Below are 217,315 nucleotides of genomic sequence, written 5' to 3'. Positions count from 1 at the left end.
CGCAAAAATCCCCTCAACATTTGCCACACTTCACCGTACATTTCCCTGAGAATCTCTGTTCCCAATTTCTGCTTCCAAGTTCCTGCCTGATAGCCTCATATTCCCCCTTACTCCAATTAAACGTTTTCCTAACTTGTCTGTGACTATCCCTCTCCAATGCTGTGGTAAAGGAGATAGGAATTCTGATCACAGGAGATAGAATTGTCCGCGCAGAAACGTCAGATTGTATATAAAATCCCAATCCACCCCAATCCCCTCCCTCACACAAAAGCGAATAGATCATCCGCAGGGAAACTTCAGATTGACCATCAAACAACAAAACCCCTCCCTCACACAAAAACGGACTGATAGTCTACATGGAAACTTCAGGTTAAACATCAAACCCCAAACCCCCTCCCAATCTCATCTCTCACAGAAAAACTAACGGATCGTCCACACGGAAACGTCAGAGTGAACATCAAACCCTAACTGCCCCCCACCAATCCCCACACTCACAAAAAAACTAAGAGATCGTCCACACGGAAACGTCAGATTGAACATCAAACCCCAAACCCCCACAATCCCCTCCCTCACACAAAAACTAACAGATCATCCACAGGGAAACATCGTATTGAACATCGAACCCCAAACACCCCCTGAATCCCTCCCTCACACAAAAACTAACAGATCGTCCACATGGAAACGTCAGATTGAACATCAAATCCAATCCCCTCCCTCACACAAAAATTAACAGATCATCCACAGGGAAACTCAGATTGACCATCAAACCCCAAATCCCTCCCTCACACAAAAACTAACAAATCGTCCACACGGAAACGGGGAGATTGAACATCAAATCCCAAACCCCCCCAGTTGCTCCCTCACACAAAAACTAACAGATCGTCAACATGGAAACGTTGTATTGAACATCGAACCCAAACCTCCCCCAATCCCCTCCCTCACACAAAAACTAACAGATCGTCCACATGGAAACGTCATATTGACCATCAACCCCAACCCCCCCCACCGAAATTCCCTCCCTCACACAAAAACTAACATATCATCCACACAGAAACATCAGATTGAAAATCAAATCTGAAACCCCCCGAATCCCCTCCCTCACACATAAACTAACAGATCGTGCACATGGAAACGTCAGATTGAACATCAAACCCAAACCCCCCCGAATCCCCTCCCTCATACTAAAAGGAACTGATCGTTTACATGGAAACGTGAGATTGAACATCAAATCTCAAATCCCAAACCCCACCCAATCCCTCCCTCACACAAAAACTAACAGATTGTCCAAACGGAAACGTCAGATTGAACATCAAACCCCAAACACCGCCCCCCCCGAATCCCCTCCCTCATACAAAAACTAACAGATCGTCCACATGGAAACGTCAGATTAAACATCAAACCCCAAACCCCGCTTCCTTATGAACTGCAGTACATAAGCGAGCCCTTCGGCCCATCTAGTCCATGGTGGAAATGTTTTCCTTCATCTCTGCTCCCAAGGGTCGACCGTGTATTCTGAGGCTAAATTTAAGAACCCGACTTGGATGATGAGCGGACCGACCCACAAACACCCTCCCACCGCCGATAACACTACCGGCAATGGACGCACCCCACCCACCCAATACCGGATTGCCTGCCATTTATTTGGTCGTTACCTCTTCGCCTCATCATCTTGGCCCCGGCCTTCACGGGCATGGCAGAGAATTACGGTGTCGGTTTGGGAAGCGTCTTGCGGCGTCTCGCAGTCCATCTTCCCCGTGGCTGGCAGTCGCAGCCCCCGAACTCCCTTTTGGAAGATCCTCCTTTGAGGAGCCTCGGGACAGCTCGTTCAGGGAGTGTTTCATTCTGCCGAAAGATCAGCGAGAGAGAGAGAGAAATCTCCCCGTCAGACCCGAGTTTTCTGATCGTTCTCTCTCCCTCTGGAGAAAAGACTGAGAGAGAGAGAGAGAGAGCCCTGACAGGATTCTTGACGAGCCACCCCCTGTCACACCGACAGTCAAGACTCACAACTGGAGCTGATGTCCAGCTGTTTGACAGTTGAGTCCCACTGGAATGGTGGGTTGGAATGGCAGCGGTGCAACAGGCACAAATAATCCCTTTCTTGGAGGAGGGAAGGAGGGAACAATGCCCTTCACCAAAGTAGTGATGTGCTTCTGCATGTCCCACCCCTGGCAGCAGTGAGGTAGCACATGAGAGTTCCAGTGCAAAGAGTAGCCCGAGTTGAGAGTGCAAGCCTGTGCCTGTTCCTACAAGTAGAAAGATTGTAGACAAAATACATACTTTTAGGTTAAATGGATGGACCGAAGGGCTTCGAACACACATTGCATTCGTATTTGATCTCCCCATTCTGTTTTTTCGGTGGGTAACGAAGTGACTGAAAACCAGGGAGACCTGCAGAAGAGGTCTTTGGTTTGCTCAGATTCATTGCCTCTTCACTCCCTGGAGCACATGAGGCAGCTTTCAGATGCATTGGTGGTTCTGAGTTTATTGAGGTACCTGAAGTTGACGGCTGGGCGAGGGGTATCTCCTTCAGCCCACCCCTGGAGCGTGGGTGAGGAGGCTCTGGTGGGAGCAGAGATAAGAACGTCTTTTAGCTGCTCTGAAACATGATCCGTTTGCCTTTCTTCTGGAGGGCAGCATGACGGGCAACACAGTCCGACTCATCATGGCATTGGAGAGGCAGTTTGCCACGACGAAGCCACAACAAAACTGGAGGCATCTTGCCAAACAGGCTGAGGTTGTTCATGTTGTTGAAAGTGGCTGGGCTGCCGAGAGGATGAAAGGCCACTGAATCCAGGTGAGTACTCAGGCAATGCGTGTCTGGTATAGTGAGGAAATAGAGTGCTGTATGGATACATGTACTGACACAGGAGGGTGCCTCTCGCTGAATACATCGGGTAGGGAGACTAAACCCTGGGCATGGCTAGAATGCCCATTCATGGGCAGAAGGGAGTTTGTTGGAAGCTGAGGTTGTCGAACTAGGAGAAAGAATGTGAGGGGTTTGTTGAATTACAGAAATCTCAAACCCTAAACCACGCCCCGCCAATCCCCTCTCTCACAGAAAAAACTAACAGATTGTCCACACGGAACTGTCAGATTGAACATCAAACCCTAAACCCCGCCCCCCCCCCCCCCCGCCGAATCCCCTCCACCTCACAAAAAACTAACTGATTGACCACACAGAAACGTCGGATTGAACATCAATCCCTCCCTCACACAAAAACTAACTGATCGTCCACAGGGAAACGTCAGATTGAACATCAATCCACAACCCCCCCTTCCCCTATCTCCCCCACACAAAAACAGTAGAAGTGATTTGGACATTTCATTTATTCTCTTTGGTTAATGTGTTGGGCAGTTGTTGGGATATAATTTTACTGCTACAGATTTTTCTGCCCCACCGTGGTGGATTTTGCCGTTCATGGGAGTTATATGATTTTTCCATCTGTGTTCCAGCAAGTTGGGCACACTATGAAATGTACACCCTTCTGTTGTATCACAGCCTGAACATTGATCCTATCACTGCTCAACTGTACCCCTGTTTTCTCTCCTCTTCCAGAACAGACTCGATGGGCTGAATGGCTTAATTCTGCTGTTTACAGTCTGTGCAAACATCTCGGGCGCCTGTATATAGTTGGGGTGCCCAAGACTTCTGCACACAGTACTGTGTTTGTCAATGTGCACTGAGAGCGTGCTTTTAAATCCGGCGGGAGCAAAGGGATGTTGGGAATTTTGCGTGTGGAATACCGCCGTAGGGGTGCGGGGACAGGTGGCAGAGATGGTGTGTCTGGCGGGGGTACCGACACACCCGGCCCTGAGACACCAGGCAAGGTCATTTGATTCCAAACAATTGGTTTACCGATCATTACAGAATGTCTCTCTGATGCTTCCCACTCCCACCCTTTTCCCAACCATGATTCCCCTCTCCCTGCCCCCCCTTCCCACTCTCAGTCCACAATGGAGACTCACATCAGAATCAGGTTTATCGTCACTCATATATGTCATGAAACTTGTTTTATTTTGTGTGGCTACAGTGCAGTACAATATGTAAAATTACTGCAGTGTTCTGCAAATTTTTAACCTCCCTCGCTCTGTGTGTGTGTGTCTCTCTCTCATACACACACACATAATGTACACCTTGTGTGTTGTCAGATCTGTTGTTCTCCATATGAGAAACTGTGTCTGATTCCTCGTCCCAACTTTTTGACTGAATAGATGCCGAATGATTAATGGCAGGAGAATGTCAGGTTTTCATGAGATCCTGTCTGCCACCATTGTCCATCTTGAATGCTGGTCTGCTGCAGTGTTTCTGGCTGTTTTAAACAGTTTGTTCCCTGCAATTTCTTTTTCATTCCCTTTCATGTCACTTGTGTTTGAATTTCTTTCCTTGCACAGACTGATCCAAGTTGGTCTCATTTTCTTTGGTGATAAATGAGGATCAGATTTGATTAATTTTTTAAAAAAGCAATCCGTGTGTTCAGATCCTTCCCTCACCTCTCCCGCTCTCATCCCTGGATGACGGAACTGCTGGGTTTGTGGCCAAGTTTGTGGACGATACAAAGATGGGTAGTGGGGGCCGGTGGTGTTGAGGAAGCAGGGAGGACTTGGACAGATTAGGAGAACGGACAAAGAAGTGACAGATGGAATGCAGTGTCGGGAAGTGTACAGACATGCACTTTGGTAGAAGGAGTAAAGGCATGGGCTATTTTCGAAATGGAGAAAATTTTAAAAACCCGCTGTACAGAGGGACTTGGGGGTTCTCGCACAGGATTACCTAAAGGATAAGTTGCTGGATACGTCATCGGGGAGGAAGGCAAATATGATGTCGGCATTCATCTCGAGAGGACTAGAATACGAAAGCAAGGATGTGATGATGAGGCTTTATAGGGCACTGGTGAGGCCTCACTTGGAGTATTGTGAGCAATTTTGGGAGCTTTATCTGAGCAAGGATGTGCTGATATTAGAGAGGAGGTTCACGGGGATGATCCCAGGGATGGAAGGGTTAACGTGTGAGAAGCATTGGAATGCTCTGCTCTGGGCCTGTACTCGCCAGAGTTGAGACGGGAGGATCTGACTGAAACCCGTCAGATAGTGAAAGGCCTCGACAGAGTGAACATGGTGGGCACAGCCGCAGAAGAGAAGGTCCTCCCTTTAGAACAGAGATGAAAAGGAATTTCTTTTGGCAGAGGGTGATGAATCTATGGAATTTATTTCACAGAATCACAGTCCTTGACCATGATTGTTCTTGGCATACTTTTCCTCAGAAGTAATTTGCCACTGCCGCCTTCCGGGTGGTGGGTGGAGATAAGTCCCTACCAAAGGAGGTGTAAGGCACTCCTTCCCTCCACTAGCCTGCAGGTCACCCTTGGGCAGGGTGTAGCACCTGCTTAGCCCCCCCCCCCCCCACACCCTCCCAGATCTAGGTCACATGAAGCCACAGGAGCAGGTGGTGGATGGTCATATGAGCAGCCGGTGCAGATCACAAGTCCTGGTTATGCGACCACTGACGCCAGGCAGATAATCTCTGAAGAGTATTGATAATGGCTGAGGTCACCAGTCTTGTAAATAGCAAGGGTGTCAAAAGATACAAGGAGGAGGCAGGGGAATGGGGTTGAGGGGAATAATACATTTTGAGGAGAGATTGAGTTGCCTGGGACTGGGACGGGAGTTCAGAAGAATGAGAAGAGATCTTATAGAAACATATAAAATTATGAAAGGGATAGATAAGGTAGAGGCCGGAAAGTTGTTTCCACTGATAGGTGAGACTAGAACTAGGGGACATGGCCTCAAGATTCAGGAGAGTAGATTTAGGACAGAGATGAGGAGAAACTGCTTTTCTCAGAGGGTGGTGAATCTGTGGAAATCTCTGCCCAATGAAGCAGTGGAAGCTACCCCAGTAAATATATTGAAGACAAGGTTGGATCGATTTTTGCAGAGCAGGGGAATTAAGGGTTATGGGGAAAAGTCAGGTTCGTGGAGATGAGTCCATGGCCAGATCAACCATGATCTTATTGAATGGTGGAGCAGGGTCGACTGGCCAGATGGCCTACTCCTGCTCCTGTTTCTTGGGTTCATATCAGCCTCGATGGAATGGTGGAGGAGATTTGAATTTAATTTGCTTCTATTTAAATCTTGCATCCATCCCACAACGTGAGGGAGTAAAAATCTTTGACTCTTATCGCAGTGTACAGACATGTGAATTTAAAAGTCTAATAGTTTGAAGAAGTTTGGTTCTTAAGGTTGTCAAGCCGAGGAGTGGTAATGGGGACAAGCTCCCACTACCTAAAGGTGCTCCTTACGGCATATGACTCAAATAGCCTCTGACAACCAAGTTCAACTCCTGGCCTTCTCGTGTGGTTTAGCCTCTAAGCCCAGCGGAACTGTTTGTACTGACAGGAGAAGGGGCGAAGGCGGGTCCTACTGCCTTAAAACCAGTGCTTCAAGTAGATCGAGCTCATCAGGCTGGGAAGACAGTCCGTCTAAGAGGGGGAAAACTCTGCTTTCAAACCTCGGCTGCCTTGTGGCCATACCCACTCATGGGAAAGGCTTCGAGAGTAAATCCTGAGGACAGATCGGGAGCTGGAGTCCCTAAGGCAATCCGACACTGCCTTCAACCTCATTCTGGCAACTCCTGCGATGACACCGGTGCCAAGTTGTATCGGCCCTTGCCCTTCCCTTGGACAACGTTGGTGTCGTGGAGAGGGAAGACTTGCTGCATGGGCAACTGCCGGTCTTCCATAAAACCTTGCCCAGGCCTGCGCCCTGGAAACCTTCCAGGCGTGGATCCATAGTCTCGTGAGACTAACGGATGCCAGCACCAGTTCGAAGAAAGAAGCTGTCCCGTAGCCTATTGATCTTGGCTTTAATGCTGTGGTAGTGAAGCAGCAGAAACAGTTTATGGTTGGGTGGGGGGTGACTGGTGTCCCCGATGATCTTCCTTTCTGCACCTGCTGCTGTAAATGTCCTCAATGGAGGGAAGTTCACATCCACAGATGTGCTGGGCTGTCCGTACTACTCTCTGCAGTGACCGGCAATCAAGGTTGGTGCAGTTCCCGTACCAGGCAGTGATACAGCTAGTCAGGATGCTCTCAATGGTGCCCCTGCAGAAGGTCTTGAGGATTTGGGGACTCGTGCCGAACCTCTTCAGTCGCCTGAGGTGGAAGAGACGCTGTTGTGCCTTTTTTTTTGCCACATAGCCGGTGTGTACAATCCAGGTGAGATCTTTGGTGATGTGTATACCGAGGAACGTGAAACTACTCACCCTCCCAACTGCAGTCCCAAATGGCCTGATTCTGTTCCTACATCTGTGGTCTTGCATCATAAAGGTGTTTTTCTCCCCCAAGGAAGGAGATCTCAGACACTGTGGCTAAATACATTTTGTTTCTCTCTTTATTGCTCAGTCTGGACACCATGAACGAAGATTCATTGACTGGCACCTCTTCACTGTACTCCAGCACCTTCGTCCGAGTAATCTCTGTCAACGTAGAAATGCAGTACACGAGAGACGTTGCTGTAAAATGCAACCCCAGGATCACACCCCATAAGAACGACTGGATTGGAATTTTCAAGGTAAGAACCTCCCTCCCCACCCGGCAAATACAAAATAGTAATTGGTTTATCGATTTAGAGACACAGCACGAGATAGCCCTTCGAGCAGCCCCCACCGATTGTAAACCCACACAAACTGCTGGAGGAACTGCAGCACATCAGGCAGCACCCATGGAAAGGAGTAAAACTGGTGATGCTTTGGGCGGAGAGTCGTCTTCAGGACTGAGAAGGAAGGGGGGGGGGCGATGCCTGAATAAAATGGTGGGGGGGGAGGCTAGGTGAAGCCAGGTGGGTGGGAAGGGTCAAGGGGGCTGCAGAAGGAAGAGTCTGACTGGAGGTGGAGAGTGGACCATTGGAGAAAGGGAAGGCAGCTGAGAAGAAGTGAAAGGTCAGAGCCAGGAATGGGCAGGGGGGGTGGGGAAGGTCAGAGCCGGAAATGGGCGGGGGCGGGAAGGTCAGAGCCGGGAATGGGTGGAGGGGTGAAAGGTCAGAGCCAGGAATGGGCGGGGGGGGGGAGGTCAGAGCCGGGAATGGGCGGGGGGGTGAAAGGTCAGAGCCGGGAATGGGCGGGGGGGGGGGGGAGGGAATTTTGATCACCGGAAGGAGAAATCAATGTTCATACCATCAGGTTGGAGGCTACCCAGATGGAATATGAGTGTTGGGGCTCCCCCACCCTGAGGGTGGCCTCATCTTGGCACGAGAGGAGGCCATGGATCGACATGCGGGAATGGGAATTAACTTATTAACCTACCCGTCTTTGTTCTGTGTGAGGGACCCGGAGCACCAGGGGGAAAGCCACGAGCACACAGGAAGACCACACAAACGTGCTGACTGAGGATACGGGATTTTAACACCAATCCCAATGCCCTGAGCTGTAATAGCCTCACGTGAACCACTAGGCTACCGTGGAGTCCCACCCCTTACTATTGTCACATGTACTGAGGGTCATGTGGGTGGCAGGATGGAGATGAATCTCTACCAAAGGAGGTGTGAGGCGCAGCTTCCCTCTGCTGGCCTGCTGGTCACCCCTGGGCAAGGTGTAGCACCTGCGTAGCCCCCACTCCCTGATCAGGGTCACATGAAAGCATGGGAGCAGGTGGTGGATGGTCGTATGAGCAGCCGGTGCAGATCACAAGTTCTGATTATGTGACTGCTGACGCCAGGCGGACAATCTCAGAAGAGTATTGATAATGTGGCTGGGGTGAGGTCACCTGTCTTGTAAAGACACTGGCCAGAAGAAGGCAATGGCAAACCACTTCTGTAGAAGAACTTGCCGAGAACAATCATGGTCGTGGAAAGACCATGATCGCCCACGTCATGCAACACGGCGCATGATGATGTCAGGCGACGTGGCCCATAACGAATGAACTAAGAGACAGTGAAAATACTTGCTTGGTGTGCCCTCCGCAGAGATTATTTCATTCCAACACGACATTTGAGGGAAGACAATAACGGAATACAGAATATATTACAGTTACTCAGAAAGTGCAACGCCAGCGGATAATAAAGTGAACAGTTACAATGAGGTACATTGTGAGGTTAAGAGTCTATGTTATCCTGTTAGGGGATCGTTCAGTAGTCCTATAACAGCAGATTAAAAACTGACCTGGAACCACGTGGCACTTTATCCATCTGTCTGATGGGCGGGGAGAGGATGAAATAATCTAGATTGACTAGTTTTGTCTTTTTTTACAAATGCTGCTTAACTACAGTACAGTGCAAAAATCATAGGTATATATATATATATGTACTGTATATAGGTAGGGTGCCCAAGACTTTTGCACAGTACTGTATTTGTCAATGTGGAGCGGAGAGTGAGTTTGTAAATCCGATGGGAGGAAAGGACGTTGGGAATGGCGAGGACGGAGCACTGTGGGAGGGGTGTGGGACAGGTGGCAGAGAAGGAGTGCCAGAGGCAGGTGCAAACACACCCAGCCCTGAGAGACCAGGCAAGGTCATTTGATTCCAAACAATTGGTTTATTGATCATTACAGAATGTCCCTCTGGTGCTTCCTGCTCCCTCCCCTCTCCCTTTCCCTTTTCCCAACCATGATTCCCCTCTCCCTGCCCCCTTCTACTCTCAGTCCACAATAGACACCCACATCAGAATCAGGTTTATTGTCACTCACATATGTCGTGAAATTTTATTCTTCATGGCAGCAGTACAGAATTGAGAGCTACAGAGTAGGAGTTTGAAGAGATTTGGTATGTCAACAAATGCACTTGAAAACTTCCGTGGTGAGCATTCTGACACTGTCAGATATGGGGGTGGGGGGAGGTGGGGGCTACTGCATAGGACCGAAAGAAGCTGCAGAGGGTGGTAAATCTAGTCAGCTCCATCTTGGGTATTAGTCTACAAAGTACCCAGGGCATCTTCAAGGAGCGGTGTCTCAGAAAGACAGCGTCCATTATTAAGGACCTCCAGCACCCAGGGCATGCCCTTTTCTCACTGTTACAGTCAGGTAGGAGGGGCAGAAGCCTGACAGCACACACTCAGCGATTCAGGAACAGCTTCTTTCTCTGCCATCCGATTCCCAAATGGACATTGAACCCTTGGACACTACCTCGCTTTTTTAATCTATATTATTTCTGTTTCTGCACGATGTTGTATCTATTCAACATGCATATACTGTAATTGATTTACTTATTTATTTTTCTTTTTTTCTTCTTCATTACGTGTTGCGTTGAACGGTCGCTGCTAATTGGACAAATTACACGACACACGTCGGTGATAATAAACCTGATTCTGTGTGATACATAAATTTACTACAGTACGGTGTAAAAGTCTTGGGCACCCCACTATATACCTGAGCCTTTTGCACAGTGCTTTATGTCTTGTAGTTTTGTGATCTGCCTGCACAGTTCTTTGGCTTTTAGCTATCCTTCCGTTTTGCCGCAGGTTGGACGGAGTACAGCTGGAGATTACCGCACGTTTGTTTGGGCTCCTCTCCCAAAGGAGGTCGGTCAGGTGGAACGCCAGCAGCAAGTAACGTTCGAAGGTAAGGGGAGTTTGAAAGCTTCCGATGCACCCAGCTTGCTCGTAGAGTGTTGCCCAAAAGAGGGACCTTAGATGCTGCAAGTCGATTCAGTTCCTCAGTGAAGTTACTGATTGGTTCTCGGAACGCAGGAGAAGTCCACGATTGGTTAATGTCAAGTGTAAAGGAGAACAAAATAAATGTTACTCCAGATCTGATACAGGACAAAAAAAAAACACAAGATAACCAACACAATAAGATAAAGAACACTGTAATTTAAAAAAAACGGAATAAATATAAAAACATAAGATAGCTTATATACACAGATTTCAAAATGGACATTCAACCCATGAACTCATTACTTTTTTTTGTAAATTTTCTGTTTTTTGCACTACTTGTTTAAATTTATCTATTTAATATACTGTACATATACTTGCTGTAATTCACTTGTTATTGCATTGTGCCGCTCCCGCAAAGTTAACAAATTCCATGACGTATGCCAGCGATGTTAAACCTGATCCTGATACAAAATTTAAAGAGTGCAAAATGAGAGCAAAAAAAGCAGCGAGGTGTTGTTCATGGGTTCAGTGTCCATTCAGAAATCTGATGGCAGAGGGAAGAAGCTGTTCCTGAATCATTGGATGTGTGTCTCCAGGCTCCTGTACCTCCTCCCTGATGGTGGAGGGGAAGAAACTGTTCCTAAATCGCTGAGTGTGTGCCTTCGGGCTCCTGTACCTCCCCCCTGATGGCAGAGGGGAAGAAACTGTTCCTGAATCACTGAGTGTGTGTCTTCAGGCTCCTGTACCTCCTCCCTGATGGTAGCAATGAGAAGAGGGCATGTCCTGGGTGATGGGGGGGTCCTTATTAATGGATGCTGTCTTTCTGAGGCATCACCTTTTGAAGATGTCCTTGATGCTGAGGGGGAGGGGGGTGGGCTATTTCCTGTGTTGGAGCTGCCTGTGTTTGCAACCATCCGCAGTTGTTTCCAATCCTGTGCAGTGGCCCCTCCATACCAGACCAGTGATGCAGCCGGTTAGAATGCTCTCCATTAGAAGTAGAGCTACTAGGACTTGATGTTTCAATTCTTTATGGTAAGTTGGCACTCTCGATGCTGGCAGTGGGCTTGGAGTGGTGACAAGGGGGGAGGGTAGGTACGTCATCGGGGTCATCAGGTGGGCACTCTCTGACGTTTCGTTGATAAGCCCACGACGTCTCCAGAGGGCTCAACGGTGCTACCTGGTGTCCCAGATACACCCCCCTCAGTTCCATACCCTCCTGTCTTCATCTTGCAGCCCAGTTGTTGTCTTTCCTTTTAATCCAAATCCAGTTGCTGCTTTCTTCTGCTGCATTTGACAAGGACTTGATTGCTTGTTGGAGGGAGTGACCCCTCACCCCCATCTTCTTCAATAGACTGGTCGTAGATGTGGCAACGAATCCCCTGCATCCCACTTCTGCAGGGAAAATCTTGGTCTTCCAGCCATTCTGGGCAGCTTCAGTTGCCAGTTCGGAGTACTTGGTCTTTTCCCTCTCATAAGCTTCTTCGACACCATCTTCCCATGGTACTGTCAATTCCACAACATATGCCAGCTTGGCTGTTGTGGACCACAGGACCATGTCTGGCCCGAGTGCTGTAGCCGCAATGTCTGGGGGAAACACAAGCTTTTTTTCCAAGTTCATGTCCATTTTCCAATCCCGAGCAACCTGCAGCATGCTTACATCTTTCGATGTTATATGGTGCTCTGGAGGTTGGCCTGCTGGTACAAATCGTGTGATGTGGACATTTACTGCCGATGTTTGTGGGAGAGCATTTGTGGTGATTCGCCTCTATTCCAAGATTGATGCCAGCTGTCTGAGAACTTGGTTATGCCACCAAGTGTACCGCCCCTGGGTGAGGCTCGTGGTGCATCCTGTTAAAATGTACCTTAGTGATCCAGGTGCTTGACAAAGAGAGCAAGCGGGATCTTCTCCCCACCACTGGTTCAGGTTCTGGGGTGTGGGTAGGAGGTCATAAGTGGCTCTGGTGACAAAACTTAGCCGGGATCCCTCCATCTCCCAGATGTCACGCCAGCTAAGTTTCCTCTTTTCCAGGCTCTCCCAATTAGTCCAGTGGCCCTGCTTGGTCATTGAGAGGGCTCTGGCGTGTCGCTCTGCCTCCTCCTGTCTTCTCAACTCCTCCACCATGAGCCGTCCCTTTTGCACTGGTGTTGCCCTGTGCCATTGAGGAGCCTTTGGGACAAGCCCGAGCCCGGCTCTCCCATGTTGGACTTGGCCACCCACATCTCTGAAGTGAAGAGCAGACTTAGCACTCTGAACGGCTTCAGATGGAGTCCACTTCCTCTCCGTTGCCACACAGGGGGCCACTGTTCGAATAACAGTATCTTCAGATTCAGTGAGTGCATTTGAATTCTTCCACAAGACTTGCAATTGGTGATTCCAATTTGCCGTTCCCTCACAGTCCAACAAGACCACCTTGCCAGATTGGGGAGAGGCTCAGGAGTAAACCCAGAGGGAAAATTCTGAAGCTGGAGTCCCTACATTGAGTTCAGCACTAACTGGAAACTCCTCTGACATTGCCGGTGCCAAACTGTCGATCTCTGCCATTCCTTTGCATTTGTCAGCTGCATGGAGAGAGCTAGCCTGCTGTGTGGGCAAAAACTTGCTCTCCGTGTTGTACTTCCCTGGCTTGCACATCATGTAGACAGCTCGGACACAACATCCATGGTCCATTCTGACCAATGGAGGACCTCCAGGTCTAGCTCATTAACAGACTCCTTCAGCGGACTGGAGGACAGTCTCCATATGAAAGACCGGAAGAACTTAAAACATTGGAGCAGCCTATCGAGTCTGCTTTGCCCTTTCATCACGGCTGATCCATTTCCCTCTCAAACCCATTTTCCCTTTAACCTCTGACGCCCTATCTAATCATTTGGTGATGCATTGCCTGAGCTGCCTATTCAAACATCCAATATCAGTCCATCCTTTCTGAGATAAGGGGCCCAAAAGTGCACACAAGACTCCAGGTGAGGCCTCACTACTGCCTTATAATGCCTCAGCATTACATCCTTACATGCAGAAAGACTGGAATCCTCTCTCTCTCTCTCTTACTCACGCTGACACCAAGCTGTCTGGCCAGGGCAAACATCTGCCAGCAGGTTTGGTTGCTAACTTGAAAGCCAGCTCACGTTCCCAACCTCCGAACCAAAGCCCTGCTTGGGCTGAAGGCTAAAGCAGTGAAAAGACCCATTGGCGTGACCCTCAGACGTTCCTTCAACGATATCCCTGCAGCTGAGGACAGGAGTCCTTTAATAGAACATACAACAGTATAGTACAGGAACAGGCCCTTTGGCCCTCAATGTTGTGCCAGACCAATTAAATTAGTAATCAAATAGCTAACTAAGCTCATCTCTCCTGCCTACACAATGTCCATATCCTCCCATCTTCCTCACATTCTTGTGCCTATCTAAACATCTCTTAAAAATCTCTATTGTATCTATCTCAGCCACCACCACAGGCACCCACCACTCTCTGTGTAAAAGATCCGCTCTCACATCTCTGAAATTACCCTCACTAACCTCCTCCTCTCCTTGGACTCCCCGCTCTGGTTCTCTGCCTGCTCTGGATCTTCTCATCTCGAATTGCCGAAGGGACATCAACCGTCTCGACTTCATCACTCCTTCACTCCTCTACTGAACGCACTGCCCTCTGCTCTCCCCGCACCAATCCCAACCTGACCATCAAACTGGCAGGCAAATGGGATGCTGTTGTAGTGTGGCCCACTGACCTCTACTTTGCTGAGGCCAGGCTGTGACTCTCAGACACTTCCTCACACCTACCCCTCGAGGAAGACCCCACCCCACCCCATCAGAAAACTGTCTCCGACACATCACTGACTTCATCCACTCTGGAGAACTCCCAACCGCTGTTACCAAACTCATAGTGCCCTTACCCTGCACTGCTCGCTTCTACCTCCCACCAAAGATCCACAGATCGGACTCTCCGGGTTGGCCTGTTGTCTCTGCCTGCTACTGCCCCACTGAACTCATGTCCTTATATCTCGATTCCATTCTATGCCCTACACAAAAAGCTGCCTGATATTCAGGAGAACATAGATGGGTCCCCGAGACCAGAACAGCACCTTATACAAAGTGGAAATTTCTCATCAGTCAAGCCTTGGAGTGAGACCATAAGCACCAGACTGCCACCTCCTACATAGGAACATAAGAAATAGGAAAAAGGAACAGGTGTAGGCCATCTGGCCCATCAAGCCTACTCCACCATTTAATAAGATCATGGCTGATCTGCCCATCGACTCATCTCCACCTACCTGCCTTTTCCTCGGAACCCAGCGGCCTCAATGACTACAGACTGGTGGCATTGACCTCCCACATCATGAAGACCCTGGAGAGACTTGTTCTGGAGCTGCTCTGGCCTATGGTCAGGCCACACTTATCCCGTCCAGTTCGCCTACCAGCCCCGACTAGGAGTTGAGGCTGCCATCCTCTACCTGCTGAACCGTGTCTACCCCACCTGGACAAGCCAGCGAGCACTGTGAGGGTCATATTTTTTGACTTCTCTAGTGCGTTCAACCCCATCCTCCCTGCTCTGCTGGGGGAGAAGCTGACAGCGATGCAGGTGGATACTTTCCTGGTGTCATGGATTCTTGACTACCTGACTGGCAGACCACAGTACGTCTGTGTGTCCGACAGAATGATCAGCAGCACCGGGGCTCCACAGAGGACTGTCTTGTCCCTCTTTCTCTTCATCATTTACACCTCGGACTTCAACTACTGCACAGAGTCTTGTCATCTTCAGAAGTTTTCTGATGACTCTGCCATAGTTGGATGCATCAGCAAGGGAGATGAGGCTGATTACAGGGCTACGGTAGGAAACTTTGTCACATGGTGTGAGCAGAATTATCTGCAGCTTAATGTGAAAAAGACTTTAAGTGGCTGGTGGTAGACCTGAGGAGAGCTAAGGTACCGGTGACCCCTGTTTCCATCCAGGGGGTCAGTGTGGACATGGTGGAGGATTACAAATACCTGGAGATACGAATTGACAATAAACTGGACTGGTCAAAGAACACTGAGGCTGTCTACAAGAAGGGTCAGAGCCATCTCTACTTCCTGAGGAGACTGAGGTCCTTTAACATCTGCCGGACGATGCTGAGGATGTTCTATGAGTCTGTGGTGGCCAGTGCGATCATGTTTGCTGTTGTGTGCTGGGGCAGCAGGCTGAGGGTAGCAGACACCAACAGAATCAGCAAACTCATTCGTTTGGCCAGTGATGTTGTGGGGATGGAACTGGACTCTCTGATGGTGGTGTCTGAAAAGAGGATGCCGCCCAAGTTGCATGCCATCTTGGAGAATGTCTCCCATCCACCACATAATGTACTGGTTGGGCACAGGAGTACATTCAGCCAGAGACTCATTCCACCCAGATGCAACACAGAGCGTCATAGGAAGTCATTCCTGCCTGTGGCCATCAAACTTTACAACTCCTCCCTTAGAGGGTCAGACACCCTGAGCTAATAGGCTGGTCCTGGACTTATTTCCTGGCATAATTTACATATTACTACTTAACTATTTATGGTTTTATTAGTATTTATTATTGCAACTGTAACAAAAACCAATTTTCCCCGGGATCAATAAAGTATGACTATGACTAATTCCCCAACTGTGCAAAACTCTATCCAACCTTGTCTTAGATATATTTACTGAGGTAGCTTCCACTGCTTCATTGGGCAGAGAATTCCACAGATTCACCACCCTCTGGGAAAAGCACTTCCTCCTCATCTCCATCCGAAATCACTTCGCACAAATCTTGAGGCTACGTCCCCTAGTTCTAGTCTCACCTTCCAGTGGAAACAATTTTCTTGCCTCTATCTGATGTTACATACCCCATAACTGGGTTGCCAAACCAGCAGAAATGGACCACTTAGTTGGAGTCTGGATTACTGGAACTAAGAATGTTTTATTAAAGAAATAAGCAACACAGTACTCTAATCATAAGGATATAAATGCAACAGGTTAGCAATGATAAAACACACATGTACACAGAACTAGGATAATAGGATCAATCAAGCTCTATCGCAGTCTAGGGGTAAAATGATCAGTCTCAAGTGACACAGAGTTCAGTTCAATTTAGTTCAGTTCTCAGTAATCGCTGTTGTGCCGTTGGGGAGAGAGAGAGAGAGAGAGTGAATGAATATGCAAATCGGATTCCAAACAAACCTTCGATATTCCTCGCAGTTAGCTTTTGGGCGAGCCCTTTGTAATGTCTTCTGAGGTCACCGACTGTGACCCCTCCATTCCAGATACGATCGTTCTTCTGCGGTGAGCCCGGCACCCAGGCAAGGGCGGACACACACACCGGGTTCCCGCCGACCGTACCGCGTCTATGGCTGGGCCCGCGAGCAGACCTCCAAAACTTTCACCAACTTGTGGGGGCACACCGCTTCCCGGGTCTCGTTACCTCGTGGTGTCGTGGTGTGTCTGTTGCCTTAGCGAACCTGTCCCTTTTATCTCCCTGCTGGGGTATTGTCTGTCCATCAAACTTCAAACAGTTCAGTTTCAAAGCAACCGGTCTTGAAAATTTTTGTTAATATCTCTCGTCCCCCATTAACATTTCTGAATGTTCCCCCATTGTCCTCTTATTGGCATCAATCTTCTGATAATTTGGTCTGTTGTCACACTGATCTATCTCCTTCATAATTTTGTATGTTTCTATACGATCTCCTCTCATTCTTCTGAATTCCAGCGAGTACAGTCCCAGGCTACTCAATCTCTCCTCATCGTCTAAACTCCTCATCTCTGGAATCAACCTAGTGAACCTCCTCTGCACCGCTTCCAAAGCCAGTAAATCCTTCCTCAAGTAAGGAGACCAGAACTGCATGTAGTACTCCAGGTGCAGCCTCACCAGTACCCTGTAGAGTTGCAGCATAACCTTCCTGCTCTTCAATTCAGTCCCTCTAGTAATGAAGACCAACATTCCATTTGCTTTCTTGATAGCCTGCGGCACCTGCAAACCAACCTTTTGTGATTCATGCATAATTACTCCCAAGTCCCTCTGCACAGCAGCATGATGGAACTTTTTACTGTTTAAATAATAATCTGCTCTTCCATTTTTCCCTCCAAAGTAGATGACCTCGCATTTACCAACATTGTACTCCATCTGCCAGTCCCTTGCCCACTCACCTAACCTATCTATACGTATCTCTCTGTATCTTCTACACAATTTACTTTTCCACTCAATTTGGTATCATCAGCAAACTTAGATACACTACACTCGATTCCCTCTTCGAGATGGTTAATATATATCGTGAACAGTTGCAGGCCCAGCACCGACCCGTATGGCACCACCACTCACCACCGATTGCCAACCAGAGTAACACCCATGTATCCCAACTCTGCTTTCTTTCAGTTAGCCAATCCTGTATCCATGCTAATACATCACCCCAACTCTTTGCATCCTTATCTTATGGATAAGTGTTTTATGCAGCACCTTATCAAACACCTTCCAGAAATCCAAGTAAATAACGTCCATCTGTTCTCCTGTATCCACTGCGCTCATTATAACCTCAAAGAGCTCCAGTAAGTTTGTCAAACAGGATCTGCCTTTGCTGAATCCATGCTGCATCTGCCTGATGGATCCATTTCTTGCCAGATGTCTTGCTATTTCTTCTTTAATGATAGCTTCAAGCATTTTCCAACTACAGATGTTAAACTTACTGACCTGTAGTTACCTGCTTTTGCCGACATCAGTTTTTGAACAGTGGCGTGACATTCGCTGTCTTCTCATCCACCAGAACCTGCCCAGAATCCAGAGAATTTTAGTGGATTCTCACCAAAGCCTCTACTATAAATTCTGCCATCTCTTTCAGGACCCCAGGATGCATTCCATCAGGTCCAGAGGACTTATGTATCTTCAGGCCCACAAGTTTGCTCAGCACTACCTCTTTAAAGATAGCTATTGTATCGAGGTCTTCACCTCCCATCACTTCCATAACATCTCTCTTTGGCATGTTAAACATGTCCTCCACCATGAAGACCAACACAAAATAGTCATTCAAAGCTTCTGCCATTTCCTCGTTACCCAATATCAATTCCCACTTCTCATCCCTCCAAGGAACCTACGTTCACTTTAGCCACCCTTTTCCACTTTATATAATTATAAAAACTTTTACTCTCAGTTTTTATATTTTCTTTATTTTCTTTCTTTATTCCCTTTCGTTATTACCTGCTTGATGGCCCTTTGTTGCTTTTCAAAATTTTCCCAGTCTTCCAGTTTCCCACTACTCTTGGAGGCTTTCTATTCACAGGCTTTTAGTTTGACGCCTTCTTTTATATCCTTAGTCATCAAAGACTGGCTCTCCCCACTTTTACTGTCCTTGCTTTTTACTGGAATATACTTTTATTGAGCACCATGAAAAATCTCTTTGAAAGTCTTCCACTGTTCATCAGTAGTCCCGCCATATAGCCTGTGTTCCCAGTCGACACTAACCAAATCCTTCCTCATCCCATTGTAGTCTCCATTGTTTAGGCATAATACACTAGTGTTATATCAAACTTTTGCACCCTCCATTTGTATGGGAAACTAAATCTTACTGTGATCAATCTTTCCAAGAGGGTCCCTAACTACAAGATCACTAGTTTTAACGTCAGTAAGACCAAAGAACTGATTGCAGACCTCAAAGGGTAAGATGAGGGAACACACATCAGTCCTCACAGAGGGATCAGAAGTGGAGAGAGTGAGCAATTTCATGTTCCTGGGTGTCAACATCTCTGAGGATATCGATGCAGTTACAAAGAAGGCACAACATCGGCTATATATCATGAGGAGGCTGAGGTGATTTAGTATGTCTGCAAAACACACTTGCAAATCTCTACAGATGTACCATGGAGAGCATTCTAATCGGCTGCATCACCATCTGGTATGGTGGTGGGGGTGGGCACTGCACAGGACCGAAAGGAGCTACAGAAAGTTGTGAACTCAGTCAGCTCCATCATGAGCACTAACCTCCCCAGCATCCAGGGCATCTTCAAGGAGCGATGCCTCAAAAAGACGGCCTCCACCATCAAGGACCCCCATCGCCCAGGGCATGCCCTCTTCTCACTACAACCGTCAGGGAGAAGGTACAGGAGCCTGAAGGCACAAACTCAACAACTCAGGAACAGCTCCTTCCCCTCAGCCATCAGGTTTCTGAATGGACAATGAAACCATGAACACGAGCTGACTACTTTTCTCCCCCTCTTTTTGCACTACTTAATTAATTTAACTATTATATATATATATATATATATATATATATATATATATACAGTAATTCACAGTTTTGTTTATTATGTATCACATTGTACTGCTAGCACGTAACAACAAGTTTCACGACGTACCCCAGTGATATGAACCAAATTCTGATTCTGTTCCGTATCACCAATGATGAATCACCACACTTGATCAGAATCAGGTTTCACATCATTGACATATATTGGGAAAGTTGTTGTGAAACTTGCGACATAAAAACACTGTAAGTTGCAATAGGAAACATACTAAAAATTAAACTAAATGAGTAGTGCAAAAAGACTGCAAGAAACAGTGAGGTGGTGTTCTTGGGTTCAATGTCCATTCTGAAATCCGGTGGCAGAGGGGAAGAAGCTGTTCCTGAATCATTGACTGTGGGTCTTCAGGCTCCTGTACCTCCTCCCTGATGGTAGCAATGAGAAGAGGGCATGTCCTGGGTGGTGGGGGTCCTTAATGATGGTAAGAATATATAGCTGTGGAGGGACAGAACATAGAACCTGACAGCACAGTACAGGCCCTTCACCCCATGATGTGGTGCTAATCTTTAACCTACTTTAAGGTCAATTTAACCTTTCCCTTCCACAGAGCCCTCCATTCTTCTGTCATCCATGTGCCCATCTAAGAGTCTCTTTAATGTCCCTAATGTATCTGCCTCTACCACCACCCCTGGCAGGGTGTTCCATACACTCACTACTCTGTGTGAAGAATTTACCTCTGACATCCCCCCTATACTTCCCTCCAATTATTTTAAAATGATGCCCCCCTTCCCCATTAGCCACTTCCAACCTGGGAAAAAGTCTCTAACTGCCCATTTGATCTATGCCCTTTTCATCTCCTCCATCAAGTCACCTCTCACCCTCCTTCGCTCCAAGGAGAAAAGCCCTAACTCATTCACCCATTCCCATAAAGACATGCTGTCTGATCTGGGGAGCATCCTGGTAAACCTGATAAAGTTTAAGGGAATGGGGGATTCTCAGATCCCTGTAAACAATGGACTCGGTACTGACTATGTCTGTGACTGCAGTGTGTTTGAATAATGTCTCACAGCTGCTTTCTTTGGAGCAAGATAAGGGTTAAGGTTCGTCCAGATCCACATAAGATGTCTCTGGGCTTTTCACACCTTTTGATTTTGACAAAAAGCAGTACCTGATGGAAATTAGACAGAACATTGCTTTCTTAATTAAAACACAAATTTGACTTATCTTTGTAATTATGTTGTGGCTCCAGCAAACCAGGTAGGACATTCCTTACTTTAATTCAGGTGGCTGGGGTGTCGATCAAACTGATTGTTCATTGTATCAGTAGTCCATTGACTTGGCCGGAATAATTATCAAACTGATTGTTCATTGTATCAATAGTCCATTGACTTGGCCGGAATAATTATCAAACTGATTGTTCATTGGTATCAATAGTCCATTGACTTGGCCGGAATAATTATCAAACTGATTGTTCATTGTATCAATAGTCCATTGACTTGGCCGGAATAATTATCAAACTGATTGTTCATTGTATCAATAGTCCATTGACTTGGCCGGAATAATTATCAAACTGATTGTTCATTGTATCAATAGTCCATTGACTTGGCCGGAATAATTATCAAACTGATTGTTCATTGTATCAATAGTCCATTGACTTGGCCGGAATAATTATCAAACTGATTGTTCATTGGTATCAATAGTCCATTGACTTGGCCGGAATAATTATCAAACTGATTGTTCATTGGTATCAATAGTCCATTGACTTGGCCGGAATAATTATCAAACTGATTGTTCATTGTATCAATAGTCCATTGACTTGGCCGGAATAATTATCAAACTGATTGTTCATTGTATCAATAGTCCATTGACTTGGCCGGAATAATTATCAAGCTGATTGTTCATTGTATCAATAGTCCATTGACTTGGCCGGAATAATTATCAAACTGATTGTTCATTGGTATCAGTAGTCCATTGACTTGGCCGGAATAATTATCAAACTGATTATTCTTTGTATCAATAGTCCATTGACTTGGCTGGAATAATTATCAAATTGATTGTTCTTTTGTATCGGTGGCCTTATAACTTCTGACAATTCTGACATCAGGCAGTGAATGTGTTGAACTGCCGGGGAGATCAGAAAGGTTCTCTCCCTGATGTCGGGTCCCAATTCACTCGCCGGCTGAGCTCGAAGAAATAAACGGGTGGAAAGATAAGTAACGATCTTTTTTGTACTGTTGTTCTTTGATCCAGCAAAGTTACGTTTACAAACCTCCTCTGCACCTTTCCAATCATGAAGCAACCAGAACACGACGCAATTGTGTTGTGGGTAGTGGGGAAGTGGTGTGGGATTAGAAAGAGGGCGATAGGATTGGGGAGGGATTATAAAGGGGTAGTAGAGAATGTGGTTAAGACCATAAGATGCAGATCAGAATTAGGCCATTTGGCCCATCAAGTCTGATCTGCCATTTCATCATGGCTGATCCATTTTTCCTCTCAGCTGCAATCTCCTGCTTTCCATATAACCATATCACAATTACAGCACGGAAACAGGCCATCTTGGCCCTTCTAGTCCGTGCCGAACGCTTTCTCTCACCTAGGCCCATCTACCTGTACTTGGCCCATAACCCTCCATTCCTTTCCTGTCCATTTTCCTAACGAATTTTTTTTTCATGACAAAATCGTACCTGCCTCTACCACTTCTACTGGAAGCTCGTTCCACACAGCTACCACTCCCTGAGTAAAGAAGTTCCCATTCTGTTACCCCTAAACTTTTGCCCCTTAACTCTCTTGTTCTAATGTCCTCTTGTTTGAATCTCCCCTCTCTCAATAGAAAAAGCCTATCCATGTCAACCCTATCTATCCCCCTCATAATTTTAAATACCTCTATCAAGTCCCCCCACAACCTTCTACGCTCCAAACATTAAAGACCTAACTTGTTCAACCTTTCTCTGTAACTTAGGTGCTGAAACCCAGGTAACACTGTAGTAAATCTCCTCTGTACTTTCTCTGTTTTGTTGACATCCTTCCTATAATTCGGTGATCAGAACTGTACATAATACTCCAAATTTGGCCTCACCAATGCCTTGTACAATTTTAACATTACATCCCAACTCCTATACTCAATGCTCTGATTTATAAAGGCCAGCACACCAAAAGCTTTCTTCACCATCCTATCCACATGAGATTCCACCTTCAGGGAACTATGCACTATTATTCCTAGACCACACTGTTCTACTGCATTCCTCAATGCCCTACCATTTACCATGTATGTCCTATTTTGATTAGTCCTACCAAAAAGTAGCACCTCACAGTTATCAGCATTAAACTCCATCTGCCATCTTTCAGCCCGTTCTTCTAACTGACCCAAATTCTCTGCAAGCTTTGAAAACCCACTTCATTATCCACAATGCTACGTATCTTAGTATCATCTGCATGCTTACTAATCCAATTTACCACTCCATCATCCAGATCATTAATGTATATGACAAACAACATTGGACCCAGTACAGATTCCTGAGGCACACCATTAGTCACTGGCCTGCAACCTGACAAACAGTTATCCACAACTACTCTCTGGCATCTCCCATCCAGCCACTGTTAAATCCATTTTACTACTTCAATATTAATACCTAACAATTGAACCTTCCTAACTAACCTTCCGTGTGGAACTTTGTCAGAGGCCTTACTGAAGTCCATATAGACAACATCTGCCACTTTACCCTTGTCAATTTTCCAGGTAATCTCTTCAAAAAATTCAATAAGATTTGCCAAACATGACCTTCCATGCACAAATCCATGTTGACTGTACCTAAACAGACCCTATCTATCCAGATAATTATATATACCATCTCTAAGAATACTTTCCATTAATTTACCCACCAGTGATGTCAAACTCACAGGCCGATAATTGCTAGGTTTACTCTTAGAACCTAGCAATTTACTCTTAGGTTTACTCTCAGAACACCTCCACCACCATCGCCAGCAGCCCATTTGACGCACTCACCACTCTCTGCATAAAAAACTTACCCCTGACATCTCCTCTGTACCTACTTCCAAGCACCTTAAAACTGTGCCTTCTCGTGTTAGCTGAGAAAAAGCTTCTGACTATCCAAACAATCAATCACCATCTTATACGCCTCTATCAGGTCACCTCTCATCCTCCGTCGCTCCAGGAAGAAAAGGCCGAGTTCACTCAACCTATTCTCATAAGGCATGCTCCCCAATCCAGGCAACATCCTTGTAGATCTCCTCTGCACCCTTTCTATGGTTTCCACATCCTTCCTATAGTGAGGCGACCAGAACTGAGCAGAGTACTCCAAGTGAGGTCTGACCAGGGTCCGATATAGCTGCAGCATTACCCTCCCCCCCCCCCCGGGGCTCGAAACTCAATCCCACAGTTGATGAAGGTCAATACACTGTATGCTTTCTTAACCACAGAGCCAACCTGCGCAGCAGCTTTGAGCGTCCTATAGACTCGGACCCCAAGATCTCTCTCATCCCCCACACTGCCAAGAGTCTTTTTCTTCATTAATCTTTTCATTGATTTAAAAAAAGCATAAATACAATCAAGAAGAGAATTAATTCAAATATATATATCAGTAACAATATAATCCAAGATTAAGATAGACATTGTCAAAATCATAGATATTGTTAAACTAGTATAAAATATATAATAAAAAAATGAAAATAACAATTCTCTTTGCAGTTTATGAAGAGAAAGGGAAAATCATTGGGTTTTAAATGAAAAGGAAAAAAAACCCACTGCACTAAAAAACAAAACAAAAAAAAAAGGACTGGGCATTCCATTTTGAGGATACAATCAAAAAAGAAAGAAAGAAAGACTTTCTGATCAAATCTAAAACTTTGAAAAAAGACTGAAAGAGTAATAAATAATTAAATGAAAATATTGGATAAAAGGTCACCATATTGCTAAGAGCCTTACCATTCATACTATATTCTGTCATCATATTTGACCGACCAAAATGAACCACCTCTCACTTACCTGCGTTGAACTTCATCTGTCACTTCTCAGCCCAATTTTGCATCCTGTCAATGTTCCGCTATCCACACTATCCACAACCCCGCCAATCATTGTGTCATCTGCAAACTTACTAACCTATCCCTCCACTTCCTCAACCAGGTCAATTGGTGGCCACCGAGAGGTCCTGTTGTCCTCTGCTGGATGGACTGTAGGTGCTCGTCAAAGTGGTCTCCCAATCTGGGCCAGGTCTTACAGGTGAAATGTTGCCTCACCTGGAAGGACTGTTTGTGCCCCGAATGGTAGTGAGGGAGGAGATCCAGGGGCAGGTGTGGCACTTCTCCTGGTGGCCACCAATTTTAATTCTATTTGCCATTCCCATTCCAACATGTTGGTCCATGGCCTCCTCTACTGCCGCGATGAGGCCACTCTCTGGTTGGAAGAACAACTCCTTATTCCGTCTGGGTAGCCTCTAACCTGATGGCATCAACATCAATTTCTCCTGCTTCCGGTAAAGACCCCCCCCCCCCCCCCACTTCACCATTCCCCATTCCCATTTTGCTCCCTCACCTTTTCTCCTTCCCTGCCCATCACCTCCCTCTGGTGCTCTTCCCCCTTCCCTTTCTTCCATGGCCTTCTGTCCTCTCCTATCAGATTCCCCTTTCTCCAGCCCTTTATCTCTTTCACCAATTTCTCAGCTCTTTACCTCACCACTCCCCATCTCCTGGTTTCTCCTCTCACCCACAACCTTGTACGTCTTCCCCCGCCTTCTTACTCTGATCTCATCTATTTTTTTTCTAGTCCTGATGAAGCATCTTGGCCCAAAACGACAACTGACTGGTTCAAGCTGACAGGAAGGTGACAGTAACTCAAATCACCTCACGTTACAACAGTGGTGTGCAGAAGAGCATCTCTAAACACACATGTCGAACCTTGAAGTGGATGGTGAAGAATACCATTTTCACAATACCAGTAATATTATTGAAAAAAAAATAACGTTGACTTGCAGTCTATGCAGAAGTAGACATCATGGTACTTGCAGCTGCCTAAATTGACATACAGTGGCAGGAAAACGTTTGGGCACCCCTGGTCAAAATTTCTGTTACTGTGAATAGTTAAGTGAGTAGAAGATGAACTGATCTCCAAAAATCATAAAGTTGAAGATGAAACATTCTTTTCAACATTTTGAGCAAGATTAGTGTATTATTAGTTCTAACTTTGGTTAGTGAACTGCTGCATGTACTCTATTTTGCAGCAAGTGTTTCTCTGCCTATTGATGCAATGCTCACCATTAGCTTCGATTTTTTTAAAAATCTGATATTATATTTAAATTGTTTCCTGATGTTTCCCTGCTTATGATCTCAATGAGTCCACAACTGTATTTGCTGTTGAGAGTGTGAGCCACGTCTCCAACGAGGCCGTGACTCTGGCCGGTCGGTGTCCGACGAGGTTGGGGCTTTATGTGCGTAATTGGTATTTTGGGGGATATCAGTATTTCTTTCCTTCCCTGTTTGCCCTTCATCTGTTGGCTTACTGGGCCAATTAAGAAGGCATTTAAGAGTCTATTGCTTTGCTCAGCTGTGTGTTTGTAGTATTCTGAGCTTTAAGAATGCATTTAGTGAGTTATGGATCTGATTGCACTGTACAATGACAGCTTTTGATTATAATTACAGGAGAATGGTACCAGGAGGACAGTGTCAAAATCAAAATGCATTTCCTGCCACTGGGGATCTCAGGACATGTGTGATAAACAAAACAAAATGGTATGTGAGAGTCCATTTGATTCTTGCAGCTATTACTGCATTGAAGCAGGTGGATTTTAATTGGAAATTTAAGCTTCAAGTAGCAATAAATGAATAGAAACTAAGTAAAATTGTAGTTGATTTCACCCTGCTGAGGTATGTATTTTGAATGATAAATAATTGGTTGAATTGGAAGCTACTACCTATTATAACTTTGATTTGATTGCATCCCTAACAGAGAAAGTATCTGAGCAGAGTCATATTGAGGGCAGGATTCATGCGCTGAAAGATGATCTGAGGAAACATAAATCTTTTGTAAAGAAATTGAAGAAAGAGCAGAAGCTTCGGAAGGAGAGATTGAAGGCACAGGAGACCAGTCTCATTAAAGAGCTAAGGGTAAGATTATCGTCGTACCTTCTTACCTTGACTGTCCTACCAGTCTTTGATTAGGGCAATAAGAAAGTTGTATGTATATACTACTCCAAACTCAATTTGCTCTCCACAATTGTTTAATTTGGAAAATTGTTGAGGAAATTAAGTAACACATAAAGGTTGCTGGTGAACGTTTATGTGTGTTGCTTGAAATTCCAGCACCTGCAGATTTCCTGGTGTTTGAGGAAATTAAGTATATGATTATTCAAAGGACTTGATCTGCCTTTATTCTTTTTGTTTCTGGTCCATTGCTGGAAAATCCTTTATATCACCCTCAACTCATTCTTAAGGCTCTTTGCATTGCTATATTGCTTCTGACTTTCGAAAGTCTTTGAAAAGTATGCAGCATTCAATAGTGCGTTCGGTTGTCTCTCCCCAATCGCTGCTATTCTCCTGCTTTGTATCTGCTATGTTAAAGCAGAAGGAGGCAACGCTTTCTGAAAGTTTGGAGAAATCTGGATTGTTGCAGTCTTTACAATTTATTTTTTACAGCATTTAGCCAAATTGATTTGCCATCCTCTGAATATTTTTAGTTGTCAGCCTTGATTAATTGACCAACTAAAATTGGATTTATTAAGTTGAAAATGCTTTTGCTGATTTGTTGAGTTTGCAGACACTGCCTTCGTATGCCGATGGAAACTGTTTCCAATATTCTGAGACATATGTGAATTTTGGACTGTACTTCATATTGGTTTCCTTCAGGTTTTTGGTGTTTTCTTAATTGTGGCTGGTTGGTGGGTGGGTGAGCTGTAAATATTTTGTGTGTAAGGTGGGGTTGGGGGTTTTGATGTTACTGTCACTGGTCTGTTTTGCAGGTGAGGGGGTCGGGGATTGTTATTGTAATTTTTTTTCCTGTGGGGGAGCAGTGTGGATTTAATGCTATTGTCCCCGATTTTTCTGCAAGTGAGCAGGTCAGGGATTGTTATTGTCGCTGTTTTTCTCTGTGAGTCAGGGGATTGCAGATTGTTATTGTTGCTGTTTTTTTTATGTGAGTCAGGGAGTCGGGGATTGTTACTGTTTCTTATCTTTTTCGTACTGATGGTGGGGGAGAGTTGGTGTCTTTTCTTTCATCAACTCTCATGGTCTTTCTGTATTTCAGGACTATCTGGAGAAGACAAGTATCAGAGTTGTACGTGCATACTTTGACAATAAAATGAACCTTTGAACATTTCACCGTTTTCTTTCTCTTGTATTACCAGTCCTGTGATGAATCGATTAAAAGGACTCAAGCAAAACTAAGCAAAGTGTCCAGTTCCACCAAACCACAAATCAAAACCCCTTCCTCCATTGCTGCTGAGAAGCCCAAGGCTGAACCACTTTCTCTACAAAGGTAATGTCACTGGGCAATACAGCCTTAGTTGGAAAAGGACTTCTCAGAATATTGGTAGTGTCACTGTTTTATAAGTTAAACATAATGGGATGCCTTCTCCCCTATTGAAAGTACTTTTTTTAAATTAGGTTGCACGTGACTGTTGTTCATTTATTTAGCAGACTTCTTTAAAGAGTAGTACAGTATTTTCTACTGAGGAGGTGGAGCATGAAACAATGACAGTGACTTTTGAAATATTATTTCAGTAATTTTGTTTCTCTCTTTTTAGACACTGCTTCACCTGCTGAATATTTCTGTCATTCTCTTTACATTTCCAGCATCTGTGATATTTTGATTTCTGTTTTCAAAAAGTTTACCTAAATTTCTAGCAGGTTTTCTTTCAATAGCTGATTGTTCCATCCAGTGACATAATTCATTCAATTCTGCAGTTTAATGATAATCTGTAAAATTTGCTGTGCTGTTGAGACTCTGGGATTTGCCTCAGAAATGTTGTGAGTAGCTTACTGTAACGTGCACGGAATCAGGCAGAATTTGTGAAAAGAAAAGCAGTCTGCAATGTCGATCTGCGATCCTCTGCTCTGCAAAATTCCAAAGACAATATGATATTTATCTGCCAAGCTCTTAAGCTCAAAATTAGTTTTCTGCTTTTTGTTTTCAGGACTGAATCTGCAAAGAGCTGGAAAGGGTGAAGGATCTAATGTGTCATTGAGTTGCATTGTTAAAAAGGGTACATCTGCATCTCAAAATGTTCTCTCTGTAAACACCTGAGATGACACATTCCAAAAAAATTGATAAAAGGAAGTCTTTTAAGTTGAAAGTTTAGAAGTATAAATACTTTTAAAAATTAGTTGAACAACTAAATTGTGTTTCTAAAAATAAAAAATAAAACTTACCTGCCTATTTCCTAAGCCAAGCTCATAGAACCATAAGAATAAATATGATGGGAACTATATCTGTGATGGTCGAGAAAAGACCTACCCATTCTAATTCCACGTCCTACCTCAGGCTCTGTAGCCCAGTTGATCGCAGCTCTTCAGATATTCATTTACTTTTTAAATATGAGGGGAATTTATACCTTGGAAGTATTTCAGATCCCTCTACCATCCTGTGAGTGAAAATACTTTTAATACTACCAGCAGTTACTATGGACTTCAGTTTTTTTTTAATCCCCCGTTCAGGAAATAAGTCCTTCTCATTTCTGCCATTTAATCCTCCCAACTGTATACATCTCAAGACTAGAAAACAACCCAAACTTATCTAATCTTTCCTCCATAGCTACAGTTTTCCAGGCTTAACAATATCTCTTGTAAGACCGACCTGGAGTCCCACAATCCAGGCTATTCACATGGTACGGTATTGAAGGATTACTCTACCAATAGAGATGCAATGGTATTCAGAAGCCTGTCTGGTTTTATCAATGTAACAAATAATGTTGTCCTAATTTTAAAAAGAAGTAGGAAGTATTCTTCCTCGAGTTCTTGCCAATGTTTTTCTGGCAACCGACACTTAGAACATTATCTGGTCTGTCATCTCTCCATCACTTCAATCACTTACAGTTGCCTGGCCCAGATCACTTTATTTTCACTGTGGATTTAGTGTTTATACGTTTTCATCCCCTTCCAGGAAGTCCTTAAAGTTCTGCTTCTTTCTAGACAACAGACCTCATCAGTTCCCCTTCATCACCATCTTTCCTCACCTGGTAGAACTAGTTCTTACTCTCAAGTTTGACTTAGGTTTCTCCCACTTTCTCCAAACTAAAGGTGTAGCCTCGGACAGTTGCATGGGCCCCAATTAAACATGCCTTTTCAGCAGTTATAACTTACAAGTTCAGTATCTCCATTCCAGTACTTGTATCCTGGGAAGATTCCAGCACACATTGCAAAGTAATGAAACCTGTTGCTACTTTCTAGGTGATCTGAATGGATATCATCTGGGAAACAATTGTTATATTGTCAGTATTTATTTTTATGATTTTTTTGATGAGATTAGTTCTTCCTAATGTTAACTTCAGTAAATTAATTTTGTTTTTTAATGAAGAACCAGCTCAAACCCGGTTTGAACATCTTTTTCACAGGATTCGGTGAGGCTGTTGGCAGTTGAGGGTTGTGTGAGCACAGCCCAGCTGCTGCCCCAGGAAGACCTGGAAGCGTTGGTGATGCCGACCCTCCGGCAGGCAGTGGATTGTAAATCCTGGCGTGTTTGCTATATGGTGGCAGACAAATTTTCTGAAGTACGTGTTATTGCTACAGCACAAAGTGCATCTCTTTGGTATGATGATATGGTGCATTTATGTTTTAAAACTAGTCTTTAGGTTTTCTGTTCCAGCTCGAATCCCTTCTGATTCTGTCAAAAGCCATGAAAACACAATTAGTTCCTCTAATAACAGCAACACACATCAAAGTTGCTGGTGAACGCAGCAGGCCAGGCAGCATCTCTAGGAAGAGGTGCAGTCGGCGTTTCAGGCCAAGACCCTTCGTCAGGACTAGCTGAAGGAAGAGTGAGTAAGGGATTTGAAATTTAGAGGGGGAGTGGGAGATCCAAAATGATAGGAGAAGACAGGAGGGGGAAGGGATGGAGCCAAGAGCTGGACAGGTGTTAGACGAAAGGTAATACGAGAGGATCATGGGACAGGAGGTCCGGGAAGAAAGACAAGCCAGCGGGGGGGGCGGGGTCCCAGAGGATGGGCAAGGGGTATATTCAGAGGGTGGCCACACATTTTAATTCCACATCCCATTCCCATTCTGACATGTCTATCCATGGCCTCCTCTACTGTAAAGATGAAGCCACACTCAGGTTGGAGGAACAACACCTTATATTCCGTCTGAGTAGCCTCCAACCTGATGGCGTGAACATCGACTTCTCTAACTTCCGCTAATGCCCCACCTCCCCCTCGTACCCCATCTGTTACTTATTTTTATACATACATTCTTTCTCTCACTCTCCTTTTTCTCCCTCTGTCCCTCTGAATATACCCCTTGCCCATCCTCTGGGTCCCCCCCCCCTTGTCTTTCTTCCCGGACCTCCTGTCCCATGATCCTCTCATATCCCTTTTGCCTATCACCTGTCCAGTTCTTGGCTCCATCCCTCCCGCTCTTGTCTTCTCCTATCATTTTGGATCTCCCCCTCCCCCTCCAACTTTCAAATCCCTTACTCACTCTTCCTTCAGTTAGCCCTGACTAAAGGTTTCGGCCTGAAACGTCGACTGCATCTCCTCCTAGAGATGCTGCCTGGCCTGCTGCGTTCACCAGCAACTTTGATGTGTGTTGCTTTGATTTCCAGCATCTGCAGAATTCCTGTTGTTTTAGTTCCTCTAATATAGTTTTAAAAAAATCATTAAGTCAAGCACCTGTGTATTTTTAATATAAAAGCTATTTGACTGACATGCCAAAAGGTGCTGAGATTTTTTTTTCCAGATTCATTTAATTATCTTGTTTTTAAACATGGATGTGAAATAGAACAAAGTTGGTCTGAATTGAGCTCAGATCTTTTTCAGTGTATCTGAAGGATAATCCTGTGACAAGGGTTTAGAACAAACTTGTTGGCCTAGTGCCAGGGATCTGGGGATTCAGCACGTGCACAGGTTGATGACACTGATATTTTTTACTTTTGACTGGAGGAAGTTAAGAGGAACTTCAGTTCTGTTTAAAAATGAGCCGAAAGGTCGAAAAGCCAGTAGTAAGCTTAAACAAATTTTCAAAAAAGCCTGAGGAGTAATGGGACTAAAAGGATACAGTCACATGGGCTTTCACTGCAGCTATCTTTTGGTTGTCCAAACATATCCCTGTACACACCTTCGCGTTCCTCTCCCTGGCATCAATAATATCAGGGCTGCTTCATACTCTCGTGTGGAGCCCAACATTTTCATCACCTTTGTCACCAACTTTTATCTTGCCGCAGAGTTACCTGGATTTACAAATTTATTCTGACACTTCGCTTCCTTTTCTGAATCTCCAACAGCCTCTCATTGAGATCTTCTGCAAACTCTCCAACTCTTTCATCTATCTCCTCCACGAAGGGTGCTATTTCCTTACTTTCACCTCATCCCAGTATCAGGTTTAATATCACTGGCATACGTTGTGAAATTTGGTTGTTTTATGCCAGCAGTACAAAGCAGTATATAATTTTAAAATATTACTATATATATTAAATGTGTAGATATTTAAAAATTACTGAGGTAGTGTCCATGGGTTGATTGTGCATTCGGAAATCTGATGGCAGAGGGGAAGAAGCTGTTCCTGAAATATTGAGTGTGCCACCTGTACCCCCACCTTGATGGTAGCAAAGAGAAGAGGGCATATCTTGGGTGATGGGGCCCTTAATAGATGCCCCCTTTTTGATGCATTGCCTTTTGAAAGCGTCTGGATGCCAGACAGGCTAATGCCTGTGATGGAACTGGCTGATTTTATAACGACTTGCAGCCTTTTCTGATCCTGTGTCGTGTTCCCTCCATACCAGACAGCAATGCAACCAGTTAGAACATTCTCCGTGGTACACCTCTAGAAATTTGAGAGTGTCTTTGATGACCTGCCAATTCTCCTCAAACTCTGAATGAAATGTAGCCACTTCTGTGCGTTTTTTTTTGTAATTGCATTGATATGTTGGGCCCAGGACGATCCTCAGAGACTTTGACACTCAGGAACTTGAAACTACTCACCCTTTCCACAGTCCCCTTGATTGGGACTGATGTATGTTCCCTTGACTTCCCTTTCCTGACGTCCGCAATCAGTTCCTTGGTTTTACTGTCATTGTGGTAAATTTTGTGATGTAGTGCATTAATTAAATGCTGCTTAAAGCTTTTGATGGACTGGACCTTGCTGGTTCCTTCCCACTGCTGACTTCACACAGACCAGGTATGGTGTAGGGAGGTGGTGATTCAACTTCACCTTCCTGTGGTCCACAATCAGTTCCTTGGTCTGACTGACAAGTGCCAGATTGTTGCCACACCACTCAACCAGCTGATCTATCTCACTCCTCTTCGGCTCCTTGTCACCATCTGAAATTCTGCCAACAATAGTTGTGTCATCGGCAGATTTATAGCCCTTAAGAGCAGTCTCGGCCCGAAAGATCGACTGTTTATTTCATTTCCATAGATGCTGCCTGGCCTGCTGAGTTCCTCCAGTATTTTGTGCTAAGTTTCCAGCATCTGCAGAATCTCCTGTGTGTTTATAGTTTTTGAACCAGATGGTCTTTGTTCTCAGTATAAAACTTGTTGCCTCAGGCTTCCTCCTGGTGCTCCGGTTTCCTCACACAGTCCAAAAGCATTCCGGTTAGTATGTTAAAGGGTCATTGTAGATTGTTGCACAAGTTGGTGGCTTACTGGCGGTGCAGTTTGAAGGGCCGGAACAGCTTGTTGCGTTCTGTGTCTCCAATTAAATCTATGCCCTTTAGTCTTAGACTTTCCCAGCCTGGGAAAACACTCGGATCTACTGAAATCAACGTGCTTTTCTCACCGCAGTGTAATCCAAATCTTCAAGGTAAGGCACATTGCCTACATAGGTTAATTGCAAACAATAACAATCAGGTTAATATTATTTAACAATCAAGAAACATTGTTTAATGATTAAATAACATTATTTAGTTGTTTTTTTGACCTGAGAAACTAGCTGATTACAATTGCCCACGTTGTTGTCTGTGTACCATACTTTCGAATTCAGAGCCATCAACGACAATATTTTCTCAACTTTGCCTTTCTTTAAAAATTTAAAATTCCGTCTCTTAAGGCCAGAAAATTCCGGTCCCACCCCAAGGCATTGAGATTAAATCTTTCTGTTCTCTATGAGTGTAAAATCTGTACTGAAGCAGCTGGTTTATCTGTGGATATATTATCAAGGATAGATCATTACAGCTGTAGACACCAACAGAATCAACAAACTCATTCGTAAGGCCAGTGGTGTTGTGGGGATGGAACTGGACTCTCTCACGGTGGTGTCTGAAAAGAGGATGCTGTCTAAGTTGCATGCCATCTTGGTCAATGTCTGCCATCCACTACATAATGTACTGGGTGGGCACAGGAGTACATTCAGCCAGAAACTCATTCCACCAAGATGCAGCACAGAACATCATAGGAAGTCATTCCTGCCTGTGGCCATCAAACTTTACAACTCCTCCCTTGGGTCAGACACCCTGAACCAGTAGGCTTGTCCTGGACTTATTTCATAATTTACTGGCATAATTTACATATTACTATTTAACTATTTATGGTTCTATTACTATTTATTATTTATGGTGCAACTGTAATGAAAACCAATTTCCCCTGGGATCAATTAAGTATGACTATGACTGTGACTATGTTTTACCTGGGTAACACTAAAGAATACTACTTCTAAATGGACATCATTTATCTAACCATTCCCTTTTTCTCCCCTCTCATTTATTTCTTTACCAGAGCATGAGGTATCCAATCATTGATAAACATCTGAACACAACGGCAACATTTCTCTGGGTTTCTTTCCTCTTACCCCATGGCTTCATGTGACCCTGATTGCAGGTGGGGGGGTGGGGTTGGCTAAGCAGGTGCTACACCTTGCCCAAGGGTGACCTGCAGGCTAGCGGAGGGAAGGAACGCCTTACACCTCTCTTGGTAGAGATGTATTTCCACCCCGCCACCCATGATAAAATTACATAATTCAAAACTGTAAACCTAATCGAAAATTAAAGCAAATTACAGATGGACCGGTGTTCAAAAGGACACAGAAAACACAGCCATTTTGTCAGCTTAGGATTGTTACCCTTGGAACAGGCAAAGACTTTATATTGTTTGTCTTTATAAGATAACTAACCCGTGTTCAAAAATAAGCTCTATGTAAGGTAACACACAAAAATGCTGCAGGAACTCAGCAGGTCAGGCTGCATCTAAGGAAGTGAATAAACAGTCGACGTTTTGGGCCGAGACCCTTCATCAGGACTGGAAAGGAAGGGGGAAGATGCCAGAACAAGAACGTCGGTGGGGGGTGGGAAGAGGAGAAGGGGAATATTCTAGAAAGTGATAGTTGAAGGAAAGTTCATGGGAAAGGGTTCACACAAAATGCAGGAGGAACTCAGCAGGTCAGACAGCATCTATTGAAGTGAATAAACAGTCACATTTTGGGCCAAGACCTTTCATCAGGACTGGAAAGGAAGGGGGAATATGCCAGAACAAGATAAGGGTTGCCAGAGCACTTGTGAAATTGGCACCAACCCATTATTGGAAAACAATTGCATTATACTGGTACGGAGTTTATTGTATTTATAATGTTCTGCTATCATTGCTAATGACAAACCATAACAAAAGGCACTTTCTATGCTCAAGACCACATATAAACTAATCTTGCAGTGAAGTCCGTAGCTAAAGTACAGTTCAGATTTTCAATTTTGAAGTTGCTATTTTCAGAGTACATACAGGTTTCCCCCGCCATTCGAAGGTAGAGCGTTCCTATGAAACGGTTCGTAAGCCGAAATGTAGTAAAGCGAAGAAACAATTACCATTTATTTATTTGGGAAAATTTTGTGAGCGTTTGCTAACCCAAAAATAGCCACCAAATTATGCCAAATAACACATAAAACCTAAAATAACAGTAACATATAGTAAAAACAGGAATGATATGATAAACACACAGCCTATATAAAGTAGAAATACCTTTCCACAATCATTGCCGGCAGTGTTCTCCGTAGCAAAAATCTCACGCAAGCGCCATCGGCAGGAAATCTCACGCAAGTGCTGTTGGCAAAAACACTCTCTCCACTAACCTTTAAGCTATGAAGCTGCCAAATCATACCAAATAACGCATAAAAATACACAGCCGATACAAAGGAGAAATAATGTATGTACAGTGTAGTATTACTTACCAGAATCGGGAAGGCAGCGCCGAGCACACTGATGATGGTGTGTTAGGTTGAGTCAGAGTTTGGATGGTGCAGTGGCCCCCACCCTCCAATCTGCAGAGCGATACATTGCTGCGAAGCAGGCAGGAATGCAGCAGTAGCCGGGAGGCACACAGCACATCTTTAAGAAAAAAGCCGAAATAAACAAGCTAATTAATTAGGTGCCGCCCGACATGTAACTGTTGGCCCAGATCAGTGCCGATTTCCGATTGTGTCATCTCTGATCTGGGCCGGCAATTACGTGTTGCTGGCACCTAATTAATTAGCTTGTTTATTTCGGCTTCTTTCTTAAAGATGTGCTGTGTGCCTCCCGGCTACCGTTGCATTCTCCACAAATCGATATCTGTCCGTGGCCTGGGGGTTGGGGTGGTGGGACACTGGGGTGTCATCTCATCATCGTCTGTTTCCATTAGAGCGGGCAGCTCATCTTCTACCTCTGCCCGCCTCGGTGTCGAAGGTCGAGGTTCGTCGTCTGCTGTGGCTGATGTGGAAGGCTTGCTTGACTGCTGAGCCCTGCGCACTTTTCTATCACACAGTTCTTTGTAAGGACTCAAACCATCCTGCAAATATCTCCTAAACCGACGTACCCTTTCAAAATTAAAGTCGTACTTTATCATTACTCATTCGGTTTCCATTGTTATCCTTTTCTCTTCCAATTGCATCAGGTCTTCATCTGTCAGTTCTTGGTCATGGGATGCCAAAACCTCTTCAACATCATGTCCGTCAGCTTCCACAAGCCAAACTCACGTTGTTCTTACTTCGTTCACCACCATCGAAACGCTTAATTATGTCTAGTTTTACACTAAGTGTAACACCCTTACGAGCTCTTTCAGGCTTTTCCGATACCTTAGAACTCATCTTGCAAATGGCTGCTCACAGGCTCGTGTTTAAGCAATGCCATTCCGAATCCGGGGGAGAGCAGCTACTCAGATCGTGTGCTGCCTTTTATCGACTGCTGCCTTTTATCGCCCGCTGATTTTTTTTTCGTAACAGTGAAAACGCCTTCTGAAAGCGAAAACAGGGTACTAATCTAGGTCTTTCGTAACAGTGAGGTTACCACACACAACCCTGAGATTCATTTTCCTGTGGGCATACTCAGCAATTTCTATAGAATAGTAACTGAACAGGATCAATAAAAGATAAAGTACAAATGCAAATATAAATAAATAGCAATAAATAACAAGAGTATGAAATAACAAGATAAAGAGTAATTAAAGTAAGATCATTGGTTGTGGGAACATCTCAATCGAATGAGTGTACTTATCCCCTGTTGTTCAAGAACCTGATGGTTGAGGGTTAGTAACTGTTCTTGAACCTGGTGGTGTGGGTCCTGAGGCTCCTGCAGCTACTACCTGATGGTTGAGGGGTAATAGCTGTTCTCGAGCCTGGAGGTGTGGGTCCTGAGGCTCCTGCACCTTCTACCTGATGATTGAGAGGTAGTAACTGTTCTTGAACCTGGTGGTGAGGGTCCTGAGGCTCCTGCACCTTCTACCTGATGGCAGCAGCGAGACGAGTGTGGAAAAGAAAGATGGTGTTGTCTTTGTGATTCCTCTGTTCACGTGTTAATGCACAGATTGCTGCTATTGAAACCCGCTCTATCTTTGTTACTCATTTACTTTCTCTTGCCTTTAAAGCTTCAGAAAACCGTGGGTCCTGAAATTGCGGAAAATGATCTGGTTCCTGCTTTCCAAAACCTGTTGAAAGATTGGGAGGCTGAAGTGCGAGCAGCTGGGGCCAACAAAGTTAAAGGTTGGTTGGGAATTCTCATTCTTGTCTTTTCCATCCGGTTTAAGATGTTGTTGGTGAAGCACCGTGACAACTTTCTGGCAGCAGAAACAACTATCAATTACTTTACTAATAGACTCTTGTTCTGGGCAATGACACTGCAATCTGTGCCTGTAACTTTCCTAGTGGAGACGAGCCTTTGATCCAGCTGTACAACCTGGCATTTTGCACCAGATACAATAGGTGATCCCAACAGACTCACGGGTGAAGTGTCTCCTGGCATGGAAGGGCTGTTTGAGGCCCTGAATGGTAGTGAGGAAGGAGGTGTAGGGGCAGGTGTGGCCCTTGTTCCGCTTGCAAGGATAAGCGCCAGGAGGGAGATCAGTGGGGAGGGATGAGTGGACAAGGGAGTCGTGTAGGGAGTGATTCCTACGGAAAGATGTGCTTGGTGGTGGGCTCCCTTTGGAGATAGCAGAAGTTGCAGAGTTACGTGCGGGATGCAGAGGCTTGTGTGGTGATAGGTGAGGACAAGAGAAACCCTATCCCTCGTGTGGCAGCAGGTGGAAGGGTTGAGGGTGATTTGTGCAATGTGGTTGAGGGCTGTGTTGATAGTGGAGGAAAGGAAACCCTTTTTTTTGAAGAAGGAGGATATCTCAGTTGTTCTGGAATGAAAAGCTTCATTCTGGGAGCAGATGCAGTGGAGATGGAGGACTGAGGCTAGAGAATGGCAATTTTGCAAGTGATAGGGTGGGAAGATGACTTTTCCAGAGAGCTGTGAGAGTCAGTGGGTTTGTAAAGAGTATCAGTAGATAAACTGTCTCCAAAGATGGAAACAGAGATCGAGAAAGGGGAGAGAGGTGTCAGAAATGGGCCAGTTGAGGGCAGTGTGGAAATTGGAGAAAGTTGAGGAAATTGATGAGCTCAGCATGGGTGCTGGAAGCAGGACCAATGCAGTTATCTTTGTAGCGTAGGAAGAGTTGTGGAGTGATGCCCGTTCAGGTTCGAAACATGGACTGTTCCACGACTGTTAACTCTTTTCCGTAGCTGTTGCTTGGCCTGCTGAGTTCCTTCAGCATTTTCTGGGTATTACTTTGGATTTCCTACATCTGCAGATTTTCTCATCTTCAATGAAGAGTTCAGCAGTTCCCCAACCAATGGATCTGATCAAAGTTCTGCCACCCTGGATCACACAGTCGTGATGGTGATAGGTTAGCTAACATGAGGTCACTTTTCCAGTAAAGATCCCCACCTTCAATTAAACCAGAGCCTGGAATGAACTTTGTGAAACTATATTCAACTGGAAGAACTGAGTGAATGATGCACCTGTGCTTCCTCCCAAAGTCCTCACTGTTATAATGGTAGTTTTCAGCCAAATCAAAGAATGAGCAAGTAGCAGGAACAGCAATAATAATGAAAATGGGTAACCTCCGATGTGCCGTGCTTAAAGTTGCACTTCAGAACTAAATGCCTAGCATGCCAAGCGTATCCAGTACAGGTCTGTCAGTGGCAACTACATGTCCCTAGTTACATTCTATCCACCAAAAACAGAGTATATCCGATCTGGCTAATTACTGTCCAATCATAAAAGTAATGGGAGGTGTCACCAACAGTGCTCTTAAGGGGCATTTGCTCTTCAGTAATCTGTTCCCCCATGCCCATTTTGACTTTCCATGGTCAGAGTTAGTGCAGTATTTACAGGTGATTTGAGTGACTGCCTTTAATGAGGCTGTATTTGACAGGGTGTGGGATTAAATAGCCCAAATCAAATTGAACTCTGGAAATCAACGTGAAAACTACACTGGCAAGATTTGTACCACACAAAGGAAAAGGTTTAAAAGCAGTGGTCAGTGAGTTCTAGCTTTGGTTAGTGAAATGTTGCATGTACTCTATTTTGCAGCAAGTGTTTCTCTGCCTATTGATGCAATGCTCACCATTAGCTTCCATTTTTTTTAAATCTGATTTTATATTTAAATTGTTTCCTGATGTTTCCCTGCTTATGATCTCAATGAGTCCACAACTGTATTTGCTGTTGAGAGTGTGAGCCACGTCTCCAACGAGGCCGTGACTCTGGCCGGTCAGTGTCCGACGAAGTTGGGGCTTTATGTGCGTAATTGGTATTTTGGGGGATATCAGTATTTCTTTCCTTCCCTGTTTGCCCTTCATCTGTCGGCTTACTGGGCCAATTAAGAAGACATTTAAGAGTCTATTGCTTTGCTCAGCTGTGTGTTTGTAGTACTCTGAGCTTTAAGAGTGCATTTAGTGAGTTATGGATCTGATTGCACTGTACAGTGACAGCTTTTGATTATATTTACAGGAGAATGGTACCAGGAGGACAATGTCAAAATCAAAATGCATTTCCTGCCACTGGAGATCTCAGGACATGTGTGATAAACAAAACAAAATGGTATGTGAGAGTTTCCATTTAATTCTTGCAGCTATTACTGCATTGAAGCAGGTGGATTTTAATTGGAAATTTAAGCTTCAAGTAGCAATAAATGAATAGAAACTAAGTAAAATTGTTAGTTGATTTCACCCTGCTGAGATATGTATTTTGAGTGATAAATAATTGGTTGAATTGGAAGCTACTACCTATTATAACATTGATTTCATTGCATCCCTAACAGAGAAAGTATCTGAGCAGAGTGATATTGAGGGCAGCATTCATGCACTGAAAGATGATCTGAGGAAACATAAATCTGTTGTAAACAAATTGAAGAAAGAGCAGAAGCTTCGGAAGGAGAGATTGAAGGCAGAGGAGGCCAGTCTCATTAAAGAGCTAAGGGTAAGATTATCGTCGTACCTTCTTACCTAGACTGCCCTGCCAGTCTTTGATGAGGGCAATAAGAAAGTTGTATGTATATACTACTCCAAAATCAATTTGCTCTCCACAATATTCATTGTTTAACTTGGAAAATTGTTGAGGAAATTAAGTAACATATAAAGTTTGCTGGTGAACGTTTATGTGTGTTGCTTGAAATTCCAGCATGTGCAGATTTCCTGGTGTTTGAGGAAATTAAGTATATGATTATTCAAAGGACTTGATCTACCTTTATTCTTCTTGTTTCTGTTTCATTGTTGGAAAATCCTTTATATCACCCTCAACTCATTGCTATATTGCTTCTGACTTCCAAAGGTCTTTGAAATGTATGCAGCATTCAATAGTGTGTTCGGTTGTCTCTCCTCAATTGCTGCTATTCTCCTGCTTTGTATCTGCTATGTTAAAGCAGCAGGAGGCAACGCTTTCTGAAAGTTTGGAGAAATCTGGATTGTTGCAGTCTTTACAATTTATTTTTTACAGCATTTAGCCAAATTGATTTGCCATCCTCTGAATATTTTCAGTTGTCAGCCTTGATTAATTGACCAACTAAAATTGGATTTATTAAGTTGAAAATCCTTTTGCTGATTTGTTGAGTTTGCAGCCACTGCCTTCGTATGCCGATGGAAAGCTGTTTCCAATATTCTGAGACATATGTGAATTTTGGACTGTACTTCATATTGGTTTCCTTCAGGTTTTTGGTGTTTTGTTAATTGTGGCTGGTTGGTGGGTGGGTGAGCTGTAAATATTTTGTGTGTAAGGTGGGGGTTGGGGGTTTTGATGTTACTGTCACTGGTCTGTTTTGCAGGTGAGGGGGTCGGGGATTGTTATTGTAATTTTTTTTCCTGTGGGGGAGCAGTGTGGATTTAATGCCATTGTCTCTGCTTTTTCTGCAAGTGAGCAGGTCAGGGATTGTTATTGTCGCTGTTTTTCTCTGTGAGTCAGGGGATTGCAGATTGTTATTGTCGCTGTTTTTCTCTGTGAGTCAGGGAGTCAGGGATTGTTATTGTTTCTTTTCTTTTTCATACTGATGGTGGGGGAGAGTTGGTGTCTTTCATCAACTCTCATGGTCTTTCTGTATTTCAGGACTATCTGGAGAAGACAAATATCAGAGTTGTACGTGCATACTTTGACAATAAAATGAACCTTTGAACATTTCACCGTTTTCTTTCTCTTGTATTACCAGTCCTGTGATGAATCGATTAAAAGGACTCAAGCAAAACTAAGCAAAGTGTCCAGTTCCACCAAACCACAAATCAAAACCCCTTCCTCCATTGCTGCTGAGAAGCCCAAGGCTGAACCACTTTCTCTACAAAGGTAATGTCACTGGGCAATACAGCCTTAGTTGGAAAAGGACTTCTCAGAATATTGGTAGTGTCACTGTTTTATAAGTTAAACATAATGGGATGCCTTCTCCCCTATTGAAAGTACTTATTTTAAAATTAGGTTGCACGTGACTGTTGTTCATTTATTTAGCAGACTTCTTTAAAGAGTAGTACAGTATTTTCTACTGAGGAGGTGGAGCATGAAACAATGACAGTGACTTTTGAAATATTATTTCAGCAATTCTGTTTCTCTCTCTTTAGACACTGCTTCACCTGCTGAATATTTCTGTCATTCTCTTTACATTTCCAGCATCTGTGATATTTTGATTTCTGTTTTCAAAAAGTTTACCTAAATTTCTAGCAGGTTTTCTTTCAATAGCTGACTGTTCCATCCAGTGACATAATTCATTCTATTCTGCAGTTTAATGATAAACTGTAAAATTTGCTGTGCTTCTGAGACTGTGGGATTTGGCTCAGAAATGTTGTGAGTAGCTTGCTGTAACGTGCACGGAATCAGGCAGAATTTGTGAAAAGAAAAGCAGTCTACAATGTCGATCTGCGATCCTTTGTCACTGCAAAATTCCAAAGACAATATGATATTTATCTGCCAAGCTCTTAGGCTCAAAATTAGTTTTCTGCTTTTTGTTTTCAGGACTGAATCTGCAAAGAGCTGGAAAGGGTGAAGGATCTAATGTGTCATTGAGTTGCATTGTTAAAAAGGGTACATCTGCATCTCAAAATGTTCTCTCTGTAAACACCTGAGATGACACATTCCAAAAAAACTTGATAAAAGAAAGTTTTTTAAGTTGAAAGTTTACAAGTATAAACACTTTTAAAAATTAATTGAACAACTAAATTGTGTTTCGAAAAATAAAACTTACCTGCCTATTTTCTAAGCCAAGCTCATAGAACCATAAAAACTGTATCTGGGATGGTCGAGAAAAGAGCTACCCATTCTAATTCCACGTCCTACCTCAGGCTCTGTAGCCCAGTTGATCACAGCTCTTTAGATATTCATCTACTTTTTAAATATGCGTGGAATTCATGCCTTGGAAGTATTTCAGATCCCTCTACAATCCTCTGAGTGAAAATACTTTTAATACTACCAGCAGTTACTATGCTCCTCAGTTTTTTTTTTTATTCCCCGTTCGGGAAATAAGTCCTTCTCATTTCTGCCATTTAATCCTCCCAATTTTATACATCTCAAGACTAGAAAACAACCCAAACTTATCCAATCTTTCCTCCATAGCTACAATTTTCCAGGCTTAACTATATCTCTTGTAAGACCGACCTGGAGTCCCACAATCCAGGCTATTCACATGGTACGGTATTGAAGGATTACTCTACCAATAGAGATGCAATGGTATTCGGAAGCCTGTCTTGTTTTAGCAATGTAACAAATAATGTTATCCTAATTTTAAAAAGAAGTAGGAAGTGTTCTTCCTCGAGTTCTTGCCAATGGTTTTCTGGCAACCGACACTTAGAACATTATCTGGTCTGTAATCTCTCCATCACTTCACGTGGTCCCCAATTCTATCCAGCTATTAAATGATTACACTTTATATCTCTTATTTTGTTGTGTGGTTAGTAGAGAAACCAAATATAAAAGACAAAGACGCCACTCTTGTTAAAGTTAACAGTTTGTGCACAAAAATCGTTGGAGCTCACGCCTCCGGTGTTCCTCCTCAATGACCTCCGCCGAAACGTTGCCAACCTCCAGACCCTCGAATTCCCGTAGACTCCGTCCAGTGATCACCAAGCACTTCCCGCACTCGTTCCACCTCCTCACTCGCCTCGACCGAAAAACTGCAAAAGCTCGGTTCCCAGACAAACAAGATAGAATAATGTGTCTTACTACTGTCTTATAGAATTTCAACATAATGTGTAGTTAAAACCCAAATATTGCAGCTACAGAGAAACTATTACATCAGCAGTTAGCATTACAGAGACGCCATTTCATTAGCCTTAGCAGTTAACATTACCAAGAACCCTACATGTGTTAGTCGGTATGTGTTCTAAGACTGGGGCTCTCAGTACATGTGTGATAAACAAAACAAAATGGTATGTGAGAGTTTCCATTTAATTCTGGCAGATATTACTGCATTGAATCAGATGGATTTTAATTGGAAACTTAAGCTTCAGGTAGCGATAAATGAATAGAAACTAAATAAAATTGTTAGTTGATTTCTCCCTGCTGAGGTGTATATTTTGAATGATAAATAATTGGTTGAATTGGAAGCTACTACCTATTATAACTTTGATTTGATTGCATCCCTAACAGAGACAGCATCTGACAAGAGATCTATTGTAGACAATTTGAAGGAAGTGCATGAAAAGTATCAGAAGGAGAGATTGAAGGCACAGGAGGCCAGACTCATTAAAAAACTAGAGGTAAGATTATTGTTATACCTTCTTACCTTGACTGTCCTGCCAGTCTTTGATTAGGGAAATAAGAAAGTTCTATGTATATACTACTCCAAAATCAATTTGCTATCCACAATATTCATTGTTTAATTTGGAAAATTGTTGAAGAAATTAAGTATATGGTTATTCAAAGGACTTGATCTAGCTTTATTCTTTTTGTTTCTGTTCCATTGCTGGAAGATCCTTCATATCACCCTCAACTTATTCTTAAGGCCCTTTGCATTGCTATATTGCTTCTGACGTTCACAAGTCTTTGAAAAGTATGTAGCATTCAGTAGTGCATTAGGTTGTCTCACGGACAATGGAAACCGCATTTCAAGGGGGAGAGGGGAACCTTCAGGGACGGCTTCTGGGTCAGCCGTGACCGGACTCGTATCACACCCGAGCCCCGGAAAAAGACCGCCCACGCTGCACCCCGTTCGTCGGCGCCGAGTAAAACGAAGTTGTGGCCGGTAATTGCGCTGCGGGACTGTCTCAGGCCAACAGGTCCTGAGAACGACGCGTGTAGTGGGAGTTCCGGCACCGTCCACAGGAGGGCGCTGGAGCTGGTCAGCCCTCCCGGCGCCGACGCCTGCAGTGGGAGTTCCGGTATCGTCCACGGGAGGGCGCTGGAGCTGGTCAGCCCTCCCGGCGCCGACGCCTGCAGTGGGAGTTCCGGTATCGTCCACGGGAGGGCGCTGGAGCTAGTTAACTAACTCGACGCCGATGCGGCCCCACTGCCCCAGTCACAGGAACAGAGAAGACGCCAGGTGAGCCCCTCCCCAGCCATGAGCCCCTCGGAGAAGATGCAATCCAACCTAGGAGCAGGGGAGCCCCAGCCCGCCACCCCCACGGCCTCCCCGACCCAAGACTCCAGGGAATCAGCACCCCACCCCACACCAGTGCGGATGGGCAGACAGACAAGGGGAGCCAGTACACGAGGACCGAGCAAGTCTTCCACCCCAGGGAACCACACAGCCCGAGAGTCGGAGGACGTGGGACAAACAAGAGGACAGGTAACCCCTATTTGCAACAACCAGGAGGGCCAAGTAAGGAGGCATCCTCACTCTAAACAGAAAAATGTAACTTGGGAACTAAGGCCCCTTAAACCTATACTAATTATAGGGGACTCTAACATTTCCAGGATCAAAAGATGCCCTAATAAGGATGTTCAATTGGACAGCTTTCCGGGAGCCAAATTCACCCATGCCACTGCTATCCTGACAAAGTTAAAGCCACAACTGGAAACTAAGAAGGTTATCCTTTCCTTTGGAATAAACAACAGATCACATCAACCAGCAACAGCGACTAAACAGCTTCAGCAACTATTAAGAATGGCCCATATTAAATTTCCCAATGCCAGTATCTGGGTGCCAGAACTGAACTTTAGCCACTGTTTGACAGAGGCAGAACAAGCAACCCTGGGCCAACTAAATGAGGTTATTAGAACTAAGAATTATATCCCTGCAGTCCTGGCGAGGCAGTTTAAGGTAGACAGAGACCACATCGATTGGACAGAGAACACAGCCCTGACCATAGTCAAGAGGTGGATGCAGTCTTTAAACTAGAGTGGAGACAAAGCCGAGAGAGGCAGGGTCCACGACTGGGAGAGACCATCGTGAACCTCTCCCGTACGTTCATCCCTACAGAAACCCAGCAAAAAGTTCTGAACAGGGGCCTCACTTTTGTACCAACTGCAAAACTCCATAAGGAGCAGATTGAGGAGGACATGGATAAGTTCGATAGGAGATTGGTACTCGTCCACTTTGTTGCGGAGGCAGAAGGTAGAAAGACCCATTTCACCCCTCGCTCAGACTGGAGCCCCAAGAGGAGGTACAGGTCAGAAGCGGTCCTACAATTCGAGAGCACACTGGATGAGATAATGGAGAGGGAGGGAGAAGTACAGGATAAGGCCAATTTAACTAGGAAGGAGAGAACAGCCCTGAAAGAGCTGAAGGAAAATATGGATATTGTTATCAAACCAGCAGATAAAGGGAGCAGCATAGTTATCATGGACAAACAGCAATATCTATTTGAGGCACACAGAGAAACAACACCGAACACTGCACTAAACTAAAGGAACCCATATACTGGGAAACACACACAGAAATTAGGAACACTCTGCGAGAACTAGAAAGGACTAGATACCTGGGGAAGAAGCAGGTGGAGTACCTGACAGGGATACAGCCACGAGCAAGAAAGTTCCATATCCTCCCCAAAATACACAGGAACCCAGACTCATGGACTGTTCCGGGAGAAATACCACCCGGCAGGCCCATCGTGTCGGACTGCAGCAGTGAGTCATACAGGATAGCAGAATACATTGATGCCTTCCTTAACCCACTATCGCAGAAACACTCCAGCTACATCAAGGACACGTACCACTTTGTCCGGATAGTCAATTCCATGTCAGTGTCCCCTGAGGCCGTACTCTTCACCATGGACATTGAAAGCCTGTACACCAATATAGAAACGGACAGGGGTATACCGGCAGTGAGCGATATCCTTCGGGAGAACCCTCAGCTAGAGAGACCAGACGAGGCCTTGATAGAACTCCTTCACCTCAGCCTAACTAAAAATGACTTTGAATTCAATAATGAATTCTACTTACAAGTCAAGGGCACAGCGATGGGAAAGAAGTTTGCTCCAGCCTATGCCAAAATATACATGGCAAAATGGGAGGAAACAGTTTATCCAAAGTGCCCCAAGATACCCATGTGTCTTTATAGATACCTGGATGACATCTGGGGAGTGTGGACACACTCAGAGGTAAAATTAGAGGAATTTATTCAAATCCTAAACACTCATCATCCATCGATTAAGGTTAAGGCCACAATAAATAGGGAGAAAGTTGACTTCCTGGACACTACAGTATTTAAACTAGCACCAGAAAATGGCAGCCAGAAACTAGCCACCAAAGTATTCTTTAAAACCACAGACACACACACCCTCCTACACACAGGGAGCCACCATCCCAAACACACCTTCAGAGGCATTGTCAAGGGACAGCTGACCCCGTTTCACCGCATTTGCACCAGGGCAGAGGACTTCCACCAAGCCACTACTATCCTCTTCTCTGCACTTAGACACAGGGGCTGCAGCAGACAGAGACTCAGACACATCAAATCTGACTTTTTAAAAAGTATCACAAATCCCCCAACACAGGACAACACAACACGGAAACTACCCTTGATAACGAGATACAGTGGGATTGCAGTGAATATTCACAAGACAGTTAAAACACACTTTGAAGAACTAAAAGTGGAAGGTAGGGACACTGGGACAATACACCATAGTCTCAGCCTTCAAAAGGGGTAGAAACTTAAAAGACATACTAGAACCCGAACCCGAACCCCGATGTGAGGTTATTAGCTTTGCTGCTCTCTTGACAGTCACTTGTATCCATCATCATCATCATCTCCTCCTCCTCCTCCTCCCTCCTTCCTCCTCCTCCTCCCCCTTCCTCCTCCTCCCCCCCTTCCTCCTCCTCCCCCCTTCCTCCTCCTCCTCCCCCCTTCCTCCTCCTCCCCCCTTCCTCCTCCTCCCCCCTTCCTCCTCCTCCCCCCCTTCCTCCTCCTCCTCCCCCCCTTCCTCCTCCTCCTCCCCCCCTTCCTCCTCCTCCTCCCCCCCTTCCTCCTCCTCCTCCCCCCCTTCCTCCTCCTCCCCCCTTCCTCCTCCTCCCCCCTTCCTCCTCCTCCCCCTTCCTCCTCCTCCCCCCTTCCTCCTCCTCCCCCTTCCTCCTCCTCCCCCTTCCTCCTCCTCCCCCCTTCCTCCTCCTCCTCCCCCCTTCCTCCTCCTCCTCCCCCCCTTCCTCCTCCTCCCCCCTTCCTCCTCCTCCTCCCCCCTTCCTCCTCCTCCTCCCCCCCTTCCTCCTCCTCCCCCCTTCCTCCTCCTCCTCCCCCCTTCCTCCTCCTCCTCCTCCTCCTCCCCTTCCTCCTCCTCCTCCTCCTCCCCTTCCTCCTCCTCCTCCCCTTCCTCCCCTTCCTCCCCTTCCTCCCCTTCCTCCCCTTCCTCCCCTTCCTCCCCTTCCTCCCCTTCCCAGCATCCAGTGGCAAATGCTCAAATTAAAACTGAAGATGTTGTCCAATCTGAAACTGTTCTCGGATGGGGTGGCAGAGGAGGGGCCCAGTGAGGGGTCCACGTTGGATGGGTTTGGCTTGGGTAAGTGGTCCACATTGATGGGTCCTGACCCTGATGTAGGAGAGGGTTTTGCATTTGATGGGGCCTGGTGAAGGGGTGGAGTCCACATTGGTGGGTCCTAAGGTGGGGCCCACATTTAATGGGGCCTCATGTGGGGAAGGATGTTTGCACTGTATTGTCCCCAGGTTGCTGAATGATGTGCTATAAGTTTTGACCTACCTTCATTTCCCTTTAAATCATTTTTAACATTAAAAGAAAGAGTGCCCGTTAGACAGTTATTGAAATGACTTTCAATGCCGACCTCATTATTCCAGTGACTTGAACAGCAGTGCCAGTGGATGCTGTGATTACCTGATGGTTTGGTTAGGCAGCCATTGCTTCTGTACGTATTAGTTAAAGTAGATTTTTCAATAGCTGAGCTTCTCCTCCCGACCAGAACTACACAATATTGTATCATTCCAGTGGTCTAGTCACATTTGGGATGCCATTTCAATATTGCAAATCACGTAATTTAATGTCTGTTAGCTTTCTGAATGATTTTAGAGATTGTGTTAGGCACGTTTAACCTGTTACCAGTGGACATCTTTCTCCTAATTTGTACATTACATCGTTGTTTTGACTGGTTTCCCTAATAAAGTGGATTAAGGTAAATGCAAACAACAGGAATCCTGCAGGTGCTGCGTTCACCAGCAACTTTTATGTGTGTGGATTAAGGTAAACGCTGCCTTGTGTTGCACACCAGAGAGGTGCAGGATTTACCTCCTTGAGACTTTTGCAGAGCAGAAACACGTAAAAAGCATGTCATGCGTTTCATTTCCTTGTCATTTTTTCCTTCTGTTAAATTTCTTTTTGAGGTAGCTTTCTGTGCTGTTCACCTGGTTTCAGAGAGCAAAGTCTTGCACACAAATCAGAGTTAGTCACTGAAGATTTAGTCAACGTGGAGAGACAAGTACAGCAGGGGAACAGGCCCTTCACCTCTTCTCTCTGGCGTCTTCTCTCTTCATCTCTTCCTAACAAAAGCCTCAAGCCCAACCTTAGTGCCCCTCACCAGAGAAACCTCCCCTTAATCATAAGACCATAAGGTGGAGGAGCAGAAGTAGGCCCATCAACCCATCGAGTCTGCTCTGCCATCCAATTCTTCCGGTCATTCCCATTCCCCTTGCCTCTTCCCCATACCCTTGCTAATCAAGGACCCATCGATCTCTGCCTTAAATACACCCAATGATTTGGCCTCCACAGCCGCTCATGGCAACAAATTCCACAAATTTACCACCGTCTGACTAAAGAAATTTCTCTGCATCTCTGTTCTAAATGGATGTCCTTCAATCTTGAATTCGTGCCCTCTTGTCCTAGACTCCCTGACCGTGGGAAATAACTTTATCATATCTAATCTGTTCAGGCCTCTTAACATTTGGAATGTTTCTATGAGATCCCCCTTCCCTCATTCTCCTGAACTGCAGGGAATACAGCCCAAGAGCTGCCAGACGTTCCTCTTATGGTAACCCTTTCATTCCTGGAATCATTCTCATGAATCTTCTCTCAACCCTCTCCAATGTCAGTATATTCTTTCTAAAATAAGAAGCCCAAAGCTGCACACAATACTCCAAGTGTGGTCACACGAGTGCCTTATACAGCCTCAACATCACATCCCTGCTCTTATATTCTATACCTCCAGAAATGAATACCAACATTGCATTCGTTGCCTTCACCACCAACTCAACCTGGAGGTTAACCTTTAGGGTATCCTGCTCAAGGACTCCCAAGACCCTTTGCATCTCTGCATCTTGAATTATCTCCCTATCTAAGTAATAGTCTGCCTGTTTATTTCTTCCACCCAAGTGCACGACCATACACTTTCCAACATTGTATTTCACTTGCCATTTCTTTGCCCATTCTCCTGAACTATCTAAGTCTCTCTGCAGGCTCTCTATTTCCTTCACCAATCTTGGTATCATCGGCAAAATTAACCACAAATCCATTAATCCCATGGTCCAAATTATTGACATACATCGTAGAAAGCAGCAGTCCCAACACCGACCCCTGTGGAACTCCACTGGTAAGCGGCAGCCAGAATTGGATCCCTTTATTCCCACTCTGTTTTATGCCGATCAGCCAATGATCCACCCATGCTAGTAACGTCCCTGTAATTCCATGGGTGCTTATTTTGCTAAGCAGCCTCTTGTGGGCACTTTGTCAAAGGCCTTTTGAAATCCAAATACACCACGTCTACTGCATCTCCTTTGTCTACCCTGCTTGTAATCTCCTCAAAATCTTGCGGTAGATTTGTCAGGCAGGATTTTCCTTTCAGGAAGCCATGCTGGCACTGGCCTATCTTGTCATGTGCCTCCAGATACTCCGTAATCTCATCCCTAACAATCGATTCCAACAACTTCCGAACTACTGATGTCAGGCTAGCAGGTCTGTAGTTTCCTTTCTGCTGCTCCGACCCTTCTTAAATAGCAGAGTAACATTTGCAATTTTCCAGTCATCCGGTACAATGCCAGAATCTATCGATTCTTGAAAGATCATTGCTAATGCCTCTGCAATCTCTCCAGCTACCAAGGGTGCATTCCATCAGGTCCAGGAGATTTATCCACCCTCAGACCATTAAGCTTCCTGAACACCTTCTCAGTCGTAATTTTCACTGCACATACTTCACTTCCCTGACACACTTGAGTGTCCGGTATACTGCAGATGTCTTCCACTGTGAAGACTGATGCAAAATACTCTGCCATCTCTGCGTCTCTCATTACAATATCTCCAGCATCATTTTCTATTGGTCCTATAGCTACCCTTAACTCTCTTTTGCCCTTTATATACTTAAAAATGCTTTTAGTGTCTTCTTTGATGTTAGTCACCAGATTCCTTTCATAATTCATCGTTTCTTCTTCCATAAAACTGCAACTTTGAAGCACAGTCGTTGTATGCACAGACTTTCCCGTCTCAGCCTCTGAAGCTTGTAATTTCTCCAGGGTTGTCACAGGTCTCTTCATGTACTCCCTCACTACTCCCCTTCTTGCACGGTCACTCAGTTTTCGAGAACGGCCTACTCCCTTCAGATTTACAGCTGCGCCATATCCTTTCCATTTCTTGATGATTGACTTAACTGTACTCCAAGGGATATTCTGCGACTGAGAAATATTCTTGTATCCATCTGCTGACCTGTGCTTTTCAATAACCTTTTCGCGGAGTTGCCTGGAGTGTTCTTTTGTCTTCGTGGTGTAGTTTTTGCCAGGATACTGACTCACCAGCAGTTGGACCTCTACTACTTCTTCTTTTGTGTTTTATGGCGGTTGGCAACCAGTTTTTCAGTGCATTACCGCCATCTGCTAGACTCGTGGTGTTCCAACCAAATATGTCCTGGAATTCTCTACTTTAGACAATCTAGTTCAGCCTGCAGTTCTCTATTAGCATCACTCTGTAGTTGCAATTCCTGGTGACTGCTTAATGTGCTCATTAGATAATGCCACAAACTGCTATCCCTCCCTAATTTTCTCACATGCTTTCATGTAGTTGCATTACCTCAATTACATTGATTTCATCTGCATCACTTGTAAGACTAAAATCGTTTTGTTCAAGAATAGTAACTATTGCACGTGATACTTTTAAAATTGCTGTTTTTCCAAGTCTGCTGCTTTTTCAGGTTTTCCTTTTCTTGGATCGTAGCCTGCAGTTGTTTACTGAGACCTCGGAGTTCTTCTTCATTTGCTTCCATGTTTTCATGTTATAATCCAAATGTAGATAATTCGCTTTGCAACACACTCCTTTTCTTTTTGTATCCTTGTAATAATTTCCTCCATTTTCCAATCTCCTTTCCAATTCACAGTTGTTCTTGTCGACTACTTCTATTTGTTGTTGCAGTTCTGCACCCTGGGCTTCAACCATAAAATCTGAGTATTTTCCTTAAGTTCTAAAACATATTTCTTAAATTCTTTTTTTTCATATTATTTTTAATTTTTTTTATTGTACAAAAAAAAGCACATTTACAAAAACCACGACCTTAACAAAATCTAATTAAATATCGAGCAGCAAAAGGGAGAAAAATATGAAGGCTAAAGTAAACATACACAGCAGAGGTGCACCGCACCAAAAAACCTCAGTCCTCACCCCGTGAGAAAGTCCAATACAGGGCCCCATATCCTTTCAAAGATGTCCCCTCTGTCCTCATTACATAGTCTCAGTCTCTCCAAATGTACAGTATTTGCCAGTTCTCTCAGCCACAGATCGTACGTAGGCACAGAGTCCATTTTCGGCATTTGCAGGATTAACTTCTTAGCAATCACCCTGTCAAACAATACAGCCTTTTTTTCATACCTATTGGCTGAAGATAGGGAGCTTGTTGCTCCAAGGATGGCTATGAGCGGGTCTGGTTCCTGTCGCTTCCCATAAGCCGCAGAGAAAGAGTGAAAAATACTTTTCCAGTATGCATAAAGCTTACAACATGACCAGAATGAACGTGACAAGTTACTGCTCACAGATTTACATCTATTACAAACTGGTGAAACTTCAGGGTAGAAACTGTGCAACTTTACTTTGGAACAATGAAGTTTATGTATTGTTTTAAACTGTATAAGTCTGTGTCTGACGTTGACCGAACAATCATGTATACTCTTTAAACACTCATCCCAGACCTCCTCTGTCAGTTCTATACCCAGTTCATCCACCCATGCCTGTTTAAGACCTGCAGTATTCACCCGAGCTGCATTCTGTAGAATCTGACAAAGATAGGATACCGCACTACGAGTAACAGGATCAAATTTATTTATTGCCTCCAGGGACTCATGTTTGTCTAAAACTTCGAAGTTAGGTATATATTTCCTAACATAATCTGAATTTGTAAATATCTAAAAAAAACTAGATGCAGGGATATTATAAACTGCTTGTAACTGTGCAAATGAGGCAAAGCTTCCATTACTATATAGGTCACCTACACTACAGATGCCTCTCTGTTTCCAGGTAGAAAAAAACAGTATCATTCAGGCCAGGCAAAAAGGAATGATTGTCACAAATCAGAGTGTTAATATAAATTTTTGCGGCCTTAACGTGGAGTTGAATCTGCTTCCAAATTCTTGTAGTGCTGCCAACCACGAAGCTGTTACTAAAATGTGACTTATTAACTGCAGTGGGGCAAATAAGGAGAGCTTGTAAGGAAGTCTTTTTACAAAGCACTCGCTCTCTGAGTAACCATGCTGGGCACGAGTCTGAGGTAGAGGGTGGGCCTTTTTTCCACCATGCAAGCATGGATAGGTGGGCAGCCCAGTAATACATTTTAACGTCCAGCAGGGCAAAACCACCTGCTTCCCTGGGCTTTGACAAGTGTTTTTTAGTAATTCTAATAGCTTTATAATTCCAAATGAAGGGTATAATAATTGAATCCAATTGCTTAAAATATGACAGAGGAATAAAACATGGAATTGACTGGAAACGATGAAGAAATCGTGGCAGTACAATTACCTTGATTGCATTAACCCCCCCCCCCCCCACCAAAGAAATCGGAAGGGTTTTCCAAAAGTCAATATTGCATTTAACCTGCTCACCTTTGTTTCGCCAATTCACTTGCAAAAGGTCATCTGGGTTTTTTGTATTAGTCACACCAAGATAGGAAAAATTATCATGAATTATTTTAAAGGGAATGGACTGTAAATATGCTGTATTAAACCACTGCAGTGACTGGCATTAGTTCACGCTTATCCCAATTAACAGAGAAACCTGAGAAACTACCAAAATGATTAATTAGAGTCAGAAGGGCGGGTATTGATGTTTGTGGGCTGGAGATATACTCATACTCATAGTCATACTTTATTGATCCCGGGGGAAAATGGTTTTCGTTACAGTTGCACCATAAATAATAAATAGTAAAAAAACCATAAATAGTTAAATAGTAATATGTAAATTATGCCAGTAAATTATGAAATAAGTCCAGGACCAGCCTTTTGGCTCAGGGTGTCTGAACCTCCAAGGGAGAAGTTGTGAAGTTTGATGGCCACAGGCAGGAATGACTTCCTATGACGCTCTGTGTTGGATCTCAGCGGAATGAGTCTCTGGCTGAATGTACTCCTCTGAAAACCCAGTACATTATGTAGTGGATGGGAGACATTGTCCAAGATGGCATGCAACTTAGACAGCATCCTCCTTTCAGACACCACTGTGAGAGAGTCCAGTTCCGTCCCCACAACATCACTGACCTTACGGATGAATTTGTTGATTCTGTTGGTGTCTGCTACCCTCAGCCTGCTGCCCCAGCACACAACAGCAAATATGATAGCACTGGCCACCACAGACTCGTAGAACATCCTCAGCATCATCCGGCAGATGTTCAAAGACCTCAGTCTCCTCAGGATATAGAGATGGCTCTGACCCTTCTTGTAGACAGCTTCAGTGTTCTTTGACCAGTCCAGTTTATTGTCAATTCGTATCCCCAGGTATTTGTAATCCTCCACCATGTCCACATTGACCCCCTGGATGGATACAGGGGTCACCATTACCTTAACTCTCCTCAGGTCTACCACCAGCTCCTTAGTCCTTTTCACATTAAGCTGCAGATAATTCTGCTCACACCATGTGACAAAGTTTCCTACCATAGCCCTGTACTCAGCCTCATCTCCCTTGCTGATGCATCCAACTATGGCAGAGTCATCAGAAAACTTCAGAAGATGACAAGACTCTGTGCAGTAGTTGAAGTCCGAGGTGTAAATGGTGAAGAGAAAGGGAGACAAGACAGTCCCCTGTGGAGCCCCAGTGCTGCTGATCACTCTGTCGGACACACAGTGTTGCAAGCACACGTACTGTGGTCTGCCAGTCAGGTAATCAAGAATCCATGACACCAGGGAAGCATCCACCTGCATCGCTGTCAGCTTCTTCCCCAGCAGAGCAGGGCGGATGGTGTTGAACGCATTGGAGAAGTCAAAAACCATGACCCTCACAGTGCTCGCTGGCTTGACATCATCAGCGTATAACGAAAGGTGATGTTTATGTCCATGCATATCAAAAGGAGCTATCAAAGGGTCCTGTCGGATGCTAACAGCCAGTGGCTCAATGATAACTGCAAACAAAAATGGAGAAAGGGGCAGCCTTGACGAGTCCCACGATGAATTGCAAAAGGGGAGGAAATATTCTGATTAGTGATAATAGAAGCAGATGGGTGTGAATAAATTATCTCAATCCATTTAATGAAAGATGGTCCAAATCCAAATTTCTTAAGTGCAAACATCATATATGGCCATTCCACTTGGTCAAACGCATGTTGCGCATCTAATGAAATGACTACAGCCTCTTCTGCATGTTTTGTGTATAAAGTATTGAAAGGATGTCGCAAATTAAACTGCATATATCTACCTGGCATAAAGCCAGTTTGATTTGGATGAATAATAGAACAAATGCATTGAAATCATCAAGAGATCCTTCATATGAAAAGGTATTCAGAAACCAAGACAGGGTCAGCAGGACTTGCGTCAACTTCTGACATGCTTGCAGAATCTTCTCCTGTTGCAGTCAAGGGTGTGGATGTTAGGGAGGAACACCGAGAAGTGGAGAGCCAGCAGGCCTCAGTCTTTGTCTCAGAACCCTCCAAGATCATCTTCCGACTCAGAATCCATTCCATGAAGTGGGATGAGATGTACTCACATTACCTCTTCCAAAAGGTAGAGGGGAGCACTTTGATCCACAGCTTTAAGGAAGAGGTCCGGTAGCACCCTTGCAAATGGCCATACTGAGGAGCTGCAAATGCTTCTATGCCATACTCCTTAGTTACTCCCATTGACTTCCATTGACTTGGCAATACAGGGGATTGATATCAAAATTCATGCACTTATTTACAAATCCTTCCATGGCTTCATCCCACCTAGCCCACTTAGCCTTTCCCAGCCAAGTATCCCAAATCTTGTCTTCCCCTGTTCCAGCTCTGGATTCTAATTCTCCAGATGTTCCCACACTCTGAGACTCCCACCTTGCATTGTTATCTCTGCACCTCCTTCCAAAAAATGTCAAACCACCTGTCCAATCTCCTGTTTAACAACTAACAATTTTTAATCGTCCAAAACACTGCTGCCTTGTTCTAACATGCACCAAGACCTTTCATCCATCTCTTCTGTCCTCACCAAACAACCTAAACTCCTAGTTAAACAACATTTCAATCTTAAGACTCTTGCTTTCAATCCCGTCTGTTTCTGCAACCTCTCCCACACCGACAAATCACCCCACCCCCAATCTCTGCACCTCCAATTCCAGCATCTTGTTCAACCATGACTTTAAGCACTCTGCTATTGATGACTGTGCCTTCAGCTGTCTGTGTCTCAAGCTCTGGAATCCCTTCCCAAAACCTTTCTGCCTCTCTCCCCACCTCTGTGATGCTCCTATGAAACTTCCCATCGACCAAACGCTGGTCACCTGTTCGAAAATCTCCTTTCACGGCCTGGTGTCAAATTGTGTTTGATGCTGCTGCTATGAGTGTCTCAGGACCTTTTGCTGTGTAGCTGTCAGTTCCAGTTCCGTCATAATTAACCTTTAGGCTCATCGGCCACTACAGCACAGAATCAGGTCCTTTGTCCTGTCCAGTCCGTACCAAACTATTATTCCACTTAGTCCCAGCTGCCTGCACCTGAACCTCGCCCTCTGTACCCCTCCTATCCATGTACTTATCCAAATTTCTCTCAAATGTTGAAATCAAACCCTTATCCACCACTTCCTCTGGCAGCTGATTCCACATTTGCACCACCCTCTGAGTGAAGGTTCACCCTTAAGTATTTCACCTTTCACCTTTAACCTATGACCTCTAGTTCTAGTCTCACCCTTCCACCATGAGAAAAGCCTGCTTGCATTTATCCTATCTACATCCCTCATAATCTTGGATACCTCTATAAAATCTCCCCTCATTCCCCTACACACCAGGGAATAAAGTCCAAACCTATTCAACCTTTCCCTATAGCTCAGTTCCCCAAGTCCTGGCAACGTACTTGTAAATTTTCTGTGTGCTCTTTCAATCTTACTGATATCTTTTCTTTAAGTAGGTAAACAGAACTGCACACAATACTCCAAATTCGACCTTACCTTTGTGAAAGATTGTTTCTTTACATTATAAACACCAGTTTTGTTTTTATCAAACGTATCTGAAAATGACTTCAGGCATATTACTATCTTTACCTGCTGGTTCTTAATTATTTTGGTCGGTTTCTTCTTTTGTGTTCCCAAGTCAGGTGGGTGTCACTTAAATGTTCCCTAGGCCATGGGAAAGGAGTTATGGGCAATTTATACTTCTGCATTGAATTAGTGCCATAGGTACGGCGTAACCACGTACCCTACGCTGTAGACTGACGTGCATCTCCCCAAAAATGTAACCACGCGTTGCGGTGACGCAGACAGCAACAACTGATTGGTTGGCTTGGTAGCATCGCATTTCCTCCTGTGCATTTCTGGTTGCTTCTTGTCTCTCAGTGGCTGGACAAGCACAGAAAATTCACCCTCCTTCTGCCTCAATCCATTCAATGCTCGTACACACCATCTCCTCCTGCGTCTTCCCTCCTTTCTACGTTGCAGTAACTTCAATAAAAGTAACTCTTGTTCAACATTTATTAGCTCCAACTGCAACATGATGCGCTCAGTTTCAGTTGCCACTGCTTGAAGTACACGAAGAAACTCAACACAGTGGCATAGAAACCCCATCGCCAACTAGCGTTTTGGCGGTGAATTGCAGAGCGACGCGGACACACCAGTGCAGAAGTATAAATGCTCACAAGGGCATAGACCACTTGTGTAGGCTACGGCATCGGCTACAGGTCAGAGCCGACGCAGAAGCATAAATCAGCCTTAACGGTGGGGCGGGTGGAGAAGGGACAAGTGGAGGCCAAGTCAGTCAGATGACATCTTGCATCTGGCTTCGATCGGCTGTTTCTTTGTGGCAACTATTCACCTGTCTCTCTGCTGAGTGCACAGATTGTTCTTATTAGCACTTGTTGATGTGGAAATGTCTTTGGTACCATAGTATTATATGGGAGTTGAATTCCAAAACAGTCCAATTGGCTCAACTAATCTGTCTCAGTGTTTTGCCCCCCACCCCATACAAGAAAATAGTACTGATCATATTTACCCAATCAGCTCCTATCTGTCTTTAGACTTGTTTCCATCATGCACCTGTCCAGTCTTTCTGCTGCAACTGTGAACTATGAAAACAAATTCCATGGCTTCTCCAATATCTCCGGTCTTTTGTTTGAAGTTTCTTGCATTTACTGCTGTATCCATGGGCCTTTGCAGTGGATCCCATGACTACCACTGGTCCATCTTTGCAACATTTGAGAAAACACTGTCATTGCAGCATGCTGGGTTCCCTTTGTCCTTACCTACCAGCCCACGAGCCTCTGTGTCCAGCACTTCACTCTCCAAAACTTCTGCCATCTACAACGGGATCCTACCACTAAACACATCTTCTCCCTGCCCCCCCCACTCTCGCTTTCTGCTTGTCCACTCATCGCTCCCCACTGATCTCCCTCCTCCACTTATCCCTGTGAACTGCCCCTAGACCACCTCCCTCACCACTATTCAGACCCTTAAACAGTCCTTCCGTGTGAGGCGATAGTTCACCAGCAGGTCTGCCTGGGTCACCTGCTGTAACTTGGTGCAGCCTCCTCTACATTGGTGAGATTCGGCGTAGATTGGGGTATCATATATTTGAGCACCTTCACTCTATCTGCCACAAAAGGCAGGGTCTCCCAGTGGCTGTCCATTTCAATTCAACTTCCTATTCCCATTTTGGAGTGTTGGTTGTCTCCTCTACTGCTTGAAGAGGCCACACTCAGATTGGTGGAGCAACATCTCATATTCGATCTGGGTAGCCTCCAGCCTAATGGCACAAACACCGAGTTCTCCAACTTCCAGTAATCTTTCCCCACTCCCTCCTTCTCTCTGTTTCCAGCCCTCATGCGGGCTCCCCTCTTACCCTTCTCTTCACTTCCTCTGGTTCCCCCCTCCTCCTTCCCTTTCTTCCATGGTCTCTATCAGATTACTTCTTCTCCAGCCCTTTACTTCTTCCACCTATCACCTCCCAGCCTCTCACACCCCCCGCCCCCTTCCCCCTCACCTGGTCTCGCCTATATCTTTCCAGCTTGTACTCCTTCCTCTCGCCGCACCACTTTATTCCAGCTTCTGTCCCCTTCCTTTCCAGTCTGTCCTGATGAGGGGTCTGTTTATTCCTGTCCAGAGATGGTGCTTGACCTGCCAAAGTCCTGTGTTAGTGTGACCTGTGCTGTTCCAACAAGAAAGATTCCAGTTTCAAGGTCACTCAAGTTAAGAGCAGTGGGGTAATCAGGTTGTTCTCACTGAATCCTGGTCTTCATTGGTGTGTTTTCTTGCAGGGAGTGCTGTTGGAGAGAAGTGGAAACACACTAAATAAGGAGAAGTATGTGACCTAGCATGGAGCAGTGTGCAGGGGAGCCGGCTGGATTCGAGCTGGGGACCTTTCGTCCCCAAGTCCGACTCTGATGCCACTACACCACCAGTCGGGTCACAGAAGGAGTATAGATGGGGAAATGCAAGCAGGCTTTTTCCACTGAGGTTGGGTGGGACTACAACTAGAGGTCGTGGGTTAAGCGTGAAAGGTGACAAGCTTAAAGGGGAACATGAGGGGAAACTCAGAGGGTCATGAGTCTGTGGAATGAGCTGCAAATGCAAGTGGTGCACGCAGACATCCCACCCTGCAAAAACTCATTTCAGGGAGGTAGCACCATCAATTTGCGAGAGACTCCTGGAACTTTCCGGAGAGGTGGGATAGCTGCAATAGAGCAGCTCCTTAGCAGCTAGCCTGCTAGTTTAAATAACGTTAGTTATGATAATGAATGAATGACACCTGTTAAACTCACCTCAACATGTCTTTTACAGTCTTAACCCACCATGGGCAATAGAAAAGTCACTGTTGCAAGCAGTGCAGCGAGCAACACTGTCATTATTTTTGACACCTGTTAGGCAGGGGTACACTTTAGTGTAGTCTGGGGTGAAGTACGTTTTATATTTTCTTTTTTCTTTTTTTGGAACACTCTGCCATCCATCCATCCTCTCTCCCTGCGCCCCCTCTCCCCCCTCCCTACCCCTCTGCCTCTCTCCTCCCTCCCCCATTTGTGTGTGTGTGTGTGTGAAAAAAATCCATTTCCAGGATATTGTACATAATTTGCAGCCATCAGGGAGCCGCTGTCAATGTGCGGGTGACTCCTGCAACTTCCGCGAGAGACGGGATGTCTGTGCATGTGAGCTCAATTTCAACATTTAAGAGAAGTTGGGATGGGTACCTGGGTGGCAGTGGTGTGGAGGGCTATTAACCCAGTGCAGGTTGCTGGGAGTAGGCAGCTTAAATGGTTTTCTATGAAATAGATCAGCCTGGGGCCTGTTCCTGTGTTGTATGACCTATGGAAGGCTATCTTAAGTATGAAAAAACAGATCCAAGGGAAGCTGGAGACAGAATCGGATGCACCTTAGCTTTGGCAGAGTTTGCATGCTATTACTAAATACAAGGTGAAACCTAACATCATAAATGGCTGAATTAAGATGAATGCCTTTTATGTACACTTTGAAACGCAGAATAAAATTATACATGTGTAATTCCGTGCAGCATCTTATATCTGTCTCAGAGGCCGACATCTGAACAGCTTTCCAGAGGGTGAACTCTTACAAAGCTTCAGGCCCAATGGTGCACCTGGCAAGGCACTGAAAACCTGTGCCACCCAACCAACCGGTTCAAAAGGGAATGTATCTCATTGGCACTGAAAACCTGTGCCACCCAACCAACCAGTTCTATAGGGAATGTATCTCATTGGTACTGAAAACCTGTGCCACCAAACCAACCAGTTCTACAGGGAATGTATCTCATTGGCACTGAAAACCTGTGCCACCCAACCAACCAGTTCTATAGGGAATGTATCTCATTGGCACTGCACTCACCCTCGCACCAGCTGGTCAACAACAATGCCTACGTCAGCCTACTGTTTATTGATTATAACTCAGTGGTCAACACCATCATTCCTTCATTACTGATCAACAAGCTTCAAAACCTGAGCTCCTGTACCTCCCTCTGCAACTGGACCATCGACTTCCTGATCGGGAGATCAAAAATAACATCTCCTCCTCCAAGACAATCATCAAAGACTTATTGTAACTTAGTTATTTTGTTTTCTGTATTGCAGCCACAAAAAACAAATTGCACAACATATGCCAGTGATAATAAATTTGATTCTGATTTTATAATGAAGGTCCACGAACAACGCATCATTATGCATTTTAAACACTATTTATTTTGAAACTTGTAGCAATTTACTGTCTTTGGGCTGTACTTTTGCAACTTTGCACTTTACAATTGCTGCAAAGCAGCTAATTTCCTGTCATATGAGACAGTATTAATAGACCTGGTTATGGTCTCACTGGAGACTTTGCTCCAGGAGGTCGTCATGCCCTTAACAATAAGTACTGTAGAACTGGTGAGTAAGGCGAACAGATTGAAATTACAAATGAGGCTAGTATCTGGATCCAGACAGCACCAAGAAAACTCCAGTCCTTGTATCTATTCAAGAGACTGCAGAATGGATGAGCAAAATTACCATAGTACGATGGTAGAAAGAATACATTTTCCAAAATCCCACCTCTTTCTTCTTGAGGTTCCCCTCAACTGGAAGGAAGTAAACGTAACCCCACTACGTAACAAAGTTGGGAGAAGACAATTGCAGAGAAAATACTTAAAGTCTATCATTGAGTGAGTGGCAAGAGCACATTTGAAAAAGTAGGACTGATCAGAATTGGCGTGTAACTTGTTCAAGTTTGCTGAGAATTGATGAGGAAGACAGCTATGCTGCTCATTAGACTTTCAGACCTTGAATAAAGTGCCACAGAAGAAATCATAAAGCACATGGGATTGAAGGAAATATTCTTGTGTGGGTTGAGGATCAGTTAACAAACAGAAAATAATGACTAGGAATAAATAGGTCACTTTGAGATTGGGAGGTTGTTGACTAGTGTTGCAGGAGTTGATGTTGAGCTCTAATATTCAGTCAATATCAATGATCTTGTTGAGAGGGTTTACAATAATATATAGTATCCATGTTTGCTAATGATACCAAGTTGGGGTCTGTATGGCTTGTAATGATGATGCAGAGAAGTTTTAAAGGGATGTACACACAAAATGCTGGAGGAACTCAGCAGATCTATGGGAATAAATAATCAGCCGATGTTTTGGGCCAAGACCCTTTATCAGAGCTGGAGAGGAAGGGAAAGATGCCAGAATATGGAGGGAGGGGTAAGGGAAGGAAGACAAGTTTGAAGGTGATAGGTGTAGACAGGCAGGTGGGGGAGGGGTGAGGGAGAGAGGAAGTAACAAGCTTAGAGATGACAGGTGGAAAAGGTAAAGGACTGGAGAGTGGACCATGGGAGACAGGGAAGGAGGAAGGGCACCAGAGGGAGGTGATAAACAGGGAGGAGAGGTAGTAAGAGGCCAGAGTGGGGAATGGAAGGGGCAAAATTTCCAGAAGTAATTCAAGTAAGAGAAATCAATGTTCATGCCATCAGCTTAAAGACTACTTAGTTGGAATACGAGGTGTTGCAGTGTGGGATAAGGGAACAATGAGGTTGGTGGCAGTGGATGGGAGATCTCCAGAGTCGATGAGGTTGCTGGTGGTGTCAGAGACAATATCCTGATGGTCCCAAGTGAGGTCCTTTTCAAGGGGTCAGTAAGAGGAGGTGTCCAGAGAATTGACACTTGGTCCCAAGATTCACAAAGCTGAATGGTTGGGTAGTCCCATTGTTTCTGCCTGCTCTCACATCCACATACCACAACTCCATTTTATCCCTCTTGTTTCAGTTGCATCCCGCCTACATCTGCAAGTCACCTTCCAGCTTCTTACATCATTCCCCCCTCCCCCATCCACTTGGCTTCACCTATCACCTTCAAGCTCGGTCTCCTTCTCCTCTCCCTACACTTTTATTCTGGCATCTTCCCCCTTCCTTACCAGTCCTGATGGAATGTCCCAGCCTGAAGCATCAACAGTTTATTCATTGTTGTAGCGTGGACGAAATCACCAGAGAGACAGAGTCACTGGTAGGTACAAAGCAGCCTCTTTTTTCGACACAAGCTACAGCAGGCATCTTAAGGACGGAGACACCTTCCGCAGAAAGGTCTGCTAGCCCAATGCGGGCTCAATATTTATATGCTAAACACAAAGGCAATCGCTACTTAAAAAGTTATAGACAATGCTTCCTTTTGAGGCTACATGCAAAATATCACACCATCCTTTCCTTCCAACGCCAACATGTCTGGGTTGGTATCGACAGCCTTTAGGAATGTAAATTAAGTCTACGATACATTTATTTGGCATTTCCCATGCTAACATAGAAGACAATTAATATTTATAATGCATAGATAATACTGTCTTCAAAACTACAGCATCAGGTCAAACTACGGCGCCAGAAGCACAGGAAGTGCATTGTCAAGTAGAAGTCTGGTGGCCAAAGTCACTTAAATGTAAACAAATCATTACCCTCAAAAAATTCACTTTAACATTCATTTCCATAGATGATGCCTGACCTGCTGAGTTCCTCCAGCGTTTTGTGTGAGTTGTCCTGGATTTCCAGCATCTGCAGTATCTTTTGTGTTTCAAATGGATTCATGCAGGTTATGTGAATCTGCAAGGTCACAGCTGATAGAGTGTAATGTGGAAAAGTGCAAGAGGAAATTTGGTAGGGAAAATAGAAAAGTAGAGTAGTTAAATGATGAGAGACTGTAAGGAGTTGGTGCTCAGAGTGACCTGGGTACCAGTGTACGTGAATCACTGATGCCAAAATACAGCAAACAATTAGAAAGACAAATGGTTTGCTCGTCTTTATTGAAAGAAGAAGGAGTACAAGAATAATAACATTCAAGTGCAATTATATAAATATCTGGTAAGATTGTGCCTGGAATATTGTAAAGAGATCTGGTCTCTCGAGCTAATAAAGGATATGAAAACAAACGAGACTGTAGATTCTGGGATCTGCCAGCAAAAACTAAACTCTGAAAGAACTTAGCTCATCAATTAGTATCTGCAGAGGAAGAATACAAGTTGATATTCCAGGCTGAGACCTTGCACCAGGAGTGGACTGGGTGTGAATAAATGATATACTGTACAGTGGATTCTGGTTAGTTATTCTATCGGTTAATCCAGACAGCCACTTATTTGGGACAACTCTAAATCAACATAAACTAATCAAAAAAATAGCCAGAATTTCCTCACTTATTTGGGACACAATGCCTCTGAACTGGGACGGGAGAGTATTGCCAAACAGTTTCTAACTAGCGTCAGTTGTGTGCACTTGTGTGCCATTAAATACTCCACCGTGCTTAGAGTGAACAGTTTTTAAATATCATCAGCTTGTGTTCAAAAAAGCAGTGGATCATGTCAGGGATAGGTAGCGAGAAATAAGCAGTAAGACAATTCAGAACTGTTTTTCTCACTGCAGTTTCAAGCAGTCAGGCTTGGAGATGCAAGAAATGGCTGGGAATGAAAATGAAACAATTTCACTGCTTCAACAAATTAGAAACCACGAAGGAAGTTAAGATATTGATAATCATCTTGAATGCTACAATGAAAATGAGGATTTGGAGAATGCAACAGTTTCTAACTAGCATCAGTTGTGTGCTTGTGTCTGGCCATGTGACACTACAGCATGCTTAGAGCAAATAGTTTTTAAATAGCATCAATTGCGTATGCTTGTGCTATGGTATTCATTTGAGCCTACTGATGCCAAATGACAAAGCAACAATTTTTGACACGACTTCAACACTGATTTTGTTCATTTACAGTCAATCAAAAAGAACAGAGCAGCGTACACTGTATGAACTCTGCTGTCGAGAACTATTAGGTGTTATCATAGTACTACAGTTACATTGGTAATATTCTAATTTGTTCTGTATTTATTTAAATACATAATTTGTTGCTCAGTTGAACATAGTTTGCCCTTTCAAAACTATTTTCATGAAAATTTGGCTAATTGTGGCAGCCACTTAATTGGGCCAAAATGTACTGATCCTGATGTGTCCCCATTAACTGGAATCCACCATTCTGATAAATGGATGCAGGGTTAGTAAGGTAGAAGATCAGCCATGATTGCACTGATTGGTAGGGCATACATGAAGAGGCAAAGTGACCTACTTCTGCTTCGATGTTTTTAATGATCTCAAAAGCACGGTCAAGATCAATGAGCCTACCTTCAAAAGTCATATTCCATTAACTGCACCAACAGCCTAATTGACTATTAAATCACCAGTTTTGCATCAGACTATAAATCAGGCCTCATATGTAACATTAGAGTACATCACCTGTTCTATCCATGCACCAACAATTGACCCCCAAATCCAAATCTCACAGGTTACACAAACTGCTTGTTTCAACCAAGATAGCCATGTCAACCGGGTGACACTTACCGACAAATTGTATTGCCCCTTGCAGAACAGGATGGTGCAGGGTCAGAAGCACTGGGTGCTTACTAAATGGGATAGGTGGACCACCACAGAATGAATGTATCATGACTGCATTTAGTATGCTGGGCACTGACCTACATGATTCACTGCCAATGGTCACGTCAACTGGAACTTGAGGAAATGATATGACCTTCTAAAATATACCAGTGTTGCCTGCAAATTATGTGCATGCAGTAATTGTGCCCTGTACCCTAGTTCAGCTTGCAACTCCAGTGAAATTCCTGCACATTCTCAGTAAATTTGAAAAGTCTTAATATCTCTTCCACAGCAGAGGACAACTAACTGTGAGTTATTAAAAACAGCTCCAATCTGAGAGAAGCCAAACGCTAAAGATTTGTCAGCACATTAAAAGGCAATGCTGTTCTTTCCCTGTTGTTGTAATTGTAGCTGGTGATTTATTTCAGTGAGGACTTTGTGTAAGGCAACCTGCACCTCAACTTGGTATCTTACTGAAGTTCAGAGAAGAGAATGTTCCATAAAGATTCTGGGCGTAAACAAACTTCTGCAATGAGCCTTTCTCCACTTCCCCTCATGTCAGAATGAGTGGCTGTCCCAGCTCTGCTTGGTCCCTGTTATTAGTCACAGTATTGTACAACATAGGGACCTTGTACATTTGACCCATTGTGTCCGTTCTGTCAAAGAGCTCATTTACACTAATCTGATTTCCTGTTATAATAATCAATTAACCTAGTAACTCACACATCTTTTGAGTGTGCCTCAGTAGCAGCACAGCAAGTTCCTAATGGGAGTGGATGCATCTGGTGGGATCTCAGAATGAATGTGTAGCCTCCACAGACAACACTAGAGATCAGGAAGGAAGCTAATGTTTGTACCAGACCTCCAAGGTAATCAGTTTCTCTCTGTTTGATCCTGTACCATTCCCTCCTACCATAACACACATCAAAGTTGCTGGTGAACGCAGCAGGACAGGCAGCATCTCTAGGAAGAGGTACAGTCGACGTTTCGGGCCAAGACCCTTCATCAGGACGAACTGAAAGGAGAGCTAGTAAGAAATTTGAAAGTGGGTTGGGGAGTGGGAGTGGGAGGGGGAGATCCAAAATGATCGGAGTAGACAGGAGGGGTTGGGATAGAGCCAAGAGCTGGACAGTTGATTGGCAAAAAGGATATGAGAAGATCAACTGTCCAGCTCTTGGCTCCATCCCTCCCCCTCCTGCCTTCTCCTATCATTTTGGATCTCCCCCTCCCCCTCTCAAATCTCTTACTAGCTCTTCTATCAGTTCATCCTGACGAAGGGCCTCGGCCCGATATGTCAACTGTACCTCTTCCTAGAGATGCTGCCTAGCCTGCTGCGTTCACCAGCAACTTTGATGTGTGTTGCTTGAATTTCCAGCATCTGCAGAATTCCTCGTGTTTGCTCTACTACCATAATACCATTCTCCTCCCTTCCAACCACCATTCCAGCCTTCGCCACAACTTGTCTACTTTGACTCTCCTTCATTATCTTTAAAATTCTTTAAGAAAACCTAAGACAAAATATTAATTTGCATACAAGAAATATTTTGCTGCTAATCATTTCCCCACCATGCTGTATATAAATAGCGCACATCCCGCACACTGATTCGGTTTGAGCGTTGAACCAAGCTTGAATGAGTAAGACATGCCCACTTCACTTGTTTGACTGAAAGTGAGAAGATGGAGCGGGGCCTCATGTAGTTTCAGGTATCTGCAACAGGTAGACAGATACTATTTCAGAACAGACATTGCCAACCTCGGGAAGGCGCCGAACAGCAAGGACAAACGCTACATTCGTAGTCTAACCACGGCAACAACATTTTCCTGAGTAACCGCCTTTAAAAGCCCTTGCAACGATCAATGCACACCGAAACCAGGACTGACCCTGTACCTCAAGATGAAAGGGGGCGAACTACTTTTCTTATCCTTACTATGTAATATTATTGCTATTAAATTGATATATTCGACACGTCTCAATAGCATTTTCGAGATTAATCACGGAACATTAAAGCGTGGACACGAGCGCATTTCCAAATATATTACCAGTGTTTGAGGGTCTTGGATTCGGTTCCCGGCCAATGTAATGACGTCAGATCATCAGAACTCAGGCGTCAGCGCAGCGTCAGGGCGAGTCTGCGAGATGTTAATGTAGTGGACGCAATATATTAGCGTAAAAATGGGATGCAATGGTGTGGGAAGCGGTGGAGTCCAATGACATAGTAGTGGTTACGAATAGGAAGGATGACAAGTTGGGGTGCCGATGGTTAATGACCCTACCAAATTGGGCAGAAATACGAATGCGATGTGAAACAGGGTCAAAGACGCTTGGAGAGGGGAGGTGAGCAGGATGAAAGGATTCCCTTATATTTGCCACATTATCTTTCCTCTAGTTTGTCAGTGACCTCTCTCTGCATTATCTCGTACTGATCGGTAAGCTCTTGGTTCTTCTCCAGCAAGGTTTTGCCGAGCTTAGCCGCCAGGATGAGATCGTTATCCTTTTGCCGAAGCTGAGAGAGCAGGTCCTCGATACCGGGGCTACCGGCTGCTACTTCCTCGCTGTAATTCTCCTGGCGGCTGGTCGCCAACACAGGGAAGCGTTCGTCGAACAGCAGGTTGGCACTGCCGTCGCCCTCAAGCCCTGGAGGTGTTGGGAGTGGAGAAATGGGCGGCAGTCTCGGCTGATTGCTGGCCTGATGGTGCTCGGCATCCTCAACGCCAAACGAGTGGTGGGGCTCGTCACCCTGCTGAACCTCCTGCAGCCATAAAGCCGCCATAGTTCCACCTGCACTGGGCAGATTATAATGGGCTCCGATCCCGGCTCAGCTCACAGATTGCACCGAATCCCATGGACCTTTCTCCCGTGTCCTGGCCGGGGATCAGGATGGCGTGACCCAGTTCCCCTGCTGGCAGCACTCGGTGTCTCGTGTGGTGATATCACGTGTCAGAACGTGATTGAACAGTGTTCGGAGAAATCATCGAGAAACTTCTATGGTAAACGTGGTTGCAGTTGCTGTAGTAAATAGAAGTTCGAGTTCTATTCTTCCAGAATATGTTTTGTTATTGTTAAACCACGATGCGTATAAAGAACACAACATGGTGTCAGAAGTCGGTCTGGAAGAATAATACGTTCGCTAGTACGGGAGAGTCGAAGATGATCCAAAAGAAAACCGCACGAACTGTTTTCGAGGTTTGCTAACAGCTTTAAAAATGGAACATCTACAATCCCCACCGACACTTCAGCTGACTAGGAATGCAGCTGAAAACTGGAGGAAATATAAGCAACATTTTGAAATCTATTTATCGGCGATCAGAGCCGATAGAAAACCAGAAAACATGAAAGCGGCGATTCTACTCCACGTAATAGGTGACGACGCAATTGAAATATAATCATTCTATTTCTGAAGATGAAATTAATTTCAATTTAAAGTTGATAATGGACAAATTGGAAGCATTTTGTATACCGAAGCGTAATGTGACGTATGAGGTGTTCAAGATTTTCACGTGTAAGCAGAAAATAGATCGATATGTTACGAAGTTGAAACGCCGAAGTAAATCATGTGCGTTTGCAGAACTGGAAGACTCTCTCATTGGAGACAGAATTGTTTGTGGCAATCGGGATAATGGTCTGAGAGAAAGGCTGTTAAGAGAGCAAGACCTGGATTTGGAAAAAGCTTTGATATTTTGCAAAGCTTCGGAAACCGTAACGACACAGGCTGAACACCTTTTCATTGAAAGCTGCAGCGTAGATACTGTAAAAAAGCGCGAACATATTAGAAGAAATATTAAAAAGGCAACGAAACCGACAGAGAGCAAGACGTCTTGTGATTGCTGCGGACAGCAGCACCAGGCAAAAAAGTGTTCAGCGTACGGAAAAATATGCATGCAATAAGAGTAATCATACTACTTTTCACACTGTTGCAGAAATAGGAATAAAATGAAACAAGTAAATGCAGTGATTGAAGATGAACGTGAGGAATGTTATATTGTCACGGTCCTGATTGTTTATTCCCTAGTTTCCTCTAATTTCCTTTAATTGTGCCATGGTTCTGACCGTTAATTTCCCAATTACTTCTAATTTTCTTTCATGATGACACACCTGGTTTCCATCAGGACCTGCAGTATAAGAACCCCCCGGCGTTACAAAACCGAGTTACCAGATCGTGGTCTTTTTCCTGTGTGATAACTAACGTTTCCCGACCGCTTAGAACTGTTTGTTCTAAGTTAGCTGCAATTTCAAGGTTTATCTATGAAACTCCGTCTCTCTGAGTCAAGGCTCCATATCAGGGCTCCGTGTCAAGATCCCTGCTGTTTGCTGTTCGGCGTTTACGCCCGTGTAAGCATCCTACCTTAATCTCCGTGCCTGTGTCCTGCACTTGGGTTCGCCGTAGTCGCTCCTTGCAACAGAACCATCTGGCCACTATGGACCCAGCGGACACGAATACCCTGCAACAAGCCCTCGCCAGCCAGGGCTCCCAACTGGATCTGCACGATCAACTTCTCTGGGATGTCATGGAGAACCTCCGTTCCCTGTCTGCTGACGTAAAGAAGATCAGTGACCAGGTGGACCGAGTATCCGTTCATCTTACCCGATCCACTCCTGGAACTCTGTCAGCCCAGCCCAGACAGCCGGAAGTGGCAACCCCCTACGTGTCGGTAACACCACCGCCAAGAGAGCCACACATACCTGAACCAGAACACTATGCTGCGGATTTGGGGAAGTGCCGGGCCGTCCTTCTGCAATGCTCCTTGGTGTTCGAACAGCAGTCATCCAAGTACTCCACAGACAAGTCAAAGATGGGTTATATGGGTTGTAGCGGGGAAGTGCCTTAGTGTGGGCTACAGCTATCTGGGATAATCAACCGGCTAACTGCTCTTCATTCCCCACCTTTATCACAGAAATGAGAAGGAGCTTTCACCACCCTGTCCGTGGTAAAGATGCCGCTAAGCGACTACTCACTCTCCGTCAGCGCTCACACAGTGTTGCCGCCTATTCCGTGGATTTCCGGATGTTAGTGGCTGACTCGGGGTGGAATGATGAGGCACTCCAAGGGGTATTTTAGAAAGGCCTCAGCGACATGGTGAAAGACGAGTTGGCGGCAAGGGATGACACCAACAGCCTGGATTGTTTGATCTCCCTAGCCACCAGGTTGGACAATTGTCTTCGAGAACGCCATAGGGAGAGAACTGGTCGTCCACTCCCTTTAGCAACTCCACGACACTCTTTACCGTCTCCCACCAGCCCTAGCCTCTCTTCCCCTCCCTCTCCTGGAATAGCTCCCAGTCCAGCCGTTTCCACCACCCAGGAGAGGAACCCATGCAGCTGGGACGGAACCGCCTTTCTCTCACAGAGCGACTCCGGAAATTGAGAGCGGGGAAATGTCTCTATTGCGGCCAGTCCCGCCACTTCCGTGCTACCTGTTCCCTTCGGCCAAAAGGGAGGGTTGACCAGTAGAAAGGGGGACCCTCGTGAGTCAGACAACATTCCCTTCTGTCCCCCGAACCCGGGTGCAGATCCAACCTCCTATCGTTTTTGTGTACCCCTGGTTAAGCGGGGGGCGGGCGGGGCATCCCAGATAATCTGAAGGAAACACGGCCTCCTGGAGAAGGTAGAATCCCGGTGGCTGTTGCTGTAAGAGAGTTACGCTAACCGCTATGCTACTGTGCTTCGAAAAGAACAGAGGAATATCCATTTAAAACAGGAAAGACGAGAAATTCCTTTAACCTGGAGGCAGCGAATCTGCGGTATTCGTTGCCACAGATGGGAGGAGGAGGATTTTAATTGAAAGTCGATGACCAGGGTTTTCCTGATAGACGGTAATGGCTGTCTCGAACGAGAATGCAGAGACTATGGTGGATGAAGAAACGAAGTAGAACATTTGGAAAGCTCATGGGCAGGTTACAGGAAAGACATGCAGGAATGTGAGTCTTGTGCAGAAGAAATGCAGGCTATCTGGACAGATTGTCATCACTTTCTGACGAGGTGGGTGAAAAGCCCCGCTTTCGTGATTATATATAACGAGATTTCCACGAGACCCCTCTCTCGTTCTTTTGCGAATATGAATCGAATCGAATCGAATCAATCCCTTGACGGACATCAGTCTTGTCAGCCCAGGAATAAACCTGGCGAACCTTTGCTATAATCCCGATTTTGAACACTTTTCTCAGACAGGGAGACCTGCAGTAAACACTGTAATCATGGTGTACTTATGAAAACCTCTATCCCTACTTCTGGACTCAAATTTTCTCGTCATTTGGACTTAGCATTTTCATCCTTATTCGCCTTCTAGTTCTGTATATCCGTTGTCACTGACTAGAGTCATAGTGCTATACAGCAGAGATACGGGCCTTTTGGCCAAACCGGACCATACCAACCAAGATACCTATTTACCTTTGCAAATTTGTCCGCATTTGGCCGATATCATTCTTAACCCAGTGCGCAAGGATACCAAAGGCTGTTTGCATTTTCATTACATAATCTTTCGCTGTTTATTTAACAACCTGCCTTTAAATTATTGCTACTAAAAGTGATAGCACTGCATCTTTCGTGTAGTTCCCTGGCAATGAAATTGTACAAAGATACCCTCCCGTGTAATATATCCTGCACATAGCCCACATCCAAGCTTCATAAAGAAGTGTTTTGGATTTGGCTAAAATAAGGAGCTATTTTTTCCAACTTAGGAATGGTGTGCCAGCCATTCGGTGCTATTTTCGAGGGAGAACAGGAATGCAGATCCATGTTCGAGGGAGAACAAGAACTCAGAGCCTTGGTCGAGGGAGAACAGGAACGCAGAGCTCAAGGTAGTGGGAAACGGCTGGATCTACCCAGCGGAGGCGAGAGCAGGAAGAGATGGTTCCCTACACAAGGTAGCGGCAAACAGCCAGACCTACCTAGCGAAGGCTTGGACACAAAGAGACAGTTCCAAACAAAGAAAGATAGTTCTTTATCTAGTCACAGCAAGGCCCCAGTCTTGCCCTGGCGCTTGAACATGACGGTGTTACAGGCGAAGGTAGCAGGCGAGGCTACAGAAGGAAGGGGAAGGAACAGTCAAGCAACTGAAGCTGAACCCAGGAGCTGTTTATGTAGCCAACCAAAAATGGGAATCATGTGCCTGGATTGAGACACACAACAGGACAAGGGAAAACTGGAAAACCTGGAATAAGGAACCATGGACCGGACTGTGAACCGGAATGCGACCTTCATGGACTGGACCATGACATGTATACAATATACGTACATCATGAAAATTTTTTTCTTCACAAGCATGCACGAAAACAGAGCATTGTCCCAAAGAGTGAATGATATTTAAATGTTAGAACTTCAAAGTCCCCGAACTTCCCCCACCCACGCATAAGCAGCAGCAAAGCAACGCAATCGCCAGCATAAAAAAAGCATCTGCTCCCTTCACGGAGCAGTCAAACGTGCAGCAAAGCAGTAATAAAGACACAGAATTTCAGTACCCCCAAAGACTTCTCCTTCGCCCTGTAATTCGCGAAGTCACAGGCTCTCTGTCTCTCCCTAATAAGGGAATAGCAGGTGTCCCAGTTTCACTGAGAGAGGGGAAACATAACAAAACGACTCACAGATTTATGGTGTTAAAGGTGTTTTGTGTCGTTTTTTCCCCGAGTTCTGTGTCCAAGGAACTCTGGTCTCTGGGCACATAGACAGCAGCCAGCTCTCTGCTTTCGATCTTCCACAGCACATTAGGTGGTGACACCGACCTCACATCTGCCTGCCTCCAGAGCTATGAAATTCCGGCACCCTGAAGGCACGCTATTCTTCCAGGCTGTGTCCTTGGCGTATTGAAAAGCGGACAGTCATGAAGCCCTGAGATTTGTGATTTTTGTGTCCTCTTTGTGGTTTTTATATATGACTTCGATGAAGAAGTAGAAAGGTGGGTTGGTAGGTTTGCTGATGACAGGAAGGTTGGGGGTGTTGTCGATAGTCTGGAGGATTGGCAATGGTTACAACGGGACATCGATAGGATGCAGAATTGGGCTGTGAAGTGGCAGATGGACTTCAACCCAGATGTGTGAAGTGGTTCATTTTGGTAGGCCAAAATTGAAGACAGAATATAATAGTAATGGTAAGACTCTTGGCAATGTTGATTATTAAATAATCTTCCAGAAATAGTAGGGGACAGAGGGACCAGTAAGATGGAGGAACTGAGTGAAATACCTGTTAGTAGGGAAGTGGTGTTAGGTAAATTGAAAGGATTAAAGGCAGATAAATCCCCAGGGCCAGATGGTCTGCATCCCAGAGTGCTTAAGGAAGTAGGCCAAGAAATAGTGGATGCATTAGTGATAATTTTTCAAAACTCATTAGATTCTGGACTAGTTCCTGAGGATTGAAGGGTGGCTAATGTAACCCCACTTTTTAAAAAAGGAGGGAGAGAGAAACCGGGGAATTATAGACTGGTTAGCCTAACATTGGTGGTGGGGAAACTGCTGGAGTCAGTTATCAAAGATGTGATAACAGCACATTTGGAAAGCGGTGAAATCATCGGACAAAGTCAGCATGGATTTGTGAAAGGAAAATCATGTCTGACGAATCTCATAGAATTTTTTGAGGACGTAACTAGTAGAGTGGATAGGGGAGAACCAGTGGATGTGGTATATTTGTATTTTCAAAAGGCTTTTGACAAGGTCCCACACAGGAGATTAGTGTGCAAACTTAAAGCACACGGTATTGGGGGTAAGGTATTGATGTGGATAGAGAATTAGTTAGCAGACAGGAAGCAAAGAGTGGGAATAAACGGGACCTTTTCAGAATGGCAGGCAGTGACTAGTGGGGTACTGCAAGGCTCAGTGCTGGGACCCCAGTTGTTTACAATATATATTAATGACTTGGATGAGGGAATTAAATGCAGCATCTCCAAGTTTGCGGATGACACGAAGCTGAGTGGCAGTGTTAGCTGTGAGGAGGATGCTAAGAGGATGCAGGGTGACTTGGATAGGTTGGGTGAGTGGGCAAATTCATGACAGATGCAATTTAATGTGGATAAATGTGAAGTTATCCACTTTGGTGGCAAAAATAGGAAAACAGATTATTATCTGAATGGTGGCTGATTAGGAAAAGGGGAGGTGCAATGAGACCTGGGTGTCATTATACACCAGTCATTGAAAGTGGGCATGCAGGTACAGCAGGCAGTGAAAAAGGCAGATGGTATGCTGGCACTTATAGCGAGAGGGTTTGAGTACAGGAGCAGGGAGGTACTACTGCAGTTGTACAAGGCCTTGGTGAGACCACACCTGGAGTATTGTGTGCAGTTTTGGTCCCCTAATCTGAGGAAAGACATCCTTGCCATAGAGGGAGTACAAAGAAGGTTCACCAGATTGACTCCTGGGATGGCAGGACTTTCATATGAAGAAAGACTGGATGAACTAGGCTTGTACTCGTTGGAATTTAGAAGATTGAGGGGGGATCTAATTGAAACCTATAAAACCCTAAAGGGATTGGACAGGCTAGATGCAGGAAGATTGTTCCCGATGTTGGGGAAGTCCAGAACGAGGGGTCACAGTTTGAGGATAAAGGGGAAGCCTTTTAGGACTGAGATTAGGAAAAACTTCTTCACACAGAGAGTGGTGAATCTGTGGAATTCTCTGCCACAGGAAACAGTTGAGGCCAGTTCAACGGCTATATTTAAGAGGGAGTTAGACATGGCCCTTGTGGCTACGGGGATCAGGAGGTATGGAGGGAAGGCTGGTGCAGGGTTCTGAGTTGGATGATCAGCCATGATCATAATAAATGGCGGTGCAGGCTCGAAGGGCCGAATGGCCTACTCCTGCACCAATTTTCTATGTTTCTATCTGAGAGATCTTGCGGTCACATAGGACACTCAAAGCTGCTGCTCACTTTGACAGTATTGTTAAGAAGGTCTGTGGTATGTTGGCATTCATCAACCGTGGGAATGAGTTAGAGACGTGAGATAATGCTACAGGTATGTAAGACCTTCATCAGACCTCACTTAGAGTATTGTGCTCAGTTCTGGTTACCTCACCGCAGGAAAGATGTCGGTACTATAGAGGGTATGTAGAGGAGGTTTCCAAGGATGTTGCCTGGATTGGAAGGCGTACCTTATGAGAATAGGTTGAGTGAACTTGGCCTTTTCTCCTGGGAGCGATGGAGGATGAGAGGTGGACTGATAGAGGTGTATAAGATGATGAGTGTCATTGATCGTGTGGATGATCAGGGGCTTTTTCCCAGGACTAAAATTTCTGGATTTTCATATTTTGCTACTGGAAAACGGGTAAGCCTGCGTTACTCGGTGTCTCGGACTTTCACACAGCAACGAAAACTAAAGACCTATTATTAAACTGTGCTAGCGACGAGGCTATACATCAGTAGGATATAATAAAACCGGATTTTTTTAAACTGATGTAAGATTTCTGTGGAAAACTATATATAGTAAGATCTCAGATTTGTGTAATTCCCAATTGAATTCCTCACTGCTCAACATCAATTCTCGGAAAGCTTGCAAGGTAAATTCAAGTAAATGTGTCAGTAAATTACATCTCTGAATAATTCTAAAAGTAAATAGAAGATAGAATATAATATAGATAAATTTGAAGTGATCTAATTCCAAAACATGTTGTTTTAGTTTCCCAAAGATTGGTCTTTTTTCAGTTAATTGGAAACTCGTTGTCCTGGAACACAAGTCATGTCATCGGGAAGGGCGATCCTTGTATAAGCAGACATTACAAGAAAGTTCTAGTACCGGACGAACTCTGATTTGTTCAAATTATGCGAGGCCTCCCTCAGACCTTAACTGGAGTTTTATTCATCGTCTTGGTTTCCCTACCTAATAAATGAGTAGCTCTGGAAAAAAAAGCAAGTGTACTTTGGCAGTGTAAAATGCTATTAGTCGGGGCCGGGAAGGGCGAGGTGTTTCGAAACCAGGAACATAATCTCCAAATATCATGAGGTCATTTATAACCAGTATGGAAATAAATATGCTGAATTAATTCAGCGCAGCATGCAGGCTCAGTCATTGAATCATCCGAAACACACACCGGTGTTTTTACTGCGTATTACGAATATAGAGGCGAGCAGGAAAATGACAAAAATGTGGATAATAAGCAATGATTTCGACTGAGTGGGCTCGAGTGTTGAAGCGACTCGTATTTATGACTTTTCCTATGAGAACGCCGGTTCATGCATATGCGTTCTCTAACCTAACTTATTTAACTTAAACTTTTCCATTTTCATATTACCATGAGCGTTTTACGTGTCAGAGTTCTAAAATGTATATTTTTCTTGTCTATGTACTGCTGCTGTTGACAGTCTATGGTATAAACATCCGTGTCTCCCTTTCTTTTCCCTAAAGCTAATTTGGTGGCGATTCTGATCCTGTCCCGCGGGAAGTGTGGCCTCTCTGAATGCATCACTCGCTATTTGGTCTCCATGGCAGTAACGGATTTGCTCCTCATTATTACCGCTGTGATTATCAACCGCATTTGTGGCATTTATTTCCCAGGAAGTTTCCTCTCCATCACCCCAGTGTGTAGTGCCATTATTGCAATAACCTATGCAGCCAGGGTCAGTTCTGTTTGGTTAACCGTCGCTTTCACCTCTGACCGTTTTGTCGTCATTTGTTGCCAGAAACTGAAGGCGAAGTATTGCACCGACAAAACGGCATCTGTGGTCATAGCAACTGTTTGTTTACTTAGTTGTTTTATCAATATTCCATGCTACTTCATTCATGAACCCAGCTATATAATTAACAATGTACCATGGTATTGCAAACTGAAAGCTGTCCGTTATACTTCTCTATTGTGGGGCGTTTATGATTGGTTCGACCACCTCTTCACTCCTTGTTTCCCGATCCTTTTGCTCAATCTTCTCACTGTCAGACACATTTTAGAAGCTAGTAGAGCCCGGAAGAGACTCCAAGTCCAAAACAGTGGGAACAATCAGACTGACGCAGGGATGGAGAGCAGGAGGAAGTCTATTGTGTTACTCTTCGCCGTTTCAGGCAGTTCCATACTATTGTGGATGACACATTTGTTACAGTTCCTATATGAGAGAATTTCCAATGACCATCAAGTTAGCGGTTACAGTGATCCCAGGTCTATATTTATTGAAACTGCCAATACGCTCCAACTATTAAGTTGCTGCACAAACACATTTATCTCTGCAGTCACTCAGAGAAAGTTCAGGGAACAGCTGAAAACCACGGTACAATATCTAGTAAATATAATAGGTAAATGTATGAAATAATGGATGAAGCTAATTCAACCGCGAATGTGCAACATTGTTTTAAATATAACTTGTCTTGTGTTAAATGTGAACCAGAAACTTTTATCTTCGATCACAAAACCACTTCTGCAAATACAGGGATAAAAATATTAGAATGAAATTGTTGTGAAATGGCCAAGTTGGATATATTTCTCTAATAATGTAATGACAGCAGCCATCCCTAATATTTGTCGGACAAATATTTCATTTGACTAACTGATGATCTATTTCGTACTACAGAGGCCGTGAATGATAGTTCAAGGCGAGAAAGAGCTACAAGGCGAATAAAAGGCAGTAAATGCCATAAAGCATATGGTTGAGTTTTTTATGGTAGAAGAAATGGCTGTATTAATTTACTGCAATATGCATCAATGTCTGCGTTTCACAACTCCTTACAAATCGGCAGAAATACATCACGTACTTTTTTTTTACAAAATCGTATTATTATATAACCTCTCCATTCGAAAAATATCTTTATATATCCTCGTTGGAACAAAGAGAAATTCTGCCCCAACACTCCATTCTCTGGAAGCCGGAACAAAGATAAGAGCATTTTGATCGTCCTTTATTAACAGACAACTAATCTCCGGAGATACAGCTAATCACTTCGGGCACAACAACAAACCTATCGCATGTACAGGTTAACAAACTCAACAAACCCAACAAAATCAACAAACTCATTCATAAGGCCAGTGATGTTGTGGGGAAGAAACTGGACTCTCTGACGGTGGTGTCTGAAAAGAGGATGCTGTCCAACTTGCATGCCATCTTGGACAATATCTCCCATCCACTACATAATGGACTGGCTGGGCACAGGAGTACATTCAGCCAGAGACTCATTCCACCGAGATGCAACACTGAGCGTCATAGGAAGTCATTCCTGCCTGTGGCCATCAAACTTTACGACTCCTCCCTTGGAGGGTCAGACACCCTGAGCCAATAGGCTAGTCCTGTACTTATTTCCTGGCATAATTTACATATTACTATTTAATTATTTATGGTTTTACTACTATTTAATCATTTATGGTGCAAGTGTAACGAAAACCAATTTCCCTCGGGATCAATAAAGTATGACTATGACTGAACCTTCAAGCTAGATAGAGCAAAGATAATTGTGCAGATTAGTAAAATATGATTCGTCATCTGTGAAATCCACTTTGTTTTTTGAACAGAGATTTCAGCTTTTGAGGAGAGCAGACCTATAGAGAAGTGAGCTTCAGTGATTTAGTGATACCTTTGAAATAGTGAAGCCCGTAAAAGTTGTTATGGAAAAGTAGATCGAAAGGCTTCCAGGAAGATTCAGCTGGTTGGATACAAAATTAGATTGATGGTAGGAAGCAGAGGACAATGGTGTGAGTTTACGTTTCAGACTGGAGGTCGATGCATAATGGAGTTCCTTAGGGATTGGTTCCAGGCCTGTTTTCATCTGGAAACTAACAGTCGAGTTTCGTCGCAGCCCTAAGCCTTGACTGTACATTTCCCACTTTTAATGCTGCCTCACCCGCTCTGTTATTCCAGCATTTTAATGCATTGCTTAAACTAAGGATTCCCAGATCCTTATATGTTTTCCCACTGAATTAACAGTCACCTGGCTAGGTTCATTTCCCTACAGCAGATCCTACCTCACCCCTCCCCTCTACCCAGTTCATGGACTGTCGATATGTTGATATATGCAACCCTCGTGGATGTACGTAATGAATTCCGCCAAGCGTGAAGGCCTTGCACTGAGGATGTTGCAGTTAATATTGGAGATGCTGAAGTCACCCACAGCAACAAACGTGTTGCTTTTCGATCTTCCCCATATTTACCTGTGCATATCTCAGTATCTATATGCTCAAACTCTAGTTCGCTAATAGGAAGCGGGTAGTACAAAGCCACCTGAGTGTTTGCACCTTCGTTAACATTAATGTCTAGTCTAGTAGTCTGAGTGGATAAATCCTCTAATGTTTCCTCACTGAGAGCAACTGTGACATTGTCGCTGATTTGACAACACACCTCTCCTTTTATCTCCCTCTCTATCTTTATTGGTGCTGTTGTGGATAGTGTAGTTGACTGGCAAAAAAATAGAGAGTAATAGATCAATTGTACGTATAGGTGGAGAAATGGCAGATGGAGGTTAACCGGGACAAATCCTGTACCTTGGTAGTCCAAATGGAAAGAGATAATACTGTCAAGGGCAATCTTAGCAATCTTGATGAGCAGAGGGATCTTGGGGTCGAAGTCCGTAGATACCGGAAAGTAGCTACACAGCTTGACAGTGTGGTTCAGGAGGCTTACGGAACACTTGCTTTTATTAGTCGAGGCATTGAGTTCAAAAGTCAAGAGGTTATGCTGCGACTTTCGGGCCACATCTGGATATTCCATACATTTCTGGTTGCCCCATTACGGAAAAGATGTCGAGGCTTTGGAAAGGGTGCAAAAGAAGTTTACCAAGATGCTATCTAGATCAGAAGGCACGCGCAATGGAGGTTATAAGATCATTGGATGCATAGATAGAGTAGACAGACTATCTCTTTCCTAGGGCCTGCATTCGGATAGAAGTGTAATCTCAAAGGAGATGTGAGGGGCAATATTTTACACGGAGACTGGGTGGTGCCTGGAATGAGCTTTCTGGGTTGATGGTACAGTCCGACACCTTAGGGATTTTTAAGCAACATTTCAACAGGCACATGAATGTGAGGGAAATAGAAGGATATTCACATTCTGTAGGCAGAACAGATCGGTTAGTCATTTGATTGTCAGTTTAAATAGTTCAGCACAACATTGTGGGCTGAAGGGTCTTTATATAAGGATGTAATGTTCTATGTTCTATGATAGAACCATGCATGATTTCAATAATTCCCCCTGTTTCTGGCCAGCCTTCCCCCCTCAGCTCTAATGAAACACCATCGGAATGAAGCGATAGCTCTCTTTCTCTCTCGTCAGGTATTAACGGACCTGTTAAATATACCAAAGGTAATCTCTTTTTATTAGGGATATCCTTCCTCAGCATTTTTTAGCTGTAGAAATTGTTTTTTTTTGTTCTTTCGTTACCTTAAGACGATAAAAGCAAAAGACATAGGAGCTGAATTGGGCCACTGCTCTGCCATTTGATCATTGCTTATCGCTTTTCTTCTCAATTCCATTCTCTTGCCCTCTCCTGTAACTTTTCAGCATTTGACTGAACAGGAACCTAGCAACTTCCGCCTTATCTACACCGAATGACCTGGCCTCCACAGTCGCCTGTGTTGTGCTAATGAATTCAACATATTCACAACTCTGAGGCTAAAGGAAAACCCCCTCATCTCCGTTGTAAATGCACGTCCCTCTATTCTGAACCTGTGCACGTCGGTGCTAGACTATCCCAGATAGAGGCAACATCCTTTCCAATCCCAGTCCATCTGTGCCTTTCAACATTCGATAGCTTTCAATGAAATTACACTAACCACACCACCCCCGTCTAATCCTTGAAATTCCAGCGACTACATGACCAGAGACGTCAAACGGCACTAATATGGCGAGCCTGTCATTTCCGGAATCATTTTTGCGTTTTTAATGGCCCCAAGACTGCTCACAGGACTCCAAGTGTGGTGTCACCAGTCCCTTATAAATTCCCAGCGTGATATGTTTCTTTTTTCTCTTTTTGTCCTCTCAGAATGAATGCTAAAATTGTATTTACATTCCTAATCACAGACTCAACCAGCAAGACCGTTAGGGAGTCCTGCACGAGGTCTTCCAAGTCCCTTTTCACCTCGGATTTTTGAATTTTCTCCCCTTTTAGTCTACGCTTTTATTCCTTTTACCACAGTTCATGATCATGTTCTTCCCGACACTGTATTCCATCTGCCACTTCTTTGCCTGTTCTCCTAATTTGTCTAAGTCTTCCTGCAGCCCCTTTGCTTCCTCAACACTACTTGCCCGTCCACTTATCTTTGTGTCATCTGCAAAATTGGCCACAAAACCATCACTTCAAATCATTGAAGTAGAACGTAAAAATAAGTGGTTCTAACATTGACCACTGTGCAACACCACCAGTCATCGGCAACCAATCGGAAGAGGTTTTGCTTATTCACACTCTTTGCCTCTTGTCAATCTGCCAATGTTCTACCCATGCTAGAATCTTCTCTGTAGTACCATGGGTTCTTAATTGCTTAGCAGCCTCATGTGCGGCACCTTGTCAAAGGCCTTCTGAAAATCAAATCCACAACATCCACCGTTTCTGCTTTGCCTGTCCTACTTGGTATTTCGCCAAATAATTCCATAAGATTTGCCTGGCAAGATTTCCCATAAAGAAACCCATGTCTATTTTACCATGCCTCTGGTACCCTGAAACCTCTTCCTGAACAAGCGACTCCAAAGTTTTCCTAACCACTGAGGTCAAGGTAACTAGCCTATAATTTCCTCTCTTCCCCCTCGCTCACTTCTTGAAGAGTGCAGTGACATTTGCAATTCTGCATTTCTCTGCAACTATACCAGAATGTAGTGATTCTTGAAAGATTATTATTACTCCACAAACTATTCAGGTACCTCCTCTGAACCTTGGGGTGTAGTCCATCTGGTCCAGGTAACTTACTTGCCTTCAGACCTTACAACTTCCTGGGCACCTTCTTCCTAATAATAGCAACTACGTTCACGTATTCCCTCTGACACTTCCGACCATACGGTGTGCTGCTAGTGTCCTCTACAGTGAAGATACTGCAAAGTACTTATTCAGTTCTTCCGCCATTTTCTCGTCCCTCATTACTACCATTCCAGTGTCATTTTCGGGAATTTGATATCTACTCTCGCTTTCCTTGTAATCTTTGTATATCTGACAAAAACAAAATACTGTTGACATCCTCTTTGTGTCATTGAGTAGATTCCTTCACATTTCAACTTTTCTCTCCCTATGGCTTTTCAGCTGCCGTCTGCTATTTCTCAGAAACTGCCGAATCTTCTGACTTCCCACTAACTAATCTAATTACATAGGTGATTTCTATCTGAAAGACTGCTGACATTTTCGAAGCGTTTGTATTTTCTTTTTACATTTGCCTTCTTCCAAACTTAAGAGATCTCAGATCGTTGTCCAAGTTTATCCCTCACTGTGAACCCATTACTTTTGGTATTGGGAAATGTGTTGAGGGTTAATCTGGCTTCTCAGATGAATCGACCTCACATCAAAAGCATTATGACCATGTTTCATTTCATGAAAAGGGAACAGATAGTCCTTTCGAACGTGATCGACTTTGCAGGCTAAAACAATTGACAATATTGATTGGTCTCGTTTGCATTTCGTACACTTATAGCTGCTTTCAACTGCTTTATTCGACCATGTGAGATTTTAGAGAGCCGAAGGTGCAATGTCCAAGTTCAAATTCTAATTTTATTGGCATAAACATGGATCAGAATTAATGAGACCCAGGTTAACATATTCTGACAGGACTTTACTCTTTAAAAACTTATAAAAACAAAATCTTGATTTGAACTCCTCCCTCTCCATACTTGTCTATCTTCCAGCCTAACAACTCCTCTGCATGTGCAAGTAGACAAACGGTTAGGAATTGTAGGATTTGAGTAAGAATAAGTATGTTTTCAAGTGGCGGGCAGTGGCCAGAAGGAATCAGTAATCCATGCATTCTTAATATATTTTCATGTCAAAGATCAGAAAAATAAATGTAATATCTGCGGTTCTGCTAACAACACAACTGTACAGCAGGGGTCCCCAACCTAGTTTGCAATGCGGACCGGTTTCTTGTTGACAATATTCTTGCGGACTGGCCGACCTGGTGGAGGGGTGGGGTGTAGGGTTACCAACGGACACGTTGTGTTTACCTCGAGATAGGCTACAATGACCATGAAGACTTGCGTGGGCACCAGTGCGCATGCGTGTATGTGCCGATTTTTTTTCTACAAATCGTTTTTGGCGATTCTGTACGGGGGCGGGGTGTTTATCACGAACGGAATATAGGTGATAAGTGGCTAATACACTGAATTTCATTTCTAAAAGGGTTTATCTAACAAATTTAATATTAAGCACACAGCGCATATTTTCCTTGCATGAATAAGTCAATTATCGGGGAGGACAGGGGAGACTGAAGTAAGTATTGAACGAACTTCCAGTGGAAGTGGCAGAGGCAGGTTCGATATGATCATTTAACCTTAAATTGGATAGGTATATGGACAGGAAAGGAATGGAGGGTTATAGGCTGAGTGCAGGTCGGTGGGACTAGGTGAGAGTAGCGTTCGGCACAGATTAGAAGGGCAGAGATGGTCTGTTTCCTTGCTGTAATTGTTATATGGTTATATAAGTCACTTATAAGTCAATAGCATCATAACATTTTAAGTAACATTTGGATATTAAACACACAGCACATATTTCCCCGCATATAAATTAATTGCAACACACAAATATCGCTGAATCAGTGGGAGCCCTGGGCTGAAAACTTGTTCCCTTCAACAACACGGTCGTATCGAGGGGTGATGGGAGACAGCGATACTCGAAGTGGGTTCCCTATGTCCAGTCTATTCTGCAATTTAGTTTTTGTTGCATTCATTGCAGAGATATGTTGGAAATGGAAGCACCGTTTTCAGTGCTTTTGTGGCTATCTCAGGATATTTAGCCTTGACTTTGATCCAGAATGCCGGCAGAGATGTTATGTCAAACATACTTTTAAGTCCGCCTTCATTTGCAAGCTCGAGGAGTTGATCTTCTTCCTGTGCTGACATGGATGACGCGCGGGTAATGACCTCGCGTGTGTTCAAGCTCAGCAGTGGGTGAGGGGGGATGAGGAAAGGTGAAGCTGACTCATATCGCCAAATCATATCGTTTCCTAGCGGCCCGGTAGCACATGCTTTGCGGCCCGGTACCGGTCCACAGCCCGGTGATTGGGGACCACTGGTCTTTGTTACGTACCCCGTAACTGGGTTGCCAAACCAGCAGAAATGGATCACTCAGTTGGAGTCTGGATTACTAGAACTAAGAAAGTTTTATTAAAGAAACAAGCAACACAGTACTCTAATCAAAAGGATAATGAATGCAACAGTTCAGCAATGATAAACATACATGTACACAGAATTAAGATAACAGGATCAATCAAGCTCTATCGTTGTCTAGGGGTAAATGCCCAGTTTCAAAGTGACGCAAAGTTCAGTTCAGTTTAGTTCAGTTCAGTTCGCAGACAGTGGAGGGAAGGAGAGAGAGAGCAAAATGAATGAATATTCAAAAGGGCTTCCACACACAGACCTTCGCAGTCAGCTTTCGGGCAAGCCCTTTGTGATGTCATCTGAGGTCACTGACCGTGACCCCCTCCGTTTCGAGATACGATCGTTTCTCTGCGGTGAACCCGGCACCCAGGCAAGGGTGGACACACACCAGGTTCCCGCTGATCATGCCTTTCCACCCTGTGTGTCTATGGCCTGGTCCCGCAACCGGCCTTCCAAAACTTCCCACCGACTTGTGAGAGACGCACCGCTTCCAGGGTCTCGTTACCTCGGGTGTCGTGTGTGTCCTGCCTTAGTGAACCTGTCCCTTTTTATCCCCCTGCTGGGGTATCGCCTGTCCATCACTTCAAACAGTTCAGGGTTCAAAGGGGGAGCCAATCTTGACAGCTCTCTCCTTCTGTTACTCTCTCTCCCGTCCCTTCATTACACATCTCCCAATGCTGCTCCATTGTTTTCCTTATCTCTCTCTCTCCTGAAGACAGGTGGCAGACCAACTGCTGATCCCACTGGTGCCAGCACAGGACAGCTACATCTTAATCTATGTGTATTCTTGTCACACTTCCCCCCTTTAAGGATTTTTACCGGGGGTAAAAATTACAAACATGAATACATTATTTGGTACACACAGATATACATCTTTATCAGCTATTTGGCTAATACAGCGAGTTTGAAGTTGTCAACACCTGACAGACAGTCAGCCATCACATTTTCTGTTCCTTTTATATGTGTTATTAATAATCCCTCTTACCAGGCTCCAACTCAGCAAACTTCATAGTGGCCAAAAACACTGATGGATTGCGATCAATGTACCTCTCATTGGGTTTTGTCCCGGACCACAATAACAAGGGTCGTCCCATTCCGACTTAGTTTTCTCTCGCAAGGGCTTAGTCGGAGGGGGAGGGGTGGTAACCGCAGAGTTACTGCAAAACTTCCTACAGTACCCCACCATCTCCAAGAGCCTTCTGAGGGTCCTCTTGTCTGTCAGGGTTGGGATGTCAGCGATAGCCTGCACCGTAGCTTGCATCGCCGCCAGCTGCCCCTGTGTCACCACAATTCCCAGGTAAGTGACCTTCGTGTGGCCGAACTCATTTTTTCCAAGGTTCACTATCAAGCTGGCTTCAGACAGCCGTATTACATCGCCAATACACACCTCTGTGTTCGTCAGCCCTTTCGTCACTGAATTACCCAACTGTCAATGTCCTGGAGGGGCCAACATTGTCCAGAGTCTCAGCAGGACAGCCCACATAAATACTGTGGTACCAGAGCAGATTGGATGTTGTGAACTCAATGAAGACCTTCCCATCTTCACCCTCTTCCCTTCCTAATCCCCCTTCTCCCATGGCCCACTCTCCTCTCCCATCAGATTCCTCCTCCTTCAGCCCTTTAACTCTTCCACCTCTACCAGGGGTTCCCAACCTTTTACTTGCCATGGACCAGTACAATTAAGCAAGGGGTCTCAGAGTGAATGTGGAGAGGATGTTTCTTATGGTAGGGAGTCTAAGACCAGAGGACAGCCTCATAATAGTGAGGTGTCCTTTTAGAGATGAATAGGAAGATGAGAAGAAAGTTCTTTAGCCAGAGAGTGGTGAATCTGTGGCATTTATTGCCACAGTCAGCTGTGAAGGCCGAGTATTTTTGTATATTTAAGGCAGAGGTTGGTCAGGTCATGAAGGGATAAAGGGAGAAGGCAGGAGATTGGGGCTGAGAGGGAAAATGGATCAGCCATGATGAAATGCAGAGCAGACTAATGGTCTAATTCTGCTCCCATATCTTGTGGTTTTAGGATATTGGGAACCCCTGACCTAAACACTTCCAGCTTCTAACTTTATCCATCTTCCCCCTTACCTGGTCTCACCTATCACCTGCCAGCTTGAAGTCCTTCCCTCCATGCTCCCACCACCTCCCAGTCTTATTCTGGCTTCTTCCCAGTTCCTTTCCAGTCCTGATGAGGGGGTCTCGGTTTGAAACATCGACTCTTTATTCCTCAGCAGAGTTGCTGCCTGACCTGCTGAGTTCCTCCAGCACTTGGTGTGTGTGTTGTGGGTTGGAAGCAAAATATGCTTGACCCTGATGGACTGAGAGAGACACAATCTCCACCTACTGGCTGTTTATTAATACGTAAACCAGTACAGGAAAAAAAGAATTGTGGTCAGCATAGAGCAGACATGATTACATCGCACGGCAGGGCAGGCTTCTGACAACCAAGTCCAGCTCCTGGCCTTCACGTCTGGCTGAGCTACTAAGATTGGCGGAACCGTTTCTACTGACAGGAGAAGGCACCTAGGTGGGTTACTGACGCCTTAAAACAAGTTGCTTTGGGCTGATGCCAAACTATCGACCTCTGCCATTCCTTTGCATTCATCTGCTGCGTGGAGAGAGCTAGCCTGCTGCGTGGGCAACAACTTGCTCTCCGTGTTGTACTTCCCTGGCTTGCACATCATGTAGACAGCTAGGACACAACATCCATGGTTCATTCCGACCAATGCAGAACCTCCAGGCCTAGCTCATTAACAGACTCCTTCAGCCGACTGGAGGACAGTCTCCATATGAAAGACCGGAAGAACTGAAGACATTGGAGCAGAGTTAGGCCTTTCAGCCTATCGAGTCTGCTCCGCCGTTTCATCATGTCTGATCCATTTCCCTCTCAAACCCATTTTTCCTTTAACCTTTGACGCCCTATCTAATTATTTGGTGATGCGTTGCCTGAGCTGCCTATTCAAACATCCAATGTCAGTCCATCCTTTCTGAGATAAGGGGCCCAAAAATGCACACAAGACTCCAGGTGAGGCCTCACTACTGCCTTATAAAGCCTCAGCATTACATCCTTACATGCAGAAAGACTGGAATCCTCTCTCTCACTCACGCTGACACCAAGCTGTCTGGCCAGGGCAAACATCTGCCAACAGGTTTGGTTGCTAACTTGAAATCCAGCTCACGTTCCCAACCTCCGAACCAAAGCCCTGCTTGTGCTGAAGGCTAAAGCAGTGAAAAGACCCATTGGCGTGACCCTCCGACGTTCCTTCAAAGATATCCCTGCAGCTGAGGGCAGGAGTCCTTTAATAGAACATACAACAGTATAGTACAGGAACAGGCCCTTCGGCCCTCAATGTTGTGCCAGACCAATTAAATTAGTAATCAAATAGCTAACTAAGCTCATCTCTCCTGCCTACACAATGTCCATATCCTCCCATCTTCCTCACATTCATGTGCCTATCTAAACGTCTCTTAAAAATCTCTAATGCATCTATCTCTACCACCACCGCAGGCACCCACCACTCTCTGTGTAAACGATCCGCTCTCACATCTCTGAAATTACCCTCACTCACCTCCTCCTCTCCTTGGACTCCCCGCTCTGGTTCTCTGCCTGCTCTGGATCTTCTCATCTCGAATTGCCGACGGGACATCGACTTCATCACTCCTTCACTCCTCCACTGAATGCACTGCCCTCTACTCTCCCCGCACCAATCCCAACCTGACCATCAAACTGCCTCCAAAGCCAGTCTATCCTTCCTCAAGTATGGAGCCCCGAACTGCATGCAGTACTCCAGGTGCAGCCTCACCAGTACCCTGTACAGTTGCAGCATAACTTCCCCGCTCTTCAATTCAGTCCCTCTAGTAATGAAGGCCAATACTGTATTCCATTTGCTTTTGTGATAGCCTGCTGCACCTGCAAACTAACCTTTTGTGATTCATGCACAAGTACTCCCAAGTCCCTCAGCACAGCAGTATGCTGGAAATTTTCACCGTTTAAATAATAATCTGCTCTTCTATTTTTCCTAACAAAGTGGATGACCTCACATTTACCAACATTGTACCCCATCTGCCAGACCCTTGCCCACTCACTTAACCTATCGATATGTATCTCTCTGTATCTTCTGCACAATTTACTTTTCCACTCAATTTGGTATCATCAGCAAACTTAAGCGATACACTACACTTGGTTCCCTCTTTGAGATGGTTAATATATATTGTGAACAGTTGCGGGCCCAGCACCGACCCGTATGGCACCACTGCTCACCACTGATTGCCAACCAGAGTAACACCCATGCATCCGAACTCTGCTTTCTTTCAGTTAACCAATCCTGTATCCATGCTAATACATCACCCCAACTCTTTGCATCCTTATCTTATGGATAAGTCTTTTATGCAGCACCTTATCAAACACCTTCCAGAAATCCAAGTAAATAACGTCCATCTGTTCCCCTCTATCCACTGTGCTCGTTATATCCTCAAAGAACTCCAGTAAGTTTGTCAAACAGGATCTGCCCTTGCTGAATCCATGCTGCATCTGCCTGATGGATCCATTTCTTGCCAGATGCCTCGCTATTTCTTCTTTAATGATAGCTTCAAGCATTTTCCAACTACAGATGTTAAACTAACTGACCTGTAGTTACCTGCTTTAGCCTACATCATTTTTTGAACTGTGGCGTGACATTCGCCGTCTTCTAATCCACCAGAACCTGCCCACAGTCCAGAGAATTTTAGTTTATTTTCTTTCCTTATTCCCTTTCTTTATTAATTGCTTGATGGGTCTTTGTTGCTGTTTGAAATTTTCCCAGTCTTCCAGTTTCCCACTACTCTTGGAGGCTTTCTATTCACACGCTTTTAGTTTGACGCCTTCTTTAATTTCCTCAGTTATCCAAGACTGGCTCTCCCCACCCTTACTGTCCGTGCTTTTAACTGGAATATACTTTTGTTGAGCACCGTGAAAAATCTCTTTGAAAGTCTTCCACTGCTCCTCAATAGTCCCACCATATAGCCTGTGTTCCCAGACTACTTTTGCACCCTCCATTTGTATGGGAAACTGAGTCATACTGTGATCACTCTTTCCGAGAGGATCCCTAACTACAAGATCACTAATCTTACCTTTCTCATTGCACAGGACCAGATCTAAGATAACACATTCTCTTGCAGGTTAAGTAACACGCTGTTCAAGAAAGCCATTATTTATGCGTTCAATGAAGTCCTCCACAGGACTGTCTCGACCAACTTGATTCACCCAATCTCTGTGCAAGTTAGTCTCCCATGATAACTGCTGTTCCATTCTCCCGTGCCTGAGATATTTCTGTTTACTGTCTGTGCCACTGTAATGTGATTATTTGGTGGCTGATCGACAACTCCCACCAGGGATTTTTTTTCCATTACTGTTCCTAATCTCCACCTAGATGGACTCAACGTTCTGCTCCTTAGATCTTATATCGTCTCTCACTGTCGCACTGATCTCATCCTTACAGCGCTACCCTACCTCCCTTACCTTCCTGCCTATCATACCGTATAACCTGATATCCTTGGATATTTAATTCCCAATCTTGACTTAGCTGAGAGGTTGCTTTGAGCTGAGCTGTAAATCATCTACAAGATGTCAGCTCAGCTGAAATCATCTACATCTCGTAGATTAAATCATTCGTCCCACCTAAGACGACTTAGCACGTCAACCAAGAGAATGGTTATCAAACTGATTGTTCATTTGTATCAATAGTCCATTGACTTGGCCGGAATGGTTATCAAGCTGATTGTTCTTTGTATCCATAGTCCATTGACTTGGCTGGAATGCTTATCAAATTGATTGTTCTTTTGTATCGGTGGCCTTATAACCTCTGACAATTCTGACATCAGGCAGTGAATTAGTTGAACTGCTGGGGAGATCAGAAAGGTTCTCTCCCTGATGTCGGGTCCAAATTCACTCACCGGCTGAGCTCGAAGAAATAAACGGGTGGAAAGATAAGTAACGATCTTTTTGTACTGTTGTTATTTGATCCAGCAAAGTTACGTTTACAAACCTCCTCTGCACCTTTCCAATCCTGAGGCAACCAGAACGCGACACAATTGTGTTGTGGGTAGTGGGGAACTGGTGTGGGATCAGAAAGAGGGCGATAGGATTGAGGAGGGATTATAAAGGGGTAGTAGAGAATGTGGTTAAGAGCATAAGATGCAGATCAGAATTAGGCCATTTGGCCCATCAAGTCTACTCTGCCATTTCATCATGGGTGATCCATTTTTCCTCTCAGCCGCAATCTCCTGCTTTCCATATAACCATATAACAATGACAGCACGGAAACAGGCCAACGTGGCCCTTCTAGTCCGTGCCGAATGCTTACTCTCACCTAGTCCCATCTACCTGCACTTAGCCCATAACCCTCATTCCTTTCCTGTCCATATACCTATCAAACTTTTTTTTAATGACAAAATTGTACCTGCCTCTACCACTTCTACTGGAAGCTCATTCCACACAGTTACCACTCCCTGAGTAAAGAAGTTCCCACTCTTGTTACCCCTAAACTTTTGCCCCTTAACTCTCAACTCATGTCCTCTTGTTTGAATCTCCCCTACTCTCAACGGAAAAAGCCTATCCAAGTCAACTCTATCTATCCCCCTCATAATTTTAAATGCCTCTATCAAGTCCCCGGTCAAACTTCTATGCTCCAAACAATAAAGACCTAACTTGTTCAACCTTTCTCTGTAACTTAGGTGCTGAAACCCAGGTGACATTCTGGTAAATCTCCTCTGTACTCTCTCTATTTTGTTGACATCCTTCCTATAATTTGGTGACCACAACTGTACACAAGACTCCAAATTTGGCCTCACCAATGCCTTGTACAATTTCAACATTACATCCCATCTCCTATATTCAGTGCTCTGATTTATAAAGGCCAGCATACCAAAAGCTTTCTTCACCATCCTATCCACATGAGATTCCACCTTCAGGGAACTATGCACTATTATTCCTAGACCACGCTGTTCTACTGCATTCTTCAATGCCTTACCATTTACCATGTATGTCCTATTTTGATTAGTCCTACCAAAATGTAGCACCTCACACTTATCAGCATTAAACTCCATCTGCCATCTTTCAGCCCACTCTTCTAACTGGCCCAAATTCTCTGCAAGCTTTGAAAACCCACTTCATTATCCAAAATGCCAACTATCTTAGTATCATCTGCATACTTACTAATCCAATTTACCACTCTATCATCCAGATCATTAATGTATATGACAAACAACATTGGACCCAGTACAGATCCCTGAAGCACACCACTAGTCACCGGCCTCCAACCTGACAAACAGTTATCCACCACTGCTCTCTGACATCTCCAATCCAGCCACTGTTAAATCCATTTTTCTACTTAAATATTATACCTAACGATTGAACCTTCCTAACTAACCTTCCATGTGGAACTTTGTCAAAGGCCTTACTGAAGTCCATATAGACAACATCCACCACTTTACCCTTGTCAACTTTTCAAGTAACCTCTTCAAAAAATTCAATAAGATCTGTCAAACATGACCTTCCATGCACAAATCCATGTTGACTGTTCCTAAACAGCTACCCTGTCTATCCAGATAATTATATATACCATCTCTAAGAATATTTTCCATTAACTTACCCACCACTGATGTCAAACTCACAGGCTGATAATTGCTAGGTTTACTCTTAGAACTTAGCAATTTACTCTTAACTTTACTCTTAGAACACCTCCACCACCATCGCCAGCAGCTCATTCCACGCACTCACCACTCTCTGCATAAAAAGCTTAGCCCTGACATCTCCTCTGTACCTACTTCCAAGCACCTTAAAACTGTGCCCTCTCATGCTAGCTGGGAAAAAGCTTCTGACTATCCAAACGATCAATGCCTCTCATCATCTTATACACCTCTGTCAGGTCACCTCTCATCCTCCGTCGCTCCAAGAAGAAAAGGCCGAGTTCACTTAACCTATTCTCATAAGGCATGCTCTCCAGTCCAGGGAACATCCTTATAAATCTCCTCTGCACCCTTTCTATGCTTTCCACATCCTTCCTATAGTGAGGCGACCAGAACTGAGCAGAGTACTCCAAGTGGGGTGTGACCAGGGTCCTATATAGCTGCAACATTACCCCTCGGCTCTAAACTCAATCCCACGGTTGATGAAGGTCAATACACTGTATGCTTTCTTAACCACAGAGCCAACCTGCACAGCAGCTTTGAGCGTCCTATGGACTCGGACCCCAAGATCCCTCTGATCCCCCACACTGCCAAGAGTCTTTTTCTTCATTAATCTTCTTATTGATTTAAAAAAAGCTTAAATACAAATCAAGAGGAGAATTCATTCAAATATATATATCGGTAACAATATAATCCAAGATTAAGATAGACATTGTCAAAATCATAGATATTGTTAAACTAGTATAAAATATATAATAAAAAATGAAAATAACAATTGTCTTAGCAGTTTATGAAGAGAAAGGAAAAAACTTTGGGTTTTAAATGAAAAGGAAAAAGAACCCACTACACTAAAGAAACAAAAAAAAAGAGGACTGGGCAGTCCATTTTCAGGATACGATCAAGAAAGAAAGAAAGACTTTCTGATGAAATCTAAAACTTTGAAAAAAAGACTGAAAGAGTAATAAATAATTAAATGAAAATATTGGATAAAAGGTCACCGTATTGCTAAGAGCCTTACCATTCATACTATATTCTGTCATCATATTTGACCTACCAAAATGAACCACCTCTCACTTATTTGTGTTGAACTTCATCTACCACTTCTCAGCCCAGTTTTGCATCCTATCAATGTCCCGCTATCCACACTATCCACAACCCCGCCAACCATTGTGTCATCAGCAAATTTACTAACCTAATCCTCCACTTCCTCATCCAGGTCAATTGGTGGCCACCAAGAGGTCCTGGTTTCTTCTGCTGAATGGACTGTGGGTGCTCGTCAAAGTGGTCTCCCAATCTGGGCCGGGTCTCACAGGTGAAATGTTGCCTCACCTGGAAGGACTGTTTGGGCCCCGAATGGTAGTGAGGGAGGAGATCCAGGGGCAGCTGTGGCACTTCTCCTGGTGGCCACCAATTTTAATTCTACCTCCCATTCCCATTCCAACATGTTGGTCCATGGCCTCCTCTACTGCTGCGATGAGGCCACACTCAGGTTGGAGGAACAACTCCTTATTCCGTCTGGGTAGCCTCCAACCTGATGGCATCAACATCAATTTCTCCTGCTTCCGGTAATGACCCCCCCACTTCACCATTCTCCATTCACATTTTGCTCCCTCACCTTATCTCCTTACCTGCCCATCACCTCCCTCTGGTGCTCTTCCCCCTTCCCTTTCTTCCATGGCCTTCTGTCCTCTCCTATCAGATTCCCCCTTCTCCAGCCCTTTATCTCTTTCACCAATTTCTCAGCTCTTTAGCTCACCACTCCCCATCTCCTGGTTTCACCTATCACCCACAACCTTGTACGTCTTCCCCACCTTCTTACTCTGATCTCATCTTTTTTTTTCTAGTCCTGATGAAGCATCTTGGCCCAAAACGACAACTGACTGGTACAAGCTGACAGGAAGGTGACAGTAACTCAAATCACCTCACGTTACAACAGTGGTGTGCAGAAGAGCATCTCTAAACACACATGTCGAACCTTGAAGTGGACGATGAAGAATACCATTTTCACAATACTAGTAATATTGAAAAAAAATAACGTTCACTTGCAGTCTATGCAGAAGTAAACATCATGGTACCTGCAGCTGCCTAAATTGACATACAGAGGCAGGAAAACGTTTGGGCACCCCGGTCAAAATTTCTGTTACTGTGAATAGTTAAGTGAGTAGAAGATGAACTGATCTCCAAAAATCATAACGTTGAAGATGAAACATTCTTTTCAACATATTGAGCAAGATTAGTGTATTATTTTGGTTTTGTACAATTTTTGAGTGAAAAAAAGGAAAGGAGCACCATTGAAAAGTTTAGGCACCCCAAAAGATTTGAGCTCAGAGATAACTTTTACCAAGGTTCCAGACCTTAATTAGCTTGTTAGGGTTATGGCTTGTTCACAGTCATCGTTAGGAAAGGCCAGGTGATGCAAATTTTAAAGCTTTATAAATACCCTGACTCCTCAAACCTTGTCCCAACAAACAGCAGCCATGGGCTCCTCTAAGCAGCTGCCTAGCACTCTGAAAATTAAAATAAATGATGCCCACAAAGCAGGAGAAGGCTATCAGATGATAGCAAAGCATTTTCAGATAGCCGTTTCCTCAGTTCGTAACGTAATTAAGAAATGGCAGTTAGCAGGAACGGTGGAGGTCAAGTTGAGGTCTGTAAGACCAAGAAAACTTTCCAAGAGAGCTACTCATAGGATTGCCAGAAAGGCAAATGAAAACCCCTGTTTGACTGCAAAAGACCTTCAGGAAGATTTAGCAGACTCTGGAGTGGTGGTGCACTGTTCTACTGTGCAGCGACACTGAAGAAATATGACCTTCATGGAAGAGTCATCAGAAGAAAACTTTTCCTGCATCGTTACCACAAATTTCAGCATCAGAAGTTTGCAAAGGAACATCTAAACAAGCCTGATGCATTTTGGAAACAAGTCAATGGTAGAATTGAGTTTTCTTCAGTTGGCAATTCTTCTAGAAGTGCCAGGATTTGTTTTCCTCAAAGACCATTTCTATATTTTAAAGATTCTTTGCTTCCTGCAGGGAGGAGGTGTGAGGCTATTTGGCTAACCATTGGTGGGAAGGTAATTTAGATTAGGAATCAATTAAAGCCAATTGTACGGACAAATGTCAACTTTCCCCTTATTATTCTTTTGCCTCGGAGAACAATTTAGAGTGATTTCTTTTTTTTAATCCTAACTTGCCCAAAGACGTGAATATTAATGCACTGGGATCACGAATGTAATTCTGTGTCGTTTTCTTTTCTGTGTACATTGGAACAAAAAGTCTGTCAGACACAACTGTTTCATTCAATAAATCACAAGACCCACCCCAACTGAAATTTGTGGCCAATGATTACAATCAATGATGGGAAGGTTCAAATAATGAAGTGCTTCAAATATTTGGGATAGCATTTTATCAGATTGCATGTTTTAATTAGTTTTAATCAGTGGCTGATGTCATCACAGTGGGTCATGACATCACAATGGCTGATGTCATCACAGTGGCTGATGACATCACAATAGCTGATGACATCACAGTGGCCAAATCAGAAACCATGAGAAATATTTTGGTGTTGATAAGAAGCACAAACTGTTGTGTCTCAGTCTTCAGCTAGGAAATAATAGAGAGCTAAAGAGGTGATAACTCCCGAACAAATGGGGTTGAGATGGACCAGATGCTTGCTCAGGCAGGATGAAGAGGAAAGATCTCAGGTAATTCCAAACTTGTCAGCAAGTGTTCAGTGTCCAGCTGGCCCCCGTTTTTTGAACGTTCACTTTACGACTCCTCGCTGTTATGAAAGACCAAATTAGTTACCTCTTTTCGCTGACAAGAAGGTGTTTTCACTGTTACAAAAAAATGCAGCACGCACCCCGAGCAGCGAGAGTGGCGAAAATAGCGTTCAGCGTTTCTTGTGAAGTGAGCCGTTATAGAGGCAGCGCGCACCCTGAGCAGCGAAAAGTGAAATAGCGTTCAGCGTTTGTTTTGCAGCGAGCCGTTATAGAGGCAGCGCGCACCCCGAGCTGTGAGAGTGGCGAAAAGCCAAGCTCCTTCCCTGGGAACTACACTCAGCATCTCAGCATTAAGCTGCCATAGCTTTGAACTGTGTGAGATTTTCGCTACAATTGACAATGCTGCAATGATTGCAGAAAAGTATGACTTTAACTTTGAAAGGGCACGTAGGTTCAGGGCAGGTTTGCAGGATGTTTTGAGTGCTTACAAAGAACTGTATGATAGAAAGATGTGTGAACGTTCCAGCGTGCTGGCTGTCTTCTTGACTCTGCTAAGTGAAACTACGCTGTACATCAGTGGTCCCCAACCTCTGGGCCGCGGCCCGGTACTGATCCGCGAAGCATGCAGTGGTGCAGCGATAGCCGGAACGCACCCAGAAAAAAGCCGAAATAAACAAGCTAATTAATTAGGTGCCGCCTGGCATGTAAATGTCGGCCCAGATCAGAGACGATGCAATCAGCACCTAATTATTTAACACACATAAAAGTTGCTGGTGTACGCAGCAGGCCAGGCAGCATCTATAGGAAGAGGTGCAGTCGACATTTTGGGCCGAGACCCTTCGTCAGGACTAACTGAAGGAAGAGCTAGTAAGAGATTTGAAAGTGGGAGGGGGAGGGGGAGATCCGAAATGACAGGAGAAGACAGGAGGGGGAAGGATGGAGCCAAGAGCTGGACAGCTGATTGGCAAAAGGGATATGAGAGGATCATGGGACAGGAGGCCTAGGGAGAAAGAAAGGGGGAGGGGGGAAGCCCAGAGGATGGGCAATAATGGATGGGGTACAAGGGGGAGGTGGGGCATTAACGGAAGTTAGGGAAGTCACCGTTCATGCTATCAGGTTGGAGGCTACCCAGTCGGAATATAAGGTGTTGCTCCTCCAACCTGAGTACGGCTTCATCTTTACAGTAGAGGAGGCCATGGATAGACATATCGGAATGGGAATGGGAATGGGACGTGGAATTAAAATGTGTGGCCACTGGGAAATCCTGCTTTCTCTGGTGGACAGAGCGTAGGTGTTCAGCGAAACGACCTCCCAGTCTGCGTCGGGTCTCACCAATATATAGAAGGCTGCATCGGGAGCACGGGACGCAGTATACCACCCCAGCCGACTCACAGGTGAAGTGTCGCCTCACCTGGAAGGACTGTCTGGGGCCCTGAATGATGGTAAGGGAGGAAGTGTAAGGGCGTGTGTAGCACTTGTTCCGCTTACAAGGATAAGTGCCAGGAGGGAGATCGGTGGGGTGGGATGGTGGGGACGAATGGACAAGGGAGTCGCGTAGGGAGCCATCCCTGTGGAAAGCGGAGGGGAAGGGAAAGATGTGCTTAGTGGTGGGATCCCGTTGGAGCTGGCGGAAGTTACGGAGAATTATTTGTTGGACCTGGAGGCTGGTGGGGTGGTAGGTGAAGACAAGGGGAACCCTATCCCTAGTGGGGTGGTGGGAGGACGGGGTGAGAGCAGATGTGCGTGAAATGGCAGAGATGCGTTTGAGAGCAGAGTTGATGGTGGAGGAAGGGAAGCTCCTTTCTTTAAAAAAGGAGGACATCTCCTTCGTCCTGGAATGAAAAGCCTCATCCTGAAAGCAGATGCGGCGGAGATGGAGGATTTGCGAGAAGGGGATGGTATTTTTTCAAGAGACAGGGTGAGAAGAGGAATAGACCAGATAGCTGTGAGAGTCTGTAGGCTTATAGTAGGCATCAGTAGATAAGCTGTCTCTAGAGATAGAGACAGAAAGATCTAGAAAGGGGAGGGAGGTGTCGGAAATGGACCAGGTATTCAAGGACTCGGCAGCTAACCTCAATGAGTATGCCTCAGCTGTCACAGACTTCTTTGGAAATGCACGGAGAACTGTGTGTCTCACAAGACGATCCGGGTATTCCCTAACCGGAAACCATGGATGAATTATGAGGTCAAATCCCTTTTAAAGGCTAGAGCTGCGGCTTTTAGGTCCGGGGATACCAGTGGCTACACAGAATCCAGGCGTGAACTCCGGAAAGCCATTAGGGGCGCCAAGAGGCAATATCGAGCCGAGTTGGAAGCCCAGGTTAACCAAAGGGATGCCAGTAGACTATGGCAGGGTCTAAATGAGATCACTGGGCACAAAGAAAAGGCTGGGAATTTCTTGTGTGATTCTTTCAAGGGTAACATGTTTGAGATGAACATTAAACTTTGAGGGTTTGGGCTAATAGGTTGCAGCAGGTTAGTGAAATATATGGAAGAATATAATGGGATGCATTGAAAGGGCAGGGAGGGGGCAATCCAGTGGACGGATGTACAGAATTTAAGTTGCTGGATGTTAAATGTTTGCAAGCTTCCTGCCCATCTAATCTTTATTTTATCAAATCAGAAAATACTAACAGCTCGGGAACTAATCTATTTCCATTCTCTTGCCCTTGTGCAGTCTGCTCCCTCAGAAGACAGTGCCCCTTCATCAAACGAAGCTGATAGAAAGACTAACACCAGCCCTAGTTTACAGTCATGCCAAGGATCCTGCAGCTCGTCTGACGAATCTGTATCCATGACACAATCAGGTATGAAGTTTCTGACAGCTATGTGTGAGCTTTTCAGTATTTATACTCGGTAGGTACTCACAGAATTCCATGTAAGCACAGCTAACATTACAGCTCAGTACTGATGGGAGAGTCTCAGCAAATCTGGTTGCTCATGAAGGGTTGCAATTGTCCATATCAGCAGAATTGTATTCAGCTGCAAACTGTAATCTCGAGGCCTGGTCTATCACTCCTTTTGACCATTACTATCAAGCTAGGGACCAATGCCAGTTCAGTGGTGAGTATAGAAAGAAGTTTTACAAGTTGCATTGGGTGGATCTGAACTGAATAGAGCTGCTACACAGAACCATCAGCTTGTTAAATGGCAAAAGCAGCATGCAGTAAACAGATGCATCACACACAATGCTGGAGGAACTCAGCAGGCCAGACAGCATTAAAGGAATAGAGTAAACAATCGATGTTTCAGGCCGAAAACCTTCACGACTGGAACGGAAGGAAGAAGGAGTCAGAAAAAGAAGGTGGGGGAAAGGAAGGAAGAGATACAAGTTGGCAGGTGATAGGTGATACTGGGAGAGGTGGAGCGGTTAAAGTAAAGAGCTGGGAAGTTGATTGGTGAAAGGGGTAAAGGGTTAGAGTAGGGGGTATTTGATAGGAGAGGACAGAGGACCATTGAAGAAGGGAAGGAGGAGGAGCCCCAGTGGGAGGTGATGGGCAGGTAAGGAGATGAGGTGAGAGAGGGAAACGAATGGAGAGGAGGAGGAGGCAGTTACTGGAAGTTTGAGAAATTGACGTTTGTGCCATCAGGTTGGAGATCACCCAAACAAAAAATAAGCTCTTTGCCGCTCCAACCTGAGGGTGGCCTCACAGTGACAGGAGACCATGGACTGACATAATGGAATGGAAAGTAGAGTTGGAATGGCTGGCCACCGGAAAATCCCGCTTTTTGTGGCAGATGGAGCGAAGCTGCTTGACAAATGTCTCCCAGTCTGGTCTGATCAATATATAGGAGGCAACACTAGATACTATAGGTGATCCCAACAGACTCACGGGTGAAGTGTCGCCTGGCGTGGAAGGGCTGTTTGAAGCCCTGAATGGTAGTGAGGAAGGAGGTGTAGGGGCAGGTGTGGCCCTTGTTCTGCTTGCAAGGATAAGTGCCAGGAGGGAAATCAGTGGGGAGGGATGAGTGGACAAGGGAGTCGTGTAAGGAGTGATTCCTACGGAAAGATGTGCTTGGTGGTGGGCTCCCTTTGGAGATAGCAGAAGTTGCAGAGAGTTACGTGCGGGATGCAGAGGCTTGTGTGGTGATAGGTGAGGACAAGAGGAACCCTATCCTTCGTGTGGCGGCAGGTGGAAGGGTTCAGGGTGATTTGTGCAATGTGGTTGAGGGCTACGTTGATAGTGGAGGAAAGGAAGCCCTTTTCTTTGAAGAAGGAGGATATCTCAGTTGTTCTGGAATGAAAAGCTTCATTCTGGGAGCAGATGCAGTGGAAATGGAGGAACTGAGGCCAGGGAATGGCATTTTTGCAAGTGATAGGGTGGGAAGATGTCTTGTCCAGAGAGCTGCGAGAGTCAGTGGGTTTGTAAAGAGTATCAGCAGATAAACTGTCTCCAAAGATGGAGACGGGGATCGAGAAAGGGGTGAGAGGTGTCAGAAGTGGGCCAGTTGAGGGCAGTGTGGAAATTGGAGAAAGTTGAGGAAATTGATGAGCTCAGCATGGGTGCTGGAAGCAGGACCAATGCAGTTATCTTTGTAGCGTAGGAAGAGTTGTGGAGTGATGCCCGTTTAGGTTCGAAACATGGACTGTTCCACAACTGTTAACTCTCTTCCGTAGCTGTTGCCTAGCCTGCTGAGTTCCTTCAGCATTTTCTGGGTATTACTTTGGATTTCCTATATCTGCAGATTTTCTCATCTTCAATGAAGAGTTCAGCAGTTCCCCAACCAATGGATCTGATCAAAGTTCTGCCACCCTGGTTCACACAGTCGTGATGGTGATAGGTTAGCTAACATGAGGACACTTCTCCAGTAAAGATCCCCACCTTCAATTAAACCAGAGCCTGGAATGAACTTTGTGAAACTATATTCAACTCGAAGAACTGAGTGAATGATGCATCTGTGCTTCCTCCCAAAGTCCTCACTGTTATAATGGTAGTTTTCAGCCAAATCAAAGAATGAGCGAGTAGCAGGAACAGCAATAATAATGAAAATGGGTAACCTCCGATGTGTCGTGCTTAAAGTTGCACTTCAGAACTAAATGCCTAGCAAGCCAAGCATATCCAGTACAGGTCTGTCAGTGGCAACTACATGTCCCTAGTTACGTTCTATCCACCAAAAACAGAGTATATCCGATCTGGCTAATTACTGTCCTGTCATAAAAGTAATGGGAGGTGTCACCAACTGTGCTCTTAAGGGGCATTTGCTCTTCAGTAATCTGTTCCCCCATGCCCATTTTGACTTTCCAGGGTCAGAGTTAGTGCAGTGTTTACAGGTGATTTGAGTGAATGCCTTTAATGAGGCTGTATTTGACAGGGTGTGGGATTAAATAGCCCGAATCAAATTGAACTCTGGAAATCAACGTGAAAACTACACTGGCAAGATTTGTACCACACAAAGGAAAAGGTTTAAAAGCAGTGGTCAGTGAGTTCTAGCTTTGGTTAGTGAACTGCTGCATGTACTCTATTTTGCAGCAAGTGTTTCTCTGCCTATTGATGCAATGCTCACCATTAGCTTCGATTTTTTTAAAAATCTGATTTTATGTTTAAATTGTTTCCTGATGTTTCCCTGCTTATGATCTCAATGAGTCCACAACTGTATTTGCTGTTGAGAGTGTGAGCCACGTCTCCAACGAGGCCGTGACTCTGGCCGGTCGGTGTCCGACGAGGTTGGGGCTTTATGTGCGTAATTGGTATTTTGGGGGATATCAGTATTTCTTTCCTTCCCTGTTTGCCCTTCATCTATTGGCTTACTGGGCCAATTAAGAAGACATTTAAGAGTCTATTGCCTTGCTCAGCTGTGTGTTAGTAGTACTCTGAGCTTTAAGAGTGCATTTAGTGAGTTATGGATCTGATTGCACTGTACAGTGACAGCTTTTGATTATATTTACGGGAGAATGGTACCAGGAGGACAGTGTCAAAATCAAAATGCATTTCCTGCCACTGGGGATCTCAGGACATGTGTGATAAACAAAACAAAATCGTATGTGAGAGTTTCCATTTAATTCTGGCAGCTATTAATGCATTGAATCAGGTGGATTTTAATTCGAAATTTAAGCTTCAAGTAGCAATAAATGAATAGAAACTGAGTAAAATTGTTAGTTGATTTCACCCCGCTGAGGTATGTATTTTGAATGATAAATAATTGGTTGAATTGGAAGCTATTACCTATTATAACTTTGATTTGATTGCATCCTGAACAGAGAAAGCATCTGAGCAGAGTGATATCGAGGGCAGGATTCATGCACCTAAAGATGATCTGAGGAAACATAAACCTATTGTAAACAAATTGAAGAAAGGGCAGAAGCTTCGGAAGGAGAGATTGAAGGCACAGGAGGTCAGTCTCATTAACGAACTAAGGGTAAGATTGTCGGCGTACTCACCTTGACTGCCCTGCCAGTCTTTGATTAGGGCAATAAGAACATTGTATGTATATACTACCCCAAAATCAATTTGCTATCCACAATATTCATTTTTTAATTTGGAAAATTGTTGAGGAAATTCAGTAACACACATCAAAGTTGCTGGTGAATGTTTATGTGTGTTGCTTGAAATCCTAGCATCTGCAGATTTCCTGGTGTTTGAGGAAATTAAGTACATGATTATTCAAAGGACTTGATCTACCTATATTCTTTTTGTTTCTGTTCCATTGCTGGAAAATCCTTTATATCACCCTCAACTCATTCTTAAGGCCCTTTGCATTGCTATATTGCTTCTGACTTTCAAAAGTCTTTGAAAAGTATGCAGCATTCAATAGTGCGTTCGGTTGTCTTTCCCCAGTTGCTGCTATTCTCCTGCTTTGTATCTGCTATGTTAAAGCAGCAGGAGGCAACGCTTTCTGAAAGTTTGGGGAAATCTGGATTGTTGCAGTCTTTACAATTTATTTTTTACAGCATTTAGCCAAATTGATTTGCCATCCTCTGAATATTTTCAGTTGTCAGCCTTGATTAATTTACCAACTAAAATTGGATTGATTAAGTTGAAAATGCTTTTGCTGATTTGTTGAGTTTGCAGCCACTGTCTTCGTATGCCGATGGAAAGCTGTTTCCAATATTCTGAGACATATGTGAATTTTGGACTGTACTTCATATTGCTTTCCTTCAGGTTTTGGTGTTTTGTTAATTGTGGCTGGTTGGTGGGTGGGTGAGCTGTAAATATTTTGTGTGTAAGGTGGGGTTGGGGGTTTCGATGTTACTGTGACTGGTCTGTTTTGCAGGCGAGGGGGTCGGGGATTGTTATTGTTTCTTATCTTTGTCGTACTGATGGTGGGGAGAGTTGGTGTCTTTTCTTTCATCAACTCTCATGGTCTTTCTGTATTTCAGGACTATCTGGAGAAGACAAGTATCAGAGTTGTACGTGCATACTTTGACAATAAAATGAACCTTTGAACATTTCACCGTTTTCTTTCTCTTGTATTACCAGTCCTGTGATGAATCGATTAAAAGGACTCCAGCAAAACTAAGCAAAGTGTCCAGTTCCACCAAACCACAAATCAAAACCCCTTCCTCCATTGCTGCTGAGAAGCCCAAGGCTGAACCACTTTCTCTACAAAGGTAATGTCACTGGGCAATACAGCCTTAGTTGGAAAAGGACTTCTCAGAATATTGATAGTGTCACTGTTTTATAAGTTAAACATAATGGGATGCCTTCTCCCCTATTGAAAGTACTTATTTTTAAATTAGGTTGCACGTGACTGTTGTTCATTTATTTAGCAGACTTCTTTAAAGAGTAGTACAGTATTTTCTACTGAGGAGGTGGAGCATGAAACAATGACAGTGACTTTTGAAATATTATTTCAGTAATTTTGTTTCTCTCTTTTTAGACACTGCTTCACCTGCTGAATATTTTGTCATTCTCTTTACATTTCCAGCACCTGTGATTTTTTGATTTCTGTTTTCAAAAAGTTTACTAAATTTCTAGCAGGTTTTCTTTCAAGAGCTGATTGTTCCATCCAGTGACATAATTCATTCTATTCTGCAGTTTAATGATAATCTGTGAAATTTGCTGTGCTCCTGAGTCTGTGGGATTTGGCTCAGAAATGTTGTGAGTAGCTTGCTGTAACACGCACGGAATCAGGCAGAATTTGTGAAAAGAAAAGCAGTCTGCAATGTCGATCTGCGATCCTTCGTCACTGCAAAATTCCAAAGACAATATGATATTTATCTGCCAAGCTCTTAAGCTCAAAATTAGTTTTCTGCTTTTTGTTCTCAGGGCTGAATCTGAAAAGAGCTGGAAATCGCTTCCTGAGGGTGAAGGATCTAATGTGTCATTGAGTTGCTTTGTTAAAAAGGGTACGTCTGCATCTCAAAATGTTCTCTCTGTAAACACCTGAGATGACACATTCCAAAAACACTTGATAAAAGAAAGTTTTTTAAGTTGAAAGTTTCCAAGTATAAACACTTTTAAAAATTAGTTGAACAACTAAATTGTGTTTCTAAAAATAAAACCTACCTGCCTATTTCCTAAGCCAAGCTCATAGAACCATAAAAATAAATATGTTGGGAATTGCATCTGTGATGGTCAAGAAAAGAGCTACCCATTCTAATTCCACGTCCTACCTCAGGCTCTGTAGCCCAGTTGATCACAGCGCTTCAGATATTCATTTACTTTTTAAATATGAGGGGAATTTATGCCTTGGAAGTATTTCAGATCCCTCTACCATCCTCTGAGTGAAAATACTTTTAATACTACTAGCAGTTACGATGGACCTCAGTTTTTTTTTAATCCCCCTGTTCAGGAAATAAGCCCTTCTCATTTCTGCCATTTGATCCTCCCAATTTTATACATCTCAAGACTAGAAAACAACCCAAGCTTATCCAATCTTTCCTCCATAGCTACAATTTTCCAGGCTTAACATTATCTCTTGTAAGACCGACCTGGGCTCCCACAATCCAGGCTATTCATATGGTTCGGTATTGAAGGATTACTCTACCAATAGAGATGCAATGGTAACCGGAAACCTGTCTGGTTTTATCAATGTAACAGATAATGTAGTCCCAATTTTAAAAAGAAGTAGGAAGTGTTCTTCCTCCAGTTCTTGCCAATGTTTTTCTGGCAACCGACACTTAGAACATTATCTGGTCTGCAATCTCTCCATCACTTCAATCACTTTCAGTTACTTGGCCCAGATCACTTTATTTTCACTATGGGTTTAGTGTTTACACGTTTTCATCCCCTTCCAGGAAGTCCTTAATGTTCTGCTTCTTTCTAGACAACAGACCTCATCAGTTCCCCTTCATCACCATCTTTCCTCACCTGGTAGAACTAGTTCTTACTCTCAAGTTTGACTTAGGTTTCTCCCACTTTCTCCAAACTAAAGGTGAAGCCTCGGACAGTTGCATGGGCCCCAATTAAACATGCCTTTTCAGCAGTTATATGGGACAATCCATGTTTCAAGCCTTCACTAGTAACGCCTTGGCTTCCTGCATATGGCGTGCACGCAGTAGCTTCATTTCGGGTACAGTGAACCAGATGCCCGATATGTTAACTCCACCTGCTCTCCTTGCTGATCTCCAGGGTCCCAAGCTTAAACCTCTCAGGCTGGGGATTGCCCTGCAGGTGATAGGGCATGGTCCTCAATTTCTCAACTCCCAGCATGCCCAGTAACTCGTAGATGAGTCTACTCTCGAAGTCCCATCCCTGGTCGCTATGTATCCGCCTGGGGAAGGCCATAATGCATGAAATACTTCTCCCATAACACTTTTGCCACCGTAGTTGCCTTCTGGTCCTTGATAGGAAAAGCCTGAGCATATCCAGTGTAGTGGTCCGTGATGACTAAGACACTGGCCGTGTTGCTGGCATCGGGTTCTATAGACAGGAAATCCATACACACCAGGTCCAGGAGCCCTGCACTCTGCAGGTATGACAGAGGAGCTGCCTGCACAGGCAGTGTCTTCCAGCGTATGCAGCAAATGCACGATTTGCAATACTCTTCAACCTCCAACTTCATTCAGGGCCAGAAAAACCATAGGTCTTTTCCACCCCCAAATGTCCAGGATCATCATGAAGTGAACTCAACGCAATGCTCCGATACTTCTCAGGCAGAACCAGCTGGCAACGCCGAGGTCGGTCCGGGGCTGACATGGCCGGTATAAAATTTGATTCTTTAACTTCAAACGAGGCTATTCTCTCAGTAATGGAGGTACTGAAGCTGGTTTTGTCTTCTCCGCCTGCGCCATATCCCCCTTTCCAAATACATACCAGATAGTGCCAGTGCCCGGATCACCTCACTGAGCAGCTGCCACTCCTCCAGAACTCAATTCCGGCAGCTGCTTGCTCTTCAGAGCAGTCAGGTTACAGTAAACTGGAGGTAGGGCATCATCAGAAGCCCCCAAATGATCCACTGCTCGATCCGCCCTTTCCTTTTCGTCGGCCTTCACGGTGATGGCAAACTGACACATGGCCTTTATAACCCTTATTTTGTTGTGTGGTTAGTAGGGAAACCAAATATAAAAGACAAAGACGCCACTCTTGTTAAAGTTAACAGTTTGTGCACAAAAATCTTTGGAGCTCACGCCTCCGGTGTTCCTCCTCAATGACCTCCGCCGAAACGTTGCCAACCGCTGGACCCTCGAATTCCCGTAGACTCCGTCCGGTGATCACCGAGCACTCCCCGCACTCGTTCTACCTCCTCACTCGCCTCGACCGAAAAACCACAAAAGCTCGGTTCCCAGACAAACAAGATAGAATAATGTGTCTCTCATTTGGTTAGTTCCCTGTTATCTGTAGTTAAAACCCAAATATCGCAGCTACAGAGAAACTATTACATCAGCAGTTAGCATTACAGAGACGCCATTTCATTAGCCTTAGCAGTTAACATTACCAAGAACCCTACATGTGTTAGTTGGTATGTGTTCTAAGACTGGGGCTCTCAGTACATGTGTGATAAACAAAACAAAATGGTATGTGAGAGTTTCCAATTAATTCTGGCAGCTATTACTGCGTTGAATCAGATAGATTTTAATTGGAAACTTAAGCTTCAGGTAGCGATAAATGAATAGAAACTAAGTAAAATTGTTAGTTGATTTCTCCCTGCTGAGGTGTATATTTTGAATGATAAAGAATTGGTTGAATTGGAAGCTACTACCTATTATAACTTTGATTTGATTGCATCCCTAACAGGGACAGCATCTGCCAAGAGATCTAGTGTAGACAAATTGAAGGAAGTGCATGAAAAGTATCAGGAGGAGAGATTGAAGGCACAGGAGGCCAGACTCAGTAAAAAACTAGAGGTAAGATTATTGTTATACCTTCTTACCTTGACTGTCCTGCCAGTCTTTGATTAGGGCAATAAGAAAGTTGTCTGTATATACTACTCCAAAATCAATTTGCTATCCACAATATTCATTGTTTAATTTGGAAAACTGTTGAGGAAATTAAGTATATGGTTATTCAAAGGACTTGATCTAGCTTTATTCTTTTTGTTTCTGTTCCATTGCTGGAAGATCCTTCATATCACCCTCAACTTATTCTTAAGGCCCTTTGCATTGCTATATTGCTTCTGACGTTCACAAGTTTTTGAAAAGTATGTAGCTCATTCCACACTCTCACCACCTTCTGAGTGAAGAAATTCCCCCCTCATGTTCCCCTTAAACCTCTCACCTTTCACTCTTAAACCATGGCCTCTGGTTGTAGTCCCACCCAACCTAAGTGGCAAAAATCTGCTTGCATTTACCCTAGATCCTTCATACCTCTGTCAAATCTCCTCTCAATCTTCTATGTTCCAAGCAATAAGGGCCTAACCTATTCAATCTTCCCTCATAACTCAGGTCCTCCAGTCCTGGCACCATCCTTCTAAACCTTCTCTGTACTCTTTCAACTTTACTGACATCTTTCCTGTGGGTAGGCAGCTGAAAGTGCACGACACTCCAAATTAGGTCTTACTACTGTCTTATAGAATTTCAACATAACATCCAAACTTACCTTGATTTATGAAGCCCAAGGTGCCAGAAGCTTTCTTCATGACCATATCTACCCATGGCACCACTTTCAGTGAATTATGGTCCTGTATTCATGGAAATGGATGACCAAAGCAGAGGCTCGGCATCTGTAGAAAGAGAAACCATTTAATGACTGGGCTCGGGACTTGTGCTGACGAGAATAATGTTGTGCGGTGCCCAGTGGAGTGGCCAGTAATATCTTTTTTTTTCCAGAATTCTGTTCCGGGTTGGATGGCATTGATCAATTTCATTTCTTTTCTTTCCCCAGTCACGGTTGAACAACATAAAGCAACTGTCCACAATTGCCTTGGCCTTGGGGGTAGAGCATACCCGGAATGAGCTGCTCCCACTTCTGACTGGTAGGTACAAAGCTGCGTGTGGTTGGGCTGCTTCGGTTTGAACAATCGCCTCTCAGAGTCACCTTGCCACTGATTTCTCGTCTAGATGCAGACACCATTTTCGATGAAGACGAGGCACTGCTGGCATTAGCGGAGCAACTAGGGAGCTTCACGGTGCTCGTTGGCGGACCGGAGTATGTTCACTGTTTGCTGGTAAGAGCGGTCGTACATTTACAAAGCACTGCACAAGACGGACACGCGGTTAATGCCATTGAAGTGGTATTACTGTCTTAATAAAGGTTAATTTCCAGAAGATGATTCTCAAAGCAGCAGGGTTCCACAGGCAATGATAAAGTAAGTGACTTTATAATGAGTCATAGAAAAGTTCAGCACATGTTCCCCTTAAACATTTCACCTTTCACCCTTAACCCATGACCTCTAGCTGCAGTCTCATCCAACCTCAGTGGACAATGACTGCTTGCATTTACCCTATCTAAACCCCTCGTAATCTTGTCTCCTTCTGTCATATCTCTTTGCAATCTTCTATGTTCCAAGATAAAAAGAAGTCCTAACATATTCAATCTTTCCATATAACTCAGGTCCTCCAAACCCGGCAATGGCCCTGTAATCTTTCTTTGTTATGATGGGTTGCATGAATGAGGGGTAAACGGACACATACAGAACCCTCTCTGCTTTTATTGTTTGCAATAAAATCTTTGAGGCAGATGAGGCTTTGTGCCACCCCAACATATTTGTAGGCACGAGAAAGTCTGCAGATGCTGGAAATCCAAAGCAACTCTCTCAAAACGCTGGAGGAACTCAGCAGCTCAGGCAGCGTCTGTGGAAAAGAGTAAGCGGTCGATGTTTCTGGCCGAGACCCTTCTTCAGGACCTGGTTGAAATATTGGAGGGGTGTATCATTGAGAATTGCTACAGTGAAGTGTAGTTACTCTACCCCTGATCCAGGTTCACCCACGCAGCCTGTTGGAAAACATACACGGACTGATACCGTCCCCCGAACACTGAAACCTCTGCTCTGTATTGACCAAATATACGTTCAACATGAGCCCAACCGGGGGAAACAAAACACAGATTTTAATGCCCAGATGCAATGGTCCTATGCATTAAATATTTATTTAAAATAACATACTTGTATTGTTTTTAAATACCCGTAATGGGGAACAAGATTCTGAAATTAAATAACGAGGGCCTCAGGCTATTACAGGGCATAGATCAAATTGAAATGATTTTCAGTGATCAGTTCATCATAGGACAATTCAGAATTAAAACAATGAAATCAATTTATGAAACCACCAAAGTAGTTCGATCAATGAGGTTTAACCAGGATGCTGCCTGCTTTAGAGGAAGTGCTGCAACTTTATCAGACTCTGGGTGGGCCACGTCTGGAGTATTGCATGCAGTTCTGATTGTCCCACTATAGGAAAGATGTTGGGGCTTTGGGGTCGATGCGGAAGAGGTTCGCCAGAATGTTGCCTGGTTTAGAGGACGTGTGATCATGAGAGCTGGATAAACTTATGTTGTTTTCTCTGAAGCGCTGGAGGCCGAGGGGAGATCTGCTAGAGGTTTGTAAGATTATGAGGAGCATGTGCATAGATTAAGTAAAGAGGAGTATCTGTTTCCCAGGATTTAAATGTCTAATACCAGAGGTATGCATTGAAGGTGAGAGTGGGTAGGTAGGTTCAAGGGGGATGTGACGGGTAAGTTTTTTTTACCATCAGAGTGGTGGATGCCTGGAATACATTGACTGGTATGATGGTAGATGCTTTTCAGAGACTTTTGGATAGGCGCATGGGTATGAAAAAGATGGAGGGAGATGGACATTGTGTAGGTAGGAGGGATTAGTTCTTGGTGGTTTTTGATTTTCTTTTTAGCTGGTTCAGCACAACATTGTGGGCCGAATGGCCTGTTTCTGTACTTTACTATTCCATGTTTTACTTTATTGTTTGCAGTGGTTTCAAATTAGACATTCCAGCGTCAGTATGTTGCGTATAGAGTGTGTACGTTCTTTTGTATTGATACTCCTTTCAAAACTGTTTTCTTTTTGTGTAAAATTACCTGCGAGTACAGGCAGAGAATTCTTAAAGCATTTATGTAAGGAATCCAATTTGCTCATGTGTGGGTGGGGGCTGTATATAAAATATCACAAACTTTTAGCAGTGTTTCTTAAAGAACGCTGAGATGGCGTGGCTTTGTATTATAGAAAATAGCAATTCAGAAACGTTTTCTCGGAGCCCCTGTGATGCCTGCAATTCTAAACTGAAACGTGGGCACAGTTGTTGTTTGAATAGTTCTATAAGATATAGGTGCAGAGTTAGGCTATTTGGCCCATCGATCCATTTTCCCCTCTCAGCCCCAATCTCCTGCCTTCTCCCTGTATCCTTCCATGCTGCGATTAATCAAGAGTCTTATCAATTTGTCTTTCAATCATGGCTGATCCTTTTTTCGCCTCCTCTGCCCCACTCCCCAGTCTTCTCCCAGTAACCTTTGATGCCATGAACCTATCAAGAACCTATCAATCTCTGCCTTAAATATACCCAATGACTTGTCCGCCACAGCCACCTGTGGCACAGAATTCCACATATTCACCACCCTCTGGCTGAAGAAATTCCTCATCATTTTCATTCTAAAAGCATATCCCTCTATTCTGGGGCTGTGCCCTCTAGCCTTAGACTCCCCTGCCATAGGAAACATCCTCTCCACATCCACTCTATTCAGACCTTCCAACATTTGATAGGTTTCAATGAGGTCTCTTCTCATTCTTCTGAACTCCAGCGAGTACAGGCCCAGAGCCATCAAACGCTCCTCACGTGACAAGCCTTTCATTCCCAGTATTATTTTTGTGAATCTCCTTGAAACTCTGCACAATGTCAGCACCTCCTTTCTTAGATGAGGGGCCCAAATCTCCTCATAATACTCTAAATGATGCCTCACCAATACATTATAAAACCTTAACATTACATCCCTGCTTTTATATTCTAGTCCTCTCGAAATGACTGCTAACATTGCATTTGCCTTCCTCAGCCTGCAAGTTAACCTTTAGCGAATGCTGCACGAGGACTCCCAAGTCCCTTTGCACCTCGGATTCTTGAATTTTCTCCCAATTTAGAAAGTAGTTTACACTTTTATTTCTTCTAACAAAGTGGATGACCATGGACTTCCCTCAAACTTTGGCAAAATTATTCTGACAGGCAGCTTCATGTTTATTTGCATATTAAAACCTCATAGGATGAACAATTATTGGTACTTAATTTGAAGATGAAATAGTAATTACTGGTAATTAGGAATGTGTCAGTGTAATTTCCATTTAATATTAGTACAGAGTTTTCTGGTTAGGAACCTTGGGAATTTCTGTGATTGAGAAAATATGTCCTTTGATTTATACAGTTTTTGGTAGTTTGTGTTTTGTCCTCCAGCACGGCTCTTTATTCTTCTGCCTTTAAATGATTCTCTGTCTCATTTCCTTTATGAGAATTCCTAATTCTCAGCAATGTAAGAATTTATCTTAAAGATTGTTTCTAAATATTGTGTTTCTTAGAAGTAGGGTAAAAAGAAGATGTGTTTCAGTTTAATTCTTTCCCACTAATCAGCCTCCCTTGGAGAACCTGGCAACGGTGGAAAAATCGGTAGTACGAGATAAAGCCATCGATTCACTGCGAGCCATCTCCCACGAGCACTCTCCTGCAGACCTAGAAGTCCACTTTGTGCCACTGGTCAAGCGCCTGACTTGTGGTGACTGGTTCACGTCCAGGACTTCGGCATGCAGCCTTTTCAGTGTCTGCTACCCTCGGGTATCCAGCTGTGTAAAGACCGAGCTGCGTCAGTAAGTACTTTCCTCCCTTGGAATGCTGGAGATGAACATGATTGAAGTTGGCTAGGAATATTACAGTATTATTGTAGAAAATCTACATCCTGTAGTTTCGCTCATTATGTACCGTGTCGTATGGTGTGGGCGATCGTGGGTCTTTCCGTGGACACGATTGTTCTTGGCGAAGTTTTCTGCACAAGTGGTTTGCCATCGCCTTCTTTCTGGGCAGCGTGTGTCTTTACAAGACGGGTGACCCCCAGCCCATTATCAATACGCTTCAGAGACTGTCTGCCTGGTGTCAGTGTCAGGAGTTGAGATCTGCACCTGCTGCTCATACAACCGTCCACCACCTGCTCCCACGGCTTCACGTAGTCCTGATCGGGGAGGCTAAGCGGGTGCTACACCTTGCCCTAGGGTGACCTGCAGGCTAGTGGAGGGAAGGAGTGCCTTACACCTCCTTTGGCAGGGACGTATTTCCTTCCTGCCACCCAATTTCAGTATAATTTGGTTTTTTTGGCGATAAGATGCTACCACCATGGTGGACGGGACCTTGTTTTAACTGAGTGGGTAGAAGTTTCTAGTTTAGAGAATAATCAGCCCCAAAATAGCACAGAAAGTGTGGCATTTTTGTTTTTAATGACATAAACTGAAGGTTTTTTGTGTGTTTTTAGTGAGGAAGGAGCAAAAGCCGAGGTGCATCATAGTCGAGTGGTGCTCATCGCTTACTCTCGGCTGTGGGGTTGAAGTGGCCTTGTCATTTACAAAGGCGTGCTCTTTTTGAGAGCCGTGTCTTGTCAAGCCTGTTGCTCTGCTTCAGGGCCATTTTGATTAATCTGGCGCGCAGAGGATTTCACTTGTTCGGAGGTGTTTGAGTTTTGTCGGACGAGAAGGTTGCTTTGGTAACTGTGTGCCCCTGCAGTCCACAACCAATGGCTCTGTTCTGCTCCAAGTGCAGGAGTCCCACATCTGGGGTTCACTTCCAGCCGCTTTACTCCCTGAATTAAAATTTTTTGTGGCGTCATTTGTGTAAACTTTCAGACACAGTCAGTTGTTTCAGAAAAAGACAGGGCTGTATGGTGGGGAAATTCTGGGCAGCTTCTAGAGTAGGTTACGTGGTCAGCACAACATTGTGGGCTGAAGGGTCTGTAATGTGCAGTAAATTTCTATATTCTGTTGCTATCTTGAAGTATTTCTCAGGATAAAATCTGAATACCACAAATATTGGATTTTTGGATGGTGTGGTGGAGATGCGTCTCTACCAAAGGAGGTGTAAGGCTTCCTTCTGCTGGTCTGCAGGCCACCCTTGGGCAAGGTGTAGCTCCTGCTTCGATACCATCGACCCCTCCCCACCGCCCCCGCCCCGATCAGGGTCAGGTGAAGCCATGGGATCAGGTGGTGGATGAGCAGCCGGTGCAGATCACAAGTCCCGGTTATGCGACACCTGACGCCAGGTAGACAGTTTCTGAAGTGCATTGATAATAGGCTGGGGGTCACCCACCTTGTAAAGACACACACTGCCCAGAAGGCGGAAATGACAAACCACTTCTGTAGAAAACTTTACGGAGAACAATCAGGGTCATGGAAAGACCGTGACCACCCATAGCATACGACACAGCACATAATGATGATGGGTTTAGCAAAATATTTTAGTAGCTTCTGATTTAGAAACATTAATTGCAAAAATGTCAATTTTTAGTGCTTGTATTTCTGCTTGCGAATTGTTAAGTTCTGCATCAATGGGCGACTACTCCTATGTGACCTTTAATTTTATTTTTTCTGCAGACTTTTCCACAGCTTGTGCTCAGATGACACACCAGTGGTCCGCCAGGCAGCAGCATCAAAGTTGGGTGAATTTGCAAAGGTTGTGGAGCTGGAGTTTTTGAAAAGTGACATTATACCCCTCTTCACTTCCCTGGCTTCTGATGAGCAGGTATGTAGTTGTAGAGCAGACACTGGGGTGGCAGCGGGAAGTCGAATTGAAGTGGGTGGCCATTGGGATACCCTGGCTCTGTCAGCGGACCCAGAGAAGGTGCTCGATGAAGAACCGCCCCCTCCCCAACCCCATCTGTGTTGGTCCTCCGATGTCGAGGAGGCCACGGCAGGAGCTCCAGATACAGCGAATAGCCCCGAGAGGAAAGCACCGCTTCGCCTGCAAGAACTGTTTGCAGCCCTGAACGGAGGCAAATGGGCGAGTGTAGACCTTGTCTTGCTTTCGGGGAGAGCGACAAGGATGAATGAGTGGCGTGGAACCCTGAAGGGTGGGGTGGGTGAAGTGGGGTGTGATTAGTGGCAGAGGCCCCTTGCAGATAGCGGAGGATTGAGATTAGTCTAGGAGTCTATTGTGGCTGGTAGGGGCTACAGACACTGATGCGCTGGAAAGGCTTGTGGGGTGGGAATGCAGGTGACGTGGATGAAGGAAGCGTGGATTATAGTGAAGGAAGGTGATCTTATTCCCCATGGCTTGTCATGATTTATCTTGCTGAAGCTGCTGCTGTCACCTTGGCTTTATGTCACATGTGTATCAATTGCTTGTACAGAGGAGCCTCTGTATCCCACACGTCATGGCAGTGTGTGAAATAACGGAGAGCACTTGGCTCGTTCCGGTAACAGGCTGTCTGTCATTCCGCTCACTGGAGCAATTCCCCCCCACCCCACATTACCGCTTGCATTTTACTGTATGGATGAGCTGGAGGTGGGAAAGATTAGTACGGATGGTGTGTCCGTGGCAAAGAACTGAGTTGCATCCGGTTAATACGTCCATGTACTCAATATGCTACGCCTTGTTAATGCCACTTCCTGCTTGCAAAGTTTCTGTTGTGGTAGTCTGCACCATCTGTTCACCTTTGTAACCGGGGTTCACAACCCTCTTTTACGCCATCGACCCCCTACCATCAACCGAGGGGCCCCAGGTTGGGAGCCCCTGCTTTATAAAGTTCCTTTGTCCACCGCAGATGGAAGCAGTGCCTGTCAATCTATCGGCATGATTACACCATTCCAGTACTCCAGCTGGAGATGCTCCTCCAAGAAGGTGGTTATCTTGAGGCTTTTGCCTGAAGAGCGAACTGTTTAATCAGTGTGTGTCCTTTCATATTCCTCCAACCTAAAGTATCCCGGGCAAAAGGCTTGACGCAGTCTGCAGTATCCTCGTGTACTAAGGAGCCAGAGTTGTACAGAAATGGTACGCTGAAGGGGAGCTGGGATGGACACTTTGACCCTCACCTAGCTTCTGGTTAACGGTTGGACGTGTGCTCCTTGGTGTTGAGTAAGCTTCTCTTCTGGTTACTGTCCAGTGACTCCTGGAAATAAACCTTCACATCTGTAGCCAAGGAGATGTTCACACTTGCTCCAGGTTCAGACCCCACCAATGATGGCTAGCGTATCAAAACAAGGATGTAATGTTCACATTTTATAAGGCTTCACTTGGAATATTGAAGGTAGTTTTGGGCCCCTTATCTAACAAAGGGTTTGCCAAGACAGGAGTGGGTTCAACGGAGGGTCACGAAAGTGATTGAAAGGTCCAGGATTGAAAGGCTTGTCGTTCAAGGAGCATTCGATGGCTCTGTGCCTGTACTCATTTGAATTCAGAAGAATGAGGGGGAGGGATCTCATTGTAACCTGTCAAATACTAAAAGGCCTCTAGAGTGCATATGGGGAGGATGTTTTTTATGGTGGGACAGCCTAAGACCAGAGGAAGCAATCTCAGAGCAGAGGTTTGTCCATTTAGAATGGAGATGAGGAAGGATTTCCTTATCCAGAGAATCTGTGGAATTCATTGTCACAGAGGAGAAGTCATTGGGTATATTCAGGGCAGAGAGGTTGATAGATTCTTGATTAGTCAGGGCATGAGAAGTGACCTGGTTGAAGCGTGTAAGATGATAAGAGGTATTAATCGTGTGGATAGCCGGAGACTTTTTCCCAGGGCTGAAATGGCTAACATGAGGGGGCATAGTTTTAAGGTGCTTGAAAGTAGGTATAAGGGGGACGTCAGAGGTAAGTTTCTCACCTAGAGAGTGGTGGGTGTGTGGAATGCACTGACAACAAAGGTGGTAGAGATGGATACAGGGTTTTTTAAGAGACTCTTAGATAGGTACATGGAGCTTAGGAAAATAGAGGGCTATGCGGTAGGGAAATTCTAGGCAGTTTCTCGAGTAGGTTACTTGGTCTGCACAACTTTGGGGCTGGATAGCCTGTAAAGTGCTGTAGATTTCCGTGTTTCGATGAAGAGATATGGGGAGAAGGCAGGAGATTGGGCTGAAGGTGAAATGGATCAACCATGATGAAATGTCAGAGGAGACTCGATGTGCCAAATGGCCTAATTCAGCTCCTACATCCTACGGTGAAAAGTGACCACTTGGGTGATTAGCTTGGAGATTCACTCAGCAGAGAATGGTGCTTCAAGAGCAGGAGAAAGAAAATTGATTTATCAATAAATTTTTGCTCTGTCATGACATTTGCTAATATACTAATCCAAGGAATGCTTCCATCAAAGGTTGCATGTTGATACACTCCAAATTTCCATTCCAGTACTTGTATTCTGGGAAGATTCCAGCACACATTGCAAAGTAATGAAACCTGTTGCTACTTTCTAGGTGATCTGAACGGATATCATCTGGGAAACAATTGTTATATTGTCAGTATTTATTTTTATGATTTTTTTGATGAGATTAGTTCTTCCTAATGTTAACTTCAGGAAATTAATTTTGTTTTTTAATGAAGAACCAGCTCAAACCCGGTTTGAACATCTTTTTCACAGGATTCGGTGAGGCTGTTGGCAGTTGAGGCTTGTGTGAGCATAGCCCAGCTGCTGCCCCAGGAAGACCTGGAAGCGTTGGTGATGCCGACCCTCCGGCAGGCAGTGGACGATGAATCCTGGCGTGTTCGCTATGTGGTGGCAGACAAATTTTCTGAGGTACATGTTATTGCTAAAGCACAAAATGCATCTCTTTGGTATGATGATATGGTGCATTTATGTTTTAAAGCTAGTCTTTAAGTTTTCTGTTCCAGCTGGAATCCCTTCTGATTCTGTCAAAAGTCATGAAAACACGATTAGTTCCTCTAATATAGTTTTAAAAAATCATTAAATCAAGTACCTGCGTATTTTTAATATAATTGACTGACATGCCAAAAGGTGCTGAGATTTCTTTCCAGATTCATTTAATTAGCCTGTTTTTAAACATGGACCTGAAATAGAACAAAGTTGGTCTGAATTGAGCTCAGATCTTTTTCAGTGTATCTGAAGGATAATCCTGTGACAGGGGTTTAGAACAAACTTGTTGGCATAGTGCCAGGGATCTGGGGATTCAGCACGTGCACAGGTTGATGACACTGATATTTTTCACTTTTGACTGGAGGAAGTTAAGGGGAACTTCAGTTCTGTTTAAAAATGAGCCGAAAGGTTGAAAAGCTAGGATGATCCTCAGACACTTTGACACTCAGGAACTTGAAACTACTCACCCTTTCCACAGTCTCCTTGATTAGGACTGATGTGTGTTCCCTTGACTTCCCCTTCCTGACGTCCACAATCATTGGTTTTACTGTCATTGTGGTAAATTTTGTGATGTAGTGCATTAATTAATTAATTTAATTAAAATTTTGATGGACTGGACTTTGCTGGTTCCTTCCCACTGCTGACTTCACACAAACCAGGTATGGTGTAGGGAGGTGGTGATTCAACTTCACCCTCCTGTGGTCCACAATCAGTTCCTTGGTCTGACTGACAAAGTGCCAGATTGTTGCCACACCACTCAACCAGCTGATCTATCTCACTCCTCTTCGGCTCCTTGTCACCATCTGAAATTCTGCCAACAATAGTTGTGTCATCGGCAGATTTATAGCCCTGAAGAGCAGTCTCAGCCTAAAAGATCGACTGTTTATTTCATTTCCATAGATGCTGCCTGGCCTGCTGAGTTCCTCCAGTATTTTGTGCTGGGTTTCCAGCATCTGCAGAATCTCCTGTGTGTTTATAGTTTTTGAACCAGATGGTCTTTGTTCTCAGTATAAAACTTGTTGCCTCAGGCTTCCTCCTGGTGCTCCGGTTTCCTCGCACAGTCCAAAAGCATTCCGGTTAGTAGGTTAAAGGGTCATTGTAGATTGTTGCACAAGTTGGTGGCTTACTGGCGGTGCAGTTTGAAGGGCCGGAACAGCTTGTTGTGTTCTGTGTCTCCAATTAAATCTATGCCCTTTAGTCTTAGACTTTCCCAGCCTGGGAAAACACTCGGATCAACTGAAATCTCTGTGCTTTTCTCACCACACTGTAATACAAGTCCTCAAAATAAAGGCACATTGCCTACACAGGTTAATTGCAAACATTAACAATCAGGTTAACATTATTTAACAATTAAGAAGCATTATTTAATGATTAAATAACATTATTTAGTTGTTTTTTTTGACCTGAGAAATTAGCTGATTACAATTGCTCACGTTGTTGTCTGTGTACCATACTTTCGGATTCAGAGCCATCAACAACAATATTTTCTCAACTTTGCCTTTCTTTAAAAATTTAAAATTTCGTCTCTTTAGGCCAGGAAAATCCGGTCCCACCCCAAAGCATTGAGATTAAATCTTTCTGTTCTGTATGAGTGTAAAATCTGTACTGAAGCAGCTGGTTTATCTGAGGATATTTTATCAAGGATAGATCATTACAGCTGTTTTACCTGGGTAACACTAAAGAATGCTGCTTCTAAATGGACACCATTTATCTGACCATTCCCTTTTTCTCCCCACTCATTTATTTCTTTACCAGAGCATGGGGTATCCACTCATTGATAAACATCTGAACACAATGGCAACATTTCTCTGGGTTTCTTTCCTCTTACCCCATGGCTTCACGTGACCCTGATTGCAGGTGGGGGGGTGGGGTTGGCTAAGCAGGTGCTACACCTTGCCCAAGGGTGACCTGCAGGCTAGCGGAGGGAAGGAACGCCTTACATGTCTCTTGGTAGAGATGTACTTCCACCCCGCCACCCATGATAAAATTACATAATTAAAAACTGTAAACCTGATCGAAAATTAAAGCAAATTACAGATGGACCAGTGTTCAAAAGCACACAGAAAACACAGCCATTTTGTCATCTTAGGATTGTTACCCTTGGAACAGGCAAAGACGTTATATTGTCTGTCTTTATACGATAACTAACCCGTGTTCAAAAATAAGCTCCATATAAGGTAACACACACAAAAATGCTGGAGGAACTCAGCAGGTCAGGCTGCATCTATGGAAGTGAATAAACAGTCGACGTTTTGGGCCAAGACCTTTCATCAGGACTGGAAAGGAAGGGGAAATATGCCAGAACAAGATAAAGGTTGCCAGAGCACTTGTGAAATTGGCACCAACCTATTATTGGAAAACAATTGCATTAGAACGGTACGGAGTTTATTGTATTTATAACGTTCTGCTATCATTGCTAATGACAGACCATCACAAAAGGCACTTTCTATGCTCAAGATCACGTATAAACTAATCTTGCAATGAAGTCTGTAGCTAAAGTATAGTTCAGATTTTTAATTTTGAAGTTCATATTTTCAGAGTACATACATGTCACCACATAAAACCCTGAGATTCATTTTCCTGTGGGCATACTCAGCAATTTCTATAGAATAGTAACTGTAAACAGGATCAATAAAAGATAAAGTACAAATGCAAATATAAATAAATAGCAATAAATAACAAGAGTATGAAATAACAAGATAAAGAGTAATTAAAGTAAGATCATTGCTCGTGGGAACATCTCAATTGATTAAGTGTACTGATCCCCTGTAGTTCAAGATCCTTATGGTTGAGGGGTAATAACTGTTCTTGAACCTGGTGGTGTGGGCTGAGGCTCCTGCAGCTTCTACCTGATAGTTGAGGGGTAATAGCTGTTCTCGAGCCTGGAGGTGTGGGTCCTGAGGCTCCTGTACCTTCTACCTGATGATTGAGGGGTAGTAACTGTTCTTGAACCTGGTGGTGAGGGTCCTGAGGCTCCTGCACCTTCTACCTGATGGCAGCAGCGACACGAGCGTGGAAAAGAAAGATGGTGTTGTCTTTGTGATTCCTCTGTTCACGTGTTAATGCACAGATTGCTGCTATTGAAACCCGCTCTATCTTTGTTACTCATTTGGTTTCTCTTGCCTTTAAAGCTTCAGAAAACCGTGGGTCCTGAAATTGTGGAAAATGATCTGGTTCCTGCTTTCCAAAACCTGTTGAAAGATTGTGAGGCTGAAGTGCGAGCAGCTGGGGCCAACAAAGTTAAAGGTTGGTTGGGAATTCTCATTCTTGTCTTTTCCATCCCGTTTAAGATGTTGTTGGTGAAGCACAGTGACAACTTTCTGGCAGCAGAAACAACTATCAATTACTTCATTAATAGACTCTTGTTCTGGGCAATGACACTGCAATCTGTGCCTGTAACTTTCCTAGTGGAGACGAGGCCTTTGATCCAGCTGTACAACCTGGCATTTTGCAGTGCAGTCCTGAACATTATTTGCTTACTTTTCTTGTCTGCACAATTTGTCTTTTTTTCCTGCGCATTGTGTGATTGATGGTTTTCTGTTTTTAATGGGTTCTGTTGGGTTCCTTTGCTTTGTGGCTGCCTGTAAGGAGACAAATGTCAAGGTTGTGTATAGTACGCATGGTGGTTGCACATTTTGTCCGACGATGACAGGAAACCTGTGCGGGAGAGTTTTTAAAATGGAAAAGCCTTTGCACTGTGGCAGTTCCACTCTCTTGGCCTCAGAAGTCCGGGTCCAGTGGTATGAACAAGCGCCAGAAGAAACAGGGGTCTTCTTGTTTGCAGTGGATGACCAGGACGCTTTCTGTGTCTTTTCATGCCCCTCGCTCTCCACAGCGCGATGCAGAGCCACCTTCCTGGCCGTTGGGCTTTACTGTAGATCGCACCCGCCCAGTCCGCTGAGGCTGACTTTGCGTGCTAGGACTGGCTTGTCCGAATCTCACTGGAGTATGAGACTGCTGTCACGTGCAAATGGCTGCTTGCAGCCACAGGGGAGAGATGAGTGTCCGGTGGCGAGCAAAGGTGAGTGAGCTGCCCCGGAATGGACACGACAAGCCCCTTCACCAGAGGTGCGACCCCTTCCCTGGACACCCCTGAACTTTGAACTCCTGTGAAAGATCTAAACAAGGTTGAAAGAATGCAGAGAAAATTTACAAGGATGTTTCCTGGTCTGGAGGACCTGACTTAGAAGGAAAGATTGAATAGGTTAGGACTGTATTCTTCAGAATGCAGAAGACTGAGAGGAGATTTGATGGAGGTACAATATTATGGGGGGGGTATGGATGGGATAAATGCAAGCAGGTTTTTTCCACTGTGGTTGGGTTGGACTACAACCAGAGGTCATGGGTTAAGAGTGAAAGGTGACAGGTTTAAGGGGAACATGAGGGGAAACTTCTTCACACAGAGGGTCATGAGAGTGGAACGAGCTGCCAGCACAAGTGGTCCATGCAGTTTTGATTTCAATATTTAAGAGAAGTTTGAATAGGTACATGGATAGTAGGGATATGGGGGTGGTGGTGGTGTTATGGTCCTGGTGTAAGCAGATGGGAGTAGACAGTTTGAATTGTTCAGAATGGACGAGAGGGGCCAAAGGGCCTTTTCTGCGCTGTGCTTTTCGATGACTCTATTTAATGTGGTACCACATATCCAGGTGACACTTCTCCAAGTGAGAACAGCATGCCAGCATGCCTCCCCTTTGGCATCCTGATCTGATCCCAGAACTGGATGACAGCAAATGGAAAGGAATTGTGTGCCACTTGACTTCATGTTTCGATGGTGGCTGCTCCTTACAAATTGCACTTCATTGCTTGTGCAGAGTCTTGAAAGGTTGTGAGATTGTGAAAAAGAGTGAGTGGTGTTCTTTACGTTTGTACCACTGACTGCCTAACCCGAGGCCCTCCGTTGGTCAGGGTCCACCATGGATGTTACGTGCAGCTGTCTACGTGATACGTAAGCCAGGGCAGTATGATATGGAGAGTAAGCTGTTGCCCATGTAGCAGGCTCCCCCTCTCCACGCATCTGATGAGTCCAAAGGATCGGCAGAGACCGATACAGTTTGGTACCAGTGGCGTCGCAGGAGTTGACAGCGTTGAACTCAACGTAGGACTGCCTCGGAGAATCCGGCTCCGGATTTTTCCCTCGGGGTTTACTCCAGGGAGAACGTACAGATGTGCCAGAATTGAACCTGTGCTGTCTGACTCTTGATGTTTACACTGTAGGTGCTGGCCTTGCTTTTCCTTGTGCGACTTAAATAGTGCTTCAGAATGTATGTTTTCTCTTGCCACTATCTTGTGAGAAGATACAAATATTAAGGCAGATGCTTTTCAGCAATTGCTTAATCTGTTAAACTTTATTGATTTATCATTGTGGTGAGAGTGTGGAACGAGTTGCCAGCGCAAGTGGTGCGTGCAAGCTCGATTTCAACAGTTAAGAGAAGTTTGGATGGGTACACAGATGGTAGTGGTATTGAGGGCTATGGTCCAGATGCAGGTTGATGGGAGTAGGCAATTTAAATGGATCGGCACAGAATAGATGGGCTGAAGGGCCTATTTCTGTGCTGTACTTTTCTCTGACTCCATTGGTTTGTTTGAGAATAACTCTCTAACATGCAGTACTCTATCTTGCAGATTTCTGTGAAAACTTGCCAGTAGATTGCAGGGAGACTGTCATAATATGTCACATCTTGCCGTATGTTAAGGTAATATGCCTTCTCAAATTCTTGGCTGGTTATACAGTCTATCTAAAATTAATGTAGCAACTCATCTCATTCACTTCAGGAAAAAGTCCCTCAGTATTTTGGGTGGGTCTGAAACGAGGATTCAGGCACCATTTATCAGTGTGAACTGCTTGTAACTGGAAAAGCTCAGTGTCCAAGCACGAGTCACATCTTGCCCCCTCTCCCGTCCCCTCTCCCGCCCCATCCCCCTCTCCCGCCCCATCCCCCTCTCCCACTCCCTCCCCATCCCCCTCTCCTGCTCCCTCCCCCTCTCCCAAAGGGCTGAGTTCTGCCGAAGGGTTTTGGACAGAAATGTCGACTGTCCGTTTCTCCATAGGTGCTGCCTGGCCTGCTGAGTTCCTCTAGCATTTTGTGCGTATTGACTGAGATACCTGTCTGGGTTTTCATTTGATCATTTTTTGTGTTTCTTTTCCAGGAACTTGTGTCTGACACCAATCAACACGTGAAGTCAGCTCTGGCCTCTGTTATTATGGGCTTGTCCACCATCCTGGGCAAGGACAGCACTGTTGAGCACCTGCTTCCCCTGGTCTTAGCTCAGCTCAAAGATAAGGTAATTTTATCATGAAGTACAAACTTTAACATACCCCTTGCGTGACTGGTGGCCATCGTGGATAATATTTGATTAGCCTACCGAAATCAGGCAAACACCAATGGAGAGCTTTCTTCTGTGTGCTGTTTGGAAGCTGTTGTCAAGTCCAGAGTGCTGAGGAAAGGTCGCTTATTGTTCATTAGGCGATCAAAAAGTTGGTTGTCGTCTCTGGAACTTGTACATCTGCTGAAGGTGACGAGCAGTCCATGCTCCACCACGAGATACAGGTATCTGGATAAGTGTGCCAGAATGGGACGTGTTGCAACACAGACTGATGTGTCTAGGCTTTTACTCTCACTGATATCGATTCCTGGAAGGGGACAGCAGTTGGCCCATGTTCATCTGCTTTCTTTCCTGTTGACAAACATTGTAACTGCCGTTTGCTTGAAGCTGTGCGGTGATGTCCAGCATTCTAAAGTGGATAATCACAGATTCTGCAGATGCTGGCAATCCACAGCCACACGCGTGCACACACACATACACACACACACAATGCTGGAGGAACTCAGCAGGTCAGGCAGCATCTATGGAGGGGAATGAACCCTTGGGCTGACACCCTTCGTCAGGACTGGAAAGGAAGGGGGAAGGCACCAGAATAAGAAGGTTGGGAGGATGGGGGGAGTACAAGCTGGTAGGTGATAGGTAGACCAGGTGATGGGAAAGGTTGGTGTGTAGGGGAGGGGAGTTGAAGGCAGGTGATGGGTGGGAAAGGTGAAGGGCTGGAGAGGATAGATAGTAGGGGAATTAAGGGTTATGGGGAAAAGGCAGGTAGATGAAGCTGAGTTTATGGACAGGTCAGCCATGATCTTACTGAATGGCGGGGCAGGCTTGATGGGCCGGATGGCCTACTCCTGCTCCGATTTCTTATGTTTTTATGAATCATGAATGGAATAACAACTGTTTCTTCCACCGGAGTCTCTCGAACTGTTCTTTTAGTTTGAGAGCTTCAGATAAGAGCAAATGTGCAGTGCGTTCTTTAGAAGCAGTGATGTGAGCTGGTTTGTAATCTGAGTGCATATTGGATTAAAGATGAATCGGTTAATGGTGTGATGGAGCTGTTATTTCTCCATCCATCAAGTTCCTTGTTTATTTTGGCGTGAACTTAAACAAAACTGTTGCATGTGCAAATTCTGGATTTTTTAATTTATATGGAAATTTGCATTCTTTCATTATTTTTACAGAATTAAGATTATTTTTAAAAATGTAAAAAAAATCTCTCCCCTCTCCTCTCCTTCCTCAATTCCCCACTCTGAGCTTTTACTTCTCACCTGTCTATTACTTCTCCCTGGGTCCCCACCTCCTTCCATCTCTCCTGTGGTCCACTCTCTTCTCCTCTCCTCTCTCAGATTCTTTCTTCTCCAGCCATTGACCTTTCCCACCCACCTGTCTTCACCTAACACCTTCCAGCTGGCCTCCTTCCCCTCTCCTCACCTTTATATCCTAGCATCTTCTGCCTCCCTTTACAGTCCCGATAAAAGGCCTCGGCCTGAAACACTGACTGTTTACTCATTCCCATAGATGCTGCCTGAGCTGCTGAGTTCCTCCAGCGTTTTGGGTGAATTGCTCTGGATTTCCAATGTCTGCAGACTTGATTCCCTTCATGTGCTACACCCGAAAAGATTCCCCAAATGTCAGAAATGCCTCGATTTTCCAGGCACAGCTGACAGATTCAAAGTGTACATCTTCAAATTGGCAGCTGTTAATTCAAGCCTTGAATTATTTGTTAGTTTGAAATGAAATCAAGAAAAAAGCCTGCCGAATCATGATTTGAACTGTTGGATAATTTAATAGTAATTAGTATCTTGCATCTATTTATGCCAAAGGTGCAGAAAGATTTCTCCAACGCAGAAATTCAAGTGTTTTTCTTTTGTGAAATGCAGCTTTTCACAAAATGACCGTTGTTTCCTCCCATGGCCCTCCCGAGGAGCTCGCCTGCACTCAGGGAGAGTGAACGGACAATAAATTAAGACTCAGGAACGGAATTAGGCCACTCAGCCCATCGTGTCTGCTTAGCCATTCCATCATGGCTAGCTTATTACCCTCTCGGCCCCATTCTCCTGCCTTCTCCCCCGTAACCTTTAACACCCTGACTAATCAAGAACCTGTCACCCTCCACGTTAAGTATACCCAATGACTCGTCCTCCACAGCCTTCAGCGTTGATGGATTCCACAGATCCACCGCCCTTTCCTGAAGAAATTTCCTCTCAGCTCTGTTCTAAATGGACGTCCCTCTATTCTGAGGCTGTGCCCTCTGGTCACAGGAAACCTCCTCTCTGTTCTAGGCCTCTTAATATTCCATAAGTTTCAATGAGATTCACCCCTCTTCCTTCCCGTCTGAACTCCATCGAGGACAGAGCCGGAGCCGTCAAGCACTCCTCCTGTATGTTTCATTCCCAGGATCATTCTCGTGAACCCTCTCTAATATCAGCACATCTTAGATAAAGGGCCCAAAGCTGCTCACTATACCCCCAACTGCGTTCTGACCAATGCCTTATAAAGCTTCAGCATTACCCTTATATCTTTTCTAGTCCTCTCAAAATGAATGCCAACATTCCATTTTCTTTCCGTACCACCAACTCAGCCTGCAAGATAACGTTTAGGGAACCCTGCACGAGGTCTCCCAATTGCCTTTGCACGTCTGATTTCTGAATTTTCTGCCCATTTGGAAAATAGTACACGTCTTTACTCCTTCTACCAAAGTGCATGGCCATACGTTTCTGGTAGTAGGCACCCTTCGATCCCGGGGATGATGGGTTTGTGCCTCTGGTGGACTGTGTCCTCTCCTGGGCAGGAAGGTTTGAAGGACCGGCTCTTCCCATGCAGTAGGCTCCCCCTCTCCACATCACTCATGTTGTTGAAGGGAAGGGCAAGCGCCAATACAGCTCGGCACCAGTGTCATCGCAGAGGTTGCCGGAGTGAAGCTGTAAACAACATCAAACTGCCTTAGGGGTTTACCCCCAAAGCCTTTCCCATGGGTGGGCATGACTGCAAGGCAGTGGAGGTTTAAAATCAGGGTTTTCCCTCTCCTAAGCGGGCTGCCGCCCAAGGCTGAGGAATCCTACCTACCAGAAACACTTTCGGTCAGTGCAGTATATTCCAACTGCCACTGCCTTGCTATTCTCCCAATCTATCAAGTCCTTCTACAGACTCTCTGCCCCTCCACCTATCTTGGTATCATCCACAAATGTGACCACCAAGCCATCAATTCCGTTGTCCAGATCATTGACATCTGCTTGAAAAGAAACGGTCACAATACCAACCCCTGTGGAACACTAATGGTCACCTGCAGTCAACCAGAAAAGGCCCCTTTCATTTGCAACTCTTTGCTTCCCGTCAGTCAGGCAATCTTCTATCTTTACTAGGATATCTTCTGTAATACCATGGGCTCTTAACTTGTTAAGGAGTCTCATGTGCGGCATCTTGTCAAACTCCAAGTAAACAGCATCCACTGACCCTCCCTTGTCTATCCTGCCTGTAATTTCCCCTTAAGGAAACCATGCACCTCCAAGTACTGGGAGCCTCGTCCTTAATAATGGACTCCCAACATTTTCCCAACCACTGAAGTCAGGCTGAAAGGCCTATAGTTTCATGTCTTTTGCCTCCCTCCCTTCAGAGTGAAGTGACATTTGGAAATTTCCAGTCCTCTGGAACCATTCCAGATTCTAATGACTCTTGAAAGATTATTACTAATGCCTCCCCAATCTCTACAGCTGCCTCTTTCAGAACCCTGCGGTGTAGCCCATCTAGTCCAGGTGACTTGACTACCTTCAAAACTTTCAGCTTCCCAAGCACCTTCTCCTTAATAAAAGCAACTGCACTCACTTCTGCTAACTGACTCTCGAATTTCTGGCATACTGCTCGTGTGACCATAACTTGGACCATAATGTATAGTACTGTGCAAAAGTCTTAGGCTGGTGTATATAGCTAGGGTGTCTGAGTTTTGCACGGTCCTGTAGTAATTCTTATATATTGCACTGTGCTGCTGCTGCCGCAAAAAAAAATCAAATTTCTTGACATCTGTGAGTGATGATAAACCTCACAGATGTCTGATATGGGTCTCTGATGTGGACTGAGAGTGGGAAGGGGGCAGGGAGAGGGGAGTTGTGTCCCTGTCCCCCTCTTTTGGTGAATGTCGGTGATAGCGTAGGATGATATCCTGGTTCTGCATTTGTGTTTATGGACTGTGGACTTTTTCAGATTTAGGGTTTTTATATTCTGTTTTCTTCATCGCCTTATTCTTTTCGTTTTGTTGTGTGAGGGGAGGGTGTTTGGGGGTAAAATACTCTGTTAGTTTTTTGTGCGTGGGATGGATTGGGGGGGGTCGATGTTGCTATTCCGTTTTGTGTGTGGAGGGAGGGGTAGTTTTGGGGATCAGATGATCAGGATGCCATTATTTTTTGTACCAGGGCTGGGGAGGTGTAGGTTTCATGCTTCTCTCTGAGTGACTTTCATCTTCTTTCTTTGCTTGGTGGCTATCTGGAGAAGACAAATTTCAGGGTTGTATTTGGATACGTGCTTTGATCATAAACAAACCTTTGACTCTTTGGTTGGGAAAAGGGGGAAGGGAGCGGGAAGCACCAGAGAGACATTCTGTAATGACCAATAGACCAATTGTTTGGAATCAAATGCCCTTGCTTGTGTTCTCAGGGCTGAGTGTGTCTGCACTCGCACCACCCCCTCCTGCCCCTGGCAGTCCACCTCAGCCACCTCTCTCATACCCCTCCCGTGGGTGCTCCACTCTCACCATTCCCAACATCCTGTGCTCCCGCCAGATTTACAAACTTGCTCTCCACTGCACGTTGGCAAGTACAGTTCTGTGCAGAAGTCATTGGCACCCTGGCTAGATGTGCATGTGCCTAAGTACTGTAAGTGTGAAAGTGGCATTCATATTTCTTTTCTGGGATTAATATTTCATAAATGTCCAAGATGATACTTTGAAAGCAGAGAGTCTGGGGAGCGCCAGTGTGTTTGTCAGACAGCGTTCGCAGTATGAATGTTTTTCACCTTTGCTGTACTCAGAAAATTGCCTTTCCTTCCTAGTGCCCTGAGGTCCGTTTGAACATTATCTCCAATCTGGACTGCGTGAATGAAGTTGTTGGAATTCACCAGTTATCACAGTCTCTCCTGCCAGCCATTGTAGAATTAGCAGAAGATGCCAAATGGAGAGTGCGCCTTGCGATAATCGAGTACATGCCTCTGCTTGCAGGGCTGCTGGTGGGTGGTTTATTCTAAAATGTTTTTATAGTCTATTAGCAATGCTTCCATATGGATGATTTGCAGAATGGAAATGATTGCCCATATCAAATTGATACTTTAGTTTAAAGACGGAAATAACTTTGAACATCTTCTTTCCTTTTGCACCAGAAGCAAATGTGCGATAGTAACAATTATACTTGTAGCCCACTGACATGGGTAGTCTTACTTTAGACTCGGGGCTCCCAACCTTTTTTTTAATTGACCATTAACCAAGCAGGGGTGGAAACCCCTGGTTTAGACCATCAGGTTTAGACCCCTGTTTAAGGACTGCGGACTTTGTCAGACTTAGGGATTTTATATTCTGTTTTGATATTGCCTGTTTCTTTTCATTTTGTTGTGCGAGGGGAGGGTGTTTGGGGGTAAAATGTTCTGTTGGTTTTTGTGTGGGGGGTGGGCTGGGGTTGTTGCTGTTCCATTTTCTGTGTGGAGGGAGGGGTGGTTGGGGGGGGCGCTGATGATCAGGATGCTATTCAATGACTTTCATGTTTTTTCTTTGTTTCATGGCTATCTGGGGAAGACAAATCTCAGAGTTGTACATGATAATAAGTGAACGTTTGGCCTGCACATCAAACAGACACAAACAGAAAGGGCAATAAACTCCATACAATCAGATGAGGGGGTGACAACGGTTGTCGCAGAGGAAATAAACAATATCTTTTTGAGATTTTACCAAGATCTGTACAGCTCAGAATATTCAGATTCAGCTCCACAAATACAAAAGGAATTTCTCGACTTGTTACAATTTATACCCCGAGATGAAACGTCCTTGACCTCACTGGAGTTTAACTTAGAGGCTAAAGAATTGTCTGCAGCTATAACTAACATGAAGGGAGGGAAAACTCCTGGGCCCAATGGAAATTCCGATTGAAATATATAAAATCTTTAAGACTAAACTAATACCACCTCTGCTTGATATGTATCAGGAGTCATTTGACAATGGATCCCTTCCCTCCTCTCTTAAAATGGCAGCAATCACACTACTGTTAAAACCGGGAAAACCACCATCCCTTTGTGGATCTTATAGGTCAATCTCACATCTGAACAATGATCTCAAAATTCTCTGTAAGGTATTAGCTAGGAGGCTGGAGCCACTCTTGCCAAAAATGGTCCACCCTGACCAAAATGGATTTGTAAGGGAAGGCAGGGCTTCCGCAACATTCGAAGAGTGCTTAATATACTTTATGAAAAATCTGGAAGCTCTGATAGTGCTATTCTGTCATTGGATGCCAAGAAAGCCTTCGACAGAGTGGAGTGGAATAGGGGGAAAATTTCTAAGATACAGCTTCTGTATTCTAACCCACAGGCTGAAGTTTCAACTAACGAGCTTTTTTCGGCATCTTTTAAACTCCAACGGGGAACAAGACAGGGATCTCCCCTCCTGTTTATCCTGGCCATTGCTCCACTTGCTATGGCAATTTGAAAACAGGCTAACATAGCAGGAATAACTATAGGAGATGTAGAACATCGCATAGCCCTGTACATGGATGACGTAATTTTGTCAGAACAGGGTTTACCTATTTGGGTGTTAAAATTACTCCTACTATTGGTAAAATTATCCCAACTAATTATAAACCTCTCACAGACTCAGTTACTCAACTTACAAACAGATGGACGAAATTGCTCATAAATTTGATTGGACGCATAAACGTTCTAAAAATGTCAATTTTACTGAAGTTCCTGTACCTTTTCCAATCTATCCCACTTTCTCCTCCATCATCTTTCTTTTATTTATTTTTTTTTAATTTTATTTTTATTTGGATAAGGAATTCACAAATATCATGTACTTTTTTCACACATATAACCTTTTCCATTTTTTATATGTATAAAACTACAATTATTTATACATTCTTAAGTACACATTGAGATGATATAAAAGGAAAATAAACATTTAAATAGATAATTATGTACTGTGGTAAATCTAACCAATTAGGCTAAGTAATGGAATTAGTTGTTAAGAAAAATGGTAATAATAGTTTCCATATAACCCTTCTGGACCATTTCCACTGGTCCAAAATGTTGTATATAAGCCTAAGTATCAACCATTGCAGGTGTTTATATCCTAATTTGTTCATGCTTGCTCCTGCCCGCAGACATAATTATCCAATCCCTATGTACTTATTTACTCTTTCTTTTATTTATTAAAGAAATGTTTTTCTAATTTCATCTGGAATAATAGATGTCCAAGGCTCAGGCTTTCCCTGTTATATCTGCCGTATGATAGAGGTGGCTTACAGCTACCAAATCTTATATGGTATTTCTGGGCGGCCCAAATTCGAGCAGGAATGTTTTATTTTGTTAAGGATCACTCCCCTCCTTGGGTCTCAATGGAATCCCAGTTGATCAATATCCCTCTAGAACTATATATGTATTCAGCAAATAAGAAAAACCTGGTCACACAATCTAAAATCCCTTTCTTAAAAAATACAACAATGATTTGGCACGATGCTCTTGCGTAAATAGCAGAGACATCACAGTTATCCCAGTTTACTCCTATCTTTGGTAATGATAGCTCCAGCCCGGCAGAGCGGATCCTAGTTTTAAAACTTGGTCGCCCCGAGGCATAGCTAAGGTGTCTGATCTTTATAATGGCAATTCATTTATGTCTTTTGAAGAACTCAAGGCCACATATGGAATTCCAACAAAACACTTTTTTAAATGCCTTTAGTTGCAAAGTTTTATTATGTCCAGGCAAAGTTACAGTTTGAAGCTCCCTCCTTTATTTACCCTAGAAGACATCACTCTGAAATTATCTGAAGCTAGGGGACAAGTGTCTGAATTATACATGTAAGGGTTTCTTCTTTTATGTTACTTGCTAAGGCTAATAAAATGGCTTCTCTGTACTATTAACTGCTGAGGCAGTGGTTCTCTGGAGCAGCTTGTTTGGGTTATAATTACTGATACAGGAATTGTATTCATTTGCTAACCAATTGGGATAGATGGTATTCTTTCTTGTGTGTCTGTAAGCTATTCTTTTTCGTGGGCTTTGGGCAGAAGGCGTGATGGGGACAGAGAGAGGAGACGCGAGGAGAGAGATGCTGTAAGCTGGGCAACGGCACGGACCCCGAGCGGGAGTCCGCAGCCCAGGGTCTTCAGCGAGGATAGGAGGCGAGGACAGACTCGTGTGGAGTGTTTGGTGGATCACCGAGGGTGGTCCCATTCGTGAGTTGGCGGAGTTCAGAGGACATTGATTGGAGGAAGGGAGACCCGGTTCTGTAAGAGCTCCAACGAGTGTGCACCGAACTGATAGTTACTGACTTGGCACCTTTATTCTATTTGTTTCTACTAACCCATCACCAAGAAATACTTATAAAGTGTAATCATTTAATGGCATATGGCGTACTGTCTGTTAATTGGCGGTGTGGGGTACATCACACAGCATCCACACAGACCTGATCTCCCCGTTTGGCGGGGCTGAAGGCTGCTCCCCCTAGACGAAAGCGAGCTGAGCGAGTCTAGGCTTACCAGGGGGCTACATACAAATTGTTTGCAAGTAAATGCAAAGAGTCATCAAACAACATGCTACAAGCATGGAGAACTGATTTGCATGAGAACCTGTCAGAAAAAGAGTGGTCAGAAGCTTGTTCCTTCGTTCAAACCCAGTCAGTGAACACTCATTCTAAGCGGATAACCAGACAGTACATTACTCCAGTCAGGTTTCGTCACTTTAACCCCAACATTCCAGAAACATGCTTTAAATGTAATCACTAAAAGGGGTCTCTGTTCCATTGTATGTGCGAGTGCCCCCAGATAATCTGCTTCTGGAAGAAGGTGCTGGATTTGATTAGTCAGATTATTGGAAAAAAGGTGCTCCTTGATCCTAAATTATGTATTCTGAACATTCATCCAAAGGACTTTGTAACCTCCAAAAATGCAAGGTCTCTGCTTAATATTTGTTTTTTGAAAGCCAGACGTTGCATAGCCTATTCATGGAAGAAACCCACAACCAGTGGACTTTCACAATGGCTGAAAGGAGTGACTTTGTATCTTGCTCTAGAAAAGATCAACTACATCACAGAAAAACAAACTTGGCAAATGTCGGGAAATTTGGGATATTTTCCACAAGTTTCTGGAGAACAATATTTGGGATGATGAAAGTAACAAATTGAACTGACAGCTTGGTTTTAATGGCCGGGTGTTTGCTTTTTTTGTGCGTTGTTTTTCCTTTTATTTCTAATGTATTTTATTTTTCCCTTTTTCTTTAACCTTGTTGCACTTTCAAACCTATGGATGATCGAATGTGTTTATTTTTCATTCTGTAAAAGCAATAAAGAGATGTTTGAAAACAAATAAGTGAACCTTTGAATCTTTGATTGGGAAAAGGGGAAGGGAGAGGGAAGCACCAGACAGATATTCTGTAATGATCAATAAACCAATTGTTTGGAAGCAAATGACCTTGAGAGCAGAATTAGTCCATTCAGCCCATTGAGTCTGCTCCAACATTCCACCATGGCTGATTTGTGATCCCTCTCAACCCTATTCTCCTGCCTTCTCCACATATCCTTTCACACCCTGATTAATGAAGAGCCTGTCAGCCTCCATTTTAATTATACCCAATATCTTGGCCTCCACGGTTGTTCATGGAAATCAATTCCACAGATTCACCACCCTCTGGCTGAAGAAATCACTCCTCATCTCTGTTTCTGCCAGGTGCTCCGATTTCCTCCTCCATCCCAAAGACGTGCTGGTTGTAAACTGGTTGTTGTAGATTCCTCCTCTGTGTCAGTAACTAGCAGGAGTAGTGAGGTAGTGTTCATGGGTACGGTGTCCACTCAAAAATCGTATGGCAAAGGGGAGGAAGCTGTTCCTGAATCAGTGAGTGTGTCTTCAGACAAATTGTCCCTCCTTTCTGGTAGTAGCAATGAGAAGAGGCTGGTGGGGCCCTTAATGATGGACAGTGTCTTTTTGAGGCACCGCTCCTTGAAGATGTCCTGGATAATATGGAGGCTGGAGCACACGATGGAGCTGACTAATTTTATAACTCTCTGTAGCTTACTTAAGCTCTCCTGTATCATACCGGATTTAGTATGTATTTGGTTTTAAGGAAGCAAATCGCTCTCAGTTTCGGTGTGCAAACACAAAGTAGATTTTCTTCAGTAAGGCCTTTGACAAGGTCCGGCATGGGAGGTTAGTTAGGAAAATTCAATCGCTAGGTATACATGGAGAAGTGGTAAATTGGATTAGACATTGGCTCAATGGAAGAAGCCAAAGAGTGGTAGTAGAGAATAGCTTCTCTGAGTGGAGGCCTGTGACAAGTGGTGTGCCACAGGGATCAGTGCTGGGTCCATTGTTATTTTTCATCTATATCAATGATCTGGATGATAATGTGGTAAATTGGATCAGCAAATTTGCTGATGACACAAAGATTGGAGGTGTAGTAGACAGTGAGGAAGGTTTCCAGAGCCTGCAGAGGGACTTGGACCAGCTGGAAAAATGGGCTGAAAAATGGCAGATGGAGTTTAATACAGACAAGTGTGAGGTATTGCATGTTGGAAGGACAAACCAAGGTAGAACATACAGGGTTAATGGTAAGGCACTGAGGAGTGCAGTGGAACAGAGGGATCTGGGAATACAGATAGAAATTCCCTAAAAGTAGTGTCACAGGTAGATAGGGTCGTAAAGAGAGCTTTTGGTACATTGGCCTTTATTAGTCAAGGTATTGAGTATAAGAGCTGGAATGTTATGATGAGGTTGTATAAGGCATTGGTGAGGCCGAATCTGAAATATTGTGTTCAGTTTTGGTCACCAAATTACAGGAAGGATATCAATAAGGTTGAAAGAGTGCAGAGAAGGTTCACAAGGATGTTGCCGGGACTTGAGAAACTCAGTTACAGAGAAAGGTTGAATAGGTTAGGACTATTCCCTGGAGCGTAGAAGAACGAGGGGAGATTTGATAGAGGTATATAAAATTATGATGGGTATAGATAGAGTGAATGCAAGCAGGCTTTTTCCACTGAGGCAAGGGGAGAAAAAAACCAGAGGACATGGGTTAAAGGTGAGGGGGGAAATGTTTAAAGGGAACATTGGGGGGGGCTTCTTCACACAGACAGTGGTGAGAGTATGGAATGAGCTGCCAGACGAGGTGGTAAATATGGGTTCTTTTTTAATATTTAAGAATAAATTGGACTGATACATGGATGGGAGGTGTATGGAGGGATATGGTCCTTGTGCAGGTCAGTGGGACTAGGCAGAAAATGGTTCGGCACATCCAAGAAGGGCCAAAGGGCCTGTTTCTGTGCTGTACTTTCTATGGTAAAGAGTTGTCAAGGTCTGAGTCAGAGTCACGGGCAGAGGTTGTGGTTGGGCTACTCAGCCACGTGGTTACCCTGGGAATTGTTAGCTGTGCTGGATATGAAGCAAAGTAACCTGAGAATTATGCAAAGGCTAACTTGTTCCCAGTGACTGAATGTAGAAAGTGGAATGTTTTAACCACATGGGAGACGTGAATGTAGAATGCTGCACTGTCATGACGAAGAGAGATACTATGCGGGTCAGGAGTGTGGGATCTGTAATCTAAATAATCCAGCACATGCATAATTACGTTTAAATGGTGAAGTTGAAATAGCACCCTGCTGTGGATGTGGTAGCATAGGATTCACTGGGTTATTTATTTAAAGGTACATGGAGGAATAAGGCCCTTCCTGCCCTTCGAACCGTGCTGCCCAGCAATCTCTGATCCAACCCTAGCCTAAACAGGGACAGGTAACAGTGATGAATTAACCTCCCAACTGGTGCGTCTTTGGATTGTGAGAGGAAACCCGCGCGTTCCGCAGGGAAAATGTACTGGCTCCCTAAAGGTGACATCAGAATTCCCAAGCTGTAACAGTGTCAGGCCAACTGCTACGCCACCGATAGTGGTCAGTAACGTTCTTACTGTCTGCATTAAACCATCGGACACTTTTAAGATTTTTCCTATTTTTCATGGATCATAGTTCTGGTATTGACACAAAGAAATTAATTAAGGATAGTCAAAATACTAGATGCAAGTACCTTAGATAGGGTATCTTCTGTGTAGCCTTCTGCCACGGCACAATCTAGTTTTGTGCAGTTTATTAGAGCACGTTGCCAGTCTTTCTTGTGTGACCCCTTCACCATTGGCTCAAAGGAGTTAGCAAACTGTACTGGTAAGTAGCGAAAGGTGAAGACGGCTAGAATGCAAATGTGGCAAGTTGGCATGTTCTACTAGAAATTCGAGGGGTTATTTTATCAACATTCTTTCTTTTGTCAAAACCTGTTTAGGGAGTGGAGTTTTTTGATGAGAAGTTGAACTCCTTGTGCATGACGTGGCTGGTGGATCGCGGTGAGTATAGCCTTGATGAATCGTTACTTTTGTTGAACGAAAGTCCTTCAAAGTTGTCCATGTCATCTTACTGGTGCTTCCATGATGCTGAGTGACCCTACCAGGTGCCTAACCAAAAATCCTTCATTGTGCTTTGTCACATCCTCAAAGGATTGGGTCAGGCTCAAGACACGACATGCCCCTCACAAAGCCATGCTGACTCTCCCGAATCAGACTATGCTTCTTGTAAATCCTGTCTGTAGGAATCTTCTCCTGTAATTTGCCCACCGGTGAAGTAAAACTGACTGGTCTATAATTCCCAGGGTCATCCCCACTCTCTTTCCTGAACAAGAAAATAACATTTGCCAACTTCCAATCATCTGGTACTTCCTCCGGTGAGGACTGGCCAGTGAGGATGCCCAGATCATCACTAAAGGTGCAGCAATCTCTTCCCTTGCTTCCCGTAGTAACCCTGGGGTATATCACATCTGGCCCCGGGGACTTATCTATCCTAGGGCTTTTCAAAATTCCAGAACATCCTCTTTCTCAATGTCAACATGTTGCAGCATATCACTGCCCTCGCAAGCATCAAGGTCCCTCTCACTGCTGATTACTAAAGAAAAGTATTCATTGCGGATCTCCCCCAAAGTCCACCGACTCCAAACATTTTGCCTCTTTTAGCTCTGGCCGGCCCAGACTCTCACTCTGGCCATCCACCTGTTCTTCAAGTTTGTTCTTCTGAATCCAACTCGCCAAGTCCTTCTCGTGGCCCCTCCTAGTTCTCCGAAGTCCATTCTTCACTCCCTCCCTGGCCACATTGTAACCCTCTGGAGCCCAGGCTGATCTTTGCATCCTATGCTTCTAGACTAGCTGTTGCACATCTCTTGTCAAGCATGGCTCCTTCACCCTTCTGTTCTTTCCCTGTCTCAGTGGGACAAAACTCTGCAGAGCTCCATCCAAGTGAAGCCCAAAACGACTTCCACATTTCAATTGTGTGTTTCTGAGTGCATTCATCCCAGTTTGTACTCCCAGGTTCCTGTCCAATGTCCAATACCATCATAGTTCAAACACCGGCGCCCCCCTCCCCCCCAGTTATTACTGCTGCAAGCAATCTTGTCGTACTCTTGTACACATGGCAACAAGAAACAGACTTGACTTTGACCGATACGTTTATTTATTTAATTATTCGAGAATAGCATGGAACAGGCCCAACGAGACGCACTGCCCAGCAACCGGCCGATTTAACCCTCGCCTCATCACAGGACAGTTTACAATGACCAATCAGACTACTAAGTAATAAATAATGGTAATCTATTCGAAGTATTTTTTAAGTATCTAATGGGGCAACACAGTGGCATCTGGTTAGCGCAACACTTTGCAATTGGGTTCGATTCCCACTGCCACCTGTGAGGAGTTTATACGTTCTCAGCCTGACTGCGTGGGTTTCCTCCGGGTGCTCCTGTTTCCTCCCAGAGACCTACTGGTTGGTAGGTTAACTGGACATTGTAAATTGTCCTATAATTAGGCTAGGGTTAATCGGGGGTGGCTCGCAGGGCAAGAAGGGCCTGTTCCACGCTGTATCTCAATAAATAATCAATGATAAATAAGTATATTAAAATGCTACTTTCCAAGTGCATAATTTCCTCCACTGTGTGTAACTTGGTATGGAACAGGTTGACACTTTGAAGAAGGTGGTACGAGCATTTCATTTCGGAACTTTGTATTTTATCAGCAAGGTACATATTTGAAAATCAAGTAGTAACAGCGATCAGATCATTTCTTGACCTGTCAATGCTGTCTTGCAGTGTACGCCATTCGCGAGGCCGCGACCAACAACTTGACCAAGTTGGTGGAGAAGTTTGGCAAAGACTGGGCAGAATCCGCCATTGTGCCGAAAGTACTTGCCATGGCCAGTGACCCCAACTACCATCACAGAATGACCACCCTGTTCTGCATTAACGTGAGTATAGCTTTGACAATGTACTTGCCCATGGCCAGTGACCCCAACTACCATCACAGAATGACCACCCTGTTCTGCATTAACGTGAGTATAGCTTTGAAAATGTACTTGCCCATGGCCAGTGACCCCAACTACCATCACAGAATGACCACCCTGTTCTGCATTAACGTGAGTATAGCTTTAACAATGTACTTGCCCATGGCCAGTGACCCCAACTACCATCACAGAATGACCACCCTGTTCTGCATTAACGTGAGTATAGCTTTGACAATGTACTTGCCCAAGGCCAGTGACCCCAACTACCTTCACAGAATGACCACCCTCTTCTGCATTAACATGAGTATAGCTTTGACAATGTATTTGCCCATGGCTAGTGACTCCGACTACCATTGCAGAATGACCACTCTGTTCTGCATAACGTGAGTATAACTTTGACAATACTTCCATTACACTTCACAAGCTGCTAAAATATTTCATGAATAAAATGTACAGTTAGAACACACACTAAAGAATAAAGAATTTAACAAAAATAATATGGATTTGTTTAAAATGTTCTTTTAATATATTCTTTGTGAATGTTTAGATTCTGCAAAAAATCAATTAACACTTTGCCAAAGCTGCTCCTTCCAATATTGACATCTGCTTGATACGAGCTTCTGTGCTTGCGTTATTTGCTGAGGTGTAGTGGTGTTTTGTGTTTAATCTGCAAGGTGTCTGGAGTAAAAATTGAGTTGAGGGTGAGACTTTTTATGATTTCGTGGAGCAGAGTTCCTAACCGTCCCTGTGGAAATGGACTGATGGTGTTAGCTGAAGGACAACTGATTTAATGACCTGTTGACCCACCAGATGGCTTACAGCTTTCAAGTTTTATTTCACAAGGGTCTGTTTCCGTGCTGTAGTGGACTATGGCTCTGTCTTTTGCTTAGAGATCTGAGTACCTTGAAATGGACATTATACATTATCTGGCTGAGGGAATTGTAAGTTTTTTGACGCAACTAGTTTCAATTTACAAGTGTACTTAAAGGCCCCCACAGTCATTCCAGTTGCGGAATTAACTTCTTTCCCTGGATTTATTTTATGGGCCTGGGCTTTGCTGGAGTTTGGACAAGGTGATGGAGAGATTCAGTTGAAATGCCCAGATAAAATGGATGTTTCTAAAGTGGGTGAGTCTCGGACTGGAGGGCACAGCCTTTGGAACAGAGGGATATCCCTTTAGAACGGAGATGAAGAATTTCTTTAGCCGAAGCGTGGTGAGTCTACAGAATTCATCGCCACAGGCGGCGATAGGAGGCCAAGTAATTGGGTGTATCTAAAGTGGAGCTTGATAGGTTCTGGAGGGTGTCGACAGGTCTGCACAACCTGGCATTTTTGCGGTATCCTCAAGGATTTGGCAAGCTGGACTCTCAAGAATGCAGGTGCAGCGGCCGCGGCCATTGCTGGGAGTGGACTTCAGGTTGGATGAGAGTGGCCTGAGAGGGGAAAATGAAGTGGTGTTCAGTCGATTTCAACAACGAGCCAGGTTAAAAAGTTTAAAGAGTCGCAGGGGGAAAGACTAACTTCTCTGTGAGGCTTTACACACCTCAGCAGTGAACCGACTGTCACTGTCAGCACTTGTCTCCGCACTGAATTGACTTGCTGGCTGTGCCCTGCGACCATTGGGACCCTGGCTCAGATAAAATGCTGAACTGGCTCCTTGGCTGTGGACTGCAACCATTGGGCCCCTGGACTGGTTTCACTTCTCTCAGCACAGAACTGACTCCCTTGCTGTGGCCTGCAGCCATCTACTGATCTGAACTGGCTCCCTGCCTGTGGGCCTAATTTCGGCGACCCTGCGGTTCATGTTCTGTTTCTTACTGGTTTACTATTTTTTGATTCTTGTTTGCCCGATTTGTTCTTTTTGGGCACATTGCGTGTCTGACAGTCTTTGCTGTGTAGGATTCTTTCTTTTTCCATGGATTCTCTTGTGTTTCTTTGCTTTATGGCTGCCTGCAAGAAGACAAATCTCCTGCTTGTATATGGAGTTCATACTTTGGTAGCAATGTACTTTGAAATTTAGACCTCTGGATCAGCAGGAACACCTCAGAAAGATATGCCTGCGCGGGCTGGACCAAAACAGGGCTAACAGCCTGCGGGAGTGCTCGCTGGGATTCAAACTCATAGGGATGGGCCACAGGCCACATTTACAGTTGAGGTGGCAGTGGAGTTAAATATCAAAGGGAAACAAAGCAAGCCCAGTAAGGAGAGCAAACCTCAGTCTGATAAGAAATGCAAGATTATATTTATTTTGGTGTAAGCAACATTACTAGTAAAGCAAATGAGCTCACAGGAGGGTGATATTGTTACTGTCATAGAGAGGGTTGAATGGCTGAACGATTCACTCAGTGAATGGTGTGGTGGGCGTGGCACCGTAATATTGATTTATTACTGAAATATCGAGGAGGAGGACATTCTGGGACACACCTTACTAATCCACAAGCCTCTACTGGTGAACTTCCGGTAAGATGGCAATGTGCTGGGGCGCGGCGGGTTCTACAGGGCCAGCCAAACGTGTTACTATCTTTTGTTTATTTCTTTACAATCTCAAGACCCTGCTGGAAGTTAAGCACTTAAAGAGTGCTGCGGCCTACCCCAACGGCGTAGAAACTGAAGAAGCTGGACTTGGGGCAGATCGTTCTGCTCCCTGTGTCAGAGAGTCAGCAATGTGGTTGGCGTGCAGACTGGCAGCGAGCAATTGTCTTAGTCTCTTTTCTTGTGATTGCAAAACCCTGTTGAGCATTGTTAATGTGTAATGCTGCAAGTCTGGTCTTCTGATTTATTGCGGACTACAGGGGCTGGCAGCAGCGGTGACTGACACCCCTGCAGGGTGAGCGGATGTGGCCTCAAGCCATGGGGCCGCCTGTTTGCAGCCACCCAGGAGAGAGGCATCAAGAGCTGGCACTGGAGGTGGTGTAGCGCAGCGTTTAAGCTAACGTTGGTGCTGTCCCTCTCCCCCAAAGTGTTTGCTTGGCAGAAGGCAGGATGTATGTGTTCGACTACAGACTGCTGCAACATTCATGGACTCAGGGACTTGGACTATATTTGTTGTGTGACTATATTTTACTGCTATATGTGCCACGTGCTGTGTATGACTGTTGGTACTGTGTTTTGTACCTTGACCCTGAAAGAACACTGTTTCGTTTGGATGTATTCATGGGTATTCATGAATGACAATTAAACTTGAACTTGATGTAAACAGCCAAGAACAGCAAAACATTGGAATATTACCTGCAAGCTGCACACCAACCGGACTTGGAAATATATTGCCATTACTTCTGAAACCCCCTTTTCACTGGGCGTCTCTGGAAATGCAGCCTTTTAGCCCCTCGCAAACAGCCACCGGACTCCGCGGGGAGAAACTTCAGGCTTCGTACATCTAAGGTGTATGTGACTTTGGTCCCGCAAAATCCGTGAGGTTGGGATGTCTCGCCTACCCAAACCCCGGTTTGTGTGAATGCTGTGTGATTTACTGCCCCTGGCAATCGCCTGTCAGCAAAAAATAGCAGATTGTTCACTGCATAGAATTATTCAGGAGTATATTTAAGAATGTTAACTTAAGCAAACAGTTATTAAAGGAAAGAAAGAGAGAAAAAACAAGAAGGGCCCATTCTACTTAAAAAGTCACAACTGCACAGTGGAGCTCAAATCTTGAACTTCTCTGTAAATCGCGCACTGGACCCTCCCTCGGCCTGCGTGAAAGCACACAACACCTTCCGAAGGTAACTGGAAATCCATCTTGAACAAAGAGGCTTTCCCACAGGATTATTGGTCCTTCCTCCTTGAAGCCATTCATCTGCAGAAAGCACCCTCATCGTCCACCATCTTTCCTCCTGTCTTCTCCCAGCTCCGGCCAAACAAAGACCTCTCTGCCCAGTAATCTCTAGCACCTTCTCCCAATTCTACCATCCTGATTGGATGACACCTCATTCCTGAGCTCAGACCCAAACAGGCTGAAAGCAGAACAGATTGTTCTTACAGAACTGCTAAAATGAAATGTCTACAACATGGCAGTAAAAATCTGAACCAGGGCATTGACACTGACTGGGTCAGAATCCTGGATCACCCACCCTAACTGCATTGTGGGTGCACCCACACCTCAAGGGCTGCAGCCCACCACAAAGGAATTAAATACCACTTCAACCTGTGATGCCCACACATTCCTTGGAGGAATATGCAAAAAGAGCTTCAAGTAACAGTGTACAGGTAGTCCCTAGGAGTGGTCACATGTGACAGCTCTCCCAGTATTCAGCATGAGGTACAGGAGCAAGGATATCAGAATCAGGTTTAACGTCACCGGCATAATGTCGTGAAATTTGCTGTCTTTGTGGCAGCAGCACAGTGCAACACATAATAATAGAGAAAACTGTGAATTACAGTAAACATATAAAATAATAGTGCGGAAACAGAAATAAAAAGTAGTGAAGTAGAGCATGGGTTCAGTGTCCATTCAGAAATGGCAGAGGGGAAGAGACTGTTCTGGAATCGCTGAGTGTGTGCCTTCAGACTTCTGTGCCTCCTTCCTGAGGGTAGCAGTGAGAAGAGGGCATGTCCTGGGTGGTGGGGGTCCTTCACCATGGATGCCGCCTTTTTGAGGCATCGCTCCTCAAAGATGTCCTGGATACGAAGGAGAAAGGCAAAACACGGTTGTGCGAGTTATCAGGTTATAGCAGTACAGAACCTCAACTTCTCTGATATCAGCACGAATGATTTCAAAGGGAATGGCCCAAAGGAGGGGGGATCCAGGAAAACTTCGTGAGAAACAGAGTGAGAGAAGGATGTGGCTGGAAAACTCGAGCAGGGCAAGAAACCGAGTTATTAGGAGTCTTTAGTGGGGTTGGATATGGATATGTTTCCAAGGCCTGATGAAATGTATCCTTGGCTGTTATGGGAAGGAAGGGCTGAGCTCCCAAGGTCTCTTTGAGAGTTTAGTGAAACCCTCTCTCATTGCTCCCCCTCCGTGATCTCTGCTTCCCTTCGACGGGAGTCAGTGAAACCTTCTCTCACTCTGTGATATCTGCTCAGCTCTTTAATTCATCCCTCCCGCCTCCTGGTTTCACCCAGCACCTTGTATTTCTTTCTCCACTCACCTTCCACCCCCCCCCCAACAACTTTTAAATCTACTCATCTTTTTTCTCCACTCCTGCCGAAGGGTCTCGGCTGGAAATGTCGACTGTACTCTTTTCCACCGATGCTGCCTGGCCTGCAGAGTTCCTCCAGCATTTTGTGTGTGTTCAAGGATCCTGGTTGTTTAAAATCCTAAATTGTCACAGAACAGGTGCCAGGTAACTGGATCCCAGCAGTACGGTGCCGTTCTTCAACGAAGGCAGCAACTGGTAACTACAGAGCTGTGAATCTAACATCAGTGGTAGAAAGGGTGTTGTAAAAAGTCTCGAGAGACGGGATTCAGCTGCACTTGGGCAGAGCTTCATCAGAAATGGTCAGCGTGCAAGTGGTGATTCTGTCGGCCAGTTTGAGTTTCTTGGAGTTACGGGTGTACTCATGCAGTTGGTGTTGTCTACAGGGACTTCGGTAAATATTTTGACAAAATCCCCAAATGAGCAAGAGACCGAGGGATCCGAAGTAACTTCACAAATTGGGTTCAAAGTTGATTTGCTGATCAGCTTTTGTGATTACCCCGTGGCGTACCACAGGAATCTGTGCTGGAACTCTCCTGTAAATGATTTGGATGTGGCTAGAAGTTTAGAAGATGACATAAAAATGTGAGCTTTGTCTTGCAGCGTTAGTGCTAATGATGGTGAATTGGTTAGTTGGCAAACTAGGCAGAGCAATTGTACCTAGAACATAGAATGTTAAAGCACTGTGTTAAAGTGCTGTGCTGATCTTTTAATCTACTCTGAGATCAATCTAACCGTTCCCTCCTACATAGCCCTCCATTTTTCTATCATCTGTGTGCCTATCGAAGAGTTTGTTAAATGCCCCTAATGCATCTGCCTCTACCATCACGCCTGGCGGGGCATTCCACACACCCACCCACTCTGTGTGTGTGAAACAAAAATCTTACCTCTGTACCTTCCTCCAATCATCTCAAAATTATGCCTCTGGTATTGGCCATTTCTGCCTTGGGAAAAAGTCTCTGGCTATGCACTCTATCCACACTTCTCATCCTCCTTCACTCCAAACAGAAAAAGCCCCAACTCACTCAACCTTTCCTCATAAGACACGCTCTCTAATGCAGGCAGCCTCCTGGCAAGTCTCCCCTGTGTGCCCTCTAGATATTCTCCATGCTTCCTATGACAAGAAGGAAGAAAAAGAAAATATTTAAAGAAAAACTGGATAGGTATATGGACAGGAAAGGAATGGAGGGTTATGGGCTGAGTGCAGGTCGGTGGGACTAGGTGAGAGTGGAGTTCGGCACGGACTAGAAGGGCCGAGATGGCCTGTTTCCGTGCTGTAATTGTTGTATGGTTCTACAAGTCACTTATAAATCAATAGCATCATAACATTTTAAGTAACATTTGGATATTAAACACACAGCACGTATTTTCCCCGCATGAGCATATAAAATCATTGCAACACACCAATATCGCTGATTCAGTGGGAGCCCTGGGCTTGTTTCCCTGCAACAAGACGGTCCTATCACGGGCTGATGGGAGTCAGCGATACTCGAAGGGGGTTCCTTATGTCCAGTCTTTTCCGCAATTTAGTTTTCGTTGCATTCATTGCAGAGATATGTTGGAAATGGAAGCACCGTTTTCAGTGCTTTCATGGCTATCTCAGGATATTTAGCCTTGACTTTGATCCAGAATGTCGCCAGAGATGTTATGTCAAACATACTTTTCAGCCCGCCGTCATTTGCAAGCTCGGGGAGCTGATCTTATTCCTGTGCTGACATGGATGATGTGCGAGTAATGACCTCGCGTGTGTTCAAGCTGAACAGTGGGTGAGAGGGAATGAGGAAAGGTGCAGCGACTCCTATCGCCAAATCATGTCGTTTCCTCGCGGCCCGGTAGCACATGCTTTGTGGCTTGGTACTGGTCCGCAGCACGGTGGTTGGGGACTGCTGCGCTAGGGAAATTCTAAGCAGTTTCTAGAGTAGGTTACCTGGTCGGCACAACATTGTGGGCCGAAGGGCTTGTAATGTGCTGTGAATTTCTATGTTCGGAAACATGTGGTTAAACCTCCCAGCCCTCTCGTGCTTTCCCACTTATTTCTGCCTTCTCTGCTTACCGGACCTGCCTGTTCAGTGAGTTTGACATAGAATTCTGAGTTAACACCTGCTACACTAGTATCCTGTGTCCCAGCCCTGCTGCCTCACCAGCTTAAACCCTCCCAAAGTGCTCGAGCAAAGGTATGGATAAAAGGGACGCACAGAGGCGGTTTCCAATAGCGCAAGAGTCTGGGGCCAGAGGGCACAGCCTCAGAATAGAAGGACGTCCCTTTACAGCAGAAGTGAAGAGGAATTTCTTTAGCCAGAGGGTACTGAATCGGTGGAATTCATTGTCACAGACGGCTTTGGAGGCCAAGTCATTGAGTATATCTAAAGTGGAGGTTGATAGATTCTTGATTTGTTAAGGGCGTGAAAAGATATGGGAGGAGGCAGAAGAATGGGGTTGGGAGGAAAAATAAATCAGCCATGATGGAATGGCAGAGGAGACTCATAGAAACAAAGAAAACCTACAGCACAATATAGGCCCTTCGGCCCACAAAGCTGTGCCGAGCATGTCCTTACCTTAGAAATTACTCCGCTTACCTATAGCCCTCTATTTTTCTAAGCTCCATGTATCCATTCAGGTGTCTCTTCAAAGACCCGATCGTTTCCGCCTCCACCGCCGCCTCTGGCAGCCCATCCCACACACTCACCACTCTCTGCATAAAAAAAACTTGCATTGAAACATAGAAAACCACAGCACAATACAGGCCCTTCAGCCCGCAAGGTTGTGCCGAACATGTCCCTACCTTAGAAATTACTTGGCTTACCTGTAGCCACCTATTTTGTTAAGCTCCATGTACCTATCCAAAAGTCTCTTAAAAGACTCTATCATATCTGGCTCCACCACCGATGCCGGCAGCCCATTCCACACACTCACCACTCTCTGAGTAAAAAACTTACCCCTGACATTTCCTCTGTACCTACTCCCCGGCACCTTAAACCTGTGTCCTCTTGTGGCAACCATTTCAGACCTGGGAAAAAGGCTCTGACTATCCACATGATCAATGCCTCTCATCATCTTACACACCTGTATCAGGTAACCTCTCATCCTCCATCGTTCCAAGGAGAAAAGGCCGAGTTCACTCAACCCATTCTCATAAGTCATGCTCCCCAATCCAGGCAACATCCTTGTAAATCTCCTCTGCACCCTGTCTATGGCTTCCACATTCTTCTTGTAGTGAGGCGACCACAGTACTATAAGTGGGGTCTGACCAGGGTCCTATATAGCTGCAACATTACCTCTCGGCTTCTAAATTCAGTTCCATGATTGATGAAGGCCAATACACTGTATGCCTTCTTAACCACAGAGTCAACCTGCGCAGCAGCTTTGAGCGTCCTATGGACTCGGACCCCAAGATCCCTCTAATCCTCCACACTGCCAAGAGTTTTACCATTAATACTATATTCTGCCATCATATTTGACCTACCAAAATGAACCACTTCACACTTATCTGGGTTGAATTCCGTCTGCCACTTCTCAGCCCAGTTTTGCATTCTATCAATGTCCCGCTCTAACCTCTGACAGCCCTCTACACTACCCACAACACCTCCAACCTTTGTGTCTCAGCAAACTTACTAAGCCATCCCTCCACTTCCACTTCCTCATCCAGGTCATTTATAAAAATCACGAAGAGTAAGGGTCCCAGAACAGATAACTGAGGCCGACCTCCATGCAGAATATGACCTGCCTACAAGCACTCTTTGCCTTCTGTGGCAAGCCAGTTCTGATCCACAAAACAATGTCCCCTTGGATTCCATGCCTCCTTACTTTCTGAATAAGCCTTGCATGGGGTACCTTATTAAATGCCTTGCTGAAATCCATATACACTACGTCTACTGCTCTTCCTTCATCATTGTGTTTAGTCACATCCTCAAAAAATTAAATCAGGCTTGTAAAGCACGACCTGCCCTTGACAAAGCCATACTGACTATTCCTAATCATGTTATACCTCTCCAAATGTTCATAAATCCTGCCTCTCAGGATCTTCTCCATCAACTTACTGAGGTAGGACTCTTTGGTCTATAACTTCCAGGGCTATCTCTACTCCCTTTCTTGAATAAAGGAACAATATCGGCAACCCTCCAATCCTCTAGAACCTCTCCCATCCCCATTGATGATTCAAAGATCATCACCAGAGGCTCAACAATCTCCTCCCTCGCCTCCCACGGTAGCCTGGGGTACATCTCATCCAGTCCTAGCGATTTATCCAACTTGATGCTTTCCAAAAGCTCCAGCACATCCTCTTTCTTAATATCTACATGCTCAAGCTTTTCAATCTGCTGCAAGTCATCACAACAATCACTAAGATCCTTTTCTATAGTGAATACGGAAGTATTCATTAAGTACCTCTGCTATTTCCTCTGGTTTCATACATACTTTCCCACTGTCACACTTAATAGGTCCTATTCTTTCACGTCTTATCCTCTTGCTCTTCACATACTTGTAGAATGCCTTGGGGTTTTCCTTAACCCTGCCTGCCAAGGCCTTCTCATGGCCTCTTCTGGCTCTCCTAATTTCCTTCTTAAGCTCCTTCCTATTAGCCTTGTGCTGTGGTAAAGGAGATAGAATTATGATCACTATCTCCAAAATGCTCTCCCACTGAGAGACCTGACACCTGACCAGGTTCATTTCCGAATACCAGATCAAGTACAGCGTCTTCTCTTATAGGCTTATCTACATATTGTGTCAAGAAACCTTCCTGAACACACCTAACAAATTCCACCCCATCTTAAACCCCTTGCTCTTGGGATCCACCAATCGATATTTGGGAAATTAAAGCCTCCCATCATGACAACTCTGTTATTATTACACCTTTCCAGGATCTGTTTCCCTATCTGCTCCTTGATATCCCTGTTACTATTGGGTGGCCTATGAAAAACACCCAGTAAAGTTATTGACCCCTTTCTGTTCCTAACCTCCACCCACAGAGACTCCGTAGACAATCCCTCCATGGCGTCCACCTTTCCTGCAGCTGTGACACTATCTCTGATCAACAGTGCCACGCCCCCACCTCTTTTGCCTCCCTCCCTGTCCTTGTTGAAACATCTAAAACCCAGCAGTTGAAGTAACCATTCCTGTCCCTGAGCCATCCTAGTCTCTAATGGCCACCACATCATGTCTCCAAGTACTGATCCACGCTCTAAGCTCATCCGCTTTGTTCACAACACTCCTTGCGTTAAAATAGACGTATCTCAAACATTCGGTCTGAGAGCATCCTTTCTCTATCACCTGCCTATCCTCCCTCTCGCACTGTCTACAAGCTTTCTCTATTTGTGAGCCAACCCCCTCTTCCCTAGTCTCTTCAGTTCGGTTCCCAGCCCCCAACCATTCTAGTTTAAACTCTCCCCAGCAGCCTTAGCAAACCTCCCTGCCAGGATATTGGTCCCCCTCAGATTGAAGTGCAACCCGTCCTTTTTGTACAGGGCACAACTGCCCCAAGAGAGGTCCCAATGATGTAGAAATCTGAATCCCTGCCTCCTGCTCCAATCCCTCAGCCACGCATTTATCCTCCACCTCATTAACCACTGACATCTCCTCTGTACCCACTCCCAAGCACCTTAAAACTATGCCCTCTCGTTCTAGCCATTTCAGCCCTGGGAAAAAGCCTCTGACTATCCACACAATCAATGCCTCTCATTATCTTGTTCACCTCTATCAGGTCACCTCTCATCCTCGTACGCTGCAAAGAGAAAAGGCCGAGTTCACTCAACCTATTCTTATAAAGCATGCTCCACAATCCAGGCAACATCCTTGTAAATCTCCTCTGCACCCTTTCTATGGCTTCCACGTCACTCCTGTAGTGAGGCAACTAGAATTGAGCACAGTACTCCAAGTGGGGTCTGACCAGGGTCCTATATAGCTGTAACATTACCTCTCGGGTCTTAAACTCAATCCCACGATTGATGAAGGCCAATGCACCGTATGCCTCCTTAACCGCAGAGTCAACCGCATAGCAGCTTTGAGTGTCCTATGGACTCTGACCACAAGATTCCTCTGATCCTCCACAGTGCCAGGAGTCTGACCACTAATGCTATATTCTGCCATCATATATGACTTGATAGCCGAATTCCGCTCTTGCGTCTTATAATCCTGGTTCCCTCTTGGCTCGGGTCACCTTGTCATGGAAGAGATCCCAGTGATGCTGTCTGCTCTGCACCCACACTTTGTATATTTCAGCCGTCCTGCCTTCCTGTTTCTAAACTCGCTCGTACATGGCAGAAGGGGTAGTCCAGCGATTACAATATACCAGCACTTTTTCTTTACAACTTGTCTATTGATCTGTAAATCTCCGTTGCAGGACCTCATCTCTCTCCTTGCAGGTGATCATTGGTGCCAGTGTGGACTATGCCTTTTTATCATGGGGCAAAATACATTCTGAGCGTCGCACAAATCAGATCGATGATCTTTTCTTCAGTCTTGCTTCGTGAAGTTCGGGGCTGTGAATGAACGTTTGCATTTTCTGCTGGTTTTTTTTAGGTGTTGTCTGAAGCCTGTGGCCAAGAAATCACAGCAAAGCACATGCTGCCGACGGTTCTCCAGATGGCAGGCGATCAGGTGGCAAACATTCGCTTCAACGTGGCTAAATCATTGCAGAAAATAGGACCGGTTTTAGATGCCAGGTAAGTATTTGAGTTGGGGCTTATAACCCGGCCTGTGGAGAATGTTTCACCTCCAGTTTGGAATGGAAATTGAGACGCCACTGTGGTGGCATTTAGTGATGGAGTCGCACCGTCTTTTGTACCCACAGGTCCAATCCGGCCAAGACCACCGTCTCCGCCGGTCCCATCGTCCCAGGTTCGCAACCTGGGGTTCATGGACCCCTAGCGTAATGATCCATGGCACCAAAATAGTTGTGCACCCTTGCTCTAAACCTTTCCTGCCCGCGTACCTGTGCTTATTGAAGTTGTTAATGTGCCTGCCTCAACCAGTTCCTCTGGCAGCTCATTCCATGTACTGCATGGGGAGGGGCATAAACTTAACCCTCGGGCCTCCCCCTCCCCTGTGGTGTTTGCCTCACTTTCCTGCTTGACCTTGATCCTTTGGTACCCTTAAACGATCTTCTTCTCTATCCAGAGGTTAAGGCCATAAGACACAGGAGCAGAACCAGGCCGTTCGGCCCATCGATACTGCACGGCCATTCTATCATGGCTGATTTATTATTCCCCTCAACCCCACTCGCCTGCCTTCTCCCCTTTTTTTTAAAGAAAGGACATCCTCACCAAGAACATTTAGTAGCCCGTTTCTACCCTCCAAATTACCTGTTTAAGGTCTCTCCACTGCCTTTGTATTCCAAGGGCCTCATTTTACTACAGCTTTCCCAAGCAATGCGCAATATTCCTTTGGGTTCTGGATATAGTCAGTTGTACTGTATAGAAGCATGACCTCTTGTCCATTGCATCTATACTGACAATCGCTCCTTGCTATTGTAAACCCACTCAGCCACACTAACTCCACATCCCTCTGTCCTGCTCACTGAACCTGTAGAACAGGCCCGTTGGCCCACAATGTTGTACCAAACTAATTCTTCCTTTTCAGTCCGGACGAAGGGTCTGGGCCCGAAACGTCACCTGTTTATTCATTTCCATAGGTGCTACCTGACCTGCTGAGGTCCTCCAGCATCTTGCGTGTGTTGCTCTGGGTTTCCAACACCTGCAGACTTTATAAATAAAGCAGCGCCTAATTGAACCGTGTCCTTTTGCCCGCACGTGGCCGATATCCTCCATTCTCCGCACGTTCATTTGCCTGTCTAACAGTGTCTTAAATACTTCAATGCTCACACAAAACGCTGGAGGAACTCAGCAGGTCAGGCAGCGTCCATGGAAATGAATAACCAGTCGCTGTTTCAGACCGTGACCCTTCATGGGATCATAAACACTTGTTCTTGTTTCATACCTGCATCCACTTCCACCAGACCCGTCGGTGTGTTCCAGGTACTCAAATCCTCAGCACATCTTTGAGCTGTTCTCTTCTGGCTTTTACATCTTAACTGTGAGCCGTCTGCCTTTGCCTCAGAATTTTGTAAACTTCTGTCAACTCTTCCCTCCCTCAGACTCCATCACCCTGGAGAAAGCAACCTCTCCGGTAACATCTGCAGTACCAGCCAGCATGTCTTCTATACCTTTTTCAGATCCTTTAAAGGGGAGGCCAGAGCTGAACTCAGTACTCCAAATGTGACCTAACCAGAGATTTATCACAGGCAACGTCCTGTAAACATCTTCTGTACCTTCTCCAAAGTATCCACACCCTTTAAAGGGGAGGCCAGAGCTGAATTCAGTACTCCAAATGTGACGAAAGCAGAGATTTATCACAGGCAACGTCCTGTAAACATCTTCTATACCTTCTCCAAAGTCTCCACACCCTTTAAAGAGCTGGCCAGAGCTGAATTCAGTACTCCAAATGTGACCTAACCAGAGGTTTATCACTGGCAACGTCCTGTAAACATCTTCTGTACCTTCTTCAAAGTCTCCACACCCTTTAAAGGGGAGACCAGAGCTGAATTCAGTACTCCAAATGTGACCTAACCAGCGGTTTATCACAGGCAACGTCCTGTAAACATCTTCTGTACCTTCTTCAAAGTTTCCACGTCCTTTAAAGGGGAGACCAGAGCTGAATTCAGTACTCCAAATGTGACCAAACCAGAGGTTTATCAAGTGACTGTCCAGGTTTTTGTTCCGGCCTGCACCACCACCACCTCCTTTGGCAGCTCAGCTACCAACTCCTGCATGAAAAGTTTGCTCCTCCAATCTTCTTTAATACATCTTCCCTCTCTCCTTCAACCACTGATGGATAAATCCTGGTTAGAAGTGAAAACCGCACAGTGAGATTTCAGTTAACGCCACCACCATCTTCATCAGCATGTGACGTGGGCGATCGTGGTCTCTCCATGGCCACGGTTGTTCTTGGCAAATTATCCTGCAGAACTGGTTTGTGCCATTGACGCCTTCTGGGCCGTGTGTGTTTTTACAAGATGAGGTGACCCCCCCCCCCACCCCCCAGCCATTATCAGTGCTCTTCAGAGATTGTCTGCCCGGCATCAGTGGTCGCACAACCAGGACTTGTGATCTGCACCGGCTGCACACATGACTGTCCACCATCTGCTCCCACGGCATTGCGTGACCCTGATCAGGTGGGGGGGCTTAAGCAGGTGTTGCACCTTGCCCAAGGGTGACCTGCAGGTCTGCGGAGGGAAGGAGCACCCTGCACCTCCTTTGGTAGCAACGTATCTCCACCCCGCCAACCCGTCCGGTGAACGATTTTTGTGAAATTGTGCGTTTGTGATTTGATTGGAATTTGTGTGGAAAGCAATAACAGACGGATTGCATTAAAAGGAAGTTTATGCATTCAGTGCCCCCTCTCTTCAACGGCATAAAAATGCAGCATCCAAATTATCCTCCTTTTGCATCCACTAACCCAAATGAGCTCAGCTGCAGTTTGTGACCGTACTCTGCTAGTTGAGCTCTAACCCGTATCTGGCCAGTAAACGATCAGTTGTGGTAGTGGGAGCCTGCGTGAGAGGCAGAAAGAGGAGATTTTAATCTGGGTAGTATCCAGTACCGCTTTGGATTTAAGTGAATGTGCTGCTGTCTTGTTTTGAAGGTCACAGGTACTAAAACTTGCTTTTAAATCACAGCACTTTACAGAACAAGTTCAAACCAATACTGGAGAAATTGGGTCAGGACCAAGATATGGACGTAAAGTACTTTGCGCAGGAAGCCATGACTGGTAAGTTGTGGCTTTGGACCCAGCTCGGTACGAGCATAAGCATTCTCCCTTCGAGCAGTTGTGGCCTGCATTGTCCCAGAGTCTGTCACTGGGTCTCTGAAGATGAGCACAAGACAAGATGGGTGTCTGCTGGGTTCCTGCTGTGGGGGCACTGATGGTAGAAAAGGCTCTTTAAGCTAAAGATGTGTGTTTTGTAATCTGCACGTGTAACGAGTGAGGGTCGGGGAAAAACATGCAGTCCTCAGCACGTTCATTAAAGGGGATAAAACACAAATTATGGATTCAAAACTCTGAACCAGCAAGAGGGTTATTCGAGCTGCTGGAACAATGCTGTGATATTTGGAACTGTTTCCAGTTAAAGGGATTTACTAATTGTTCAGAATTATAAACCTTGTTATAGAGCCAAGCATGAAGTTCTCAGTTCTGTCTCTTACTTGCCTCCCTGTTTCTGTAAGCTGAATATTTTAAGAACCAATCCAGAGTTTTGAGTACAATCCTCAGTAAAGAGTTCTGTGTTTATATTAGGTGATTTTTAGGGTTTAGGAACGGGTGTTAAAATCTAGTGCCAGACATCCCACCCTGCAAAAACTCATTTCAGGGAGGTAGCAGTACGATATGGAGAGCAAGCTGTTGCCCCATGTAGCAAGCTCCAGTCTGCATGCACCCAAAGGAACGGCAGATTGAGTTTGGTACCAGGAGCACCACAGGAGTTGTCATTCAGCGTAGGACTGCCTTAGCGACTCCAGCTCCGGGTTTACTCCCGAAGCCTTCCCTGTGAGTGGGTACAGCCGCAAGGCAGCAGAGGTTTGAGATCAGAATTTTCCTTCTCCTAGATGAGCTGACGAGTCCCATCTCCCCGAATAGGTCTTGAAGCAACAGGAATTAAGGGTTGGCAATGTATGAATTCACTTGCAATATTTTAGAAATGACATACTCCATCGCTAGAATTCCCACAAGTTGTCATCATAGCTTACAGATAGATGCGTGTTCTGATTATCTTCAGAAACGTTCCCATTTTGTCTCCTTTTAATATCTAATCTGCATGTTTTCCTTCTTATCTAGTGCTTGCCTTATCATAGAAAGGAGTGAAGAAACGGCTGTCCAGACTTGCAACGAGATCTGCCACTGACATCTTTGAAAACCTTCTTCACTCTCTCTTTGTACCGTATAGGGAAAAGGAAAGTTACGTCACATCCAGAGTTTCTCCAGTTAGCGGACGATTTCCCTCCACGCCTCTCTGACATAGTGGGGAACCGCGTACGAGGCAAGTGACAGCAGTGGTTTGCCATTGCCTTCTGCCGGGTGAGTTTCCAAAGAGATCACCAGCTCGTAACCCAGCATGGATGGAAAGCGTGCAGGGGAGCCGGCTGGATTCAAACTCGGGGTGACCCCACTACAGCATCAGCCGGGTCAGCCTACTGTATGATATGGGGACTACTTTATGTTGTAGTAACACATCGTTGCATGCGCTATTAGGCGCACATTGATACGTATGTGTGTGTTCTGCATCGTTTTCTACTGGTAAAGAACCATGAAACTTCGCTCCTGTCTCCAGCATTTTTATTAATAGCATTGTTGTGTAGCCAGGCCACACACACAACACTCTTTAAAGAATTACCCCTGGAAATGTAAACGTCTCGTACGTAGTGTCACTGGATTTTAGCTGCCTTGTAGATTCTAGTCTGCAGTCTTTCTGCTGTCTCAATTCAGCTTGAGATATCAAGCTGTCTACTCCCCCTATTTATTTTCATTGACTGTAGTGTACCCAGTGGCATTGTGTATCCGATGGGTTTAACTGTTAACAAGGATGTGAGGTTATTAGCTTTGCTGCTCTGTCGACAGTCACTAGTATCCACTATGCCTCCTCCTCCTTTCCCAAAACACCTTCGTTTGTATTCCCAGCATCCAGTGGCAAATGCTCGAATTAAAACTGAAGATGTTGTCCAATCTGAAACTGTTCTCGGATGGGGTGGCAGAGGAGGGGCCCAGTGAGGGGCCCACGTTGGATGGGCCTTGGCTTGGGGAAGTGGTCCACATTAATGGGTCCTGACCCTGATGTAGGAGAGGGTTTTGCATTTGATGGGGCCTGGTGAAGGGGTGGGTTCCACATTGATGGGTCCGAAGGTGGGGCCCACATTTAATGGGGCCTCATGTGTCTGCACTGCATGGTCCCCAGGTTGCTGAATGATATGCTATAAGTTTTGACCTACCTTAATTTCCCTTTTAATCGTTTTTAACATTAAAAGAAAGAGTGCCCGTTAGACAGTTATTGAAATGACTTTCAATGCCGACCTCATTATTCCAGTGACTTGAACAGCAGTGCCAGTGGATGCTGTGATTACCTGATGGTTTGGTTAGGCAGCCATTGCTTCTGTACGTATTAGTTAAAGTAGATTTTTCAATAGCTAAGCTTCTCTTCCCGACCAGAATTACACAATATTGTATCATTCCAGTGGTCTAGTCACATTTGGGATGCCATTTCAATATTGCAAATCACGTAATTTAATGTCTGTTAGCTTTTTGAATGATTTTAGAGATTGTGTTAGGCACGTTTAACCTGTTACCAGTGGACGTCTTTCTCCTAATTTGTTGTTTTGACTGCTTTCCCTAATAAAGTGGATTAAGGTAAACGCTGCTTCGTGTTGCACACCAGAGAGGTGCAGGATTTACCTCCTTGCGACTTTTGCGGAGCAGAAACACGTAAAAAGCATGTCATGTGTTTCGTTTTCAAAGTGGCAGGGTGAAGTGATACTGCATCTCCAGTATGAGATCCACAAACACTAGAGGGATATTTTGCCCACTGCCCGCATACCCTAACCCTCACCCTCACCCTCGCCCTCGCACTGGATGAGATAATGGAGAGGGAGAGAGAAGTACAGGATAAGCCCGATTTAACTAGGAAGGAGAGAACAGCCCTGAAAGAGCTGAAGGAAAATATGGATATTGTTATCAAACCAGCAGATAAAGGGAGCAGCATAGTTATCATGGACAAACAGCAATATCTATTTGAGGCACACAGACAATTAAACAACACCGAACACTACACTAAACTAAAGGAACCCAAATACTGGCAAACACACAGAAATTAGGACCATTCTGCGAGAACTAGGAAGGACTAGATACCTCAGGAAGAAGCAGGTGGAGTACCTGACAGGGATACAGCCACGAGCAAGAAAGTTCTATATCCTCCCCAAAATACACAGGAACCCAGACTCATGGACTGTTCCTGGAGAAATATCACCCGGCAGGCCCATCGTGTCGGACTGCAGCAGTGAGTCATACAGGATAGCAGAATACATTGATGCCTTCCATATAACCATATAACAATCACAGCACGGAAACAGGCCATCTGGGTCCTTCTAGTCCATGCCGAACTCTTCCCCAATCCTAGTCCCACCGACCTGCACTCAGCCCATAACCCTCCATTCCTTTCCTGTCCATATAGCTGTCCAATAACGACAACATTGAACCTGACTCAAACACTTCTGCTGGAAGCTCGTTCCACACAGCTACCACTTTCTGAGTAAAGAAGTTCATAGAACATAGAATAGTACAGCACAGTACAGGCCCTTATGATTCAAACACGGTATGCTAATCCTTCAGCCCAGGTATGTGTGGGAGGAGGTTTCTCAGAATTATTTGACATAGGACGGGGCACACGACAAGGGGACCCTTTGTCTCCTTTAATTTTTAATATATCTATTGAACCGCTTGCACAAACTCTCCTCAGATCTCCCCTATTACAATAGGTACAACATTGCATTCAATATCAGTTTACGCGGATGACACGCTAGTTTATATGGCGAATGTTCAACAAACTCTCCCCTATGTTTTAAAAACACTGGAGCAATTTGGATTTCTTTCAGGATACAAAGTTAATTTGTTAAAATCAGACCTGATGCTGATTAATACGGATAAAAGTAAGGTGTCTCTTCCTCCCCAGATTAAAGTTACAAATGAGGTCCTCTACTTGGGTATTAAAGTTAATATTTCCATATCAGCTGTGGCTGAAACAAATTACTCTTTAATTCTAAAAAAAAGAGGAAGATATTAATAGATGGAGACACCTGCCAGCATCAGTCCCGGCCCGTATTTCGGTCATTAAAATGAACATCTTACCCTGCATTAATTTTATCAGCTCAATGATCCCACTTGCACCTCCGGCAGGATATTGGCAAAAACTGGACTCCTTACTACGATGCTATGTTTGGAATGGTAAACGACCCAATATAAAATGGTCAGTTCTACAATTCAAAAAGTCGAATGGGGGATTGGCATGTCCAAATTTTAAATTGTATCACTGAGCATTTGTATTAAAAAGTCTTAGCTATTGGATGGAGGAGGATAAAGTTTCGTCCTGGAAAAATATAGAACTGGAGCTAATAGCACCAATAAGGTTGAAGGACTTTCTCCTTATAGGTATGTCTACCAAAAAATGTGATTTGTATTACGGTCCAATTTTAACCCATATGCTACAAGTGTTTAGGGCAGCAGAAAAATTCCTAAAATTTAAAAGTGTATGGTGTAAATCATCTCCATTATGGAACAATAATCGTTTTCTATCTGGGGGGAAACCATTCACTAACAGAACTTGGGTGGATAAAGGTATTACTACTCTTCAAGATATTAATGGGGCAAGTACTATCCTTGGCTTTCAAGAACTGGTATCTCGATATAATATTGATAAACATTGTCTTTTTTGCTACTTTCGAGTAAGATCAGCTTGTAAAGCCTACGGCGTTCCCTGGGGGTCAGATTTGAAGGACCATCCCATTTTAAATTGGATACAGAGTCCTCCAGGACAGATAGTGTTGTATATCTATGATAAATTAAACTCCCAGAAATATATGCCCACATCGGGAATGAAAGCTTGGGATAGGGACATATCTGAATTGGGACAAGACTTGGACTGGGTTGCGATTTGGGATAATGCTGCCGGTGCTTCGAAAAACCCAAATCATTGGTATATACACTTGAAATTTTTGTCATAGAGCATATTTAACACCGAGAATTAGACATCAAATGGGACTGGTTCCTGACTCTTATTGCTCATTTTGCCCCATGGAGCCATTGGCACTTTTATACATGTTGTATGGGAATGTCCAGGGGATTTTGGTTTGTGGGGGAAGGTTATCAGTACTCTTACAGAACTAACGGGGGTACAATTACCAATGGACCCCGCTGTACATCTTCTAAATGATGTCTCCCACCTTTCCCTTACGGAAAAAACACGCAAAATCTGGCTGGCAGGCCTGACTGCAGCTAAGAAGATTGTAGTCCAGCGTTGGAAACCTCCCCACGATATTTCAAATACTCACGGGCTTCGGAGCTTTTTGGACATTTCTTACCTGGAACTTTCATCAGCAAGAGTAAATGATGCACGACCAAACACAATCTTAATGTGGACAAATTTGATATCTAACTTAAAAGATCTTTTGTTAAAATAGGAATGCTTTGTCTGTGTATGTACTACTATTCAGTTGATTGGTGGAGGGGAGAGAGGGGTGGAGGGGGGATGGTGATGAAGGTTGGGGGGTGGCGGGGTTTAACAGTCAAAATGTAATTGGCAACTGGTTGTATTGAATGTAATTTGTTGGTGTTGCAATAAAAAATTAATAATAAAAAAACATTGAGAAAATGAGGGGAGGGAGGAAGAGGAGGAGCCCCTTCAGTCACCCACCCTGAAACAAAATTAAGACAGGTGACCATTAAATGGGAAAGGTACGTCTTTCTTGGAAAATAGAGACTAACAACTAGGCCCCAGAACAGAAACTAATTCCCCAAATAGAGAGGGATAACGTGAGAAATTATAACTCTACAGGGATAACCATGAGGAAGAATAGACTTGTAACGACCAGTTTGATCCAGACACAGCACTTGCCCCAACCTCCCAGCTTGCCCCCATGGGGTAGAATGCATCCCCAGCACATGGCCCTGCCCTGAAACCTAACATCTTCATCCCCATAAACACAGGTCCTCTTCTCGCCAGGGGGCCAAACTCACCCTTCACCACCAGTTATACCTCCCACCGCCCAGCGGACTTCCCCTCAACCCTACCCCCCAACCTGATCGTAACATCCAAAAGGGCCTCACACCCCAACTAAACCAGACGGCGCCCAAGTGGACCCTGCCCACAGCCCCACAAAGGGGCCTACTTAACGATGGACCCCATGTTCCTCTTCTTCCCACACCCCCATGGGTAGGCTGCGTACACATTCCTCGGCCATATCCCTAAACATAATGACTTCACCCATCCTACGCACCCCCATAAACCTGAGCCCCCTCTCCACTGGGGGGGGGGGCAAGTTCACCCGACTACACCATCGGTTTGGGTGCTCTAACCCTAACCCTAACCCTCCCACCACCGCAAAGTCCCGTGACCTCACTACCCAGCCATACACCTCAGCCTAACACCTCCAACCCTTCAGCACACCCCCATAAACCCTAGCCCTCTCCTCACCCGGGAGCCAGGTTCTCCCCACATCACCAGAACCATGCCACCCCACAAACATCCCCAACCCTAGCATTCACCATAACCATAACTTCCAATGGACCTTGCACCCCAACTAAACTGGACAGCACCCCAAATAACCCAAACCACACCACATAAAAGGGTTTATATAACTGTCCTTTACCCTACCCCTAAACCTAACAACTCCAACCCTGCTACACACCCCCCATAAACCTAAGCCCTTACCCCATCACGGGGCCAAATTCACCCAATATCACGGGCAGTTAGGATCCTATTTCAGCCCTCACCCCTACTGCAGGGGAACCCCCCCCCCCGCAATGCCATTTGCCATCCCACCCCACCTCCCTTCGCCGTGAATCCTCAACCCCCATTACCTAACTCTACCCCCGGGCATGTCCCTCCCCACACACCCCTCAATTAGCTACCGCACAACCCCTAGATCACAGCACCCAGTCCCTATAAAAAAAACCCCAAATCCAAAACACTATCCATAGGCAATAACTCCATTGTAACTTAAACTCCAGAATGGAGGTTAAAGAGGAGGAAGATCCCAGTCGGGGACCGAGATGATGACAACGTGGGCTAAAAACAAAGTGGCAGGGTAAAGTGATACTGCATCTCCAGTACGAGATCCACAAACACTAGAGGGATATTTTGCCCACTGCCCGCATACTCGCATCCTAACCAGCAGTGACACGTCCCTCATCATCCTGGTCCTCATAAGCCAAAGTAAATCCAAGGAGCTAGGAAAACTGGCACAGACGACTGAGGTTAAACCCCAACCCCAACATACATCAGCCACAAGCTCCGACCACATTATACCCACAGAACAGTAAACTCACAGTTTGAACACTAAAGTCACAATAAAACAATGTAATCCTAAAAGGAGAAATAGGATGAAATCGAATCTCAACTCTAACTAGGTATTAAAGGAATAGAAGTGAAAAATTTGGAGCTAAAAGAATGGGGAGGGTCGAACAATAAAAAGGAGCAGCGCGATTAGTGGATAATTTACCTTTAAGAATCTTAACAAACAAGGCAGACCGGGATCTGGGCAACAGCCAGAGGCTGCAGCAGAAATGGAGAAACAGGTTTGGTAAAACAATACAGAGGTGGGAGGGGGCCGGGGGTGGAGTGGAACATTTTAAAGGAGAGACCACCTCAGTCTTTACAGAATTCCCCATGAGGAAGCCACAGAGAAGAGGCGAAATTGGTGACTCTCCCAGTCGGGAAATACGCTTTATTGAAGGCAATATGCTTTGTTAAAGGCAATTCACAGGAGTCGAAATCACTGAACCCAAGATGAAAAGCAAGCGATAAGGACATTAATTAACTGCACTTCATCTGTGGTTTTCTGATTATTGTCTTACTTTAATGACGTGGAGGAGAAATTGGAGAGTATTAAAGGCAACACGCTTTATTAAAGGCAATTCGCTGGAGTCGAAATCACTGAACCCGAGACGCAGAGCAAGCGGTAAGAACATTAATTAAGCGGACTTCATCGGTAGTTTGGTGATTATTGTCTTACTTTAACGATGTGAAGGAGAAATTGGAGAGAGAGGACCGGGGGCTTGTCAGCAAATGGCGCGTCAGACCACCGTGGTAACTGCAGAGACCTCGGGTTTCCCAGGGATTCCTTTTCCACCACGGTTAGATTAATATATAAAATAAGCCAGACTCTGCACCACCTAAGAGTTTTGGAACAAATGTACAGGCCACCAAAGGGGATCACTACCCAGGCATATAGACTGACCAAATTCATAAAGCCGGCAAACCCCTCCCAAGAAACGCTTCATAAAATTGCTGCCAATGCGGACGCTTGGGCTAAAGAAACACGACAAATTTTAATTGGACACTACCAAAGTAGCCTGCAAGAATTGGAACTTGAATCGGATCTGACTGATCGCTTACCAGAAGCGATCACCAAAGCCGTAATCTGGAACATACGAAATTTAAAGGAAAAATTTCAAATCAAATTGGAGGCTGTCCAAAAGCATATTTTTGATCTAGTCTCAAGACCTGTGCCAGAACGGCAGGCCGCGGCAGACCGGGCCCACGAGGGGCCGCACAATTCGGACGTGGCCACAATGACCCCCACGGACAATGGAAACCGCATTCCAAGGGGGAGAGGGGAACCTCCAGGGACGGCTTCTGGGTCAGCCGTGACCGGACTCGTATCACACCCGAGCCCCGGAAAAAGACCGCCCACGCTGCACCCCGTCCGTTGGCGCCGAGTAAAACGAACTTGTGTCCGGTAATTGTGTTGCGGGACTGTCTCAGACCAACAGGTCCTGAGAACAACGCGGGTAGTGGGAGTTCCGGCACCGTCCGGCGCCGGAGCTGGTTAGTCCTCCCGGCGCCGACGCCTGCAGTGGGAGTTCCGGTATCGTCCACGGGAGGGCGCTGGAGCTAGTTAACCCACTCGACGCCGATGCGGCCCCACTGCCCCAGTCACAGGAACAGAGAAGACGCCAGGTGAGCCCCTCCCCAGCCATGAGCCCCTCGGAGAAGACGCAATCCAACCTAGGAGCAGGGGAGCCCCAGCCCGCCACCCCCACGGCCTCCTCGACCCAAGACTCCGGGGAATCAGCACCCCACCCCACACCAGTGCGGATGGGCAGACAGACAAGGGGAGTCAGTACACGAGGACCGAGCAAGTCTTCCACCCCAGGGAACCACACGGCCCGACAGTCGGAGGACATGGGACAAACAAGAGGACAGGTAACCCCTATTTGCAACAACCAGGAGGGCCAAGTAACGAGGCATCCTCACTCTAAACAGAAAAATGTAACTTGGGAACTCAGGCCCCTTAAACCTATACTAATTATAGGGGACTCTAACATTTCCAGGATCAAAAGATGCCCTAATAAGGATGTTCAATTGGACAGCTTTCCGGGAGCCAAATTCACCCATTCCACTGCTATCCTGACAAAGTTAAAGCCACAACTGGAAACTAAGAAGGTTATCCTTTCCTTTGGAATAAACAACAGGTCACATCAGCCAGCAACAGCGACTAAACAGCTTCAGCAACTATTAAGAATGGCCCATATTAAATTTCCCAATGCCAGTATCTGGGTGCCAGAACTGAACTTTAGCCACTGTTTGACAGAGGCAGAACATGCAACCCTGGGCCAACTAAATGAGGTTATTAGAACTAAGAATTATATCCCTGCAGTCCCGGCGAGGCAGTTTAAGGTAGACAGAGACCACATCGATTGGACAGAGAACACAGCCCTGACCATAGTCAGGTGGATGCAGTCTTTAAACTAGAGTGGAGACAAAGCCGAGAGAGGCAGGGTCCACGACTGGGAGAGACCATCGTGAACCTCTCCCGTACGTTCATCCCTACAGAAACCCAGCAAAAAGTTCTGAACAGGGGCCTCACGTTTGTACCAACTGCAAAACTCCATAAGGAGCAGATTGAGGAGGACATGGATAAGTTCGATAGGAGATTGGTACTCGTCCACTTTGTTGCGGAGGCAGAAGGTAGAAAGACCCATTTCACCCCTCGCTCAGACTGGAGCCCCAAGAGGAGGTACAGGTCAGAAGCGGTCCTACAATTCGAGAGCACACTGGATGAGATAATGGAGAGGGAGGGAGAAGTACAGAATAAGGCCAATTTAACTAGGAAGGAGAGAACAGCCCTGAAAGAGCTGAAGGAAAATATGGATATTGTTATCAAACCAGCAGATAAAGGGAGCAGCATAGTTATCCTGGACAAACAGCAATACTGGGAAACACACACAGAAATTAGGAACATTCTGCGAGAACTAGAAAGGACTAGATACCTGGGGAAGAAGCAGGTGGAGTACCTGACAGGGATACAGCCACGAGCAAGAAAGTTCCATATCCTCCCCAAAATACACAGGAACCCAGACTCATGGACTGTTCCGGGAGAAATACCACCCGGCAGGCCCATCGTGTCGGACTGCAGCAGTGAGTCATACAGGATAGCAGAATACATTGATGCCTTCCTTAACCCACTATCGCAGAAACACTCCAGCTACATCAAGGACACGTACCACTTTGTCCGGATAGTCAATTCCATGTCAGTGCCCCCTGAGGCCGTACTCTTCACCATGGACATTGAAAGCCTGTACACCAATATAGAAACGGACAGGGGTATACCGGCAGTGAGCGATATCCTTCGGGAGAACCCTCAGCTAGAGAGACCAGACGAGGCCTTGATAGAACTCCTTTACCTCAGCCTAACTAAAAATGACTTTGAATTCAATAATGAATTCTACTTACAAGTCAAGGGCACAGCGATGGGAAAGAAGTTTGCTCCAGCCTATGCCTATATATACATGGCAAAATGGGAGGAAACAGTTTATCCAAAGTGCCCCAAAAAACCCATGTGTCTTTATAGATACCTGGATGACATCTGGGGAGTGTGGACACACTCGGACTTAGAATTAGATGAATTTATTCAAATCCTAAACATGCATCATCCATCGATTAATGTTAAGTCCGCAACAAATAGGGAGAAAGTTGACTTCCTGGACACTACAGTATTTAAACTAGCACCAGAAAATGGCAGCCAGAAACTAGCCACCAAAGTATTCTTTAAAACCACAGACACACACACCCTCCTACACACAGGGAGCCACCATCCCAAACACACCTTCAGAGGCATTGTCAAGGGACAACTGACCCGGTTTCACCGCATTTGCACCAGGGCAGAGGACTTCCACCAAGCCACTACTATCCTCTTCTCTGCACTTAGACACAGGGGCTACAGCAGATGGAGACTCAGACACATCAAATCTGACTTTTTAAAAAGTATCACAAATCCCCCACCACAGGACAACACAACACGGAAACTACCCTTCATAACAGGATACAGTGGGATGGCCCTCCTCCCTCCTCCCTCCTCCCTCCTCCCTCCCTCCTCCCTCCCTCCTCCCTCCCTCCTCCCTCCTCCCTCCTCCCTCCTCCCTCCTCCCTCCTCCCTCCTCCCTCCTCCCTCCTCCCTCCCTCCTTCCTCCCTCCCTCCTCCCTCCTCCCTCCTCCCTCCTCCCTCCTCCCTCCTCCCTCCTCCCTCCTCCCTCCTCCCTCCCCCCCCCTCCCCCTCCCCCTCCCCCTCCCCCCCCCCTCCCCCTCCCCCTCCCCCTCCCCCCTCCCCCCTCCCTCCCCCCTCCCCCCTCCCTCCCCCCTCCCCCCTCCCTCCCTCCTCCTCCCTCCCTCCTCCCCCCTCCCTCCCTCCTCCCCTCCTCCCCTCCCTCCCTCCTCCCCTCCTCCCCTCCTCCCCTCCTCCCCTCCCCCCTCCCTCCTCCCCTCCTCCCCTCCCCCCTCCTCCCCTCCCCCCCTCCTCCCCTCCCCCCCCCTCCTCCCCTCCTCCCCTCCTCCCCTCCCCCCCTCCTCCCCTCCTCCCCTCCTCCCTCCTCCCAAAACACCTTCGCTCGTATTCCCAGCATCCAGTGGCAAATGCTCGAATTAAAACTGAAGGTGTTGTCCAATTTGAAACTGTTCTCGGATGGGGTGGCAGAGGAGGGGCCCAGTGAGGGGTCCACGTTGGATGGGTTTGGCTTGGGGAAGTGGTCCACATTGATGGGTCCTGACTCTGATGTAGGAGAGGGTTTTGCATTTGATGGGGCCTGGTGAAGGGGTGGAGTCCACATTGATGGGTCCTAAGGTGGGGCCCACATTTAATGGGGCCTCATGTGGGGAAGGATGTCTGCACTGTATTGTCCCCAGGTTGCTGAATGATGTGCTAAAAGTTTTGACCTACCTTAGTTTCCCTTTTAATCATTTATAACATTAAAAGAAAGAGTGCCCGTTAGACAGTTATTGAAATGACTTTCAATGCCGACCTCATTATTCCAGTGACTTGAACAGCAGTGCCAGTGGATGCTGTGATTACCTGATGGTTTGGTTCGGCAGCCATTGCTTCTGTACGTATTAGTTAAAGTAGATTTTTCAATAGCTGAGCTTCTCTTTCCGACCAGAATTACAAAATATTGTATCATTCCAGTGGTCTAGTCACATTTGGGATGCCATTTCAATATTGCAAATCACGTAATTTAATGTCTGTTAGCTTTCTGAATGATTTTAGAGATTGTGTTAGGCACGTTTAACCTGTTACCAGTGGACATCTTTCTCATAATTTGTACATTACATCGTTGTTTTGACTGATTTCCCTAATAAAGTGGATTAAGGTAAACGCTGCCTTGTGTTGCACACCAGAGAGGTGCAGGATTTACCTCCTTGAGACTTTTGCAGAGCAGAAACACGTAAAAAGCATGTCATGTGTTTCGTTTCCTTGTCATTTTTTCCTTCTGTTAAATTTCTTTTTGAGGTACCTTTCTGTGCTGTTCAGCTGGTTTTAGACCAAAGTCTTGCACACAAATCAGAGTTAGTCACTGAAGATTTAGTCAACGTGGAGAGACAAGTACAGCAAGGGAACAGGCCCTTCACCTCTTCTCTCTGGCGTCTTCTCTCTTCATCTCTTCCTAACAAAAGCCTCAAGCCCAACCTTAGTGTCCCTCACCAGAGAAACCTCCCCTTAATCATAAGACCATAAGATGGAGGAGCAGAAGTCGGCCAATCAGCCCATCGAGTCTGCTCTGCCATCCAATTCTTCCGGTAATCCCCATTCCCCTTGCCTCCTCCCCATACCCTGGCTAATCAAGAACCCATCGATCTCTGCCTTAAATACACCCAATGATTTGGCCTCCACAGCCGCTCATGGCAACAAATTCCACAAATTTACCACCGTCTGACTGAAGAAATTTCTCCACATCTCTGTTCTAAATGGATGTGCTTCAATCTTGAATTCATGCCCTCTGGTCCTAGACTCCCTGACCATGGGAAATAACTTTATCATATCTAATCTGTTCAGGCCTCTTAACATTTGGAATGTTTCTATGAGATCCCCCTTCCCTCATTCTCCTGAACTGCAGGGAATACAGCCCAAGAGCTGCCAGACGTTCCTCTTATGGTAACCCTTTCATTCCTGGAATCATTCTCATGAATCTTCTCTCAACCCTCTCCAATGTCAGTATATTCTTTCTAAAATAAGGAGCCCAAAGCTGCACACAATACTCCAAGTGTGGTCACACGAGTGCCTTATAGAGCCTCAACATCACATCCCTGCTCTTATATTCTATACCTCCAGAAATGAATACTAACATTGCATTCGTTGCCTTCACCACCAACTCAGCCTGGAGGTTAACCTTTAGGGTATCCTGCTCAAGGACTCCCAAGTCCCTTTGCATCTCTGCATCTTGAATTATCTCCCTATCTAAGTAATAGTCTGCCTGTTTATTTCTTCTACCCGAGTGCATGACCATACACTTTCCAACATTGTATTTCACTTGCCATTTCTTTGCCCATTCTCCTGAACTATCTAAGTCTCTCTGCAGGCTCTCTATTTCCTTCACCTATCTTGGTATCATCAGCAAAATTAACCACAAATCCATTAATCCCATGGTCCAAATTATTGACATACACTGTAAAAAGCAGCAGTCCCAACACCGACCCGTGGAACTCCACTGGTAAGCGGCAGCCAGAATAGGATCCCTTTATTCCCACTCTGTTTTATGCCAATCAGCCAATGACCCACCCATGCTAGTAACGTCCCTGTAATTCCATGGGTGCTTATTTTGCTAAGCAGCCGCTCGTGGACACTTTGTCAAAGGCCTTTTGAAATCCAAATACACCACGTCTACTGCATCTCCTTTGTCTACCCTGCTTGTAATCTCCTCAAAAACTTGCGGTAGATTTGTCAGGCAGGATTTTCCTTTCCGGAAGCCATGCTGGCTCTGGCCTATCTTGTCATGTGCCTCCAGATACTCCGTAATCTCATCCCTAACAATCGATTCCAACAACTTCCCAACGACTGATGTCAGGCTAGCAGGTCTGTAGTTTCCTTTCTGCTGCTCCGATTCTTCTTAAATAGCAGAGTAACATTTGCAATTTTCCAGTCATCCGGTACAATGCCAGAATCTATCGATTCTTGAAAGATCATTGCTAATGCCTCTGCAATCTCTCCAGCTACTTCCTTCAGAACCCAAGGGTGCATTCCAACAGGTCCAGGAGATTTATCCACCCTCAGACCATTAAGCTTCCTGAACACCTTTTCAGTCGTAATTTTCACTGCACATACTTCACTTCCCTGACACACTTGAGTGTCCGGTATACCGCAGATGTCTTCCACTGTGAAGACTGATGCAAAATACTCTGCCATCTCTGCGTCTCTCATTACAATATCTCCAGCATCATTTTTTATTGGCCCTATAGCTACCCTTAACTCTCTTTTACCCTTTACATACTTAAAAATGCTTTTAGTGTCTTCTTTGGTATTAGTCACCAGATTCCTTTCATAATTCATCGTTTCTTCTTCCATAAAACTGCAACTTTGAAGCACCCAGGCAACAGTCGTTGTATGCACAGACTTTCCCATCTCAGCCTCTGAAGCTTGTAACTTCTCCAGGGTTGTCACAGGTCTCTTCATGTACTCCCTCACTACTCCCCTTCTTGCACGGTCACTCAGTTTTCGAGAATGGCCTACTCCCTTCAGATTTACAGCTGTGCCATATCCTTTCCATTTCTTGATGATTGACTTAACTGTACTCCAAGGGATATTCTGCGACTGAGAAATATTCTTGTATCCATCTGCTGACCTGTGCTTTTCAATAACCTTTTCGCGGAGTTGCTTGGAGTGTTCTTTTGTCTTCGTGGTGTAGTTTTTGCCAGGATTCGGACTCACCAGCAGTTGGACCTCTACTACTACTTCTTTTGTGTTTTATGGCGGTTGGCAACCAGTTCTTCAGTGCATTACCGCCATCTGCTAGACTCGTGGTGTTCCAACCAAATATGTCCCGGAGTTCTCTACTTTAGACAATCTAGTTCAGCCTGCAGTTCTCTATTAGCATCACTCTGTAGTTGCAATTCCTGGTGACTGCTTAATGTGCTCATTAGATAATGCCACAAACTGCTATCCCTCCCTAATTTTGTCACATGCTTTCATGTAGTTGCATTACCTCAATCACATTGATTTCATCTGCATCACTTGTAAGACTAAAATCGTCTTGTTAAAGAATAGTAACTATTGCACGTGATACTTTTAAAATTGCTGTTTTTCCAAGTCTGCTGCTTTTTCAGGTTTTCCTTTTCTTGGATCGTAGCCTGCAGTTGTTTACTGAGACCTCGGAGTTCTTCTTCATTTGCTTCCATGTTTTCATTTTATAATCCAAATGTAGATAATTCGCTTTGCAACACACTCCTTTTCTTTTTGTATCCTTGTAATAATTTCCTCCATTTTCCAATCTCCTTTCCAATTCACAGTTGTTCTTGTCGACTACTTCTATTTGTTGTTGGAGTTCTGCACCCTGGGCTTCAACCATAAAATCTGAGTATTTTCCTTAAGTTCTAAAACATATTTCTTAAATTCTTTTTTTTTCATATTTTTTTTATTATACAAGAAAAACAGCACATCTACAAAAACCACGACCTTAACAAAATCTAATTAAATATCGAGCAGCAGAAGGGAGAAAAATATGAAGGCTAAAGTATACATACGTAGCAGAGGTGCACCGCACCAAAAAACCTCAGTCCTCACCCCGTGAGAAAGTCCAATACAGGGCCCCATATCCTTTCAAAGATGTCCCCTCTGTCCTCATTACATAGTCTCAGTCTCTCCAAATGTACAGTATTCGCTGGTTCTCTCAGCCACAGATCGTACGTAGGCACAGAGTCCATTTTCGGCATTTGCAGGATTAACTTCTTGGCAATCACCATGCCAAACAATACAGCCTTTTTTTTCATACTTATTGGCTGAAGATAGGGAGCTTGTTGCTCCAAGGATGGCTATGAGCGGGTCTGGTTCCCACCGTTTCCCAGAAGCCTCAGAGAAACAGTGAAAAATACTTTTCCAGTATGCATAAAGCTTACAACATGACCAGAATGAATGTGACAAGTTACTGCTCACAGATTTACACCTATTACAAACTGGTGAAACATCAGGGTAGAAACTGTGCAACTTTTCTTTGGAACAATGAAGTTTATGTATTGTTTTAATCTGTATAAGTCTGTGTCTGACTTTGACCGAACAATCATGTATACTCTTTAAACACTCATCCCAGACCTCCTCTGTCAGTTCTATACCCAGTTCATCCACCCATGCATGTTTAAGACCTGCAGTATTCACCCGAGCTCCATTATGTAGAATCTGACAAAGATAGGATACTGCACTACGAGTAACAGGATCAAATTTATTTATTGCCTCCAGGGACTCATGTTTGTCTAAAACCTCGAAGTTAGGTATATATTTCCGGACATAATCTCGAATTTGTAAATATCTAAAAAAATCTAGATGCAGGGATGTTGTAAACTGCTTGTAACTGTGCAAATGAGGCAAAGCTTCCATTAATATATAGGTCACCTGCAATACAGATGCCTCTCTGTTTTCAGGTAGGGAAAAACAGTATCATTCAGGCCAGGCAAAAAGGAATGATTGTTACAAATCGGAGTGTTAATATAAATTTTTGGGGCCTTAATGTGTAGTTGAATCTGCTTCCAAATTCTTGTAGTGCTGCCAACCAGGAAGCTGTTACTAAAATGTGACTTATTAACTGCAGTGGGGCTATTAAGGACAGCTGGTAAGGAAGTCTTCTTACAAAGCACTCGCTCTATGAGTAACCATGCTGGGCACGAGGCTGAGGTAGAGGGTGGGCCTTTTTTCCACCATGCAAGCATGGATAGGTGGGCAGCCCAGTAATACATTTTAACGTCCGGTGGGGCAAAACCACCTGCTTCCTTGGGCTTTGACAAGGGCTTTTTAGTAATTCTAATGGCTTTATAATTCCAAATGAAGGGTATAATAATTGAATCCAATTGCTTAAAATATGACAGAGGAATAAAACATGGAATTGACTGGAAACGATGAAGAAATTGTGGCAGTACAATTACCTTGATTGCATTAACCCCCCCCCACCAAAGAAATCGGAAGGGTTTTCCAAAAGTCAATATTGCATTTAACCTGCTCACCTTTGTTTCGCCAATTCACTTGCAAAAGGTCATCTGGGTTTTTTGTAATAGTCACACCAAGATAGGAGAAATTATCGTAAGTTATTTTAAAGGGAATGGACTGTAAATATGCTGTATTAAACCACTGCAGTGACTGGCATTAGTTCACGCTTATCCCAATTAACAGAGAAACCTGAGAAACTACCAAAATGATTAATTAGAGTCAGAAGGGCGGGTATTGATGTTTGTGGGCTGGAGATATATAAAAGGACATTGCCAGCGTATAACGAAAGGTGATGTTTATGACCATGCATATCAATAGGAGCTATCAAAGGGTCCTGTCGGATGCTAACAGCCAGTGGCTCAATGATAACTGCAAACAAAAAATGGAGAAAGGGGCAGCCTTGACGAGTCCCACGATGAATTGCAAAAGGGGAGGAAATATTCTGATTAGTGATAATAGAAGCAGATGGGTGTGAATAAATTATCTCAATCCATTTAATGAAAGATGGTCCAAATCCAAATTTCTTAAGTGCAAACATCATATATGGCCATTCCACTTGGTCAAACGCATGTTGCGCATCTAATGAAATAACTACAGCCTCTTCTGCATGTTTTGTGTATAAAGTATTGAAAGGATGTCACAAATTAAACTGCATATGTCTACCTGGCATAAAGCCAGTTTGATTTGGATGAATAATAGAACAAATGCATTCTTTTAACCTATTGGCCATGACTTTCCCAAGAATTTTGGTTTCAATGGGCAGCAGCGAAATGGGGCCATATGATGAAACCACCTCGGGATCACGGCCTGGTTTTGGAATCAGAGAAACATTGGCTTTACGTAAAGTGGGTGGCAATCTGAAAGCTATCCTAGAGTGATTCAACATTCATAAGAGCAGAGGGGACAATTTTGAACCAAATACTTTGAAGAATTCCATGCTAAAACCATCAGGACCTGCTGCCTTATCATTGGGGAGGGAAGAAATGACCTCCTTGATCTCATCTAGGCTTATATCAGAATCAAGTGTATTTACTGAATCTGTTGACGGTGTGGGCAGATTCAGATTATCAAAAACTGCATCTATAACTTCAATGTCTGGACCGCCTTGTGATTGGTAAACATTAGCATAGAACTCCGCAAAACACATTAATTTTTTTCCGGGTCTGTCCATTAAAAGCCACCTTCGCCTTTATATGATGTATGGCCCTGGAGGCCTGCATCTGCCTTAACTGATGGGCTAATAATTTATGGGGCTTTTCACCAAGCTGAAAGTACCTCTGTCTGACGAGTGTCAGTAGTTTTGAGACACTCTTGGACATTATAGAATTATACTCATACCGTAAGACAGTAATCTTATTGAGTAATTCTGCTTCCCGGTCATATTTCTTAAATTCTTGACCATTTGCGATAAATATGCTGCCATTAAGATTCCATCTCCCCTGCCTGTGAACCGTTGGATCCTCCGTTCAGCGTTTCTTTGACCTCTTCCCACCTAATCCCTTTAATACCAAGATACTTTTCTGCAGACTTGACTATAATTTTAATTTTTTCAGTTCTTTTGCTTGTTTGTGCTGAACAATTAATTGCATCCACCATAAAACGTACGAAATCCTTTCTACTCATTAATAGTGTATCCTTATTTTTCATATTACAACCCTCACAATTCACCAGTTTATTATTCCCTGCATTTGTTTGCTTGACAGCCTTTTTTTTCAGTAAATTCTTTCACTGCCTCTGCATAACTCATTCCTTGAGTTACTTTTACATATTGTACCTCAGCCGGCTTCTTGCTATAAATGCACCCTCGATAACCTGCGCTGTGTTTCTCGCCACAATTGCAGCATTTCAGCCCAGCTCCCGCTTCACGGTTCCCATATTCATGTTCTCCAGCGCATCTCCCACATCTTTGTTTTCCTCTGCAGACCACCGCAATGTGCCCGAATTTCTGACATTTATAGCATCTTAAAGGTGGTGGTATATATGTTCTAACCGCATAACACATATACCCTAAGTGAACGTTAGTTAGCAATCTCTCTTCATCAAAGTTAATCATTACTGATAAACTATCACACTTCTTCCCATTTCTTGTAACTTTTAAACGTTTGGCCTCAATAATTTTTGCTCCTTTTATGTTCTGTTTAATCTCATCCATGGTAACTTTTGTTGGTATTCCCAAAATAACTCCTCTAGTCCACTTTCTATTGTCAAGTTTTGAGCATTGTACTTCTTTGCCATCTATTTTACTTAGTCTTATCATTTTGCCTTGCTGAGCACTATCCCGACAAATCACTAATAGCCATCCATTTCATAAAATCTTTGCTCTTTTAATCTCCCCTATAATTTTGTTGAGCATCTTCGTCAAACAAATCGGGTTCCAATCACCAAAAGACGCCCTGTCTTCGCTTAGTTTTATAATTGCTTTAATCTCATCTTCTTTCCATTGTTTTGCTGTCCTGCTTTGATCATCCGCTGACTCCTCAGAGTTTGATATCCCGTACCTCTGCTTTCTTTTTTCCCTCTTTCCATTCCGTTCCTGTTTCCCACCGACCTCCATCTCTAGTTCACTTCCACTCTCGCCAAAAACTTCCCTCAACAGCTTGGCTCTTTCCTTGGTGTCCCCTCTCTCTGCCATTTTCCAGTGAGCTCCACAATCAGCTCATCAGTTGGACCTTCCAGACACAGGTGTATTTTTGCTGGTGAACGCAGCAGGCCAGGCAGCAACTCTAGGAAGAGGTACAGTCGATGTTTCGGGCCAAAACGTCGACTGTACCTCTTCCTAGAGATGCTGCCTGGCCTGCTACGTTCACATACAACTTTGATGTGTGTTGCTTGAATTTCCAGCATCTGCAGATTTCCTCATGTTTACAGGCATATTTTTACTACAATCAATTGAAACACCTTGTTCGCACACAGGTGATCTCCATTTAACTAATTATGTGACTTCTAAAACCAATTGGCTGCAGTAGTGATGATTTGGTGTGTCATATTAAAGGGGGTGAATACTTATGCAATCAATTATTTTGTGTTTCATATTTGTAATTAATTTAGATCACTTTGTAGAGATCTGTTTTCACTTTGACATGAAAGAGTCTTTTTCTGTTGATCAGTGTCAATAAAACCAAATTAAATCAACTGTGTTTCAATGTTATAAAACAGGAGAACTTGCAAGAGAGATAAAGACTTTTTACAGGCACTGTATAGTTCTTGGGGTTAAATTAAATCAACTGTGTTTCAATGTTAAAAAACAGGAGAACTTGCAAGAGGGATAAGTACTTTTTACAGGCACTGTATAGTTCTTGGGGTTAAAGGAAGCGAAGAACATGAGGAGGAAACAGGAACATGATTCAGGATCTGGAAAAGGTCCCGATACAAGAGTTTGGCCCGAAACATTGACAGTTCCTTTCCTGCCACAGATGCTGTTGGACCCACTGAGTTACTCCAGCAGGTTGTTTGTTGCTCCAGATTCCAGAATCAGCAGTCTCTTGTGGCTCTCCGGAATCTTAATGATCCGCTGTGATCATATTGACTGGTGGAGTAACTCAAAGGGCTGACTGGCTACTCCTACTTTTTGTGGAATGGATGAGGCCTAAGGCTTCATATCTTGAGCATCTCCCCGAGATCCTACAGCCACTCCCCCCACCAGCTATTTTCAAAGGAGTTCCAAATTAAGCGTGTACCTCCCTACCCAGAAGAGTCTTGCTCTCTAAAGACATTAGCAAGCCAAGGAAGATGGAAAATTCTGTGGTGAGGTTGTTGCAAATTTTAAGAGCGTGAAAACTGGTGGAGAAGGGAAAGAAATTTTGAGGGAGGTAAAGAGTTCAACACAGCAGGTATTGGAAAAGAATGAATTCAGGTTAGCAGATACAAGCATAAAAGATGGGAGTAGGAGGAGGTCTTTTAGTCCTTTGTGTCTGCTCTGACATTCAATAAGATCATGGCAGATCCCCTGCCTTTACTTCATTTCCTGGACTCCCTGATAGCCCAAAAATCAGTATTTGCCTTGGCTTTGAATTTACACAATAACTCTGCCTCCCTTGCTCTCTGGGCACAGTTCCACAGCTTGGACTGAAGACGTTCCTCTTCTCAGCACTAAATGGCCAATCCCCCAATACTGAGGCAGACATTCGAGACAAGTAGAACAGCCTTTCAGCATCCAGGCCGAGGAGCTCATTTGTATTTTATACATTTCAGTTAGGTCACCTTGCATTCTGCTACAGAGGTGATCAACCCATTCTGATCAAAAAAATCTTAATCTCAAATCTCCAGGCAGAAGTTAAAGGAAGGTTGGGTAAGAAGGCACATTTAACCAGGGCCTTTGCCTGTATTCATTTCAATGCCGTGAAAGATTTAGAAGTACAAGGTCAGTCTGCGACAGGCATTCAGCATAATGACACACTACCACCCCTCTATATTATGTGTGTCGCACAAAGTTATTTCTGGAAATAATCAAATTTGATTTGTTATCAGGTGCATACTAATTTCAAATTCCTTATTATTGAAATTAACTTCAAGTTTGTTAGGATCCGACTTTCCAGGGGGCGCTCATGGAGTGAGCTATACTTCAGCGTCGCTCCATTCCCTTTATCTTTTTCACCGGTACCAACCTTATTTACTTAATCTATACCTACACTAAAGGACTTATACTACAAATATATCTTTCAACTTCGATTTTTAGGTTGAGGGATAGGTTATTGTCTTCGCACCATGCCACCAGGTTCTTAATTTCCTCTCTGTACTCAAACTCATCATTACCCAAGATACGGCTACAATTGTTGTGTCATCAGCAAACTTATATATTGAGTTTGATGGAAACTTGGCTACACAATCATGGGTGTACAGTGAGTACAGCAGGGGGCTGAGTACACAGCCTTGTGGGGCACCGGCGCTCAGAGTGATTGTAGAGGAGAGCTTGTCCCCTATTTTTACAGCCTGGGTCCTGTCTGTGAGGAAGTTGAAGATCCAGCTGCAGATCTGAGTGCTAAGGCCCAGGTTCTGGAGCTTAGGAATCAGTTTATTTGGAGCGATAGTATTAAAGGCAGAGCTGTAGTCAATGAAAAGGAGCCTTACGTATGCATCTTTATTCTCCAGGTGTTCTAAGGAGGAATGTAGAGCCAGAGAGATGGCATCTGCCGTTGACCTGTTGCTCCGGTAGGCGGATTGCAAAGTGTCGAGGTTGACTGGTAGGCTGTGGTTGATGTGTGCCAAAACCAATCTCTCGAAGCACTTCATAGCAATTGATGTCAGAGCCACAGGTCAATAGTCATTCAGGCATGCCACCTTCCTCTTCTTCGGCACTGGGATTATCGTTGCCTTCTTAAAACACGAGGGGATCTTAGACTGAAGCAAGAAGCAGTTGAAGCTGTCAGCAAACACTCCAGCTAGCTCCATTGCACAGGCCCAGAGAACCCGTCCTGGGATGCCATCTGGGCTCGTCGCCTTTCTTGGATTTATCTTCTTCTAACATCCTCCTCGGTGACGATGAATCTCGATGCCACCAGGTCTGGTTCATCCGGAGGGAGTGGGACGCTCCTCTTCTGTTCGAATCTTGCGTAGAATATGTTAAGTTGGTCAGGAAGAGAAGCGCCGCAGTTGTTGATATTCCCAGCCTTTTCTTTGCGCCCAGTGATCTCATTTAGACCCTGCCATAGTCTACTGGCATCCCTTTGGTTAGCCTGGGCTTCCAACTTGGCTCGATATTGCCTCTTGGTGTCCTTAATGGCTTTCCGGAGTTCATGCCTGGATTCTGTGTAGCGACTGGTATCCCCGGACCTAAAAGCCGCAGCTCTAGCCTTTAAAACGGACTTGACCTCATAATTCATCCAAGGTTTCCGGTTAGGGAATACCCGGATCGTCTTGCGAGACACACAGTCCTCCCTGCATTTCCAAATAAAGTCCATGACAGCTGAGGCATACTCATCAAGGTTAGCTGCCGAGTCCTTGAATACTAACCTTGAAGACCTGGTCCATTTCCGACACCTCCCTCCCCTTTCTAGATCTTTCTGTCTCTGTCTCTGGAGACAGCTTATCTACTGATGCCTACTATAAGCCAACGGATTCTCACAGATATCTCGACTATTCCTCTTCTCACCATGTCTCTTGAAAAAATGCCATCCCCTTGTCGCAATTCCTCCATCTCCGCCGCATCTGCTCTCAGGATGAGGCTTTTCATTCCAGGACGAAGGAGATGTCCTTTTTTAAGGAAAGAGGCTTCCCTTCCTCCACCATCAACTCTGCTCTGAAACGCATTTCTGCCACTTCACGCACATCTGCTCTCACCCCATCCTCCCACCACTCAACTTGGGATAGGGTTCCCCTTCTCTTCACCTACCACCCCACCAGCCTCCAGGTCCAACAAATAATTCTCCGTAATTTCCGCCACCTCCAACGGGATCCCACCACTAAGCACATCTTTCCCTCCCCACCTCTCTGCTTTCTACAGGGATCGCTCCCTACGCGACTCCCTTGTCCATTCGTCCCCCCGATCCCACCCCACCGATCTCCCTCCCGGCACTTATCCTTGTAAGCAGAACAAGTGCTACACATGCCCTTACACTTCCTCCCTTACCACCATTCAGGGCCCCAGACAGTCCTTCCAGGTGAGGCGACAGCTCACCTGTGAGTCGGCTGGGGTGATATACTGTGTCCCGTGCTCCCGATGTGGCCTTCTATATATTGGCGAGACCCGACGCAGACTGGGAGATCGTTTCGCTGAACACCTACACTCTGTCCACCAGAGAAAGCAGGATCTCCCAGTGGCCACACATTTTAATACCACGTCCCATTCCCATTCCGATATGTCTATCCATGGCCTCCTCTACTGTAAAGGTGAAGCCACACTCAGGTTGGAGGAACAACACCTTATATTCCGTCTGGGTAGCCTCCAACCTGATGGCATGAACACTGACTTCTCTAACTTCCGTTAACACCCCACCTCCTCCTCGTACCCCATCCATTATTGCCCATCCTCTGGGCTTCCCCCCTCCCCCTTTCTTTCTCCCTAGGGCTCCTGTCCCATGATCCTCTCATATCCCTTTTGCCAATCAGCTGTTCAGCTCTTGGCTCCATCCCTCCCCCTCCTGTCTTCTCCTATCATTTCTGATCTCCCCCTCCAGCTCCCACTTTCAAATCTCTTACTAGCTATTCCTTCAGTTACTCCTGACAAAGGGTCTCGACCCGAAACGTCGACTGTACCTCTTCCTATAGATGCTGCCTGGCCTGCTGCGTACACCAGCAACTTTTATGTGTGTTAATTAATTAGGTGCTGATTGTATCGTCTCTGATCTGGGCCGACATTTACGTGCCGGGCGGCACCTAACTAATAAGCTTCTTTATTTCAGCTTTTTTCTGGGTGCGTTCTGGCTACCGCTGCACCCCTGCATGCTTCGCGGATCAGTACCGGTCCGCGGCCCAGAGGTTGGGGACCACTGATGTACAGCATAGTTTCACTTAGCAGAGTCAAGAAGACAGCCAGCATGCTGGAAGGTTCACACATCTTTCTATCATACAGTTCTTTGTAAGCACTCAAAACATCCTGCAAACCTGCCCTGAACCTACGTGCCCTTTCAAAGTTAAAGTCATACTTTTCTGCAATCATTGCAGCATTGTCAATTGTAGTGAAAATCTCACACAGTTCAAAGCTATGACAGCTTAATGCTGAGATGCTGAGTGTAGTTCCCGGGGAAGAAGCTTGGCTTTTCGCCACTCTCGCAGCTCGGGGTGCGCGCTGCCTCTGTAACGGCTCGCTTCACAACAAACGCTGAACGCTATTTCGCTTTTCGCTGCTCAGGGTGCGCGCTGCCTCTATAACGGCTCGCTTCACAACAAACGCTGAACGCTATTTTCGCCACTCTCGCTGCTCGGGGTGCACGCTGCATTTGTTTGTAACAGTAAAAACACCTTCTTGTCAGCGAAAACAGGTAACTAATGGAGATCTTTTGTAACAGCGAGGAGTCGTAAAGTGAAAATTCAAGTAACGGGGCCAGCTGTACACTGAACACTTGCTGACAAGTTCAGAATTACCTGAGATCTTTCCTCTTCATCCTGCCTGAGCAAGCATCTGCTCCATCCCAACCCCATTTATTTGTGAGTTATCACCTCTTTAGCTCTCCAGTATTTCCTAGCTGAAGACTGAGACACAACAGTTTGTGCTTCTTATCTGATATCAATACCAAAATATTTCTCATGGTTTCTGATTTAAAGCCATTGTGATGTCATCAGCCACTGTGATGTCACCAGCCATTGATTAAAACTAATTAAAACATGCAATCTGATAAAATGAAGCTATCCCAAATATTTGAAGCATTTCATTATTTGGACCTTCCCATCATTGATTATAATCATTGGCCACAAATTTCAGTTGGGGTGGGTCTTGTGATTTATTTAATGAAACAGTTATGTATGACAGACTTTTTGTTCCAATGTACACAGTAAAGAAAATGACACAGAATGACATTCATGATCCCAGTACATTAATATTCACCTCTTTGGGCAAGTTAGGATTTAAAAAAAAGAAATCACTCTAAATTGTTCTCCGAGGCAAAAAAATGAGGAAAGTTGACAGTTGTCCATACAATTGGCTTTAATTGATTCCTAATCTAAATTATCTTACCACCAATGGTTAGTCAAATAACCTCACACCTCCTCCCTTGCAGAAAGCAAAGTATCTTTAAAATATAGAAATGGTCTTTCAGAAAAACAAATCCTGGCACCTCTAGGAGAATTGCCAACTGAAGAAAACTCAATTCTACTGTTGACTTGTTTCCAAAATGCATCAGGCTTGTTTAGATGTTCCTTTGCAAACTTCTGATGCTGAAATTTGTGGTGAGGATGCAGGAAAAGGTTTCTTCTGATGACTCTTCCATGAAGGTCATATTTGTTCAGTGTCGCTGCACAGTAGAACAGTGCACCACCACTCCAGAGTCTGCTAAATCTTCCTGAAGGTCTTTTGCAGTCAAACAGGGGTTTTGATTTGCCTTTCTAGCAATCCTACAAGTAGCTCTCTTGGAAAGTGTTGTTGGTCTTACAGACCTCAACTTGACCTCCACCGTTCCTGCTAACTGCCATTTCTTCATTACGTTATGAACTGAGGAAATGGCTATCTGAAAACGCTTTGATGTCATCTTATAGCCTTCTCCTGCTTTGTGGGCATCATTTATTTTAATTTTCAGAGTGCTAGGCAGCTGCTTAGAGGAGCCCATGGCTGCTGATTGTTGGGACAAGGTTTGAGGAGTCAGGGTATTTATAAAGCTTTAAAATTTGCATCATCTGGCCTTTCATAACGATGACTGTGAACAAGCCATAACCCTAACAAGCTAATTAAAGTCTGAAACCTTGGTAAAAGTTATCTGAGAACTCAAATCTTTTGGGGTGCCTAAACTTTTCAATGGTGCTCCTTTCCTTTTTTCACTCTAAAATAGTACAAAACCAAAATAATACACTAATCTTGCTCAAAATGTTGAAAAGAATGTTTCATCTTCAACGTTATGATTTTTTGGAGATCAGTTCATCTTCTACTCACTTAACTATTCACAGTAACAGAAATTTTGACCGGGGTGCCCAAACGTTTTCCTGCCACTGTATGTCAATTTAGGCAGCTGCAGGTACCATGATGTTTACTTCTGCATAGACTGCAAGTCAACGTTATATTTTTTTTCAATATTACTGGTATTGTGAAAATGGTATTCTTCACCATCCACTTCAAGGTTCGACATGTGTGTTTAGAGATGCTGTTCTGCACACCACTGTTGTAACGTGAGGTGATTTGAGTTACTGTCACCTTCCTGTCAGCTTGTACCAGTCAGCTGTTGTTTTGGGCCAAGATGCTTCATCAGGACTAGAAAAAAAAAGATGAGATCAGAGTAAGAAGGTGGGGAAGACGTACAAGGTTGTGGGTGAGAGGAGAAACCAGGAGATGGGGAGTGGTGAGGTAAAGAGCTGAGAAATTGGTGAAAGAGATAAAGGGCTGGAGAAGGGGGAATCTGATAGGAGAGGACAGAAGGCCATGGAAGAAAGGGAAGGGGGAAGAGCAGCAGAGGGAGGTGATGGGTAGGTAAGGAGATAAGGTGAGGGAGCAAAATGGAAATGGGGAATGGTGAAGTGGGGGGTTCATTACTGGAAGCAGGAGAAATTGATGTTGATGCCATCAGGTTGGAGGCCACCCAGACGGAATAAGGAGTTGTTCCGCCAACCCGAGTGCGGCCTCATCATGGCAGTAGAGGAGGCCATGGACCAACATGTTGGAATGGGAATGGGAAATAGAATTAAAATTGGTGGCCACCAGGAGAAGTGCCACACCTGCCCCTGGATCTCCTCTCTCACTACCATTCGGGGCACAAACAGTCCTTCCTGGTGAGGCGACATTTCACCTGTGAGACCTGGCCCAGATTGGGAGACCACTTCGACGAGCACCTACAGTCCATCCAGCAGAGGACAACAGGACCTCTCGGTGGCCACCAATTGACCTGGTTGAGGAAGTGGAGGGATAGGTTAATAAATCTGCTGATGACACAATGGTTGGCAGGTTTGTGGACAGTGTGGATAGCGGGACATTGATAGGATGCAAAACTGGGCTGAGAAGAGACAGATGAAGTTCAACGCAGATAAGTGAGAGGTGGTTCATTTTGGTCGGTCAAATATGATGACAGAATATAGTATGAATGGTAAGGCTCTTAGCAATATGGTGACCTTTTATCCAATATTTTCATTTAATTGTTTATTACTCTTTCAGTCTTTTTTTTCAAAGTTTTAGATTTGATCAGAAAGTCTTTCTTTCTTTCTTTTTTGATTGTATCCTCAAAATGGAATGCCCAGTCCTTTTTTTTTGTTTTGTTTTTTAGTGTAGTGGGTTTTTTTTCCTTTTCATTTAAGACCCGATGTTTTTTCCCTTTCTCTTCATAAACTGCAAAGAGAATTGTTATTTTCATTTTTTTATTATATATTTTATACTAGTTTAACAATATCTATGACTTTGACAATGTCTATCTTAATCTTGGATTATATTGTTACTGATATATATATTTGAATTAATTCTCTTCTTGATTGTATTTATGCTTTTTTTAAATCAATGAAAAGATTAATGAAGAAAAAGACTCTTGGCAGTGTGGGGGATCAGAGGGATCTTGGGGTCCGAGTCCATAGGACGCTCAAAGCTGCTGCGCAGGTTGGCTCTGTGGTTAAGAAAGCATACAGTGTATTGACCTTCATCAACTGTGGGATTGAGTTTCGAGCCCGGGGGGGGGTAATGTTGCAGCTATATAGGACCCTGGTCACACCCCACTTGGAGTACTCTGCTCAGTTCTGGTCACCTCACTATAGGAAGGATGTGGAAACCATAGAAAGGGTGCAGAGGAGATTTACAAGGATGTTGCTTGGATTAGGGATCATGCTGAGTGATCTCAGTCTTTTCTCCTTGGAGCGGCGGAGAATGAGAGGTGACCTGATAGAGGTGTATAAGATGATGAGAGGCATTGATCTTGTGGATAGTCAGAGGCTTTTTCCCAGGGCTGAGATGGCTAACACGAGAGGACACAGTTTTAAGGTGCTTGGAATGGTGCTGGAGGATTGGCTCATGTGGTTCCATTGTTTAAAAAGGGTTCTAAGAGTAAACCTGGCAATTATCGGCCTGGGAGTTTGACGTCAGTGGTGGATAAATTGATGGAAAGTATTCTGAGAGATGGTATATATAATTATCTGGATAGACAGGGTCTGATTAGGAACAGTCAACATGGATTTGTGTGTGGAAGGTCATGTTTGACAAATCTTGTTGAATTTTTTGAAGAGGTTACTAAGAAAGTTGACGAGGGTAAAGCGGTGGATGTTGTCTATACGGACTTCAGTAAAGCCTTTGACAAGGTTCCACACGGAAGGTTAGTTAGGAAGGTTCAATGGTTCGGCATTAATATCGAAGTAGTCAAATGGATTCTGCAGTGGCTGGATGGAAGACGCCAGAGAGTAGTGGTGGATAACTGTGTGTCAGATTGGAGGACGGTGTGTAACGGTGTTTCTCAGGGATCTGTACTGGGTCCAGTGTTGTTTGTCATATATATTAATGATCTGGATGATGGGATGGTAAATTGGATTAGTAAGTATGCAGGTGATACTAAGATAGGTGGTGTTGTGGTTTTCAAAGCCTGCAGAGAGATTTAGGCCAGTTGGAAGAGTGGGCTGAAAGATGGCAGATGGAGTTTAATGCTGAAAAATGTGAGGTGCTACATTTTGGTAGGACTAATCAAAATAGGACAGACATGGTAAATGGTGGGGCATTGAAGAATGCTGTAGAACAGCGGGATCTAGGAATAATGGTGCATAGTTCCCTGAAGATGGAATCTCATGTGGATAGGGTGGTGAAAAATGCTTTTGGTATGCTGGCCTTTATTAATCAGAGCATTGAGTATAAGAGTTGGGATGTAATGTTGAAATTGTATAAGGCATTGGTAAAGCCAAATTTGGAGTACTGTGTACAGTTCTGGTTACCGAATTATAGGAACGATGTTAACAAAATTGAGAGAGTACAGAGGCGGTTTACTGAAATGTTGCCTGGGTTTCATCTCCTAAGTTACAGAGAAAGGTTGAACAAGTTAGGTCTTTATTCTTTGGAGCGTAGAAGGTTGAGGGGAGACTTGAGGGGGATTGATAGAGTTGGCATGGATAGGCTTTTTCCATTGAGAATGGGGGTGATTGAAACAAGAGGACATGAGTTGAGAGTTAAAGGGCAAAAGTTTAGAGGTAACATGAGGGGAAGTTCTTTACTCAGAGAGTGGTAGCTGTGTGGAATGGGCTTCCAGCAGAAGTGGTTGAGGCAGGTTCGATGTTCTCGTTTAAAGTTAAATTGGATAGATATATGGACAGGAAAGGAATGGAGGGTTATGGGCTGAATGCAGGTCGGTGGGACTAGGTGAGAGTATGAGTTTGGCATGGACTAGAAGGGCTGAGATGGCCTGTTTCCATGCTGTAATTGTTATATGGTTATATGGAAGGAGATTAGATTAAAGTCTGTCACAAGCCTTGTGGCAGAGAGCGACTGAGAGTACGAGACTCCCCCACCCCCCCACCCGTCCGCCCCGGATAGGACGCCAGTCTATTGCGAGGTTAACCCCCAGCATTTTCTTGCCGATACCCATTCTCTGCATTCTGTGGTTAAGTGCCTTGCTCATGGACACACACGCTGCCTCAGACGAGGCTCAAACCCATGACCTTCAGATCGCTAGTCCAACACCCTAACCACTTGGCCACCCGCCACACAGAGGTAAGTCAAGGGTATGTTTTTTATGCAGAGTGCGTGGAATGGGCTGCCAGCAACAGTGGTGGAGGCAGATGTGATAGGGTCTTTTAAGAGACTCCTAGGCAGGTATATGGAGCTTAGAAAAATAGAGAGCTAAGGTTAATTTCTGAAGTAAGTATGTGTTCAGCATAGCATTGTGGGCCGAAGGGCCTGTATTGTGCTGTAGGTTTTCTGTGTTTCTAAGTGTCTGCTCAACTTGAGGTGGCAGTGCCTCATTGTTGTCATCTTCTCCTCCCTATTATGTGGAACTTGTTTGATAATCCTGGGAAGAGATGACACCAATTTGTATCACCGCTGACACTTCATGGAGGGGGTCCATCATGCATCTGACAGGCCACAACTCAGTTAGTCTTTAACCAGGCTCTTGTCAGAGGAAGCTTTGCACCAGGAATTGTGCTGAATTGTATAAAATACTTTCCTTCCCATTTCATTTTTATTTTTTCTTCAACACTCTTCACCCATTTCAATGGTATCGGGCCTCAGCCGAGGCAGGAAATTTGGAGGCATGTGTTAACAGTTTGTCTCTGATTGAGGAGTAACTTTAGGAATTGCTATTTGTTACAATATTGGCAAGAAGAATTGGAGGGAGCCCACAGAAGAATAATGGACGTGGCTTCTGGGCAGAGTGGGGCTAACAAAGCGGTGTATGTTCCCCTGGATTTTCTCTTGCCAATACTGGATGTGCTATGATTGATGTACACTGTAAAACATTATGATAGCTGTTATGCTGCTGTGTCACCCAGATTAGCTAAGCCTATTCATCCACTGCAACTAAGCAAGACCCCAGTTGTGACAACTACTCATCCCACTGGACCCAGACTTGAGGTCAAGAGGGTGTAACTGCCCCAGAGCAACGGGTTTTCCACTTTAAAAACTCTCGCGCACAGGTTTCCTGTCATCATCAGATATGACAAACAGCCAATACTATATTGGTAGTGTTCTAATTTGTTCTGTATTTCATTTAAATACATAATGTGTTACTCAGTTAAACAGTAGTTTGACTTTCTTTATACCTTGTATTCTATTTCCATGAAACGGGAATTCTGGGGCAGTTGCTTAATTGGACCAAAGTGGACCGGTCCCCGAGAGTCCCAATTAACCGGAATTCACTGTACACGAACACACTTACCTAGGTTTAAACTGCACCATGCAAGTGCCTGAAGTAATTTGGGTGAAATGTTACTGTCTCTTGCTCCTCTTCAATTACAGCCTCTGGCACCTTTTGAGACTTCACAGGTGAGAGAGAGGCTGCCGGTGATAATGATTACTGTACTTTTGATCCCATATAGGCATCCTGTTGCTAATTTCCTGTGGACTGCTTGGCAAATTGACCTTTCGCCCTTTAACATCGTGGTCCCTCTATGCCTTGCTACCTGGTTACAGATGATCTCTTGACCTTGATCTCATCGTGGCTCTTGTACTCACCTGCCTGCAGTGTACTTCCTCTGGAACTGGAACTGAGAGAGGTATACAGTTAAAAGGCATAGATAGAGTGAACAGCCAGCCTTTATCCCAGGGTAGAAATGGCTAATATTAGGGGACATCATTTTAAGGTGTTTGGAGGAAAGTATAGTGTCAGAGGTAAATTTTTCACACAGAGAGTGATCAGTACATAGAACATGCTACCAGGAGTAGTGGTACAGGCAGATACATTAGAGACTTTTCAGAAAGGTTTAGATACGCACATGGATGAACGAAAAATGAAGGGTTATGTAGGAGGGAAGGGTTAAACTGATTTCTGAGTGGGTTAAGAGGTCAGCACAACATTGTGGGCTAAAGGGCCTGTGCTGTGCTGTGTTGTATTGTTCTATGTAATACTATATTCCTCACTTTCCCCCAATTGTATTACTTTCATGTACAATACTTATAATGTGATATGTACTTAAGTAATGATGTGTCTGGATGACATGGAGACAAAAGCTTATCATTGTATCTCTGTACATTTGACTACATTAAACCAACTACCAATTACCTCCCATCATTAACTTTATGAGTCTTAGTCCAAGTGTATTTTTAACTCTTTTGTTCTGGACACCAGTGACTACCAGGAATAGTCTGGTTGGCAACCGGGAATAGTCTGGTGACAGCGTGGAGAGACAGCAGACAGCCAGGAAAAACTGGCACCGGGGCTGTCAGGATTGGCAGTCCGGGCACTAGCTCAGAAGAGCACCCATCTCTTGAAGCTTCTAGTTTGCATGGAGAAACATACCCTCGGGGTCCTCCGAGAGTGAGGGAGAATGATGGACCCAATCCAACGGATACAGTTAATTACAGGGAACAACTACAACCAAGAGCTAGGATAAGAGGCTCTGAGTGTCCAGTGTGTTGGTGTGGGAGAGCGTTTTTCAGCATTAAAAGTGTAAGAATCCACCAAGCAAAGTTGAGGTGCTATTCCATCTCAGTGGATGAAGATGAGATTACTTCACCAAGCACAGATGATGTGGTCTTTTCAACCACTGATTCACAAGCCACAGCGATTCGCTCTGGAGAGAGTCATCATACTCCAGGTCAGTCGAGAGATAACCCAGGTCAGGTTTCAGAACACAGTACCCAGGTAGATCCTTCACATGATGGCGGTGGTGAGGAGGTAGAGAAGAAGAGGAAGATCAAGTGGCCAGCAATGGCAGATGAGAAGGCTTGGCGTGTATTTAATGAGGATATCACTATGATGTTGGAGAACACTCTCAGGGGAACATCAAAGAGAAAGTTGGAGTGATGGGCGATATGATTTACGACGTTGGAAAGTACAGGTTTGGTTTGGTTGAGTTGAAGAAAGCAAAGCCTACACAGCAACCAAGCAGGTGCCAGAAGGAGATTAGTAGGTTGAGGAGAGAGCTTAGATCGTTGAGTCAGAGGCGGAAAGGTAGCAAGTGAGGGTGACAAGCCAGGGCTTGCTGATCTCCGAGAGCATTTTCGAATAAAGTTAGCGTCACTCCGCCGTGCAGAGTCACAACGTAAAAAGAGAGAGAAGGCAAGAAAGTCGTTCTTTGACAACCCTCACGAGTTCACAAAGAAACTGTTTGAACAAAGTAAGAGCGGGCAGCTTAACATCTCTCAACAAGAACTTGAGGATCACCTGGCAAGCACTTACTCTAACGAACAGCGGGAGGCTCCTTTGCTTGACATTTCAGGGCTTGTGAAGCCTACCAGGCCAGGAGTGAAGTTCGATCTGTCAGAACCCAAACTGGCAGAAGTCGAACGGTTCATCAGAAAGGCAAGGTCAGGCTCAGTGCCAGGACCTAATGGAGTGCCGTATAAGGTGTTCAAGAAGTCTGAAGAGCTGAGGAAATACTTGTGGAGATTGTTAAAGGTGGTGTGGAGACAAGGTGTTGTTCCTTTGTCATGGAGTGAGGCTGAAGGAGTATACATCCCGAAGGAAGAGAATTCTTCTACATTGAATCAGTTCCAACCAATTTCACTCCTGAATGTAGAGGGGAAGACTATGTTTGGCATTCTGGCAGAAAGAATATCTTCATTTGTGATTGAAAATGGATTAGTAAATCCATCTGTGCAGAAGGCAGGAATACCAGGCTTCCCAGGATGCCTTGAACACTCTAGTGTGATATGGCATACAATCCAGGAGTCAAAAAGGTTGAGAAGAAATCTGGCTGTAGTTTGGCTTGATCTGGCAAATGCGTATGGTTCTGTTCCCCATGTCCTGGTTGAGTTTGCGATGGAATTCCTATGGATTCCTGCTAAGGTGAGGAACTTTGTTATGCAGTCCTGCAATGATTTCCGGATGAGGTTTTCCACTCAGCAGTTTACAACTAGGTGGCAGAGCTTGGATGTTGGAATCCCAATGGGATGTGCAATTTCACCCATCCTTTTTGTGTTAGCCATGGAGGTCATTGTGAGGGCTGCAGAATCAATGGGACCAGGTGTCGCACATGATGGTGGAGAGGAGTTATCACCAATACGAGCGTTCATGGACGATCTCACCCTTTTGTGTCCCAGCACGGAGACAGTGGAAAATGTACTATCTAGACTCGAGGAGCTAACGGATTGGGGAAGAATGAAGTTCAAGACCAAGAAGTCAAGGAGCCTTGTTCTTAGGAGAGGAAAGCTGGTTGGCTTTCATTTCACCCTTTGTGGAGAGGAGATTCCATCCATTCAGGACCAACCAGTTAAGAGCCTCGGGCGATGTTACACAGAGGAGCTGAGAGACACCAAGAGGGTTCAAGATACAGGAGAACAGATCAGCAGGCCTGATATCTGTCGACAAGTGTGGCTTGCCTGGCAAGTTGAAGTTGTGGTGCTTGCGTTACGGACTGATGCCATGGATAATGTGGCCACTAACTGTCTATGAAGTGGCAATGTCCCACGTTGAGGCAATGGAACGGAAGATCAACAAGTATGTGAAGAAGTGGCTTGGAGTACCAAGCAGCCTCACCAATGTTGCAATCCACAGTAGCCAGACAAAGCTTACCATCCCAGTGGAATCCCTTGTTGAGGAGGTCAAGGTTGCCAAGGTAAGATCATTCTTGATGCTTCGAGACTCAAAAGACCCTGTCATCAAGAACACCCAGCCGGATGTGAGATCAGGCAGGAAGTGGTCAGCCCGTGTAGCAGTTGATGAGGCAGAGTTTAGATTGAAGCACAAGGAGATGGCTGGGGCTATCCAGCTAGGCCGCCAGGGACTTCGGTGGACAACCCACAAGTGGTGGTCATCTTCTACAGGTAAGGAGCGCCGTGAGCTTGTAACGCAGGAAATATGAGAGGTAGAAGAGGAGAAGAGGTTAACTAAAACAGCTGGCCTGGCCAAACAAGGGGCTTGGACCCGGTGGGAAAGCGTTGAACAACGCCATCCATCTTGGAATATTCTGTGGCAGATGGAACCGCTCCACATTTCTTTTTTATGCAGAACAGCGTACGATCTGCTCCCAACACCTGCCAACCTCAGCACCTGGTACGAAGATAAGACAGACAGGTGTGCTGCTTGTGGCAGGAAGGGAACACTTCAACATATTTTGAGTGCATGCAGAGTCAATCTTTCCAGCGGCATGTACACTTGGAGACATAACAACGTTCTCAAAGTTGAGCAGAGAGTACTGCAGCACAACTTATCTCATCTTGCTGCACAGAACATCGCATATTTGTGAAAGAAGGCTCCAAGTCGAGGGTTTACAGCACAGGCTCACGATCAAGCATACTTTCTTCAGCCAATGACTGGTGTGTCAAGGCCGACCTGGACGGGAAAGGCAGTTTTCCGGAGCAAAAAGCTTTCACCACATTGCGTCCAGATATAATCGTATGGTCTGACACCAGTAGAGAAGCGGTTATTGGTGAACTCACAGTCCCCTGGGAAGACAACATCGATGAAGCCCATGAGCGCAAGTTAACCAAGTATGCAGAGTTAAGATCAGAGTGCAGAGACAGAGGGTGGAAGGTCTCATGCTATCCATTTGAAGTAGGCTGCCGTGGGTTTATTGCGTTCACTCTCCAGAAGTGGCTGCGTGACCTTGGCTTCACTAGAAGAGAGATCAAGTCAACCAGCAGGGCTGTAGCTGAGGCAGCAGAGAAAGGATCAGCATGGGTGTGCACCAAGTACGTCCAGAGGGGCAGATAGTCAGACAGTGTATACATATCTTGCAAACCCTTCAGTAGTTGCATAGACACCTGAAGAGCAGACTATCTGTTGGATGGAAGTGACTGATAGAGGCAGATGCCAAGTTTTTAAGCTCACCAGTGGGAGGTGGTGCTTTAGCACTGCTGGCCCACCACCTCGAGGGAGTCTTGATCATAAGCGGGCCGAAACTCCTGAAGACAGGTGGCAGGTGAACTGATGATCCCACTGGTGATAGCACAGGGCAGTTAACATCTTAGTCCATGTGTATTTTGTAACTCTGGGGTACTTGGAGACATGTGATAATATAGGCTGTAGTCAGCATGGTTTCCTTAAGGTTAAATCTTGCCTAAAGGTTATATCTTGCTTAAATCTGTTGACATTCTTTGAGGAAATAACAAGCAGGATAGACAAAGGAGAATCAGTGGATGTTGTGTACTTGGATTTTCAGAAGGCCTTAGACAAAGTGCCGCACATTAGGTGGCTTAACAAGTTAAGAGCCCATGGTATTAGACGAGAGATACTAACTTGATAGAGCAGTGGCTGATTGGCAGGAGGCAGACTGGGAATAAGGGAATCATTTCTGGTTAGCTGCCGGTTACTAGTGGTGTTCCACAGGGGTCTGTGTTGGGACTGCCTCTTTTTACATCATATGTCAATGATTTGGATGACGTAATTGATCGCATTTGGCCACATTTGCGGATGATACAAAGATAGGTGGAGGGGAAGCTAGTTTTGAGGAAGGATAGAGGCTACAGAAGTAGTTGGACAGATTAGGAGAATGGGCAAAGAAGTGGCAGATGGAATACAGTGTAAGAAAGTGTATGGTCATACACTTTGGTGGAAGAAATAAAAGTGTACATTATTTTCTAAATGGAGAGAAAATTCAAAAATCTAAGGAGGAAAGTGAGTTGGGAGTCCTCGTGCAGGATTCCCTAAAGGTTAATTTGCAGGTTGAGTCAGTGGTGAGGAAGACAAATGCAATTTTAGCATATATTTTGAGAAGACTGTAATATAAAGGCAAGGATGCAATGTTGAGGCTCCATAAGGCACTGGTGAGGCCTTACCTGGAGTATTGTCAACTGCAGAGAATCTGCTCAGAGAAAGTGCATGCATCAAGTTATTCTTCATTGACTACAGATGAGAATTTAAAGGTTCAAAGGTCCAATTTAATTGGCGAGAAATGTATAAAATATACATCCTGAAACGCTTTTCCTTCGCAAACATTCACAAAAACAGAGGAGTGCCCCAAAGAATGAATGATAGTTAAATGTAAGAACCCCAAAGTCCCCCCCCAGCTCCGCTCCTTCCCGCGCCTAAGCAGCAGCGAGCAACAATCCCTCCTCCTCACCACCGGAAATAAAAAGCATTGGCACCCTCCACTGAGCAAAACAACAGCAAAGACACAGACTTGCAGTTACCCCAAAGACTTTGCGTTTCACCCGGCATTTGACATACCATACATAGGTTCTCTCTCTCCCTAATAAGGGAGAAGGAGCTGTCTCTATTTTCCCAGTGAGCGGGGAGACAAAACAAACGACTCGCTGGTTTATGATGTTAAAAGTCTGTGATGTCGCTTTTTCCGAGCTCTGTTCCCAAAGATCGCAAAGATCCCAGGTCTTCGGGCATACAGCAATAGATTTTCCAACTCCCTCGACGACACACAGGTCTCCTGCCATGACACTGACCCTCGATCCGCCCATCTCCAGACCCCTGAGATCTTAGGCTTCCAAATCCGAGCCAGACTCTTCGGCCAAACCCTTGGCGTGCTGAGCAAGGGCCAGTCCTGAAACCCCAAGAACGGGTCCCATTCCCGCAAAGAACCGAAGTCAGCGTGTAACTCCAGGTCAGGGTCTTCAAAAGAACCCTGAAAGGGAAAAATTAAGGTATTAAAGATGGAAATAGAGCTGTTTCTGAAGATGCAAACAAAGGAGCCTTGACTTCGCTCTGCCTCTCTGAGCATTTAACACTGTCATCCTCTTGAAACTAACCTCCAAAACCCCAGCCTCAGCTCTCAGCAAATGGATCCTCCAGTTCCTCACTTCCGTACTCCAGTCTGTAGTGGTAGTTAGTAGGGTTATTCCTGTGCCGCCTGCACATGTAAAGAGTTTACATACCGTACCAGGAGGGTTATCAATTAGGTTATGTTAAGCATCCTGCATATCGGCATACAGGTGTGCTCTGCACTATCCTTCAATAATGAACACAACATGCTGTCAGAAGTGGTTAGTCGATGATGAATTGGTGCTACAGACCAACAGAGCTCCCCACCAGGAAGGAATTTACAGTGAGACTGTTCTTGTTCATATCAACCTAAACAGCCTATGGTCATTGCTAACTCTATGCACCATGGGGCTGAACTGAGACAGGGCCAGGGTTGCTCGGCAACGCCTTTAAGCTACACTCAAAAGTGGATGCATTGGAAGAATCTGTGAGCCTCTGGCCTGGGAAGTTCATAGAGATAACAGACACAGCAGAGAAGTCAGTCAAACTGAAAGGGAGAGAAAAGAAAACTTTTGTAGTCCAAATAAATCAAATAATAAATAAATAAACAGCAGGAAAATACCTGCAGTACATACATCTACTTACTTAATAAAGCGTTATTACATTCAGCATGTCCACAGAAAATCTTTTCACAACACCAGACACTATCAAGGATGCTGTGCAAAAGTGAGTATATGGAAGCTGACTCTGCCCTCATGGAAGATGCCAACATCTACTTAGCTTTCCTGCATCGCGGAGTAAACTGGGCAAAATTCACAGAGTTGAAAAAGGACCAAATCTGCAGCAAGGCCAAGCAAAATTGTGAGCAATGGATGGCCAGTTGTTCCAAAAGGAGCTCATGAACTGAGGCCTGACTGGCTGGAAGGAGACCCACTCACCATCCTTGATGGTTCGCTGCTAAAGGGCTCCAGACTCGTCATTCCTGCTTCTAAGCACACCCAAATCATCAGTCAAATCCACTGAGGATATCAAGGCATCAAAAATTGTTACCTAAGAGCAAAGCAATCCATGCGGTGGTCTGGTCTGAGCACACAGCTGGGACGTTATGTAAAGCAATGTGAAGCATGTAGAAAATTGAACAAAAATCACACTGAACCTATCGTCCCACAGAATTCCCAGACTTTCCATGGTAAATTGCAGACAGACACGGGCATTTTCAAGCTGAAAGGAGACAAATATCCTCTCATTGTGGATTACTACTCATCTAGTGTTGAGGTGGACAAGCTGTCCTCTATATCCTCAGCAGCCGTGGTACTGTACTCGAAAACTATATTCATCACATGCAATACCAGAGACACTTGTGTCAGACAACGGTCCACATTCAGTTGCTCAGAATTCAAAGCCTTTGCTGGGGTCTATGAGCTCAAACACCAGACAAGCTGTCAACAGTACCCACAGGCAAATAGAGCAGTGGAAAGAACAGCACAAACTGTTAAGAGTCTCCTACTGAAGGCAAAGGACCCTTACAAAGCACTGCCAGCTTATCGCTCCACACCTCTTGCAAATGGCTACAGTCCATTAGAGCTGACAATGGGCCAAAGACTGAGAGAACAAGCCTGCCCGTTCTTCCTTCCCTTCTCCAATCTCACTTACCGGACTTAGAACAAAGTGAGAAATTGTCAGAAGTTTTGATGCATGATCTCAGACACAGAGCAAAATCTTTGCCGCCACTCAGGAGTGGTGAAGCTGTTTGGGTCTCAGACTAATTCACCAAAGGAACAATAGTCCGGCAGCGTGCACCTCAATCGTTTGTGATCAGACCATTGCAAGGTGAAATCAGACAGAACAGGTATGCGCTCCTGCGCCTGCAAAGTCCACAAAAGAGAGAGAAAGAAATAGAGAGGCCTGAACCTTATAATGAGGGCCACTGCCCTGAGGTGGACGTAGCCGTTGAAGAATCTCCATCGGCTCTAACACTTCCAGGATCTTAAACCAGATTGAGTGGTTTATCTGTCCCACCACAGAGATACACTCCACAGCCGAATAGCTGAGGGCCAGCGACTTGACACTGAGGAGAGGCTGTTCACTTCCTCCGTTGGTGGGAAGTGATCCACCCAGGGATGCAATCTGCAAAAACACTGGTAAGTTCACACTGGAGAGAAGCCGTACACTGGCTGCAGTTGTGGGAAGTGATATATTAAGGCATCCAGCCTGAAGACACATCAGTGAGTTCATGAAACAAAGATCACGGTCGCATGTTCTGACTGTGGGAAAGAATTCATTCAGATATCCAACCTGAGGAAACTTCAAAAAATTAACACTGAAGAGCAGCTATTCCCCTGTTCTGACTCCAAGAAGGGATCTAGTCAGTCATCACAACCTCAATCACATTTGTCATTTCACACTGGCGAGGGTCCACTCATCTGATCCAAATGTGGGAAGGGATACAATCAGTCACCTGAGCTAACGAAACGCCAGCGAGTTCACACGGGGGAGTAGCTGTACACCTGTTCTGAATGTGCGAAGGGTTACACTCAGCCAGACCACTTTGTGAGGCACCAGTAAGTTCCCAGTAAGGACAGGTCACACTTGTCTCCCGAGTGAGCAAAGGGATTTACTCTGACATTCCACATGTATTAAATGAGAGTGGTATTTAATATTGTGGATCTGTGACACACCTGTCAGTTCTATTTGAAATCCCATGTTCCTTATTGTCTGTGCAACACAGAACAGTTGAGAACCCACTCTGTCAGCTGGCCCACATCAGTCTTATTAAGTCCAACTGGTCACCACATTGTCGGTGAAGAGGTTATCACAAGAATTTACCTCTTTGTGGTAATGAGAATCTGTATTTACCGACAAGTACCTTTATTGTATCAACCAAAAACATGTGAATTTACGCAACCAAATACCTGTGTGCATACCTACGAAGTTTCCCTGACCCTCCACAAACAGTCAATGAAGAGAGAAGGTACTACCTGGGAAATGAGTCTATGCTGGCCAGGTGTTCCTCGTGCTCGCAATTCAGTCTCCACGTGTCTGTGGGGTACTCCACATCCACGAAGGTTGGTTTCTGGAGAGTTGCTGCTGCTTTGCATTTGAATCAGTTCAGATATTGCATTTTCATCCCTTTGGCTTGAGGTCACCTGTCCTACCTAGGTCACCCTCTTATTGCCTCTGGTCTAGGGCTACAACCAGCATTGTTCTGTGGCCTTTCCCTTCAGCTTTGTGCTTTTTGTTCTTTTCATTTCTGACTGGTTCAAACCAGGTGACCCACACTGTGCCTCCTGCTGTCATTTTACTAAATAAATAGCTACTTGCCTCAGGTTTAGCAGGTCATTGTCAGAAAACTCCTTGCATCCACATTCCAATGCTCAGGTTAAATTATCCCAGAGCGAGAAATCATTTCAAGCAGTTCACAAAATGGGGGCTTCAAGGACAGTCTCACAAAATGGCTGCTTCCATTCCTGTTCACTGATTTGCCGCTCTTCCTCGCCAACAAGGTTAACCTTGAAATTTCTGCATGGATTTCTGCAGATTAAAGAAGTAGCAGATGAGCTCACTGGAATTTTGTCCCAGGTATATCTTGTTCCTTAGGGCTGTGGGCCATGGGAGAATGTGATGGGGTGTTAAACTCCTTTTTCACTGCTCTACTAGGTTGTGGGTCGTTTTCAAGGAGGGCTGCTTGCCATGCAGTTGGCTTGTTGAAATACGCCCCTGTTCTCTAATGACTGAGAGCAGAATGCAGAGCCATTAGATAGATGCCCAGTTAATCAGGGTTAAAAAACCAAAGAGGGGCCAGTGCTGGGTAGCACTTCAACAGGCCAGAAATTGCTGGGGGAAGAGACTTCGCTGCTGGCTGTAAGAAGTTTGTACGTTCTCTCTGTGACCGTGTGGGTTTCCTCCGAGTGCTCCGGTTTTCTCCCACAGCCCAAAGACATGCCGGTTGGCAGGTTAATTCTCGTTGTAAATTGCCCCATGATTAGGCTAGGATTAAATTAGGGGATTGCTGGGCGGCGTGGCTGGAAGGGCTCAAACTGTGTCTCAATAAATAAACAAATAAATAAGAAGAGTTAGTCAGAAGAGCAAGATATGGCAACACTGGAAGATCAGCAACGTTTGGAATCCGAATGGCGGAAAATATATCTCTACTTCTTTGAGTACGTTGTACTCTCAACTGTTTTTTTTTGGGAGCTTGCTTTTTTTTTTGTAGTTGCTGAGTTCTCCACATGAAAATATTGACTGGATATAATGCATGAGGCAGAGGTGAGCGGATAATCTGAATGACACCTCTCCCACTCTCAACTCTCAGCGCCTCGGAATTAGCGGGTGGTGAAACTGCGGATCAAGTGCGCAGGCGCTGGGAGGCGCAGGTTGGGTTTGCGCATGCGCTCACCGGACGAAAAGCTGTTGGGGGGGGGGGGGTCGGCAGCCGGTAGGAGCGGGGTTCCGGGCGGAGGTGTGATTGGGTTTGGGTTCCACTCTCCGAGTGAGGCACAAGCTATCCCGAGTACATTGTACAGTATCGCTACACCCCGGGACAGTGCAGATATTTTCCCCTCTCTGCTCATGATCAGCACCCTGGCCCCGGGGAATTTCTTGCCGATAAGCAAAGCTGCTAGCCCCATGTCTACTGTGTGTGCGTATCCCCGGGACCAGGATGGGTAGATGGGTTTCTGGGTTCGGAGGCAGTCGTGGCTCACACAGTATTTCCAACGCTTTCTCCGCCAATCCGCAGGGCGCGCTGGGAAGCGCAGACGGGGAAAATGGGAGCCGATGGGCCGCGCAGACACCGCCGATCTCCAGCTATCTAATTCAGAATCAGAGTCAAGTTTAATATCGCGGGCAAACGTTGTGAAATTTGATGTTTTGCGGCAGCAATACTTAATACTAGAAAAGGCCTGTGAATTACAGTAAGTATGTATTTATTTAAATGAAATATGTAGTGCAAAATAGGAAAAAAAGTGAGGTGGTGTTCCTGGGTTCAATGCCCATTCAGAAATCGTATGGCAGAGGGGAAGAAGCTGTTCCCAAATCGCCGAGTGTGTGTCTTCAGGCTCCTGTACCTCCTACCTGATGGTAACAATGAGAAGAGGGCATGCCCTGGGTGATGAGGGTACTTGATGTGACACCGCCTTTCTGAGCATTGGTGTTTGAAGATGATCTGGATATACAGTCTGGAGGCCAGTGCCCATGATGGAGCTGACTACACTTACAACTCTCTGCAGCTCACTTTGATCCTGTGCAGTAGTTCTCTCCCCCCCCCCATACCAGACGGTGACGCAGCCGGTCAGAATGCTCTCCACGGTACATCTGTAGAAATTTGCAAGTGTTTTTGGTGATATATCAAACCTCCTCAAACTCCATGAAATGTACCCGCTGTTGTGCCTTATTTGTAGCTGCATCAGTATTTTGGTCCAGGCTCAATCCTCAGAGATATTGACACCCAGGAAGATGAAATTGCTCACTCCCTCCACTTCTGATCCCTCTTTGAGGACTGTTGTGTTTTCCCTTGCCTTGCCCTTTCTGAAGTCCACAATCAGCTCTTTGATCATACTGACGCTGAGTGCAGGGTTGCTACTGTGACACCACTCAACGAGCTGGTATATCTTGCTCCTGTACACCCTTTCATCACCATCTGAAATTCTGCCAACAATAGTCGTCAGCAATTTATAGATGCCATTTGTGCTGTGCCCAGCTGGTGGCGCAGTGGCATCAGTGCCGTACTTCAGAGTGAAGGCTCGCGAGTTCGAACCTAGCCGGCTCCCCAGGCACGCTTTCCATCCTTGCTGGGTTGAGTGTCGAGCTAGCAACTCGACCTTGTAAAAAAGAAATTGCCTGCTACAGAAACTTCAACAGCAAAAAAGTTGATGGCCTAAAAAAAATAATTTGAGCTGTGGTTAGCCACACAGTCGTGGGTGTGGAGACAGTAGAACAGTGGGCTAAGCTCACACCTGAGGCGAGGCAGTGTTCATTGCCAGTGAGGGGGAGATGTTATTTCCAATCCGTACAGTGGTATTCTGTTTAGGAAGTCGAGGGTCCACTTGCAGAGGGAGGTACAGAGGCCAGGTTCTGGAGTTTTTCCATTCGGAACTGTGGAAAGGATGAGCTGTGTTTAACATTGAGCTGTAGTCAATAACCAGGTCAAGGCTTTGTGAAGAACCAGAGAGATCCCGTCCACCGTAGACCTATTGTGGCGATAGGCAAATTGTAGTGGGTCTGGGTCCTTGCTGAGACAGGAGTTGATTCTAGTCATAAACAATCTTTCAAAGCAACTTGTCACTGTAGAAGTGTATGCTACTGGATGATGGTTGGTGAGGCAGCTCTCTCGGCTCTTCTTGGGCAACACTATAATTCTTGCCCTTTTGAAGCAAGCAGAAAGCTCCGACTGTGGCACTGAGAGATTGAAAACATCTTTGAACACACTCGCCAGTTGGTTGGCACAGCTTTCCAGAGTCATACCAGGTACTCCATCGGGGGCCTGTTGCTGTGTTGAGGGTTCACCCGTTTGGAAAATGCTCTGATGTTGGCCACCAAGACAGAGATCAGAGGGTCACCATTTGCTACAGGGATCCTCATAGCTGTGGTTTTATTCTCCCTTTCAAAGTGAGCGTAAAAGGCGTTGAGCTCACCTGGGGGTGAAGCATTGTTCATGATGTTGGGTTTCACCCTGCAAACCCTGCCAGAGCTGACGTACCTCCAATTCCACCTCCAACCTCATTCGGAATTGTTCCTTTGCTCTTGAGATAGCTCTCCATAAGCCGTACCTGGTGTTCCTGTACAGACCTGGGCCGCCAGACTGGAACGCCAGAGATCTAGCCCTCAGCAGATAAACCTCCTGGTTCATCCATGGCTTTTTGATTTGGGAATGTACAGTAAGATCTCATAGGGGCACACTCATCCACACAGGTTTTAATGAAGTCAGTGACAGCTGTGGCGTACTCATTCAGACTCAAAGATGCATCCCTGAATACAGTCCAGTCCACCGATTCAAAGCAGTCCTGCAGGCGCTCCAGTGCTTCCCTTGTCCGTACCTCCTTGGTCCTCACTGCTGGTGCCGCAGTCTTCAGTCTCTTCCTGTACTCAGGGAGTAGAAGTACAGTCGGTGATCAGACTTCCCGAAGTGTGGGTGTGGGGTGACACGATAAGTGTGTTTGATGGTGGTGTAACAGTGGTCCTCTGCAAGTGATTTGTTGGGAATAGTTAGAGACTTTTACAAGCTGGCTGGTTAAGATCCCCTTAAAATGATGGGGAAGGCATCAGGATGTGCTGTTTCATGCCTGTTGATCAAGTCGCTCAGTTCGTTCAGAGCCTGTTTTACACTGGCCTGTGGTGGGGCGTATACTGCTACCAAGATGATTGCAGAAATCCCCCGCGGCGGGTGAAATGGACATCTGATTGAGCAGGAGTGAGACAGCAATGCAACAGTTTTACACCAGGAGGAGTTAATCAGACAGTATACTGCACCTTCTCTGCCTTTAAAAGACTCAGCAGTCTTACCTTGGCGGTGTATTGTGAACCTATCAAGCTGTGATGCTGCATCTGTTATGAAGGGGTTTAACCAAGATTCCATGAAACAAAAAATAGAACAGCTTTTAATGTCCCTCTGGTACAACAATCTAGCTCTGAGATCTTCAATTTCGTTTGCCAGCAAGATGGCATTTTGAGTCAAAAGCCACGCTTCCTTAGACAAACTTTTAAAATAGAGCAACATCCTCTCTTCAGTTATCTTAAAGGGCAATCACACCAGCAACCAGAGTCTGTTCCGAGTTTTTGAGTTCTGTCATCTTTAAGTAGTGATAGATTTTTAATCACCTTAAAATGATACTACTAACTGTACAGGCTTCAGATGTAGTTGTGGCTCTCAGCTGTAGCAGATGGAAACGAGAATATTTGATGGCACCCTGGAAGTACCCAGAAGGTAGATTTTGAACTCAGGTCATTGACTCATCCACTATATTGAGACACCAGCGAGTTCACTCTGGGGAGAGGCCATGTACCTGCTCCAGATGTGGGAAGGGATTCATTCAGTTATCTCATCTGCAAGCACATTATCAAGTTCACACTGGGGAAAGACCATTCACCTGCTCTGAATGTGGGAAGGGATTCATTAAGTCATCCAATCTTCGGAATCACCAACGTGTTCACACTGGGGAGAGACCATTCACCTGCTCTAGATGTGGGAAGGTATTCACTCATTCATTCAATCTCCTGATCCACCAGCATATTCCCTCTGGGGAGAGACCGATTGCCTGCTCTGAATGTGGGAGAAGATTCACTCAATTATCTCATCTGCGAACACACCAGAAAGTTCACACTGAGGGGAGAACTGCTCTGAATGTGGGAAGGGATTCACTGGGTCATCCACCCCGATGACACACCAACGTGTTCAATCTGGGGAGAGGCCATTCACCTGTTCTGAATGAGGGAAGAGCTTTACTTAGTTATCCAACCTTTTCAGGGACTACCGAGTTCACACTCAGTGTTTAAATAAGCTGCCTGCTGGATATCTAACCAACACTTTTGTCGAACCCAGAGGCAAGTTCAAAAGTGACAGTTGGCGCCAGTCTCTGCAATTATTGCTGCTGGTCATCACAGCCGGTCTGCACCCTGGTCACTGGGCCTGGGAGGAGTCTCTTCCTCTGACATTCACCTTTTATGGTTCAGGAGCTTAATATTCTTGATGTGTGACAAATAAATCAGTTCTAGTTTAAACTTTATCTCAGCTGCTTAGTGAACCTACAATACACCCAGTGTACAGGAAGGAGTCAACTTAGCCAAGTTGGTCACTGGCAGTGTTTTTGTTCCACAGCAGACCTTTCATACCCAAGCAACACACACACACAAAGTGCTGGAGCAACTCGGCAGGCCAGGCAGTATCTATGGAAAAGAGTAAACAGTTTGGGCCAAAACCCTTCAACCTGAAGATGAGAAGTCAAATTAAGAAGTTGGGGGGAGGGGAGGAGGAACTACAAGGTGGTAGGTGATGGGTGAAACTGGGAGGGGGGAGGGTAAAGTAAAGAGCTGTGAAGTTGATTGGTGAAAGAAATAAAGGGCTGGAGAAGGGGGAGTCCGACAGAGGGTAGAAGACCTTGGAAGAAAGAGAAGGGGGAGTAACATCAAGTAAGGCAATAAGGTGAGACAGGGAAACGGAAACGAGGAATAGTGAAGGAGGGTAATTATCAGAAATTCAAGAAATTGATATTCGTGCCATCAGGCTGGAGGCTACCCAGACGGAGTATTAGATGTTGCTCCTCCAACCTGAGTGTGACATCATCCTGGCAGTAGAGGAGGCCGTGGACTGGCATGTCGGAATGGGAATGGGAATGGGAAGTAGAATTAAAATGAGCGGTCACTGGGAGACCCCACTATTTCTTCCATGTTCATCATGTTTCACTCTCCCTTGGATAATGTGTTGCAAACCGTCACCACTCTGTGGATGAAGAGGTCTCTCTTGGATTTCCTGCATGACTTCCTATAGAATGAAGACCAGCTCATTGCAATTCTATTGGAAATGTTCTTCATCCCTCAGAGTTTGTATGTTCTTACCTATCTCTTGCTCCTCTTCCCTTCTTTTGCTCTCCCTTCCCATCCCTCACTCTATTGTTTACACCTCCACGCCTTACACTCCCCTTCTGTTTCTCATTCCGAAATCTCTCTCGGTCTACTGTCCTCTCTATACGTTATCTCTCATTCCAAACTGCTCCCTCTTGTTCTACCTCACTTAACTTTTGTTCCCCCTCCCACTCTATTTTGTTCCCTTCCACGCTCCCTCTCTCCCCCATTCCTCTTCCCCAACTCCCCCTCTCCTTTCCCAGGCACTACCCCTCTCCATTCTACGTTATACACCACCTGGTTTCCCCCTCACTCACCCTCTCGCTTCTCCTACCCCGTCTGTCACTGTCACCCTCTCCTTCCCCCTCACTACTGATCTCCTCTATATATGTTATTAATTACCCTCGCACTCCCAATCGTGCCCCCCTCACTTCACTTTTGCCCCTCCCACTCTACTTACCCCCTCCACTCCCCCTCTCTTGTCCTTTCGGGCCCCTACCCTCTCACACACTCTCCCTCTTGCTCACCCTATCTGCCTCTCGCTGCCCTTCACCTGTCTTGCGTCCCCTTACCTCTTTCTAGCCTTCTGTCTCTTGTTCTACCCTCACCCCGGTTGATCGCCATCACTCCCCCACTCGCTCTACATCCCTCTCTCCCATCCTCACCCCTCTCAGATCTTCCGTCCCTCTCTCCGTCCCCTCTGTTACTCTCCCCTACCCTTTGACCTTCTCTGCCGCTCTCCTTTCACCTTTTAAACTCCGCCACCTTCCCTGTCATTCCCACTCTCGCTCGCCCCCAGCAATCCCTTCCTCTCTCTCCCTCGCCGTCACATTCCTTGCTTGCTCGCCTGCTCTCTTGCTCATCCCCTTCTCACTTAGTTCCCCACACTTCTCTTACCCTCGCCCTTCCTCTCTGTCCTCCTCACTCTCGCTCTTTCTGCCTTGCCTCCCTCGCTCCCCCGGCCTCTCTCACTTTCTCCGCCCTCCCTCTCTCTCATCCACTCACCTCACTCGCTCTACTTACCCACTCTCACCCTCTCCTCCCATCTCTTTCGCTCTGTGACAATGAAATCCGCAAATCCGCCGCCGACAGGCTGAGGAAATTCCTCTTCATCTCTAGAGGAACGTCTCATTCTGAGAATGTGCCCTCTGGTCCAAAACATTCCCATACAGGTAACATGTTCTCCGTCCACTCTATCTAGACTTCTCAACATTCGGCGGGTTTTAAGGAGATGGCAGCTCATTACTGTAAAATTCATCATGCTCAGGGCCAGTGCAATCAAATGCTCCTCATCTTTCATTCCAGGGATCATTCTCCCGAACCTCTTCTGGACCCTCTCCAATGCCAGCACATCCTTCTTAGGTAAGAGGCCCCAATCTGCTCACAATACTCTAAATGCAGTCTGAGCAATCCTTATAAAGCTTCAGCATTACATCCTTGTTTATCCATTCTATTTCCCAGGAAATGAATCCTGACATTGCATTTGCCTTCCTTACGACTGACTCAAACTGCAAGTTAACCTTTAGAGAATCCTGCACTTGGACTCCCAGGTCCCTCTGTATATCCAATTTCCAAATTTGCTCTCCTTTAAGATAATAATCTATCCCTTAATTCCCCCTACCAAATTGTATGACCATATGTAGCATCTTTTATTCCCACTGCATACCTTCTGCTAGTCAGCCAATCTTCAGTCCATGCTAGTATCCTTCCTGTAATACTACGGGCTCTTGTTCAGCCTCCTGAGTGACATTTTGTCAAAGGCCTTTTGAAAATCCAAGTTTCAGAAGCTCTTACCTCTTTCAAAACATTTTTTTTTCCAAAAATACTTTATTCAGAAATATTACAAAATAAAAATAATTACATACAGAAAAAGAAAACCATTCGTTGACTGTGAGTCCTTATTCAATACAGTTATTAACAATAAAATTTTGCGTTGACTCTGTTCATTTACAAATGAAAGATGTTTACAGTAAATCATGTGTTTACTCTCAACCCTTGGTCAAGTGTTAAAACTTATTAACAATCAAAATTTTCAACAATAAAGGCAGGCAATGGCTCTAATACTTTCCCAAATTAACAATTGCACCCACTCCTTGGGCACCATGTTGATTATCTGTCCACACCGCTGATGAGGGTAGGTCTCCTCCCCACCCAACCTCTCCCCCTCCTACGGGTGATGAACGTTAAACTGTGGTCCTTCCCCACCGGGCCTTCGCGGTGGCTGCACCAAGTTTGAGTGCATCCCTCAGAACGTACTCCTGCAGACGAGAGTGTGCCAGTCGGCAGCATTCAGTCACGGACATCTCCGTCAGCTGGCAGACCATCAAGTTTCGGGCCGACCAAAGAGCGTCTTTCACCGAATTGATGATCTGCCAGCAGCACCGGATGTTGGTCCCTTGGGTGCAATTCATCTGTCCAGGTGACTTACAGTACCTTCATATCTGCCTTCCTACCTTTCAGCTTCTCGAGCACCCCCTCCTTAGTTATAGCGACTGCACTCACTTCTGCCCCCAACTCATTCGAACTTTGTGCGTGTTGCTAGTGTCTCCCACAGTGAACACTGGTGCAAAATACTTCTTCAGTTTGACCATCATTTTTTTTCTCTGTTCCGGATTACTACCTCACCAGCATAATTTTCTAGCAGTCCAATGATCGCCCTTGCCCCTTTTTCACTCTTTATAGATATGATTGACCCGGCTGGTGGCGTGGTGGCATCAGCATCGGACTTCGGGATGAAAGGTCCTGAGTTCGAATCCAGCCGGCTCCCCTGCACGTTTTCCATCCGTGCTGGGTTACGAGCTGGTGATCTCTTTGGAAACTCACCCGGCAGAAGGCAATGGCAACCCACTGCTGTAACTTGCCTCGTACGTGGTTCCCCACTACGTCAGAGAGGCGTGGAGGGAAATCGTCCGCTAACCGGAGAAACTCCAGATGCAAAGTACCTTTCCTACATATATGATTAAAATTTTATATGCTCTTTTTATTATTGGCTAGATTACCTTCGTACTTCACCCCTCCTCTTATTATCCCTCCTGCGAAACAGACATAAGGGTCAAAAGATTTAATTCTACTCCTTGTATTTTTGTTTTGCTGTCTTCTGATGCTTCGTAAAAGCTTCCCAATTCGCTAACATTGTCTTTTTTTGCACGTCTGTTCTAATTCCAGTTGTAATTTGTATCCCACATCCTCCCTACTATTCAGAGGTTGTATACAACTCCCATCAGGTCCTTGTTACCCTTGCAGTGTCTTAATTTTCCCTACAAGGATCCTACATCTTCCAATCTTATGTCAATTCTTTCTAAGGGTTCGATTTCATTTTTCTTTTCCCACCAATAGAGCTAATCCACCCCCACTACCCACCTGCCTGTCCTTTTGATACGATGAGTATCCTTGAATATGAAGGTCTCGACTGTAGTTTTCTTTCAGCCATGTGTGACAAGAATACACATAGATTAAGATGTAGCTGTCCTGTGCTGGCACCAGTGGGATCAGCAGTTGGTCTGCCATCTGTCTTCAGGAGAGAGAGAGATAAGGAAAACAATGAACTGTTTGAAGTGATGGACAGGCGATACCCCAGCAGGGGGATAAAAAGGGACAGGTTTGCTAAGGCAGGACATACACGACACCCGAGGTAACAGGACCCTGGAAGCGGTGCGTCTCTCACAAGTCGGTGGGAAGTACCGGGCCATAGACATACAGGGTGGAAAGGCACGATCGGCGGGAACCTGGTGTGTGTCCACCCTTGCCTGGGTGCCGGGTTCACCGCAGGGAAACAATCGCATCTGGAAACGGAGGGGTCACGGTCGGTGACCTCAGATGACATCACAAAGGACTCGCCCGAAAGCTGACTGCGAAGGTCTGTGTGGAAGCTGTGTTGAATATTCATTCGTTTTGCTCTCTCTCTCCTTCCCCCCATTGTCCATTGCCATGGCAACGATTACTGCGAACTGAACTGGACTAAATTGAACTGAACTTTGTGTCACTTTGAAACTGGTCATTTACCCCTAGACAACGATAGAGCTTGATTGATCCTGTTATCTTAATTCTGTGTACATGTGTGTTTATCATTGCTGAACTGTTGCATTCATTATCCTTTTGATTAGAGTACTGTGTTGCTTATTTCTTTAATAAAACTTTCTTAGTTCTAGTAATCCAGACTCCAGCTGAGTGATCCATTTCTGCTGGTTTGGCAACCCAGTTACGGGGTACATAACACATGTCTCAGTGATGCCTGTCAATTTCTAAATGCGTTAGAAGATCTTCTAACATATTTTATATACTGCAGTTATCCACATATAACACTTCTAGTCCTGTATTCGCCACCGTTATTTTCAATAGTCTCCATGCTGCTTAAAGTTACGAGGGGTGACTGATAAATTCATGGCCTAAGGTAGAAGGAATCGATTTTAGAAAACCTAGCACATTTATTTTTCAACATAGTCCCCTCCTGTATTTACACATTTAGTCCAGTGGTCGTGGAGGCATAGGGATTCCTTCTTTGTAGAAGTCGGCATCTTGGACCTCCAGAAAATGCTCCACTGCAGGGGTGGTTGATAAGTTCGAGGCCTCAGGTAGAAGGAGATGGGTTATTAACTTTCCTTTTTATTCAAGAGACTCCTGAACCTCTCTTGCGTTCTTGTTCCCTTTTATATTATCCTTACTTTTCCAAGCTGTTGAACCCATTCCCCCACCACATTGTTTAGTTTAAAGACCTATCAACAACCCTAGTAGTGTGAAGCTCATCCTATTGGAACCACTTGGTTCAGATCGAGCCCGTCCAGTTGGAACAACGTGGTTCCAATAGAGCTAGTCCCATTGAAAAACTTGGTTCAGGTGGATGGCGAGACTTTGGAACAACTTGCTGCAGATAGAGCCTGTCCCTTTGGAACAACTTGGCTCAGGGGGAGTCTGGCTCATTGCAGCATCTTGGTTCAGGTGGAACAACGTGGTTCAGATAGAATACGACCTATTGGGTCAACTTGGTTCAGGTGGTGCACGTCCGATTGTAACAATATGGTTCAGATAGAGCCTCCCCTTTAGATCAATGCCGGCTATATTGATACAACTTGGTTCATGTGTAGCTTGTCCATCTGAAACAACTTGGTTCAGGTGTAGACATGGAAACATAGAAAACCTACAGCACAATTCAGGTCCTTCGGCCCACAATGCTGTGCCGAACATGTACGTACTTTTGAAATTATCCAGGGTTACCTGGTCAGAGCCTGACCAGGGTCCTGTAACATTGCCTCTCGGCTCTTGAACTCAATCCCACGGTTGATGAAGGCCAATGCACCGTATGCCTTCTTAACCACAGAGTCAACCTGCGCAGCAGCTTTGAGCGTCCCATGGACTCAAACCCCAAGATATTACTAGGTTCGGACATGGCCCAAGTGCGTAGTGAGAGACACTGAAGCAGGTCGATAGTTCACAAAGTTTATTGCAAACAGTGTTAAAGGGAAGATAAACAATAAACGCTAGTCCAAACAGGGCTGTTAACTAAAACTCTCAAAAGGGAAATGAAGCCTACTCAGCGGCTGAAAAGAAAATCTAAACATTAAACGAATACCGCTAGTCTTCAAAGTCAGTTGACTCGAAAGTCCAATTTCTCAGGAAAGGTTGAAAGCAAACGGGCAGCGAGGCGTTGTTGGGCTCTGTCCTAGTCTCAACAAGCTCTACGACGTCAAGTATGGAGTTAAATACTATCATGATTACCTAATAAATAATAATTAGCTGACACTTGCAAATTCACAAGCGCAATTGCTGTATCTACTGCGGTGCCGAATTCGTTGTGACACAAGATCCCTCTGATCCTCAATTATAATTACCATTAATTATAGTATTAATGGTAATAGTATTACCACCACACACTTATCTGGGTTGAACTCCACCTGCCACTTATCAGCCCAGTTTTGCATCCTATCAATGTCCCGCTGTAAGCCCTGACAGCCCTCCACACTATCCACAACACCTCCAACCTTTGTGTCATCAGCAAATTTACTAACCCACCCCTTCACTTCCTCATCCAGGTCATTTATAAAAATCACGAAGAGAAGGGGTCCCAGAACAGATCCCTGAGGCACACCACTGGTCACCGACCTCCATGCAGAATATGACCCATCTACAACCACTCTGCCCTCTGTGAGCAAGCCAATTCTGGACCCACAAAGCAAGGTCCCTTTGGATCCCATCCCTTATTACTTTCTCAATCAGCCTTGCATGGGGTATCTTATCAGATGCCTTGCTGAAATCCATATGCGCTATATCTACTGCTCTACCTTTATCAATGTGTTTAGTCACATCAAAAAAATTCAATCAGGCTTGTAAGGCACGACCTGCCTTTGACAAAGCCACACTGACTATTCCTAATCATATCATGCCTCTCAAAATGTTCATAAACCCTGTCTCTCAGGATCGTTTCCATCAACATACCAGCCACTAAAGAAAGACTCACTAGTCTGTAATTTCCTGAGCTATCTTTACTCCCTTTCTTGAATAGGGGAACAATACCCGCATCACTCCAATCCTCTGGAACCTCTCCCGTCCCCATTGATGATGCAACGATCATCGCCAGAGGCTCAGCAATCTCCTCCCTCTCCTCCCACAGTAGCCTGGGGTACATCTGATCCGGTCCCGGTGACTTATCCAACTTGATGCTTTCCAAATGCTCCAGTACGTCCTCTTTCTTAATATCTACATGCTCAAACTCTTCGATCCACTGTAAGTCATCCCTACAATCACCAAGATCTTTTCTGTACTGAATACTGCACAATTTGGTTCAGATTGTGCCCGTCCCGCTGGAACAACTTGGTTCAGGTGTAGCACGTCCTTTTAGAAGAACTTGGTTCAGCTGGAGTCCATCCTCTTGGAACAACCTGCTTCATACAGCCCGACTATTTGAACAAACTTGGTTCAGAAAAACCCATCTCAATGGAACAACTCAGATCAGACAGAGACTATCCCATGCAGTCCGGAACCTGCTCTGTTGGAACAACGTGGTTGAGGAGGAACCTTGCCTTTGGAACAACTTGGGTCAGATAGTGCCCGTTTCATTGGAGCCACGTGATTCATATTCACCCTGTCGAATTGGAACATCTTGGTTCCAGTAGAGACCGTCCCACTGGAAAAACAGTTCAGAGAGAACTTGTCCTATTGGAAGAACCTGGTTCAGATAGACCCCTCACAAATGAAAAACGTGGCTCGAATGGAGCCCGTTCCATTGAACCAACGTGGTTTAGATAGAGCCTGATGTATTGAAACAACTTCGTTCAGGTGGTGATCGTCCCATTGGAACAACTTGATTCATGTTCACCCATCCAATTGGAACATCCTGGTTCAGGTTGAGACAATTTGGTTCAGATAGAGCTTGTCCTGTTGGAAGAACCTGGTTCAGATAAAGCAGATCCCATCTGAAAAACGTGGTTTGGTACAGCACGTCTGATTGGATCAACCTGCTTCATATAGAGCCCGTCCCATTTGGGACAACTTGGTTCAGCTGGAGCACGTTTCAGTAGAACTGCATGGTTCATATGGAGCCGGTCTTACTGAAAAAAACACAGGTTCCAGAAGAGCCCGTCCCATTGGAACAACTTGATCGAGGTGGAGTACGTCCCACTGGAAAATATCATTTATCTGGATCCCGCTGTAGCCCATCCCATTGGGTGAAATTGGTTCAAATGAAACCCGTCCCCTTGGAACAACTTAGTTCAGGTGGACACAATCACATTGGAACAATTTGGTTCAGAGAGACCTTGTCCCATTGTTAAAACCTGGGCCAGATAGAGCCCGTCTCAGTGGAAGAATTTGTATCAGACAGAGCTCGTCCCATCAGAACAACTTGGTTCAGAGAGAACCCGTCTCATTGGAACTCTGTGGTTGAGACAGAGCCCGACCCATCGGACAGTTCAGATAGAGTCCATCCCATTGAATCTACTTGTTTCAGGTGGTTCATGTCCCTTTGGAAGAGCTTGGCTCGGGTTGAGCTGTCAGATGGGGCCTGTTCTAGGTGGATCAGCTTGGTTCTGTTGGAGCACATATCATTCGGACGGCTTGCTTTGGATAGAGACCGCCCCATATCAAAAACTTGGTTTAGACAGAGCCCGTACCATTGGAACTCTTTGATTCAAGTGGAGCACGTCCCTCTGGAAGAGCTTGGTTCAGGTTGACCTCGCTCATTGGGACAATTTGCTTGAGATAGAGCCCGCCGCCTTAGAAAAACCTGGCTCAGATTCCCTTCCCTTCCCATTGGGACTCCTTGGTTCAGATAGAGCCATTCTTACTGGAACTCCTTGGTTCAGATACAGTGCATCCCAATGGATCAACATGGTTCATATGGAGTCCGTCTCACTTGAACAATGGAGCCTGTCCCACTGGAACAACGTAGTTCAGATAGAGCCTTCGCCTTGGAACAACTTGGTTCAGGTTTGGCTGGTCCCATTGGAACAACCTGTTTCAGTTGGACCCCGTCCCATTGGAATAACCTGCTTCAGACAGAGCCAGCTCCACTGGGGAAAAAATAGAGCCCTTCCCATTAGAACAACTTGCCGAAGGTGGAGCCAATCACTTTGGAACAACTTGGGTCAGACAGAGTCCGTCCCGTTGGACTTCCTTGGTTCAGAGAGAACCCGTCCGAATGGGAAAGCTCGGTTCAGATAGCGGCCGTCCCATTGGAACAATTTGGTTCGGATGGAGCACGTACCTTTGGAAGGACTTGGTTCAGGTTCACCCTTTTGGACCAGCTTGGTTCAGATAGTGTCCGTCCCTTTGGACCAGCTTGGTTCAGATAGTGGCCGTCCCTCTGGAACAACTTGGTTCAGTTAGTGGCCGTCCCTCTGGAACAACTTGGTTCAGATAGTGGCCGTCCCTCTGGAACAACTTGGTTCAGTTAGTGGCCGTCCCTCTGGAACAATTTGGTTCAGATAGTGGCCGTCCCTTTGGACCAGCTTGGTTCAGATAGTGGCCGTCCCTCTGGAGGCACTTGGGTCAGATCGAGCCCATCTCAATGGATCAACGCGGTTCATTGTGGCCCGTCCCGTTGGGTGAAATTGGTTCAGATGAGGCCCGTCCCATTGGAACAACTTGTTTCAGATAGAGCTTGGCCCATCGCAGCAACTTGGTTGAGGTAGAGAACGCCCCATTTGAAAAAAACTTCTTCAAGTGGAGCCCTTCCCGTTGGAAGAAGTTGGTTCAGATAATGCCCGTCCCATTGGGACAACTTGGTTCACATAGAGCTTGGCCCATTGGAACAACTTGGTTGAGGTGGAGTACGCCCCACTGGAAAATCCTGCTTCATAGAACCCGACCATTTGAATAAACTTAGTTCAGATAACCCCGGTATTGTAACAAGTTAGATCAGACAGAAACCATCCCATTGGTTCAGCCCAGAGCCTGTTCCATCCGAACAACGTAGCTCAGATGGAATCCGTCCCATTGGGACAACTTGGTTCCGACCGAGCCCTTCCTTTGTAACAACGTGATTCAGGTGGAGCACGCTCCGTAGAACAACATGGCTCATATGGAGCCAGTTGCACTGGGAAAAAACAGGTCCAGGAAGAGCCCGTCCCATTGGTACAACTTGTTTCATAGAGCCCGACTATTTTAATAAACTTGTTTCAGATAAACTCCGTCACATTGAAACAACCTGGTTCAGATAGGATCTGCCCCATTGGTTGCACTTGTTTCAAGTTGAGCCCGGCCCATTGGAACAACTTGCTTCAGATAGTGCCCGTTCCTTTGGAAGCACTTGGTTGAGATAGATCCCGTCCCGTTGGAATAACTTGGTGCAGTTGCAGCCCGTCCCGTTGGAGCAACCTGGTGCAGACAGAGTCCCTCCCATTGAAATTACGTGGTTCAGTTGCAGCCCATCCCATTAGAATAACTTAGCTCAGATAGAGGTCGCTTCAGTTGAAAAGCTTGTTTCTGACAGAGCCCGTTCCCCTTTGAACAACTTGGTTCTGGTGGAGCCCGTCACGTTGGAAAAACTTGGTTCAGATAGAGCCCGACCCATTGGAACAATTGTTCCCTTCCCCAATACGGGTGCCAATGTCCCACATATTCAAACCCACTTCACCCAGTAAATTCTGCTCCACGCCTTGGCATCCCTGATCGGACTAGCTCTGTGTCCGGTTGTAGGTGGCTCAAGTAACGATTCAGAGATTATTAGCTCTTTTGGTTCTGCGTTTTAATTCTCAAGCAGCTGAAATTTCCTCCGCAGAACTTCTTTCCTTGTTTTTCTTATGTCATCTGTGCCCTCATTAGCAACGATACTTGGATCACAAAATTCCTGCAGGTCGGATGAGATGTCCCGACCAGAGCGCCAGGCAAATGGACCTCGGGACTTTGCAACAGAGATTTGTGTCGATTACCCTCACTATACTATCTCCAATTATTTACATTTCTCTTCTCCCCCTGAACCACAGTGCCTGGGTTTCGTTTGTCATCCTTGCTACAGTCCACCCTCTGATCATCAGAGGGGGCAGGAATCTGAGACCTGTTGAGTAAACCCAAGGGCTAAGAATACTCCATAACTACCTCTTGTTTCCCCTTACCTGCCTCACATCAGTCACATCGTCTTGTCCCCGGCCACAGACAGAATTCGAAGTAGTTAATCTGATGGGCGTGACTGCACTCCCCATCCCTAATTCATCGCAATATTTGAAGCTCGCTTTCCAGTTTATCAGCTGTGAGTTTGAGTTCCTGGAGCAGCCAACGCTCTCTGCAGATGATGGTGTCACCATGAACCACAGTGGGGGGTCCAGCACCTCCTCCATCAGGGAGCTACAACACATCGCCTGGAAATGCATCCTTAATTGTAATTATTGACATTTGGTGTCTTTTTAGTCATATACTCCGAAAAGGAAGATCGATTAGATCCTGGAGAGGGCCGGTTTGACTTCCAAGATCAGGGACCCCACGGATGGGCAGGAAGAGGGTAAACTCGGAAAGGTTTCCGTTTCCCCTCCTTGATGTCCCTGTCGACCCTTATACCTTTCCTGTCTGCGGGACGCCCACTTCCCCGTCTCCTGTCCCTGACCCGCCCTGGTGTCAGCATCATCCCATCGCCCCATTCTCTGTGTTAGCGCTCTCCCCACCCCACCCCACTCCGTCCCTTGTTTTTCCATTGCCCCTCAACTCCATATTTCTGGCTCGCCCCTCCACTCTCAACACCCAACACCCCACCCCAGTTCCAGTACCCCCACTCCCTAATCTCTTGGCCACTTTCTTCCCACCTTACACATATCTATAAGTCGCTCCCTCGTACCTTAGGTCGTGCAGGTTCAGGAGCTGTTATGACCATCAGACTTCTGAACCAGAGGTGATAACTTCGTTTACTCCAGCACTGAACTGATACCACATACTCTCAAGGTCTCTACGACTCAAGTTTTCAATATTTATGACCTTTTTGTTCTTTTATTTCTTTTTGCACATTGGCTGTTTGTCTTTGTTGCGTGCGGTTTTCATTAATTTTGTTGTGTTTTTTTGTATTTACAATGAATGCCCGCAAGGAAATGAATCTCAGGGTAGAATATGGTGACCAATATGTACTTTGATAATAAAATTTACATTGAAATTTGAACCTCAACCCCATTTCTGTCTTGTCGCTCCCACTCAAGCCTCTTCCCTTTCCACCCCCCTCCTCACTGCATCTTTATCATCCCTTCTCATTCCCCAGATTACCCGCTTCTCCCTTACCCCACCCCACCCCTCATTTCTGGGTCAATCCTTCCCACTCAGCACTGAATCCCTGTTACCCCTTGGCCCTACCATCCTCACACTGACAACCCCCCCCTCTCCGTTGTCCCCTTGCCCCACCCAACCTCTGGGTCACCCCGTGGCACACATTTTGGGTCGTGCCTTCAGTTGCTCCCGTTTCTGGATGGACCCCCAATTCCCGTTGCTCCAGCGGTCTCTTCATCTCCTGTTTCTCCCTCCCCCTACCCTAACCATTTCCTTCGTCCTTCTCCATCTCCAGGTCGCCAACTTGCGCACTCCGCCCCTCTCTGCTGAACCTCTTTCACCCCTCCTTCCGTTTCACCCATACCTTCCCCCCTCCTTCTTTCCCGCCCCTCAGCTCTGCTGTTTCAATGTTACTTCTCTGGATTACTCCTCTCCGTGTCTATGCACACATCAGACCCTCATCATAGGGTTCCCCTTGCCCTTTCAGTCCTGGATATCTGGGCCACACCTCCAGCATCATCCCCCGACTCTGGGTCCCACTCAAGCCTGTATTCCTTATGCTCCATTTCCCCTCTCCGTCCCTTGGCAGCCCTTGCTCTCTCTCACCCCCTCCCTGGGTCGCCCGTTTTCCATTTCTCCCTCATCACAGTTTCTCCACAGCCCCTTCTCCAGGTCGACCTAATTTCCCTTACCCCAAACTCTTCCTACATAGCCTGCTCTCTCTGTCGCCCCCTACACCCTCAGGCCATCTCAGAACGCCTGCTTCCCTCTCTTGTCCCTCTCATCTCTTTCACCCACGCTCCCCCCTCCACCATGTCAGTGCCCACCCCCCCCCCCATTGCCCCCTTCCCTGGATTACTTCTCACTCAATGTATCATATCTTTGCACTGTCCCCTCTGGGTTTCCCCTTTGCCACTCAGATTCTGCACCTACAGGTCGTCCCTCCACCCTCAATATCCATCCTCAACCCTCTCCCTTCTGCCCCGATCCCAGTAAGACCCATTCCTTCCTCTCCCCAGTCTCTTGACCGCTCACTCGCCCCCTTACCTACCAGTGGGTCGTCCTCATCCCACCCCAACACCAGTTTCTGTGTTGGCCCTCCACCCACCCCTCACCCTCTCCTCCACCCACTGCTTACCCTTTCTCTTGCCTTCCTCCTCAGTCGGTCTCTACCACCCCTTGCTCTCGTCCATCAAGGTCTCTTGATCACCTCCCCTTACCCCAAACCGCCAGTGTCTCTGGGACGACCCCATTCACCCTGCACTGTATAAATGACTATTCCCTCCAACTGACCCTGTGTTGCCTCCACTATGCCCCACACATCCACCTGTGGATGTATAGGTCGTCCTTCTTCCCCCTGTGCTCTTCCCCGTCTCTGCGTTGCCACTTTGCTCCCATCCTCACCCCCCACCCCCGTCTCTGAACTGCTGCTCACTACCCCTGTCTTTTGGATGTCCCTTACCCCATCCCCAGACCCTACTGCCACATTCACCACCCTCCTTCCTACCTGACTCTCTGGTTTTTCCCTCTCCCACACTTAAATGGCCCCCCACATCTTTCTCTCCCAATTCCCAGGGTTATCCAGTTCCTCCACGTCTCTTGGATGCCCCTGCCTCTTCCATCTCTTGTTCGCTCCTTCACCTCTTTCCGTCTCTGGTACACTCCCTTCGGGGTGTATGGGGTGCCAGGGAGGGGTAGCACCTCTGGTGGGGGAACATGTCACGTCCTTTTCAGGGCGGTTAGTCCACCTTTGGTCCCCAACCTGCCACTCAGCTCTCACCTGTGGCTCGCCATAGCTGTTTGCATGCGACAGCGGCCACACCCCGGGCAACGGCTTCAACAAACCGGCTAAACCAGGTGAGGGAGTTGTCTACACCAGCATGTGAAGACAGACTCCGGCGGATTGAGCGGACGAGACCAATGGAATGTCCAATGGTCAAGAAGGTGGTTTCTACAAGCGTCGTGGAATGTGTAGAGCAGGACAAGACACAGAAGACGTCCTGGTCATCCACTGCGCCTAGTCCCATCTCCAACCCTCTCGACTCTGTCTTGCCACTGGATCCAGATGGGAATTGGGAAGAGAGAGTGAGGCTGATGCTGTACAACTCTCCCTCACTTAAATCCAAATCACGCGCTAGTCTCGACACCATCATAGTGGTGACGGGGTCCTCATCGACGTCGATGATGGATGAACACACTCACTTCACCCCTTCCCATATCTCGGAAATTCTACTCTGTCCATCTGTAAGATGTCCCCTGACCCACCCCAGAACTCTTGGAACCCTCCACCTGCGAATCTCAGATTCCCTCATTTCCCTTTACTCCATCTATGGGATGCCCCATTTTCCCTCTCCCGCACCGTTTTTTGGGATGACCTTTCCCCATCATCCTCCACCCCCAATCTGGGACGCCCCTCGTCTATGGGTCGAACACCTCCTCCCGCCTTGTCTCTAGTCCTCTGCAGTACTCCCTCCCCCTGCTTCCCCACTCGTCCTCCTCATAGTCTTCTGTCGCCATAGCCCCTTCCCTTCATCTCTCCACGAATCTGGTTTTCCCATTAAACACCCCACCCCGATCCCTCGGTTACCCCACCCACCTATCTTTGGAAGGCCTCCGTCTATTTGGTTCCTTCCTTTCTTCTTCAGCAGAACTCTGGGTTACCCCTGCTCTTGTGTCTCCCCTTCACCCAACGTTGCCCCTGCCCTCTCAACCACCCCCACTAGATATCCACGCGTCGCTTCATTCCCCAGGATACTGGGTCTCCCTCTTCACCACACCCCACTCTAGAATGTCCCCCTTCCAACCACTAACCGCACCCTTCCCGGTCTTTATGTTGCCCCCTGCTACCTGCCTCTGTGTTAACCCACCCACCTGCTCTTGGATCGCCCTCTTCTCTGGGATGCCTGCATTCTTCTCACTCAGTACTTGGGTCACTCCTTCTCCAGCTTTCTCTGGGACACCCCAACTTGCCCGTCCTTTATTCCTTTTCTGCCCTTCGCACCTTCCATCTCTCCATCGTCTTCTCCTTCACCTATCTGCGGGCCGCCTTCTAACCATTTTCCTCTTAACGCTAACATTTCTCTGGGTCGACCTCTGCCTCCTACCCCCGTCTCAGGGTAACCCCTTATCCCCATTACCCATCTCAGCGTCGCCCCCACCTGTCTTCCTGCCTCTTCCCCTTCCATCCTCTGTTGTGCCATCCCCAATCCTGACTCTGTAATGTCCTCTCCCCCCCCTTAGCCTCTCTTCGTCTCCCTGTATCTGACACCCTCATCCGCCTCACACAATAGACAATAGACAATAGGTGCAGGAGTCGGCCATTCAGTCCTTCGAGCCAGCACCGCCATTCACTGTGATCATGGCTGATCATCCACAATCAGTACCCTGTTCCTGCCTTCTCCCTATATCCCTTGACTCCGCTATCTTTATGAGCTCTATCTAACTCTTTTTTGAAAGAATCCAGAGAATTGGCCTCCACTGCCTTCTGAGACAGAGCATTCCACAGAACCACAACCCTCTGTGTGAAAATTTTTTCCTCAACTACGTTCTAAATTGTCTACCCCTTATTCTTAAACTGTGGCCTCTGGTTCTGGACTCCCCCAACATTGGGAACATGTTTCCTGCCTCTAGCGTGTCCAATCCCTTAATAATCTTATATATTTCAATCAGATCCCCTCTCATCCTTCTAAATTCCGGAGTATACAACCCCAGTCGCTCCAATCTTTCAACATATGACAGTCCCGCCATCCTGGGAATTAACACCCCATCACACTATGTCAGAAGGGTGTTCCCTCCACTCCCATCATCTATCTGGGACGCCTCTCTCTCTACTCCGGTGCGCCCTTTTCCCTCACCTCCAACACCGCCTCACCCATACATCTGAAAATTCAAAAGTCAGAGTGAAAACTAAGTTATTCGATGTATTTAACACGGAGGTTGACACGTGCTTGATTAGTAAGGGCGTCAAAAGTTTCAGGGAGATTGCAGGAAAACAGGATCAAGAGGAAAGATAGATAAATCAGTGATAATCGAATGGTGGAGAAAACTCAATGGGCCGATTGGTCTATTTCTGTTCCTATGCTTTATGGTCCTGAATCATGTCGATTGTGTTAGTGTATTTTCTGACCTGGACAAAATTGTCCGATGAAGTAAAACGTAGTCTGTCATAAGGGATGATCTGAAAATTCATAATTCAAAATAAATTGATTATTCACACACACACGTGTCGCTAAATTTTACCCCGATATTCATTCCCCTGTGGGCATTAGTGCATAGCGGTTAGTGTAACACTTTACAGCGCAGTGACCTAGATTCAATCCGCACCACTGTTTGTCCGTTCTCCTCGTGGGTTGCCTCCATGTGTCCCGATTTCCTCCCACATCCCAAAGAGGAGCAGTAAAGTAGGTTAATAGTAGGTTACGCGAATGCAATTGGGTTGTGGAGGCTCATTGGATGGGACTGTGTTACTGTGTTGT

General features: G+C 45.2%; 2 protein-coding genes across 10 annotated transcripts; both read left to right on the top strand.

Moving 5' to 3' along the window:
* The first annotated feature begins 7,400 nt into the window (after window positions 1-7,400).
* LOC140204511 (calcium-binding and coiled-coil domain-containing protein 2-like) lies at window positions 7,401-78,540 on the top strand. 9 transcript variants are annotated; one of them, XM_072271209.1, is made up of 12 exons: window positions 7,401-7,566; window positions 10,445-10,544; window positions 26,447-26,536; window positions 26,754-26,911; window positions 28,147-28,277; window positions 30,352-30,507; window positions 37,772-37,886; window positions 40,177-40,266; window positions 40,487-40,644; window positions 41,864-41,994; window positions 44,284-44,393; window positions 77,322-78,540. In XM_072271209.1, exons 1-3 carry the CDS (start codon window positions 7,408-7,410, stop codon window positions 26,518-26,520), a joined length of 333 nt encoding a protein of 110 aa, XP_072127310.1. In that variant the 5' UTR covers window positions 7,401-7,407; the 3' UTR covers window positions 26,521-26,536; window positions 26,754-26,911; window positions 28,147-28,277; window positions 30,352-30,507; window positions 37,772-37,886; window positions 40,177-40,266; window positions 40,487-40,644; window positions 41,864-41,994; window positions 44,284-44,393; window positions 77,322-78,540. The 9 variants fall into 9 exon arrangements, 6 of the variants coding, with proteins under 6 accessions (XP_072127310.1, XP_072127312.1, XP_072127311.1 ...); XM_072271211.1 differs by lacking the exon at window positions 77,322-78,540 and adding an exon at window positions 61,135-61,207; XM_072271210.1 differs by lacking the exon at window positions 77,322-78,540 and adding an exon at window positions 59,888-60,090.
* A 21,254-nt stretch (window positions 78,541-99,794) lies between these two features.
* On the top strand, window positions 99,795-154,626 carry LOC140203687 (serine/threonine-protein phosphatase 2A 65 kDa regulatory subunit A beta isoform-like). The gene is made up of 19 exons (XM_072269733.1): window positions 99,795-99,855; window positions 102,751-102,884; window positions 103,970-104,100; window positions 104,759-104,838; window positions 107,669-107,778; window positions 108,755-108,845; window positions 108,931-109,037; window positions 112,432-112,664; window positions 114,432-114,579; window positions 117,403-117,558; window positions 120,768-120,882; window positions 123,262-123,332; window positions 123,787-123,921; window positions 129,001-129,174; window positions 136,453-136,513; window positions 138,298-138,452; window positions 150,137-150,279; window positions 153,291-153,382; window positions 154,445-154,626. The coding sequence occupies exons 1-19, from the start codon at window positions 99,795-99,797 to the stop codon at window positions 154,459-154,461; spliced, it is 2,214 nt and encodes a 737-aa protein (XP_072125834.1). The 3' UTR covers window positions 154,462-154,626.
* The last annotated feature ends 62,689 nt before the right edge of the window (window positions 154,627-217,315 follow it).

This window comes from Mobula birostris, chromosome 10 (genome assembly GCF_030028105.1).
Source record: "Mobula birostris isolate sMobBir1 chromosome 10, sMobBir1.hap1, whole genome shotgun sequence".
Lineage (NCBI taxonomy): Eukaryota > Metazoa > Chordata > Chondrichthyes > Myliobatiformes > Myliobatidae > Mobula > Mobula birostris.
This window is presented reverse-complemented; position numbering and strand designations above follow the sequence as displayed.

Excerpts from the sequence above, each read along its gene's own strand:
- LOC140204511 (XM_072271209.1), top strand. The coding sequence starts at position 7,408 with ATGAACGAAGATTCATTGACTGGCACCTCTTCACTGTACTCCAGCACC. Across the intron at positions 7,567-10,444 it reads ACTGGATTGGAATTTTCAAG|GTTGGACGGAGTACAGCTGG; the intron begins GTAAGAACCTCC and ends GTTTTGCCGCAG. Across the intron at positions 10,545-26,446 it reads GCAGCAAGTAACGTTCGAAG|GAGAATGGTACCAGGAGGAC; the intron begins GTAAGGGGAGTT and ends TTATAATTACAG.
- LOC140203687 (XM_072269733.1), top strand. The coding sequence starts at position 99,795 with ATGTTTCAGGCCGAAAACCTTCACGACTGGAACGGAAGGAAGAAGGAG. Across the intron at positions 102,885-103,969 it reads AGAGATTGAAGGCACAGGAG|TCCTGTGATGAATCGATTAA; the intron begins GTCAGTCTCATT and ends TTGTATTACCAG. Across the intron at positions 150,280-153,290 it reads GGACCGGTTTTAGATGCCAG|CACTTTACAGAACAAGTTCA; the intron begins GTAAGTATTTGA and ends TTTAAATCACAG.